The sequence below is a fragment of the Cyprinus carpio genome, chromosome B9 (assembly GCF_018340385.1).
Source record: "Cyprinus carpio isolate SPL01 chromosome B9, ASM1834038v1, whole genome shotgun sequence".
Lineage (NCBI taxonomy): Eukaryota > Metazoa > Chordata > Actinopteri > Cypriniformes > Cyprinidae > Cyprinus > Cyprinus carpio.
The window spans coordinates 12,024,413-12,312,770 of record NC_056605.1 but is presented as its reverse complement, the minus strand read 5'-3'; the positions used below and the strand labels follow the sequence as shown (position 1 = coordinate 12,312,770).

At 37.2% G+C, this 288,358-nt stretch overlaps 11 protein-coding genes and 1 long non-coding RNA gene across 35 annotated transcripts in view; 9 read left to right on the top strand and 3 right to left on the bottom strand.

The window, feature by feature from the left end:
• Window positions 1-901, top strand: part of fam117bb (family with sequence similarity 117 member Bb) — a 38,017-nt gene extending 37,116 nt beyond the window's left edge. For both annotated transcript variants that reach the window (XM_042730996.1, XM_042730995.1), the window contains one exon: window positions 1-901. This exon is cut by the window's left edge and continues 1,668 nt beyond it. The gene's annotated coding sequence lies outside the window, so the exon portion shown is untranslated.
• Window positions 902-4,293: 3,392 nt separating this feature from the next.
• On the top strand, window positions 4,294-10,755 carry carf (calcium responsive transcription factor). Of its 3 annotated transcripts, none has more exons than XM_042730992.1 (15): window positions 4,294-4,409; window positions 5,055-5,152; window positions 5,572-5,745; window positions 5,933-6,044; window positions 6,165-6,285; window positions 6,440-6,521; window positions 6,738-6,927; window positions 7,852-7,972; window positions 8,054-8,197; window positions 8,286-8,540; window positions 8,621-8,771; window positions 8,926-8,995; window positions 9,300-9,412; window positions 10,056-10,341; window positions 10,438-10,755. In XM_042730992.1, the coding sequence occupies exons 2-15, from the start codon at window positions 5,066-5,068 to the stop codon at window positions 10,473-10,475; spliced, it is 1,944 nt and encodes a 647-aa protein (XP_042586926.1). In that variant the 5' UTR covers window positions 4,294-4,409; window positions 5,055-5,065; the 3' UTR covers window positions 10,476-10,755. The 3 variants fall into 3 exon arrangements, with proteins under 3 accessions (XP_042586926.1, XP_042586927.1, XP_042586928.1); XM_042730993.1 differs by lacking the exon at window positions 4,294-4,409 and adding an exon at window positions 4,419-4,691; XM_042730994.1 differs by lacking the exon at window positions 4,294-4,409 and adding an exon at window positions 5,443-5,477.
• A 26,703-nt stretch (window positions 10,756-37,458) lies between these two features.
• LOC109059076 (frizzled-7-A) lies at window positions 37,459-40,211 on the bottom strand. Its single transcript, XM_042730988.1, has one exon. The coding sequence runs from the start codon at window positions 39,746-39,748 to the stop codon at window positions 38,087-38,089; it is 1,662 nt and encodes a 553-aa protein (XP_042586922.1). The 5' UTR covers window positions 39,749-40,211; the 3' UTR covers window positions 37,459-38,086.
• Window positions 40,212-126,456: 86,245 nt separating this feature from the next.
• als2a (alsin Rho guanine nucleotide exchange factor ALS2 a) lies at window positions 126,457-146,287 on the top strand. Its single transcript, XM_042730987.1, has 34 exons — window positions 126,457-126,546; window positions 126,787-126,850; window positions 127,019-127,167; window positions 127,900-129,252; window positions 130,771-130,921; window positions 131,029-131,125; window positions 131,246-131,323; window positions 131,425-131,613; window positions 132,650-132,821; window positions 132,922-133,111; window positions 133,198-133,263; window positions 133,356-133,518; window positions 133,599-133,730; window positions 135,189-135,317; window positions 135,415-135,438; window positions 137,280-137,350; window positions 137,524-137,590; window positions 137,674-137,873; window positions 138,130-138,195; window positions 138,717-138,815; window positions 138,945-139,112; window positions 139,194-139,305; window positions 139,447-139,524; window positions 139,642-139,769; window positions 139,850-140,014; window positions 140,646-140,763; window positions 141,166-141,323; window positions 141,582-141,698; window positions 142,326-142,502; window positions 143,643-143,688; window positions 143,772-143,833; window positions 143,927-144,076; window positions 144,197-144,293; window positions 145,416-146,287. Exons 2-34 carry the CDS (start codon window positions 126,828-126,830, stop codon window positions 145,452-145,454), a joined length of 5,034 nt encoding a protein of 1,677 aa, XP_042586921.1. The 5' UTR covers window positions 126,457-126,546; window positions 126,787-126,827; the 3' UTR covers window positions 145,455-146,287.
• A 2,871-nt stretch (window positions 146,288-149,158) lies between these two features.
• Window positions 149,159-160,096, top strand: LOC109096270 (MAGUK p55 subfamily member 4). Of its 3 annotated transcripts, XM_042730984.1 has the most exons (21): window positions 149,159-149,564; window positions 150,393-150,483; window positions 150,589-150,716; window positions 150,844-150,921; window positions 151,778-151,861; window positions 151,978-152,109; window positions 154,567-154,648; window positions 155,306-155,391; window positions 155,533-155,604; window positions 156,316-156,512; window positions 156,602-156,660; window positions 157,352-157,369; window positions 157,768-157,809; window positions 158,220-158,240; window positions 158,371-158,418; window positions 158,497-158,670; window positions 158,795-158,875; window positions 159,107-159,200; window positions 159,316-159,424; window positions 159,524-159,658; window positions 159,795-160,096. In XM_042730984.1, the coding sequence occupies exons 2-21, from the start codon at window positions 150,438-150,440 to the stop codon at window positions 159,981-159,983; spliced, it is 1,875 nt and encodes a 624-aa protein (XP_042586918.1). In that variant the 5' UTR covers window positions 149,159-149,564; window positions 150,393-150,437; the 3' UTR covers window positions 159,984-160,096. The 3 variants fall into 3 exon arrangements, with proteins under 3 accessions (XP_042586918.1, XP_042586919.1, XP_018965449.2); XM_042730985.1 differs by lacking the exons at window positions 150,589-150,716; window positions 150,844-150,921; XM_019109904.2 differs by lacking the exons at window positions 149,159-149,564; window positions 150,393-150,483 and having other exon boundaries at window positions 150,490-150,716.
• On the top strand, window positions 152,104-154,522 carry LOC122138459 (uncharacterized protein DDB_G0271670-like). Its single transcript, XM_042730986.1, has 2 exons — window positions 152,104-153,169; window positions 153,290-154,522. The coding sequence occupies exons 1-2, from the start codon at window positions 152,866-152,868 to the stop codon at window positions 154,075-154,077; spliced, it is 1,092 nt and encodes a 363-aa protein (XP_042586920.1). The 5' UTR covers window positions 152,104-152,865; the 3' UTR covers window positions 154,078-154,522.
• Window positions 160,097-161,970: 1,874 nt separating the features above from the next.
• tmem237a (transmembrane protein 237a) lies at window positions 161,971-168,633 on the top strand. 5 transcript variants are annotated; one of them, XR_006155580.1, is made up of 12 exons: window positions 161,971-162,131; window positions 162,752-162,788; window positions 162,983-163,057; window positions 163,343-163,462; window positions 163,514-163,604; window positions 163,722-163,879; window positions 164,509-164,626; window positions 164,781-164,972; window positions 165,620-165,693; window positions 165,956-166,043; window positions 166,177-166,312; window positions 168,498-168,633. XR_006155580.1 is itself a non-coding variant. In XM_042730983.1 (12 exons), the coding sequence occupies exons 3-12, from the start codon at window positions 162,991-162,993 to the stop codon at window positions 168,512-168,514; spliced, it is 1,047 nt and encodes a 348-aa protein (XP_042586917.1). In that variant the 5' UTR covers window positions 161,971-162,131; window positions 162,752-162,788; window positions 162,983-162,990; the 3' UTR covers window positions 168,515-168,633. The 5 variants fall into 5 exon arrangements, 3 of the variants coding, with proteins under 3 accessions (XP_042586917.1, XP_018966299.1, XP_042586915.1); XR_006155579.1 differs by lacking the exon at window positions 168,498-168,633 and adding an exon at window positions 166,433-166,624; XM_042730983.1 differs by having other exon boundaries at window positions 166,191-166,312.
• Window positions 168,550-208,069, top strand: abi2a (abl-interactor 2a). Of its 12 annotated transcripts, none has more exons than XM_042730973.1 (12): window positions 168,550-168,688; window positions 189,493-189,660; window positions 193,149-193,325; window positions 193,492-193,509; window positions 194,099-194,196; window positions 197,190-197,339; window positions 199,809-199,927; window positions 201,233-201,457; window positions 202,721-202,879; window positions 203,354-203,440; window positions 204,510-204,683; window positions 206,046-208,069. In XM_042730973.1, the coding sequence occupies exons 1-12, from the start codon at window positions 168,572-168,574 to the stop codon at window positions 206,219-206,221; spliced, it is 1,668 nt and encodes a 555-aa protein (XP_042586907.1). In that variant the 5' UTR covers window positions 168,550-168,571; the 3' UTR covers window positions 206,222-208,069. The 12 variants fall into 12 exon arrangements, with proteins under 12 accessions (XP_042586907.1, XP_042586906.1, XP_042586909.1 ...); XM_042730972.1 differs by having other exon boundaries at window positions 199,806-199,927; XM_042730975.1 differs by lacking the exon at window positions 193,492-193,509.
• LOC109096646 lies at window positions 207,498-209,005 on the bottom strand. Its single transcript, XR_006155581.1, has 2 exons — window positions 208,680-209,005; window positions 207,498-208,475 (listed from the first exon to the last, which is right to left on the bottom strand). It is a non-coding gene; the product is annotated as an uncharacterized LOC109096646 (long non-coding RNA).
• Window positions 209,006-213,321: 4,316 nt separating this feature from the next.
• On the bottom strand, window positions 213,322-276,619 carry raph1a (Ras association (RalGDS/AF-6) and pleckstrin homology domains 1a). 4 transcript variants are annotated; one of them, XM_042730968.1, is made up of 16 exons: window positions 276,335-276,619; window positions 254,939-254,995; window positions 236,436-236,555; window positions 235,975-236,083; window positions 235,048-235,673; window positions 232,860-232,934; window positions 228,096-228,173; window positions 225,794-225,953; window positions 222,336-222,457; window positions 221,453-221,518; window positions 221,193-221,336; window positions 219,778-219,888; window positions 218,086-218,184; window positions 217,870-217,990; window positions 217,611-217,750; window positions 213,322-216,436 (listed from the first exon to the last, which is right to left on the bottom strand). In XM_042730968.1, the coding sequence occupies exons 3-16, from the start codon at window positions 236,553-236,555 to the stop codon at window positions 214,334-214,336; spliced, it is 4,074 nt and encodes a 1,357-aa protein (XP_042586902.1). In that variant the 5' UTR covers window positions 254,939-254,995; window positions 276,335-276,619; the 3' UTR covers window positions 213,322-214,333. The 4 variants fall into 4 exon arrangements, with proteins under 4 accessions (XP_042586902.1, XP_042586905.1, XP_042586903.1 ...); XM_042730971.1 differs by lacking the exon at window positions 232,860-232,934; XM_042730969.1 differs by lacking the exon at window positions 254,939-254,995.
• A 5,175-nt stretch (window positions 276,620-281,794) lies between these two features.
• LOC109097076 (T-cell-specific surface glycoprotein CD28-like) lies at window positions 281,795-284,261 on the top strand. Its single transcript, XM_042730966.1, has 4 exons — window positions 281,795-281,948; window positions 282,436-282,780; window positions 283,554-283,702; window positions 283,859-284,261. The coding sequence occupies exons 1-4, from the start codon at window positions 281,822-281,824 to the stop codon at window positions 283,934-283,936; spliced, it is 699 nt and encodes a 232-aa protein (XP_042586900.1). The 5' UTR covers window positions 281,795-281,821; the 3' UTR covers window positions 283,937-284,261.
• Window positions 284,262-286,842: 2,581 nt separating this feature from the next.
• LOC109096647 overlaps window positions 286,843-288,358 on the top strand; it is a 3,510-nt gene continuing 1,994 nt past the window's right edge. The window contains exons 1-3 of the mRNA XM_019110275.2: window positions 286,843-286,981; window positions 287,758-288,081; window positions 288,228-288,358. The exon at window positions 288,228-288,358 is cut by the window's right edge and continues 63 nt beyond it. Of these exons, the coding sequence (XP_018965820.1) occupies window positions 286,927-286,981; window positions 287,758-288,081; window positions 288,228-288,358 (510 nt within the window). The 5' untranslated portion in view covers window positions 286,843-286,926. The remainder of the gene's footprint in view (window positions 286,982-287,757; window positions 288,082-288,227) is intronic.

Here is a 288,358-nt window from a genome sequence, read left to right as displayed (position 1 = left end):
TTGTATGATTTCCCATCTTCTGTTGAACATATAAGAAGATGTTTTCAGCACCAAACCTGTTTATTTCCCAACATTTTTTAAAACATATTATTTTGTGTTCCACACAAGAATGTCACACATGTTAGTAATGACATGAGTGTGAGTAAATGATGACAGAATGCTCATTTTTGACTGAACTATCGCTTTAATGGGCAATAACAGTACTAACTGAACGATGTGTCATTGACTTCCAAGAGTAATTTAGGATTTTCAGCTTAAAGCTCAGAAGTGCTGTGGGAAGGTTGTCACGGATGGTCCGCTTGCAGTGCGTTTATGTGCAGGGTGGGGTTCCTCACAGTTTTTAGCAGAGTTCCTGTTTTTGCTTGTTCACTCTTGTAGTTATGGTATTGTTTTGAGCTTTAAACAACATACAACATGAACACTTTAGCCCTTTTATACCAGCATTGTGAATCAGTACAGGACCTCTGTTTGAGAACTGAAATAATCTCACAGCCTGTGATTGCTATCGTAGATCAGTACTCAGGAATGTAAAAGCAGCAAGCTCTTCTGGCAACGGCACAAGAATCCAAACCATTCTTGCTCAAAAACAAATTGATAACATTTTATCAAGCGCTTTGTATATCTCCTTAGGATATGTATTGAAGTAGAGAACTCTCACGCTGTAGGGCCAATATTAATATACTTTTATATGGGTAGTGGTCTACTCTTTGTAATTAGAGCCGAATGTGAGTCAGATATAAATAATACAAATGTACAACTTCTTAACGCGGGGACAGTGATGTATGATGGGATACTGTGTTGGATGCTGTCTGTCTCAGTGGATGTTTATCCACGTTCACCAGTCTCTTGTGTTGTTACGTGTGTATGGAAATCAACAGAATAAAGTTGCACTCGCTCCAAACGTCTGAGGGTGTTATTTGATGTGTGAGTGGAGTTTGGGGTTAACCGGTTTTTCAGTAATAAGATGTCTTTGTTGGATGATGTGAAGTGTGATTATTAGTTGGTTCTGGTATCAAAGTGAACCCAGGAATATTAAACAAAAAAGTCTTCCAAGTGTCATTAGAAATGTGTTTCATCACTTGCTGAGAATAAAATATTTGTATTTTGGCACTAGACTTCTAACATGTGTTTTAGATGCTCTCACACACACCACCTAGTGGTAACCATGTTGTAAGGATGTGTGTCCTCACATGATGGACACAAATCAAGAGTGGCACTTTACATACAGAATTATGCCAACTATTTTTTTTTTTTCAGTCCTCAAGCTGGTTCTTTATTTGATTAAATGACTGGTAATATAAAGCTGAAATTCATGTGAAGGTACTTAAGCATTATAATGAATCATAGTCACTCACAAAACATTATTCATAAAAACAAAAAATACTAATGAAAATAATTCTTTCCACAAACAAACCAATATTAATATATTATTTAATCAATCACAAATTAAATAAAAAATTAATCTAAATTTATCAAATAGCCTTGGTGAGCAAAAGAGACATTAAAAAAAAAACTTAAAAAAAATTATTGTACTCACCCCAAACTTCTGGAACAGTAGTATAGGTGTATTAAATCGGTAAACACTGCACTATTTCAGACAAAATGCTGAGGGAAAGACTACAATTTTTTTTTTTTTTTTAAAGTTTGAAAGGATGATGCCAATGGATGATTATTGAACATAATTATAAGAACAAATATATTTACATACACATAATTTTGAATTTATATTTAAATCACAGATAGAATCCCTCTAGACATTTCTAATTTCAGTCTGGGCCACTTTCATATGTGGACAGTAATCAGAAGTTCGAGTCGTCTTCATGCACTGATGATAACACCACAGGCTGATGAACGGATCTCCTGCGGAGTTCATGAGTGAACGCATCAGTGTGAGAGTGATACGGAGCTGTGGCTCAAGCGTGCTCTTGTGTGTGTAATAAGTGTAGCTGAAAGGTGTTTGAAATGGTTCAGTCATGCAAACTCTTCAGCCGTCGTCCACTGACACCCCCTCCCTTCCTCTCTCTCTTTTTTGTAAGGTCTTTTGTGAATGTAGGGGCAAAAATGTTCACACGGAGGGCAGTCCAAACAGGGACTTTTTCCCCAGTGACTCCCTGCCCACCTCATCCCCCGCCGGAGACAGGGCCATTACACAGCACTATTTCAGGTCACACACAGACATCAATCCCACAATGCATCAGCACCTCATTGCCTCCTGTTGCATTTAAACCGCACAGACACATAATGAACCATGACAAATTGCGTAGTACACTGTAAAATAAATAAATACAGCAGGCTGTGGTTGCCAGAACTATGCCAGAACAAGGATATGCGGGAATATCAATTTACAGATTTTCCACTGTGTATTATAAATGACTTATTTTTCACATCCAAAAACTGTATTTTGCTGTAAAACTACAGGAAATTTCCCGTTAAATGAAAACTTACTACTGATCAATTAACAGGGTTTTTTTCCCTGTAGAATTTTTATCCCTTACGAAAATTAACCATGGTTTTGCTAGACTAACCATAGTTTAATCACGGTACTTGTAGTAGAACTGTGGTTATACAAATGGTAATCAATACGCCAAAAACCCATGGTTACTACACTTTTACTACAATAAATCCATGGTTGATTTTCATAAGGATGGTCTATAATCGTTTTTATTAAAGCATAGGCTGTTGATGGTCTTAGAGGCAGACGTCTGGCACTCTTTTGTCATTTCAAATTTTATTTGAAACTAAAATAGGAGAGATGGGCTGAAAGAAGTCTGTTCGAGGGGAGCCCATGTAATTGGACGTGCCGTGTGTTTCAGCCTTGCAGGGAGTTTCTGACTGAATGCACTGAGAAATATGACATATTTTCAGTGTGCGTTGTATATAAGTCTGTGAATGCATCTCAGTGCCGGATCTTTTCTGAACAAACAGTAAATTGTTCTCCCGGTGAGTCTGTTTCTCGGTTCTTGAGCTCAAAATGAGTCTGCTGACATGTTCCATCAAAGCCTCAGTGAGACTCCGGGGCTGAGTGTGACTCCCCTCTGAGGCCCTGGGGCCGCTCGGCCTCTAATCTCACTCCCAGCCTGGGATCACAGGCCCAGATTCCTCACGTTTTCTCATTGTTACAGGCTCAGCTCAAACACAGTCCTGTTAGTTTAAACCTGACAAAGGATCAGCTGCTTCAACACAGTCATACAGAGTCCTGCAGGTCTGTGACAGCCTACATCTGCTCCGGTTTGGTTTTTCCACAGGAATGCCGAGAGAGGACCTTTCTGTGCGTAACATTTGAGAACTGTTATTTAAGTCTTCCACTTATTCAATAAAAAGCAAGATTTGTGAACTTTGTGGGGTGTTTGAAGGGGGAATTAATTTTGTTTTATCAAGGCGTAGCGCCTCTTACCGGTGAGACGTATGTATGACAAAAAATATGTTCTCATGAATTATTAATATCCAAACGTACAGAAAACATTAATATAAGGGGATTTATATTTAATACAAATAATACAGAGAAATAACATAAAGGTCAAAATTACAGTAATTTCTATATTTATAAACCTGTCATATTTGAATGAAATATATGTGACCCTAGACCACAAAACCAGTCGGGTCTTTTTTTTTTATTTATTTTTTTATTTTTTTATTAAAGCTGAATAAATAGATGTAGCCTATTATTTGTTAGGATATGACAATAGTTTTTAAAAATCTGAATTCTGAGAGTTAAAAAAAAAAAAAACTAAATATTGAGAAAATCGCCTTTAAAGTTGGCCAAATGATGTTCTTAGCAATGCATATTACTAATCAAAAATTAAGTTTTGATAAATTTACGGTAGGGTTTTTTCTAAAGCATGGAACATGATCCTTACCTTATATCCTAACGATCTTTGTCATAAAAGAAAAATCGATAATTTTGACCCATACAGTGTATTTTTGGCTATTGCTTCAAATGCTACTTATTACTGGTTTTGGGGTCCAGGGTCACATATACACTTTTTTCTTAAAAAATGAATTACTTGACACACCCCCCCCCCCCCCCCCATAATATTTAAATTATGATTATTAGTTTATTGGTTGCGGTAAAATATTCTTATACAGTTTCAATTTGACGATTTCACTATAAATGTGCAAAACATACAAAAACATTTATTTATTATACAATTTATTTATACAAATAGAAATAACTAAAGGTCCCATTTTATTAGCAAAAGGATTAAAGAGTTATTTTCCGCATTTATAAACATGCAATTGTCATATATAAATGAACGAAATGCAATTTAATTAAAAAATAACGCTTTTAGAGAGCTCAGAGTGAAAGAAAAGAAGCGTGTGTCCTACGGAAGCCGTGAGCATTTAGTCTGCAAGAGGATGACGCGCAGCTGACGCGTTTCTCGACGCGAGGAATCCTGGACGAAGACGAGGTTGAGTAGACTCGTTTTCAATTTTGCGTGCTTCCTGTATATAAAGACTGGGCTCGCCTGTGTTCAGTACATCGGGAAGCGCTGTCAGAGCGCGATGACTCGAACAGATGATTTCTATTCAGTCTAACGCTAGAGCTCTGTGTGTTTTCTTTCTTTTACACGCTGTGTTTTCATGAAACTGCTGCGCTAGCACTGATCCAATATGGCGTTTGTTTTAAAATGATGCTAGTTTGTCCCATTTGTATAACGTTAACGGTCTTTACTCCATAAAGCGGAGTTATAGTAAGTTACATCACTCACAAAGCATAAAAACACTACAAATTGCTGCCTAAAATTAAATATTAGTACAATCAATGAGTGGTTTCAAAATAATCAATGGCAGATTCACCTTTTGTTGCTGCTGTTCATGTAATCAAAACATTGCACTTAAACTTGAAATCTGCAGAGATGGCCACTGTTATAAAGAAATATAACTTAACATATACTTGAACTAAATATGGCTAGCATTGTAGATATCTAAAACGTCACCAGTCTAAATAAGTTTCCTCAAAAATATCACACCATATTAATAACCTAAATCCATGCAGATTTGTAGGTTATCTTTGGCTTGGGCTCTTGATTTGAAGTGTTGTGTTTGTCTGTCAGATTGAGAATAAATGGAGGAGGAAGAGAGAGATGTGGAGGATGCTCTTCAGTCTGAAGAGAGAGAGGATGCACAGCCTGAACACACAGGAGATGGACTGGTGAGGATATACATAGACAAGCGCTGAATAATCACTGAAAGATATTGTTAAATGAACACTAACACAAACAAAAATACTGATAATTTTTTTAGGATAATTAAGCACTTTTCCACCCTACTTTTATCTTTTCCTATTTTCATTTTCCAGTTTTTTTTTCAGTGATGATTTTCATTTAAATCACATTTATCCCATTGTTTTTTTACATTCAATGAGAATCTCATGCATTTTCTTTTTACTCCATGCAAAGTATGATTTCTTACCCATTTTATGACTGGGGCTTTTTTTGACAGTCTTCCCAAGATATATCGTTAAATATTCAATAATGGTAAATAAAACCTTAAATTTACAGAATAATTGTGAATTATCAGGCGTCAGTGTTTTGTGTTCAGAGTATTTACTGTTGCACTTTGACGCCTTAGCAACATGACAAAAACTCAAAAGCTGAAGAAAATGCAGATGTACAAGAGCTTCCACCGGTCATCCCAGCCTCAGAGACTGTAGCAGCCAATCAGAAGCCTTCCACAGTCCCGACGCCGATGGACAACTTAATTATACTTGACCAAAACGGACATCCCATTCAATATGATCGGGTGGTAAGGACACTACACTGGGACCCATCACCAGAACCTGTATTACTCACACTAGATGACATGCATATCACCCATCATCTTGTATCAGTCGCTGGATATGTCAAAATGTAAAACTCTGAGCTTGTGTTCCACACATGAAGTCATTTAGTGCTATATATTTAACTACATATGAACCCCCCCCCCCACCCAGGTGATTGTGACAGGGGCGAATGGACCATTATATGGTGTCCCATCTGTGTCTGTGGGGGCCGCTCAGATGTTACTACCTCATGGTCAGCTGTTGAATGTCGCAAAGTCATCAGGTCATTATTTAGATTATATTTATCTATACTAAATATTATTTCTGTAATTATGTACTGTATATATAATATAGTGAGATGATTCTCTCCAGTTCTGCCGTTTCTGTCTGTTTTGTTAAACAGGTGTCTTTGTGGAAAAAAGACAGCAGACAATCATCACATCCATAAAAGACAGCGATGGCACTCACAGTTTAGCTGCAGTGGCAGCTCAGAATGTCACTGATATTAAAATTCAGAGGAAAAGGTCCGTACGCCTTGTGATTTCTGCCACATTTTAAACCATGTTCTGGCTCAATTTAATCCTTGGTTGTACAAAAAGGAAACTGCTTCAGACAGATGAGTTCAAGCACACGTGTAATTATTGATTGTTCTTTAAACCGTCTTCTCATGTATTTCAGTCCTCCTGATGTATTTGAGCCTCCAGTGAAGCCACTTCCACCAGGGGCACCAAACTGGGCTCTGAGACTGCGCCGGTGTGAGGTTTGTCCTGTAGAAAATGCCTAAATTAACTTCTTTGACAAAACATTAATTAATGATCATGTAAACAATTAAAAGTAAAGTGTAATGTGCATGGAAATAGATGAAATGTGTAGAGCCAATAACTGCCCTCGTGTCAAACAGAACCATTTCCAGCAACACAACACAATAATATGGCTTGTTAAATCTTTTTTTTTGGGATGGTTTCACGACGAACAGAAGATCGGTGACTCGTACCGTGGTTACTGTAACACAGAGGCAGAGCTGGAAGCTATTCTGCTTCTACACAAGCAGCAGACCCACACCGTGTTTGGCACCCGTCAGTCACCCTCACCGGCTAAACCTGCCAGCAGACTCATGTGGAAATCACAGTATGTGCCATACGATGGCATTCCCTTTGTTAATGCAGGTAATCTGGCCCTTTTTGCTTGTTATGACTTTATGTTAGACACCTCCCCTTTATGTCTGAAAAGTGTTTAGTCATATAGTGTAAATGTTATTTTAATGCCAGAATTTTAAAATTCAGAATCAGACATTTTTTGGCTTTTAGCTCATGTTTGTTAACTTTGGAATCATCTGTAGGCTAGTGGTATTGGTTGACAAATGTAGCAGATTAAGATTTAGCAGATGCACTACTGTTTGGGGTAAGATAAAAACATCAGCAAGGATGCATTAAATAAATCAAAAGTGACAGTAAAGACATTTTATATTTCAAATAAATGCTGGTCTTTTGAACTTTCTATTTATCAAAGAATCCTAAAGAAATATCTCACATTTTTCACAGAAATATTAAGCAGCACGACTGCTTTAAACATTGATGATAATAAGAAATGTTACTTGTGCAGCAAATCAGAATATAAGAAGGATTTCTGAAGGACACTTAAGACTGGGGTAATGACCGCTGACAAATCAGCTTTGGCAACACAGTTAAAATGTATATTTAAAAATGTATTCAAATATAAAACATTTACTTTAAATTACAATGATATTTCACAATTGTAGTTTTTACTGTATTTTTGTTCAAATAAATGCAGCCTCGGTGAGCATAACAAACATTTGAACAGTAGTGTTTATGAATTTAAAATGTCTTTGTGTAAACTAATCAAATTATTTATGATTTATCTTCCACTTGTAAATTTGTCTAGAATTTTCAAAAATCAGACTGTTTCTTGAATGTTGGCAATAGGAAGTAGAATTAGCATACTTTTTTTTCTTTTTTTTTAAAGACAAACACTTTTGTTAAACCTTGATTGAATGCTGTTGTTGAAGATAATGTCATAGTTTTACAATATGCTTACAAAGTCAGTTAATCTTGATTTTTAACCCGGTTTAGGAAGCAGAGCCATTGTGATGGAATGCCAGTTTGGTCCACGGAGGAAGGGCGTTCAACCTAAAAAAGGGTCTGAACAAGAAACAAACCAAAACATCCTCTACAAAGCAACCTGCCCTGCCAGGTACACAACCTTCAGTCGAGCCAAGCACAACAGATTTTTTTATGTGTACATTATGACACAATAATATTTGACCATTTTCAGAATATATATCAAAAAAGTAAAAAAATTCTTGGAGTACAAGGTTCCAACAGATCCCAAAGTGGACAAGAAGGTAGTGCGGCAAGAGCAGGAGAAAGCCTTCTTCAACCTCAAGAAGACTTTATGGGATGTTGGAGGCGTTGTAAGGTATAAACATCTTGCCAGCACATTTAAAAAAAAAATCCATGACATGATTTACTGCATGTTTCACTTCCCCCGTTTACATTGGTGACAGGTATTACATCCAGCTCCCCACAGAGAAAGCCCACCTGTACCACGACGTGGACACTGCAAACCTGCCTCCACTTCCAGAGCAGATCTGCTTCGCAGAGGAACAACAAAATGAAGAGGAAGACACAGAGGAGCTGGATGTCCTGATGGAAGATGGGACACCCCTACCCTCTCGACTGCACCCACTCGTAGCAGAGAAGATCTGTGAGCTGGTGGCACAAGGTCATAATGAGGTTTACACTGTCCGCAAGCAGCTCAGGTATGACTCCGATGCTTTCAAATCTCCTTGCTTTCATTGATGAAAAACTATTTACTGTTGCTTTGTGAACACCCTGGCAGGAGGTTTGTGGAACGTGACATGTTCAAATCGGAGGAAGTGCCTGAGAGACACAATCTGTGTTACTTTCCCACTGTCATTGACATCAAGAACCATATCCACGAGGCTCAGAAAGCTCTTCAGATGGGACCACTGGCTACCTCAGACACAGAAGTGTGGATTTTTATTGGGAAATATGCTTGATAAGCACAAATATGCAAGCTTTTTTCTGTATTAAGTCTTCAGTTTTGTTTGTGTGTGTGTGTTTGTGTGTGTTTGTGTGTGTGTGTGTGTGTGTGTGTGTGTGTGTGTGTGTGTGTGTTTGCAGTGGAAAGCAGAGGCTAATAACTTGCTTCCGGAGACTTTGACCTTGGCCTTGACTCCTGCTACTGTGGGCGGTAAAATACTGTTTATAATTTGAGCTACTTTATTAAAACAAGTAATGTTCAATGTGTTATGGCTGGAATGCATTAAAGAACTTTTTACAGAATTTTGCCCCAATTTGCAGTCTGGAGCACTGTAGTTTAGTGAATTATGCCCAGTAACCATTTACAAACTGTATTCCAGCCTTAAACACTTTGGAATCATTCAATACAGTATCAGAGAGGAAAGTCTTGCTTCAAAAAGAAAGCACCAAACTGTCAAGGTATAACCATTGTTTACCCTGCCACACTATCTAGTGTACTGCTCTTATATTGACAGTATCCTCTCAGAAGGAAGGGCTCCTGGAAGGAAGTGACACTCTTTCTCCAGAAGCTGTGCAGCTCTTCAGCTCTCTCACATCACTGCAGCCCAAGATCTTTGCACATCTCCAGGTGACCGTGTCCTGAACTGATACGAATTGCAGTTTTAATCTATTAACTTACTTTAAAAATACATTAAAAATGCTGGTGTTTATATCTGTTTAATGATGAGCATGTTTTTTAGTGTTGAACTAAAATGGAAACATTCATTTGGGGAGCATAAATTCATGTTGCAAGATGATAACTTGAAGAAAAAAGTAATTAAAATAAAATGTTTATGCAATTTGGCATACTTTTTTATTATTATTTCTTAGAAAAAATATTTAACCAAAGCTGCTTCACTGCTTATTAATTTTCCATTGTTGCAATTGCTTATTAGTTAGAGTAGGACTGGATGAATCTACAAGTCTTGTATTTCTAAAGCCTTTTGTTTCTCCACACAAACAGCTATGGCCACTTTTTTTCCACTATAAAACATGAGTGTGTTTCTGCAGACATTTCTGTTCTTGTTTCTTGAAATAAATATTCTAAACAAAAACCTCTCACTAATTAATATCTGACAAACTTTTATCCGGCAAATTAAAGACCAACATACAAATAAACAATATAAAAGAGGAAATTATTTCTGAGAGAGGATGCCTGAAAACCCTCATGACTGTGCATCAAAGTGCATCAAAACTATCAGATCATTAGACTCTTCTCTCTTGTCTGACAGGCAATCCAGCTACAGTCTGTCTTGTGTCCAGTGGAAGAAACGGTTCAACCTACAACAGCACCACCAGAAGCTCAAGAGCTGTCCAGCCCTGCGCCCCCACAGCCTGTCCTGCTGAGTCCGTCCCACTTCCTGCAGTCGGGTCCCAGTGCTGGTGAAAGCGTAGCTGCGTGTGACAGCATGAGTCAGCTGGTGAACGTGGCCTCGGCCGATGAAGGTGGCATCACACAAATCCTGTTAGAGGACAGACAGGCCATTCCTGTCCAGGCTGTGGACCCTGCAAGCATAAGTGAGTTCATGGGAGCATAGAAATTATAATGATCTGTTTATCTGATTCTAATCAGGAAAACAACAGGTAAATATATTGTTGTTTCTTATTGTTTAGCTTCGACTCCCTCAGCGGACGAAACTCCAGTAAAATAGGACGGTGGATGTGTCAATGGATGTGTCAGCACATTCAGAGGCTGGAAGTACAACTATGGGAAAAGAAAACAACATTCTGAGCTCTTTGATCACTGGAGGATTCATTCATTGTATCATATACAGTATTATGTGAACATGGACTTGTATGCAATATTGATATGTAGTATTATTATTTTTTTAATTTCCCATTATTGCCATTTTAATTTATTATGATGACAGCAAGAGAAAAAAAGCAATTTCTCATTAAAAGGCTAACTGAATAAATGAGACCAGAATTAAATATTTAAAGGTTAATGTCTTTTGTTTCAGAAGACATTTGTTTATTCACACAGACTATGGCACTTTTTCACAACATTTTTTTTCCCTGCAGTTATCTCTTCTCTATTTTTAATAAGAGCCTAATGGATCCTTTTAATAGGATGTAGTATTTTAACATAGTATTATTTAAATGCAATGTATTGCTTATTGCTGCTAACATACATAACCTACAGCTGTCACCTTGGTCAAAGTCGAAAATGCAGCTCCCACCATCTGTCAGTCAAACAAAGAAGAAAAACATCTGAAAGCTTGTTATGCTTATTTTTTTGTTCCAGCAAGGAAAAATAATATTTAGGTCTTTTATTCTGCAACTTCCACTTTAGCCAGTGTCAGTGGGTGATTAGCGTACACTTAAACAGCACTTTGCACACTTTTATTTTTGTCCCAGACAAATTTATCAGGATGAAGGCACGGACTGAAGGAGGGAACACATTCGTGTCTATCCAGCATTCCTCTGGAGCAACTTTTGTTTAAAATAGATAAGTTAGGCTGTTCTTAATTGACTGGGGAAGTGTTCCCCACATGCAGTCAAATGTACTTTACTTTTTATCAGAAGCTAGCAGTTTCCTTCTCTAGGAGCGTAACGTTAGATGTTGCAGCAAAAAGAAGCTAGAAGGTCAATTCAAGCACTCTGAAAAGTAAAAAAAGGGATTTATTTTTAAAAAAAAAAAATTTAATGGAGATTTGTGATTCTTTCCACACGTTTTCCTTACCGAGGCAGTGATGGGTGAGACGAGGCCTATTCAAAATAAACTCGAAACACACACGCTGGCGACACCTGCTGGTCAAAACTGTGTAAATATAACGAAAACGCAGTCCAAATCTGCATGAAGACACCTTTTAAAAAAACAGTTGCAATATTTGAGTTGATGAATGTTAAGGGTAGCCAATATTATTACTATTTAATGATGTTTTTGTTATTTCATTTATTTTGTCAGCAAAGACCAGCTACGTTTCATCTGATAATCTTGGTAAAGAAAGGCATCTACCAGCAGGGGCTCTGGGTTAAAGCAGGTGAAGATGGTGTGGTGGTGGCTCATGTCATGGCACTGCAGAGTAGAGAGGTGGATTTCTTTACATTTAGCAGTCTTTATTATTATCGGTCACATAATGAAACAGGTGTTAATTATGAATTGTGTTATTATGCAACTTTTGTGTTAATGTTTCCAGATTATTTTTATTAACTTGTGAAGAATGTTTGCACACATTTTTCCACTTACAGATATTTTAGGTCTTTAACCCTTGTCGGGCACAAGCTTTTCACGTCTGAAACATGATCATTACATTCAGTCAAAAGATGAAGACCAGCTTGTCTTTTTACCCTCTAGATGCTGATGCTGTGCATGTTGTGATCTTTCATATTCTACTATAGATTACTAATTAGACTACAAAATTAACTCCAAACTATGAGCATGTACTGTCCCTGAACAAATCTGCCATCTTGTTTATGTGACAAAAGCTACAGTAGAGGGCGCTGCTCACTCTGCCAATGGTTCTCACCCCTTTGAGCCTCATTTCACTCCGCATTATTGTCCACAACAGTATGAATGAATTTTAGTGTTTGGGATATGTAGAAAAACATATACTCTAAATAAAAATGCCCATGGTGTTTTAATATTTTATTAATTTACATCACTTTTTCAGTGCTTATATGTTCAGATGACATCAAGTTTTGACATCTGAGAATATATGAGCAACCCAGCAGTTTAACTCACATTGATTCACATGTGACACAGATTGTTCACCAACCGAAGAAAATGGCACATAACTGAACCGCTAGTTGTGAGAATTTACTGCATGAACAAGAATTACAGCACATCTTTGAGTGTGTCCTTGAATGTGGGCTCAGCCAAGCCAAGCAGCTTCAACAGGGTGAAATAGGAGAAAATCCAGGGCCGAGAGATATCCTGTGTCTGCTCCAGCCCTTCAGCCTCCACAAAAAGACCCCTGTGAAACTTTAAAGGGGTCATCGGATTCTAAATGCACTTTCACAAGTTGTTTAAACTGAAATGTGTGTTGGCAGTGTGTACACAACCACCCTATAATGATAAAAATCCACCCAGTGTTTTTTTTTTTTTTTAAAATCTACAAAAATATTTACCCCTTTCTCAAATCGAGCTGATCTCAGATGACGGTCTGTGTGACATCACACAGACAGGCCCCTCCCACAATAGTTTGATTGACAGTGGTGTTTCAGCACAGACTGGACTGGTGTTTTACCTTAGACCCGCCCTGAGTGAGCTGTCATCAATCCGCCATTATTTCACAGCCGGAGCAGATGTAGACAAGAATGACTCCTAAACGATTGAGGTGTTTTGTTGTTGGATGTAATAATGAACATAGCAGTCCTCATTTACTCCCGACATCTGAGCCGCTGAAGACGCAGTGGATTATGTTTATTTTTGAAGGGAATGCACCCACAATCTACCTAAATGCATCTATCTTCGCGCAAATCATTCATGATCCAGCTTCACCTACAGAAAAAGTATCAGGTTTTTTAATGAATCTTTGCAAATCGCCTTTTACTAATAATGTACTAATTAGCAAGTTTCACAATTAATGCGGCTAAAGTAAACAGTCCCTCAGAGAGCGGCTCGGAAGAGAGGTGGGCGGGGTCAGCAGAGCTCATTACCATTTAAAGGAAAATGCTACAAAACGGCTTGCTCTGAAAAGAGCTGTTTTTTGATGGGGTAAAAAGGGTGTTTTTTACACTACCATTGAGAAATTTTAACCAAACTATGTTACAGACTTTTCATTAAGACCCTAAAGAATCATATCAACTTGTGGAAAATGGCCATCTGATGACCCCTTTAAGTGTTCTTGCAGTGCTACCCTCAGCCCGTCATAAAGAGAAATACACAAGACTTCACAAAAGGGCTCATGCACAGTTAAAAATACCTATATATTATGTTTCAGTGTTAAAATCGTAGCCAAATTCCTCTTCCAAACTGTGTATTTGTCTACAACCGCTAGATAGCCAAAAGTTACGTAGTGTAGCTGTAATGTTCTCACATGTAGAATCCCTATGAACAAGAGCTGAGATGTGTGCTGCAGCTGTGACATACCTGGCAAACAGTTCAGCCTGCAGTCTGGCCTCTTCTTCAGCGTGCATCGCTGCTTCCTCCTCCTCTCCTCAGCAGCTTTCCTCCTCTCCTCCTCCTGCTGTCTGCGCAGGTACTCCAGTCTCTCAGCCTCCTCCATCTCTGACAGCTTCCTGAGCTCCTCCTCCTTCTGAGCTTCCTCTTCCAAACGCTGACGTTCCAGCTGGGCTAAAAATGAGGACAGTCATTCATTCATTTGTTCACTTATTCATAAAGCAGGATATTTACATTTTAATGTTGCAGGATGTATACTGATATGTGTGGTCCACTTAGGACGGTGATGCAACGCTGCATAGACTGTTGGGTAATAGTCTGCAGGCTTGGCATCAAAACCTCACAGTGGCTATAAAGCCCTTGTGAGTACCCTCTTAAATCATAAAATGACCAGTTGGACTGCCTTCGGTATTACTGATTTCATGGACAAGTGCAAGTGAAGGACACAAGACCACAAGTCTGTAAAGTGTACCATTTGGGACTGTACTGTGGTCAGTATGGCTATTATCAAGGCTGAAATCCAGACCTTGGCCGTGGCCATATTACAGCACAAAAGTTTGAAGCAGTTGCTCTGTATTAAATCAGCAGTAGTGGGTTAACTTGTGCAGATAGTGAGATATCTGCTCTGTTTCCGAAACCTAGTGAGGCACATACATCTTAGAAGGCAGCTGTCTATGTAACATAGACGTTATCTTGCTTCAGATCCTGTAGTTTATTCTCACAGTAGTCATACAAAAGCAGAATTCAGTCCAAGAGATATCAAGACTGTCATGTCATAAGGGCCTCGACCAATCAGAAACCATGACTGCACAGCTATTAACCAGCCTGTTGTTTTTCCTCTTCCTGTCTTTCTCTCTGGAGCTGTTCCAGCAGCAATTTCTCCTCTCCTCTTGTCGTCTTCTTTCTCTGTCCTTCTCTGCCCGCTCTCTCTTCTGTCTCTCCATCTCCTCCTCCTGTCTTCTTTGTCTTTCATCATCTTTTCTAATCTTCCATAACCTGCATATGTGACAGTAATAGTTTCTTGCCAATGTCTGCGGGATATAGTGTATTTTGTTACAGTATTTGTTTCCAAAGAGCAGTGACATGTTGTACCTCTCTTCCTCTGCTCTCCTCCTCTGTTCTTCTTCCAGTTCCAGCCTCATCCTCTCTTCTGTCACCTCTTTTTCTTGCTGTCTCTTCTTTTCCTTCTCTCTCTCTCTCCGTTTCTTCTCCACCTCCAGATGAGGGCGCTCGGCCCTTTCAGCCAGGGCTGCAGCTTTTTTGTCTGTTTGGTTAGTTGGAACCTCTTTGCTTTTAACCTAATAGTAAAATCAGTTTAACATATATGGTATGGTAACATATGACATGACAGTTGATTGTTTTACCAATCTTTATCATTACAACAGGGTTGATATTCAGATTAACAGCAGGACATGATTTGATAGTCCGTCAGTCTTCCTACATCCTCAAACTTCTATGGTTAATATGTATATTTCACCATAATCTTAAAGTATATTGTTTATATATAGGCTATGCAATCAAGACATTTAAATCAAAAGTTATATATCTGTTGTTTTTTATACAATTATGTCATTTGCAATGTTACAAGGGATTTTTTTTTTCCCCTTGTTAAAGTATTTTTGTCTGATTTTTACATTTTTGTATAGTTGTGATCCAGCTCATTGCTGGTAGGTTTGGTTTATAGCTTATAATTTTTAAATGAAGACTTTTTTAAAAAAAAAAACATTTTTAATCCATATGGGAAAAAAGTTTTCGCAAACCAAGGCTGCTGAAAAAGTGAGCTGAAATTGAGTAAATTGCTGTCTAGACAAAACATTTCTTTTTTTCTAAAGACATTTAAAGAATTTTTACTATGTCTACATTTGCTACGTAAATGAAAATAGTTGCAAACAAAGTAAAAGAAAAATCGTCAGCTGCACCTCTGTGCAACAAACAGTGGTGTTTTGTTTCTGGATGAGTCTGTGTTATTGAATGAATCGGTTTAATGAACAATACTCACTTATTTCATTCCAGAATGAATCAGTATGCTTAAACAAATCTTTGAATTAATGGTTTGTTGACCTATTTATAGACAGTCACTTCTGACGTAACAATGTCACGGTAAAATTCTCACCGCTAATCCACTGACAGTCTGACTGATTCAAAAATATAGTGGTCTATTCAAAAGAGTAGCTAGCTGTTAAATGAGAAATACTTACGTAATTGCCTGGCTCAGATTTAGTGGGGTCTGAGGCAGAAGAGAGTGCCTCCTGAGGAGGCAGGTGGATGATCGATCATCGAGGTGGTTCTGATGGAGCTCTGTGAGAGTCCGTGTATGCTGGCATCTGAACGAGCTGTTAATGAGAGCGCTTCGGTCTGTAAGTGCTGTAAACTGATCTGGGAGAGACTTTGTGTGCTTCATGTGTGTGTACTCTCTGAGTCTGTATCAGTATCCATGTCATCGTCAAAGTCAATATAGGTGTGTACTGGTGTGTTCTCTGTGTTTTCTAGTTGGTCATCCTCTGAGTCAGTCACCTCTCTCTTAAGGGACATCAGTCTCTCAGGGTCATCCACAGGATTTGCAATCCATTCAGCGTCCTGTGGCCGAGGTTTTCCTAAAACAGATGCATAGAAATTTGATTTACTTTCACATGCTCCTCATTTTTTTTCCTGTTTAAGAAAAAATAAGTTTAGTTTTAGAATCAAATGAGTCGCCTACTGCCTACATAGGCAGCTTTCTTCTAAAGAAGTATCATAAGGAAGAAGTACAGTGCAATACTCTAAGATTTTTTAAATGTTTTTAAAAGAAGCCATTTTATTTTCATTTATTTGATCAAAAATAGAGCAAAAATTATAACATTGTGAAATATTATTACAATTTAAAATGACAGTTTTCTATTTGAATATATTTTACAATATAATTTATTCCTTTGATGGCAAAACTGCATTTTCAGCATCATTACTCCAGTCTTCAGTGTCACATGATCCTTCAAAAATCATTCTAATATGCTGCTTTTGTGCTAAATTTTTTTTTTATCTTTATTATCAATGTTGAAAACAGTTGTGCTTATTAATGTTTTTTTTTTATAATATTATACATTTATTTGCTGTTACTTTTGATCTATTTAATGCTTCCTTGCTGAATAAAAGTTTTAATTCCTTTAAAAAAATATATATATATATTAAATAATAATAAATATTAAAATAAAGATAAATATTTAGTAGTTTACTTAGAATTTTTAAATGAGTTTTAAAAAGGTTTTAATTTATTTTAAATAATTGTTTTGACACTTTAAAGTGTTGAATCATATTAATGTTTAATGACAGAAATGTTAACTATTTACTATGCCTTTAAATCTTAACCTACAACAAATGCTGGTTGACCCGTTTTCTTTTTAATTTGAATTCTGGGCTTTTATAGGCTCTTCCTTTGATTCTTCAGCTTCTTCTTTTTTCTGTTTTCCAGTTTTATTTTCCTTCTGCAGATTGAGAGCCTATTATGATGAATATAAGGCATATTTAACCAATAAGAGAATATGAACTAGTATGTAACTCACTTTTTTTTTTAAGTAGAAGTGGGATCCTCAGGGACACTGGTATTCTGGGTCATAATAATGTCTTCATGAATTTGAACACCCTTTTATTCACTTTCTCCACCAGCATGTGTTCTTCCCTTCCACCTGCGTTTTCCAAATTACCTTTTGTGTCAAAACTAACAACAACAGATATCATATACATTAATGGGAATCATTTAGAGGAGAATGTCGGAAGTTCAGAAGTTAAGATATAGCCCAGACGGAGTGAGAAAGATTTACTGATAAGAGCTCAGATGTGAAGTGATACCCTAATCTCCTCTCAGCTTTCTCACCGCTCACAGGGCCTGAGAAGGGTTCGGGCTGAAATCTGAGCTACAATCAAAGAGCACCGGAGACTGGGACGGATGGAGTGACGAGAGAGGAATGCAAACAGTGATTAGACAGGATATTAATGAGTCCCAAAAACCTTGGAGCCAAGCTGTTTGACCTCTGTCTGACCTGTAACCTGAAGTCGCAACCTGCTTTGTGTACACCAAAACACAACGGGAACGCAAGCAGGCTGATGATTGAAGAGGTAAGAACTGATGAAGTGGCTGAAAGCGAGAGGGAGGAGTTTGGGGAAATTAAAAGGATGGATTTACTAGCCAGAAATTACAAAGAGCACTGGGACATATTTATTATTAAAAACGTTCCAACCCTTTCAGATAAACTATAATTATAAACTATAACTGCTAGTTTACTAAAGCAGTATTTTGTTACCAGTTTCACTCTGACCGGGTCACAATTTAGCACAAATATATATAAACATTTGCAGCATAACGCAATCCCTTATTCATCATTTATTTGGACAGAGAGCTTACACATGCACACTGGGAAAATTTATTGTCATTTGGCATTTCGAATTCAAATACACAAGTGTGTCAATCATACTTAACAACAGTCCTGCGCATCTGTACTAATTTTATAAACACAAACACAAGAGCACAATATTACATGTGACTGAGACTCACTCTGCCTCCGTTGGTAATCCTGTCTGGATTTCTGCCTGTCCTTCAGGAGACAAAGACTCCGGTGAATGGGCTCTGAGAGTGAAATGTGTTGGTTTAGGGCTGATAGCAGGTGCAGCACCTTTGGACTTCCTTGACCCCCGTGTCACCTTTGTTTCCGGCTGCAAAGTTGTTGTCTTTACTTTTCGGGTTCTTTGCACCTTAGTGGCCCCCTCTCCTGTGAATCATGACTATTTATATTTTAGATAAAACTTTTGAGGTTTGTTCTTGCTCCATCTTTTTGCATCTACTCTGAATGTTCAGTCATTGAAGACATTCAACACAATCTTTGACTTAAATGGAAAAATCTAGGGCAGAGCTTAGATACCAGATCAGCAGCATTAGTTTTTATGTTGCTGTGCTGCGCTGTAACTCAGGTTACCGGTTTTGTTGAGCTGGTGAGCCGTGGAGCTGCTCATTTCCTCTAATCTGTCCTCAGGTAAATAGACCTTGAGAGAGATGGGATAAGACTCAGTAAGATTAAGCCAGGTGTTAATGGATAACTCATAATGGCATGCTACATGTTATACCAGTGAAGGAATAACCTGTTCATCCTGAATTATTTCACTGTCAAAATCGAAACAGTCCTCCCTCCTCTTGGCTCTTGTCTGCTTTGCATGGGATCTCATCTTAAATGTATACAGAAAACGGCATCTCTCATACAATACCATTCAAATGTTTGGGTTATGTATGTACAGTATGTATTTATGTATTTATTTATTTGGAAGTAGAAAAATAATACCTTTATTGCACAAGGACACATTCAATTGATCAAAAGTGACAGTAAAACATTTGTAATATTACAAAAGGCACCTATTTTAAATAAATGCTTTCAATCAGAGAATCCTGTAAAAATGCGTCAAGTCTCCACAGAGATATTAAGCATCAGAACTGATTTCAAAATTCTATATATACATATATGTATATGTGTGTGTGTACAAACCCGAATCCAAAAAAGTTGGGACACTGTACAAATTGTGAATAAAAATAGAATGCAATGATGTGGAAGTTTAAAATTTCAATATTGTATTCAGAATACAACATAGATGACATATCAAATGTTTAAACTGAGAAAATGTATCATTTTAAGGGAAAAATAAGTTGATTTTAAATTTCATGACCTCAACACATCTCAAAAAAGTTGGGACAAGGCCATGTTTACCACTGTGTGGCATCTCCTCTTCTTTTTATAACAGTCTGCCGACGTCTGGGGACTGAGGAGACAAGTTGCTCAAGTTTAGGAATAGGAATGTTGTCCCATTCTTGTCTAATACAGGCTTCTAGTTGCTCAACTGTCTTAGGTCTTCTTTGTCGCATCTTCCTCTTTATGATGCACCAAATGTTTTCTATGGGTGAAAGATCTGGACTGCAGGCTGGCCATTTCAGTACCCGGATCCTTCTTCTATGCAGCCATGATGTTGTAATTGATGCAGTATTTGGTCTGGCATTGTCATGTTGGAAAAAGAGACGACATCTGGATGGGAGCATATGTTGTTCTAGAACTTGGATATACCTTTCAGCATTGATGGTGCCTTTCCAGATGTGTAAGCTGCCTGTGCCACACGCACTCATGCAACCCCATACCACCAGAGATGCAGGCTTCTGAACTGAGCGCTGATAACAACTTGGGTTGTCCTTGTCCTCTTTAGTCCGGATGACATGGCGTCCCAGTTTTCCAAAAAGAACTTCAAATTTTGATTCGTCCATTTTAAATGAGCCTTGGCCCAGAGAAAACCCCTGCGCTTCTGGATCATGTTTCGATATGGCTTCTTTTTTGACCTATAGAGATTTTTTTACTTACAATTTGTACAGTGTCCCAACTTTTTTGGGATCGGGTTTGTGTGTGTGTGTGTTTATATATATATATATATATATATATATATATATATATATAGATATATATATATATATATATATATATCAGGTCAGGTCAGGCTGTTCAGTGTTTGAAGTAGTTTCTTCAGTATTACTTGTGGTGTCTTCCTCTGCAAACAGACATAACATGTTTCTGCACGACTTTTGAAGGCTATAACTGTTGCATTCAAATATAAACTTATGTTCAAATATATGGGTTCCGTTTTTTTTTTTTTTTTTTTTTTTCGCAAGGGCACATTAATTAAAAGTAACAGCATTTATCACATGTATCAGATTTATCACAAAAATGTTAAGCAGCACAAATATTTTCAACATTGATAATATTCTTGAGCACCAAATCAGCATATTAGAATAATTTCTAAAGGATCATGAGACACTGAAGGCTGAGTAATGACTGCTGACAAATCAGCTTTGCATCACAGAAAAAAATTAATTGTAAAAATATAGGCCTATTAAAATAGAAAGTAGTTTGAAATAAATCTCTTACTGTTTTACTGTATGATTGATTAAATACATGCAGCATTGGAAAGCATGAGAGACTTCTTTAAAAAACAATAAGACAGATGAAAAATTGTTGGACAGTTTGACTTGTTGACAAAGAAACTACATATTTTAGCGGTAGTGCAAGTAAAGAGTAAACAGTGCACATTAGGTGTTTAACTGACCCTTTATCTGTATTTTGTCCTGTGTTAGCTTGGTCCAAATAAAACAGTAACATCAAAGTCTACATCAAGTGTACACAAAATGCCTACAAACTAAATTGTACCATCAACATTAACAATCCCAGCTTATTATGATCAAAACCAATTTGCTTCGGCCATAAATCTTTTTTTTTTTAACACACAATTTGCCAAGTCAGTGCTGGTAAACCTCCCACTTGTAACTATACGACTTCATGGTGGCGCTCAGCTTGTAAATACAATCTTTCTGACATGACATAAATGCACTGGGTTGTCGTAAGCAAGGCTGAAGTGTAGTATGCATACGTCGCCTCTAATCAAGTGGATGAACGTCGTGGAAAAGTGCTGCATTCCACCAGGGGGCACGAGAAACTTAGGCCTGTCCCAAGCATGATCACTCACAAAAACCTCAACAGCACATGACAGCAGTTCAGCTTGCCATGCTAAATTTATTCATAATAGTATGTTTATATGTCTAGTCATTTCTCAGTCAAATCCGGTATATCTTTTTGTCTGAGAAAATAGTTCTGAAGTTACAGTGTGGTTTGATTTAGGTTGTAGAATAGCAACCGCAGCTTCTCAGTTTGCCACTTGTACAATGTATTTTACTGACACAGATATTCTCGCACACACTTTTGCATGCCAGATTTCTGTCTTCTGCATTAAACCATGAGACAGCGAGCATGTTTAGTGTTCTGCAGTAGGATCGGCAGTGTTTTTCTTTGTCCCTCTCCTGTAGGCCTGTAGTCTGGACACAGAGCGGCCAGTTATTTTGCACCAGCCAACGATGGTTTATTTTTCAGCAAGTCTGTCTGCTTTAATGGGTTCCAGCGCTGCTTTGATGTCAATGAGGCAAAGAAACGGGTGTGTGGAGGAGATAGACAGTATGAGGGGCGAGTTTAACCAAGGGGGGATGGAAAGAGCCTCACACATTCGGCTGTAAGGCGGTGTGAACGCAGCGGCGACCCCATCCTCAGGAGAGAGGGGCTGCATTTTGTTCCACATTCTTGCTGTGTGCTGTGAGTGAGACCTCTGCTCCGTCTCTCCACACCCCACTCACCCTCCACGCCCTCTGATCTCACACACCCATCCACTGCAATTATTCATCCTGCATGACACAAATCCTGCCGAAAAGCAACAGGACTGCTCTTCCGCTTGCTTTCTCCTTCTGTCTTTTCTTGATTTTTGTCTCTGTCTCACTTCTTTCTCTGTTTATGTCAGAGCCCCTGCTGAAGTTCTGTCTAAACAGGCAATGAAAATGGAATGAAGGTCACTAGATTGTTATTAACTGGACTTATATTTCATAAATAAAATATAATATAAAACATCTTGTTAGTTACCTTTTTATTAGTAGTAGTTAGACTGACCACACCTCTTCATTGTTAAATAACAGTTTAAAGATTGTCTACTAAACTGTTTGGATTAACATATCTCATTATTTTGATCTCTCATTTTTTTGCACAAAAGAACTGGGGCTTCATGTATAAAACTTGTGTATAATATTTCATCCTAAAATTGCATGGATGCACAAAATGCAGATGTGTAAATCTGTACGCATGCCAGAACCTGCACAAAATTTGGAAATCTTTGGTGCGTACAAGGCTTACAACGCCTCATTTTACTTTCCATACCCCCATTTGTATATCATTTACAAGATACTAGAAAAATATTAGATATGGAGTTTAAGTGCCATTTATGTCTTTACATTGCATTCCTAAAAATCATTCATTATCCTTTTAGAATAAAAACATCTAAATAGTCATAAAACATACATTTGCCGAATATAAAAGGCTTTTCAGAAAATGTTTTCTCATCCATTTCATTTGGCAAAATATGTTTAAATGTTTTAAACAATCCAATTTTATGCAATATTGGCAATAAAGTAAGCATATATTATAGGATGTTGAGATATTTTTACTTGCAATCAGATACTTGTTTTGCAGTGTAAATACAATTGTTTAATATCAGTGCATCACTAACTTATTAGGCTATATATTATATATATATTTCAACTTTATGTAATTTGAAAGCTTGCACATATACACTGCACACATTTATACCAAGTTATTTATTTATTTATAAATCCAGATAAGTGAGTGGAAACTTGCATGCGCACATTTCAATGCCAATTTTTGTAACCTTTATGCATCAGGCCTCAGATGTTTTCAACCTGCCCTTATAGGCCATAATAATTTGTACAAGATGACAAAATTATCTGAAAAATGTACTGTGCAAATTTAAAACTAACCATAATTTTAATAGGAAATAAACTATATATGATCCAAGTTGTAAGGTATCAGTTCATTACAAGTTGTCATGCCAGTGATTTTTATGTTTTGAAAAATCATGCAGTGTGAATGTCCATAAGAGGGCAGTGATATAAAGACATTTAAAGTATAGTATGTTTAATTAACAGTATTTTTGAACTATTGTTATTGCAGTAAATTTTGCACGATTCTGATTCTATAGAAGCTCTTTCTTGAAGGAACAGCATGTTTTTACTTTGATATCAACCTCAATTCAAAATAAATCAATATTTCAACAAATGGGAATGAAAAAACCCACTTAATTTTTAGCTTCACAAAGAAGGGGAAATATTCCTGCCTCTTATTTTCACTGCTTCATTTCCCCCTTCTCTTCTGCTGGTGGAGGGGCTATCTGTAATGAACGGCACCCGTCTCCAGCATTCCAGACACCCCAGAATGCTATGTGGCACCTCTGAACACTCCTTGCTATTTTCAGTGACCAACTTGTTAGCACGTTGTCAATGTCCAGACAGACAAGCATAAAATATCCCAGAATAAGCCCAAGGACACACGTATTGGCATTTGGTTTTAGGTTAAATTGCTGTCTGCAGCACTAACGTCTGTTAATGGATGAATGATCGGCTGTAACACGCGTCTGGCTGTTTCTAAAACTCACATAAATCAATAGGGGAACTTGTTATGAATTTAAAAAACAAACTAGTACTCTCACGGTACCGTAGTACAGTGATAATATCAGAAGGTTATGCTGTGGTGCTTTGATATATATCATGGTACTACGTGGATATAGCCCCTGGTATGATAGCCATTTGCTCAAAGAGTCTTTATTTAGAAAGTGTCTGTTTCAGAAGGGGCCTGGATAGGAGTAAAGGGGCGAATGAAGAGAGCGCTTGCATGGCGAGCCGATGGAGGAGGGGGTTCGGTGGGTTAAGGCGGGTCGGTGGGGGTTGAGTTGCTGACCAGTGACAGGATAAAGGAAACAGAGCAGCTCCAGAGGTCGGCTTGAGAAAACACAGCCTCTGTCAGTCACACAGACTCCAGGGCTGGGATTAGGCCTCAGCCTGGGGGGGGATCAGATTTCTCTGTCCGGGATACCTCACTGTTGCAAACCACTACCAGATGTGGAGGAGCCAGCATGAGAGCGGGAGGGAGGGGGCGGCGTGTGCTTTATATGCATCTTTGTGTTTGTGTTTCATTGTACTGTACTATTTTTACTTGTATTTTACTCGTTAGAGCCCATATGATATGAGTTTGAAGATGGGATGAATTTCTAAAAAAAGGTTGGTTATGTAAAAATGCAAATATGATGAAAGGTTCTTAAATGAACCCATATGAAGCCTGGAACATCTACGGAGATCACTCATAAAAAAACTCATAAAAGAGTAGCCAAATAATAGAATTCTACAATTAATCTTTATTATATTATATTATATTATATTATATTATATTATATTATATTATATTATATTATATTATATTATCCATGTTTTAATATGAGCAATATTAATAATTAACTATATTTAATAATAATAATAATAATAATAATAGTAGTAGTAGTTATATAGTAGTAATATAATAGCAATAGTAATAATAAAACCAAAAAAATATAATAATAATTATTATTATTATTATTATATACACCAGCAATAATCTTACTAACCCTAAAACTATTAAATGGTAAAGAAAAAAATAATAAAAAACTTAATACCTTAATAATATACTTGTTGAGTTATGTTAAGTTATTTCACTTAAATTGTATAGAAAATGACCATTGCCATACATTGCCATTAGAGTAAAATTACTGAACCAAAACATAGGAGCCTGATAAAAATGCTCATTCTAGATGAAAATTTCAGATGGCACTTAGAGGCTTTTGCATTTGAACTCTTCATATATATATGATATGTATATGGACCATGTTTAATGATAAATCTGCACACTCCAGATGAAATAGTTATTGTACTTTGGATAACCTTTGCTAACCTTCATCTGTATCGTTGTCCTGTATGAGGATCGTGAAAGGCTGTTTCAGATCTCCCTCAGAAGTCACAACCTTAAGAACTGGAAACAAAGATGTACATTCTTCATGTTAACATCATCTCTGTCTTTTACAGACCTCCTGTGCTCTCTATTTTTGTTTTGTCTGCTGTGTTTCCCTTTACTTGACCTGAACTCTCACCCATCACCTCATCTGTCCTTGAAATACAATAATACAGACTCCCCTGACAACAAGTTATGTTTACAACATAATAACTCTAATAACACACGTCATTGAGAATAACGTCTTGTGAACGTTTGAATGTTTTTTTTTCTTTTCCTTAAGAGCCCTGTGAGCAAAAGCCAGTATAGACATTTCTGTGTTCTGTGTTTATTTGGTTGAGCACAATATAAAACCAAGTAAAGCCTCGATTACCGTGACATTGTGTGACATCACCCATTATTGGGTGGTCCTCAGTGTCAACTGCGGGATCCCAGAGAGACGAGCGTATGATTTCACCATCAGGACCCATTATTAAGGTGCCCACTGCTTTGCCTCCCTGCCATTCTGACAAACACAGAGATTCAAACAGTGAGACTTAACAAACCTAAAAGAGGAAAAAGAAGACAGTGCTCTACATACAGTGGCTCTAAGATGTAATTAGACACGTAAGTTACATGTAAAAACATATGAATGTCATTGCATTAAGAAAGAAACATTGACCTAAGTTGCATAGAAGGCACAGACACACTCATTTCACAAAAATGTGTTGTCAAACATTATTTTTATAGTCAATATTATGAACTGTCAGTCTGATCTTACTAGTATTAATTAACATTTTTGTATGTGAAAGTGTATGCTGAAATGTACAATATGGACAATTCAGCAGCTTTAAAAAAGAGTTTACATATATGCACAGCTTTAAAAACAATCATCTTTAGCAATCCTTTATATTTATACTACAGATATTTTGTATAGTTTTACAATTATATAGATATTTTAGTTGTATAGACACTAGTTGTATAGACTATATAATGGTCAAATATAACTACACAAATATTTCTATAATATTAATGTAATTTATTAAATATTATATATTGCAACATTATATAAATAATTACATAAATATAACTTATTTTGCATAGTTAGATTTAGATGGGCTCCAGAGGGATGCAACCTCTAGTGTTTCCTGTTTGTGCTTCTGATGTGTCTGCAGGGTCAAATAGGTTCTCTGTGTACACAGCCATGGAGCTCTGTTTACCTGGACCCCTCCGGCCCACCGGGGGGTAATGGACCAAGAGGGGGATGTTGATCTGAGGGAATTAAAGGTAAAGAATTCACTTCTTCACTTCAGTTCTTCAGTAGCAATAGTTAAACAATCTCAAACTGAACAAGAATAACTGTAGAAATGCTCAAGTTGAATCTACAGCAGTGCAGCTTTCTCAGAGAGGCTTGTTTTGCCTGGGTCCCTGAGTGCTAATGGACAACCGAACCTTAGCCTCTGTGTTATTATTTACCATATCAGCCCCTGAGATCTCCCACCACCCCTGTCCTCACTCCCCACTGCTCCGCCTGTCTAAAGACTTCATTTAGCTGCAGCCAAGCACAAGCCGAGCCACACATGAAGAGGTGCTCGGCCCTCAGAGGGGGGCTGCGCTCTACCACCTCACTGAGCCGCTGCAGCCCTGGAGCTTACAGCTTATTTAAGTTTCGTTTGAGGATGGTATGTGTGAACTAATGAGAAGAGGAAAGGCGGTCAGCAGAATTAAAAATTAGATAAATTAATATAAAAGATAAAAAAAAATGAAAATGAGAAATTGGTAGGACTTTAAATTTGTCATAGTATGATTCAGGCAAATAGAGTTGAAGCGAGGATCTATTTGCAAGAGGTATTTTTATTAGGCCAAACAGAAAGCACACTATTAAATGGGAGCAAAGGAGAAACACAGGAACAATGCAAATCATCAGGAAACAAAAGGTTATAAATACACAAGGATGAGATAATGAGCAACCATGTAACCATGGTGATAAACAAACTTAAAAACACAAAGGAATAAGAATAATATCAAAATAAGAGTCTCTAAGCTAAAAAAAAAAAAAAAACATGTAAAAATTTAGGTTTAATATATTAATATTAGTCAATGCATTAGGTATCACAATAATTTTACAGAATATTTTTATTAATTAAATTACTTGAATTGCAGCATTAATTTCAAAATACAATAATAATACACTTTTAACATTTGAAGTTGTATAAATGAACATTATTAATTAGGAATGAAAATGAATTAACATTATAATATTATAGTATTTTTTATAAATTAAACTTAACCTTTAAATAAACTTAAAAAATATTGTTCATTACTGGTTCACCTAGTGCATGAACTGTTGTTAATCAATTGAATCTTATTGTTAAATGTTACCCAAATAAATAATCATAAATGATACTTGAACATTATTTGGTTGGATTGTGTGATGGCCAATGAAGGGTTAAAAAATAATTAAGCAGTCACTCAAGGAAAAGACATTTAACCAAATCAGCATATTAGAATGATTTCTGAAAGATCAAATTACATTTGAAAATATATTCAAATAAAGAAAACTTCTCAATATTCAAATTAGTTTTGAAATCGAATGTTTAAATTTAAGTTACTCTACAATGAAGTACGTTTAAACTGTATTGTTTTTAGTTATTGCATTGTTGAATTTTATTATAAATTTCTAGTGGGATCACTTGATTCCAGACTCATTGGTAATGCGTTTACATGAACAAGTAAGAGTTTTGGCAGTGTTCTTGTATTTTTTCATCACTTCACCAGTTTTCAATACCGCACTCCCGTTGACTTTCAGGGTGAGTCATTTTCAGTTCTGCGCTTGAATAACAGCCCCAGGTGTTCTTACAATATGTATTTCAACGATATTAGATCTGTTTTTGTCTTCTGAAAAAGTTTTTGAGTTTGCATTGTATTCTAGCACCAGTTTTGAATTTGTTGGTTAATGCTTCAGTTGTACAGCGCTGGGCATAAAGGTGGATCATCAAAAAGACCATATCACAAAAAATGATCTTTTCTGTGATGGATTGTTTTTGTAAAGCTCATGCATCATGACTTGTCATATTTCCTTCAGCAAATATGTTGTGAGTCATATGTGAATCAGCAGCTGTACTGTGTTAAACCTGAATAATAAATAAATCTATCATTACCTCCTTTTTCTAGATCATCAGACCACATGACATTTCCAAGATCCATCTCTATAATCCTGCACTTGCTGTCAGAGAGAGGATCCTGTTTTCTTTGGTCTTGCCCCATTGCATGCTTCAAATCACCATGTGGCTCTGTCTCCTTTTGAGGCACAGTAAAGAATGAATGATTAGTAAAATGTGACATAATGAACTAACCCATTATGCTGTATTTATTGAAAATAGTGTGCAGTGAGATGTTGCATACCATCTGGCTGATGGGTGTCTGTTCTGTTTGTGCAGGGAAAAGCAGCAGCACTTTGCTGTGCATGCGTCTCTCTGAGGGGTTTTCATGTGCAGTTCCAGGGAGATGTACGTGTAGTTCCCTGTTTGGTAAATTCTTACAGCTGCTTATTTTCATTTTTATTTCTGTTTGATTCTTCAAGACAATTCCAAAAAGAATTACATGCATTACATGTTATTTTTGTCATTTCAGAAATTTTACACTGTATCTTTCATATTTTTAGGGTTAATAAGATTTAATTGGTATGATTAAATATTTAAATATATAATTATTTAAAACTATTAATACCTTAATTCAGCAAAGATGCATTAAACTGATTAAAAGTAACATTTATGATTTCAAAAGATTTCTATTTAAAATAAATGCTGCTCTTTTTAACCGTCTATTCATCAAAAAATCCTGAAAAATGTATCACAATTTTCACAAAAATATTAAGCAGCATAACTTTTTGCAACATTGATAATCAGACATGTTTCTTGAGCATCAATTCATCATATTAGAATGATTTCTGAAGGATCATGTGACACTAAAGTCTAGAGTAATGATGCTGAAAATTCAGCTTTGCATCACAGGAATAAATTATATTTAAAAAAAAATTATACAGTATTTCACAATATTAACATTTAATCCTTTACTGATTTATCATGCAAGAGTCAACCATTTCCACAGAATCACACTGTGTAAGAGTAGTATAGAGTAGTACAGAAGCTAGAGCGGATGTTAAAATGCAGAAAGGTAAAGAACAGAGAGAACTAAAATACATTTTTGTAGATTTATTTATATTAAAGAGTCATTTTGAGGTTTGCACATGAATAAGAGCCCCAGGTGTTCTTACAATACATATTTCAGGAATATTTTGACAATGTTTGACAAGTTCTGTCAAGACATTATCATCACAGAAGTTAACATGTTGAAAAGCTGAAAACAACATGAAGATTTTTTTAGGTTTGTTTATAAGAAGAACATTGGTTAAGGGTTATGGTTGAGATAAGTGTGTCTTCATATGTTTATTGGACTTTAATTACCACAAACTAAATTTTTACCATTGTTAAAGTGATGTCAGAGTGACCAGTGGGATCTGGTTAATGGGTGGTAAGTGAAAGACGGTGAAGCTGGGATCTGTTTCTGTATTCACTCTCCTCATGTGAGTTACTCCTCCACAGTGTCTTACTAAAGCAAACACAGTTTGCAGAACATCTCATTTATGACTTCATGCTTGTATCTGAATGTCATATATGGATTTTATAGACTTTAAATGGTCACTAAATACTGATTCAGATCCTATTATTCAGATCAAAAGTCTACTTCATCTTAGCATTTCTGCTCCACGTTTTTCATTGTTAAGGTTCAAAAGCCAAATTCTTCATATAAACAGCAGTATATTACATCAGCGACAGAGATTAACCAAGAAAATGAAATCAGATGCTGTTAAAGGTCAGATGTTTATTTATGAGCAGACCTTTCCAAGTGGTCTTATGATGCCAAAAGCACAGTGTCAATTAAATAGTTAAGAGGAAATTTCAGGTCAGTGTTGGAAAAGAGACGAAAAGAGCCAGATGAACATACTGTAGACGTGATTTTTTTTGTTTGTTTGCTTGTGTCACTGTTTGATCTTCAGCCTGATTTGCAGGTTCTGTCTCAGAAATCGGACTCATGTGAGCTCTGCACGTGTCAGCCACTATCCTGAGACTCTTTTCTGCTCTTTTTCTCTCTTTCGGCTTCTCCTTCAGTTGGTCTTTCTGTTGTTTGGTCTTAAAGGCCATTTGTTCATCTGGAATCAAGATCATTATAGACATTAATTTAAAGAAGAAGCATTATTCTATGCCCGGTTATATTTCACAGTGAGCAGAAGCTGAAGAAACTGCTTGTGGTTGAAATGGTTTACATTTTAGGAATCAGTTTTTACTTCCTCTTGGCAATGCAGAGAAGGATTTTCCTAACTCCATGCTTTCAGTCCAGACATGAATAGAGTGCATTCAGAGGCAGGTATCTGATATGCATTTCTTAAAGATGTAAACATTCACCGTCTGAATGGATTTGAACTAAACACTGGCACAAACACAGTAACATATTTTGAGTTTGTTCATTGTGTTCGCTGTGCTGCACAGGATGTTGTTGATCTAATCAAGAACTGCTTTTGAATAGTAAGCTCTTATCTGATCGTTAGTGTCATTTGTGTTTCATAAACTCTACCTGGTGCTCCTTGAGTTTTCTCCTGGATTTGCACTGAACCATGCGTTATGGGTGGTAAAAGACCCAGGTCTGCCCTGTTGGGCCGAGGGGAACAGAGGAAACGTGGCTGATATCTGATCTGATTAGTAATCTGTAAGAAAAGCTGTTCACCAGGCTGCATTTCTTTAATCAAAAATGCAATGAAGTAATTTTGTAAAAACATTATTGCAAATAGTGTTGTTCCACTTAACTTATTTTCTTTCATTTATTATATCGAACTGAGCAGTCAGGGCATTCTTTAATTATTATTTTTTATGTTCTACAGAAGAAGAAAGTCATACGGGTTAGAAACAACATGAGGGTGAGTAAATGATGAAAGTTTTTTGGTTTGTTTGTTTTTTTAAATTTCCCTTAATGACTTTAAATTATGTTACACTGGCAAGAGATCCAACCGTTGATTAAAGGAAACAAAGAATCATATATATAAAGAGCACGTGTTTGATTTTTCAGTCCTCTCCAAACATGCTCCACTATCTCTAACTATCTCTTCTGAAACCACTCAAACACAATGTTCACTTATTTTCAAGGTCATTTGTCTGTGTTAGCATGATGGATTTCTCTGCACGTGGCCTCCTCTTTGTAGTAAACGTCAGTGGAAAACGAAAATGTGAATGCCGAGCTGGAAATCACAATGGAATTCTTTTGGATGCAATACCTTGCAATAGATTCAAAAGAATATAAGAAAACTGAGATGTTTTGATCTCCTGGGTTGAGCATTTAACAATAATAAAGAGAAACCCGGTACCAGACATCAATGCTTTGAAATCAGTTCCTAAAAGAAAAAGAAAGAAAAACTACAATACATATCCATAAAAATACAGCACAGTATACTTTGTTAATGTGAAGGAATTTTCCAAGTTTTTTAGCCATATTTTAAATTATGCACTTCATTGTGTTGTGTTTTAGGGTTGAAAGAAGCTTTTCTGCCAGAATGTTTTATTTTTTTTACAGTGTATTATTTTAAAATGTTATTTAATTTTTCTTTTTTTTTACTGCCAAAGAGAATCTTTTTAAAAATGTTGAAAGCAGGTGGGTTATAAAGGTTTTAAGCAAAACTAAAATCATTTTTTGTTCATTTTTATTTTAGTTTACTTAGTTTTGGAACTATTTAAGTTTGGGTTTTTCAAAGTTACTTTTTATTATTATTTAACAACAACAACAACAAAAAAAAGGATCATAATTTAGTTTTGCTATCAATAATACTGATATTATGTCTGAGCATTATTCGTCTGAATTCAGCTGGCCTTGCTGAGGATGACTATAGTGGCCATTGGAGCACACCTGTGTTGTTTACATTCTGGCGTAGTTGAACGTGACGGATTGAGACTTCACACAGGCCACCCACAACCAAAGGCCCTTCTCTCTGGAACCCCTCCAAATCCCAGTCCAAACCCTCATGTCTATGAGGTAAACACACTGATTACTGCATTCAGCTCTCATCACCTGGATCATTCCCCTTTTGCCCCCCGAGAGGGTGCCATTTCGGTCAAATACCGCAGCAATTTTTCGGTGTCATTGAAGTTGCTCTTTTTCTGCTGATCACAGAATATTCGGGCAGTTTCTCTTCTGATGGTTCATGCGGGTTTATGTTTGGATGATACAAGCTGGACATTGTGAAAACGAAGCCACCGTAGAGTTTACTTTTCTCATTCAAGAACCACACCTGATTCGATGATCTTTCTGATCTCTTTCCGCATCGACTGATGATTTCTGGGGGTGTGGAGAGAGGATGGATTAATATGCATATAATGAGGGAACAGTCAAGGGCTGTGGAGCATTAGCAGATTGTGGTGGACGGGAATTGGATAGATTATGGACTGTGTGCTTATGTAAAATCCCTCAGGACACCTTTATTAAGATTTGCAGCTCACATCTCACCGAGGTCAAATGGTACATTATGGGTAAATCACCAGTTTGATTGACCTGGAATGTGTGGAAATTGAAGACACCTTGAGGACTGACCGCATGTGCGTGTGTGTGTGTGTGTTGCGTACTGACGGCAGCGTTATCTGCCTGGCCCAGGTGCAGCTGAAGCGCTCAGTGAAAGGTTATGGAGTGAAATGTAAAATGAACATACCACATTTCACCTACTTGCCTTTAGGATGGGGTTACCACTCCGGCCAGTAGAGCAGATGTACGGCAATCAGAGCCGGTAAACTAATACCGCCGCCGAGTCTGTCACCCTGACCTGAACCTGAGTTTCAACTTTTCTGGCCAGTAAAATTCTGGAAGATTTATTGTGGACTGGCCTGTCCCTCAAGTTTACGTCCCACCTCTCTTGCTCTGCGGCAATCAGGAGGAAACTTCAGGCAGATCTGCACAATGGTTCATTTGTAGTAGACCTGGGGTTCTTAACTGAAGAAATTTGACAGATAAGAAACCGTTTCATGCAGTACTCGGTCATGTACATGTACGTTAACCAATACATTAATCAGATGACTGTTCTGTTCATCGGTCTTTTAGGTATCCAATGTTTTTTAAACTTGACTATTAAGTAAAGTAATTAAAATATGAGTGATGTTTCCAGAATTTCATGACCTCTGCATAAACAACAACAGTAACAACATTATTTTGTGGAACATTCACTAAATACTTGTTTAAACAACAACAACAACTGTACTTTCAGATCAAATTAAAGGCCACTTAATTATGTATAAGAAACTTTTCATCATTTGTAGTCTTTAGCACACTAAAGTACACTTAAAAAAAGTGAAAATTGAGTTTTAATTTGACTTTTTTATAAATACACGTCATTTGCGTTGATTGAAATAAGTAAAATACTTGATTTTAATTTTAACTCTAGCATGTTCTACAATATTAAATTTCAAATATTTTAAATGGACTAAATTGCAGCTTAATTACAAATGTGTAATTACAAATATATTTAAATACTCAACACAGGTTTGCTTATTTAACCATATTTCAAAGACAATAGAAGTGTAGGTAACTTTATATTAAGATGTCCTTGTTACATATGTTACATGCAGTTACTATTATAAAAACAATTAATTATGCACAAACCCTAAACATATAGTAAGTACATACATGTAGTTAATTAATATTACTCAGTACTTAAATGTATAATTACACTGCAATTATAACACTGTAGTTCAGCTAATTGCATTTAATATAAATTTCAAACTATAATTTATTTTCATTCAATTGTAGCTAACATGAAAACATTAAATTCAGTTAGGCCTAAGTATATTATTTTAAAGTGTATTCTCTCCGTAATAAATATAAAAATATATGCTATATGTACTTTCCTTTGCAAGGGTAATAGTGTAGAATTAGCATGGAACTCTTTTATTTTTCTTCTACTTCTCAGATGTACTTTCTTTTTTATAAAAGACAAAATAGCTCCAGTCAGGTCTTGCAGTGTGTGCAGCTGCTTCTCAGCTTCCTGTTTTGGGCAACTTGGAGCCTTTCTCTTCCTGTTAACCTGGCCAGTCTGGTATGCCAGTGCGAGATCCTCTGAATACAGTATAAGAGGCCCTCTCCTCCTGCTGTAGGAAGAACTGGCTCCTGGCCTCCAAAAAACCGGCCGCTGCTGGTAAGATGCAGCAGTGAAGGCTGGGATTTCCAATAGGAGTGGTCCTAGTTAAGAAGAGATCATGCTTCCATCGACTGTGTGCATTCAAACAAATCAAACTTTATCTTTGACTCATTGAAACTGGACCTATGTAGACTTATAAAAAAACATCTACCTCTGGTTCAAAACAAACCTCCAGTCTTCCATCATGACCGTCTTCATTTAGCACAATTTGGCCATACCCAAAGATACTGTATCATGGCCGAATGTCAGCAAAGAGAGGACAAAATCTTTCATTGTGGGGTTGTTTGTGTTTCTTTGAATGAATGCTAATATATATATATATAATCCTGTCATGATTGTGTTTTTTTTCATGTAGCGGTTGTAAAGATCTGAACATCAAGTTTTAAAACTTAAAAGAATTGTTCATTTTTTTTTTTTTTAAGGTTTTCTTTTTTTTTTAAATAACTTATTCAGAGTCAGCTTTTTGTTTCGCTTTTGTTTTCACACCTCAGTTTGTGGCCGTGCTCCCCTCTGCTAAGCGACCATTTCTCTTTAATTCAGAATGCATTTGTGTGTTCATTCAGCATCCCCGCCCGCTGCTTTCACATACCACTGAATCATTTTGGCCCATGTTACGAATGTCTCTGTTTACTGAGCTTTGCAGATGCCAGGCTCTCCACAGCTCCTCAGCTCAGAACTGTTTTCTTGTTGCCTTGGTTGTAACGGAGCAATTACCCCCTCCTGGTCAGGCCAGCAACTCTGACTAGCTAAACCCATCCTGATATACAAACAAAAGGAAGATGACAGCTTACAGCCTTCTACAACCAGAACTGGGTCTCCTGCACGACACGTCCTCTCATATGCCCAGGATAGCACATCCCTAGGGGAAGTCGTGGCCTAATGGTTAAAGAGTTTGACTCATAACCCTAAGGCTGTGGGTTTGAGTCTCGGGCCGGCAATACCATGACTGAGGTGCCCTTGAGCAAGCACCGAACCCCTAACTGCTCCCCGGGTGCCGCAGCATAAATGGCTGCCCACTGCTCCGGGTGTGTGTTCACGGTGTGTGTGTGTTCACTGCTGTGTGTGTGCACTTTGGATGGGTTAAATGCAGAGTAGAATTCTGAGTATGGGTCATTCTGTATCTCACGTCACTCACTTTCACTAATTAGTGTTATTGACTGTGCCACAAGAAATAGACTTTTCCTTCCTTCACATAAAACCCCTCCATCAATCAAATAGACAGGAGAAATTGTTCAAGCTTACAGCTAAAGACCTGCAGGATGTCCTTGAATAATGTGAGAGGATACCGTGACAGTTTAGCCACAATAAAAAAAATATATATATACAAAGAAAGATACATGGATGATGTATGACAGCAGGTGCTATTATGTCTGGCTAATGAATATGTTTTAGTAAAACAGTACATTGGTTGTTATCTTTTGACCAGCTCCTTTGCTTTACTATACTCCATTATCCACGAGGTTGGAAGTTTAAAGTGAGTTTCTCTGTTTACTGTAGACGGAAGACTTATTCAGCCTGAACCACAACACTAGCCTCTTCAACCACATCTCCATATGCCTTGTGTTACGTGGTGAATCATTTTATTGCTCTGTGAGATCATACTTTTTGACGTTGAACAGAACCCTAGTCTGGCCACCTGCAGGGCATAATAGGCTGATGAGGACAAAATGTTAGGACACTTAACGGTAACCTGCCTACACCCCCTGAGCTTAGCTCTTGCTTTTTCTCAACCTAGTGTAGAGTATTGCAACGATGATTAAACCTCCTATTGTAAAAAAAAAAAAAAAAAAAAAAAAAAACGCCATCCAATGTGATCAATTTTACCCCAAATTAAAATAATTAAAAATTCATGATAATATTAAATGAAAATGGTTAATTTTCTGCTCTCAAAATGTATTATGATAGTGAGTATTATTAGTATTAATGCATTAACAATTTCTGTAAAAATTAAAATAACTTAAGGATACTACCTCAGCAATGAGTATCCTGTTTACACTTTATTTCAGTCACTTTTGGCATAATGCAATATGCCATGTATTTTATATTAACTTCTGTAATGATCTGCTGTTCTTTATTAGAAGTGTTGCCTTGTGTTTATCTTACCATAAGTTCACAGCTTGTTCTGTACACATTCAAGTTTGCAAAATAATTATTGTTACAGATTATTATTCATGGAATAAAATTTGTATTCTTTTCACAATATAATAATGCAATATCAGATTTTGATGATTGCTTTACAGCATGCACATTTACAATGTACTTTTAAGGTTGTTACAAAGCAATGCTTCTAAATATATTAAAGCTCTCCAGTTGTACAGGAGATACATTTTGTACAACATGTGATTATGAACTAAACTTCTGCTTAAAAATAAAATTAAACGTATCTTTCAATCTTGAAACTTGGTTTTACAGTTCATTCAAGTCAACTCCGCTTGTAATCTAGTGTTCTCAACATAACAGTCACCTGTGGGTGGCGCCAAAGCCCCGGCCCTACACTTCATCTCAGTAAAGCTGCAGGAGCTTCTCTAATAAACACAAATACTCTTTAGTCGTTTACTATAAATACAATAAATATCACCACAGCACACACCTGACCACACAGTTTTATTTGATCTCATTTACTGAGGCTGACTTTGTCTTGTTTTATAAATACATTAATTAAAAATAATTTGGCCTCATGTTTTTCGTCAGGGGTGTAATAGCCTACCCACTGCATTTGGAGCAACAGTTTAGTCATTGAGCACTTTCTGATATGGTTTATATATATATATATATATATATATATATATATATATATATATATATATATATATATAACTAAATGTTTAACAGATCGGTGTGTGGTGTAGGCTTACACATCTTTGTCTTTTTTGTCAAGATATTAAAAATAATTGGTAGCAAACAAAACTGTGTAATGCTATTTGTAAAGTAAAATGAGTCGGTTAAAAATCTAATCATTTTATTCAGCGAAACTGTACAGATACAAAGGTCTCTTACCAAATTTTAAAAATCAAGTAAAAAACAGCAAGATTATTTTCATAAATACATATATTCTTTCAAAAAAGGTGATTATTTACACGTTACATCGTTTAAAGGGAGCTTGCATAAATTCACAGCTGTACACATGCATATAAGTATCCCAATCCTAATGCGTACTTGACGGTCCGTGTGTGCCAATGTATGCATGATTGTCGACGGAGGGCTGCGAAAGTCATACAAGTCCCCAGTTAAAAAAAGGGATGGTACATGTGTATAAGGCAAATTACGTCCAATATTTTCAGGTACAGAACCGTGAGCGTTGCACAAAGCTTTCAGTACTGTCTACAGAGATCACATCGGCAAATGATATCGTGTTGCACAGAAACATAGTCTATTTCACATACAAATATATGAGAAAAACCGATGATAACACTGTTCGTGATGGTCCGTCTCCACTGTGGAGGCGTCTAGTAGTGTTCTCAAAACTCACTCAACAAGTCGCGTAACAGTTCTCCGCTCGAGACATTTATCTCAGAGAAAAGTTGCATGGTCAAAGCTTGACCGAAACTATCAGGTCGACTCGCTCTTTTTTCATACCGTCGTCTCGCCTTGGTTGCTATTGCTGAGCCTTTTATAAAACCTGCGCCACGACTGCAGAGTTTTCCCAGACCATATCCAAAATCCAGAGGTGATTCCCACGATCATGGTCATCAGATACTTTATCATGAACACGGTGAAGTCTGGAGACATGGGGGCGAAGTTATTGACTGGGCAGGGGACGGCGAATCGCTTGCACGTTTGCATGTGCCAGGTCTTCTCCCACTGCTCGCGGAAAGCCTGCTCGTAGAAGTAGCACGCGATCACGATGGTAGCGGGAACCGTGTAGAGCACGCTGAACACGCCGATGCGCACCATCAGCTTCTCCAGCTTCTCCGTCTTGGTGCCGTCGTGCTTCATGATGGTTCTGATGCGGAAAAGCGACACGAAGCCGGCCAGGAGGAACGAGGTGCCGATGAAGAGGTAGACGAAGAGGGGCGCCAGGACGAAGCCACGCAGCGAGTCCACGCTGTAGATGCCAACGTAGCACACCCCGGTGAGAATGTCACCATCCACTTGGCCCATGGCGAGGATGGTGATGGTCTTAACCGCTGGGACAGCCCAAGCAGCCAGGTGGAAATACTGAGAGTTGGCCTCAATGGCTTCATGACCCCACTTCATTCCCGCTGAGAGGAACCATGTGAGGGACAGAATGACCCACCAGATTGAACTTGCCATGCCGAAGAAATAGAGGATCATGAAGAGGATAGTGCAGCCTTCCTTTTTCGTGCCCTGCGCGACGGTCTTGTAACCATCATCGTTGAACTTGTCAATGCAAACGACTTTGTCTTCAAGGAAAAAGCCAGCTGCGTACGCAACAGCCACCATGAAGTAACACCCAGAGAGGAAGATGATGGGCCTCTCCGGGTAACGAAACCGCCTCATGTCCACTAAGTACGTGAGAACGGTGAACAGTGTACTAACGCAGCACAAAATAGACCAAATTCCCACCCAGAGCCGGCCAAATTTGACCTCTTCTTCTCTAAAATACATCAGACCGTTGGGTCTAGTGGGCTCACACGGCGCCCCGCAGTCTTTTTCCCCCATGAAGTGGTACTTGAGATAAGTGGGCACTTTGAGCTGCAGCGGACATGTGAACTGCTGGCTGGGTCTGACCACGCTTGGCTGTAATGTGATCAGCTCTGGGACGTAGGGCGTCGGGTTTGAGGTCGGGCTTCCCGCGTCCGAGGTGTTCTGACCAACGCAGATCTCCCCCGCGCCGTGCACCGGGAAATTCTCACAGCGCAGTCGCTCGGGCCACTGGAAGCCGAACTTGTTCATGAGGGCCTCGCAGCCCTGTCTCGCGCGCTCGCACAGGGAGCGACACGGAGGGATGGCTTGCTCAAGCACTGTGCAAACCGGCGCGTACATGGAGCAGAGGAAGAACTTGAGGTCCATGGAGCACTGCACTTTCACCAGGGGGTAGAACTGGTGCACCTCCAGCCCGGCGTCCTCCTGATTGGTGTGACCCAAAAGGTTGGGCATAATGGTCTGATTGTAGGCGATGTCCGTACAGAGGGGTATGGATATGGGCTGGCAGAAACCGTGCTCGGGAATGGAGATGCCCTTTTCTCCATGATACTGGCCGCTGGATGGCTGCAGGGCCAGGGTGAGGAACAGAAGAAAGTATCGAGTAATCCCGCAACAGTGTTGCATTTTGAGGAGCGCTGCTATTTGGGTGATTCGGTGCGAAAGAAATTAGGCTGCGGCTGCTCCGAGAAAAGTTGTGTGTGTCCTGTTCGTATGCGTTTACACAATAAAAAAAAAACTCCTCGATTGAGCTCCCGTCACGACACTCGTGGTCTAAAAGCAAGCATGTTAGGCAAATGTGTGGATCTGTGAAGAAAACCAAGTCCGAAAATAAATCCAAACTAAATCCACAGCGAGCGCATCGGGGTTTTTCCCCCTTCTTCAAGGTTTGTTAGAGAATCTTCCGACTGTTCTTTAAAGTTTTCCGTCTGGCTCTCCAAATCAAGTCTGTGTATCCAATGACTAGAGCTGCATGTCGCTGCTGGAAAACTTGAGCAGAGTGCGCTTCCCTCGCTTGTCTCGTGTGCGCTCGGCAGACGCGCTTCTCACTGACTGAGGGTTTGAGCGCAAGTGAGGCGCACATACAATAATGTGCCGTCGGTTTCTACACACCCCTCATTCAGATTCATTGCCCCTCTATGAGGGGGCGCCTTGAAACCATTAGCGGTTTAGACCAATCACAGGGTTTGTTTTCCTTTGCGTCTTGCTTTTGATTGGTCATTTGATGTAATTGCGGAGGGTTTCAGCTATCAGAAACTTTCCTTCTATATAGGGCGGAGAAAAAAAATCCATAGGCTGGTCTCTGAAAGTGTAGTAATTCACTTGGCATGCACGTGACTAATACTGGGGTTTCTCGATTCAAATACAGCTTTTGTTCAATAGAAACTTTCAAATGGTAAATATGTATATTGTCGCCATTTTGCATTAAAATATGTGTATATGAATTTATATTTCTAAGTTTGTCAATCACATAACTAAATAAGTGCCAAATCCATGTGCTAAAACAAACAAACAAACAACCAAAAAAAAAAACCTTTGAGTACATAATATTTTCCAGATCTATTTCCTTATTATATGCATATTTTTGTTGCATTATTATTTTCAACATGTCTTGAAAATGTAACATTTACTATTTAAATGTTAATCTACTGGAAAATGCGCACACCTAATGACAGGCCTCACACTTACTTTTCAGCCCGGTGTGGATAGTTAACCTGCTAGAAAGCGGGTAAATATTTTGATCATTTGATCATGATTAATTTCATTTGAATTATTCTCACACATTGCAGGTGCAGAGCATCAGCTAAACAATTTGGGCTACTTAAGGGCAAAGAATGCAGAGAATTAAATGCACATGAAGAGTGTGTCCATGTAAGGAAGAGATTAGGGGAAAAACTACATGCAATCTCTCTGGAAAATTCTGTGAAATTTATTAAGGTCCAGATTTAAAGAGAAAAAGAAATGATTGATAAACCAAACACAGTTTCAGTGGTGCCAAAAATGGGGAATATTCACAACTTGTTACAATTATAAACCAATTTATTACTAACTGCCGGAGACCAGCGATAGCCAGAGCTATTGGCTTATTAAATAACTTATTCTTAATCATAAATAAAAAATCATCTTCTCTCTGCTGGAGTGTGTTTTAAAAATAGATCTGAGCTTTATAGCTGTATGCCTGGTTACTCGGTATGTAAATGTGAGGGTTGAGGGAGATGATCTGCTCTGTGGACCTCAACATCAATCACACAGAGCCCAAAGCTGCCGCCTCAGAAATGAGCGCTGTGGCACGCTTATTCTGGTGCTCACCGTAGCTCTACAGCAGCCCATGTTTGATCGCTGAGCATATACACATATTTCGAGAGACATGCAACTTAAAGCTTTGACTGACAGTTTCTTAAGAGTATACTTCTCTGGCTTCTTAGATTATAGCTGCTAGGGTTGAAAAATGCATCCAGTAAGTTGTTCTGATGTTGTTTAAGCGATAAAATACAGCATGACTTTATAATTCATGATTCTTGTTCCTGTTTGAATTTGAGAACAGAAAGGGTTGAAAATGTAATGCTACTCTGCAACAGTGTTTTATTATCTACGTACTTTTGGTTTTTTAACGTACCTTAGTAGGACCAATAAAAGTAGGAACAACATTAAGGCAGACAATGTGAAACAGTCTATATTAGCAATAGGAAAAGATTTTAAGAGATGTTCATATGAGTTTTTAGTATAGGCTTCATTAATGTTTGTGGTTTCCCACTGGATCTTATTAGCTCTTGCACTGCTCAGCTCCCCATTTTGCACTTCATCTAGAGAAGAAAGAAATTAGAGGGTGGTAATGAAGGGAAAATGGGTGGCATGTAGTGGAATTAACTACACCATCTGTTTTATTTTGCTGAAATTTCTTTGACATGATGTAAACTTCATTCAAACTCTAAACTTTCCAATTCTATTTGGCTGTGCTTTGAGTATTGTCTTTATTAACCTGTGGATCATACTTATTTTGGGGGCTAATTGAATTTGACCTTTAATCATTCTGACAAAAAACCAATCCACTGCTCTTAATGTGTCAATATTGATTGTTCTTTCTGTGTTTTATAGCCCCAGTTAGAGCTCTGCATGTCTCTACATTTTGTTTAGTTTACTTTCAGAATATAAAACAAATCCTGATAATTTACTCACCCATGTCTTTCTTTAGTTGAAAAGAAATTAGGTTTTTGAGGAAAACATTCCAGGATTTTTCTCCATATAGTGGACTTCAATGGGAGCCAATGGGTTGAATGTCCAAATTGCAGTTTCTGTACAGCTTCAAAGGGCTCTACATGATTCTAACTGAGGGATAAGTGTCTTATATAGTGAAACAATCAGACATTTTCTAAGAAAAATAAAAATGTATATACTCCTTAACCACAAATGCTCTATAAGCATACCTATATCTAAACATACAAATATGTTACACTCTCAGAAATAAATGTACAAAAGCTGTCACTAGGGCGTTACCTTTTCAAAAGGTACATGTTTGTACCTAAAGGGTCCATTTTGGTACCTTAAAGGAACCTATTAGAACCTAATAGGAACAAAAGTGTACCTTTTGGAAAGGTACCGCCCCAGTGACAGCTTTTGTACCTTTTTTTTCTGAGAGTGATAAACTGAACTCACATATCTTTCATAATGAAATAACTGAATTGAACCAATACTGAACTGACTTGAGCTGAATAAGGATTATTCATAGTCTTGCTACAGCTGCTTTACAGCAGAATTTGGATTTGCCTCAGTTTTGAAGTTTGCATTTTTTATTCTGTTACTTTTCAGTTTAGTACTACTTTTACTACTTTGAAACAATCTCTATTGTATGAAGCACTATAAAAAATGATGACTTGCCATTTGAAGCAAAAATCTTGCGAAATCACAATGTCATACAAAATAATTATATTGTTTTTTTCAACTAGGTCAGTGAAACAAACTGAATTATGTGTTTTTACTAATAATCAGTGATGGTTTCAGAGAGGCTGATTTCCCAAAGGACTCGCTCAGACAGACACTCCCACCAATATTCACCCGACCCTTGAGACAAAAACTACAAACTACATGATTAAAAGTGAAACGTCTCTGATGTGACTCTGCTGAGAACTAACTATATGTTTCCAGGAAATTCTGGAAATGCATTGTTAGTTTTCCAAGAACATGTCCTCCCATTGGTGCTATGTTTTAATCACTTATATTTTGGAGAACATGTTTTCCAGATTATGTGCAGTTTCTTTTACAGTTTGTTCCATGGATCTATTGATGCTCATCCCATCAAAGCCTCATGATTTAGGACTTTCAGTGCATGCGGAAATCTCATTACACCATCCTGGATTTGCTGTCCCAAAGATGTTTTTATCATACACATTCTTCATGCATTTTTTTTTCTAAATATCACTACTAAACAATACAACTTTTCTGAACATATGCCATAGATTTTGTCTTTCGTATTCCTCCCATTTTTCTCAAATAATATTAATTACAGCAAAAGACCAAAACTAAGAGAAATAGCAATATTGAATGGCACAAGCAGAAAATCCTTCCCCGGCCATTCAGCTCTTTAAGTAGCAGGTCCGTAAATTTGCGGGTGAGTCTGTTTTGATTTGGTCAAGCCCTCTTTTCCCGTAGTTTGGCACCAATGTTAACTTACTGAGGACTGTGGCACATAATTCAACACTGCATACACATGCAAGGTAAATAAAACGCTTAAGGATGGTCAGTGAGCGCTTTGAGCCGCATCGTCCCAGGCCAAGTGTATATCACTGTGGTCATTTAGCTACCGTGTCAGTTGGTAAGGCTCTCTGGAAGTCTTCAGTGGAGAGTCAAATACCCAGATGGAGTATAGTCATATATCTGCACTGGGTGGTGCCTGTATATTAACCCACTACTCAACACTTTAATGTTTGAAGAAATCTTAGCTCTTGTCTAAATTAATAGCGTGCATGTAAGAGAGGAAATACAACCCTGCTTTATACCCTGATTATGTCGGTCTGGACCTGCAGGATGCCACAGCATTCATCAGCATTCAGCTCCATATAAATGGCCTTTGTTTGTGTTATATTTCCATAGCTAATGGCAAGAGAGAGAGTATCATGATTCACATACATATTTAAAAAGCCCCAGGCAAGTCTGCCTATGACAGTGGTTCTCATGCACTGGGAGAGGTGCAGGCAGCAGATGAAGGAATGGTGTCTGCTGAAGGAATGAATGAAGATAGTCACAAGAGAGCGAGAGCGAGGCAGAGACAGGCAGAAAGAGAGTGAGAGCCACAGGAAATGCAGGTTACGCTGGACTCTTGTGCATTGCCTGGGGATAGGCTGCAGGCACTGAATCATAAATGACAGGAGGCTTATTCATTTCGGCTAATGGGGCCCAGTGTAATGTGGAAGGGGTTAATGCGGCCCCTCCAGAGAAACATGACGTCCATGGTGCAAAATGGGCACAACTTTTGGGCACCATTTTTTTTTTTTTTTTTTTTTTTACAAATTACAGTTAAATATCTGTGCAAACATATTTATGTAGATTGCCCCCAATTTATTTCAAACAATGCATCTGTTTGTAGATTTAGTACTCCAGTTTTTTTTTTTCCAGTTTTTCCAGTAAAATGTTTTTATTGTGTCCCTGCTGTGGAATTACCCTTGTGAAAAAAAAGAAGTACACTTTAGCATACTTTTAAAATGTACTTATTATGGAAATAATGTACTTTAAAAGAATACACTATGCAAATTGAATGTAATCCCATGTTTAAAAAAGTACACTTTGATCATGTACTTTAAGCGCTATATTTTCGCACACTAATTTCGTACTTAATATATTAAAAATGATTTTTTAGTACTTCTTACTAAGTGTACTCAACAGTGCTATTTTGGGACACCATGAATATGAACCAAAATGCGCTTATAACATGCTATCTCTGTATTAAAAAATTTATTTAGTCACCACTTGTAGTACACTTGAGTGTACTGGTGTATGTTTTTGTCCCAAAATACCACAGTTTGGTACATTTGATCTTAAGTTTATCTTAAGAAGTACTAAAGAATAATTTTTAGTAAATTAAGTACAAAATTAGTGCGTGGAAATGGAGCACTCTAAGTATGGAAGTGTACTTTTTTCGACCTGGGATTGGCCAAGAACTGGATTGGACAAGAAAGGTCTCTTTATACAATCAAAAGCTGAAAGGAATCAATAAACAGCACCATGTCCATTCTCTCTGTTGTCAGAAATATAACATGTAAAGGCATAACTGGGACATAATATGAGGAAAACCAGCTCATGATATTTGTAATTCCTTTTAAAATGTGTCACATATGCACTAAGAGCTTTTGAATGTCTGTTTCTGTGTGAGATTTGTGTGTTTGAGAGAAAAAAGCTTATGTAGTTGCATGTGAGAGAATTTTTAGGGTGCTTGTGTGTGTGTGTGTGTGTGTGTGTGAGAGAGAGAGAGAGAGAGAGAGCTGGACCTGCAATTAATTAGCAGTTAAAACTCCCTCATTTAATTCTTTGTGCCAAGAGCTCAGTCCCTCTCCAGCTTTCCGTGTACTGCTGTCACAGGGGACGGGAAAAGGGAGGAAAGCTTTGGTTTAGCCCTCTGATCATCCAGCTTACTGAACATCACACTGTGTTACGGAAACTGAGCTCCAGGCTTTCTCCACAGGACTTCATGATAGATATATACACCCTAACTGCACCAGAATGTGATGCTTAAGATGTTTTATTGCCACACAGTTTAGTGGTATAAACACCATTTACTCGTAAACTCCCTTTTTGACATGTTTATGTATGTTTTGTGAGTTGACAAGTTAGTTTCATCATATCTTTTACTCTTTCCTTCTGCTTTTTCTTAGTGTGTTCCTTCTGACCCCATGCACAGTTTTTCCCCCTCCTGTTCTGGTGGACATACTTCTGCAAGCTTCCACTGATGGAGTTCGTCTGTCATTTGTAAAACTCAAGTGGCCAGCTGTCAGAGTGCAGGCGTCTGTCCTATAATCCCTTGATTCAGAGCAAGATTTTCTCTTTTTTCTACAGTGGAAGATGTACTCACCGTATAAACACGCTATACCGTTAATCTAAACACAGTCGTCTGGCAATATACATTTTGAAAACAATTTAGAGAATCATAGGCTCATCAAAGGCTAGATTGAAAGGAGCGGTTTGCAGGCTGAAAACACACGCATGTTGCTTAGCTATCTGAATGATGACATACCATAGACTGCTATAGACATGTTATTATGTGAAGCTAATGATAATTAAACTATAGACTAAACCAAACCCTACCCCTAAAAGAAAGGTTTTTGTATTTTTTATTTTAAAAAACGTAATTTTGTTTATTTATTAACATTTTGTTTTCATAAATAAAAAATAAATTATTATTATTTTTATTTTTTTTAAAATAGAAGCTTTTTGGGGGAAGTTTTGTCAAAATTATATGCCAAAAAAAAAAAAAAAAAATAAAAATAAACCTAACCAGTTTGGCTAGTCTTAGCCAGCTTAAGCTGGTCTTCATGTGGTCAAGTTGGTGTTTAGCTATTTTAGCTGGGTGGCCAGGTTTTATATATTTAAAAAAAAAAAAAATTTAAGGGGAAAAACTTCTGGGTACAAATTTTCTAATGAATAATTGTTAAATATACTACCATTCAGAATTATTTGAACAGTAAGGTTTTTAATGTTTTTTAAAGAAGTCTCATCCGATCACAAAGCCTGCATTTATTTGATCCAAAATACAGCAAAAGCAGTAATATTTTGAAATATTTTTTACTATTATAATAACTGCTTTATATTTAAATATACTTTAAAATTTAATTTATTCCTGTGATCAAAGCTAAATTTTCAGCATGTGATAGTGTACATACACAAACAAATGACTAACATATTTATGCTGATGCCTTTGTGTCCTTTGTTACACAAATGATATTTAATATATATGTATATACAATATATATATATATATATATATATATATATATATATATATATATATATATATATAAATACTGTATTGTGTATATGCTTTTGGATATTTTTTATTGCTACTAACAATTAAGTGAAACATTTTAAAAGTTTAAATTCATATTAAATGCAAAAAAATTTAACTTAAAATGCTTTTTTTTTATACAAGTATGGACTTTCATAATTATTTCTATTGTGTACTGCCAAATGTACTGCCAAGAATTTATGGTAAACTAAAATGTACTTAATTTCATGTATTTATAATTTAATAGATTTCAAATAAACGTCAAATAACACACTACAATTAAAATTAAAATTTGCTTTAGGTTAGTCAACACAAATGAGCCAAATGTACTTCCAACATAAGTACTTCAGTAGACTTTTATTTCATTTACGTTATATTATTTGCAAGGGGAGTTTTAAGAATTAAAAAGTACAGGGTAGTCTTCATCATAAGCCATGTGTTGCTACTTTCATTTGCTACATGTCCTGATTTCTTCTTCCACAGAGGTTTTAATTTCACTGACTCTGAGTGAACAAGAAGATGAATAAAAAAGAGGCTGTTTTTGGTCAGCGGAGGTGGTAGGGGAGGGCTGTAGGGCCCGTCAGCCTGCCTGGAGTGGACTAGGAGAGGGCTGCTCACCCAGCCAGCTGGACTGGATCCGTCAATGGTTTACAGAGCTGCTACAGTACAGGCCAGAGGTATGCTACCTCCACAAACCTGGAAAAAAACATGGCCGCCAGGAGAAACTGTGCGATGAAAGGATGATTTATGCAGCACAAATACGCCATGCGTATGGTCTGCTGGCAAATGAGTGGGCAGGCTGTTTCTGGCTGGTGGAGTTATGCTGGGAAGGGTACATGCTGCCGATGTAGAGGGTAAGAGGCGGAGGGATGTTTTAACAGTCTTATGTAAACCAACTGGGGTGGGGGTGGCCATCTTGTGTTTATCACATGTCAGAAAAAAAGCAAGGCCAGGGCACCTCTGGGAGCTCTGTGCTGTTTGAAAGTGGCATTCTAACACAGGATTAATAAACAGAGCGACCCATTGGACGGCTGGGAGCACAGGCTCTCAATACTTTAGCAGGAGGGGACCTTCCTCTTTTTATGACTTCTTTGGGAAGAAAAGTGTGGCCTAAATGTGCTGTGTTACTGCTTGATGCTGTCTTATTGAAGCACCTGGACTTTTAAATTCATTTCACTCGATCGGGTTTCTGGCGAGACTCTTTCATTGCAGAAGAACATGTGATGAAACAATGAAGTGCCTGTGCTACTATTAGGGTAAATATCATCCCTTGAACCCTGACAGCTGCAGAAACCAATAGTTGAATCAAAGGTCTGAAGGAAACAGCTGCTCCAAATATTTTTCAACTGTGGATGGGGGTTGTAGAGAAGAACTTATCTCAATTATATCTCAAACCACTTTGTGTGTGCTGCTGTCTTTCTCCATGCTTTTATGCACATAGAAAATGTAGTCTCTTTATTTAGGAGTGTTTTAGGTTTATGGTATTTTGAGTACATTGCATGCTTTTTAAATAATAATTTACTATAACTATGTAAAATAAAATATTTTAAATCCGTCTCATTTATTTACTACACTTAACTTTTTTTTTTAGGTTTTATAACGGATTACAGTATAATTATAAAGACTAAATTCAGTTGTATAAAGAGTAAATGTAAATATACTTCATAAAGTGTAATATTAATTTACCTAAAAATAAAAAGAGTAAATGACTTTTTTCCTAGCCCCATCTGCATTTCGTTTAAGAATAAAAATATATCAAAATCTTTTAGGGACTAAGTTCCAATATTTGTATGCCCTGCAGTTGGATTGTGCCTGACTCATAAAAAGTTACACTATTTTACACTTAAGTAAAATATATCATCATCATATCGCAAAGCCCTAAACCTTGTTAAAGCAATAAGGCATTATAGACATAACATCATTACTTTATGTAGAGCTGCTTAGAAACTATGTCTATTGTGAAGTGCAACTGGACTTGACTTCTTAACACCTGGTCATACTTCAAGACAGGATTTGTTGCTGAAATTGAAGTTGTTTCAATATATTTTAGAAAATTTTAAAGTTATCTGATCGTGAAAGTTTCTCTATCCAAATGTTCAAAAATGTATGTGTAAACATGATATACATATATACAGTATGTGACTACTAATGAGATCACCCTGTAACTCACTCTGAGGAGATGTGGAGCTCTTGTGAAAGAGTTATGTGGTTGATCTGGCACAGTTTGTGTTGCGGTGATGCTAAGGGGTGTCTGTATTGATCAGCCTCTTTAAACGAACAGCCAGGCGGGCAGCTAGGAGAGTTCAGCCTGAAGGAGGCAGCCAGTCCAACTGTGCCTGGCAGGTTTGGCTCTTAGCTTGACATAAAATCAATGTTCCCAGCTGATCACAGCAGAGTCGACCCAGACTTTTGGATGCCGCCTCACCTTGTCAGACAGTTGGCTTTTAAGAAAAAAGAAAAACATTTAGTGGAGCTCAGGGATGGAGCTTGGTGTTTTTACTGTAAAGTTCAAGAGGCGTTTACATAACCTAGAGCAGAACTGGGGTACGGTATTGATCCCCTCACAGCTGGGCTTCTGAGGTTAGCGCTACACAGTCAGGGATATTAACACTTCCAGACAAAAGACAGCAGCTACAAGCAGGATAAAGGGATGAGGCCTATGGGGTGAGCTGGTGAGCATGGGGTTGATTCATTCTCTGCTGCATTCATTACAGTCCACATGGTTGCTGTTTCATACAGCTTAAGCGGCTTGGGAGATGCTGATGTGATGGCTGCTGAGTTGTGCATGTATGTGGATTTGAAAGAACTGTAGAGTTTGAATACTGCATGCAAATGTGTGTGTGAGAGTGATAGATAGTTTTGTGTGTTTATATAGAGCATTCTTTGAGCTAAATATTCCCCTGAGGCTGAAGACATGCTTATAGTAATTAACCCCAGGAGAGCTGGAGTGCTGCTACGACCCTTTGGCTGTGTTCTACTGTGTGTGTGTGGGTCCTCTTTGCTGATTGTGACAGATCCAAGTAACAGTGCACAACCCTTCAAGCTGCACAGAAATGGGGTCAAATACTTTCAAACCTTCAAAATCTATCTTTCTATCTATCTATCTATCTATCTATCTATCTATCTATCTATCTATCTATCTATCTATCTATCTATCTATCCATAAATCTATAAAACAAACAACCTATCAAACAATCTATAAACATAAATATCTAAAAAAAAAACCATCTAACAAACATCTCATTTTCATTTGACCTCCTACATTCAGATTCACATTGCAGTTGCATCCTGCTCAGTTCAGTTTATGTAATTACATTGTAGTTTAAAAGCCTTTTGGTCCTGGTACACGCTATGACCTTGTTATTCCTTTCATTCCAAACATCCACTTCGTTCTCTGGTCAGACACCTGACCTTTCAGATGAATGAAGAAGAAGGGATGTCATAGGAAAGGTAGAAGATAGGCTGAGTGATGTGGATGGATGAGCGAATGGTTTGTATCACAGGACAGTGGATCAGGGAGGGCCAGACCCCAGAGGACGAGGGGGCTTATAACCTCAATAAGCTTTTTAGTCCTTCTGACAGGTAAAAGGCAAGGAAAAGAAATCTATATTCTGGACAGGTACCCTCTCTGTTCATCTTCATGTTTTATTTATTTTCAGATTCTGTTTTACTCTTTCTCCTTTCTTCTGTTCTAACCCCTCATCTCTGAGCACTCAACACTTTTCTGTATGGCTGTCATGGGGGGTTGTTTTGCAATAAGCTTCCATAGGATAGTGTAAGTGGATATAGGCTATTGTCCATTACATGCAAATAGGATGAACTGTATAACTAAAATGTATCAGAGAAAATGCCTTAAAGTTGCGATGAAACTAAGGCAACATACAGTGCCCTCCATAAGTATTGGAACAGTAAAGACAAAATTGCTTTCTCTGCTGTGGAGTCAAGACATTTGCAAATATGATTAAAATATGAATATGCGACAAAACTACAGAATGTCACATTTTTTTATTATGTCTTTCGACAACTACATGTTATACCAAATAAAAAGGACAGCACTTTTAGAGTTCATCCCACTATTTGATGTGAGCATAAGTATTTATGAATGACTTATGTTGAATTTAAGGCAGATGTAAAAGATTAAAAACTAATATTTAGTTGCAGATCCCTTGCATGCAATCAGAGCAGTGAGTCTGCAACCCATAAACATCACCAGACTCTTGGTCTTAGGCTTCGAAATGTTTTTCCCCAGCCTTTAATGCAACCAATTCCAACTGATGCTTGTTTTGAGGAGTTTCTGTCTTTAGTATCCTCTTCAGCTGGTGAAATTAATGTTCAGTCGGATTTAAATCTGGAGACTGATTTGGGCAATCTAAGACTTTACATTTCTCTGTCCTGATAAAGTCCTTGACTGAACTGGCAGGGTGTTTTGGGTCATTGTCTTTTTAATGAGTTTGGTGGCATTTTCTTGAATATTGGTAGCCAAGATGATTTTGTACCCTTCCAAATTCATTCGGCTACTGCCATCATACATTAAGTCATCATTAAAATGAAGAGGTCCTGTTCTAGAGACAATCATGCATGCCCAAGCCATGACACCACCTCCACCAAGCTTTACAGATGAGGCTGTATGCTTAGGATCATTTGCAGTTCCCTTTTTTTCTCCACACTTTTGCTTTCCAATCACTTAGATAAAGGTTAATCTTTGTCTCATCGGTCCATCAACTCAGTTCCAAAGCTCTACTGGCTCACATTTGTGAAGAATCACATTTGTGAGGTTTGCATCTTGCTGTGTAGCTTCTGTAATTCTGTGTCAAATTCTCCTGCAGACTGTAGATTGACAGAGGATCACCCCAGCTTTCTGGAGGTTGTTGGTTATTTTACAGACATGTATTTTAGGGTTCATTTTTACAGCTTTTATGATTTGTCTGTCATCAACTACTGTTGTTTTTCTCAGCCGATCAGGTCGTCATTGGTTGCTGATGTCGCCGGTAGTTTCCAAACTCTTAATTTCTCCATGCCCTTTGTTTTTCCTATAGTTCTAAATGACTTCCTCTTTTCTTTTAGCATCCAAATTGCTTGCATTTCTTTCAGAGTCAGCTTCCTCGTCTTCATCCTGGTTTGTGTGTGTCATCATCGAATGCAAGACTCAGAATGCAGAAGCAATGGATATAACTGATAAGACACATTCCCTGCTTTTAATATTTGAAGAATTAATGCAACAGGACACAGCTGAACACTTAGAAAGACCTGTGAGGCAACTGTTCCAATACTTTATGCTCACATCAGATAGGGAGATGAAACTCTAAAAGTGTCGATCTTCTTAGCTGGTAAAACATCTTTGTGTTAAATCACCCAATAATAAAATTGTCTCATATTCAACTTGTAATCATATTTACAGATTTCTTGACTCCACAGCAAACAGAACAATTTTGTCTTTACTGTTCCAATACTTATGGAGGGCACTGTATCTTCTGTATTATGACATACGTCTTAGTGTAACAGATTATCAAAAAAAGGAAAAATGCAGCATGGAGACTTGGCTATATGTTGTTTAATTGGATTTTGAGATGTGAGCATTGTACTCAAAAATGGGGTTCATGGACCAAATGCACTTTAATAAAAATAATTTCATAATAGGATCTTTTACATGCATTTAAAAAATAGAATGTTCATTTCATGCCTACGTACAAATAAAATAAAGTTTCCAGTTAGTGCCAAAATGTTTTACAGCTGGATGCCATTTTTGAGTGATTTTTATTAAAAGGTATGCAAAAAATCATCCTACTCCATAACAGATACTACAGAAATTATAGGGGCTTTCGCACTGGAGGAGCTTTTCATAGTTGGCAGAAGTACCCACTTTTTGGCTTGTTCGCACCGCAGGACCTAGGAATGGTTTTAGTTCTATGAACTGTGTTTGGAGGAACTAAATTAGCTCCTACTTCAGAGTAGGGTCTAAAACAATTCTATAGGAACTACCAGTGATAAGTGTACGCTGATTGGCCAAACATATACAAAACACTAGCTACCCAGGATTTTTAAAAAGCCATGTAAAAATACTTACTCTATGAACATGGAAAACATTGATAATGGCATGAATGCAACCTGGAAAACGGACTGAGTTCCTAGAACTACGTGGTGTGAAAGCACTAATATGAGGTAACTGAGTTGTCTGCAAAACTAAATAAATGTACTTTTATTTTTATTCTGTAAAGTAAATGAAATTGGCTGCTGTTAGATTATTTGTTAGCCAATCACTAGGATTTTGAGGTCTTTCTGTCAATCATTTTGTGTTTACAGGAATCACTGTGTATATGGGAAGCTGGAAGCTGGGTGAACGATAGATGTGTTTTTCATGAGATTTTTTAATGTCAACAATGACGGACACAGCTATACATCAGCTAAATGGAATAGGAAGGCAGAGGGAAATAAAATGACCAGAACAGAAGCAAGACGAGATGTTTTTTATCGGTGCAGGAAGCTGAGAGTTTCATGTGAGTGAAATCAGGTACCATATTGCTTTGCTTCCGCTTCCCACAGGTAAAATGGAAGGACGGTGCCAAAGCGGCAGGGCTGTAGAGGAGACGTGTCTAGTTCTTTGGCTAAAGTCTTGAGGTTCTAGAACAACTAACACAGATTAAAGAAATTATTATTTTCTTGATTTTTTAACTCTATCCTGCACAGCCCCCGTGCAGAAATCTCAGTGCTACTCGTGCTTCAGTGTAAACTCCAGTAGAAAACTGTGTTCGTAGTAAACTCCGTCGTCTTATTTCTATTATCTGTCAATTGCTACCAATTATAGTACTTTCATTCTATATATTAATAACTATATTAAACATAACATTGGAGTATTATATTGAAACAATAATTTTGTAATGAGTTCCAGAATTTTTAAATTGCGTAATGGTGGATCGATCAATATTGCTTTCACCTGTTGTATTATACTTACTCAGCATTTAATTTTGGGCTTAATTTTCTCACAATTTTTATATATTGCTCTGCTTTCAGAAGTTGTGGTGGAAGTCGTGGAAGTCCATTAGATAGGCCTACATGTGCATGTATTTGATAGCTGATGTAACATCAACTTTTACCATCTCCAAAGTCATCTCAGAAAACCCTGTACAGCCAATAACAAGAGAATCCTTGAACTGAACTTTTTTTTCTTTGCAAAGAACCTTTATTTTTAGGAGACATGCATAACCCAGTCGAGAAGTGTGCCACTGCTTTGTTTGGTTCCTGTGGCTTGTGCAGCTTTTGTTTTTTTGCCGTGTATCTGCATGTGTGTGTGTTTGTGATCACATGTGGTCTCCTTATAATTTTTTCCATGTGCTCAACTCCAAAACACGTACGACAGGTCTCCAGTTTCCATGACGACCATCGAAGAGTTGTTGTTGTTCTCTAATGGAATGATTCTTGCCTGCCACTGTCTCTTTCAGTTTGCCGATGCTCCAGTTTTAACCCCTCTCATTTGCTGCTGCTCCTAGATTATACTGGAAGCGCAGAGCAACTAACTAAATATCCATGACGGCTAATCTACCCCTAAATACCAACAGCAATCAGGGCTTATTTTTACATTTTTGTCATTCTTTTTGTGTTCGTATGACACTTAAAATTGAGATGAACTCTGCAAACCAGATTAGAAGATTACTGCTCTAGTGCTGCTGCAGGAGGTGTTTGCCTCACATTTGGCCTGTTTGGGAAAGAAAGTTTGACTGTCGTGACTAGAAGTTTTAAAATCCATTCTTACTCTGAGCACTTCAGTCTCTTGCCCTGTTTCTACTCCACACTTCTGACAGCTTCTGTACCTCAGGGATGAGTAAAAAGCAGCCAAGTACCAATGCCAGCCCATCAAAACCCAAAGCAGATTATCCTCTACTATATGTAGCACACATGCATGTAATACAAAATATTGCTTGCTGTCATCTAGTATATATATAATCCAAACAGTTTTTGGTTACTATTAAATTACAATGTAACAACAACGACAACAAAAAGGCAATTCATAGCTGTTTTACATTTTAAGTGTATTTGTATGAATTCATACAATCTCATATGCACTATTTTGTGCAGTCTGCTTACGTCCCATTGGTGGTTGGTTTTAGGGATGTACCTTCATGTTTACCTTCATGAAGTCATAGAATCACTTTGCACAAATTCATATGAATCCATCACCTCAGTTGTCTCGTGATTGAACATTTCTCAAAATATCTTCTTTTATGTTCCACAGAAGCAACATAGTCATAAAGATTTGGAATGAACATGATGGTGAGTAAATGTTTTCATTTTTGGGATCAACTATCCCTTTAAATTGAGATCCAGCCCACAGCTCATCTGACCCACTAGGAAAAGTCCCAATGGCCAGTCCATTCTTGAGTATATCTTAGATGAAAGCAGAAAGAGAAAAGAATGGTGGAGGAGGAAGGAGATAGAGAGAGAGTCTGTTTTATCAATAAACCGAGTTTTAACCCCTGTCCTGTAGAGGCATAGTGCATTCCAAGGATTCCAGGATAGATAAGAGCCTGGAGATTGTACATCTGCTCTGTTGCAGTAAACAGACACTGGCCAGGCCTCTCTTCATATGACCTGGGCCTCGGACCTATAGACCTATAGACGCTCCGTCTGGCATGTGTGAATCTCGTCAAGGGCTCACGAGGCCTTTCTATCACCATGTTTGAGCCGAGCAGTGAGATTCGTATTACATAGCTGTCAGAAGAACTAAATTTATGTTATGATTTTCTGTCACAAAGTTAAAAAATAGGTTGTTTCTTCAATAACTTTTAATAGTGGAACATACTTGAAAATACTTTGAGTTATAATTGCTCTTTCTGTAAATCCATATTGGAGAGGCAATACCACCACAGAAAGGTTTTTTTTTTTCTGCAAATGCTGAAAAGCATTACTCAGTTTAGATGAGTGCAGTGGATTTATTCCACACACTAAATGTTTTACGGGCGCTCGCTTTGTTATTTGCATACCTTATGGATGACATATAAGCTGTATTTTTCTCTGGAATTCACAATATTCTACAGACTACCGCCAAAAAAGTTCCACACCCTTCTTTGTGCCAAGACCATCTTTCAGAGTTACTATTGTATTGAAAAGGTGGTGGATCTTGAGTTGCACATTTGTTTGCCATGTTGTGAGCAGAGAGCAGCGGGTGATGAGTTCCCCATGTGCATCTGAGGTTTCTTTCACGCTACCTGACCCTGCGTCAGACTGATGAGGTGCTGCGTGATCGGCCTTTAGTCTTTATCGCCCTGGCACCTCCTCTCAGGTCACAAGAACCTTAACCGAATGTGAAATAGGAATAGATCAGAGGCATGGATCAAAGAACAAGTGATGTCTCAGCCCTCAGAAAGAAGGATAAAGAGGGGGTTAATGACAGGATGGGCTTCAGGGCAGAGGATGGAGGTTTGACCTGTCTTTTAGCCCATAGTTATGAAGACTGATGATGTCTCAAGACATGCACAGTATCTTAAATTTGAACAGAGCCATGGGAAATTGACTATACCCAAAAGAGCTAGTTGCTGTCATGTTGGCTCTGTTTACAACTTGTATCAACATCTGACTTGGACGAACTAATCACAAGAGTACAACACTGATACAGGTGTAAAAGGAGCCCAGAACGTTTGAGACCAGATTACTCAAATCACATACAGACATGGTCAAAAATGTGTATAACAACATAAAAAGTGAAATAAATATAAACTATTTTAATATTTTAGCATGCATGGCCACAAAACCATTTAATAGATTGGGCTTGGTAAGACTTTTAAAATGTTTTTAAAGCTCTTATGCTCATCGAGGCTGCATTTGTTATTGTGAAATGTGTTATAATTTAAGATAACTGTTTTCTATTTTAATATTTTTTAAAATGTAATTTATTTCTGTGATGCCAAGCTGAATTTTCAGCATCATTACTTCAGTCCTCAGTGTCACATATGCTGAATTACTGCACTTCTCATTGTTGAAAAGTTTTTCTGCATAATATTTTTTGTGGAAGCTGTGACACATTTTTCAGGATTCTTTGATGAATAGAAAGTTCAGAAGAACAGTAATTATTTGAAATAGAAATCTTTTGTAACATTGTAAATTTTTTTACTGAGACTTTTTTTCATCAACTGAATTTTTTTCTTGCTAGATAAAAGTAATAATTTCTTAAAAAAAAATCATAATGATCTAAAACTTTTAAATGGTAGCATATATCCTAAAAGAAAGTCAACATTCAAAATTTGAATACCTACTTAGGAATATTTTTGCAAATATTCAAAATAATCTACACCACATCTGTCTCTTTAGATAATGTTTTTTTTTTTTATCTCTCTTCAATGTATTTTTTACTAGACAACATTCTCGTAATTCCAGAGACAGTCAGTTTTGTTACAGTTTTTATTTGTTAATGTACTTTCCAAAATCCAAAGAGTTTTAATTTTGAGCTGATACACTTATAAAGCCGTAATTCAGTCAGCGATTCCATGAAAGTCAGAAGAAAGTCGAGATGACCAGCACCCAAGCCCCCTGGCTCTGTCCACTACCCTGCATTGTCCCGAGGCAGGAGGGTGGTTACCCTCCTCTGACCCTCTAGAGTTCTCCACACTAATAACTGCATTATACCTTCACACCGTGCAAATGGGCCCTTTTGTTGGTCTGCTTAGGAGCTCGGGGGGTGGGGGGCCCTCGGAGGGGGTTGCCAGGAGGATTTACTTTGTCATTTAAAGAAGGGGGGAAACTCAAAACACGGGGCTGAGGCTGGGCACTGCTCAGGAAGGCAGCAAGAGTCTTTTCTTTAGGCAGCATTGTTCAGATGGCTTTGTGGCTGGAATATATTATCATCTCAGGCTATGAGGCCGAATGCTCTGTTGCATGAGAGATGATTTTGGGCTAAAGACAGAGAGAGAGGAAGGGGAACAGCAAAGATTGCTTTAGAGAATCACTGACATGTATAGAAAAGTTTAGGTCACATGATCAGACGCAACTTCAAATTTCCTTCTGTTCCTATCTTTGTTGCTTAATGCACTTTTGAAGTCTTTAACCATGTTATTTGTGAGGAAGATCATTTGTAGTCCTTTCTCTTTTCTCTTTCTCTTTGTTCTTGGCCCACCACTCAGTTCAGGTGAATCTATCAGGATTAGCTGACCGTATGTTTTTAGCAGCTGGTTGAATGAGCACATCACTTCACATTGTCTTCACTCTCCAATCCACTTGAAAGATTTCCTCAGTGTCCACCAGAGTAGGTGCATCTGGAAGCAGTAGAGATGAAATACTAAATGATGAATAGGTTGAAAAAAATCCCATCAACTTTTACAGACCTAAATATCATACAGAATAGTGGCTGTGCTCTTGATTTGCAGTCATCTAGAACACTCTAGCAACTGCATAGCAATGCAATTATATATATATATATATATATATATATATATATATATATATATATATATATATATATATATATATATATATATATATATCTTTTTTTGTCCTTTATTGATGTTTTTTTTCTACCCTCTTCTGCAGCTGTTAAATCACTCAAACTAATGTATATCAAAACTGTTACAGCTACTGTGTGTCTGTTTTGAAACAGTACATCAAGTCTGAGTTTGTATGTGTGTGTGTGTGTGTGTGTGTTTTTTTACCTGTTTTTACCACTCTTTTTGTTCATCAGTTTTACTGTCATAGCTTTGTGACAGCGCTAGGTAGGTGCATTAGCTAACCTAGCTGCCTGATGCAACCGTCTGAAACAGAGCTCTTTTTCTCTGTCCTTTTTAGATATAATCACATCTCAATCAATGGAAAAGAATTATTCGCGTTGCTAAAGCCACATGTGTATGCTTTAGCAAACACCTCAAAGAGCATCTGATGAAGTCTCTAGGAGTTTATCTCTCTCTCCTGGATAGAACAGGGCTCTCTGCTTTGGGAGAAAGGGGGAGGGAGAAGGAGTCATCAGAGAGAAAGAAAGACGCAGAGATAAAGGGAATTAAAGGAGGAAGAGGCTGAAACAAAGGAAGAAAGGACAGATAAAACCATAGTGGGGACCATCAGCTAGGATGCCCCCAGCAGGAGACTGACCCCCTTCCTTTCTTCCTTTCATTGCCCATATCCATCCATATCTCTATTACTCCTCCCTATCACTCCATCTTGGATGTCCTTCCTCCGTCATGTCACTCCATCCTCAAATTCTCTTCTTCTGTCCCATGTTGATGGCATCCTTCCTTCATGTCCTGAGAACTGTCGGTGTGGCATCCGCCTCACGTGCATGGTCAGACACTTCCTGTCCCCAAGACTAGCAAATTACGCCCATCATAAACCCTTCATGTCCTTTAATGAGTGCAGAAAGTCAGATGAAGATGAGTCACATTTTTTAAATCACAGCAGAGATCATCTTTTCTATATATTATATTATTGTTCATTAGAAATGTAATTGAACATAGCAATGAAAGTGAAAAGTTGAAGCAAAAAAAAAAAAAAAAAAAAAAAAAAAAGAATTTATTTATTTTGTCTCTCTTTTACACAAAATTAAAATATTTCCACATAAATATTAAGGAGCTAAATTGTTTTATTGATAATATTATTATAATGGAAAACAGTTATCTTAAATTCTTATAAAATAATTATTTTTACTGTATTTTTGACCAAATAAATGCAGCCTTGTTCAGCTTTGCCATTACAGGAATAAATAAAATTTTAAATATATTCAAAGGAAAAATGGTTATTTAAATTTGTAATAACATTTCACTATATTAATTATATTTGTGTTATAATTACATTTAACTTGTCATAATGTTATTTTATATCCCTTTGTTTTAAAATTTCCAAAAACATTTGTGCATAGCCTCCACTGTACATCTCGTCTGTGTGTGAATTTTACTTGAAGCATTTCTATTTTGATGCTGTCTTGGCTCTGTTACTTTCTAGAATTTTAGAGGATTTGAAAAGCATATCAATGGGCAGCTTTCCAGAGGATTAGATGAGCAGAAACTGCACTAATTGGCTGGAATATAGACGGGTGTCCTCGTGTCGGCTAAAGATGCTCAGAGAACATGCAAGACTGGTATGGCTGCTTATTTTGGTCTAAACATGACCCATTTAGCTGCATCTTAATTGTGTCACTGTATTCTTAGCGTTTTCTCTGCTTCCTTCTAAAGTGTGTAATTTTATGTTAAATGCCTGTCAGGGTTATGGCAGAGTCTCTAATCTCCTAATGACAGTGGAGTTGTGGGTAATGGCTTTACGGGTATATAACTGCATCTGAAATAGCTGCTGTCTGTGGTGTCACCGAATGGCCTAAAACCCTTCAGCCCTCATTACCCCTCCAAACCCAGCATTCCTAAACAAGAGATCCTCATCTTAGTCCTCTTACGTCACAGAAACCAGTGACCCTCCTCAGACCTCAAAGTCATTCTTCAGCTGTGCCACCATCTCCTATGGAAAAGTTTCACTCTTTCACTCTCCTCCTTGAGTCGCCTATGGGGAGGGGAGAGAAATACTGAATAGATAGGGAGAGGCTACTTTTGAATGAGTGTGCTTTGGTGGTATGTTAAAAAGTACAATGGTATTTACATCCCATTACTGCGTCATTCAGGGCCATTAACAAGACAAGCCAGGCCACAAGGCCCCAGGCTGCACCGAGAGAGACAAAGAACAAAGAAAGAGAAGAACTAGCCCTCTTCAGTTTCTGTTTTAACTTATAACCCAAAAGTGACAATTTTGTCATCATTTACCCATGTTCCAAACCTGTAAGACTTTTTCTCTTCTGGTGAACACAAAATGTCAATTGAAGAATGTCCTGGCTGCTTTCTTCAAAACAATGCACAGGGCTGTCAAGTTTAAAGGGGTCATATGATGCTATTTTAAAGATAATTATTTTGTGTATTTGGTGAAACAGAATATGTTGACATGCTTTAATGTTCAAAAAACGTGTCGTCTTATACAAAGCCCCTCCTTCTGATAAGCACAGTCTGCTCTGATTGGCCAGCTGACCCAGTGCATTGTGATTGGCCAAACACCACAAGCATGCGTCGGAAATGTAATGCCCCTTTCCATAAACGCGTTCAAAGTAACGTTAAATATAAAGACAGTTAATAATGTTGTTAGTTTTACCATCAGTTTAAGCCCGAAAGGGGAACAGAGTCGCTTGACAAACACAGTGATGAGGCTTGTATGTATTTGCAGTACACAAGCTACGATTAAGAAAGCTGACGTGCTATGATTTCTGACAGGCAGTACAATCTGCTGTGATGAGACCCTGTTCCCCTCACACACACTCTCTCACACACACACACACAATGCGTTACTCCACATTTGAACAGTCAATAGCAAATACTTAACAAACAAAACATACTTACAGTCACTGATTCAGAAGCGGCAGATTGTCATAGCAAAGTTGGAATTGACCCTTTTTTTTTTTTTAGAAATATCCTTTGTGCGAACAATTCGAACATCTAGGTTGTGCTGTTCTGTTGTAAATAAATCTTAACCAATGATTGCTCATTGCATCTACTTTCGTAAGAACAAATAATGTGCTTTTGCTTTGGCACAGAAACACACAGCGTCTCCCTGACATGGCTGCATCAACACTGCTGCGCTTCCTGAAACCACGCCTTCTTTCTTTGCATGAACATTTGGGCAGCACTACGCAAATATTTCCACATCGTGACGTAGACACTATTCCAATGCACAACCCATGTTAAGCTGATAATTCCAAAAATAACTGCAGTTGCAGGTTTCAAACAGAGATGGCGACAAAGAGACAAAACTTACAGCTTTAAGTAAAACTATAAAATGTTGTTTATGGTAACTGAAAGAAAGCTGACTTAAAATATGAATGTTTCATTTAAAAAAATATATATATTACAAATGCTGCCTTGGCAACTAACTGAAATAAGTTTATGTTGTATTACAAATACAATTACTAAAATATTACAATTACTGAAAAAACATACAGTACATAAAAAAGCTTAAAATAAAAGCTTAATATATAAAGATAAAAAATACAAATAATATTATATATTATTATTAATTGTATATAAATAATAAAAAATACTGACTATAACTTATTATAATACCAACATTTAACCATATTAAATCAGATATTATCATCAGAATTACATAATAGCCATAAAAAACTGAATAACCAATCTTATTAGCAGCTATAACTAGCTTGCCTAGTTTTAGTATTTAAAAGTTTGTTTTTGTAGGTTTCTGTGGACTAGAGCAGTCACACTTTATACTAATGTTTATTAATCATAAACATTATTACATAATAAATAGCTCAACAGATCCTTACTGCATTAAACTTTTATTGAATATTAATATTTGAATAAACATGAAGTTAAGAGTTATATATGTGTTGCAAATTACTTATTAATGCAAGCTCAGAAAAAGTCTTCCCATGATTGTGTGTGTGTGTGTGTGTGTGTGTGTGTGTGTGTGTGTGTGTGTGTGTGTGTGTGTGTGTGTGTGTCTCACAAAAGCCATTTATCTGGACAGGAGTGAGTTGTCAAAGAAATTAGTTTCCATACTCATCCTATTGTTAGCCTTTGTTTTCTTATAATTAATAACCAGCAAATCAAGATGACTATCCAGTATGGCATGTTTGCCTATATTTAATATCTGTCACCACTTAGAGGAGATGACTAACGGTCTGAATGATTGTAGCCAGTGCTGACTTTTAATGTCACTAGGGCGAGAGTTTGGATCATGTTCAGCCCTCTCAACACTCAAACGTCTGAGAAATCTGATATCACCCCCTCTCAGGGACCAACTCCTTTTCTTTTGTCGCCCCCTTCTTTATTTCATTTGACGGAAAGGCAGAGGAGACCCTCTTTCCCTCTCGCTCTTTTGTCCAGCATCTCTCTTTCAGTGCTCTGTCTTCCTCTTTCTTCTCCTGGTCTTCAGAGCAGTAATGCATTCCTCCCCCTGGCCGTCCCACCTTGCGTGAGAAAAGCAGAGTCTCACACAAAAACACAACTGTTCCCAAATTCATAAATATTAATCAGTCAACACCCCTTTCTATTAAACTAAGAGACTGCTACTAAACTGGTAACTGGCAGCCACCCCTCCCTCTTTCACCCCTATTTCTCTCTCTCTCTCTCTCTCTCTCTCTCTCTCTGTCCTCTCTCTCCCTCTCTCTCTCTCTCTCTCTCTCTCTCTCTCTCTCTGGGAACTGGCTCGTGAGTGATTGCCATCTTCTCTCTGTGTCGTGACCCTGGGGGGTTGTAAGGTCATAGGTTGCAGTGCAGAGACTTTGACTCAATTGTGTAATGTTTCTTTGAAGAGAACAGTTTCTCTCTTCCCTTTACTCTCTTTTTTAAAACCTTATTTTCGAAAGTGTTAAGATGATGCTGCTCCATCAATTAAATTTTTCTCTTGAGTATAAACCTTGGCGCTAAAAGTATTTGGATGCTTTTGGACACTTAATGGGTAGTCTACACAAAAATGAAAATGTCTTAATTTTTCAGCATTTCCTCTATCTTAAGTCATTCCAAAATCTTGGTTAATCCTCAAAACTGAGCAGTTTCGCTTTATTCGTTGAAAGTCCAGGTAGCTGTGACATAAAAGATCCTAAAATCTTTGTTTAGATGTAAATAAAAGCCTACAGTAAATCTGTTTATCATATATCATAACTCTTTACAAGACTTTTTTAAGTTTTGGTTACCTGGACTTTCAATTGAGAAACTTCTCAGGTTTAATTATGGATATCCTAGTTTAAAAATATCCTAAAGTCTTGGAATATTCGGAATGAGATGATGATGATTGGTTGAGAATATGATGGCAAATTTCATCTTTTGGTGAACTGTCCCTTTAAGTCATACTTGAAAACATAGGAATGTCATTGCATTAGATACAAAATATCAAAACTTGTGGCATGTTTTTTTTTTTTTTTTTTTTTTTTTTAACTATCTTCACTTTTCTATGCCATTTTATTTAATGACAAAGTAGTATGAAAGTGGATGCATGAAGTCAGGTCCCCTCAAGTTCACACAGGTGTTTAAGCAGAATAACCACAATTGTCTTTCTGAAAGTGCCCAAATACATTTATTTGTTCTTCGTTTTTAACATAATTTACGATTTGAAATACACCCCCCCCCAACTTTTCTGGCATGTTTCGTTTAATAAACGTGATTGTGCTGTCTTTTATTAAAAATGAATGTTGGTTTGATATTTTATGATATAATGCATAGATATTGTAAGGTGTGGCTTAAGTGTACTGCTTTTTTAAAGGGGAACAGTATTTCTTGTGTTTATTTGTAGTACTGTCTCTTTAAGATACACATCTTATCAGTAGTATTGGCCCCCTTTTTATCCATTGTGAAATCAGCCATTGACAAAGATGAAATTTAAGCTATTGCTGAAAGCCAAACTCTTTTCTGTCAGGACCTCTGCTCCATCTAAGGTCCCATCAGGTTATCACAGAGGCCCCTGTGGCAGTGGATACCTGTTTTCTCTATACAGCTCTTATCTGAAGCCCACCCTGCTGTGGTGACCGTCCGTCTAGGAGACAGAAATTCCAGTGCTGTACTCAGTGTGGCTGTGCACGCTTCAATGCGTCCGGTGCAGGCACATTTATGCAGTCTGAGCCGGAGAAACTGTGTGTGTGAACTCCGATATGTTGGAGCCTGCTGGATCAGTGGTAGGAAAGTGGTGTCAGTTATATACCTGATGAAAGCTGTGCTTTTCTAATGGCTCCACTCAGAACTGCTTCCATCATCATACTTAATTACCCTGCTCTTTTAACAAAAGTAATTGTTGGTGTTTAATGGGTAGGCTAATGCTGTTGTTTTATCTTTTCTTACAATGTAAAAAACAGGTTTTGGCTCGAGAAATGTTTTGTGGTGATAATACTGGTATGTCAACTCTGCTAGAAACAGATACAGTATTTCTATTTTTGCATCTTCAAACAGACTTTGGAGCTGGAACAGCAATGTAATATTAGGTTTATGCATTGGGTAATGTTTTTACACTTTTCGCACTACGCATTATTTCATTATGCACATTTCCTGGGAATCTGTTTCATGATGATGTTTGTACTTCCATGTTTTATCTACAGGAATGCTATAGTATTGTAATGTCATCAAAGTAATTTTGTTTAGAAGGCAGAAAAGGGGCTTGTTGTTCATTTGGCTTCATTTAAGTGGATCTGTAAAGAGGTCTTCAATGTCTCTTGAACTTGTTCATTAGATTTAACGTGTTATCTGTCGGGGATTGAATATACACCAAAAAAAAAAAAAAAAAAAAAAAAAACATAAGGCTGGAAAGATTTTGTTATGCTCTTGTGCTCACCAAGACTGCATTTATTTGATCATATATGCAGTCAAATAGTAATATTGTGGGGGAAAAAGTATTGCAATTTAAAATAACTATTTTCTATTTTAATATTTTAAAATTAAATTTATTCCTGTGATGGCAAAGCTTAATTTTCAACAGCCATTACTCCAGTCTTCATTGTCACAGTATCCTTCAGAAATCATTCTAATATGCTGAAACATTTCTTATTGTTATTAATGTTGAAAACAGTTGTGCTGCTTAATATATTTTTGGAAAAAATCATGCATTTTTGCAAGATGTTGATGAATGGTAAGTTTAAATGAAACACATTTATTTGAAATAGAAAAAAATTGTTACACTATAAATGTCTTTACTGTCACTTTTGATAAATTAAATCCATTTTATCTGAATAAAAGTATTAATTTCTTTAAAAAACAAATATCTTACTGACCCTAAAATTTGAACAGTAGTGTATATTTATATGAATATTAATTATATTTATTATATATAAATACTTACTATACATTATATGTACATAAAAATATTGTGCCAATATTTTTGTATTTTTCTGAGCATTCATTTTGACCAGATTTGACTTAAATAACGCCAATTTCAATGGGAAACTCTCCCTTACACGTCAATCTCTCATTTAGCGCTTATCTCTGGTGTGCTGCCGACCAGGCGGCTCTCTGCTGGTGCACAAATGTCTGTTTTATCCTCGACTGTGCCAGCACGAGAAGGTTTAACACTCCATGCATGAGACGCTAAGCAGGGGAAGTCTTCCCATCATCCCCACTTGATCTTTCCCAACAGGACACTAAAGCAGAGCTGTGTTGGCCTTTTTGCTCTCTTTGAGAGAAAGAGAGTGACTAACAGCGCAGGAATGTCTGTAGGTGAGGGTGACGGAAAGATAGACGGGTGATGAGATGGAGAGAAAAGACTAATTAAGCTTAGAGGCTGAAAACAGTCGACGGTATGGAGATTTGTTTACCCGTGAAGGCTTTTATTTCGAAGCGGCGCTGTCTTTCAGCAATCTCTTTATATCACTCCCTCCTTCACTGTCTCACTTTGTAACTCTACAGCTGCTGGGCTGTGGGACTCGAGAGAATGAGGGGAGAGAGAATAAAAGGGTGGAGAGTACGGATAGAAAGGAAAGTGATTTGTGGGGAGAGAGAGGTCGATGTGGTGCTGCTTTGAAGTCAAGTGAATCAGTGAGTGTGTGTGTGTGTGTGTTTCAGAGCAAGATCCCAAAAGCAGAAAAGAGAGAGCTTTAGCTCTTTAGAAGAGGAGCTGAGGAAGGAGTGAAAGAAGAGAGTCAATGGCCGAGGGACTGTTGGACGGAGAGAAAAGAGGAGGGGTGCTGCTCTTGCTTGAGTTTGGAGTGAGTGACTTACAAAACCCAGCTCATTTCTCACATTCCCTCAGTACTTTTCATCTTTTCAACATTATATGTTTTTCAGCTCTACTCCCTCGGCTCCTCTCTGTCCTCTCATCTTGCACAGTGTCAATGACAACCGACTCTTGGTTTCATGAAACCTTTATGGACACTTTTAAATGTCTCCCCTCTAATGATTCCGAGTTCAAAACAGGATGACTTACTGGTGTGTTGCATTTGAAAGCATATACAGTACATACAATGGTATTTTCAGGCTAAAACCTCATTTTATTTAAGTGTTGAGCATTTTGATGAGTGAATCTCACAAAAACATGTCCAGGTCACATTTCACCCAATAAATTAAAAGAAAAAAGTAAGTAAAATTAAGTATTATTTTGAATTAGTAGTTGAAAAATTTATTTTACAATGCAAAACACATTTGCCCCATTTTCTTATTACTGTAATGTTGTAAGGCAATTTTTTTTACAGCAAAAACACAAATAGAATTATGCATACATGTAATTTTGCTTGGCTTTAAGTTGTATTTTTATTAAAGTTATCGAAACAGAACGTTCACACAGGACGTGTTTTTGTATTCCACTGCACTGATTTTCCATTGTTTTTCTATGCAAATATGCACTAGATTGACGTGTTTGATGGTCTCGCGCATGACACACCATTCTAAAAACATGGTGCTTAAGTTTAAATAAGTTTTAAAAACTTGTCCAAAGATGATTGTTTTTCCATTCTACCGTCCTGAATTTTTAAACACAAAAATGTCTTCTGTGCGAACCAGCCCTAAGAAAGGGAAAAAGAAAACAACTTAATTTTGTTTAAGTAAAATATAAATGATTATTTCTTACTTGAGGGTGAAATATGAACCAGACATGTTCTTGAGGTTTCATGGGGTTCATGCTGTTATGGAAACACTAGCTCAGTTGTGGTTTCATCTAACAGTTTGTATCTGTTCGCTGTCACTTAACAATCTTTGTGGTTTGTAAAATGGGGAACGAAGTGTTAAGAATTTTCTTCATTGTTACTGCATGGGGTTAAGAAGTGTATTTGCAGTACTACTGCGGTGTATGTGCAGTAAATCATTAGCCTGTCTTCTTTCGGTAAGTCTGTCATGTTTGCCTGTCTGTCCTTCCAGTATATCTAGCTCAACTCAACTCACTCACTTTTATTGTCACTACAGCATTTACAAGTAAATGATGTGTGAAAAGCTTAGGTGTGTGTTCCAGACATTGCACATATAAGAACAATACAATTTACAATTAACAATGCTATACAATAGGCTATATATACAATGTACACATATGCACAGTGTTGTATATAAACAGATAAATAGTTATACATAATATACACAGACAGTACTCACATTAGACTCGACAATACAATAGGTAAACATAATATACGTAACACAAGGAAACTGACTTATGGTAGGCATATATAGTATATATAATTTGGATATGTGTGTTGTATTGTTATATTATTGATACATTTGTGCAACAGTTGTAGTGCATCAGTTGTAGTTAAGCAGTCTGATGGCCTGAGGGAAGAAGCTGAAGAAGCTAAAGGAACATGTTTTGGTAAGAGGAACGAGAAGTTCATCTGTTGTTGTGTGTGTCGTTTTTGTTAGGTGGGTAGAGGTGAAAGGTGAAATATGTCATCTCAAATGGCAAAATATTTATTTGATAATTTACTTTTTGAATTTTTAGTTTTCAAGCAGGTTTTCCAAACGCCCTCGTTCACACCCCAAACTCACTATTTTTTTTTTTTATTAAGAATGTTTTGTTTTTTTGTTTTTTTAACCACATTCTGATTGGGATGCCAATTTTAATGCTACTTATTTGGTATGTGTCTTGTTTCTGAGGTTGTTCACAGGTTTGCTGAAGCTTCCAGCTGCTGTTGTTTCAGTGAGTACGCTCTAAGGGCATGTTGTCTAATTTAAAGCTATATTTGTGGTCTTGGCGTCTGGGACTTTTTTTGGAATATCATTATTTTAGTCTTTTTGAGGTTAACTGACAGGGCCCATGTCTGACATGCCTTTCTCTCTCTCAGACTCTTCAAACAGCTAAACTGTATGGAGATACTCTGAGCCCCTGGGCACATGACAGCCTGATCCTGAAAATAGTGCTCAGCTAACGGGGATGTCTCATCTCCACACCCCCTCTCATAACCCTCCTGCAGCACCAGAAATATGACTATATTTACCCACAAATAAATCAGACCCGCTGCAAATCCCAGCACAGTGTCAGATCTGGTTAAAATGCCCCTGAATTGAACATTTCTGCTATTTGCTCAAAACCTTTATTATTGTTATGAAGATCACATATCCACATCTTTAACAGGATTGATAGCCAGCCTGTATTATATTCAGTAGACTAAAAATAAAGGCCTCAGATAACTTAGCTAAACATTTGCCACTGATGTCATTTGCTAGACACTATTTCAAAAATTTTCAGCATCCGTTAAGCTGCAATGATATCCTCTATTTAAAGCTGTTGACTTCTGGATTGGCTGTCAGTCCATCCAGCACTTTCCAAAATGCTGAGAGACATTTTAGTGTAATATAACAAAAGATAGAGTGTAACTGACAAAGAAAAAGAAAAGGGATTATAATGAAGAAATATAATGAAGTTGAAAGTAAAGGAAAATAGAAAATGACATGTCTTAGTTTCAGTAGAATAAGGTGACTAGACGTGCCACTTTCCGGGAACACGCTCTGCACAGGATTTCTAAATTGCCTAAAATAACCCCGTTTTGGCTGTTTGCGCTGTGCAGATCGATCGTTATATGACATCTAAGTAGCATGAGAGCCATAGAGAGCAGAGCAGATGGCTCCCTATGCTTTCGAATTGCTCTCGCTGTACTTTGATCATTATTTTAGGCAATTTAGAAATCCTGGGCAGAATGTGTCCCCGGGAATTGGCACGTCTGGTCACCATACAGCAGAAGTGGTTTTAAGTTTGAATATAGAAGAAGCAATTTTCAGAGACTGTACTAGAAACTGTCACATGATATACTTCAGAAAAACAGTGCATGCCTTTCGCTAATGTCTTATTGATTACCAGTGACCTGTTGTTTTTGAAGTAAGCAGAGAGGGAGGAGGCTGCTCAGTATGTGGGACACATTTTCTTAGATTTATAATATTTAGACAAATGGTGTTTGTTTTAGACTCTTGGTTTCCTCAGCTCCACTTCAGACTCACTGTTACTCTTCAGAGCCGATGTGTAGTGGAAAGATTTCAAGTGTAATACAAAGCATCTGAATTCTGTGTATCACTATTCAGGCAGACCAAGATAGTGATTGAGAAATTCAGATGTCAGTGAAAGGTAACGGTCTGTGAGTTTGAGTGGCAGCTGTGGAGGTTTTGAAATGCAAGATGATTATGGTGAGGATCTGTATTCACCTCCTCAGTCCTACAGTGGGAAACAAACAAGGTAAAGGAATCTTTCCAAATGCAGAAGGTTGTTTCATCATTGAGCACTTTTAGATGTGTTTTTGTGACTTTTGAAGGTGTGGAATCTGGGTGTTTACGTCTGTTCCACTGCCGTGATCTTCTGGGTGCTTTCAGCAGCTGCATAAACAACACTAAATCCTGGGCAGCCTCTCCGCTCTGCTGGGGGTCATGGCAAGGTTTGTTTCTTCCTTTCCCTTCCTCCACTCCTCTGTCTTTTTCCTTGCCTCTTCCTCCCTCTCTCTCTTTCTCTCCGGCTGTATCTTACACATACCCATACATACACGCACACATTTTGCATGTCAGATTTGGAAATGGTCTAATTCTGGCAGGACAAATCCCTAAAGCTCTTACAGAGAACAGATCTATAAGCGATAAAATGTGTGTTATCATTCACATACGAAGAACAATAAACCGTCCTTGGAAACACTTCCTGTTCCTTACTTTTTACAAGCAGCTTTACTAAATTCCAGATGAGGCAAAGAATTTATTAAATGGGGGAAACATCCACTCACAGAAATGGTATCAGACAATGCTGTGTTTCGAAACCTAGTGGACAATTTATCTAGGTTAGTATTTTAATGAGAATTATAAATCCATGCTCTGCAATACTGAGAAATCAGAGCTATACTAAAAGATAAAACAGTTCAGTATGCATTTCTAAAATCAAATGTTTAAAACTGTTTGTGTACTGTGTTTTTATGCAGAGTAGCATTCTGTTAGCGTAGCAATATGCTAACGCAAACCACTGTATATATACGAAGATGAGGCAGTTCATGTGAGATCGTTCCTGATTTGAATTATGTTATACAGAGTATTTATTAGTATTTACCCATTCAAGAAGATTTTGGTCTTGCCTTCCTGAAACAGCTGCCAAGAGGCATTGCAAACATGGCTGCTGAGTTAACAGAATTTGGTCAAACGCTGTTGAAAGCAGCAGCAAGTTTCCACACATGTAGATGCTTTCCATGTACAACTTTTCAGATTGATCAAGGATCCAGGAAGGTCAGGATGGCGACTTAAAAGGATAGTTCACCCAAAAATGAAAATTCTGTTGTTAATTACTCACCCTCATGTAGTTCCAAACCCGTAAGACCTTCGTTCGTCATCGGAACACAAATTAAGATATTTTTGATGAAATCCAAGAGCTTTCTGACCCTATAGAAAGCAAGGATCCTACCATGTTCAAGGCCCAGAAAGGTACCAAGAACATTGACAAAATAGTCCATGTGACATCAGTTGATTAATTGTAATTTTATGAAGCTACGAGAATACTGTTTTTGCGCAAAAAAACTAAAATAAAGACTTTCAACAATGCATACGTCATGGTACTCTCGATAATGGTAGTAGACGGTAACTCGGGGGAGAAGAATTGCTGAATAAAGTTGTTATTTTTTTTTCACATGGACTATTTTGTCGATGTTCTTGGTACCTTTCTGGGCCTCAAATGTGGTAGTTGCATTGCTGTCTATGCAGGGTCTAAAAGCTCTCAGATTTAATCAAAAATATCTTAATTTGTCTTCCGAAGATGAACAAAGGTCTTACGGGTTTGGAACGACATGAGGGTGAGTAATTAATGACAGAATTTTCATTTTTGGGAGAACTATCCCTTTAAGGTCTGGTCACATTAATGAAGTTTTGCTGGCTAAAGAGGTGTGTTGTGTATTGTCGATAGTGTAGCAGTGTGTACCAATGAGATTTTCCCTTCAACATACAGTTTCTCTATGAGGGTGGTTATTAGCCTTGCTCTAAGTCACTAGTTTTTGGGTAGATCTTCATGGTTGTATAGGATTTCAAGCTGTCTGGTCAGTGAAGTCTTCATTTGGATCATGACTCTGTGCTGACTAAGATGAGTGATATCTGCTCCTGCTGGGGTTATTTTGATCCAGGTTTGAGTGGCAGTCTGGGGCTGGTGTGGGGGGAGTTGCAGGCCCTGACGGCAGCACATGGTGAGGGGGAATGAGTGTTATTGCAGGAATGCATAGATGGCTGACCACATCATGTGAGTGAGACAGACACAGGGAACCCCCCGCGCACTTATGCTGTATCAGCCGTCGTTCAGACAGACAGCATGATGGGGGCGAAGAGCAACCTCGAAGAGCTGATCTGACATCAGTTTCTTAAGCAGTTGCTGCTGTTGGAAAGTGGGGAGATAAAAAAGATTCCAACACTCTTAAAAACAAAGGGTTCAATTAGTACAAAACAAAGAACTTTTTAAAAGCATGGTTTAAAAATGTATGTCAAATGGCTGAACTGAAGAACCTATAATGTAACATCAAGAACTTATGTTAGGGATTATGTACAGTCAGCTGGCCATTATCACAAAATAAATAGATGGAACCAATAGATCAGACTTTGTGAAGAGGTTTATTTTGCAATAGAGTAGCTGGTGTACATTCATCCTACATATTAAACATTTCACATATTACTTGAACTATCGATTTGTTGAATCACTTCATAAGAGGCATGAAACTATGGCGTAAGAGACAGCAACCAGTTATACAGTTTAGAAGTTTACAAAAATAATTATTTTTTTTAAATGTTCAGTTGTTTTCCCAGGGGTCAAATTGCCCCCCATGCATTTCCAATGGGATTTTCACAGTTTTTTTTCATGGTTTGTCAATAATAGTTAATTTCTTAACACTCAATGGTTTATTATTTATTTTTATTCCAAATCATAATTTGTGCCAATGTCAGTTTTCATATTTTCATATTTCTGAAAAAAATAAATAAACAACAACAACAACAACAACAACTGTGTTTTAAAATGATTTAATTACACTGAAAATTTTGTTGTGATGCCAATGTTTTTGTTCTGTGTTTTGATTTGATTTGTGAATGTTTTGCTTTTTTTGTTTTGTGTTTGTGTTTGTTTTGTTTTGTTCTGTTTTGATTTGTGTTTTGTTGTGTTTTGATGTATTTTGTGTTTTGTCTGGTCTTGTTTTGTTTTTGACGAAAAACACTGAATCCATGCCATTTCCGTGCATTCCTGTAAGATTTTGTATCATGCATTCTATAGGGTTAAAGTCCCCATGAAATCAAAATGAATGTTTTTTGGGTGTTAGCGTCAATATGTTAGTCCTAAGGTTATATATAAGGCAGTGTACTCCAAAACAGTGACAAAATTTGCATTTAGAAGATATAAGCATTCAAAGCTTGCAATTCGTCACTTCCAACAAAACGGCTCAACGATTTTTTTGACGTCACATCATACTTCATCCTCTCATCAAATCTTCTGACCAATCAAATGTTCTCTAGAATCTGAAGAGCCCGCCCCCTGCACTATAAATAGATGCTGAAGCGCCGGCTGAGATCAGTCACTTGTTCGCAGTGTAGTATTTCCTGGACAGTGAATAGCCCCTAGTGCACAATGTAGGTGATAGGGAATGATTCAGACAGTGTAAATAAGTTTTCGATTATTGCAAAATGAGGTCTGGTTTCACGTTGGTTTACGCGAACCGCGGCAGCACACACAATCTGATCCGGACTTTGGCTCTGATCCCGAGACGCGATCACATGGAGCGGATCATATGTGCGAGTCGGCATATATTAAAAACTTTTACAACTACACAACCTCAGCATGTTTATGATCACTATTTTGTTTTACCAAGAGTGTCATGTTGAATCTAGGGGGTAATCTATTAGACTGTGGCTGTCAAATGCAGCTTTACCTAACTCAACAGCTCTGGCCCGAGCAGATATAAACAAAACGCTATTGGCTATTTTAAAAAGGGGGCAGGGCTGCTCGATATGTCCCGCCCTCTCTTCCTCTTTCAGTTGAAATTACGTCACCACATAGAATAATGTTGCGTGTTTCAAGGCACTTCAAGGGACCTTTAATGTTGCAACATAGATTAACATAAAAAGCTGCAATCCTCACATCATGTAATTAAAATGAGATTCAATGATGAGAGAATCAACGCCTGACCTGTTCATGAGAGTCTTTAACAAGCTCACCACTTGGCTCTCAGCGTAGCCTGCAGTGTTTGTATTTAGCAAGTCTGTGTCCCTCATCACTCACCTCGCTGACAGATTCAGGGTCAGCAGGTAAATTCTGAAGCTCAGCCCTTTGACAATGCACGCAGACCATAGGTATCTACAAGACAAGGAACACAAGATTGTTTGCATTGCTGTAGAGCTCTCATCGAGGTGCCCTCCTGGATCAACAGAGAAACAAGATCCTGACTAGCAGCTCTTGACCCCACGCTGGCTCCTGTGTGGCTGAGAGCGGGATGGCTGTGTGTAGGTTGAGCTGACGGGGAGATACTATCTGACAGGCTGTTATTCGAAATAAGGCTCGAAATGGGACCGAGACATTCGGGTTATGCGGGCTGCCACCAGGGGACACAGCAGCGACTATGGGAATGTTTATTTGCCGTTGAGTGATTTTTGTGGGGACTGAGCAGAGTTCATTCATCATGGCCAAATTCCTTACAAATTTCCCCCGTTTTTTCATGAGCATTTTGCGCTCACCCCCCTCTCTCGCTTGTATATTTTCTCTGATTCCCTCACACCACACGGCCCTCTTCACAGTCACACGTTGTGTCCTCTCGCTGTCGCCATGCACCTTTTGTCCCTGTTCTCCCGGTTTTAGTGGCTTGTCAAATCAACACCTCAGTCCTAAGCTTGACTTTAGCCAAGCTTTTGTGAACAATCCTCAAAAAGCTTTCAGAACAATGACATCAATTTTTCAGCTAAGTGGCCTAAATCAAAAGTGCCTTAGGCTCTCGCTTCATTTTGTGTGTTTAAGCTAAAAATAAAACCTATGCTCAAACTGCCGTCATCCAGGCACTGCTAGAAGCAGCAGGACATGTGGAGAAATAAAGCAGGAATCTTTTAATCTCTTGTCCAAGTAATAGGGGATTAAAATACCCCCCATGGCCTCACAGCGTGGGCCTCCACCGACCCCTCCCCGCTCCCCCGGCAACCCCCTCCCGCCTGGTTCAATAGCACAACAGGCTGAACACGACCTCGCTGGCCCTTCAGTCCCTCAGTGGGCATCGGGCTCCGCTGTTTGGAACAAGTCCCCGGCCCTGCCAGCTCATTCCATTGTGCTTCGAATTAACCCCCTCTGCATCTCAAAGAGAGCCTGCTCTCCCTGCTGCCGGGCCTCTGAAGAAATACTGTCCCCACACCCTCCCCGGCCCATCATGCCTTGATTCTGCTGAAAAATCCCTCACACTCCACTAGCTGTGAGGAGAAGAGAGAGGCCTCAATATGTTAAGACTAATGCTGATATGGTGTTATAGTCAAAAATAGTCGAACATGTTTTGCTGAGTAAATAAAAATTTGTCATTGAAGTTATTGGCCATTTGTCTGCTAACTTCATTAGGAAATGCAACATAATGCATGGAAAGAATGATAGTCTAACCCTCTCTGTTGTTATCCGATGTATAATGCTGGGAGTTTTTCCATATGTTTCCATATGTGCTCTGATCTTTCCAGATGCAGAGCGTCTGCCTGCTCATAAAGAAATGAGACTGTTAAATGACTGTCACAACTCTTCAGTGTAAAATTTACCATCAGAAGTTTATCTAGGATGCCAAACGTTATTTTAAGAACATTGAAATGATAAAATGAAAAACATTAAACTAATTTTAAGAATATTAAAATAGCTTACCTACCCCAAACTTTTGAACGGTAGTGTACGTGATAGAAGAAGACTGCCTAGTTGGTATTTGAAATATATGGGTATGGTGGCATGTGAAAAATCATTTTCTTTTAATAAAAATAATGCAAATTTAGTTTTCTGAATATTTATGGATAGTATTTTTTTTTCAAATCATCTGATAGTCCACAATTCTTACAGGTTTGAGTTTAATCCATCTAAATAATCCATCCAGTCCCATGTTTTTTTTTTTTTGGTAATGTTTCTAGTTTTTCTCCATTTCTGTGAATTTTCTTATGAATAAAGAATATACACTTTATAATAATCTCATTACTCGTCTGATATTCATATGAGAGAGTGGAGGTAAATAGTGAGAGAGAATGAAAGAGGCAAAAAGAGGGATCAGGAGAGTGTAGGAAACAAGGGGGATGGTGTTAAATCGTGTTTGTGTGAAGAGCACCCTTGAAATCTGTCCTCGCATGAGCTGAGAATGAGAATAAACAAGACCTTTATCTGAGCACAGCAATTTTCACACACGTCACCATAAAAGCTGCTATAATGTTACCTTATGCTTTTCATTATTCCATTCCTGCTGTTTGCTGGATGTAGAATATCATGAACCTGATTTAACTCTGCTCTCCGACATCAAAATTATTTTGGTTTGCTATGGTGCAAGGGTTCTAAGAGTGTTTTCCATTGTGTGGTGTTGCTTTTGTAAATCTCACAGCAGCACTATTTATAGGTCAAAGCAATTTATATGCTTGACATGCAGGTGGATATATAGGTACAGATAAATCACTGACATGATGTGCACCACAACTGACAAACAAATAGGGTGAACATGGGTAAAGTGGGACACTTTTTGATAATTTGTCATGTTTTGTCAAATGGCTTTTGGTTACGATTTGGGTAACTGTACGTTACTACAATAACTAAAGACATAACTGCACACCCTGCAGCCAGATCTATTATTCATGTTAGACCTGATATTAGGGGTGGGGGATATGGCAAAAATATCATATTGTATCTTTGTCATTCAAATTTTTTGAGCAGTACAGCCAAACTAATTTCCTTATTTTAAAAACAAACCCTTATAAGGCAACAAAATCTAAAATAAAAAAGATTGGCAGACATTTAGGCCAAAGTGGGTAAAGATTAAAAAAACTTTATTATTTGTCATTATTTTATCTTTGTTATTAAAAAATTAGAACAAGGGTACACATTACAAATAGACATAATATACAAATAAAACAGTGCAGTAGCATTCAAGAAGTTGAATGAACAAATATAAAAATAAAGCACTATACACTTCACTGTATAAATTATACATTGATTCTTATTAAAGCAACTGTAAACTTACATTAACTGTAAACTTACATTAACTGTAAACTTACATTTCTTCAGTCAAGAGCAGTGAGTGATTATCTCTTTGTGTTTTGTTGTTTTATTTACATTAAAGGGATAGGGATTCACCCCCCTCCCCCCAAAAAATAAATAAATAAATAAATGTAATCTACTATCAAAGACTACCAAAGGGACCAGCAACTGTTTGGTTACCCACATTCTTCAAAACATCTTCTTTTATAGACATTTTAAGCATTCACAGTCAAAAATTGTGATATCGTAACCCCTACCTCAAATGATTAATGAGACCTCATAGGTCCATATGAGGTGAGCTATGAGACTGAGTAGAAGAGCTCTTCACAGACTGAGCTCAGGACCGGAGCAGGGCACTTAAAAGACATTCCTCAGAGGTTTGTGTAAAGCCAGAGCATTGTGTGTGCGGCTGGCGGAATGCCACTCCATAGTCACTGCGGCAGTGCCTTGTGTTCCAGTAATCCTGCTTTATCTCCAAGCAGGTTACTCTCAACCTGTTTGGCCAGAGTATCTCAAGCTTACTGTACTTGACCCTGGATTTCGCTTCATAACCAAAACCAGCCAGCCACATGACACATGTGACCAGTCATGTGGCTAGCGTTTGGCTAACCAGCAGAAGTGTACCTATTGTTCTGATTACAAAACAGGTGCTGTTTTTTAAACTCTGACATCAAATAACAGAAAAACTTGACTTTCTGAGTCATCTCTCAGTAGCTGCAACCACAACAGCTTCTGCTTTGCTACTGCATAATTTTCATATTAAAAGAGCCAATCCTGTCAACATATAGTGCAAGGGAGCTGGTAGCACTTCTCACACAATGGTACTGAAGTATTTAGCCAGATTTTGATAGCAAACATGCCTTTGTGCCTAGCAAGAAAAGAACAATATCAAGTTTTCATTACTTTCAAAGTTGTTAAATCCCTCCTGCAAATAATTCATAAAAAAAAACCCAGATTATCCTCTGCTCCTGTATAATCTTATTATTGATCACAGCACAGTTCAGTAGTTGGATGAAAGCCAAATCTGATCTTTTCTCTGCAGAATCAGGGGTGTGGGATGAACGGTCAGAGGTCAGATGTATGGATGATCCCAGCCTGAGTGTGATAAAGCCATCTTAATCAAACAGTTAGAGCTGCTCCTACAAGCACACAGTGGAGATAATGGGCTGTGAATGAGGTTATGTAGTCAATGAAGTATGGGTTGTTATTGGTGGCTGTTGGTTTGATATTGATATACTGATTGTGGTTAGGGACCTAGAAGAGGCAATATGTTTAACAGTTTCAAATTACATTTATATATTTCTTTCTTGCATCCCATTTTCCTGTTCCCATTGCTCTCACTCTCTATTTCATTTTTCCAATCTGCTTTTGTGTTTTTCCAAAACATACAGAAGTATAAAAGCCATTTGATGCTATAAAGTTTTGTTTGCACAAAGTATATTCAGACTATTCTCATAGGCCTGCCATAACAGAACCACATTTTTTCCATTGCCTTATCTGATTTTCAGGGAAACTACTTGGGAATCTGTCTGTTTAAATTGAAGATGGGGGGTGTTTGGAAAAAAAACCTTTTTGAAGACAGTTTTCAATTCTGTTTGATGCCACTAGTGGCACAGAAATTACTTTTACTTTTAAAAAAGACTTGAAGTTGCCATGAAACACCTCATTTCTTGTGTACTGTGACAATATCCGAGTGAAATCCACTGTCAAAAAATACATTTGTTGTTTATTGGATGGATGCACATCTAAATGTGAGCTTGCAGTTAATTTTAAGAAAGGGACGGAGTTTAAAATGATTAAATAATTGGAGAATTCCAGCATACGTCACCAAAGAGAAGTAGTCTGTTGTTTCACTGGAAGATGGAGTTATGAAATACTGTCTACTTTCCTCTCTTTGATGCGGTTTGAGAGTGTCATGGTTTTGCCTCATGAAACACATGTATTACATTATGCATGTGCTACTATACTTTTGTAATTTTACTCCTAAAAATATTTATGTGCTGTATTGTTCCCTCTCTCAGGTGAATGAGAGCTCCTTCCTGCTCTGAAAGCCTCCTGCTGAAATGTGACAAAGTGCTTTACGATCTGGCCGTAAATACTTACCCTGCTTGTCTATATGGGCAGTGTGTGTGGACAATGTTCTTCCATGTAAAGCTGCTGACCCTGCAGTTCACACACACACACTCAGCCCATCTATCTTTGACATTGATGCTCAGATTTTTTGCAGCTGTAAATGTATTAATTTTTAACCATGACTAAGGGATGAATTGCTACGTGTCTAGTTTGAGATTCCACTGCAGATCGGAATCTAATCTCGATTACTGTCTTCCTAGTTTTCCCTCAACCTCCGGAACCAGTACACTAAACTCTTTCTCTGTTCACTTGGGCCACCTATCTCGAATCAGCAGCTCAATTTGTCTAATTTGTTGTTTGTGCTGCATATTGGATATGCTCCAAACTTAATATGACGGACAATTGTCTGTATAAAAAACAGCTTCCTGTAGTTGACTGTTTTTATCGTAATTTCAGCAAATATACCCAAAAGAACAACTTTGATGAAGATTATATGTTTATCTCAGTAATCTGTTTAACAGAAGGGTTTGAATTATATTTAGATCTGTATATTGTGACACACTGATCAATAATTAAGGTGGTTAAAATCTTAAAGGGATACCTAAAACAGTCTTTCTCATGTCATTACAAACCTGCATGACTTCCTTTCTTTTGTGGAACACAAAATAAGTTTTTAGAGAAATGTTTCAACAGTTTTTGTCCATACAATAAAAATTAGAGTTCATTATTGACTTTCATTATATAGACCCCCCCAAAAAACAGAGATTTTTCAGAATATCTAATTTTGTTTTTCCACAGAAGAAATTCATACAGGTTCGGAACAAAACTTTTAATCATAAAGCTTCTATGACTCCAGGAAGAACCTTTACCTTCATGGAACCTTTCCATTGCACAAAAGGTTATTTAATAGTGGAAAAAAGTGATTTTGTTTTTCACACTAAGAAAAATGGTTCACTGAAAGGTTTGGGGAACACAAATTGTTCTAGGATTTGCTGGGAAGCTTTAATGTTTGTTATGAGGAAAAGTGAAAGTGACGTGACATTCAGCCAAGTATGGTGACCCATACTCAGAATTAGTGCTCTGCATTTAACCCATCCGAAGTGCACACACACAGAGCAGTGAACACACACACACACTGTGAACACACACCCGGAGCAGTGGGCAGCCATTTTATGCTGCGGCGCCCGGGGAGCAGTTGGGGGTTCGATGCCTTGCTCAAGGGCACCTAAGTCGTGGTATTGAAGGTGGAGAGAGAACCTTACATGCACTCCCCCCACCCACAATTCCTGCCGGCCCGGGACTCGAACTCACAACCCTTCGATTGGGAGTCCGACTCTCTAACCATTAGGCCACGACTCCCCAAAAGGATAATGATGACAATTATTTTTGAGTGAACTGTCCCTTTAAGATCTGTATGGATGTTATCTAACCTATTGCTCTGTTTTGCATTAGCTTTTGATTATCTCTTCAATTTATTATGTGTAAACAATCCAGTCCATTGGATTTCTTCATGTGTATGTCCTGGCGGAATATGACTGAATTTAGTGGAATGGATTTAAAATCCTAATATATGTTAAACTGAGCTGAGAGTACTTCACTTTTATTTATAGCTGCAGGCATTGTCAAACTAACCACATGATTTAATAACCAAGCACAAAAGAGTGTAGAACATTCCCAAATGTGTGGCATACATTCCGTTTGGTCCAGATGAGTAACATCTGCATCAGTGGCACTGAGTGGATTTTAAAATAAAGAAATGATTAACAGTCCTTTGGAGTCTTCCCTAATCAAGCGTTATTCCTCCACATCTCTGTTTATCTTGCTATGTTTACTTACAGTCCTGTAAACAGATGCAGTTGGCATCTTTTTCTCCTCACAGATTAGTGTTTGGGGGAGGGAAACCGCTCAGGGCCTGAAGGCTCACAGGACTGAATTCGACCCCTTCTCAGGATGAGTATGGTAATGCACGAGGGAAGGTGGAGGGTCTCAGGAGGGGGGATCCTTCAGTCTCTTTGACTCTGCTCCACCCACTGAGGAGCCCATCTGCTGTGAGCCAGCACTCAGTGTGAAAGACAAACACAACACGACTCAAACCTGCTTCCTCTGTTCTCTCTCCACCTCACTGCTCATTCCTGTATTTTCTTCTCACCTGCAACCGAAAGCTGACAGGGGGAAAAAATCTGTTGGTGTGTTTGGAGTGTGTTTTCTGAAGGGGAAACAGGTGCTTTTGGTGATCTTTCTTCCCCCACCAACTCCAATCTGAGCCATTCTGACAACAAAGTTTTTTTTTTAACTCACTTAAGTTCACTGGGCTTTGCCATCTTCATCAGAAAGAGGCCTTGTAGTTGACATGCTAATTGCAGAAAAAAGTAATTTGAAGGAATGCATCACAATGAGTGACTTCTTCAGTCATGTTTCCCCCAAGATAATGTTTGCAATGGGCCTGACATAAATGTGATTTATATGTACTGGTCCAAACTTTTTTTTTTTTTTCATTATTATTGTTAATATTTTTAAAAATTATTAAAAAATTTGTAAGTTTTCCATTTTAAGCAGCTTTGACTCTAAAAGCTGAATGTACTGACAAAATAAAACCAGAAAAAAAATAAATAAGACATGCTTTTTCCTTTAACCTCTGAGAAGTTTTATTTGTCACACCGTTTTCCGCAGCATGACAGAATAAAAAGACACAGCATCTATACAAAATGAGCCGAGGAACTTCAAAACCTGTCATCAACTGATGGAGCTTGCTGTGCCGCATTTGAGCAAAATACATCGTATCAATGAGATAATAAGAAGAGGCAGAGCGCTGACAAAAAAGCAAGAGACAAACAGGGACTATGCGTGTCGGGGGGAGGGAATGTGGCCATTTGTCTGTGTGAGTTAATGGTGGCGGAGGCAGGGACCAGGCCTCTGGAGTGAGGGTCAGTGTGTCCATGCTGTGTGGTGGTGGGTCCTGCAGGGAGAGAGGGCAGAGAGCAGCCTGGGGCCATATGGCCATCAGAGTATCCCTTTATGATTTATCATCCGGTTACACTCAACCAGCATCTCAGGGATCCGCTCCAGTGGGTCAAGTTTACACGGGGCTCCAGTGATCAGTCTTAGTCAAGCTTAAAACATGACACATGAACCCAAGCTAGAAAAAAAAGCTGCTGCCGTTTCACAGGCTTGTGTATATGATGCATTTTAAAGCTATATTTTACATAATAACTTACACTGTCATTCAAAAGTTTGGGGTCAATATTTTTTTCCTTCTTTTTGTTTTTATTCAGCAAGGACGCATTAGTAAATTTCTATTTCAAATAAATGCTGTTCTTTTGATTTTTAGATTTATCAAAGAATACTGAAAAATGTATCTTTTCCTCAAAAATATTAAGCAGTGCAACTGATTTTTACACTAATAATAATAAGAAATGTTTCTTGAGCATCATTTCAGCATATCAGAATGATTTATGAAGGATTATGAAAGTCTGTGAGTCTGTACTGACTGCTGAAAATTCAGCTTTGCCATCACAGGAATGAACTGTGTTTTAAAATATATGAAAATAGAAAACTGTCATAAAATATCACACTATTACTGAAAGTTCAGTCTTGCTAAGGATAATAAAACAGCTAACATTTAATGCCTTACATACTCAAAAAATAATTATTTTTAATTTTTTGAAAACTATTTTACAGAACTGCAGCTTGATTGGAAGTGATTAACTATAAAAGTAGTCTATGTTAACTCATCTCAAGCTGCTTTTCACTGACATTGCAGCATCTTGCTAAACAAGTAAACTTTTGATAAAACTTTTTTGTTTGGTTTGGAAATGATGCCACAAGATCTTTTTGATCTTGTTTCATGTTTGTTTAGATTGTTAGATAATCAAATGTCTGAAGTATAAGCCAATCTAAATACCTTTTATAAAATATTATATATCTTGTCTTCAAGAGTTACCCAATTTCATAACAATGAGAGATCTGTAGTTTTGATATGTCAAAAGCATTTTCCTCCCCAATGGAATGCTCAATCATAGCTGCAGATTTTGAAGTTAATGTTTTAACTTCTTCAAAATACACTAACAATGCTCTGACTTATCACCTTCTGATGGGATCTCTCTGTGTTCTCTCTATCTGTGTGAAATCTGATCACTAATTTCACCCCCAAATGCTATTAGCACCTTTGGCGCATAAATTAATACTAGAGAGGCCCACGCTGTTAAAACTTTGCTCTCTCATCAAAGCGAGCTCAATACACATCTCTCACGACAGCACTGTGCAAGAGACGGCAGATAATCATTCCCGTGATTAGATTTCTCCTGGCTTTGTGTCTCACTCAAAATGGCTACAGTGGATCTCCACACAATGCACAAGAATGCAAACCTAATTAGTGTTACCTCATTACTGGCCTGTAAATAATTAAAAGCTAAAATGACACAGTCACTTACAGAGATTGAGAAATTGAGAGCCAGTATAAGGAAACAGAGAGCCCTCTGTAGGTCAAAAGGAGAAATGCAGTCGTGTTTTGTAATGCCTGACCTCTGGTGACACCATACTCCCAAAATGTGAATGAGACTTGGCTCAGATAAAGGTGTGTGTGTTGCCACCTGCATGGGTATCTCTCCAAATGGGCCACAGAAGAGGTGAGAACATGGATCAGGTGGCCAGGACCATTAGATTTATGTCGTACAACAGATGGAGTTAGCACACAACTGATACGTGTTTGTCTTTTAATTTGGCCTGATGAAAGCAGGAAGTGCTGACTGCTGCGACCCACCACTTACACTCACAATACACATGATAAACTAACTGATTTAATTGGAGGTAAACAGTTTTGATTCATTTACCATGCAGACGTCTGCAAAGAGCAGCCCTGTGACAGAGATGTAAATTCACTGCACTGTTTGCCCAGACAGAAAACACTTTGTATAATCTGCTTTGTTTTGTGCCTCTTCCTAGGGTTTTTAATCAAATGTTTAAGCAGTTTATGCAGTAGTTAGTTGCGGTCCTCGAATTTGATTGGTCGAGTGGCTAACATCATCGTTTGCATCACTCCACTTGTCTGTGTTTTGTTCTAAACATACTGTCTGTCTGTTTATAACTGATGGGGATTTGTCTATTTCTGCAGGTTAGGTAGATCATAGGTGATGAAAAGTGACTATGAGTGAGTTGTTGATTGATTCATTCAACCGATTTCTTTAAAGTCATTAATTCACTCAGGAACAATACAAGTGAATATCTTTATGGGCTTGTCATCATTCACTTAACAATAGTGTTCACTTAACAACAGTGTTTTAAAAACAATGATTCATTCAGGAAGTGATTGGCTAAATTTGGAACAGCATAAAAGCATACTACTTTTACTATATCATTGTACACACACACACACACACACACACAATAATGACATTATGTCAACCATAGTAAAAAGTAATATATTTAAAATACATTTATTTACTGAAATTTATTTAAATACATTTATCTATTAACATATTTACTGATATATCACTCGAGACGTACTGATATAAAAATAATATTTAAACTTTATTTGTAGTACTAGTTGTGCACAATGCACATTTCTTAATATTAAGCCTAAAATGTGTTTTAATGTCACTACTGATGAGGACTGTATGATATTTGAATAATATCGGTCTTTAAATGTAAGATATTTAAAGTGTACCTTAAGTATACTTGCAATAGTTCCCCTTTAACACAGTCAAATATATCTTTAGTTGGACTTCAGCACTAGTTCCGTACAACTAAAGTGGATTAAGTACAAAATTAGTTGTTCTAATTTAGCAGACTTCAAGTATACCAGTTTAGTATACTAATTGCAGGGTATTTTTTATTAAGTACATAAATATGTAAATGTATTTGTAGTATACTTAGCATGAAATAAATGTATTTTAAAAACATTGTAGTATAGTTACATTTTACTAGGGGATATCTACAGTATAGAGATCTTGAATAAATAAATTAATAGTGGTGTCCGTCAAATTCTTGGTTAACTTTACTTATTTTGTTATTTGCTCTTTTTCGGCCAATGAATCTCATGCAAAATACAAGTATAGGGAGGCGGAGAGAGAGTTTGTAACCATAACCATACAAAAGATTACAATAAAAATTAATACATTTAAAAAAAGACCAATTACTATCGATCGGGACTTCACACGCTTTTTTTTTTTTAACCAAATCCAAAAAACTTAAGGTGTGTGTACAGTGTCTTGCTGTTGTCTGACATGATTTGGCAGTAGTATAGCCAGCGTCATCACCTTTTTTCTGTTTTATTGACTATTAATTTGTAGTAGTGCAACCAGACTAGAGTGTCAACCAGAATTTCAATATTTCATTTAAAATATCATATTTTGAATAATAATAGCCCCACCCCTTCTTCTAAATGAAGCTAAAGCAGAATCAGTAGCTATAGGCCTGAACACAAGCCTTGTAGAACATGTGCTATTAAATGTGTCATCACTCTATTGCTCACAGATGAAATGGTGATTTGTAATTGTGTTGGCAAGACAATAGGACTCATCATGTGTTACGCTGCAGTCTAGTAAGCACATGTCCACAGCACTCGCACTTGTTCTGTATTATGGCCCTGCCAAGCGGGAGCGCAGATCTCTGCTCCCTTCCTTTTAATCACAGAGCGAGATCGGTGCTCTCACATAACGCTCTTCTCTAGCTGTGTGAGGACACGCAGACGTGCAGCTCAGTTTAATGAGGTGCTTCTCTCCTCTGAGGCTGCTGGCGATGAGTGTCGGCTGATTCTCTCTTTAAACAACATTATCTGGCAGCATTTGATGTGAGCCAGCCTGTCAAACCAGAATCCCACAGCAATCTGCATCTGAGCGCAGCGCGGAATACTTATGGAGGGAGAAGATCTCCTTGTTTGCTCTCTCTGCCTCTTCTTCTCGCTATCTCATACGTGCACACATATGCCGAACACACACCCATCTGAAACCTGTAAAGCTATTTTCACACTCGCATTTGCATACAGATCAAAATTACGGCTAGCCTAAATTAAGAAGAAAATGCAAATGTATTGTTATTTACCCATCAAGGGAGTTACCCTGGACTAGAAACCAGGAATAGACAGAACCCCTGGGGAGATAATCATCAAGCGCAGTTATCATGTGACCAACTGGTGGGCCACTTTCATCTCCAGCGGTGCCCATTATATACCCCCAACACACACAAACGCATTCCCACCCTCACACCATCTCGTCATATTCAGCTTTTGATTGGTTCCGTCACACCCGTGGTGATTGCGAAGGCAAAACATGCCGAGCGAAGCCGTTTCACACCCCCTCTCAAACTGCTTTGCTGGGAGGGCACCTGTGAAGCTCCTCGTCAAATTAGTATTCAAATGAGGCTGGTCAATTGAATTAAGCACACGAAGATCAGCCGTCAAGATACTGAGATTAGCTTGAAGCTGCATTCAAAAATCATTTGTAAATAAATAGCCGTACAATGTTTTATGACGGATAGCATGCTTTTCTGCATGGTAACTACCAAAAGCAAACAATGGAGCTTCAAACTAATTGGGCATCACCAACGGACTCGTGTTGTTTCGCAGCGGTTTGATGTGTTTTCAGGCTTTTTAATTGCTAATAGAGAATGTTAGCATACAATGTGGCCCTCCAAATTAGTGGGAATCTCAGCACCATGGGGAATCCAGAAACTTGAGTTTTATCTAATTAAAGCTTTTGGAGCCACCCACTACTGTCCCAAAATAGCTACATTTAATTTATGTAAAACAAATCTTATATATTAAGCAGCTAACAAACATCATAGCGGTCCAATTTTTTAGATGCTGACTGCATTAGTATTATTCATACTGTACTTTTATCTGTTGTTTGTATTGACATTTTGTAAAATAATAACATAAGATAAAGAATAATCATTTTAGGACATTTTTCCTAGTCACAGCAATGGCAAAATGCATTCCACTTTACATGAATTCACCCCAATAATTTTCCATTCCCTATGCCTAAATTTAACCCTCCAAAGTAGTAGGTGTTTATGGTGCACATTAATGCTGGTTGCCATCAATCAATAAAAAAGAAATAAGAAGATGTGGTATGTAGCTAATACTGCCACACAAAATCATATCGGAGTAGATGACGAGTGAAAGCAAGACACTCTACACACACACACACACACACACACACACACACACACACACACACACACACACACACACACACACACACACACACACACACACACACACAAGTTTGGATTATTTTTGGATTATGTAAAAAAAAAAAGTTGGGGTGTCAGATGCCCTTGTCAACAGGACATGATTTTTGCATGCTTTTTATTTTTTTATTTTATGGATACAAACTCTCTTTACACCTCCCTACATTATGTATTTTGAGTGTGTTGCATTGGCCAAAAAAGAGAAAACACAAAATAAAGAAAGTTAAAGTTTAATTTGACTGGTAGCATTTTCTAAATAAATTTATGTAGATATTGTGCAAATATTATTAATGTATTATTTTGTCCATGTAGTTAAAATCTGGTATTGTGACAGTTTACAGAATTGTTCACAACATCATCTGTACCATCATTTCTACTGAAATGCAATTTCAGAGTATTAGACAGAGGGGTAAAAGTTGATAAGTTTTGAACTTTGACAATGTAAAGTTAAAAAAGAAAATGCAAGAAGAGAAAATGGTGTTGTTCTTCTCTTGTAACATTCTCTGATGGCTATTGAAAGTCAATCTGATCCCTTTTAGGCTTGATGTGCTTGTTAAAAGTTAACTCTGTGCTTGAGAGGTTCATGAAATCATAACGACCTCTACTCTCTGATCACTAAGGGAGTGAGAAGAAGCTATTTGGACAGTTAATACAAACATATAAAGGTGCTATTCATATTAATAGCTTTAAAGACATGTAAAATAGTAATAAAATTAATCAAATGTGAAATGTGAGGACTCTTCTTCCCGCTCAAGTGCCATCAAACTAAACTAAACTTTTTTCATTCATGTTTCAGTGTTAATTGAAAAAAGTGCTTATCTTGCCTACTATAAGTTGAAAGCAGATGTGGAAGATGTATATGCATGTGAGTATCTTTAGATATGTGCACAGAGAGGACGTGAGCATGTGCCAGTGAGAGACTAGAATGTATGTGAGTGCTTTGAGAATGATTGTATATGAGTGATTTTCTGAAAATTAATTAGGCTGGCAGTTTTGCCAGACTGTAATGTAGCGGTGACAGGCCCTGCCTGAGTCACGACACCCAGTTCAAAGACATGTCAGACTGAACGAATATCCCATACACTTTCCAGTTCATCTTCCTCTCTTTCTGTCAGACTGTCAAACAGACCCAAACATATATTCTCACAAAATCAGAAAAAAAAAGAGATTTCTCCTCATTAGTAGATTCAGTCTGTGTTGTGGTACAAATGTTCCTAAAGACAGTAAAAAATTGATTGAAACCTATTTAATTATTACAGTACGTAATGAAATGAAATTGAGCATTTGGTTATTGCACTATTGAGTCCACAACAGCAGCTGATTCTCCTAAGGGCCAAAAAATCCCAGATTTTGCAAAATATCAATGACATCATGCCTCTCTTGTTTCCTTTGTCCATTATTTAGTCACTTTGTTTTTCTCACTTTCTCTACGTCGCTACACACAAACTTTTGAACAATAGTACATATCCCAGCATTATCTGATGACTTGTCATTGTTTGCATGAATGATGTTTAGTAATGGAGCAATGGAAGGTATTTTATCTTTGTCTGGGTTTCAAACCCATGTCCTAGTTCTTGCTAGTTCTAACGCTAGACTCTACTGTTTAAGCTATAGGAATCAAATGAGTGTGGCTCTAGCTACATCAAGGTCATGTATGAAATGATAAAATGTATACCTTTAGTGTCAGTTTGGATAAAATCGACATCCACCCAATGCATAAAACCAAATGTCCCACATACATGTTTTGTTCAGCCTAGTATATTGTACATAAGTAAAGTGAGTCATTATTTTATGACAAGATCTTGTAAAAAGGTACATTTTACAGCCTTGAACAAAACGCACATCTGGATTTTATTATTGCTGTAGCCATTGTTTATGGTGAGAACAGCAGGGGTACGTCCTCATCCCTCTTTGCCATGACCGATTTTTGTCCCTTACACTTTTTCTGTCTTTTTTTCTGTTGTGAATAAAAACTAGCTCACGGCAGGGATGCATCTAATACAGAGCAATAGTAGCAGGAGTTTCATTATGTTAGTGTGTGTTAGTCTGATGAGCGTCGATGTCAGTGCTGGATTGTGAAGTGTTTAAGGTTTTGTGTGTTTGCTGCGGTTGTCACCAGTGGAGGATCCTGTTATAGAGCAGCAATGTTCTTTTCAATACAATATTTTCTCTATCCACTCTCTGTTACAGGCATCATAGCATAAAATGCAAACCAGTGTATATTTTTGTATTTAGCACACACTTTTATCTAAAACAACTTATAAATTGCATTCCAGGTTTACATTTTACTTTTTTTCATTGTGTTCATTTTAGCATTGAAAAAAATTAAAAAAATCACAGCACAAAAAGTTAAAAATATTAAAATTATAAAAAATTGGCAATTCAATTATCTATTGAAATTGATATTTATTGGTAATAATTTTGTACATTATACAAAATGTATCCCAAAAGAATTCTCTCATTATTTACTTGTTGAAAACTTTCCTTTTCATTGCAACTCTCAAATGAAACACTGTTAATCAGCTGTAGATCGAGGAAAGGAAGATTATGTTGGGGGTGAATAAAGGCCTTCTGTAGTGAATCCATGCATTTTCATATGAAAAATATCCATATTTCAAACGTAATAAACACTTATGTAGGATGTATGCGCAGCACGCGCCTCCGACGGATGAATTATCATGCGAATGCGCAGCACGCGCCTCTGAGATAGTCTTGCGAGTTTGTTATTAGGAGCAGAGAAAGCAAAGTTTCCTTACTTTAGCAAAGGAAAACCAGTCTTCTCTTGGCTTATATTGAAATCTTTCAACATTTTTCTTTACAAATCCTTGGTTTGTACTTCTAATTCATAACCGGCGCTTTGTTTTGTTCTCTCTCTGTGTTCATCACTAATCACTCAACACCAACATCTTACGTCATCCGCTGGAAAGCCTTCCGCGTATGACAGTTAAATGAAGTGAGAGAGAAGTGTTTATTACATTTGAAATATAGATGCTTTTCTTATGAAAATGCATGGATTCACTACAGGAGGCCTTTATTCACCCCTCGGAGCCGCGTGAGGCACGTTTTATTATGGATGCGCACACTTTATTTGACGTCTTGTGGACAGTTCAACAGAAACACCCACTGACTGCAATGATAGAGCTTAGAAGAGCCAGGACAATTTTTAATATAACTCCGATATGATTCGTATGAAAGAAGGATGCCTAGGATGCCTTGAGAGTGAGTAAAACAGTCTAATGTTCATTTTTTGGTGAACTAACCCTTTAAATTCACATTTTATTAACCAAAACAGTGAAAAATGACTCATCTATTGTTTCTCTAAAGTTAACAGGTTGGATATCTCTATTTCCTTGAGCCATAAAAAGACAATCTTATCGTTGTGTATTCTTATTTCTGCTTCTGACTTTGTTCCTGGTTAATCTCTTCGCCTACTTGTGCCAGAGCAGCTGCCGTGATTGCTTAACACCCCAAATCCACCAGCAGAGCACACACACATGCTTGGGAGATGTGGTCCAGAGAGGGTGTAAAGCTTAAAGTGATGAAAGGTGATGAATGTGCCAGAGTTGGACAGGAACACAGCACAGATCCAGGATTAGAGAGCTCGACTCCACGTGATAATGAGTGAAGGGGTGAAGACATGTTAAGAGGGCTCTGGACACACTGTGAGTTATGACTGACTAATGAATGTCTGGGTCTCTGCCTCTCTCTCTCACACTCGCTCACATCTTTCCTCAGCCTCCTTCTCAACCACCGACTGCTATGAGCCATCATTCATTTCAGATTTCATTTTAAGCAGAAATGCACTGCTGGTCAGAGGCAATAGACTCGTGGGCAGCGCTCTGACACTCCATGACCCGAGATCGAATCCCAGCCCTCTCTACTATACCAATAAAAGCAAAAAATAGCTAAATAAATATTTTAAAAATCACTAACTAACTGAAAGTAGTGTTGCTTCTAACTCAACTGCATTTCTTAATCGTGTAGTTTTTGCAGTAACAAGCATTTTTCCACAAGCGGTCTGAGAAAACTGTGTTCAGTCACATTGTTTAGCACAAGCAGATGTTCAGCCGAATGATCAAACCAAGTTATCAGCTTTTCTAGAAAGTCCTCGCTATCATATTTGGGATGGCCACTTTATTTAGGTGAATCGGTTCGGATGACTTGGATGTTAATGAATATATTCAAAGGAAACAGTTCACTGGTTATTTGAGGTATATCATTTTATGCTTTTTTGTCAATTAAATGAGTTTGTTTCTAGTTTTATTAATCGTATGTTGCGGAAATAAATTTTAATGCTGTCACCCTAATTGAGATCCTAAATTTTTCTAAAAGGGGTCCCTTGCAGAAAAGTACTCAAAGAAAATGTAATAATGTATTTAAATGGAAACTGAATATCAAGTCAAGTCAAGTCTGCTTTATTGTCAATTCTTCCACATGTACAGTACATACATACAGAGAATTGAAATTGCGTTACTCTCAGACCCCCGGTGCATACAGATAACACTAACAGTAGAGCCTAAAAAATCTAGATCAAATATAAAATATAAGATATAACTATACAATAAGGGAATGTAAAAAAGACATAATAGAAAAAATTAAATAAAAATAAGGTTAAATAAAAGCAGCACAAGGCACATGGCAGATAGAGTGCAAACCAGTGAACAAACAGTGCAGATAAAAAGATTTTTAGTGCATAAAAAAAAGCTTATTCCGTCTGATTAAAGTGACAAAAGGGCTCAAGAGCAGTTTTTTTTTTTTTGAACTGACTGATGAGGTGGTAGAATGACGTCAGTTCCATGGTGAATGAGGTAGTGAGCAGACCAATGCTGCACAAAGTGACTGGTGCATGTCATCGTATGTTAGAGGGAGGGGGGAGTGGAAGGACCTGTAGACTTGAGAATCTGGGGGGGGGGTTCATAGTTCAGTGGTGCCTGGGGCAGAAGAGGGAAGGGGGGCAAGTTCGGGAGCGAGTTCAGCTTCCTGACAGCCTGATGAATGAAGCTGTCCTTCAGTCTGCTGGTCCTGGCCTGGAGACTCCGCAGTCTCCTCCCTGATGGCAGAAGACTGAAGAGGCTGTGTGACGGGTGAGTGGGATCACCTGCAATGCAGAGGGCTTTGCGAGTGAGACGGGTTCCATAAATGTCCTGGAGGGAGGGGAGAGCTGCTCTCACTATGCGTTGCAGAGTCTTCCGGCAGGACGCGTTGCAGGCGCCATACCACACAGTGATGCAGCTGGTCAGAATGCTCTCGATGGTGCCTCTGTAGAAGGTGTACATGATGAGGGCTGGGGCTCTGGCTCTCCTCAGTTTGCGGAGGAAGTAGAGACGCTGCTGTGATTTCTTGGCCAGTGCTGCAGTGTTGTCGGTCCAGGAGAGGTCCTCTGTGATGTGCACACCCAGGAACTTGGTTCTGCTCACTCTCTCCACAGTCTCCTGAAGTCAACAACAATCTCCTTCGTCTTCTCCACGTTCAGAGAGAGATTGTTGTCACTGCACCACCCGGCCAGGCGGCTCACCTCGCTCCTGTAGTTTGTGTCATCTCTGTTGCTAATGAGACCCACCACAGTCGTGTCATCCGCAAACTTAATGAAGAGGTTGGAGTTGTGTGACGGTGTGCAGTCAAGTCAAGTCAAGTCATCTTTATTTATATAGCGCTTTAAACAAAAAAGATTGCGTCAAAGCAACTGAACAACATTAATTAGGAAAACAGTGTGTCAATAATACAAAATGACAGTTAAAGGCAGTTCATCATTGAATTCAGTGATGTCATCATGCAGCTCAGTTCAGTTTAAATGGTATCTGTGCAATAATTTGCAATCAAGTCAAGGATATCGCTGTCGTGGGTCAGCAGTCGTGGGTCAGCAGAGTGAAGAGGAGGGGGCTCAGCACACATCCTTGGGGGGCCCCAGTGTTCAGTGTGATGGTGCTGGATGTGTTGCTGCCGACACGTACTGCCTGAAGTCTTCCAGTCAGAAAGTCCAACAGCCAGTTGTTGAGCCCCAGCTCGACCAGTTTGTGAATGAGCTGTTGAGGGATGATTGAATGCTGAACTGAAGTCTATCAACAGCATTCTGACGTATGAGTCTTTTTTCTCTAGATGTGTGAGTGCTGAGTGGAGGTTAGTTGAGATGGCATCATCGCTACACCTTTTACACATATACAAAAACTAAAAGGTCCACAGAGAGGGGGGGGGCAGACTTGATGTGGTGCATGACTAGCCATCCGAACCAATCAATTAATTAAGATGGGAATAAGTGCAAGAGGCCGGTAGTCATTGAAGCAGGATGGAGTTGGCTTCTTTGGGACTGGAATGATGGTGGTAGCTTTGAAGCATGTGGCAACAACAGCCTGACTAAGTGAGATGTTGAAAATGTCAGTGAAGACATCAGAGAGTTCTGCTGCACAGTCTCTCAGTACATGCCCAGGAATGTTGTCAGGACCTGGAGCTTTGCGTGCATTGATCCTGCTGAAGGATCTCCTCACGCTGTCCGGGGTCAGTGTCATCACCTGATCACTGGGAGGAGGTGGAGTCTTCTGTGCAGTGGTGCTGTTTTGTGCCTCAAAGCAAGCGAAGAAGGTGTTCAGCTCGTTCAGCAGAGAGATGTTGCTGTCACAGGTCCGCTGTGGGGGCTTGTAGTCCGTAATGGTCTGTATCCCCTGCCACAGGCTACAAGTAACTCTGCTGTCGCTGAATTGATGGGCTATCCTCCTGGAGTACTGTCTCTTAGCCTCTCTGATGCCGCGGGATAGGTTGGCCATGGCTGTTCTCAGGCCCACCTCATCTCCAGCTCTGAAGGCAGCGTTCCGCGTCTCCAGGAGTCTGTAGACCTCCCCTGTCATCCACGGCTTCTGGTTGGCCCGGACAGTGATGGTTTTTGTGACTGTTACATCCTAAATACACTTGGTGATGTAGGCAGTGACAGTCTCCGAGTACTCCTGGAGGTCAGTGGTGTTATTGTAAGTGGCAGCCTGCTTAAACATATTCCAGTCAGTTGTATCAAAGCAGTCTTGAAGAGCGTCAGACGACCCTTCCGGCCACACTTGAATCTGTTTCTGAACTGGTTTGGCGACTTTAACGAGCGGTCTGTATGCAGGCATTAGCATGACAGTGATGTGGTCTGAGGCACCAAGGTGGGGGAGGGGGAGGGCTTTGTAAGCTCCTCTCTGTGTGGTGTAAACAAAGTCTAAAATGTTATTACCTCTTGTTGGAAAGTTAATGTGTTGGTATATTTTTGGAAACACACTCTTTAAGTCAGCATGGTTGAAATCCCCAGCTATGATGAGAAAAGCATCAGGGTGTGCTGTCTGCTGCTCACTGATGTGCTGGTGCAGTTCATTTAGTGCATCGTTCCTGTTGCTGTTGTTGTTGTTCGGGGGAATATTAACCGAAACGAGCAGTATGGCAGTATATTCCCTCGGCAGATAGAACGGCCGGCACTTAATAATCATAAACTCCACCAGGGGTGAGCAGTGTTTGCAGATCACAACAGCATCGCGGCACCACGCGTCATTGATGTAAACACAAAGCCCGTCGCCGTGGGTTTTTCCTCCCGCGACGAGAGCTCTGTCTGCTCGATAGCAGGTCAGCTGGTTGAGCTGAATGGCGCAGTCCGGAACGCTGTTGCTGAGCCATGTTTCCGTGAACACAAAAACACAACAGTCTCTTGCAGTCCTTTGAGTTGAACGTAGTAATCGGATGAAGTCCAGTTTATTGTCCAAAGAGCGTACATTAGCCAGTACGATGGTGGGGATATCTGGCTTGTGTGGGTTAGGCATTAGCCTAGCCCAGATACCTCCCCGCTTACCCCTCTTCTGCTTCCTCTCACGCCGATTGTGCTGTCTCCGCTGTGGGCGAGATGCAGCAGTGGGGGTCGGTGATGATGTAGGCCTCCGGAGCAGTCCGAGATCTCGCAGCTGTTCCGCGTGCGCGCCGCCATCTTGAGAATGAATATGTTTTTAAACAATTAATTGCTAAAATACATTTTAATGCAATTTCTGTTAAAACTTGTGTCATTTATTTGCATATATACATAGGATTTGTTACACATTTGAAGTTGCCATTTAGTACATTTAATAATATTAACTTTAGATATTTTCAAATAACACTACAGTTAAAAGTATAATCATGTACTTTTATGCTCTTTAGTGTGTTTGTCAACACATCAAAGTAAGTGTACTTATTAGTAAGTGTAAGACACTTAGTAAGTGTCTTAAAACAATGATTTAATGTAATTTAAAATAAAACTTTTGATTTGACAAGTGCCTTTTTTAAAACATGCATTAAGAAACATAAGAAAGTGCACTTTAAGCAGACTGAAGTGGCCTTTTATTTCATTTGTATTACAGTATATTATACGCAAGTACAGTTTAAAAAAAATATATATATACTTTTTGAAAACACTACAAGCACACTAGTTATACCTTAAAATAAATGGTCAATTAGCATGTGGTTTAAGCTAGTTTGAAAGTAGCTTACCCAACACTAGTACTTATAAGTTATTGTGTAAACAGAGACGGAGACAAATAGTATGGTGTGTGTGTCTATGTATGCCTGTTCCTGCATATAAAACATGTTTTTCTTTTGAACCTCTGGTCTGAGACTCAACTGTTCTTCATAAATTGTTAAAGCGTTGCTGTTTTTTGCCACAACACCATAATTAACAGTGTATTTTTAAAGGCTTATTTAATTTAAGACATTCTGATGACATTCTGATTACTCCTGCGCTGTTCAAATATTACTTTTTCATTTTTGATTAATTAACAAGTCCCACATCAGTATCAATATATACACTAATTACAGCATCAAAAGCGGCAGGCGGTTCTCTAAAGGAAAAATATACACTGAGAAATCTGATTGGATTTGCCTCAGCCTTAAAATCTCATTATTTTCTCCCTGACATCACTGAAAGGTTGAAGTATTAGATACATACACAAACATCCATATGGTTCCCAGTGGTTGTGGTGAAGATAACGGTGAAGGAGATAAAGAGAGAGACAGATAGAGAGAGACAGGCATGTCCCCTGCTCCTAAATAATTGTGTTTCTAATCTCTTTCAACTGGAACCAATTTGGCTAATAATCCTGTTAGAGGAGCAGGCAAACACACACATACACACACTTACTCTTGACTGGGACCTCAGCCTCCTCTGCAGGGGTGCATGGTGAGGTCTTCATATAAGGTCTTGATTAAGAAGACAATGTGTGGAAGCTCTACTGGGAATATACAACAGAGTGCTTGCTTCATTGTGGTCACAGACTGTTTATTCAACCAACTGCAGGGGTTAATTTTCCAGTGTTTTTCAAACATTGGACAATGAAAGTGGGTGTCACAGACAGTGTGAGGCAGCAGCACGAGCTGGAATGAGGAATGGATGAGACTGGATTCTTGGATCAAAGTTGGATCAGTTATCTGGCCCACATCAGTCAGATTTATAGATGTTCCCTCCCACACCCTTCCCTCATGAAGTGAATCATTTGGCCAGCAAACTTAAACAACCTGGTCCAGGGTTTAATAAATGTATGCAGTACATAAAGTATATATTTCTATCTCCTGCACAGGTGGAATTCTCCCAGTGTTCCAGACGCTCAGTCTGTTGCTGGGTTCCATCCAGATTCATCAAATTTTGTTGGTAAAAATGAAAATGAAAAATCCTCAAAACTGTTCATGCTGCAGGGGATTCTTGTAGGTTGAGTCAGGAGGGAATGAAAAACAGAAAGTATATTTTGCATTTCCTAACCCAAGATTATGTTTGCTCTTGTTTTTTTAAGTTTTTTGAATCAGTAATGGATTACAGTCCTGCGAAGCTCCATCTTTGGAGGTCTTTTCCTGTCACTGCATTGATGGTCTTTATTTAAATCATACATTTGTTACTGTCTGTTTATCATTTGTTGAAATATTTATGTTTAATGTCAGCGTCTATTAGATGATGTATTAATCATGGGGAAAAAAGTGTTAAGTTTCATACATATGCTAGATATAATGCACAAATTGTGCAACAACAGCGCCAACCCACTTGCTCAGCAGCATTGGTTCCATAAGCATTTTTTTGCATCAAGGGAGTGGGCCGCGTAATACTAAATTCTGCTGTTAAACATGACTCAACGAAAGCATATACCATTAATTCACATCATTGTAGCTCACAGTAGGTCTGTTTTTAAAAGGCTCATAAATTTTCATTAAAAATCCCCGATATGGATAAAATGAATGGGACTTTTACTTCTGTAACCTGGCTTTTTGTTAAATATGTATTTACGTAAACTACTATACAACTTTAAAGCAGTAATAGGATGTTCTGGTTTAACTGTGCTGAGGAGATACTGTTCAAATAATATTTCTACACACATTCCAATGATGTTTGTCTCTTTATATCAATTGTACATTTTGTGTGCCTGACGATTTTTCACTCCCGGGCAGACAGGGGCCCCAGGACACTGGTCTTATTGGAATAATACACCCTTGTCCATATCCCCGACCTTTGAGCTTATATAAGGTCAGCACTGGGACTTTAGGAGAGAATGCAGAATGATTTAGTGGCCCAGAGCAGTGAAGACTAAAAAACCTAAGAAATTTTCCTTTCTCTTTGGAGTGTTACAAGCTCTTGGTGAATAAAGAGTGCTGGTCGCTGAGGAAATACATCAACTTTGCACTGTGGATCGCCGAATCGGCTTTCACCGTGGACGAAACAGAGTCCAGCCCGGAGTCGTCACATGTGATTGCTGCAAGACCAAGGTACGCTCCTTCGTAGAATCCGCCTGCCGCACCGTTCTCAAGCCGTCCGCCACTGCTCACTCAAGCCGGCCGCGGCTCACTCTAGGCCTCCGGCCTCTGCTCACTCAAGGCCACTGTGTGTGACGCTGTTTTGTTGAGAAAGCGAAACTACTTTGTTTTTGCCTTCCAAAAGAAGACACGACTAGAAATCATGTTTATATCACGTTTATAATGGGACAAGGCATCACAATACGTTAAGAGGCATAACATTTCCATTACACGCTTGAGGCATTTGGCCAATCACAACGCGCTGGATAGCTGGCCAATCACACCTCGCTTTTCAGAGAGATGAGCCTTGTGAAAATCGACGTGTTTCAGAAGGCGGGACATAGAGGAGAAACAATGATGTACAGTATGTGGAAAATAAAGTGTTTTTTAACCTTAAACCACATAAACACATTGCATTACACCAAATACACAAAATAATGTTCTTTTTAGCAGCATCATATGACCCCTTTAACCATGTTATGTCCTTAGTCATTTGCACAATGGTTATAGCCAAATTCAGAATACAGCAAAATGAATTTTTTTTTTTGTATAAGTACATCAAAACAGCTGTACTGGGAACCATCTGGGAGAGTCTGTAGGGCAAAGTTGGCCCTAAAGAACCAGCAGCGTTCCCTTGGGCCAAAAATTGTATGTGTGAAAGGAATTGCTCTTGCCATTTCTCAGACAACAGAGCAGACTTAGCTATTTGACCAGCAGGCCACCCACACACTGATCTAATGAAGAAGAATGGTCAGAAAGCAGGGAAATACAGGCTGGCCTGTAGTCACGGGTGGTAAATGAAGGCAGGCGGCGGATGTCAATTGGCAAGATCTTATCCTCAAAGCGCAAAGCACAATTTTCCAAAAATGCCACATCGTTTGAAGTCATGGGACATCAACTATTTCATACAAACAAGGTAAAAATGCTGTAGAAAAACAGCAATTCATGGCACGGAGCTTATGACACCAGGGATGGTGTTGCAGTTAGTCTGTCAACTTATTTTTGCAGGAATATCTGGTGGATATGTGTATTTATCTGTCATTGCAGTCAAAATATAGAGAATGCAGCTTAAGTATTTCAGCACGGCTCCTCAGATCAGTGTGCAGAAGATGAGATGTTTTTCCCTGATGCTGACTTTCGTAGTCCTGTCTACAGTTTCCACAACAAAGGAAAATAGCGCTTGCGGTTTTAATATGGCACTTCTCCCCTATGCTACAGTATGAGACCCTTCTATTTTCAAATAGTGAAGAGAGAGAGAGAGAATGTAAGAATGACAGAGTGATATGGCTTGATATAAACTGTTACTGTGAAGTGCTGCCAAGATATCTTGATGTTGAGTAAACTCAAATTAAGCTGAATAAATTTATGGTAATCTAAAGTGAGACTTGAATGAGGATCAAACTAGTTTCAAGCTCCAATCTGATTGGCTGGCTTTAAATAAATAATTGGAACTTATTAAAATAATCAGTGCTTATTACTTTAATACAGAAGGAAATATTCACTAAAGAGCCAATACGCATTTTGCAATAAATTAATTGGTATTATTTGTACAACTGTTGGACAGCTGTGCAATTATTTGAGCTACTACTTTGCTGCATTACATTAAGTTTTACTGATTTCAAATTTACCCTCTCCCTAAATGTCACATTAAAAAAGAAGAAAATAAATGATGGTTGATCAGATGTCACTCCACTTTTTTTGTGTGTCTTCCAGACATACTCTCAGTCTGTGCATTAGTGGATTTTAGTTGACTCTTTTTGCAGATTACATTGTTATGCCATTCTGTCATTAACAAAACAAGGGACTGTCTTTTTGAGAAAGTCGTTAAATCACTTACTCAACCAAATAGATTTTTTTCAGATTCAATCACAAACAAAACAATAGTAATAGTATACTGTGCACTGCTCCGAGACACCCAGCTGTTTCCTCTGGTGGAGCAAAAGTAACTGAAACATTGTGTCCAAAATGTAAGTTATTCCAATGCTATCTCAAGACCAATTTGTACGTATTTTACAAGGTGACTAATTTGTATAACCTCACTTGTTCAATTTTGTATGATTTGTCTATACCCATTGATGGGCCATTGATGAATTCATACGAATTCATAAGAATTGGGGAACTCATAAAATGTTTACAATTTAGCAAAAATCACTCGTACGTATTAGCCACCTTGTGAAATATGTACGAATTGTCGTGAGATCGGGTTGGTTATTCAATTGAATATTTACTCATTGTTTAATGAACTGTTATAAATGTATTCAACGAGGGGGAAAAACATCCCAGTACAATATAATTGCGACTTTCCCTAAAAATGATTGCACTGAAAGTAACATCTGCCACAGTCCTAATATTTTGTTCTTAGTTAGTTTTTAGCTCTGACTGGTAAAAAAAGTGTTATTTTTGATTTGATAACTTAATTACTAAATGTTTATCGTTACATAAGGTGAATTGTTTCCACAAAATATTATAATGTTCCAAAAATGTTTATCGTTACATAAGGTGAATTGTTTCCACATGCTATTATACTGCACCTTAAATAGTTAAAAGTAGGTTAATATTCCATTCTGAACACTTTTTTACTGTGAGCTCCTGCTGTGACGGTGTAGACAGTATCTGCTTTGGTCCTTTTCCTAAGACTATGATTCATCATGTCCACAAAGGCTCAGTTACTAAATTCCAGGCTCAGGGAAAACACCAGTGACTATCACAGGATAGTAACAAAGCCAAACAAAATGAGCTCAAACAAAGGATTTACCGGTTATAATATAATTCATGGGCCCCCCCATGATCATCAAGGCCTTGCTCTTTTCCTCATTAGCCAAGGTTCTGTCTGATAGTGTCCTCCCTGAAAGCCCTTTAGGCTGGAAAAAGTCATGGGATAGGGAGAGTGCTGGAAAAGCAGGCATGATAAAAAGCAGCGGGCTTGCTAATTAGCTAAAGTAAGAGCCCGTGCAGACCACTGAGGCGCGTGCAGTTTGGATGATTGCACATGCTGGGATGGCTTTTTTCCAAAATGAGGCCTTGGGTCTGAATTTAACACAGGCGTGACCCTCCTCCCCTTTTGGGTTTCGAGCATTCCAAGACGGTGAGGAGACCATGTACCCTCTGAGTCTCTCTGCCTCTGGATGTTCTCCAGAACTACTGAGGTGCTTATGAGCCGGATCTCCTCTTCCTCCCGCTCTCTCATTCTCAGAAATGCTTTAGGTTATCTGATCTGAAATTACACAGATATAACCACACAATATACCTGAGAAAAAAAAGCAATACTAGACCAGTCCTGCCCCCCAACCTGAATTGATATTTCTGTTGTGTGTGTGTTTTCCTCTGAGGCTGTTCCCAGTTATGTTTCACAGAGTGTTTCATTTTCACAGAACAAAGGCACATGGGATAAATTGCATCCCTCCTGTTCCTGTGTTCTAATGAATGAAATGCTTGTTAAGAGGGAAAAAAAAACCTCCCTCCACATACTTCCCCTCTGTGCTGGAATCACACTTCTTTAATATATACAGTGAGGTCCAAATGTCTGAGACCAAATTCAAAATCTAATTTGAAGCTGTAGGATTAAAAAATAAATAAATAAAACATTACACCAAAAAATACATAAAATTTAACAATTGAATTTCTGAAATTCATTTTAATTTTTCAGTTTGACGTTTTACTTTATGCTAATAATATATAAGTCGATAATAGATCTATAGAGAGAGAGAGAGAGAGAGAGAGAGTGAGTGAGAGAGAGAAACTGTGATAAAGGGAAAATTCTGTCATCATTTACTCGCCCTCAAGTTGGTAACCAAACAGTTCATGGTAGCCTTGAGAGTATAAAAAAATACTATGAAAGTCAGTGGGTACCATCAACTGTTTGCTTACCTCAAAATATCTTCTTTTGTGTTCAGCAGAAGAAAGCAAGTTATACAGGTTTGGAATGACATGAGGGTGAATAAATGATGAAAGAATTTTCATTTTTAGATGAACTGTCCCTTTAAGGCTGCTAGAGAAAAGGATGGAGAGAAAATAAGGATGAAGAGAATGACAAAATCAGAAATAGAGGCATGTGACTGCTTTTGGATACACTGCAAAAAAACAGGTCTGATTCTGACATACAGATGAGGAGGGAGAGAAAGATGTGCTTGATGTCTCTGACTGTGATAATGAGCTGTCATTAATATCTACCTTCTCCCTGCTGTCCTTCTCTCATTATCATAATTATGCTTGTACTTATTTCTCCCATCTACAGACATGCCAGTACCAATGAATTTTTCTCTCTCTCTCTGTAATGATGGTTTATTTTCCTGGGAGTCTGTAGTGTCTGATGAGGCCCGGTGCATGAAACAAGGTGCTGTCATTTATCCACATCTGAGTGTGTGTGTGTGAGAGAGACTCTTTTTAGAGGACGTGCACACAAACCACACACACTCGAACATTTTGGGGCAACTGAAACCACTGGGAGTGTTATCACGAGGATAGCACAACAACAAGGACACCAGCACGCTGCTAAAGACCACATGAGAACAGAGCAGATGACAAAATGACAGCAGTGCTGATTGCAGTGGAAAGAGTTTTATTCCCAGTTCAGTAAAAACTCTGATTTGCTGTTCTGTTTGAAAATTCCAATGAATAAAAGTAAAATCACTCAGAATTATAGACAGACTATTCAAATGTTTGCAGAAACTCAAATAATAAGTGATTAATTTTCAAGAAAGGCATCTAGCCAACCATTTCACCATCAATATTATCCTTAGCTTTCATTGCAGTCATTCTCAGTATGTGTTTGAACAGAGTGTGCTCAGTCTTATTCAAATATCCTGTTTCTTGCAGAGGAGTGCATGTGTTGGAACATCCAATTATATATTTTGCCATGTAATGTATTTGTAATACAGTTCACTGTGTTTTTGCAGAGAACGGAGGTCTGTGTTTGCAGAAAGCCTGAAAAATAGAAATTTCTGAACATAGTCCAGCTGCACTTCATTAAAGGTCAGGAACACTATTACAATAAAGTAACAGTAAACATCCATGATGCTCCAGGTTAAAAACAAATGACTGTATGCTCTACATTTGAAAAACAGATGATTCTGGATGATTTAAAAACAGAAATGTGGGGGGAATGTATAGGTGTACAGTATGTATGTATTTAAGTATGTGTATTCAACTACTGTGTAAAATTTGAAGTTCGTTTTTTTTTTTTTTTAAAGAAATGCTGTTCTTTTAAACTTTCTATTCATCAAAGAATTATTTTTAAAAAATGTGTCACGGTTCTATATACTTACATTTACCCTTGAACATTTTTTAAAGTCAGCAAATTACATTTATGGGATCAAACCGTGGCCATAAACACATACTGTAAGAATTTTGCATATATAAATATATACATGCCTCTGTCAGTTGTCGCTCAGGTTCTCCTCGTTCTTTGCCTTGTCTCTCTTCTGTGCCGTGTTCTTTGGGGACTGACAGAGTGACTCATTGGAATATGTGTCTCTAGAGTGGCAAACTGCTCTTGCATTTATTTTTGGAGCGCTGAGGCCCTGAACATCAAAGCAGAGTAAGCGTGTATACCCAGCTGTAGCAAGTGAGTGAGTGTGTGTCAGACAGATGCACTTTACAGCAGGGTGCCAGGTTTGTAGCAATTTGCACTGTCATCATTGGGTTAATTTTAACTTCATCAGCTGGTCACAGACACGGACACCACCTGACTGCTCAGCAAAACCTGAGATCCTTGTTGTCAATGGTGCATAAGAACAAAATTCTATTCCTCAACAGAATATTCCCCAAAATGGAATTCAAAAAATAATGACTGTTTTCGAACAGTTATCCATTACTTCTTCTTCCATTCTTTCTTTTCTGCTCTGCTCTCCCAAAGGAGCAGATACTCGTGATGAGTGTTTTCTCATCTCGTAAGAGAGGGAGGATGATGATAATAAGGAGCTAAATAGAAAAATAAGGCTTCCAGGAAAGAAACTTCACTAATAGGCCCTGTCCACCTAAACCCTCACGGTCTTCCTCTGAGTTCGCACTTTCATGACGTAATGCCACTTTGACTGTTGGGTAAAAGTCTGCTGCAGAGCTCGCCCCGCTGCGGGTTCAGCAGAAATGCACATTGAGGGTGCATAGCGGCCGCAAAGGGGGCACTCTCGAGCCTAAAATGAGACACCCTACAGTCTCATGGACTTAACGGACACAGGACCGCAAGTGCACATGAAGTGTTCCATTTAGGATAGGGCCATAATCTTCAGAAAGTGTGAGGCAGGAAGCTAATTAGTGTTAGCATTGTGCAAACCCATGAATCACTATTTCACATTTCACAATAGACTTTTTAAGTGATATTTCGCAATTGCAGATTCTTTTTTTCTACTTGTGACTCTCTCACAATGTGACTGTATCTTGCACTTGTGGCTTTATTTCCTGTAATTGTAACTTTATGTATCACAGTGTGACTTCTTATTTTAAAATCTCTGTGGTGGAAACAGGCTTCTATATAAACTCATACAGTTTAGAAATCTGGATTATGAAAATCTGAATCAGAATTTCCTTGTCTGCTTGCTGGTTCTTACAATTTTGTGGTCCTGACCCTCGGCCAGGCCACCGATGATTAATGTTGCGGTCGTAAAAGGAAAGAACCTATGAAACGTGAATCACTTATGATGGAATTTACATCTTTGCAAGTTTGTGAAATATGATTTTGCTGCTTGAGAAATATTCTACAAAGAACGAAGCCACAAACAGTGTCCTGATCAAATAATCAGTCCTGCGAGATATGACTGATGTGTGAGCAGTGCAGTCTGTTTCTCACTTTCTTACATCTCATTTTTCAGAATAAAAAATATATATTATAGAGCACAGTTCTCACAGCTTCCGTATTCACTGTGAGTCTGAGCTTTCACCTCTGCTTTTTTTTTAATCTCATTTCACCTACACTTATCCATTACTCCGTCTTCCATTCTGCTCTTTCTTTTCTGCTCTGCTCTCCCAAAGGAGCACGTACTGAGCAAGTATTTTCTCATCTCGTTAGACCGGGAGAAAGATCATAATAAGGTGCTAAATAGAAAAATAAGGCATCCAGGAAAGAAAACCAGAAGGAAAGAGGACAAAGCTCCATCTAAATGTGCTTTAATTGGTGTGAGGAGGGGTTTGGTATAAGAGAACTGAACTGTAAGGCGCTTCTGATGTTAACATGGCCAAAATCCCAACTACTGATCCTTCTCCACTAATGGTGTTGCCAGTAGTGTAATAAAAAAAAAAGTTCATACTTGGTCACAAGTGTGAGCCAAGAAGCTAATTACTGAATATGCATTTTTGTTCCTCCTAAAAATTTGTGTTCTGAAATGAGGAGGCAAAGTAAAAAAAAAAATATTTAGATTTTTTTTATAAATCAAATGTAAATTCATTTTCTTGGTTAAATAAACATTACTTACATTGTCAGAAAAAGAAAAAAATATATACCTATTTTGTATTTTTAAGTTAACAGTGTAATATTATATATTCAAGCCAAGTATAAATCTCATCAAGTTAGTGTTTTTAAGCATTTTACATTTATTCCAAAATAAATAAAAAACACTTTTTATTGTTATATTTGATTTATACACTTTTTAATGTCATATTTTGTAACATTGGCATTGTTTTACACACACACACACACACACACACACACACACACACACACACACACACACACACACACACACACACACACACACACACACACACACACACACACACATATGTTAACCTGCTGTTGATGTTGACACAGGATTAACCCAAAGATAGAGAAATGGAAACAAACAAAGAAGCTTGAAATCATAGTTAGAGCTCATTAATTGGGCAGGCTAAATGTCTTTGCATATTCCTTTGTGAGCTCTGTTATATTTACATTTCTGTAACTGACTGCCTTTCTTTGCTCAGCAGTCATATCTGTCAGGGTATGCAGTGTTCCCTCTCTCCAGGGGGTCCCTTTAATTAAAACTGGGGATACAAAAACAGGGAGAAAGAGTCCTATTAATCAAACTCAAACAGACCTATGTTCAAAATCCAAAACTATCCCTCTCCAACCTCTCTTGTCCTCCATCCTATTTATTCCTTCATTTTCTTCTTTTTGCCCTCTATCCCTTGCTGCCTCTGAGCAGTCAGAAGAGCTTTGAAGGCCACACATTATGCCGCACACACGTACAAATACAAACACACATCCACGTACTGTCAAGCGCCGTGCCATCTGGTAGTGTAAGGATTTGACTCTGGGCTTCAGCTGCCACTGAAGAGAAACTAAACTGAAACTGATTTGAATTTCTCTGCCCCAAAGGACAGTCACTATGGAGTTTTGAATGTTAACACAGCATTTGAAACACCAGTTGCATGTTTGTGAGTGCTTCTGCCCTCTGGACATTCAACTCATTCAACCAGCCAAGTAAAATTGCTGGGTTTGAGGTTGCGTTTTTTTAAAGGTGCACTATAGAAGTTTTTTCTTGGTGGTGTTGAAAATTAACAGAAATCAATTTTTAAGCAAACAAATAAAAAAAAAAAATGTTTTAAAAATGTTATGTTTTAATGATTTATAATTTGAGGTATTAGGTTGGATTTGTGAAAATTTTCTTGTCAGCCATCTTTGCATGGTTACATCATGTCTGTAAACAGAGAATGCAGTGTTTTAATATTCATAGCCATAACTAATAAGCAACTTTATTAACACTGTGGATTGTTCAAAAAGGCAAGAGATGGTGACAGCTGGAAACTTTTTCTAGCAAACAAAAACAATTCAAGGATTCAGTCAAAATCATGCAGTTTCCACTTTTTGCCTTTAAGCTTGACATTTTATAGTCAGCTCTTTGATGTTTACCATTAACTAAATAAAAAAAAAAAAAAAAAAAAAAAAAAAAAACAGAACTGATTATATTCACTGTATTTTTCTATTTTTTCAATATTATTTTATGTTTAACAAAAATATTAGAATGTGCATTTAAATTTATTATATTATATTATATTATATTATATTATATTATATTATATTATATATATTATATTATATTATATTATATTATATTATATTATATTATATTATATTATATTATATATTCTGACCACAAAAAAAGATATTTTAGAAAAAGTTTCAACTGTTTTTGTACATACAGTGGGATTCAGTGGGGTGGAAAACAACATTAACCCCCATTTACTTTCATGGTTTGGACAAAAAACAATGAGGTTTGAAATGATATGAAGGTGAGTAAATTCATATAGAAACATTCATATTCATTTCAGTGCCTTTAAGTCATTTTCATAGAAAGATGAGCGAGGAATAACAAGATTTGGTTCAGGTTAGGACACAAAGACCAACTCGATCAGCATGTAACTGGTGGTCGGGACAGAGTTCAACTAATGTTTCTTTATAAGATGGGTATTGCATTTATTAGTCTTGGATCATTCAGTGGGTTAACATGAGCTCTGAATGCGAGGTCATTCTACAAGGTCAAATTTAGACGCTTTTGAAAACTCCATCTGCCAAAAAATACATGTGGTAATTCATAGTTGCAGGAGGGTCAAGATGAAGTAAATGTTCGGAAATTTCATGTCTTGAACCTTGTAATAAAGTTTCCATTACCACCATCTGAGATCTGGACATGGGTTTACATCAGATGAGTTTATAGAGTCACAGGCCACTGCCTTTAATGGTATGTGAAAATAGAGGATTTGGGTGAATTTGAGGTGACGTACGGGCCCAAGCACAGGCTGCGTGGCTCCCTGCGGAGGCCATGACAGTGAATTTGATGTGGGATTGTAGAGTTGTACTAACTCATTTCCCCTTCGTGTTCCCCAAGCTCCGCTCCTGGAGTCTTAAAGGAGCCCCATTGTGAGGGGTTGGATGTCACAGCACTCAGAGCACGGAATGCCCGGGTGCTTTACAAAGACACTCCTGTTCATGCCGACCCCCCTCTTTTCCTCTCTCCTACCTTCCCTCACTCTGCCCTTCCCTCTCCATGTGCTCAGAGGCGAGGCCTGCACAAATGGAGGCTAAGTGATAGATGTGCTCTGTTACATGATCCACAGCACACTCCATGCCCTCTGATTCCAGCAGTACAGCGCATTCCCAAAGACAAAGAGAACTTGGGAGAGAGGAAGTTCTTATACATCCACACATACACCGAGACCATATGCATGCCTAAAGGACATTTTTGTCGCTCAGAGTTTCCTCGTTCATAACTTAATGGAGGCCTAATGGAGTTTATGACTGTGTTTCAGTTACACATCAATCGTTTAGATGTTTTTGCTCAAATTGCTTAAAGGGACAGTTGACTTAAAAATGAAAAATCTGTAGACTGTTGGGGAGTCGTGGCCTATGGTTAGAGAGTCGGACTCCCAATCGAAGGGTTGTGAGCTCGAGTCTCGGGCCGGCAGGAATTGTGGGTGGGGGGAGTGCATGTACAGTTCTCTCTCCTCCTACAATACCATGACTTAGGTGCCCTTGAGCAAGGTATCGAACCCCCAACTGCTCCCCGGGCGCCGCAGCATAAAAATGGCTGCCCACTGCTCCGGGTGTGTGTTCACAGTGTGTGTGTGTGTTCACTGCTCTGTGTGTGTGCACTTCGGATGGGTTAAATGCAGAGCACGAATTCTGAGTATGGGTCATAATTTACTCATGTCATTCCAAACCTGTATTACCACTTTCATAACGACTTAAAAATGAAAAATCTGTCATAATTTACTCATGTCATTCCAAACCTGTATTACTTTGTTTCTTAGGCCCCATTTACACCAGTGCGTTTTCATTTTAAAACGGTGTTTTAGAATGAAAACGATCCTCATCTACACTGGTGTTTCCGCTGCATTTTAGAAACGATCTCACATGACCATTCATGCAGTAAAACGCATGTCACATGACCATTCATGCAGGTACAGCCATAGATATGAATAGTTAGATTAACGTTACCTATTATTTAGATCGTGGACGCGTCTAATCTACCTATACATCTGTGGGTACACACAATGCGCATGATGTTATTGTTTACACAGTCATCAAAACAAACCCATAAAAAAAGTCTCCGTTTTGATCCATTTATATCCTCTTTTGCCAAAGAAAGACAGTCGGGCAGGTTTGGAACAACACGGGAGAGTAAATGATGACAGTATGTTCATTTTTAAGGTAAACTAACCCTTTAAAAATCCCTTAGAAAATTTTGCAGAAGAAGAATTTATGACTTTTGATTGCAGCATCGGTATCTAGGCAAAATAAAGCACAGTTTGAGTCATTGTTGACAATCTTTTCTAAAACTCTGGAGGAGACATGAGATTTCCAACTTTTACTTTTCATAGCTTCTGCTCGGACTCCTTTTGTTGGTTCTGATTTTTTATTCCTATACATACAGATAGCTCCAGAATAAAACATAATGTAGCCCTAGAATAAAACCAAAATATTTTGGACATATTCATATTTGTTTGGCAGGAATGGAGGTGTTTAAATCATTTCAAAATAATCAGGTCAAGATAATGCTGAGAAATATTGCGTTTCTGATCTGTGCAGAGAATATTTGTGCTATTAATCAAGTTAATCCCACCAAACTGTGGTGAACCACTAGACACCAAACAAGAGAGCAAAAACACCCGCTGTTTGATGGGTAATGCCTTTGCTATGCTGCCCTATCAGTGAGACAGCGGGAGACACAAGAGGTTGGTTTTCTGTAATGTCTCTGTGGTTATCCTTCACTTGAACTTACTCAGTATTTGTCTGTCTGCTGAGGGCTCTGAAATTTGTACACAGGCCAGTGTTGTGGAGTCACTTATATACCACTATATACACCAAAGAAGAGTTCACACAGCCCTCTATTTCTGTGGATCAGGATATGAAACCACTGGTTGACCCAGAGGAGGAATTTCTATATCATTCATGGTTTAACTTTAGTCATTTAATGTATTTCAGCATGAACTGGGACAAAATGTAGATTGGGAATAACTTTTATCATCAGGAATGGATTGCTTCATTACAATGGCTATTACATACCAGAATGGTTTAGGCATGAACCTATGTACCTAAAAGAATTGTGTACAGTATGAGTATTAAAGAGATAGTTTACCCAAAAAATGAAAATTACCCCTCACCTCAAGCCATCCTAGGTGTATGACTTTCTTCTTTCAGATGAATACAGTCAGAGTGTAACTTATATTGTATATTGACGTATATTGAAAAAATGTCCTGGCTCTTCCAAGCTTTATAATGGCAGTAAATGGGGGTCTAGATTTTGAAGCCCCCAAAAAACGCATCCATCCTTCATGAAAGTACTCCACATGGCTCCGGGGGGGTTAATAAAGGCCTTCTGGGGGAAGTGATGTGTTTGAGTAAGAAACATTTCATATTTAAATTTAGTTTTTATTATCTGTGGTACATGCTTATGGTACCTTTTAAAGAAAAATAAAATATTATTTTATTCTATGTTTGTATTCATTTGTATCAAATCTGCACCTTTTTTTAAAATCACATTTTCTGTCAAAATTAAACTGGATGGTGTGTAGACTAATGTGTTCTAGCCGACCATCTCATATGAATCCGCTAACTATTTTTTCGACACATTTTCCACCGTTTCCAAAACCTAAATATTCTCTTATTAATATTCAAACACTTGTTCACACATTCCATCCAGCCACACTCACAAACACACACATCTAAATACTTAAACAGTCTTTTATTTACACAGTCACTCAGTGTGTCAGCTTTTCCATCAAACGGCCAGTCGGTCTTATTTGATGAGAGGTAGTCAGTCTGAACTTAATTCAAATCATGTGGGCAGATGGAGTGAGTGATATATACAGAGACGGGCAGTGAAAGACATAAAAGACAGTGAAAGAAAGAAGGGCTCAAGTCTAACCCTTGAAAAGCATCAGATCAGTCTTCACTTGCACTTTCTTGGATGATATCCTGAGCCCTCTGTGTTTGTTTGTCTGAGAGTGTTAGAGAGCTGGTTTGTTTGTGTGTGTCAGAGAGGTGTAAAGTCTTCTCCACCCTCTGCTCAGCTGGACAGGAACTCTGAGGCGTCTACACCAGGACTCCAGCTGTTTGGCCTAAACGCCCTCGCATCACACACACACACACACACACACACACACACACACACACACACACACACACACACACACACACACACACACACACACACACACACACACACACACTCCATTTTATCGTCACAAGATCTGTATAGAATATATACAGTCCGGGTGTCTTATGTTGAGGATAAACACAGGCCAGATGTTATTTACTGAATCTTTATTGTTAAATGTTTGATTACTGACCCTCTGGACATAAGCCACGAGCATTCTTCTGTTTACATGTGCCTGAGCATCAGAGAATGTTTGGGCCTTTGTTTTCATTGATTTTTCTGATGAAAATCCTTCACACGCCAAAATCTCTGTAGCTAAAGAAACATGGAGCGGCTTTCGTGACACATTCAGGTGATAAGTTCATCCAAAAATGAACTTGAACTTGTGTTTGCTGTGCAGTGAAAATGGGTTATGAATCGGAAAGACCAAAAGCACTATACAAATCATTTGCAGTTGCTTTTTCGGTTATAACAAATAAGCCATGTATGTGACCCAGTCTTAAGTCGCAATTATGGATTTTTGGAAAAAGTAAAGATCATGTTCCATGAAGATATTTTGTAAATGTCCTACTGTAAATATATTAAAACTTATTTTTTGATTAGTAATATGCATTGCTAAGACCTTTATTTGGACCACAGATTCCAGATTTTCAAATAGTTGTACGTCGGCCAAATATCATCCTATCCTAACAATACATCATTGTTGTACACTTATTTATTCAGCTTTCAGATGATGCATAAATCTCAATTTGGAAAAAATTACCCTTATGACTGGTTTTGTGCTTTAGGGTCACAAATATCATATATTTTTTTGTTTGTCACTTTTAGAGCTTGGCTGTATAAATCAACAGCCACTTTCATGTAAAAGTGCAGTTTGGACATTCTGATAACATTAAATATTTTGTGATTCACAAAAGAATTAAATAATACAGAGTCAGAATGACATGCTGATGAATAAATGATATAACTTTAACATCTGTAATGTAAAAATGTGAATCCAAACGTTCAGTGAGAAATAACGCTGGGTGTGATTTTAAGATTTAATCAAATGGGTAGGGCTGAAACATGTTAGGCTATGATGTTATTCCTTAAACCTCCACTAAACCTTGAAGAACTTCTGAAGAACTTTGACATCTCTATCGCCATCTGTGCTTAAAACATAAAACTGCAAGTTACTAATGAATACTTTTCTTAACTAGCTCTTCAGTGTGGCTAATCATGCTGTTGTCTGAGCAAGTAAGTAGCATATCTAGCACCATACTACAAATGCAAACACACAAGAATGAATGTAAACCTGAAATTTCCTGCCAAATGAGAACCGACCACCCAATATATAAACTGGTCTCATACTCACTTAATAATGAAATTAATGTAAAAAAACAAAACAAAACAACAACAACAACAACAACAACAAAAAACAATTGTAGCATATATATTTTTAATATAATTTTTGTCTGTCCAAGCTGCCTTAATTACATTAGCAGAAACAAAAAAACATTTTGGAGGTATAAAAAGTATTTACTTTTTACTTTCCTCTTAATTATTTTTATTTACATTTTAATAGAAGATCAAATGGAAGATCTTTAGAATATCATGTAGTATTGAATCACACCCAAGATGATTTATCATGCACAAGAATGGAAACATTAAAAAAGGGGCAAAGCTGATATAAAGTGTGTTATGTCTAGATGCATAATGCATTACAGGCAACACTTTACAGTAAAGTTCCATTTGTTAACATTAGTTAAGTGCATTAGTTAACATGAACTAACAATCAAAAACAAATGAAAAGGATTTCGTAGTTAATGTTAATTTCAGCTTTACTTATACATTATTAAAATCAAAAGTTGTATATGTTAATATTATTTAATGGATCTGAGCTGACATGAACTAACAATGAACAGTCATATTTATCTTACATTAACAAAGTTGTCAAATATTGTGACAAACGTATTGCTCATTGTTAATATTAATGCATTAACCAATGTTAACTAATAGGACTTTTTTTTAAAGTGTCACCACATTAAGGAATCTCAGTGAAGATGTATTTGTACACTGTATGTTGGTTCACATTTATTTCTGTACAGCATGCCATGTATTTTCTCTTCCGGCCATCTCACGCTCTTCACATTCCCAGGACCAGCTGTGAGTAAAACAACTTCCTGTCTTGTGTGCTGAGCAGTCCCTGTCCTCCATGGCTCCAACATTTTTGTGACCTGCTGTTAACGCTGTATGATTAGAGACACACTCCTCACAACCCAAAACACAAATGCTGTTAGTTTGCATTTAAGAAACCTTTATGAAAGTCAAAGCTCTTTCGTGAACGGCTGAACGGATGAGAGGTGCATTGTGCTCCACGATTCGTTCACTCATACCTGAGCTATAAAAATAGACTCCTCTGATATCTTCTCCCTCAAGACTGAAGAGATTCTTGAGGGAATGAAGTTTTGATATCTAACTAAATAGAGCAGAAAAACTTTCAGCATGCTGCTAGCTATATAGTTTGTGGCCAGATCTGCATGACTAATGAAAGTGTAGTGTTTTTCTTTCCTAAGTTTCTGTATTTTCAATCAGTTTTAATTTCAGTCCTCCAATTTCCAGTGACGAACTTTGAACTGTTCAATGTTTGGTTTGTTTTTGAAGGAGTATAATTACTATTTGATGAATTTCATTTCAGCAGGATATCATTATATGTCAAATCCAGTTGCTCTTCATTCACCTCTCCTCCCCAAACATCATCTGCTCATTTGGCAATTGTGACGTCATGGGGAATAAAATGGAAAGCATGTGTGGCCCAGATCAAACCTACAGTATAATTGAGACAACGCAGGGGCAAGATATGGACAGGCGTATGTATGTAAGTGTGTGTGTGTGCGCTGTGTCGGAACGTTGCGTGCCAAGTGAATGCTCCATGTTTTGTGGTATGCGGAGTCCGTATGCATTTTTACAGGGCAAGCAGTTTGAAATGGCGGATGTGTGAACTGGCATGCAATGAGAACGGAACGCCTGTATAAAATTACACACATGCTTGTGGCCGTGCCAAGCTCTTCCAAAGCCCTGCCAGGCGCCCTGAAAGAGAGAGGGCACAGAGAGGCTAGTGTATGTGTGTGTGTGTGTGTGTATAGGTCAAGTTTTACCTATAATGAGGACCAAATGTCTTAACATGTACAATAAAACCTGAAATCACCTACAGTGTGAGAAACACACTACTTTAAATGAAAATCGGGTCCCATTTTATATTAAGTGGCCTTAACTACTATGTACTTACATCAAAAATAAGTTCAATGTACTTATTGCATTTATATTGTATTGTAAAACACATTTGCTGCTGTTATGCAATAATTAATGTATTTACAGAAATTAATTACAGATGTAATTACTTGCAAATGATTTTTTAATATACTGTATAAATACAATTTAAAACATGCATGTATACAATAAATGCCTTGTATAAAATTATTAATTTAAATGTAAGTACATACAGTAGTAGTTAAGGCCACTTAATATAAAGAGACCGAAAATCGTAATGCAGAAAGGTTTCTGTGAGTTATGTTTATGATTAGGGGATAGAAAATATCATATATATTGTAATGATTATATTGATGATTATTGACTATAAGATTATGGTGTAAGTGTCTTTGAGATCCATCCAGGATTAAATGATAGATTGCAGGTAGATTGTAATATTATATCTTAATTTTAACTGTTTGTTTACTGAACAGTTATATAGAAGCAGTATGACACTTGTGTGAATGTCAGCATAGCTATTATTATAATATATTATAAACATACAAAAAAACTAAACATTTCTGTAATGGACAAATGGATCGCTTCTGTCCGGTTGCCTGCAAACACTCACAGTCTACTAAAAAGAGAACACATTCATAAAACATATGCTTGTTTTCATCATTTCAACAGTGTGTATTTTGAATGACATAAGATCTATGTCATATTCATGACTTAACATTTGATTCTTGTCATCAATTATTGAGAAAGTTGTATTTTCTCTCAGTGCTCTCAGTGTTTTTTTTTTTTTTTTTTTTTTTTTTTTTTTTTTTTACTTCTGGAGGTGTTTAATTATATATGGACGTACAGTCATCTTACACCAATCTACTGTGGTTGCAGCAAACAGCAGAATACGTGACGGAGATCTGGTGAGGGAATACAGTGAAATCAATCTTTGTTTTCTTCTACCATTAAGACAAATATAAGTATACAGTACGAGAAAGCATAAGACAGAAATATCCTCCTTTAAGCTGTCTCTGTATTGTTGAGGTTTCTGCTTGTCATCGCCTAGAATCATAAACAGCAGAAGTGCATACTGTATGATTAATGTGTTGTGCTCACATACAGCAACGTAAATGACAGATTCTCAGTGAGAGGGAGGAAGAACGACAGAAAGGCACAGAGAAGGCGAGAGAACAGGATAACACTAGTTTTCTGAACATAATACCATAGAAAAAAAAACACTGGTTAAATGGACATTTGTATTAGTGTACTGAGCTGACTGCTGAGCTTGTGTTGAACTGTAATTTAATCTCATTTTAGTTTTGCCCGACGTGCAAAAAACTGACTAGCAATCCAGACGCACATAACTGCGCTTGGCCGTGGTTCTTGTGTTAACAGTCTCTGAGGGCATGATCACAACTAAATAAATGCAGAACTGGAGAGAGCTTAGGGATGTGTATGTCTTCTGTCATCATGGAAATACAGCTGCTCATGCTGCTGCTGAGTGCTCATAAATAAAAACTGCCAAAAACCTCAGAAGTGTCGCCTTCAAAAGCAGCTGGGCCAATTGTGGTATAATGTGGAATTGTCTGTTATGTTACACTGTATCATCAAAACTAAAGTATGGTGTGCTGGTGCTGTGAAGTCTCTGTTTCCACCAGTGCACAGCAGGGGGCTCAATCACAGCTCTCTTCTGAAACAGATGTCTGCAGCTGCTCAGTCAACCAGTGGACATATACTCTGCCCTCTGCTGTTGAACTGCACAGTTACACATGCTTTTTGTGAAGGTTTTCACTGTAGCAGTATTAATTAATATCACAATTCAAAGGTTTTATATAGAGTGCAAAGAGGCAAATTTTATAATGAAATAAAGACAGTATTCCCTACAAAGTATTCAATTCAAGCAGGTGAGTGTCACGACCCTGGACTGTTTTTGTTGTCATCATCCCTCATGTGCACTGTGTGACCTAGTTTCTGTCTTCATCTGATTATTGTCATTGATTGGATTTACGCTCATGTGGCTTTACTGGCATTTATTACGCTCATGTGGTCTTTTTAAACGTGTGATCCTACCTGACTTCATTTTCTTAAAGCTTTAAAGACTGTTTGCATTAATCTTCATTTTCTTTGTGCGTTTATCTCATCATAGCTGTGACACTGAATCCTTAGCAAGAAATGGCTAAAATCACATCTCTTTCATCTTTGACCCTGTGACAAGCACTCTCTATTCTAATTCGATTTTATCTATTTGTTTACTTGACCCTCTAGCCTTGCACTTAAAAAAAGAGGCATCTAACACTAGCTTTCTGTGTTCTTTTTCTATATCTACTTGTTTTCCTTTTGTTGTGTGTATATATAAAACGACTTGTCATAGCACTTGCATATTATTGCTCTTTTGTTTGTTTTGATTGCTTCTATTGTCATAATTTGTAAGTCACTTTGGATAAAGGCATCTGCTAAATGACTGAATGTAAATGTATTCCTTAGTTCCCAGTTCAGGAAATACTGCCGGTTTACAGTGTATGTTAAAAGGGTAAATTAAAACCTGGAAAGATGGGCCTTTAAGAAAATTGGGCTTTCTCTGCAGTAGAAAAGTGATTTGTATATTCATATAGATTAATATACTTATAATGCACTGGGCTCAATCTGACTGTCTGTGAGTGGGATAAAAAAACACGGAAGTACAATCTGTAGTTTTCACAAAAGTCTGTGTTTTGCGTTATCTTGGGAACTTTTGCTGACAAATAAATGGGGTTATCTTGGTAAAAGTAACACTGAGAAGGAAAGTACATGTATACTACTGCCATTGTTGGCCCAAAACAATGCTGTTTAAAAAACTGCAAACTTATCTTTTAATGGAATCATGGACCTGTGATCCATAAGTAGAGCATTTTATTAATTGTATGGTTGCACAGAAAACATAACTTCCCAACTTTAACCCTCATAATGCATTCAAAAAATTTATTTAATTGCATCATTGCATGAACAAGCTTTTTTCCAACACTGGAGTCAGTGCAGCAGCCGTGTGGCCACTGGCAGCTGATAGGAAGGCCACAGATGTTGGTCTTTGTAAATAAAAAAGTGAGGAAAGCTGGAAATGTCCCTTCCAATGCTGCAGAAACAAAGTGGATCATAAGACATTTAATCAACAAGAGCCAACAGACTTCAGATTGTAATATCAGTTGGTCTGTAAAACTGTAAAGGTTGCTAAAGAAACATTTAACTTTCATGAACACCCTAAAAGTGTCATTTCATGCACTACCAAATTAACAACCACACTTTATTCTGCGGTAAAAAGAGGTTGGTCTTTATTCTATACTGGTGTTTTTAGTCTAATATGTAAATGAATGAGAGGAACAAAATTCATCTCTGCTGCAAATCCTACAGTAAAAGTATATAGTCCCTAATGTAGGTTATGAAAGCAGTATACTTTGCCAATTGGAATATGACTGGAGGTATTTTTCCTGAGCAACAAAAGTCTTGATGATTTATGGTGTGTAACTGAGATGCACTTGGTTAACAGTGTAGCTGTCATTAGGCTGGACAGTCATAAACACAGTATAGGAGCGCCGGAGGAATGAATTGAACACAGGCCATGCATTGCTTATCTTCATCATTTGTTCTCGCAACAGCCAGGGATTTTGAAGGGCTCACGAATACGCAGTCGCTGGAGAGGTCATGATACAGCTATCCAAATAAGAGTAATGTGCTTGATGACATTACTGCAATGCTTAGTCCATAAATTTATATATGTGTGTGAATGTACAGTCTCTGCCAATTTATGGAGGAAAAGTGTGCCTTTTATCAGCTTCCACACATGTGTTTTCAATGTACTTGAAAGCAAGAGTACAAGTGTACTCATGCCAAAAACCGCCTTTTTATTTGAGCAGCAAGACTTGCTGTAACAAAAGAGCTACTTTTACCTATAGTTCATGTTTCCTCAGACACGGAAAGGCCTTTGTTAATCTGATAAATTGATTGGTTTTTGATCCTGTGAACGGTATTCTTTGAATCATTGTGTTTAGCCCTATGCCATTTTTAAGCAAACTTTGAGTAACTAAAGATTAGGAAATAATTATCAGTTACCACTACATTTTAAGATACACTTGTCAGGTTTTTTAGTTCTCAGAAAATTATAATAATTTGTATTTTGCTTTGAAATATCAATATTCTACATTGGCACCAATGACTGAATGCTTGGCATTTAAGGATCAGTAATAGGAATTGAGATATTCATTTCTGTAAATATTCATTCACAGGACATCGTCAGCCTTGCTGAGTTTGCTCCCCTCTGCATGACTCAACGCCTGCCCTGTGCCCGGCCTTGGGAAGACCGTTCCTCGCTGGGCTGGGTTCAATCCCTGCTGGCGTGTTACTGCTCTCACACAGCGCACACACCACCTGACAACCTCGTAAAGCCCCGGCACTCAGGCAAAGAGGGTTTGGACTGGAGGTTTACAAGTTTGGATGGAATTCTCAAGCATTGCGGGTCATTGGAGCATAAGGGAAGTAGTGCTCATACCACCTCAGCTTTAATCAGGTCTAAATGTCACATCAACCACAGATGTGCATTCCAAATGTGAAAATAATGAGGTGGACAGAACAGAAAAACATTTTTTAACCTCTCTGAGGGAAACTTGGTATGTTTTACTGGTTTGGACTTAGACCATGCCGACCTTACATTGCTCAAAATCCTTTACATCTCCTCGTAACAATTTTTTTTTACAGCACATTCAAAACAACTGACACTAGAATCTCACAAAAACATGTCCAAATCACATTTTTACCACGAAAGCAACAGATTTTTTATTTTTGATAAATACTAAATTAAAAGTTTGTAAACTTTTCTAGACATTTTACTTTTTAAAATATTTTCCATTAGATTATTGTAACTGTAATACAGTTTTTAAATTTTACAGTATTTTGCTGATTTAAATTACTATTAATAATTGTAATTATTATTATAATTTATTATTATTTATTTATATTAATTATACTATTATAAAATATAATAATTACACACACACACACACACACACACATACTTATATATATATATTCCATAGTGATGATTATTTTTTTTTAAATAAAAAGACAAATTTAGTACAATAAATACTACATCATTGTAAATATACTGTCACAATGCAATAATAATAATAATAATAATAATAACAGGCAACAGTAAAATATGACTTCTTCACAGGTTTTGTGAGGTTCACCCACTGTTAATAGAATCATATTGACGTTCAGCTTATGTAAAATCATAACCAGAACCAAAAAAGCTCCCGACAGCGATTTATGAAGCTGGCCAATGAGGTAAGACTAAAGCCTGACAGAACTCCTTACCACTGTATGTCAGGATACTCTGTCTTTACGGGAAGCGGTGATTTAAGACAGATCATTTTAAACTCTGAAATGCGACTCAAGTAGTCACAACCAGAAAACATACAGCATGAATCAAACAGAAAGTAATACAGGTATACCCAAAGCAGTTAGAGAAGATGGAAACAGGAGACAGGAAATTCCCCCTGAGTGAGAAGTCCAGTAACTTCTAATAAAAAAGACCAATATATGGTGCTTCATTCAGTGTCCTTAGGTTACATGTCATATTAGCAAGAGAGACATACTGTAGTATGTATGACAGGTGATGTGGGGGAAAGAGCGAAGGAGAAGTAGGGTTGAGGCTATACTTTTCAGGGCCCCTCTGTAGATACTCTTCTTTCATCTGTGCACCTGTTTCTCATTTCCTGTTCAGGCATGTGAGAGCTGTGCAGTCTGCCGCTCCGAGTCGTCCAGCACGGCTGTCAGAATTCGTCAGAAGACCATTCCTCTACCGTCCTCCAAAAGCGTGCCCCATATACTCTTAAAGTTAAAGTGTGCAGTTTCCACACCACTAACAACACCAAAAAGTATAGCAAATAGTGTTCCATTATTTGGACACACACACACACACACACACACACACACACACACACCCTAGTTGAGTCAATGTTATTTTGACTGCTCAAACAAACAGATGTAATTACATTCAATGCCAGCAGTGTTGCTTAAAGGTGAAATATGTAATGTTTTATTATAAAAAATATTTTATCCTATCCCAATTCAATGTGCAGTAAGTAAGCCCCAAATGTGTATAGACTGTAAGTGTCTGATTTTGTGTATACTGCCATTTAATAAAGAACTTACTTCTTGCCCTTAAGTACTTAAGGGCATTCTAATATGTGTGTAGTACAAATACAAGCCGAACATAAAATATATATTAAAGGGATACTCCATCCCAAAATCAAAATTTTGTCATTAATCACTTATCTCCATATCGTTCCAAACCCATAAAAGCTTCGTTCGTCTTCGGAACACAATTTAAGATATTCTGGAAGAAAATAGGGAGGCTTGAGACTGTCCCATAGACTGCCAAATAAATAACAGTGTCAAGGTCCAGGAAAGTATGAAAGCATCATCAGTATAGTCCATCTGCCATCAGTGATTCAACCGTAACGTTATGAAGCGATGACAATACTTTTTGTACACGAAGAAAACAAAAATAACGACTTTATTCAACAATTCCTCTCCTCTGTCTCTCTCCAAATCAGCGTAGCGCCATTTTGACAAATATGACTAGTACGCAGGCAGCTTACGCTCTTCTGTATCATTTTTGGGTGAACTATTCCTTTAAATAATGATAACAATTTGAACCATAAAGTGTTAAAAATATTTATTAGAAATTTAGTTGGAAGTGTCTGAAGCAAAGCTCATCACATAAAATCCTTAAACTCAGTTATTTAAGTGTCTCTCACTCTCTAACTCACTCTCTCTCTCTCTCTCTTTCTCTCTCTCTCTCTCTCTCACACACACACACACACACACACACACACACACACACACACACACACATATTTGCCCTTTGTCTTAGCACATGTTAAAGCAATTAATACTACAGCCGTCTCCTCACATTTGTCCCCATGATGTTGCACTGAGGCCTCCGTTTCACCCTCCACTGCTATGCTCCCATTCCTCAGCCGGCTCTCCTACACCCCCTCTATCCCCCTCTCCATCCAGGGCCCGATGTGCTACATCATCCACCCCCATCCACACCGTGCAACCCACCTCATTTCCTTCTGCCCATCACACCCGCCACATGTCTGGCTTTGATCACTGATCCGCCGCTGTGGGACTGTGATGGGTGTAGAGGCCTGGATCTCTCCCCCTGGTTCCCCAAAGAGACCTCAGCACTCTTCTGAGCCCAGCTGCTTCCTCTGCCTGCAGAATGATGGAAACGAGCAGGATCAGAGCGTTCAGCGCATCACTCACCAATTTGCTTAGAGCAGCGTTTTTTGAAATGATGTCTCCCGTGGTTATTGCATCATGCAGCCGCTAAATGCTCTGCACACTAGAGAATGTGTGCTGGAATCAAGCGAAGTGATTGTTGTAAATAAGACTGTGTTTTAGTCATTTTTCAAATGATTTTGGTCCATTGTGTAAAGTGAAATTGCTTCTCTGTGGCCTAGTCATGTAAAGGCCAAATACACAGTCTGTGTAATTTATAAAAAAAACACATGAGACTGTTGTCTTTTGTCCTGGTACACATTTGCCCTAACAAATAGATCAAAATCAAAACATGAACATATGAAAATATCACACACCTTATCAACCACCCTGTCTTACTAATAATAATAATTATTATATTTGGGGATGGTTATAACACTTAGTTGTAACTTTTTTGTGTTTGTTTTTTTGCTGTATTTATTTGACACTTTTTTTAAGTAAAAAAAAAAATAAATAAACTATATATTTCTAGAACATTAAAGAAGTTGGAGAAATTATTGAACAAATATATAAAACATACGAATTAAAAAAAAAATGGTGCTTGTTTGTGTGTGTGTGTATGAATGCACCAAAAAATGGTACCATTAAAATACAAAAAATAAACAGTAAAAATTGTTGCTGGCTAAACCCAAATATATTCATTTATACCACCAAAGCTACTTTATATGGGTTAAGTCTGACAGAAATAGCTCTTTAATGCAGTTACAGGTTAACACTTTTTGCAGTATGCATTTAAACATTGTCCCATTTTGTGACATTTTTTAAATAAATGAAGTAAATGGTGAGAGTACTATTACAGCTCACCCCATCTGCTCAAAAAGTTTCAAGCGTAACACATCTAATTAAACAAGAAAATCAGTTGTTTCAGATAATACCACATCTGGTATTTTTTTGTTAACCACTTGCAACAGCCAGCATGGAGAATCATATTATTTGAGATGGTCTTTCCAGCAGGACGGGTTAAAAGAGAGCGAGACTATTGGTCACTGCTGTCATGTCGCGGCTCTGCTGTCACAAACCTCCTTGATAAACCACAGCTGCTTCCTGTTATAGACAATGTGAAGTTTCTCCAGTGTTGCTCTCAGATCATTCGATTCCTCAGTGGATCATTTCATCTAGCTGTCTGAAACTGGGAATGCAGCGAAACTGAAGTTTCATTTTAGATAGTTCAAAAGAGCACCAGTAAATACACAAGAAACAGCGCAGGTGGGCTGCAGTGCTGGTGAGCATGCTTTATTTTGGCTCATGCCAGATCATTGGCTCAGGTCTTTGTTAGGTTGGACCACAGTCATTGCATGAGTTTACTGCATTAATGCAGAAACACATTGAACACACATTCTGTTCCCACACAGATGAACACACAGCGCAGAAGACCAGCTGCAGATAAGCCCTGATACAGGGGCTGTATTAGAAGCAGATGCTGATGGAATAAGGAACAGCAGAGAGCTGTGGGAGAGCATGACAGACACTAAATGACATAATGACCAATGAATGGTGGCAGAAGAGTCGCCGCACCCACAGCGTGAAACAACAGTAAAACATTTGAAATTACAGGAGGGATCTACTATCCCCCAATTTGTAAGACAAAGCAACATGTGAAAATTATCTTCTTAATGAAAATAATAGAAGCTATATATTTTGACTATTTTTTGTTACTTTACTTTACTTTGACTTTATTTTAGTTATTTTGTTTAAACTTTTTTTTTTTACTGGAAAAAAAATTCAAATACTCTTATTAAAAATTATATTCTCAATAAAAGTCTTGGAATAATTTAGATCTTTTTTTATATGTTTTTGAAAAGTTTCTTATGCTCATCAGGGCTGCATTTATTCGAAAATAAAAACAATACTAAATCAGTAATATAAACAGAAATATTTTGAAAGATTATTACAAGTTAAAATAACTGTTTTCTATTTGAATATACTTAAAATGTAGTTTATTCCTGTGATGGTAAAACTGAATTTTCAGCAGCCATTACTCCAGTCTTCAGTGTCACATGATCCTTCAGAAATCATTCTGATATCTTCTAACAGGTATTTTATATTGCAATAATATTAATGTTTTTACTGTATTTTTATCTAATAAATGGTGCCTTGGTGAACATTAAAACTTTCAAAAACATTGAAAAATATAAATTATTCCAAACCTTTCACTGGCAGTGTATTCTCTGAAAATAATTCTTGTTTCTCAGGTTTTTTTTTTTTAACTATTACTGGAGAGCATAATTCAAATATTAATTGAAACAATGAATCTTTTTTTTTCCAGTATGTTGTTTATCCTTATTATTATTGTTATCATCATTTGCAGCAGTGAACTTACTCAGGAAGGTTCTAATTAATTATATGTAAAGGGCTTTTATAAATTTCTTGTGTAGAAATGCTTGGCCGGTGTGAAACATTCCTAAAATTCCCATCCAATACTTGTCTAGTTAAATCAGTGCTAAATCAGCATCTCTCCACAGCGTGAAAGAGAACAGATGCAGAGGTCGAGCGAGGCCTGACACATGCTGAGAGTGACAGACGGACTTAACTAATTGGTCTAAACAGACAAGGTGACCATTACACATGCTTGAGTCTGCACGGCCTGATGGGTCCACTTACAGAAGCAGGACAGATGTGTTGTGAAGTTCAACCTACATGTCCTCTCTCTCTCTCTCTCTTTCACACACACACACACACACACACACACACACACACACACACACACCCCTTTCCTCTCCCACCATTCCGTGTTAGTGTTTATGACCACACATACTAAAATGTAGGGCCAAGTTCCACAGGGCAAAGATGTGTGTTTTATATAGAAAACACTAAAAGCGAAAACAAGCTGAGATCACGAACGAGAGCTTCGGGGAGGAGATGTGGAGGGTGTGCGTGTGAGACTCTGGGCTCCTGCGGGTGTCCTGCAGAGATATCTTATACCTGCCAATCGTTCGCGGGCTTTTTTACTGCTCGTGGTTTCTCCGCCCCAAACCCAAGTCGTTTTACTGTTTTCTATTTTATGTTACTTGCTGTTGACCTTTTTTTCCTCCTCCAAGCCAACTTTTATGTGACATTACGGTTTTTTAGAGTGCGGTTGTCTGAGTCTTGTTCTGTCAGACAGATCGTTTCAGTTTTTGTTGCTGTTGTTTTGGTTTGTTTGGCAAAAACTGAGGTCATTTGGAAGTTATGACATAAGGTAGGTTTTAGCGTTATGCGAGGAATACCATCTCACCATTTCAAGTGAGGTGCTACGCCTTTGACCAGCCAAATCACAGAGGACTAACTTTATTATCCATGAAACCATTACAGGATAGTTCATGGCAAACTTTCACAACGTGAAAGAGATTCCAGCTAATATGTACTAGTAGTGTTGTGCCCCCTGCTGGTGAAGCACATTGCATTTTCCTGAAAAAAAAAAAAAAAAAACCCTGAACAGTCACCATGATGACAAGAAGTTTCCCACTTTTCTCATTTTATCAATATCATGCTTTTGATCCTCTAAGTATTTGTATGACTCAGAGTGACACGTGAGTCTGCACTATTGCTGAGTCATAATTAATAGCTCTTAAGCATGGGGTCTCTGATGGACAATAGGGCCTCAGAAATGGTTAGAATGCGGAGAATGTTATGCATGCAGCAGGATTGGGGGGAAAGCCTACTGTAGCATATATGATATGCAAATTTCTAAGGCCTCCAAATTAATAACTGGATCAAAACTTTGCTGTTAAACTTGTTGCACACAAAAAGCTATGTCCCTCTTGATTGACAGTCCTCCTTTCAGGTCATTGTACATGGCCTAGTGCTGTGAAATCTTTACTGTTTGTTTATAAAGTGTATATAAGAATAACTTTTATATTGATAGACATTTTTAACAAGTTTTATTTTTTCACATTCTCACTGTATAAATGAGCCATAAAAGCCTGATGTGATGCTCAACAAATATGATGCTCAACAAAAACACACATATGCAAACTATATTGTAGGCTATTATATTTTGTCTAAACGTTTATTTTCCTGAATGTGTCAGGCTTTACAGGCGTAAATACTTAAGTTAAATGAAAAATGTTGAAAATGCTGGATGGTTAAACGGCCAACGCTATTATAATGTGAAATATTAAAATATGTTCCATATTTTTGTTTCAAATGTCTCAAATAGACAATTATTTGTTGTGAAGTGAGTTTCTGAACAACATTTACATTTATATATATATATATATTATATATATATATATATTTATATTTATATTTTAATACATTTATTATTATATTTAATTTAATGTTTTAATATTTTTATTAAATTGAATGACCATACACACTATCCTACATCTGGCATATTTAATGACATCAATATCAATTTGAAAGCAATTTTATTGGTTGGATTGCTTGAAATAATACTTTGGATTGCCAAAATACCAACACACACAAAATAAAAACAAAAATTAAAATTGTGATCAAAACAGTGTGCTGCAACTTATTCCCAGTAACAGCTGCATTTGACCTTTATTTAAATTTAATCAACTATTTTCACAGTTTCATGATTATACATGCATCTCCAAGGTTAAAGAAATCGAAATAATAATGCTTTACATGATTTTCAGACAGCATTCGCGTTACTTAAATCTGTACAATGAGACTTTTGTGACCCTCCGAGCTTTCCGTCGTTCCCACAACAAACTTCAAGTTGAGTCGCGAGCTTTCACCTATTATAGAAATCAGAGGCGGACAGTCATTCTCCCGTAAGCTACTGCAGGATGTTACGTTTCACTAAAAACAGTGTGCACAGTTTTGTAAATACGTTACGGTTATTGAACTTAAAACGGGCTTAACTACTTTCTGTTTACTCTCTTGGGCGGTTTTAATGTATCGGAAGCTGAATTTCGATACAAATCTCGTGTGTGTTTGTAGTAAGGGCGTGTGTCAGTTAACGTACTTTCGCTTGTGAAGTCCTTTCTAAATCACTATTTTATGTCATTTAGATGCTGGAATGGCCGTAACACCGTCTGAAATGGATTAAATCATGCTGATGGAGGAACAGAGCTGGTGTGTACTCATTTCTATTATAATGTGTTACTATTTGAAAGTGCTTTACAAACCGGCATGCTGTTATTTTCCCTTCCATTTGAACGCATAATGAATTTTGAAGAATGTTTACCCAGCTCTTTGCATGAGTTATTCATGCACGTTCAAAAATGAATGTGTTTGTTCCAGCTCTGGAGAAGAGGAGGACTCTAGAGAGAAAGGTGTGCTCTACAGATGGCAGGGCTATTCCTGCAGGGTGACCCCGGAGAGACTGCTGCTGGCCAGGCCAGTGCTTCATGCTGCACTGGGGACTTCACATGGACTTCTGCTGACAGAAGGTCAGAAGCAAGCCGTAAATGAAGATGAAATGACCGCATAATTCAGTTGCATACTGTTGTAGTCAAGAGTTTACATGCACCTTGCAGAATCTGGGAAATCTGGGATGTCAAAAAAATAATAAGAAGAAGGATCTTAAAAATTGCATGTTTTTGTTAGTACTGTATGATTTTTTTTTAGATCCATCTTTTCACCGTGAGGACAATTGAGGCACTCATCATAACACAACAGTCGCAAAAGTTTTGGTCATTCACTGAAGCTCATGAAAGTAACATCAGGGTAATTTTTCTTATTTTGCCTTTTGGGAAACATGTAAGTTTCTTGTTTGGCTTCTGTAAGCCAGTATTAAAAATATTCGCTTTAATAAGAATAAGAAAAATGTACATCTTCATCTTTTTAAAAGTTTACAGATTCTGCAAGGTGTATGTAACTCATACGTCATAGGATAAAATTTATCTTTAATATTTTTTCCATTTAATTTATTCCTCTGAGATATATAAGTTGAGTTTTTGTTTTGCAACAAATCAGTAAAATTTTACATTTTCATGGCTGTGTTTCACCCTCTCTGTGACCCCTTAAATAGGTTGTTTTAATCTGCAGGAAATTGTATTTTCTCATTAATTTTCTGTTTAATTTAATTGAATATATTTATTTAGTATTAGTACCAATCCTTCTTCCTGACTGATCTGACTGAAGACAGTATTGTATAATTATCAAGCATGTTTCTCTCTCAGATGGGCGTGTGTATAGTTTTGGGGAGCAGCCGTGGAAACGAGTCGAATCTCAGCCTGCTGGCCCTGTTATAGAAAGCGTCCTGAGCGGTCAGCGTGTGATCTCTGTGTCCGCGGGCAGCTATCACTGTTCTGCTCTAACGGAGGATGGCCTCATCCACATGTGGGGGGAGAACTCTCATGGCCAGTGTGGCATCTCTGGAATGGACCAGGTACCCAGTCCCACTCCCGTTAATGTGGTGGATGGCGAGATCCATCCTCCGCAACTGGTCCGAGTCCTGAATGTAGCATGCGGAGCGCAGCACACTCTGGCCCTGTCAAGAAAGCATGAGGTGTGGGCATGGGGTAGTGGCTGCCAGTTGGGACTAGTCACCAATATATTCCCGGTATGGAAACCCCAGAAGGTGGAGCATCTTGTAGGAAGATATGTGGTTCAGATCGCTTGTGGTGGGTTTCACAGCCTGGCTCTGGTTCAGATTCTTTCTCCCCCAGAGGACAGTCAGCAAGCTCGGGAAAGATGTGGGCAGTGTAAGCAGAGCCTTTACACTATGACCGACAAAGATGACCATGTTATCATATCTGATGATCATTACTGCCCACTTGGAGTGGAACTGACTGATTCTAAAGAAGGTCGAAGGTCAGGACAGAGTTCTCCAGCCCAGACACCAAAAAGCAAAAACTCCTCACCCCACTTCGAAGTATCCCCATTGACCTTGAAGAACATCTGCGAAGACCCAGGTTTTTCAGTCGGATCTCAGCAAAATACAACAAGCCCGGAGTCTCAACCAGTCCCTGCTTCATCTGAAACCGGACATGCGTGTCTACGACGAACCAAAAGCAATCCCTACCCTGATGAGCAAGCTCTGACAGACTACCTCAAAAGAATTTCAGACCAGATCCTCGCTGAGCAGGCCGAGGCCGCCTCTCTGGGAGGTTCCCATCCTCCGAGCCGTCAGTCCTCACTTACATGTCCTTTCCGATCAGACGAAAGTGATGAGCTTACTCTACGTCCCTCTTCACCAACACTGAGTAGAACTGATATCATACACAGACAACGCTGTGCATCAGATACTGTCACGGACCGGAAACACTCTCTTCATTTAATACCGACACTGGATTCTACTTCTGATGATTCTTCACAGCACTCAAGTGTGGATGGAGGCGTTTGCATCAGTGACCACGTAATTATTAATGGATGTTTATTTGAGCCCTGTGAGGAGGGAGGAGAGGCAGCTGGATTGGACTTCTGTCCAGCAGATCCTCTTCAAGGCAAGAAAAGCACCAGTCTTACGGACATCACATTAGTGGATGCTGAAGCACGTAATCGCAGAGGGTCTTTACCTGGCTTCTCTCCAGGTATTGTGAACCTCAAAGTTTATTTGAAAAATATGTTTATAAAATATTAAAACGGGGGCTACAACATTTTATTCATTCTTCATGTGTGTTGTCTTAATCAACCAATCAGGGCTTGACAATAAGTTGTTTTCTTCTAAAGTTTAGATTTTAGTGGCCCAGCCAACATTTTCACTTGCTAATCATCACAAAATATGACTTTTGTTTTTAGTTGGGCATTAGCCAGATATTATGGATATTATTATAGAAATTATTGAGAAATGAGCAGAATTTGCACAACCAATGTAGAAATGCAAGAGAAAAAAAAAAAACATTTAAATTTGCAAAATAAATACATGTAAATTTTTCAGTAGCCATGCAGTGAATTTACGTCAACTGGCTTCAGCTTGCCATCCATATTGTTGAGCAATTGTAAGAACATTATGTGACCTTGGAGCACAAAACCAGTCATAAGGGTCAATTTTTTAAATAGATATTTATACATCAAGCTGCATAAATAACCTTTCCATTGATGTATGTTTTATTAGGATAGGACAATATTTGGCTGAGATACAACTATTTGAAAATCTGGAATCTGAGGGTGCAAAAATTCTAAATACTGAGAAAATCGCCTTTTAAGTTGTCAAAATGAAGTTCTTAGCATTGCATATTACTAATTAAAAATTAGTTTTTCACAAATTCAACAAATAAAACCTAGCTACTAAATTCATGGAACATGATCTTTACTTAATATCTTAATGATTTTTGGCATGAAAGAAAAATGTATAATTTTGACCCATACAGTGAATTGTTGGCTATTGCCACAAATATACCCCGGTGACTTAAGACTGGTTTTGTGCTCAAGGGTCACATATGACCTGGCAAACCCTATGTACTTTATCTTGGTACTTTAACTTGCTACTATTTGAATCTTGGTAACCCCCTTTTATAAAAAACACTTTCACTTGCAGAAGAAATGAGTCATGGATGACTGCACACAGGGTATTTCTACAATGGCAACGGTTACTGAAAGCTTTACTTTTGCATGATGCTGCATCCATGATCATAGTTCGAAAAGCACTGTCATATTAGTCAGCGAGACAAAAAGTTACCAAGTGCACTTTTAATTGATAGTTCACCCAAAAGTGAACATAGTGTCATCATTTACTCACCCACAGTGTAAATATACATTTACTGAGTAATATTAATTAACTACATGTACTTACTATATATGTATATGTAGGGTTAGGATTAGGGTTTAGTTTAGTGTTACTTGCATGTAATTATGCATAATTTATTGTTATTATAGTACATGTAACGTGTAACAAGGACACCTTAAAATAAAGTGTTACTGCTTGCTTTATTCTTTAGAAAACAAAATAAGGTTTGGAAACAACATGAGGGTGAGTAAAGGATTACAGAATTATTATTTTGGGGTAAACTCTCCCTTTAAAAACTTAAGGTTCTAGAAATTCAGTTTATTTAGTTGGTTATTTGCATGAACTTCATGAAGATAATTTTTAATACGCTGTTTAATTTCAGTGTCGCTTTCTGGCAGTCATCGAACCAACCGTTTAAGAGCTGTAGTAGGTACCTCAGAATCCAGAAATCTCCTTCCTTCCCTCTACACCGAGGTGTGGAGTTGGGGGAGGGGCCAGGAAGGTCAGCTAGGTCATGGAGACTATTTGCCCAGGTACATTAGAGCCCTCATAAACACTTAAGTGTTTTGTTTATGTTTAACTGTTCATGTCTTTGACCACAGTGCATGACTGGAAAAATATTTTGGTTTTCCACCTGCAGGTTACAACCTCTCTGCATCAAGAGCTTAAGTAAAAAGGAAGTTGTCAAGATCACTGCTGGAGCAAATCACTCATTGGCACTGACAGCTCAATGCCAGGTAGATAATCATTTTTAATAGTTTAACGATTAGTATGTAGTTATAGTATAATTATTTTTTCTATTCTCTTCCGTCACCTCTTCCTCATAACAATTAATGTGTATTTCTTCTCTCTCACAGGTTTATTCCTGGGGAAGTGACAAGTTTGGACAGCTGGGTCGTATAAATGCTCCTAGCACAGTTCCTAATCTCGCCATGGTAATTTTTTTGATGATATGCAATCACTTTTTCTGCACTCCTTCCCTTTTAAGGCATACAGTTCCCTGTATAAAAATGAATGTGCTTTTGTGTGACGATAGACTTCTGAGGGTATCCGTGTGTGGGACGTGGCAGCGGGGCAAACGCACACTTTGCTGCTGGCTGATGGAGAGCGTTATCAGCCCATACTGTACTACAGCGGAGAGCAGGTGCTGGAGAGCACTGACGGCGCTCATCCCCTCTCCGGGACCTACACCCAGACGCCCACCCTTCTGCCTTTCTGCATGAATGTTCGTACAGACCGTTGACAGTTGACAGTTTATTCTGTTGATACAGTTATTTATTTTTACTGTGTGTAGGCTGTTAGCAAAATAACATCCACATGTATTAGTGTTACACAGTTAAACTTATAAATTATCTGAAGCCATCCTGCTTCACTCTAGATTGTTGTACATGGAGTACACCATTACAATACATAGCACAAAATCAGTGACGAAGAAAAGGGAAAAAAATAATATTAATGATTATATATTTTTTTAAATAAAATATCCAAAAATAAAACAGACATTCCAAAATACATCTAAAAGTAAAACTACTTTTTAGTTACACTATTTGTTGTATTTTTGTTAATAAATCTAAAAGAAAATTGCAGTCTTAGATGCAAAACTAAATGAAATTAAGCTAAGTGAAATGTTGCTGTCAAGTGAAATTAATTGAACTACTAAAAATAACTAAATTAAATAAAACCAGTGCTGTCAAATACTGTGTGTGTATATATATATATATATATATATATATATATATATATATGTATATATATATATATATATATATATATATATATGTGTATATATATATATATATATATGTGTATATATATATATATATATATGTGTATATATATATATATATATAATGTATATGTATGTATGTAAACAAAAACTTTTATTTTGGATGCGATTAATCATTTGACAGCACTAAATAAACTAATGCTTACACTGAAATAAAAACTAAATAAAGGTATTTGTAAATATTTTTTAAAAGCAATGTAATACAAAATTCAAAAACATAGCAAAATTACAACTACAAATTAAAAAAAATTTAAACCATAATATATATATAAAAATTGAATTCAAAATGTATAGTATATAAACAATGAATTTAAACTGCTTTAGATACACTTGAATGCATAATTTTTCCAGCAAGTATCAGTGATTGGTTAATGTATAATGTAATGGAAGGTAATCACATTCATTTTAATATTTGTGATTTACTGTTTTATGTAAAGCCACAATTTACTCTAATTTGTCTGTGTCCTTTGTTTAGATTGGCTATGTGAGTAAAGTGTTTGGGGGAGGACTGAATTGTTTGGCTTTGGCCGATCAAAACGCAATGGGTTTCATAGCTACAATCCATGAACTGGCGTCAGCAGAGAGGAAATTCTACTGCACCCTCAGTAAGGTGAAGAGCGAAATCCTGAGCCCCCTTCTAGCCCGTGGTATGTAACAGATTGTTTTACTTATTGCACATTTAGTTTTGAATTTGTGGATTGTTACTGTTTTTTTGATATTGTTTGTACCCACTCTGTTGTAATGTAGCAAGTTTGGCCTTGTCTCTGGGTCAGTCCTCCATGTTGCTGTTTCAAGAGATGGCTGGTAGTTTCAGCAAGATTTGCCATCTGACAGGACAGCACTCGGTATCCCTCACCAACTTCCTGCAGCGAGGCAAAGTGATCAAAACACTGGTCTTGATCAAGAGCACAGACATTTTCATGGACACATATAAAGAGTAAGTATCCAAACTCAAGAAACGTTAACATCTTTTTTATATTTTCAAATCTCTGTAATAACATCAGTGATGATGTTTGTCCTCAGGTACAGCGATCCAGTAGGAAACTTTCTTGTTATGGGAGGATTCCAGTCATTGCTGAAGCCCTCACAGTGCGTTGTCGTACTCATTAATGTGTCATCTATGGGCATCATTTTAATATATGCAAATAATATATTTGGTCATGCATGATCTGTTTCTTCAGAGAATGCTTTGGGAAGAAACTGGAGCTGATACAGACTCTGCTAGACTCCAAGGAGAAGAATGCATCACCCTATGATCTGTTAGTCAACTTGTTTTATATGCCCTTGCAGCACCTGCATGGGTATAACAGATTACTTCTGAAACTAGCCCACTGCTTTGAAGTGGTAAGAAAATGATTTTCATTATGCTCTTTAAAGGAATGAAAGTGGCATAAAAACACATGCCATAATCTTTTCTTTTTTAGAACACAGAGGAATATGATTGGATTCAAAATGGCTGCTCCAAATATGAAGCTTTAGCTCGCCTTGTCAGCAAGCAGAGAAGAGATGCTGAGGCCACTTTCAATTTCTGGAAGAACTTCAAAGGGAAGAATTCGGTATGGTGCAGAATGTGAATAGTTAAGATAGTTGCAGTCCTGGTCACTGTGCAGCTCCCATAGCTGTTGTTTTTGTTGGATAGCAACATGCTTTTGTATATGAAGGACTATGTGCATTACTGTTTAAAAGTTTTGGGTAGGACATATTTTTATTTTTTGTATGTTTTGGAAAGAAGTCTCTGTTTAATCAAAAGTACAATAAAACAGAAATATTGGGATATATAATTGCAATTTAAAATAGAAATATTGTAAAATATTATTTGATTGATATATATATATATATATATATTAAAATGGAATTTATTCCTGTATTGGCAAAGCTGAATTTGCAGCAGCCATTACTCTAGTCTTAAGTGTCACATGATCATTTGATGCTTAAGATATATTTCTTATTAATTATCAATTTTAAAAGCAGTTGTGCTGCTTAATATTTTTTGGAAACTGTTTAACAGTTTTCAGGATTCTTTGTTGAATAGAAATTTCAAAACAATAGCATTTATTTGAAACTGAAATCTTTTATAACATCAGTTTTGATTAATGCACCCTTGCTGAATAAAACTATTAATTCCTTTATAAAAACTTACTGACCCCAAACTTTTATACACTATATCCTCCAACTCTGTTGTATTTTTATTTCCCAATAACGTCAGTTTGCTTCTGTCTTGCTGCATGTCTTGTTCTTTGATTCAGTTCACAATAGTTAGGTGTGCTGTCTAACATTTTAATGTATTACAAACCTTTCTGTGCAGTAAGATTGGAAAATTAGCTTGTTTGCCCAGCAGCCATTTTAAATGTTTCCATTCAAATGCAAAAAAGAATTCATTTGTAAAATGAAGTTGAGTGAACACAAAAAGCATATGAAGTTTTGACAGCCGATACTTTGAGCATTCACATAACAAAATTCTTAGCGTGAAAACACCCTCATGAATGAGTGCATGTTAAGAGTACTTGCAGTATGGATTTGAGCAGTAACGATCTACTAAGATCCAGGCAAGTAGCAAATTAGATGAACTTTTCATTCTTACCACATATTTTGTCTTTACTAAGCAGCATTTTTGGGTCAATCCGAGAATTGTTTTAATAAACAACTAATAATAGGAAATGTTGGCCTGCTGTAGTGGTTCACTCATAATGCAGTATAATCCGCCACTGTGAAAAAGTAGCAGCGTTTGGCTGGTGTTCATTTCCCTCCCTGGCCGCAGCACTTGTGACTGTATACAGTAAACTACTTCCACTGTATAATGTGGTTGAGTTGACCTAGTTACTGTTTCCTGTAATGAAGTTGAATTACGAGCTTACTCAGCGTGCTGCAAGACTAAATAGTCTCAGATATGACCACGTAAGTTTCAGATACATTTTAGTTTATGTGGAAACCTGTGTGTGGCCGGCTGGATTCATGTGCACACGTCATGTGTCTCTATGTGTGCCGTTCTCTTTACCTGACCTTCTCTTTCTCAGGAATCCCTGCGTAAGCCATCTCGTCGTCTGGTTTGTGAGAGCAGTAATAAAGCTCTGACGTTACAGAACGCTGGAAGATTCTCTGCCAGCTGGTTCATCCTCTTCAGTGATGTGCTGGTTCATGCACAGGTTAATTCATTTTAACACAAGATTTACCACCCTGTAAATTTCATTACACTCATTTCACATTTTATTCATGTTTTTTTTATTGTCTTCATTCATTCAGGGAACTATTCCATCAAAGAAGCTTGTGAGTATTGTGTGTTTAAATTCCTGCCTTCACAGAAGCAGTGTATACTTTAGGGCTTGACTTAAAATGTCCACGTGGAAATTGTTGTTTGATGAAAGTTTCCCATGCTAAGGCCTCTTCGTTTCTCCCTTCTGAATCATCAGCTGACATATTTTACTTTTTTTTTTTTTTTTTTTTGCTTCTAATTGAAGTTCATTATTCTGCCAATGAAAGATGCATGTGGAGTCATGCTATATTGTAATCAGATTAGTAGAAAGAGTGGGCATCAGAGATGAAAATGTGAATGTTAAACTTTGCTTTAACATGGAATTTTTATATACTAACTATACGGTGCCCAATAAACTTGTTTAAAACCGATCAGTGCATTGAAGACGTGGCCTGGTAGATAGTGTGCATGTTCCAATGTGAGTTCAAGTCTTGCTTGTGTAATCTGCAACACATTCTCCCTGTCAGTATTTTCTTTTTTTTTTTTTTTTTTTTTTCAAAATATTTGTATTGTTTTGTTGCATTGCTAACTAAAACTACTATACTGTTAAATAAAGCTTAAGTGAAATATAAATGTTAGATGAAAAATAAAATAATAAAATTACTAAAACTAATATAAAAATACAGCCATATAGAAATATTTACAAACAAACCCCAATATAAATGACAGATGCACATAACAAAATTATTAAAATGAAAACTGAAAATATTAAGAGAAAAGCTAGTATTAATAAATGCTATAATAGTATATAAATAATTCTAGTGCTGCATCTGTAAAATGGCAGAAAACCAGAAATGGAATTCAAAAATAATAGTTAGGGCAACTTATAAGACATAATTTTGATCCTAGTTTTAAACACTGAAGCTCCATTAATTTAAACTTAAAAAAATATATCATTTGTTGTTTTCGAGCGTGTGTGTGTGGGGGGGGGGGGTGATGATGATGCAATGATGATGATGATGTGGTTACAAAATATAGATGTCCAATCGGAAATAGTTTTTAAAATCAGACTAAGGAAAGGTTTTTTTTTTTTTTTTTTTTTTTTTTTTTATTATATATTTAGAAAAATTACAAGTGCCCATTTTTTTGTAAGTGGTAGGTTTAGGGGTAGGGTAAGTGGATAGAATATAAGGTCTGTACAGTATAAATGTCTATGTAGAATCATCATAGAACCAAAAAAACCCATTGTGTGTGTGTATTTGTTTGTCAGGTATGCTGGCATATGCTATTGCCTCTTATTGCTTTGTGGTTTTTGAAACTTGAACTTTCTATGTTCTGCTGTGAAGTTTTCTTTGCATGCTTGGTTGGTTTGTGTTTCTTCTTGGTCTAAATTCACCAGTGGTTTGAAAATGGCAATAACATTTAAATGTTTCAATTCCTCCCTTGTCTTCACAGTTTTTCACAATGACTAACCACTCACACTACTCGGAGGCGCTCTACTTTACCCATATACTATCATATCATGCCATAGCACATCATATTGTTCTGTTTCATTGCATATTTTTTATTTCCTTAAAATGAAAGGGATCTTCTTAACTGCTGATTTCTGCCTGTAGTTGTAGTAATCTGTTGGGTGTGGTTTCCCTTGTGCAAGAGTGCATGTCATTTTTGATGTAGTTACATGGGTGTGTGTTTGTGTGAAAGGGTGGATGAAGCTCCTTGAGGAACAGACAGTGTTTTTTTTTCTTTCAAGCAAACCTGTTTTATTCACAAATTAGATGTTTTTAAATGTTTTTCATGAATCTGCAGCAGCAGAGCAGAGGCTTTAGTTTTATTTCCTTCTTAATATACTGTAGATGTGGGAGTGGTTTGCATATAATGTAACTGATTAAATTCTCTCTTTGTGTTTCTACAGTTCTCATCTCATTACGTCTATCCACTTGCTACACTCTGGGTGGAGCCCATCTCAGATGAAAGTGTGGGCCAGTAAGTTATCCATCTTAACATCTTTTATCTTTCATTTTCAGTTTTAGTTCATTTTAATGTAGTTTAGTTTAGCAAATGACAATTCATTAAATATTAAATGGTCTGGAATGGTCAACCCATCAATCAATGAAAAACATTTCTGCCCCAATTTAAACTATGACTGTCATTACTAGACATGGCCTTAAGCTGACCACACCTGAAGATAACTTTGTTGTTCTGGCAGCATCCCCTCTGGAAAAGGTAATGCTCTTGATGCAGTAGGCATTTGGTTGAGAAGTTGTTCTGTTGTGCGTTAATTCTGCCATCCACTGGCTTTCTGGTAGGGGAAGTGGCTGAGAGCCATTAACCAGGCCATTGAGGACGTGCTTGCTTTAGGCCTGAATGGAAGGACACGTGTGTCTAGAAGCAGCCAAAAAGGTGAACCACCTGTTTCACGCACGTCTACCTACACTTTCAGCAAAGAGGGCAGACTCAAAGATGCCACGTATGAGGGCCGCTGGCTGTCAGGCAAACCTTACGGCAAGTGAGTGCATGCCCATAATGACTGTTTGTATTCACACTCTATACAATAAAAAACATTCTTTCAAAACTTGCTGTTAATCACTTAAGTAGGAAGTAGGGCTGGTATGCATTTGTATTTTTTCAGGGAACACCGGTCGTAGACCTGCCTAATGTGCAAAAACCTTTTTTTTTTCTTTCTTTCTTTGAATCCACTGTGGAGCCTGTTGAATTAACTGTGGTTCACATGTACCTGTACCTTCTGTTTTTTTCTTTAATAGAGGGACTCTGAAGTGGCCAGATGGGACAGTTTACTGTGGCACATTCAAGAACGGTTTGGAAGATGGGTCAGTATGCACAGTTTAAGATTAACATACATACCCGTGTTTGCAGATTCTTTGTTATACACTAGCATTTTTTTTTTTTCAAAGAAATTAATATTTTTTTGCAACGATGAATGATAGATAGACATTTATAGTGTTTGCAAAGACTTCTGTTATTAATAAATGCTGTTGTTTTGATCTTGCTATTCATCAATTATTCTGATAAAATAAATTAAATGACAATTTCCATATAAAAATATAAAAAAAGAAATTAAGCAGCACAACTGTTTTCAACACTGGTAATAATGAAAAAATGACTCCAGAGCACCAAATCAACCCATTAGATTGATCATGTGACACTGAAGACTGGAGTAATGACAGCTGAAAATTCAGCCTTAATATCACAGGAATAAATAAAGATTAAGATTCTAATAACAAAACAGTTATTTTAAATTGTAATAATATTTCACAAAATGACTGTTCACTGTATCTTGATAAAATAATTGCAGCCTTGGTGAGAATAACCATTTCTCTTTTCTTTGTAGATTTGGAGATTTTATGACGCCCAACACAACCTTAAACAAGTTTGAGCGTTACCAAGGTCACTGGAAGGAGGGGAAAATACATGGCTTTGGCACATTTTGGTAATTATGTAAATGTGTATATTAAAAAGGTCTTTGAATCATTATCAGTTAATGGGGGACCCTGAATATCTTAAATTGCTATAGTTGCCATCTAGTACCTTGCCCATGGTCTGATTGTGGTCTTTGCAGGTATGCTTCAGGTGAGGTATACGAGGGCTCATTCAGGGACAACGTGTGTCATGGTCACGGCATGTTACGGAGTGGAAAGTTAGCCTCTCCTTCCTCCAGTAGTGTGTTTGTGGGTCAGTGGGTTCAAGGCAAGAGAACAGGCTATGGGGTGTGTGATGACTTCAGCAGGTACGTTCATTGTAGTTACCGAATTTGAGATTTTAAACATCCTCCAGTACAATTTCATTCACTTGTTTTTATATCTCCCAGAGGAGAGAAATACATGGGAATGTGGCTCGATGACCAGCGTCATGGAGTCGGAGTCGTTATAACTCAGTTTGGATTGTATTATGAAGGAAACTTCTGTAATAACAAGATGATGGTCAGTTGAGATGTTATTATATGCCTGTATTGAAGTGCCTGTAATGTGCTTATATTAAATATACACTTCTTTAGCTGATGGGCACTAGATACTGTGTGTACTGTTATTTGAGCAACTTACTATGTCTTTTGTCTGATGTAGGGCAATGGGTCTCTTCTCTGTGATGATGACACAGTCTTTGAGGGCGAGTTTTCAGAGGACTGGACTCTCTGCGGAAAGGTGTCTTTGAAATAATTTGACCGTTTTCTATCACAGTAAATCTATAGAAACTATTTGTGATTTGTGCACGTGAATGCTTCTGTGTATCTGAATCTCCTGTGGTTTTATGGATGTGAAGGCGTTCTTTTCATGGCTAATGGTGACTCTTTGGATGGGGTCTTTGACGGTCACTGGGGAGATGGTCTAAGAGTGGCTGGAACTTTTACAAAACCCTTTGAAGCTTTGAGGAGAGAAAGAAAGATACCGTAAGTGTGTCATGGTTCATGAATGATGTTTTGGCCTACTGTATATTTCTTTGTATTTTGTAATCTGTGTTTGTGTGTAGTGTGGCTGGTCAACACGCAGTGCCTGCAGAAGACAAGTGGAAGGCAGTGTTTGATGAGTGCTGGAGCCGATTAGGCTGTGAAGCTCCTGGTGAAGGAGTGCATGAGAAAGCCTGGGAGAACATTGCCGTTGCGCTCACTGCCAGACACAGACAACAGAGATATCGGTATGTACACAGACACACACACAGAACAATGAGCGAGTAAAGGTTGAAAATGTAGAAAATGCTTTATACTCTGCAACATATGTGACCCTGGAGCACAAAACCAGTCTTAAGTCGCTGGGGTATATTTTTAGCAATATCCAATAAAACATTGTATGGGTCAAGATTATCGATTTTTCTTTTTTTTTTTTTTTTAAATCATTAAGATATTAAGTAAAGATCATGTTCCATGAAGATATTTTGTAAATTTCCTACCGTTAATATATCAAAACTTTTGATTAGTAATATGCATTTCTAAGAACTTAATTTGGGCAACTTTAAAGGTCATTTTCTCAGTATTTAGATTTTTTTGCACCCTCAGATTCCAGATTTCCAAATAGATATATCTCGGCCAAATATTGTCCTATCCTAACAAACCATACATCAATGGAAAACTTATTTATTCAGCTATCGTTAAGGGTTTAATGTTACACTCCAGGGCTTCTTTTTTTTACATTAAATAACAAATACTAATTCAATAGTTCACCCAACTGGAACTTTGGTACACAAAAGACAATACTTCTTTGTTTGCATGCACATGAATGTAAGTGAACAGAGCATGAAGAAGTCATCAGTGATGTATGTTTGTCTTTAGTCCAGAGGAGCTGAGCCGATCTCAAACTAAGATGCTGGACAGTCTTGAGGTGATTCCTCAACATGTGGGCCCTGTTACTGCAGACTCCTACAACAACATCCGTCGGTATCTCTTGAAGGTGAGATGTTCAAAGGCTTATTAACACCAAGTCTGCACAGCTGTACAGATGCATCAAAAAGCATTGCAGTCTGGAGCATCCAATAAGATACAAAATATCAATCCAATTGGCATCTGCAAACAGATTATGCTTGAGATTTTTCCAGAACTAATTTACTTTTCTAAGCCATGTTTGCAATGACACCAACTGGTGTGAAGGGGATTTTTAGTAAAGAGACCTGACTTATATTTAGATCACAGATGTCTTAGCACAATAACCACAGGTGGCCACAAAGTGTCTGTAAAATAGTCTTCATCTTGATTTTGATATTGTAAGATGCATGATTTTTATTTAAAATAAATGCAATTTGGTTTAATAATTTCTTACATAATGCAGTTATTCTACTGTACTAACTCCCTTTAGGCCTGTGATACCCCTCATCACCCTCTGGGCTGGCTGCTGGAGACCCTTGTGACTGTGTACAGGATGACCTATGTTGGTGTGGGCTCTAATAGACGCCTCCTACAGCAGGCAGTGGAGGAGATCCAGTCGTACCTAACGCGCATATTTCAAATAGTCAGGTAACACTTCTCCTGCTTCAATATGATTTACCAGAAACCTTTAGTGCTTTAAAAGCCAGCGGAGCATTTTGCAAAGTTCATAGGAAGCATTTGACTTGTTGTGAAGGTTCTGTTCTTCTTTTAGTTTTACTTCTTCATTACTTAATGAACTCAGCTAAATGTAATCATCTGTTCTGTTCATTTAATTACAGTCTCAGAGACCACTGCATACTTGATATTCCTTATAACCTTATAATGTGTTACAAATATGTGCCGCAGGTTTCTGTTCCCTGGTCTCCCTGAGGATGGAGGTTTTATTTTGGATACTTCTAATTCCTCAGATGAGGGCACAGAGTCTCTTAACAGCAGTACACATTCAGAGACACCACAGCAGGGGTAAGACAGCATCACTGTGACTCAACTACTGTTTTGTTGTTTCTGATTTTTGCACTTTTTAGATGCATTACATTAAGTTTTAGTTTACTCCAATCAATCTATTTACCTATCATCTGTTTGTATGTATATATAGATAGAGCTAACAGAAAAACAGTAAAAGCGGTATCATTGTTAAATATTACTAGAGTTTAAAATAAGTAGATTTCTATTTTAATATATTTTGCAATGTAATTTAAATTCATTAGTCATTACTCCAGTCTTCAGTATCACATGATCCTTCAGAAATCATTTAAATATGCTGATTTGCTCCTCAGAAAACATTATTATTATCAATGTTAGAAACAGTTTTGCTGCTTAATATTTTTGTGGAAACCATGATAATTTTTTTCAGGATTTTTGATAAATAGAAAGTTCAAAGGAGCAGCATTTATTTGGGGGGAAAAAAAATCTTTAGTAACATTGTACATCTCTTTACTGTAACTTTTGACCATTTTAATGGATCCTTGCTGAATAAAAGTATTCAATTCGCTTGAATACTAAATCACTCTTAGCACAGAAGATAAATAGATATACAAATATATAGTTACTTTCTGAAAGTATAACAGTCTTGTGTTGTGTGTGCTGCAGTTGGATAGTGAGCAGTTCAAGTCTTCTGCTGCCGGTGTTGCTGCCGAGGCTTTACCCTCCTCTCTTCACCCTCTACACACTAGAGAAAGAGAGAGAGGAAGAGGTGTACTGGAGCTGTGTGTTAAGACTCAACAAGCAGCCTGATCTTGCTCTTCTAGCTTTCCTTGGAGTACAGCAGTAAGTGACAATAGTAACAGTACCATATGAAATATTATTCTTTTACAGCGTTTATGATGCAGTTATACTAGCCCTTAAAAGTAGTTGGAGACTTGAGTCATTACAGTTGATGGAAAATATCAAACTAACTGGAATTCATTTTAAACATACAGTACAAAAATAGGTTTTTCAAATAGAACATCATGAAAATATCATGAAAAGAAGTTTGGCTGATGAAACAATGGATATATTTGATATATGATATTTGGACACCAAAATATCATGTCCTTAGTAATTAATTAGAAGGCATTGCAAAAATGCATTAGTAGTCAATCCACTGTCACAATTCGCAGTAGTCAGTCAATACTTTCTTTGAAGACTGTATTTATAATGCAGTGCATTCATACAGGCATTTATAAGAGTATTCTTACTTCATTATAATGCCTGCGTAGTGCCTTATGAAAATAATAAAAAAACACATGTATGTATCATCTCATGAAAAATCGTTATGACCGTTTTAATATGTTACAATACTGACCTATTTGTGGTTATAACTTTAAAGAGTATGATGAATTATAACACTTAATAAACCCCATGTTATATCCACTTAACTTATAATGGAGTATAGTTTGCTTATTTGTAATGTATTGTAAGTCCCTTATCTTGACAAAGTCTTCTTGTAATCCAAAAGGCTTTATAATGTGGGCATAATCATTTCAAAGTGTTTATTGATTTTAGTAAAGTAACCAAGGCTTTGTCTGTTCTTAAACAGCCATAAGTTACTATGAGGTGGTTATAAGACATTAAACATGAAAAATGTCAAGACATGAGACTCATAATACATTGTAACCATGGGAACTTGGATATAATGTGTTAATCATTTGTTAAAAGTAATAATTCACTTAAAAATTATGACCAGTATTAAAATTTATTATAACTTGTTACGATTATTCATGAGATCATACAAAATGTTTTTATAAGGCATTATGCATGCAAAAGGCAATATTATATTTGCTATGTTTAATATTTCATAAGCGTGCAAATTTCGTGCTTTTCGTACTTTTCGTGGCCCCTGCATATACAGGAATGACCAATCAAAGCCCCAGTCCAGGAAGGCAGTGGTTTTTATAATGTTGAGTTGAATGTCTTTTTATTTTCCAGAAAGTTCTGCCCAGTTTCTATCTCTGTATTGGGAGAGAAAAAGCAGGTAAAACTTTATTTCTAAGAAAATAATCAGTAATGACACTGTTGGTAAAATATAACTTTGTTTCAATTGATTTTAATGGACAGGTCTTGCCTTGTACTAAAGACGCCTGCTTTGCAACTGCTGTTGAAACCCTGCAACAGATCAGGTAAAGATAATCATGTGTGTAACAAAGGCAGAAAACAACAACAGGAACACATCATTAGCAATCTCCTTTTTACTTTTATTTTTGCTTCTACAGCACGGCATTCACTCCCTCAGACAAGTTGCAGGTGATACAGCTGACCTTTGAGGAGATCACCCAGGACATGCAGGCTCTGCTTGGGCAAGATTTTCTGTGGTGCATGGATGACCTCTTTCCAATCTTCCTCTATGTGGTGCTCCGCGCACGGTACTATTATAAACCTTTCACTGCTTATGGACTTATTGCCAATAAAGTTTTCAGTTAAAACATTAATGTATGTGCAGTTTGTCTGCCCACGTAAAGAACCTGTCGCTTGTGAATGTGTAGGATCAGAAACCTGGGCTCTGAAGTGAGTCTGATAGAGGACCTTACAGACCCCACTCTACAGCTGGGACAGCTTGGATTCATGTTGACAACTCTCAAAGTGAGAATGAATTATTTTTTTTTTTCATACAACTTTAGGGACTAGTAACATTATTGCTTTTAAAATCATAAGGTTATGTCATTAGAATATCAGTTTTACCTTTATTTTTTAAGATTAGGCTTGTTAAATTCTTAGTTTGAAAGCTTAATGTAAATTTCTGAACTTGAATCTGAATAATAAATGTATGAATTGACCTCTTTTAAAGTATTTAAAGGGGTCATCGGATGCCCATTTTCCACAAGTTGATATGATTCTTTAGGGTCTTAATGAAAAGTCTATTACATAGTTTGGTTAAAATTTCTCAATGGTAGTGTAAAACTTTTTACCCTGTCGAAAAATGGCTCTTTTCAGAGCAAGCTGTTTTCTTGCATGTCGCTTTAAATGCAAATGAGCTTTGCTGACTCCGCCCCCTCTTCCTAGCCGCTCTGTAAACTTTAGCCGCATTCATCATGAAACTTGACCACTAGCATAATATTATGAAAGGTGATTTGCAAAGATTCATTTAAAGCGTTATACTCATTTCTTCTGTTGGTGAAGCTGGATCACGAATGATTGCGCCAATATAAACGCATTTAGGTAGATTGTGGGTGCATTCACTTCAGAAACAAACCCAATCCACTGCGTCTTCAGCGGCTCGGATGTCAGGAGTAAATGAGGACTGCTATGTTCATTATAACATCCAACAACAAAACACCTCAAACGCTTAGGAGTCATTCTTGTCTACATCTGCTCTGGCTGTGAAATAATGGCGGATTGATGACAGCTCACTCAGGGCGGGTCTAAGGTAAAACACCAGTCCAGTCTGTGCTGAAACGCCACTGTCAATCAAACTATCGTGGGAGGGGCTCTGAGATCGGCTCGATTTGATAAAGGGGAAATGATTTTAGGAGATTATAAAAAAAAACACTGGGTGGATCTTTATCTTTATAGGGTGGTTGTGTACACACTGCCAACACACATTACAGTTCAAACTATTTGAAAAAATGCATGTCGCATCTGATGACCCCTTTAGGGATTTGATGAATTTTTAGGATAATCTCATCACTCACAATCACTGGTCCGCTTTCATTCTCTTCCATGTTTTACTTTAATCTCTTTCTGGCTGTTTATCTCTGCCCTTAGGCTTGCTACAACCAGATTCAGCTTGAGAAGACGACATAGGAGGGGGTGGTTTGTGAGCAGTGCAGCCACAGCTTTGCCAAGTTGCGCACAGTCTTACGGAGTAGGTGCCATTTAAATAGACACGGATTACAGGTCAAGTCAAGATGTGCTTATTTAGTTCACGTCTCAAAAATAAGCTCACTTTCCACTCATCTCTCTTAAGCATTGTTCTACAGAGATTACTTAAATTGTTATAACTGTTGAGACTTTCACATTGACCATTTGACTGACAGTAAAACATGTTGAAGAAACATGTACATTTCAACACCCACCTGGGCAGAAAAGAGACTTTTTCTGTTTTATACAAGATAGCAGAATAAGCACTCTGCATGTGTCACTAAGGTTATTACATGCAATTTCGGTAATAACTGACACTCGTTACTATATTTATAATATTCTGTATCAATCTGTTTCTGGCTTTTGTACTTATACTCAAATATCAAAGCTTACAGAAAAAACAATGAGGGGTTTTAATGAATTCTCTCGGATTGACGGTGACTATAACAAATACATTCACCCTGTATAGGAATACAGTAATAAACTAAAACCACCCTTATTTATATAAGCAACAGCAATAAATTTAAAATATTTTGCTATAGAAAACCCATACCTATACTACTGTTTAAACATTTGGGGTCAGTAAGTATTTTATTTTTTATTTAAAAAAAAAAAAGTCATGCTTAACAATGCAGCATGTATTTGATCAACATACAGCAAAAAAGTAATATTATTTCAATTTAATATTATTTCAATTTAAAATAACTTTTCTGTTATGTAATTTATTTCTGCTATACAAAGCTGAAATTTTATTACTCCAGTCTTCAGTCACATGATCCTTCAGAAATCATTCTAATATGCTGATTTGCTGCTTACAAAATATTTATTATTATTAAAAGTGCTGAAAACAGTTATGCTGTTTAATATTTTGTGCATACTGTTGAAAATTTCTGTCACTTTTAATCAATTTATTGCATCCTTGCTGAATAAAAGTTTTAATTTCTTTCAAAATTCCTTACTGATCCCAAACATTTGAACTGTAGTGTACAAAAAATATCCTTCTTAAGGAACTTGCTTCATTATCACTGGCTTTAGGAAATTCCCTAAAATGAGTCAGGCTTTCCAGTGCTTTTTAAGAGAGAGAGATTCAAGGACAGCATGTGATATTTAGTTAATTTGCACTGTTGTAAAGCAGTGGCATCAGTTTCTAAAAAACGTAGCTTGTTACTGCAAAAGCTTTGAAAATAGTTACTGTCACCCTACTGAAAAATGTAAACAAGTTCATAGTATCGTTACTTTTAACTTGTAATCAATACTAAAAAAAAAACTAAAGCTGCATCCCTAGTAATAAGTACAATACATATTAAGTCACTTGATTTATTTACAATAAACACAAAATACAGATTTGCAGTGTTTACAAAAACAATTTAATTAACCCACTACATATAAAGGTAACATAAACTGCAAAAAAATTAATTTTTTACTTAGTGTTACTGAAGCCCCTACATGTAAAGTCAAACAATATTGTGTTGTATTTTAAAATTTACCTGTATATTCCATCTGTGTCACTTTGAATCACCATGAAAATTTTGAGAAGTGGTTTCCTATTCAGCATGACAGCATGCCGACATGAAACTTTTTTACTGTATGAAATTTGATTTAGTTGAAATTATATAATCTAGTCTTATCAAGCTGTACCAGAGTGAATTTAAGATATTTTTAGAACTAATACACTGAAGACTAAAGTAATATTTTTTTTTACGCCTGTTTGCCGTTGACTGAAAATGTGGCATTCAACACTATGCAAAAAGGGAGTAAAAATGTAAATGGCAGGGCCCCTAAAGGACCTCAGCATTTAGTATTTTGCACTGGAAAAAGTAGCAATAGTCTTTGCATTCAGCTTGTTTCACGGATGCCTTTATTCATGAATCTGTGTGTGTGTGTGTGTGTGTGTGTGTGTGTGTGTGTGTGTGTGTGTGTGTGTGTGTGTGTGTGTGTTTTCCTCTAAATGCATCTTTTGTACATTTGAACATGCACTGAAAGAGTTTTGCTGATGTCACACAGCCTTGTTGTAAGATCTGGAGGATGTGCATTTTTTATGACTGATTGCCAAAATGTAGAGGATGGCTAAATGTTTATATACAGTATATGACTTGCTAATAAGAAATGAAACAAACAATAACTTTACAGAATAATTTTCTCTTTTTTTTTATCTTTGAAAATCAAAAAATTAAAACCAGCCAATTATTTGCTAGTGCCATTATTTGCTAATTATATTATTGTCTGATTAATCATCCTCCCAGTATTTCAGTTTGTCACTAGTTAGGTCATTGACATTGGCTAAGGATTGCTTATGAAGATCAAAAAGACAACCGCACCTTTACTGTTAAATATAAAGGCTGATTTTATTTATTTATTTTTTCACAAGGTTACTGATTTTGATAAATTACTGTCATTTTTGATCTAAAGCCACTGTCATCTTGAAAATGACCAACAAATGAACACAGTTTGACAACACAATTTGTAATTGAAATATGAAAAAAGTAATGATTGAACTGTTTTGTAAACAATTTTCTGGCAAACTACTTTCATTATTTTAATAAAATGGCATAACTGGGAAATAAACCTTTTGTTGTCATTTTCCTTTCTTTCACCTTGCTTGTATAGTTATGAACTGATAATAATATAGATAATAGAAAGAGTTGATGAGGTTCGATTTAAGACCATTAGTGCTGGTAAAGTAACATCTGTGACTAGCAGCAATGTGATGTCCTGGATTTTAGCTCTGACTTTTTTACAGTTGAATCGTAAAAGGCCATCTGAAATGAACATGAGTTTTTTTTTTTTTTTTTTTTTTTGGAACAGATTTGGAGAAAATTGGTATAACATCACTTGCTCACCAATGGATCCTCTGCAGTAAATGGGTGCCATCAGAATGAGAGTCCAAACAAATGATTAAAAACATCACAATAATCCACAAGTAATCCACACAGCTCCAGTCCATCAACTAACATCTTTTGCAGTGAAAAGCTGCTTGTTTGTAAGGAAAAAAATTATCAAGACGTTTTTATCACTTCTAACCAAAATGCAAGTCAATAATAACTTTTCTTCCAGTGAAAAAGTCCATCCCCGTTGTCCTCTCACATCAAAACACTCCAACATATTTGTTTAGAACTATTTTAGAGTGTTTTTGCCTGTAAAGAGTTCTTGATCTTTGTGTATTTCTCTCCTAATTCAGATGAGACAACTTTTTCAGAAGAATGGTTAGATTATGGTTTAGCTGGAAGCAGCAGTTTGAAGTTAAAAACACCTTAATGATTGATTTGTTTGTTAGAAACATGTATTAGACTTTTGTGACACTGTATTGTGATGTTTTTATCAGCTGTTTATGCTCTCATTCTGATGGCGCCCATTCACTGCATAGAATCAAATGGTGAGCAAGTGATGTAGTGCTACATTTCTTCAAATCTTTTTGGATGAAGAAATAAACTCATCTTCATCTGGGATGGCCTGAGAGTGAGTAAATTTTCAGCAAATTAAAATTTCTGGATGAACTATTCCTTTAAAATAATGCTCAGTGCCTCATTAAATGCTTTTTCTGTCTATTTAGTGTCTATTCATTTAATTGCACTTGTTATTAAGTTGTTAAGTCGACTGGCATTGTGTTTTTTTCTTTGTCTATTGTATAAATATAATGTCAGGAGAAAGTCTGTGGCACCAGCGGAGTCTTTTGGATTTATGTGATGTTTTTTATGATTCTTATTTTCCATTTTATCTGTAACGTTGGTAGGGCAGTGTTGTGTGAGTGTGTCTGTGGAGCTCTAAAAGCAGGAGGAGGTAAGAAGCTTTGAGTGGCAGGCCGTCCTATGGAAGTGCTCACATGGAGAGGCCGGCCCCTCGCAGGATTAAGTGGGATAGAAAAGGATTACAATCTGAGTTTCCAGAGACATTTTATAGTAAAATAACATGCATGTTGTCCGGCCAGAAGCAGAAGATCGCCTTAATATAAAGCTAAACTGACAAGATGCTCCACAGCTACCTGGTCTAAACGTAGGATGAAGAAGCGTCAGTTTGGTTTGGTTTGGAGGAAAACAGTGGCAGGCGAGTAAGAAGGTAAGTGTAGCATCATAATCTTATCTTCATGACGGCCTCTTGACCTGCTTTTGTAACAGAGTTCAGAGATTGCAATCGATGTGTAATTTCATTCTTAAAATGGATAAAACACCTAAGTTTCCCGATGACTTCCATTTGAGATGTTTTAATTGTATTGTAGACAATCTTTCTAACAAAAGACACTGACCATTATATTATTATATCCAACATATCTCCAGAATAAAGGCCATAAAGTAAATAGGTTATTTTTAATTTAATTTAATTGAACTTTTTTATTCTAATTTATGTATTTTAATACGTTTATAATGGGTATTTTTTTCAGTTTGAGACACTTAAATGTTATAGTAATCATTCATTAAAATGACAAGTAAAAGCTATTATAGTTTGTACTTTAATCTGCTAACTCTGTAACGTTCCTGCCAATTTTGCACTCATAATTCATAATTTATGATTCTGCAGCAGAAATGCAAATTGTGTTCTTGTTCTTGACATTGCTTTGTTTTACAGCAGGTGAAATATTTATTCCAGAATTATTTTTTCTTAAATAATCCTTGCTTCTCATTAGGCTATTTAATTAATTTTCTAGTACATTGGGTAATTTTTTCAGTTAGAGGCACTTGAAAATGTTAGGAATACGGAATCAAAATCACCATTTGAAGCTGAAGTTGTTGTTTTTTTTTTCTTTAGAGCAAACATTCTTGTTTCTTTAAAACACTGTAGCCAACTAAACCTGCAATGGTTCTGCCAGTTTTGCAATTATAATTTCTAATTCTACAGCAGAAATGTAGGTTGCACCTTTGTACTCGTAACATTGATTTGTTTTATAAGACTGCAGTGATCTGATGAACAGAGAAATTTGTCCAGCGGCAATCAATGGAGGAGGAGGATCCAGTGATGCAACCTGGACATGATGATAATGGTGCGTCTTTGCAAATACACAGAACAGTGATGTTGTACCTTGACATGCACAAAGGTAAACCAGCAAAACAAATGCTACAGAAAAGAGTCATATTCTCTTTCACAGATGTAGGTTTGGCTCAGATCTTGACAGAAGTGGTAGAGGAAGTGAGACTGTCCATAGACAGAGAGGTTAACGGTGCTGATCTTCTGTACAGTCTCCTCAGTGCTCCTTGGCTTTACTCTCTTCTCAGGGTATGCTCATTCAATACTTACACCTATGACTATCCAGTTTTGACATTATCCCAGGGCAGATCATTGGACTCTGTGTTTGAAGAATTTGCAGCTGTCTTGCACATGAAGGATTTGATATTTTCTATAGGTATATGAGTCTCTGGTGCAGCACAGTCGGGATGCCCCAAGCCCGTACCTGTCGTATTCCTCGAGACTATCTCAGGAGGTCAGTCAATGCATTGTATTACTGACTTTGCTTTGAAGGGCTAATTTACAAAGATGTCAAAATCTATGATTCTTCCTTCAGTCATCAATCATGTGAAACTCTCATGTCATATATAATGCCACAAAACAGTCAAATTTAATCAATAAAACATGTTCATGTTAGTCAAAGACTACAGGAAGTTCAGTGTATTTAAAAGTGAAAAGTTATGTGAACTCACTGATTATATTAAGCAGACCTGGAAATGATTGATTTTCAGCAGAGTTCATTTTCCCATCATTCCTTGCTTCAGACTGTTAAAGGAGAATAAATGTTAAAATTTAGTGTTGTTTTGTGTTTTTGCACATTAAGAAAGTTAATTTAAAAAGGAATAACTACACACTGCATTACAGTGATAATCTTTAGAATTATATTAACGTATTTGTGCTATTGCTAACTGTATCGATTTTTTTTTTTGTGCAGTTCAGTTAAGTTTCAGCCCCACAAAGTATTTTAAATGTATTTATTTTATGGACTCACAAACCATTTAAAACATTCAAAGTTTAAATCAATTTAAAACAATTGTTACAAGTACAGTGAACATTTAAAGCAATTGCGGTTTTTCTCGAATGGTTTGAATTACCTTAATTCATCTGGTTTTACAGTGTATAATTAATTGTGAAACCATATATTCCAAGTCTACTAAAACTACACATGAGGGTGAGTAAATCATGATTTGAGTGCTATAGTATATTATAAGTCTTCTAAAGTCATGCATACTGTAAGGATGAGTAAATGATTAAAATATTTTAATTTCCAGGTGAAGTAATCCAATCAGCCTCTATTTTCTTTTTTTCATTGGTCTTCTGCTGTCCCACAGATTATGGCCAGTGTGCGAGGACTAGCTGCTCCCTCCTCTGAGGCACAAGAACTTTATATTCTGCTGAAATGCCCTCATATGCAGGTTAGAGTCTAATTTGGTTTGCATTTATTGCTATTATAACAATTTGATTATGGTGCATTTATGTTAATTAACTTTAGGTCAGTCTTTCTGATCTTTTATTATGTATTTCTCCCCAGGCTTTGCTCTCTGCTCATGATTCTGTGGCCCAGAGGGACTATGGTCCAGTGCTGCCGCCTCTTCCTGACAAACTGCCTGACAATGAGGAGGCCATGAGGATTGTTTGCCTTGTGAAGAATAAACAGCCTCTGGTAAGCATTAAATCATACATAGCACCACAATTTTAGATTTGTTACTGAACAGCTTAGCTGTAATCCCACTTAAATGTCCCTCGTTGCACTACAGTGCAATATCATGTAAAGCATATATGGCATAAAATATTTTTTCTCATCTATGGTAAGATCTGTATGGTTACATAATAACAGGTTTTAAAACCTATTGAAATCAGATGTTTGAGTCTTATTTTAGTACATAAATACAAATCCCACTGATCCTACCGCTGGTTTTGCACTTCAGTGTTCATTCTTATGATCATGGTGCTGTGTTATAATCTACAATGCTGTTTATTCCTAGATGGATGTTACAGTGAAATGAAAAAGGGTAACACTTTATTTTACAGTCTCCATGTTATATGTTACATGATGTATAAATAATTTTATGCAACTAACGCTAAACCAAACCATAATGAAGAACATATCAAGAGTAACATCTCGTTTGTTCATCTTTTTCTTAACTGAAGCTTTAACTCAAATCAATACTTTTGTCTAGTTATTTACCTTTTTGGCAGAGAGAAACATAATAAGCGGAAAAATGTAAATCCAGAAGGTTGTTATCACAAAATAATTCCCTTCAGAGAGAGAACTTACTGTTTTGGCCCATATCCAGTTCCATCCCAGTAAAGACAGATCATTTTGTCATTGCCACTGAATGTGCTTTTACTTGTCTTATTGTTTTGCCATATTGTAAGATCCCCAAGATTTGTCTTGGTTTAATGTTTGTTGGTTAGCATGCTCATCATGTTTTCTAATTATAAGTGTGTCAAAGAGGGAAAGCCCAGTTACTGGAACAGCCTTAGGCAACTCACAGTGGAGAAACTGGCTTTAGCCAGACGTTTTGGCTCAGGGGAACAGAGTCTCCTGGGGTCTGCAGACGGTCTGTCATCTTCCACCGGTCTGCTGTCCTCCGGACAGCCGCACTCACTGCCCAGGTATCAGTCCACTGCAAGCTGCAACCTGTGCTGCCAAACTGCCTATCTCTCCGGAGGAGGTCTGAACCTCTCAGCTTCGAATGTTTATGACTCTGTGGTTATGGGTAAGGCTCATCCTGTCCCAAAGACATCTACTGTTGGCCTGACAAGGCCAAACACTGTCTTACTGTGTTTAATTGTGAAACCAAACTAATCTATCCTGTTTTGTCCTTCATAACTTAAAGAGAACTGTGCAGATGGTTTAAAAACCATAGTCAAAGATCAACACCGTACATGCACTGCTTGCAGCACGTCATCTCTAGCCTACCCACACTCATACTGCCCACCTGGATGTGGCCCCCATTCGCAGACAGCCCCCTCCAGCCCTCTGCTTCAGCGGCACCACACTATAGGTGCCACCTGCTCTTCTCATCCAGCTCTGGTGTTCACGAAGCAACACAGCCTGGATGAGCTGAGGTCAGCTGTCCATACCGTTGCCAGTAGTATGGACCAGAGCATCAGCGAAGCTCAAGATCTCAAGCAGAAGATGGTAGATGTAACAGAGAGAATGACAGACAGTGTGGAGGAAAACGCCAAGGCATTGAGTCTGTTGGTGGAAGTGGTGGACAAACTGAAGGGTCTTATTATTGCCAGCAAGTCTCCAGAAGTGACTTCCAGACCCCAACACGTCTCAAAAATGGCAAGCGGGCCCAACTTGCCTGGCCAGCCGATTGCACCAGCCAACGCTCCAAGTGTTTTGTCCTCCTCCTCCTCATCATCATCTTCATCCTCAACTGCATCGTCGTTTTCCTCCTCTTCTCTAAACTGTAACACAGATGTTCCTTATGTAGCAACAAAATGCAACCCCTGCAAGTCTTCATCAGGCCAGACTGGAAAGAGGTCTGTAACACCAGGAAGTAAAACTGGACAGACTTCCCTATCAAATGGTTTGATGGCCTCCACTCCTAACGATGACTGTAATACAATACTGTGCCTCCCTAGCAAGAGGAAAAAGTCAAAGATGAGGAAATAAGAGTGACTGTGTTCCCACTTCTCTCTCTTCACTTTACTCTTTGCTGAAATTGCTGGTTTTGTTTTTACCGAATGCTGCGATGAAGTTGTTCTCTACAATGGAACTACCCAACAAGCAGGCAATTACTTGATCTTTTTCTTAATTGTATCTCGTTCATCCCATCCACACTCAAGATTCATGGGACGTTTCATTTGATTTGTGCTTGTTAACATTGTTCAAAAGTAAAACATTTCCTTGCTTTTAAATAAAAACACTTAATTCAACATTCTACATTCTTCATGTGAAGCTCTTTCATCAACGCTATGTGTCTTTCCCACAAGTTCCTCTTTGACCTTCGTCACACTTTTAGTTTAGGTCAAGTCAGGCATGTTGACTGGATTCCACAGTCACATTACCACAGTGTCTGTCCTCCTAAAATTTCATCATGTGTCGCCTGTTGTAATGGACAACCAACTAGTTGACCATTTTTGTCTGTTTTCCCATTTTTAGGGGGCAACTATTAGGAAGAATGAAAAAACAGGGAATTTCTTTATTGCAAGGGTGATACATGGAGGGCTGGCAGATCGCAGCGGTGAGTAACCTGTTGATATATAAATTTATTTTTGCATTCATTCATTCGTTCATTTATCATTAATTTAATTTATTCAGATACTTTTTGTTCTTTGAGCTCATACTTATCAAAGATTCTGATTGGTTTAATCATGTAAATAAACTGATGCAAAAAGTTAAAAGTTGAAACAGAAGTAGCACCAGATCATTTCTTCTGAACTGTGATGTACGATGTAACCATGAAAAAGGTTATCGTGGTTTGATCCATCGATTGTTGATAGAACAATTGAACATAGAACATAGAATATAGAACATAGATAGAACAACGGAACATCAGTTGTGGATGTCGATTGTAAGAAAGAGGTGGGGTTTAAAGAAGTCCAACATATGTCACCATAGAGACGTCTGTTCTTTCACTGAAAAAATTAATTATGACATATTAAGAACTATGAGGTCAAAAAAAAAAAAATGCATGGATGATTCTTTCAAAATAAGATCAATAAAATGCATTTAGAAAATAGATTTCATGCAGACTTTGCAGGTTAAGTGTATTTCTTAGCCGTTACCATCAAATAGTAGAGTGATCATTTTCATGTTTTTTAAAAGTAATAGACTAATAGTAGTAGTCTTTTATGTGTGTGTGTGTGTGTGTGTGTGTGTGTGTGTGCATGTCTTCTAGGACTTCTTTATCCTGGTGACAAGCTGGTGGAAGTGAATGGACAGAAAGTGCGGGGACTGCAGCCCGAGCATGTCATTCAGATGCTTGTAAAGTCAAGATAAAAACCTATTTTGTGCTTCTTATATTCTTCCCCACTCCCTTCCCATTACATAAAATCAAAGACTTTCAAGCCATTCCCTACTCTTATAATGACTGTATCCATTCATGCAGTGTCCTACATTTTATAGGTACAATCTCAAGGAAATATTCTTTTTAAAGTGATCCCTAATACACCACAAACCACCAAGAGCCAACCAGCTGTAAGTGCACTGTAAATATCTTGATTAAATATAAACTCTGCAACATGCTAGCATTATAATTAATAAATATATTTTGAATATTCTACAAATATAAATGCTCACTATATATAGTTCATTTCTGTGTTAAAATAAAGACTTGTTAAAAAGGTTAAAAAAGTTATCGTTAAAGGGATAATTCTCCCGAAAATATAAATTCTATCATTAATTACTCACCCTCATGTCGTTCCAAACCTGTAAGACCATAATTCATCTTCTGAATACAAATTAAGATATCTTTGATGAAAGCTAAGAGCTTTCTGACCCTGCATAGACAGCAACGCAGCTGATACGTTCAAGGCCCATGTGGCATCAGTGGTCCAGCTCTAATTTTATGAAGCTATGAGAATACTTTTTGTGTGCAAAAAACAAAACAAAAATAAAGACTTTATTCAACAATTATATTTCTTCTCCTCTGTGTCGGTCTTCGACACAGTGTTACATGGACTATTTTATCAGTGTCATTACTATCTTTTTTGGGCCTTGAACTTTTAAGCTGCATTGCTATCTATGCAGGGTCAGAAAGCTCTCGGATTTCATAAAAAAAAAAAATTGTGTTCCGAGGATGAACGCGGTCTTCCAGTGTGGAACGACATGCATGTGAGTAATTAATTACAGAATTTAAACTTTTGGGTGAACTATCCCTTTAATTGTTTGTCTCTTGTCTCCCATTAGCTGTATGTGAGAGCCATGGTGGATTACAGTCCTCTGCAGGACCCTGCGATCCCCTGCCCAGATGCAGGCATGGCGTTCAGTAAAGGAGACTTGCTGAAGATTGTCGACCAGAGGGACATCCGATGGTGGCAAGCCAGGAAACTCCACAGTGCCTCATTGTGCTGTGGCCTCATCCCCTCCACTAACCAGTTCAGATAGTCAGTTTTGAATTGTGCTTAAGTTCTTTCAAAATTATGTCATTGATAAATTTGTGAGCAAAACTGATATTTATTTTCATGTTTTGCAGTAAGCAAAGGGAGTTGTGGTGGTCTCAACCTTATCAGGCTCACACCTGCATCAGACCCTGTACGTTAATAACACACACAGACACATACACACACAGATGTTTGAACTTCTGTGCACTCTTTAAGATGTTTGTTGGCATCATAAGCCTCTTAACCCTGTCCTCTCTCTACCCTGATCTAATTACTTTAAAGAAGCTTGAAAGTGAGCTGTTCTTGGCATGATCCTTCCTTCATGACTGATTGACTAGTCCTGTCCACTTTGCGCTCAACCGTTAAGGTGAAAGAAGAATAGATACAGTTATTTCTAAACACCAGATGATTCTTCTGCATATCCCTCTGAGGAATTAGGAGCAAGGTCCCTGAACTCTTCAAGCTCATTTCAGGACGGACTGCTCAGTGTACTGCAGGCTTTGCATTGAGGCTGTTATTGAAGGATGGAGAAGTTAAAACTATATAAGACTTAATAACCACAATCGTGTAGCTCATGATAAATTATGTTTTAAACATTTTTTTTTTATCACAGTAGCAGAAAGAGCTCATTTATATTATCTCAAGGTCAGAGAGAGTTATCTTTATTGAAAAATTCATCTTTACACATGTATTAAGTTGTACAAAGAATGCTGCTTATGATTTGCTAATTGCAGTCTGTTCATTTGATTACCCACAATGTTGCATTAATATGATTAATATATAATATCTTTATTTATTACTAGGCTAATTCTTTGTCATTTTCTTTGCTTTGGTATGTAAAGTAAGTGCAACAGAAGTTGGTATGTATCTTTTTTGGCTTTTCCTGTATTTTTTGTTAGCTTATGTTTATAGTATGTTTAAATTTATGACTAACGTGTTTTTAGTATTTAACATTTAATATATTTTATGCTCTTTGAAATATGGCACATCACAGGTATAGCTTTCATAAAATCTTCACTATTGAGATCTGTTTAGTGTTTCATGTGATTTGTTTCTGCTAAACAGAATTTTCAACACGAAAAAAATATATGAAACTTGTTTTTATCTATAAGGAATTGGTTAGAATTGAATTTTAAGAATTGGGTGTGTATGAGCTAAACAGAGACAATTTTGATTTCATGTTGATTTTGTTTAAGAACATGTATAAAACATTTGTATTAGTTGTGTAGTGTGTTGAGTGTAACTCTTTGTTCTGAAGGAGAAGAGGAGATAACAGATGAGAACAAATGCATTGAAACAGGTGATTATCCCACTGAATCCATATCTTCATTTATTTAACTTCTTTGTGGTAATATATGAAAGCCTGTTTCTGCACGGAATAAAAAATAGCAACTTCTAATCTAACAATTCTGACTTCTCTGAGTTTATATTTAGCCATTTTGAATTCACAATTCTGATTTTTTTTTCTCAGAAATTAGATTTTTGTCTCACAACATGGCATTTAAATTACAGCTCTGAGAAAGAAACTCTTAATTGCAAGATATAAACTCACAACTCTGTGAGAAAACAAGTAAGAATTGTGAAATGTCAAATCAAAATTGTAACATAAATTGTAAATTGCAAGAAATATAATGGAAACAGCCTTTCATAGTAATAGTATAGGTTGTCGGAAAATTTAACACGGTTTAATTATTTTTTTTATTCTTACAGATGAAGAAGATTTTGAGTTCGGTAGGTAAGTCTTTTCTGAGGAAAAAGCATTTTATGGAATGAGAGAATCCTTTAGATATTATGTACTGTAGATTCGCTGATATGTTATTAAAACTTTTGTCAGTGGTCTATAATTCTTTGTTTTGCCCAGTGTCAGAGGAGGGTGAGAATGGTGAACATATGCAGGGATTATATATAGGTATGAAATCTGAATTACAGATGTCAATTTTGGCTCAACACCTAAATGAAAAGTAAATTGTTGAATTGTTTGAATCAGCGGGGTTCCGACACAGTCTGCGTGTATGGAGGAGGAAATCATACAGTAAGCGAAAACCATCATGTTATTCCTGTGGTGTCAGCAGCTGCCATAACACCTCAGCCACCCTTTATGAAGAGGTGGTCCACTACCAGCGCCACATAGACGATCCCCCCCGTCTCATTGTGCTCATTGGTATGGTCCTCTTTGTGCAAGGTTATCTTATCCATACATGAACAGACAATAACTATCATTTGTCTTTTTGGCTGTTTTAAATTTGTCCTATTAAAGGCTTAATGCTTTTCCATGTTTTTCACAGGTCCATCAGGAGTTGGTGTAAATGAACTGCGCAGGAGGCTAATCAAAATCAACCCTAATACATACCAGGGACCAATATCTCGTATGTGGTCCATTTGATCCCTTTAACCTCTGACTTAAATGGTCTTTAAGCTAGTTTTTTAAAATATAAGGAAAAAATGTCCTGACTACCCTCAGATGTTGGAGGGCTGGATTTTAAAGAGAGGCTGTGTGTTTGAAGTTAACAAAATATCTGAAATTGCTTACAGCATCTTTTTTTTTATTATTTAACAAAATGGTCTGATGTAATAAGTCGTCTCTTGTTTTGCTCAAGACACAACACGGTCCCAGAAAATGGGTGAGAAGAATGGGCGTGAATATCACTTTGTAACCAAGGAAGTGTTCGCGTACATGGTGGTTAATCACAAGTAATCTTATTGCTTATGTTTAAATATGTAAAAAAAATATATATATAGTTGACAGTCTGTTCTTGTGATTCAGCTTACTCTGGGGTGTTTTTTTTGTGTTTTTAACAATGTCCAGATTTCTTGAGTATGGCGAGCATAATGGACATATGTATGGCACCAGCTTAGACTCATTCCAGGATGTTTTGGACAGTGGAAAAATATGTGTTATTGACCTTGAACCTCATGTAGGTGTCATTTATGTTTATCAAAAGCACACTTCTTATGTTTTTATCATTAGTTTGGTTGTAAACAGTGATGCACATTCACATATCTGTTTATTCCAGTGCATTCATTCAGTCAGAACCAAGAAACTGAAGCCCTACATCATATATGTACGGCCTCCATCTCCTGCCCGCATGAAGCAAACAAGAAAAGACCCACATTTTCTTTCCAATAGATACATCAAGAGATACTTTTATGTAAGATATGTATTTGATATTTCTTGTAGATCATTTGTTTCTGATAACAGATTGATTAGCTGCTATGAACATAAGTAAAGAGTGTGTTCATGAATTCTGGTTATGACATGTAACACTGTCCCACTGGTTTTCTCAGGATAAAGACTTTGAAGAGATTGAGGAAGCAAGCAGGACTATGGAGGCCAAGTATCGCCAGTACTTTGACTGTGTGATTGTGAACGATGATCTGCAAGATTCATGCATGGATCTGTTCACGGCTATACAACATGCTCAAGAAGAACCACAGTGGATTCCTGCCAGCTGGTTTGCTCCTGATCATCCATGATGCACAGACATGCATAAGAACAAACAATGGAATTTTTGAATGGTTGTAATTAATGTAAAAGAACTGAATTGTGAATAAACAAATGCCTTTGTTTGTAGTTTAGAAAAAATTAACCCCTGAGTAAAATCTTATTTGTGCAATTACTTTGTCATCAGCAATTGTTTAGATTATCATTTGACATGCAGTACAAGTACATGGTACTTATAATGTAAACGCAAATTTAGGCCTGGAGGGTCTTCACTAATGTCTTATGAGATCTATAGCTTTATTTCTGGTGATTTCAACTATGTTTACACTAGTGTAGAAGCAATTGTTGTGTCTGCTAAATGAAATGTAAATGTGGCATATTACACGTGTAAGATGTCAATATACAGTATATTGTAATTTTTTTGAGTTCCATATGAATTTAGTCCATGCATGTGCTGAAGTTGAGTTGCAAATATGGCCAAGTCAATCATCATTACAAAAGGCTGCAAGATGATTTTCAAGTCACTAAGGCTGATGATACACGGGGCAAATTTTTAAGCAATTTTGCCGGGCAGCTTTTTTTGAGCAACATTGCTTGGGCGCTTTCCCATTGAGAATGGATAACAATTTTCTATCTGGATACTTTAGGTTGATCATGAGCCCTGTGTCTCACCTGCTTGCCTGTTGACAGCAGCATTGCTCAAAAAGTTGCCCTGTGTATCATCAGTCTAAAAGTTCCTGGAGACACAACTGTCAGCCTTACTCATAAGTTTAAAAAGTGTTGTAAAACTCTGATGGCATTAAAGAGAAAGCACAACATCATCAAGGGGAATACAAGGTCTGATCAGAGCAACTGAGAAAAACCCTAGATTTATTTGCAAGATGACCTGATGAAAGGATGAAGACACATTTCAATGGAGCGTATCGAAGAACACTATACAAACATGGCCTTTATGTCAGGACACCTTACCGAATGCCACTCTTCACAAATAATATAAAAGGCTGACTTGAATATGCTAAAATTAATTTGTGGAGTTCAGGAAAAAAATGTTTTACAGGAAAAAATGTTTTATAGAGTAATTTGACCAAACTGAACTTTTTGGACCCATGTCTGGGGCAAAAAAATGCAAAGCTTATGAGCAGCAGAAGACCATGCTAGTATCAAGGCTAGTAAGACCATATCAGGCTATTTTGGCAAAATATTGTGATGCCTTCAATACAGAGACTGAAACTGATGATCATTGGACTGCAGGGCAATTATCCAATAGTAAACATCCAAACCTTCTGTGCTAAGATTTATGAGGGGAAGTGTTAGAGGCTTGTGAGCACTTTATTAGATATAGGGCAACATTTATTAGATTTTAACATGTTAAGATTCTCTGCAAAATTTGTCATTTGGGGGTTGAATAATTTTGTACATTAATTTTTTAGAGCCAAATGTGCATTAAATGTTCTATAATTACAGATGCTTTGGTTGAATTGTTTTCTTGTATTGTTTGCAGAATGTCTTGCAGGTCACGGGGTTGAATAATTTTGACAAAGTGATAACGGTTATCTTTCCTTGCTTGAGTTTAAATCTGTTTTTAATCTTCAAAACTATGGATGGAGGGAAAGGTTTTTTATATTTATTTATTTTTATTTATTTTTGCATTAAAAAATGCCAAAGACATCTTAAAGACATTTTTGAATCTGCCCTTTCTATAATTCATGAAGCATTTTATATATTGTCACACCATATTGTATAAGTTAACATACTATGTTGGCAAGTCCTATCAGTGTCTGTCTGTCTGTCTATCTAGAGAGAGAGAGAATGAATCCATTTTCAAAATAAACCTAAACATGTTTTGAAATGTAACACTGGGTGTACTTAATCTTTGCACTTTGTTTATGTATGTGTTTTTTATTGGGGGGGGGGGGGGGGATTAAACGTAGCCTACAGTATAAATGTGTATGATGTAACAGCTGTAGTTAATGGTGTGTAGATAAGGGGTTTTGCCATGTTGTGTGTGTGTGTGTGGTTCTCAGGCTGTCCTCACACACCGATCTATGCCACACTAATTCCCTGCTTGGCAGATGCAGGTCTGTGAGGATTAAGCCCAGGATTAGACAGCCTCACGGCACAGCCAAGACTCATCTCACACCAACAGCTCCAGCCAGACAAGAATGGGAAGAAAACAAACGGTAAATTATGCCACACAGGATTTATAGCAGATCCTTAGAATCAGTCATTTAAGATAAGCAGCGTGCGCTTTGACTGATATGTGGTCAAGATAAAGGCAAAGAGCACTGGATTTCACGTGCGTATTGAGCCTTAGCCTATAATGTGTAAACTCCACATATTTTTATTTTAATTATTAGAGCGAGCTGTGAAGGATTTAGTTGTAACCTATATTTATATCTCTATATCATCTGAATGGCAATATAAAGCTGTCAGAGTTAGTTGACTGGTCTGTTGTCATGTACAAGTGGTAGACTTTCACTGAAGTTCACACTAGTAAATTCATTTTTTTTCTATCATTTTATGTACTATTAATTGCTTAATTATGAATTTCTGTTTACAATAGTTGGATGTTTTTGATTGTGTTTTTGCTTACTGTCTTTGACTTGCTAAGTGGTTAAAAGTGAGCATTTAAGTCAAGCACAAAGAAGCAGTTCAGTCAGTGTTGTTTACCTAAGTGGCCTCATAATCGTCTCTCAGTAAATTAAAGCTACATGCTCACTGTATGCTCACACAAACACTCTACATATTGACTTCAGTTGGAAGAAGTGGGTCTCATTTTCTTTGTTTTGTTTCCATTCAGTCCTGATTTTCCGGTGTGTGACTTCAAGACACCAGCGGTCAGTTATCCTTGTTGAACATCTGAACACGTGAACAGGAAGTTTTAATAAAATCAATTATATTATTTGGCTTAGCCTTAGTAACCCCAGAGCCTGTAATAGTTTCTATTGTACTTGGATTTCTAATCTAATTACTATAAAGGACTAGTGTAAACTGTAGACAAAGCTGACTGTCCTATTTCTACTTTTTACAGAGACAAAAATGCCAAGTGTCAAACCCAAGAAAAAGAAACTCAAGAAGGACATTAATGAAGTTGAGGAACCACAAGGTAATTACACTTATAAATGCCTTATTTGATCTTAACAAGATCACTTTTTTTTAAATCTAGATTTAAAAGTGATATTGTATCTGTGCATTTTTATGTGTTTGCTGCTGGACAAATACATTCTTGTGTAGTCCATTGGTGTAACAGCTACCTCTGCAGGTGGCCAGTGGAATAGTGGCTTGCTGTTTACTGCACATATTTTGTAATTGCTTTTTTTCAAGTATAAAAAATGTAGAATCTTTCAGCATTTGTCTCTTTTATATTTGTATAATCCCCAATAAACAACAGCAGGGCCTGAGCCAGCTATAAAAATGGAGGGTCTGGAGAGCCGCAGAGAGCCGCTGACCCCTGAGCCTCAGGACAATCCACCACAGAAGAAGAAGAAGAAAAAGAAGGCACATACTACTGGTAAATAATTTATGTTAATGATATTCACATTTCATTTCAATGTTTTAAAAGATGAGAGTGAACAACAAGACCTTGCAAATGGAGAGGTTCAAGAGCCTCATACAGATGACGAAGAAGTCACCAGAAAAAGCAAGAGAAAAAGGTGAGAAGCAAAAACTTTGAAAAAGACGAGAAAGTACATACATCTAAATACAGTAGTTTCATAGAAGCTGTGATTGTATTACTTTTTCTACTGAGAATAATGTCCACTTCTTTTTGAGAAGGCTAAGATGATGGAAAACCAGTCTCATGATGAGCTCAGCGTGGAGGAGGATGACATCATCACTGATGTGCACGCACCCATATCTCAGCGCTCTTTGTTCTCAGCCCCTCTGGGTCACAGTCATCCGATCGGAAAAGTGTTTGTAGAAAAGAACCGTGAGTTTCATTTTAGATACATACATGTAATGATACTATCATTATACATAAATATACTGTATGCTAACAATGATATATTGGTCACACTTTATTTTAAGGTCCAGTTCTCGCTATTAACAAACCATTAAATATAACTTGCTACTTATAAATAGTTAGTAAGGTAGTTGTTAAGTTTAGGAATTGGATCGGATTAGTGATGTAGAATATGGTCATGCAGAATAAGTTCTTTATAAGTACTAATAAACAGCCAATTTGTTAATAATAGGCATGTTAATAAGCAACTATTTAACAGTGAGATTTGGTCTCTTTAATTATTGCCAATGTATTAGTTATTAAACCCTGGTCCCTATAACTGTTGCCAGTGTATTAGTTATTAAACCCTTAATGTCCAAAAAAAAATCTCATATTCTGTATTATTGCAGATCCTCTATTTATAGATCTGATTTATGTCAAAGACATGTATGCAGTGTATATATGTTTATGTATATATATATATATATATATATATATATATATATATTATATATATATATATATATATATGTTTATGTATATATACAGTATTATGACAAGTATATTATATATAAATGTAGCCACTCAAATAGGATAAACTTTGACCTCTGACCCAGGCCACTTCCAGGTGACTGATCGTTTGGATTTATCCCGTGACCATATGGAGGAGTACATGGAAGTCCGGCCCATGTGGAATACACGAGATGTCGCCATGAGGGTCCACAGCGGCTTCAGGTGTGTTTGGTTGGGAGATGATCTAACAACCTATCAACGGGATTCATGAGTTTGTCTAGTATTCATCCTGACCGTGACCTTTTCATGTGGTTTTCTGTTTGGAGCTTGTTGACTTGTTATGTGTTGAACTCAACTGCTGTTGTTTTCTGTGTAGGATCATTGGACTGTTCTCTCATGGGTTTCTGGCAGGATATGCGGTGTGGAATATCATTGTTGTGTATGTGTTAGCTGGAGAGCAGATGACCACTCTCCCTAACCTTCTCCAGCAGTACCACAGTCTGGCTTACCCAGCACAGTCTCTGCTCTACCTCCTGCTGGCCATCAGCACCGTGTCTGCCTTTGACAGGTGTGTGGACGCATAGTAAGAACACAAGTGTCAATATAAGCAACAACAGTATAAACAATACACAAGCATACTCCAAGAGATTTAAAATCGTATGCTTTCACCAGGGATCCCCATACATTTTTGTCAGCTGATCCCCTTTGACATTGTCTACCTATTAGATTGTGTTTTATTAATGTCTACACCTATCCCAACCCTAAACGTTTCCCTTACAATAATGCAAAAACAGTAATTGTTGTACAGTGTGACAAAAAATATACCATATTGATGTGTGCAAGCCCAGTAGCTGCAGCTCTATCTGTTCTAGCCTTAACCTGGTTCTTGCATGTCAGTTAATGGTCACATTAACATGCAGTTAAAGAAAATATTTAATTTAGTAAGTGTTTTATTTTGATCAGTTTTATTTTAAAGTCATTTGTTTTTATTTCATGACAAGTTTTCTTCATCTCACGAACCAATATGTGTTTGCAAAACCCAGTTTGGGAAAATCTGCACTAAGATTGAATCCCTGCCTTACAAGACAACTGATAAGAGAGTTTTGCAGAACTATCTGTTGTACAATTTTTGGATTTGAGTGTTTGAAAATGTGGCTCTTGTCATTTGACTAAATAAGTGTTCGGGGTGAATTATCTGTACCCTCTTTACATCAGGGTGAATCTGGCCAAAGCATCCATGGCTCTTCGAGGATTTCTCACTCTTGATCCAGCGGCTCTTGCTTCGTTCTGTGAGTGAAAATTAATAAACTTTATCAACCCAACACTTACCTCTGACCAGGCTTATTATAATTAACTATATAGACATTTAAATGACTAATAATGACCAAAGCACACACAACAAAATTACTTCAACATAGAGTAAAATAAAAAAATAGTAAAAACTAATTCAAAATATTAATAAAAACTACAAACACTCAAGAATAAAATAACACTGCTCCTAACAACACAAAGATATTTTTTGATATAAACCTTCTGTGTTTTTTGTGCTAGTATACTTTGCTGCTCTCATCCTGTCTCTGAGCCAGCAGATGACCAGTGATCGCATATATCTCTACCCCACAGCCAATGAAACGCTTTGGTGAGTTTGTCAAGCTTGGCATAATGTAATCCAACATAATAGACATTATTGCAACAATCACCATACCATTCTGTACAGTAAGTGAAACTGATCTGTAGCACAAGGTTGAATACTTCATTAAACTTCCATGCAGTCATTGTTGTTTAGGCCCCCGGGTTCAGAACATCAGATTCTACAGCCCTGGATCGTGGTAAACCTGGTCGTAGCTCTTCTGGTTGGTCTGGCCTGGGTGTTTGTTGCTACACGACCGGACATGGACTACACTGAAGGTAAGCAGACCTACACAGAATGAGAGTGTGTCTTTTCCTCTTCATGTGTCTATTGTCACTTATCTTATTCCTCTATAGTCCACATCCTAACATAAGTAGGCCTACTGTCTTTATTGTCAGAGTTTTTAATGGCGATGGAGGTGGAGGAGTATCCACGTCATGATGAGAAAAATGAGCTGGCAGCCTAAAACACTGTTACTTGATTTACATTTATCAATGATCAGAAGTTAACATCGTTTTGTGCAAAATGTTTTGAAGTAAACATTTTAAATACTACTTTGTTGTTGAGCTTGTTATATACTGTAGATAATAACTCTGTAAACATATAAATAAACTTTTTTTGTCAAATTTCCTGTTTACATTTTTTGTTGATCTTCTACATGTGTATTTTAGAAGTATGATTTAAGTAGTCTTGTGGTGTGTTGAATTCTTACATTTTTTTTTTACAACAGATTTTTCATGTCTGTGTGGATTCATAAGAACTGAATATATAATATAATTATTCAACAGTTAGAAATATGTTGTTTAAATACTTTTACCAGAAGTATTGTATGGCATACTGCAGGTTTTACTTGCAGTTTGTAAGATGCTTTGGATAGAAGCTACTAAAAGTGTTTGCTAAATTAATAAATGCAAATAAATGCAGGACACTCCTGGCGATCACTTAATGTTTTATGTCAAATACACCCCGTTACCACTAAACGAATCGTTAAAGAGCATGCATGCACAAATTTAATTTTAATACTATTCTTTCTAACTAGAGATTAAAGGAGTAAAATAATTCCTGACGATAACTGTAACGTTATGACAACACAGGGGGCGCAATTTCCAAAGGAATGTGAGACAGAAAACTGCATCTTTTCGGTAGATGAAGAGTAATGCATTCTTTCAGCGCATATTATGTGTGATAATTAATTTTGTTTAATTATACATTATTGTTGTCAGGAAAAAAACGAGGAATGAGAGGAAGAAATACATAGTGATAAAGGTTTGTTTATCTGGTGCTTATTGTTCAGCTTAATAAAGGTAGCACTTAACTTTCATTAACAGTTTCAAACATTGTTATTATATCATATACTGTAATGCTTAGATCGAAATCAAGCAAAACAGAAAAAGTAAAGAAATATAAATATTGTGTAACTTTTAATTCATACACGTTACTCGTCAAATGTTTTGATGTTTTTGAAAGAATTAGGCCTTATCTTATGCTTACCAAGGGTGCAATTATTTGATCAATATTAATATCTCATACTGAGGTATTATTAAAATTTAAAATAACTATTTTATATTTATAGGCTATACATTTTAAAATATTAAGAAACTCAAGGGACATTTCTTATTTTCAATTCTGAAAAAAAAATTGCTGCTGAATATTTTTGTAGAAACAAAGATACACTACCGTTCAAAAGTTTGAGGTAAGATTTTACATTTATTTTATTAGTTCAAAAATGACAATAACAGTTATATTTCAATTAGATTATGTTCTTCTGAAACTTTCATCACAGTTTCTACGAAAATATTAAGCAGCAAAAACTGTTCTCAACATTTATAATGATAACAATTAATAACTGAGCACTGATAATAACTGATAACTGAGCACAATATCAGCATAGTAGATTGATTTCTGAAGGATCACGTGACACTGAAGACTGGTGTAATGGTCAGCTTTGCCATTACAGAAATAATTACAGTAGAAAACAGTTATTTTATATTGTAATAATATTTCACACTACTGCTGTGCTGATGTTATTATATTTTTGATCAATGCAATTTTATCGCTCTTAAAAATAAATGTTTTAAGAGTGTTGGTAAGCAAAAGAGACTTAAAAAAAAAAAAAAAATATATATATATATATATATATATATATATATATATATATATATATAGATATATATATATATAATATATATAGATATATATATATATATATATATATATCTGAATCATTACAAACTTTTAACCAGTAGTGTATATTTTCATATTTAAATGTAGAATATGGTATGGTTATGGAATAGATGCTAATTATATTATATTATATTATATTATATTATATTATATTATATTATATTATATTATATCATATTATATTATATTATATTATATTATACGCAACATCATTAAGTTTCACACGCAAACTCTTGACCATAGTAGGATTGGTAAACGCGCTTCCCTGGCTCTCCACAGAACTCAGCGGGAGGTGAAGCCGCTGTACTTCCTGTCGCTGGTTGCGCGAGGCGGGCGCGTGGAGGGATGTAAAGATGGCGGAGCTGCAGATGCTGCTGGAGGAGGAAATCCCAGCGGGTCGCAGAGCGTTACTGGACAGCTTCACCAACCTCGAAAGAGTCGCCGATTACTGCGAAAGTAACTACGTACAGGTGAGCGGGCGAAGCGTTGCGAAACGATGCACATACGCGGTGTTTTTGGAGTTGATGTGTGGAGAAGGAGCTGTTAGTGTCTATGTGGAGACTGTTGATCATTTGTTGAAGCGGAGCACCAACTACTAAATGCATGCACGCAGCTGCGGCGTTCCCTTGTTGAGATAAACCATAAAAGTTTATAGCACTCTTAGGTGAGGCTGTAAACTAAGCGAGGACTACTTTGCGCGAGATGCGCTCAGATTTGCACTGATTGTAGCGCGTCGATAATAGTGATTAACGTTACATGATAGTCTCGCGCTGGGAAACTTTGTTCTGTTTCTCCACATCTGATAATGCACTTCAAATCAACTCATCGTTTGTTTTACATATTTATAGAAAGTGACTCGTGATCATAGCGAACAAGTGCAGGAGAAATCTGACAGACTGCTAGAGGCTCCTTGGAAGTCTTCGTACTGATGTTTTGTCATTTAACTCAGATTTTCTGTGAATTGTAAATCACTTTAGGGATTTGAATTGTGCTTGAACACTAATGTCAGTCGTGATCAGGAATTCTTCAAAATTCTTATTTAATATTTATTGGCTCACTCTAGTGATATCTGTATTGGTGAATTAAATGTTAATGTTTATGTACTAAAATGAATGTAGAGTCAGTTTTAGTGGGCTACCCTTAGTGGTATAGTTTTTTTGTTGTTGTTTATGGATGATGCCAATATTTTATCAGGGTGACTAATGGTTAATATAAAGCACATATGTTAAATTAAATAGAAATAGCATACCATTACACCTTCTTTAAGGCATCCATAATAAGTAAGTTTGTTTACATAATATATGTATGTGTACTGTATATGTTTATTGTGTATAACACATGCATATATATATATATATATATATATATATATATATATATATATATATATATATATATATATTTTGATTTTAAAATATATTTTTTAAGATTTTTTTTTTTAAGAAAAATATATGAAATATTTTTTTTATTTATAATATAAATTTATACACAAATAAAATGTGTATATATACATGTAAATACTTTTTAAAACAGATGTATGTGTGTGGATTTATTTTATAATAAATATACACAGTACCACATTATGTAGACAAACTTTTATTATGGATGCAATTAATCGCAATTAATTGTTTGACTGCACTAATTTAAAGATGGTATAACACACTGCAGTTTATATTTAACACAGTATTTAGTATGTGCATGGGAAATCATATTAAAATAAAATATATATTGTGTTGTACATGCTTACTTTCCAGTCAGTCTGACAGAAATCACCCAGAAATCTTGATGGGTTTCATCAGTTTTAAGAAACCTGTATATTTCTGACAAACGTAATGCATTCTCTCTTACCCATTCCACTGTGCTAAGCCCATCCCTGAAGCTCTTATATCCTGCAATAGCCAAAAGCAGTTTTGTGATTCTCAGCACTGATGCATGCATTCTCTCGCTTAGCAGTTCATGGCAATGTTTTTTTAGCACCAAGGCCACATTTTAAATATTTAGATTACTGGCTTTTAGAACAGAGACGTGAATGAAATGAGACTGCCTACAGGGGTAACTGGACGGAGGTGTTTCCCAAAAGCATCAGTTGCCAAAAGTGTTTCGCAAGTTACATTGAACTATATTGGTTGCGACAGAACTTGTGACCATTGCATTGCGTTATAGGATTGTCTTTGTAAACAATACATGCCCTGGTGTCTTGAATTTGAATGAACCATTTAAGTAAGCAGTGTAAATTTGCTGTGTCCTATTGGTACAGCCTTCAGGCCTAATTCAAATGCTGCCTATCAGGTTTTGCAACAGGTAACAAGTCAGTTGTAGTCATTAATCGAAACTGAACCCAACAGTTTGGTTTCCCATTGACTTCCATTGTTTGGACAAAACTACAATTAGAGTCAATAGAAAAAAAGCTGTTTGGATACCAACATTCTTCAAAATTGTAAATGTTCAATAATGTGAGGGAAAATAAATGATAACAGAATTTTCTTTTTTGGGTGATATATCAAGAATATCCATGCCTTCTCGAGATCAGAGTGAAGAAACAGACAACTTCCCAATGTGGGACTGCCTTCTTTGAAACCAATGTTACATTTTGGAGCAGTTTGCATTGGGAACGTCCTAGGGGTTCAACGGATCACAAATCTCACAGTTCGGTCGGATCATATGATGGTTTTTGAGCCACTGATAGGATCATTTTTCAGATCAGCAAGAAAATAAAAAATATTTTGACGTAACCTTGCTTTCCATTGCTTAAAGCTAAGTTCTTATTTGATACCACCGCAAAAACTACTAGCCTAAGAAAGTTCAAACATGATTAAAGAGACAAGTGAACAGCCAGTAAAAATAACAAATACACAAATTACAAGCATAGATAAATACAACAGGTAGTATTGAGGTACAGAAATGTAATAATTAAATGTAAAATAACACTGCATATTCTCCACTGTATAAATTAAATATAGATTCATCTTTGTCAAATGTGTTTTGATGTTTGAAGAGCGTGACAGCAGCAGGTATTTACGATTTCAGCAGCACATCTGATTTCATTTTCAGCTGTTCTCATTCATAACAGACTGCATTTACCAGAATGATTGTCGAGATCGGTATTTTGTCATAGTTTTATGTGTATATGTATATGTTTCGTCCTTTTCTTTTTCTGGAATGGTTTAAAGATAAACTTTCCATCTATTATGGTTAAATTTTGGAATTAATCCACAGATCACATGTGTGACGAACCATGGGGCTTGGTCCGTACGGATCACGGATCAACCACGATCCATTCAACCACTAGAACATCCCTTTGATGCCTAAAAATGCTGTTCTAAAGTAGCTCATAGGTTTTGGACCAGAGCTTGAAAGGAAGGATATGAAGGCAGGAGGAGTTCAGGGTTATGTGTTTGTTTAGATTATAAGATCTGTTAATTAAAGAGATATCAGTATCTGTTTGGATTCATCACATCAGTTGCTTATGTTTATCAGCCAAATCATATGCTTGCTTTCATTCCCTCAAGCAAGCTCTCCAGGCCTGCGTGTCAGATTTGAGTCTGTGAACATCAGCGATTGGCTTTAGTTGTGAAATGTCAGTGCTTGGATTATAGAGAGAAAGATGGAGATGACAAGCCTGTGGGCAGTTTTTCACGTGTTTAAGGTGTGTGTTTTTGGTGACCTATTGTATCCATTCCAGGTCATTCCAGCTTGTTTCGATTGTCTCTTGCTGAGGAGAGTCCCAGTTGTAATTGGTTCCATGTTTGGATGATGTGAAATGAGTGGTCCGCTCTGAATCCTGATGGAATCTTGGAAGGTGGGGACGCCCTTCCAGAATGTTTGTTTTAATGGCAGCCATGGAGATAATGTGACACACACTTTTCTTCTGGCTTCGATTCCAAGTTAAGAAGACATAGAGTTTAATATATTCCTCTAAGGAGATGGTTTGGCAAAAGACAGAATTTATTTATTAGGAGAAACTCATTAGTGTTAAATCTTGATTTATTAGGCTAAAGAGCACAGTGACTCACAGTACTGTTGACTCCAAAACTTATTAGATGTTCTGAAGCAGATTGGGTTACTCGCCCATATTTCCAAGTTACTCACAATTCTGTGCATTGCAACAATATTGAATGTAAAATATTTTGATTTAAATAAATATATATTGATTTAAAATAAATGTTTAATGCCTTCATTTGATTTTCCGAAAAATTAAAACAAGAATTTCTGAGGAAAATTTTTATTTTTTTTTCACTAAAATAAATGTTTTTGTATAATTACACAGAATGTAAAGTACCGAAAAAAGGTACCATTGAGTACCGGCACCGAAATTCTTCTAAATTCTTCTGAGGTGAAATTCAGTGCAGTCCCGTATCGTGATACCTATCGTACCTTAGCCTCTGTATCGTGATGCGTATCATATCGTGACTTTGCTGGTGATGCACAGCCCTGTTTAATAAAGTATCTAAGATAAACTAGGCCTATTTATTTTGAGATTGTGTGGTTTTGTTCTGTATGAACATACAATATTAATTTTATTTGTGTAGGTCTTTAAAAGACTTAAATTTAATATTGAAAACTCTGCAGATACACTGTGCTTGGTCTCAGTAATGATGACAGTCCTAACCATGCAGCCTTAGTACTCTGCTCTTTTCAGTAGATGATAAACTGGCCATTGATGTATCAGTAATAGCCCATAATTTTCAGTGCTATTTTTCTCAGAGCGTTTTGTACAGTGTATCATGCCGAGTTCACTAGCAGCAGGAAAGTCATTCCAGAAGGAGCCGTAATTAGACAGTAAACATGATGGATGCAGAAATGGTGTCTGTGCCGCATGACAATTGAAAATGAACGAAAGACATGTCAAAATGAAGGGTGCTAAAAGTGGTTTTCTGCTCCATGCTCTCTTTAGTGGGGGTGGACAAGTTGAAACTGTCTGTGATAAACCCTCGGATTTATCTTCTCAGAGTGTGTGTGATTGAATTGTTATTATTCACAGAATGGGTTTGTATGTGTTAAACTGCATGTACTATGACCAGGACATTATTTTTTGTGAAGTTGATGCCAGACTGAATCTAGGAGAAGAATGCGTCTCCTTTTATGGACTGGATGGCAGTGGGTTTCTTTCATCTCCTGGCACTAGGACACTTTTCTTTGAGGGCAAACTCTGTGACTACTTATTAGAGAAACAATATTTGCTTTGTTTATTTGCATTTTTCCCCCCGTACTTTATATTACAAGTCCTCAGGTGATAAACCAGTCAAATTAAAGTTATTTGTAGGGGTGTAAATCGGATTGTTCGTCACGATACGATATGATATCGATTCTCATACCCAGCGATATGATATTTGCCGATACCTCATTTCTACGATACGATTACGATTCGATTCGATACAGAAGTATATCAACTGATATATTGATATTTTGATATTATACATCTACATTTTTATTAAACTCACAAATGCAACCAAAATATATAACATGAACATTTATCTGAAATTTTCACATCGTGTACCTCAATTGGGAGATTTTTTTCTTTTTTCTTTTTTTATATAATAAAGAAAATAAACAATTGGACAAACGATTTTGGTTGCTACTCTGGACTCTACAGGTAACCAAATTATAAGCAAAAGCAGGAAATAAATACAATACAACAAAGACACAATTTCAATAAACTTTAAAACAGTTAAATAAACTGCTTTTCAGGTTTTTCAGCTCAGTCTAAAATAAATTTTAAGGTACGCTACAGTAATGTAATAATCAAATGTAAATAACTGCATAGTCTTCACTGTTTAAAACTAAATATAGATTAATCATTTTTGATATTACAAAGGTTATTTAGTCAGAAGCAGTGAGCACTTGTATTTTTCTTTGACAGTATTAGATTTATTATTAGTTTGCTTTCACTTTAAGAACCAAGCACGGATTTAATATACACATGCCTTTTCTTTCTGAACTGTTAACTTTAAGACATATGCCTAACCGACTGTGTTTACTAGGATATTCACCAAAACGCGCATTTTGATATAATTATGTATTTATTGATCCATGCACAAAAAAAGCGGAAGATAGCTCAATTTAGTATTCGCACATGCGGCTGTCTGTGTGCGTGCATGTGCTTCAGTTGTGTGTGGTGAAAACTTCTCACACAGCGCTCGACTGTTCCACAAACAATCCCAGGCGTCTTTTATGCTCACCTTGTGCCTTTGGCAGTCCTTATACCGAGTCCTGATCCGTGAGTTTGAACGAGAATGCACACATTGGCGGTAATGCATAGACGGACATTATGTGAATATATATATATAATGACAGTTGACAAATATTATGCAGTGCAACTACTACGTAGTTATCTGTAGTTAGGCCCTAAAATGCAAGATATTGGGGCAAAAAATGCTCCTGTATCAGTTTTTGCCTCATGTTTATTATATAACATAAGTGCTGTCACACGAGCAGTGAGAGCAGTGTCACACGAATGCTGATTGTCCTGAATATAATGAGTGCAAATGTGAATTTTTTACAACAGTTCAGTAAATAAGAAGTTAATATGGTATTATATTTTAGATTCAATATTGTCTGTTTTTGCTCAGTTTTGCCAATAAAAATATTACATATAAAGCCACAGCAGAATTGTTGTATGTCTCTGAGCAACACAACAGTGTTTACTTTTTAAATGAATCTGCGTTTTGAACGAATCGGGTAAATCAATAATTCAAAGGCCCATTTATACAGTGTGTTCCAAATGGGATACATCGCCCTGATATTACACTGATATTATATGGTAAAACAAGCTCCTTGACTACCGATTTTTTTTCTTTTTTTCTTGAATCCATGGAAAGAAGCTGCAAACACTTAAATATCAGGTATGGTTTACTTGTTTCACTTGTTGAACAGAAGTCTGTTCACATCTCTGTGGTTAGATCAGTGTGCACAATAATGTGTCTTTGACCTTCATTATGTATGTTTTGATTATACTGTGTTGTAAATAATATACAAATAATAATTAAAAAAAAAAATCAATTTTCAATCTCCTCACATTCTGTCTTACCTGCCTCACTGTCACACTGATGGGCCATAAGGGGACGGCCCTTTGTCTCTCAGGTGTGTATTACTAAATATTCATGGCCATCGTCACTCCCTCGCATACAGCTTTTCTATCACAAAACATGTCTTACAAAATTTAAATCAATATATTGTTTTCTGTGAATGAGTAAGCAGAATGATTTTCACAGCATTTTCACAAAAGACTGATTACTCAAAAGTCTTATTCAGAGCTATTCAGTATGGGTCTTATGGCTTTATTTCAGCTACTAAAAAAAAAAAAAAACTTACTAACCATGCATAATTTTTTTTCTAAAAAATGCAAACATGTAGATCAGTCTTTCTCACATATTATTGTAGCACAGTTTGTGCTGAATACAAAAAAAAAATTACACGTTGACCAATAGTATATTGTATGTAGCTGAAATAAGCACAAATGCCAGGGCATGTCAAAACATCTCAAAGGCCCCAAATTCACCTCAGACCCCAGAGGGTTAAACACAACTTTCTCTTTATTTTGCGCTTCTAAACACCCTGTCATAGCTTTTGTTGTCTTCATGCTGTGTTCATGTATTCGCTATAGTTATGTAAGTAATTATTACTCTCTGAGCAGATTATGATTCACACTGGATTGTTTTAGCAGTGGTCACAAACTGGAGTAATTTGTTTATCATATACTTTTTTTTTAAAACGGCTTCTCAGGGATGCTTTTCAGTTGTTAGTCATCTTGATTGCCTCATTAATGGCAGTGAGGCATTTAGAGTGTGAATCAGATGTTTGTTGCCATTTGGGAAAAGGACAGCACGGCCCATATTTCACAATTTAGTGTGCAGTAATTTACCATCTGAGAGTGATTGCAGCACAGAAGATGGAGGAGCTTTGTCCAGACTCAGCAGTTAGTTCTTTCTGTCTCCACAATCTTTTCTTCACCCTTCTTGTGAATTTAGTGAGATGTAAAAGAGGCAAGCAGGCGTTTCTTTTGTGAATTGTCTTCCAGCTTCATGGTGCAGTGCTGCCCTCTCCTCAGGCCAGAGAAACCAGACGACCAACTAGGTCAGATTAATAGACAGCGTGTCAGGGACAGGCAGGCAAAACACTGCAGTTGCTAGTGTTTGAGAGCGAGAGACACAAACACACACACAGTGAGAAAGAAAGTGACAGAGATGGTAAGAAGGAGAGAACGGGAGTGTGATGGAGGGAGTGCTGAAGTGAAACTGTCTTTTGTTAGTATTTGTAAGAGTCCACAGCTGTTTGATACATGCCCTGTTATATAGAATGTGCTCTTTTGTTGTAACTGACATCTGTGATATTGATTCGGTTGAAATGACTGCATTCATAGGAGCTGTTCTGTCTTACATTTTACAGATTTGTCTGGAGCAGCGCTGTCTTATGGCAAGCTCACTACAGGACTTTTGGCTGGATTTTGCTGTTGCAGACAGATTTTTCAAGGTCTGCAACAGAACTAAGTCATGAGGTGTTAGTTCAAATTTAAAAAATGCTTATAAAAAAAAAGTTTCTTCTGCAGATATGGCCTTGTTTATGGATCTGTGCCTTTGTGCATGCGAACATCTGACTGCTATGTAGTGATTGTGTTTTCAGAAAAAGCGCACCCTTAATTTACAGAGAAAAGAAGGTCAGGGATTATTCAAGTTTTTTAAGGTATCTAATATTTTGATACTTAATATCCATGATCTAAATATTTTAAAAAATTAAAAGTTTGTTGTCATTTGGAAGTGTGTAGGTCTACTTGCATTATTATGCTGATACATTATGATTATATATTCAGTAGCATAAAATGGTCTTTAAAAACTCAAAAATATCGCTTATCGCAATTATTTCTGGGGCAATATAACGCACAACAAAAAGTTGCTATCGTGACTGGCCTAACCTGGTCTTATAGTGTGAGCGACGCAATTACAAGGTGGCACTAATCCAGCCAATCACAGTGCAGATGGTATAAATGGAGAATGGTTGATCAAGTTCAACATGCAATGTCTTTACGAACAGAAAAGAAAACACACAAATTAATCAAATTAACTAACTAGAAATAAATGTAACAAATGCATATATTGTGTATACATTTTTTAATTTAATTATATTATAGGTTTGGGCAATATATTGAATAATACATTGAATAATACATTGAATAATACATTTATTTGTAGAATTCACTTTGGATTTAATGTGAGTTTCTTTTGGTAGCAATGGAATTTTTTGAAAATCACATAATTTTATATAATGTTTTGGTTAACAACAAGAATTCTATCTTTATTGCTATGCAATAGGTACAAACTAGGGGTGTAACGATTCACAAAATTTATGGTTCGGTTTGATATGACACAGTGGTGTCATGGTTTGGTTCAGTTCGGTATGTGCGGTACTGGGGTAATTGGTTACGTCGCAATGTTGGAAATATTTCTGTTTTAAACCATGAAGGTGAGCCAATGGATATCAAACAAGCAACGTGGAAACTTTGCACAAGTGTTATGCCAGTGAACGGTCAAGCCCCATCTTATCTCTCAGATCATCTTATTCCTGTTTCATCCTCCAGATCTCTAAGATCTTCTGATAGAGCTCTTTTAGTTGTCCCTCGTTCACGCCTAAAAACGAAGGGTGATAGGGCTTTTTCTATTGTGGCCCCCCGTCTCTGGAACCAACTTCCACTGGACATTTGCCTTGCACCTTCTATCACAACTTTTAAAATGAAGTTGAAAACATATCTTTATTCCCAGGCATTTTAAATTGGATTTTATCTATGTTCCATTGTTTTACTGTATCATCTGTTTTGTTTATTTTATGTTTATCTTTGACTTTGTTCAGCGCATAGGTAAAACATAACAATATAAAAAATCTACATAAATAAACATTACATACTTAATAACTTACTAACGTCTTAATCTCAGTCAATTCGCTATACAAAAAGTGCAAGGAAAAAACGGAATGACTGAGTAATGACGAAGCGTTCGGTACCTGACGCCGCAAATTCTCTTAGAAACAACAAGAAATGTATCTACTTCAGCATATACTGAAATAGTATATAGCTAACTGTTTTCATTTATTCCCTTAATATTTATCTTGTGGCCCGTACATACTGAAAAAAAAGAAGTATTTCACATTAAACAGGTTGTTTTTGTTGGTGCTGGAAATAGGTTTAAAGCTTTTTATTTCATTGATTTTTATTGATGACTGCAGTTTTAATATTTTAATTATAGGCCTATAATTCATTGTATAATAGACCTGTTTTAAAAGACCTTTTTTAAAAACATTTTAATTGAGTAAATAGCCTAATCCTTTTGTTATCCTCGCAGCTCGTCAGTTATGTGGTAATATTGTGGGGGAAATTAATTGTAATTTTAATTTAATAATAAAAGAAACTAATAATAATAGGCCTAATAAAAATAAGAATGCCAAATCCTCTTAATATTGCGAATAATTGATGTTTTTGACAATATTTCTGGCTATCGTCGATACAAGTTCATCATCTTTCGATGCGATAAATGAAAGATATTAATAAGAAATGTGGCAAACTATTCCTATTTCAAAAGAGAGCTCGTGCAGACGAGGAGTTAATGCGCCGCTTGCTTGGCACCGGAACAGTGTCACACCGTCACGTCGTAACATCTTTATCATCACCTCAAAAAAAGAAATATGAACTCTACTTCAGTACCTCACAAATACGACAAAGCATCACACATTATGAGATTTGTCATGTAGTGTCATGCTGAATCCAGTGTAGCATCACTTATTATAATGAGTTATATAGTATTTTGTTGCGCCGCACCTCTTGCGTCCGGTAGACAGGGTGTATTTAACTTTCTTGTTTAGGCTACTTTCTTGTTTAACTGTATTATTTATTTTATATTTATTTTAGTGTTTTGCACTAATTATTATATATATACATATATATCTCAGCACCTTGTCACCGGTGGTAGTTGGTCCCATTACCACCGCGGTGGTAAAAATCTGCCACCGTCACAGCCCTATATTTCACACACTTTAAGCTCTTTTATTTTCCATATGTAATAGGATTAGTCCAACAAATCGTTCTGTTTGTAATGCGTACCGAACCGAAAGCCTCGGACCCAACGGATCAATATGAATATGTGTATCGTTACACCCCTAGTACATATATATAAGACATGTCTTTTCACTAGACTTTCATTGTATTTTGTGTTGCTTTTTCAATTAATCATAGTTCAATATTTCAGGGCATATACCCTACCATTCAAATGTTTTAGTCAATAATAGGAATGGGAGATATCTTATCTTTTGCAATATACAGGTACAAATTCTTTCCACAATAAGAGTTAGTCTTCCTGCGATTACAACAATAAAACCAGGTGGAGTGACTTGGTGGGAGGCGGACGTGAAACCTAGGAGGAGTTTATCGCTAAATGTGTAGCTGCCTCTACAATCTGGAATTGGTTTGGTCAGAATTGTACAATGTGACAAAAAAATTGTTCTGTGCAATGAATAAATGTACTACAAAAACGTGTGTGATAAAGTTTTGCATGTGAATGAGCCTGTTTACAAACCTGTTGTCCAACAAAGAGATTTATTGACATACTTTTACTCCAAATTCACTTTATAACATCAGTCAAGTATTTGAAATAACTTATTTTTGTAGCCAGACCTGGTTTCATATCACAGAATGAGGCAGAAATCCTATGTCGATTAGCAGTGCATTATAAATGTATCAGCAAGAGCTGTGTATTAGCTAGAATCTGGGTTGGGATACGATATATTGTGATACATTGCAATACTGTAAGCAAGGCGATATATTGGTATATTTCTCATTTTAGGAATAGGATATATATTTAGGAAAGCTGTCATTAAGAACACACCACCATATGCAAACCTTAGCAAAAAAAAATTGTTTAACCAGAACACACTGGGATCTGCATTTGCAATAATCACCCCCTGTTAGGGATGTTCATTTCAGTTATTTTTTCCTAACCGACAGCCGACGCTCGTTAACCAACAAGATTATTTTAAATTAGAATTGAATTAAATAAGAAAGGATAAGTGTCTGTGACCCATTAAAAATACTAACATTTGTTTCCCGGGAATAAATTTTACATTGGCAAAAAGCAGCAAACAACAGAATATGAGGATTCACATGGTCATATCATATCACATCACCCACCTGCAGCGCTTCTGCGAGCGGAGAAAAACATAATAAAGCTAGGCTATATATAATAAATAAGCCTATACGAGAAATATACTTTTACTTTAATAATAAATTAAGAAAATGAACTAAAACAGTGCAACAGGTAGCCTAGTATGCAGAGTTTTGTTTCATTTTTGTGCTGTGCGAAAGGAAAGATGGCAGAAAACAGCATCCTATTTTTCTTATAGGCTTATATTACAAAAGTACAAAGATTTGTTTTTATTGTAAATGTACACACATAAAGGCAAACCTTTTACAATTCCGATTATCTTTATGACTAAAAGGAGTAGGCCTAATAGCTAACACTGATATAACGAAAAAAAATCCCCTCAGAACAAGTGTCCTGCAATCTCACACACAGTTAAGCTTTGCTACCTTGACAATGCAGCCTGTTCTTTATCATAATAAAATACAGTCAGTCAAACATATGGAGGAAAAAAATAAAACACTGCTCAGTTTAAATATTTAGTAAAATCTGTGCCGTTATGTGCTGTTATGCAACATTTTGTTTTACGTGGATATTGGAATGCCAGTGAAGTACATAGCACCTAATAAATAATAATTTGTCTTTACAATACATAGCAAATACGGAAATATTTGATTTTGTGTCGAATGAGAGACCCAAAGTTGGTTTAAGTTTCGTTTTAACCTAAATTAATTCGTTTTGGCTTGTCATTTATATTGCTATAGCTTTTTATATTTTTAAATCTTGTTCTTTTCTAAATACTGTTAACTGAAAGGATTTGTTGTGGAGTGAGGGGAACTAAAATAACCTAGCTATGTTTACAGTGTTTATTATAATGTTTGTAAACATTTCCAGTTGGCATTAGGCCTATTTTTGAATGAAATAATCAAATGTTACTTGTTTTTTCTCTCTCTCTCTCTTTAAAAAAAAAAATAAATAAAAAAATTTATACGCATAGATTATTTTAACCATGCAGCAAACCTTTTTAAATATTTTGATAAATTACTGAAAATAAATTAATTACTTTTTAAACCGTTTAACTGATTGTATTAATTGTTCAAAATTCTTAATGGTCGGTTAACAGTTAGCCGGTTAAAATGAACATCCCTAGTCCCTGTAACATTCAAAGTTATTCAACCACTTTTTGTGCAGTACAAGTCAAGGGGGAAAAATCCAAGTGCTTGCAGCATTCTTTAGTTAAATGTGTATGTATAAAATGTATTTTATAAAAAGACCATATACAGTATAGACCCTGCTTTAAAGGTTCACAGTTTGTTTACAATTGTGACATACAATGTCATAACATTTTGATCTGAACAAAAAATTTAATCTGCTTAATATCAATGAAAAATAAACAAAACAAAACAATTGTAAAACAATAAAATAAATACAGATTTTGAACATTCTCAGAACCTTTCAACTTGGATTTTACAGGTTTTTCAGTTTGTATTTATGTTCCGTGTGGAATCACAGATACTCTGATGTGAGCACCGCCCCAACTGCACAAAACACCCCCACCATGAGAGAAAGCTGCAGCCATGCGGCGACCCTACCGCGCCCCGCAAGCGGCGGAAATGAGGTGCCACCTGCGCCGTGGTCCCGGGGCGGACGTTACCACAAAAGCCCAAATGATGTCACACTTCAGCTTTGTACACCGAAAATACAACTATAACAATTCACTCATCAACCACAAATATCAACAAACCAAACTAACACTAACAATAGTGGCGTGCCCTAATGCTAGTATTTCCTGTCACTGTTTAAGTTCAGAGATGAAGACTGCTATCTAGCAGTCGGGATATGAACTCAAAACGAAACAATTGCCATGAATCTTTTATGAATTTTTTTTATTTTTTATTTTTTAAATATCGATATTCCGTCTTTGAGAATCGATACAGTATCGCCAAACAAAATATCGAGATACTCACATGTATCGATATTTTCTTACACCCCTAATTATAAATATACTTTGTTCTTATTAAAATACCCAAAATGGCTTGAAAAACACAGATAAACCATATATTGTCACAATTGTGTGTTTATTGTCTTCCTGTTTGATCAGTTTAAGCATTTCTATTTTCTTTTTACTCCGCTATAGCTGGATGTCTTTGTCTATGTAGGGATTTCCTGGAACGTCATCAGTTCCATTTCTTCTGTGATGCATATGTGGAGTTTATGCACGAGGGTGCCCTCCAGCTTCCAGTATGAATGAAACCGACATTACATTGTGTGTGCACACAACACCCTATTTTTTTGTCTCTGTGGATGCATACTAATTATCGTCATTGATATAATGTTGATTACCCCCCCCCAAATTTCTGGTTCATGTTAAAGTGACTTCTTGATCTTGAATTTCATGAAACATTTTGTTAGTCAAAATGGTGGTGAGGTTTTGTTTTTGTGAGAAGAATGTGTATTGTGTTATGTGTCTGGTGTGTGTGTGCGCATACGGGAGGCTGTGCCATATATATATCCACTATAAGCCAGCCACTCGTGTAGCACAGGTCCCTGTGTTCCAGGTTAATTATCTGTTTAATGATGGTTTCATTAAATCCCTGTTTCCCCGACAACAGATGCAGTAATTGTACTCAGATGGTCACTAGCACCTGTCCTGTACTTATTTAAATCCCTGTGCAGTTCATGTATTTTCTGGTTTCCAAAATGTCACAGATCACGTATAAACTCTAGATGTTGAAGCCACACACTGTTTTCCACATTTGGTATCTGCCTTTTTCTCTCTCTGTGTGAGTCTTTGTCATCAGACCGGCTGTAGTCTGACGTACTGACAGGCAGCAGTTATGGTGACATGAGCCATAATTCTCCTGCAGTACAGAGAGAACATCGTACTGGGAGACAGATGCTGATAATACTCCTCTTCTCCGCCTCTTCATTCATATACATGCTAATAAAAATGAAAGAAAGATGAGTCTGTGTGTGTAGGAGGAGAGACGATGTGGGCTGCTTTGATTCTCAGTTTAGTCTTCCACATCTGCGATACATCCTCGACTGCATCTTCACATGACAACGAATCAGTGTTGTTTTTGCTTCAAACTCTAGCAAACTCATATAAGTAGTCAAGCCATCAATCTAAATAATTAAACCTATTTAAACAAATTTATGTCCTGTTGCCAGGGCATTGTTATGGCAATTACAGTAAATTAAAGGTTAATAGACGGTCACTGGGTGGATGCTAGATGCTTACTGATCACAATAAGAATCAAAGATTTTGTCAATGATCAATAATGACAGTGATGCTTAGTTTCTTTCTTCTGTTGATGGCAAAAGTTAGGTATTTTGAAGAATGTGGGTAGGGTTGCAAAAAGGTGGAAAGTTACCAGTAAATTTTGGAAACATTCCAGAAATTTTGGAAACTTTCCAGGATTTTATTTTAATATTCTAGGGATTTTTGGAAAGTTTCCGGAAACTTACCAGATATTTTCCACCCCTTTGCAACCCTAAATGTGGGTAACCAAACAGTTGACAGTAGCCATTGACTTCTATAGTATGGGAAAAAAATTTACTAAGAAGTCAGTGGCTGCCATCAACTGTTTGTTTTCCAGCATTCTTCAAAATATATAATTTTGTGTTTAACAGAAGAAAGAAACCTTTTCAGGTTTGGAACAACCTACGGATGAGTGAATAATGACAACATTTTAATTTTTTGGTGATCTATCCCTTTAAGAGAGATGTAAAGTGCTTCTGGGTACACTATTGAGCCATGACTTGTGGTCGACCAGCATACGTTTTTGATGCATGGTGGCAATATATAGAAAGCGGGGGATAGATGGCCATTTTAAGACAAAAATCTTGATGAAATGAAAAGGAATCTCTCTCTCTCTCTCTCTCTCTCTCTCTCTCTCTCTCTCTCTCTCTCTCTCTCTCTCTCTCTCTCTCTCTCTCTATATCATTCTCTTTTTGAAAGCTTTATTGAAAAGAACCATCTGAACCATCAGATTTGCTCAATTGAGTATTACTGCAATACTTGAGACATCCTTTGACAGTGATTATTGCTTCAGCTCATCTGTAAGGTTCATTGCTTTCAGTTGAGCTGTGCCACAGTCACGCTTCAGAAAAGTGTAATCACGCCAGTAGCACCACCAGCGGTCTGACACCCTATTTGTAAAGCTCTTACTGTTGAAAGAGGTCTCTGGAGAGTTGTCTGATGAATAGAGCTGTGAGCTCTGTGCATGAACATGCACAGAGGAACAAAAGTGTCATCAGCATCTCTGGTTCTACCCACCTGTTCATTTTCAGAGTGTAATTATTTGAGTCATCACTGAAAAATCAATGTGTCCTTTTGCTGTGGTCAGTGCTGTGAGCACACAGCTGAACATTCATTAATGGGCACACTACCGTGTAATTACCCACAGACCCTGCCTCCATTTGTGTGTGATTGAAACAGAGAGATGTACTGTTTGGTTTAGTGGGGCGGCCAGTAAATGACACCTGTACCTGCTCTCTTTTCATTTCAGACAAAAGCAGCTAAAATAATGAGAAGAACTTCACTGCCCTGCAGACCCACGTCAGTTCAGGTGTCACAGACACACTTTCTATTTTTAAAATACACAAAAGTACATTTGAATAAAATCAAGGCAAGAAAGCTTTTTATTAAACTGCACAAAAAAACAAGCATACAGAGTGACCAGCATAGGCTGACTCATAAGCATTTGATTCACTGAACCACTTATCCAGTGTTAATTTCGTTGACATTATTTTTGTCAACAACATTTTTTCACTAATGAAAACGAGATGATAACTAAATAAAAACTAGTTTTTAATGACAAGAATTAAAAGGAAAATATACTCTAATTTTTGTCAACGAATAAAAACAAGACAAAAAATGTTAGGCAAGGACAATTTGGGAAGATATCCAGTCAGACTGAGTCAGGAGGACTGATGTCTTATGTGGTAGTAGTTACATACATTTGCATTGTATCTGATCTAACAGCGGGAAAACGCGGCGCTGTTACGTACATTACAGACTTGCGTAGCAGCACTTCTGACTGCTTCAGTTTGGGTTTAATCAATAAATAGTGCACATTTATGCCAAACGATTGCTAATGAACTAATGATGAATTATTACTATACAGTATTTATATGGTAAAATGTTTTAGACTGTTGTGAGAATGCATATTTTATTTCCTTCATCTGAACTTGAATGAGCAGCCTACAACTGTACAGTCAACAGTGTAGACATAAAAAAAAAAAAAAAAAAAAAAAAAAAAGTCTAAAAAAACTTATTTCCACTAATTCCAAATTGCAATAGCCTATTTCTCTATTAAAACAACAGTGGTTGAGTAAGTGCATTTATTCAGCAACCACAATCGCAAACAGTAATAGTCGAGATTTCATGACAAAACACAGATCGGCTGAATGACACTTTCATTTAGATTCGAGCGCATGCGCGTGGTTGCCAGATTGCTTAAAATAAGCAAATCAGACAATGTATCCTTGTAACAGCGAAGCTCTGATTTGGGGATTTAAACGCCTGATATCTGGCAACCGTCAGCACACATGAAAGTTTGCATAACAGAGGAGTGTACAGCAGTCCGCAGTTGTCTTATAAAGAGGTTTTTCGGTAAAGTATTTTTTTATTATATATATACATTTTAGTCTTGTCTGATTTTGTCAATGAAATTGCTTGATATAGTCATAGTTATCGTTTATTGACCTTATTGTCATCTTGTCTTCGTCTCGTTTTAGTCATGGGAAAAAAGCAAGTCAACGAACATTTTTCGTCATAGTTTTCGTTAACAAAATGAACACTACCAATGATAGTCATCTGCTTCTGTCTCTCCAGTCATCCAGATTCACATACAGTGTAATAGCCAGTCAGAGCAATTATCACTCACATGAAAAATGGCCCTAGTTATTGACATTGTTACGCCCCGTGGCTCAAAAGGGACACAACAAAAACAGGGACACATGAGAAAGCCCTCATTAAAAAAGCACAACACTTATTAACAGAATCAAACTATAACAAAATTAAGAACAATTTAAAGTGTAGCAGTCTGGAATCAGTAATGTAAAGTGAAATGCATGCATGGAAGTCTAATGTAGTGTAGTGATGTTCGATGTACCAAAGGAAACAAATTTAAAGGAAACCAAACAGAAATCAGGTCCAATGTGCAGCTGTCCTATGATCATTCATCTTGCGTCTTTTAAAAAGCTCAAGGCTCGCAGAATTGTGTGAATAAAGTGCTTTGATTTCCCTAACAATTTGTATTGTGAAAAGTGCTGTGCAAATACATTTGGGAACTGTTTGGGATTTATTTCTTTTGCTAGTTATTTTGACCGCAACCTGACATTAATTTGGAATATGTTCTGAAATGTTTTGATTTTTTTTTTTTTGTGTTTTAATGAGTTTCCCAGTTCTCTACTTAAATGTGTTGGTTTGATTATTGACTAGTTGTTTGTTTGAGCATCTTTATGTGAGCGATGCATTGCAGCAGTTTGTGAGGGACGTGTTTCATCTCCAGTCACTGCTTCTCATAGTGTTGAAGGGTCATCTCTGTGTGGGATGGTCTCTCCTCCTCCACACTCTCTGCTCAGATGCAGCTGTGATGTCATCAGCGTGGGTCAGCGCACTGCATCTGCATATTAGTGTCAGTGTGTCGTTGTGTGTCCTGGGGGAGGACGGGCCTTCCTGGCCTACATGCCTGCCCACTGCAAGCCCACAGCCTCTTCTGGGCCTGCAGCATTTCAGTGCAGTAAACGCATTCAGTGGTGCAAATCATTATGTGAAAATAAGTTCATCCATGCGACTGAATGATTTATTTTTTGTCACGTGTTTGGTCACTAATTAACTGCTCTTTCATGCAAGTTTAGATGGGCAGGTGAAGGGTTATTTACTGATAAATTGATTGATTAGCTAGGAGAATGCAATCATCTGATCAACTGTGGAAGAAATTATCGAAAAAATGTGCTGGGTTTGACACAAATCTCACGATTCAATTTCATTCTGATTCACAAGCTTTAGACTTCCAGTTTGATTCAATATGGGTTATTTTGGATATATATCAGGTACAGTATATGCCAAATTTTCAAAAAAAAAAATCAACTAACAAGTTTTTGGTCACAGAACGTGTTTTTTTTTATCTGAGGTAAGTTAAATGTGACGTTACATGACATTGTTTACAAGCTGTTATGTTGATATATTTGTGTGTTGAAACACCGATTAACTAACCTGTTAACTAACCTGTTAAACTAAGAGATTGCATGATACGGGATACAGATTTCGGTAAGTTGTACTCTTTTCAGAAACCTTCAGATGTTCATCCATGTTTATTTCATGCTGAAACTGGTATTAAAGTGGAGGAGTTGATCAGTTCACCTGCCACAACTTAACTGAGGCGCTACAACGATTTGTCACTCCACCGGCAAAACAGCATTTATTGTTTGAATACTGTAATAAAATGGACAGAATTTGAAATCATGAAGTTTCATATCAAAAGTAACAAAGCACAAAGCTTTTTGTGATTTATTGGATGAGAGGTGTGCTACAGTGTTTCCTTCACTAACAAAAAACAGGCTAGACTAATCGATTCTTGGGATTTAAGAATCAATATTGTTTTGTAAAATCAAGAAATCAGTTTTTTTTTTTTTTTTTTGTCTAGCCCTATTAGCTATTAGAACTTAAATGTCATGATTAGGGATGCACGATAAATAACACTATATTAATGCACATCTTGTCAGTAAAGCCCGTTCTGTAATCAGCGGTACATCTCTACATGCACATGCTTTCACGCGGAGCAGCATTTACTACACAGAGCGATGTTCACTGACAAGCTGCACAAAATATGATTGTGGTATTGTGCAGCTTGTCAGTGAACAACGGCTCTGTGTAGTAAATGCTGCTCTACGTGAATGCACGCACATAGAGATTTACTGCTGATTACAGAACCGGCTTTACTGGCGAGATGTGTATTAATATTGTGCCGATATTTATCGTGCATCCCTAGTCTTTAAGTTAAATTACATTGTATTATCAGATAAGTGGTTAATTTAGCATATCTATCAATATATCAAAACCAGCAACGCTGTCTGTACAATAGATCTCTTGTTTGTCACTAAAAAGTTGTTATTTGTTAATATAAATTTTTTAGTGCTGGTTTAAGGCTGTTTGAGATCCACAGTGGTCTGTTGTCGTGTGGGGTCTGTTGAATGTGTGTTACAGCGGTTTGCAATCTGTAATAGCACAGTCAAAAGTATGTGAGAGGTGACTGTTCCCTCCTGGTACCGTCCTGGGACAAAGACAGGAATTGTGTACACAGACACACACACACACGTACACTTTCTCTCTGTCAGCCTAGGGATCAAAGCCTGGGTCATGTGACTGTGCAGCTTGATGTCACAGAAGAACTGCTTAGATCCTGACATTCCACACCAGGGGCGTTGCACGAGCCCCAGTAAAATATTACTGACAGTTTTTTTTCTTATGGTGGTGAATACTGTATACTAACCTGAGAATTAGTTTCAATGATAATATTTCAGCAATAATCTTGTGTGTTTTCTGAACTTTTCTGCACCAAATCTGTTAATGAATGATTGTTTCTTCTAATTTATCAAATGGTTACGCAATAAGGCCTAAAATTGTTTGTGATTCAGTTTGATTCATCCAGACACTTTACTCATACTCACGCACTGAATCCCATCAGTCTTTCACTCTAACAGGAAACTTTTTAAGACAGAAAGCAGAAAGTGTTGGATGAGGTGGATGTTTACCTACATCCATAGTAAGAAACAAAACTTGCAAATAGGGTTGCAAAGGGGTGGAACATTTCTGAAAACTTTCCAAAAATCCCTGGAATATTGAAAAAAAAAAATCCTGGAAAGTTTCCAAAGTTTCTGGAATATTTCAGAAATTTACGGCAAATTTTCCACCTTTTTGCAATTTTTTTTGACAGATTTTAGGACAACTAATGCTTAAACAGCTTCTGCCATTTGTTCGTTGCCGTGTTAAAAAATGCTTCAAAAACTGATAAACATGAATGGAGACAAGTTGCAATAAATATATTTTTAACCATCAAAAATCACTCTGTGTACTCCAATATCACATTTTGAAATGGCTGAGCAGATTTAATGGTGCACTGACTATTGCTCTTTTATTTCTCCATCAGTCTCCAAACAAGCACACCGCTCTAGAGGAAACCAAGAACTACACCACTCAGTCACTGGCCAGTGTGGCCTACCTGATCAACACACTCGCCAACAATGTGCTCCAAATGCTCGACATCCAGGCCTCCCAGCTGCGCCGAATGGAGTCCTCCATCAACCACATCTCTCAGGTAACCTAGCAACACACCACACCTCCCCATACAATCTCACACTCTGGGCTATATTTACTGAAGAACGACTGATGGCTCGAAGAGTCTGCTAGGTGACAGGCAAATGAGCATGACATGGTTAGGTAAAAGGTAGATTATAAGAGGCTGAAGTATAAGTGGTTCTGACGCTAAAATTAGTGTAGAAAACTTTAGACTTAACTTTACTTTAATCAAACATTATGCCTTCAAAAATGGCCACACATTAAAAGTACAATTATCAAAGATTGGCTTGCTTTTTTGTGTTTTAATTGTTCAGATCTTTGGTTGGCTGATCAGACAGGATCCTTGTCCAGCCACTTTTCAAGTCTCATTGATTCTGTAATTAAACATCTTCCCACAGAGTCACAGACTGTAAGGAGCTGTAAATCAGATGCAGAGTAACTGCAGGGGTCTGGTGCGACTGCTGTAGTGTTTTGTGCCAGCCAACGATACAAGCAAATGTTAGTCACACAAACTCGTTTGTGTGTTCTTGCCCCTGCCTTCTCTCTTTTCCTCCATCAACACTTCTCTCTCTTTCTCTCTCTCTCTCTCCTCTTCCACTTGTGGGAAATTCCTCACTGTGGCGTCACATCTGGACCGTTACATTGCACAAAGCTCTGAGCTTTAACTATTCACAGTACCACAGTAAACCGGACAAGAGACCACACACATGAAACTCAAATATGGAAGAAAACTTTTGATGATATCTAATTTTGTTTTCTTTTATTTAGCAATTTTGCATTAAATTGATCAAAAGTGACGTTATAAGTAATATATAATATTACAAAAGATTTGTTTGAAATAAATGCTGTTCTTTTGAACTTTCTTTTCATCAAAGAATCCTGAAAATATTATTAAAAATATAATAATATTAAGCAGCACAACTGCTTTCAACACTGATAATAATAGAAATGTTACTTGAGCAGTAAATCAGCATATTATAATGATTTCTGAAGGAGCACGGGAGGACGGAAGGACTGGAGTAATGATGCTGAAAATGTATCTTTGTCATTGCAGGAATAAATTACATTTTATAATGCAATCAAATAAAAAATTGTAATCATTTTTCCAGAGGTGGACAAAGTACACAGATCAAATGCTTGAGTAAAAGTACTCCTTTTCGATTTTACTTGGGTAAAAGTACAAAAGTACTTGATTTTTTTATGTACTTAAGTATTAAAAGTAAAAAAAAATACTGATTGATTAATATTTTTATTTTATAATTTTCAAAAAATGCTAAATAAAATTCAAGTGTTTAAATAAGTGAAAATAGCAAAATATACCATGTAGGATAATGGACTAAGGAAAAACTAAATGTGTGTTACCAAATATAAACATACAAGACTGGGCAAAATGTGTTTGCATTTTAAGAAGAACACTATGCAAACATACTGGTTTTACATCATTTGAAAGTGCTACGGTAGTGGGGTAGATGCATGGGCATTAATTTGGGTTATTTTAACATTATGTTTAGTTTTTAAGTAAAACTTACCCCGTTCAGATGGCAATACACAAATATTTTTACAGCAGCTTTAGTTCGCAGACAATGGACACTCGTGACCCAAATATGATTTTCATTTACATTAATAAACGCATGACGAATTCTCCAGTTCAAAATGGAACGAGGAATGACATGTTTTTATGAAATGTAGTGAAGTAAAAAGTACATTATTATGATTTGGAATATAGTGAAGTAAAAGTTTCCCAAAATAAAAATACTTTGGTAAAGCACAGATACTTGAAAACTGTACTTGACTGCGGTAATGAAGTAAAAAATACTTAGTTAAGGTCCACCTCTGAATTTTTTCACAATATTACTGTTTTCAGTGTATTTTTATATATGGATATGAAATGAAAGATAGCTTGCTTATCTTACTTACATGTAAAGTAAGACATTTCAAAAGTTTTTTTTTTTTTTAATTTTGATGATTAGAGCTTACAGCTCATGAAAGTCTGACTGGAAGGAAGAAATTGGGTTGGAAAAGGTGCACAAGCAACAGGGATGACCACAAGCTTGAGAATACTGTCAAGCAAAGCGGTTCAGACACTTGGGAGAGCTTCACGAGGAGTGGACTGAAGCTGGAGTCAGTGCATCAAGAGTCACTACACTCTGACATCTTCCGGAAAAGGGCTACCAAGCCATTTGTGAAACAGAAACAAACCTCAGAAGCATCTTACCTGGGCTAAGGAGAAAAAGAACTGGACTGTTGCTCAGTGGTCAAAAGTCCTCTTTTCAGATAAATGTAAATTTTGCATTTCATTTGGAAATCCAGGTCTGGAGTCTGTAGGAAGACTGGAGAGGCACAAGATTCAAGCTGCTTGAAGTCCAGTGTGAAGTTTCTGAAGTCAGTGATGATTTGGGGTGCTGTGGCTTCTGCTGGTGTTGGTCTGTTGTGTTTTAACAAGTCCAAAGTCAATGCAGCCGTCTACCAGGAGATTTTGGAGCACTTTATGCTTCCATCCGCTGACAAGCTTTATGGAGATGCTGATTTCCTTTTCCAGCAGGACTTTAGCACCTGCCCACAGTGCCAAAACCACTTCCAAGTGGCTTGCTGACCATGGTATCATTGTGCTTGATTGGCCAGCCAACATGCCTGACCTGAACCTCATATGGAATCTATGGGATATTTTCAAGACAAAGATGAGAATAAATTACCAAAAAAAAAAAGCAAAAGAAAAAAGTTTTTCATGATATTCTAATTTGATGATGCATCTGTATGTTTTTGGGAAACGCTGGATCGTTGAACTATGTTGCTAATGAAAAAACTTGCAAGCATAGTTTGCTAGTGATGCTTCTGGGAAATGCATCCCAGGTCAACAGCAGCTGCCTATTTCTTCATCCTGGATGATTTCTCTCTTCCACTTTTTTTTTTTTTTTTTTCCTTCTGATCTGTCTTCTCTCGACTGCCCTCATCTGTGGACTCAGCTGTTGCTCTGGACTCGATCCCTATTTACCATATCACTGTCACTTAATGCTGAAAATCATTTAGCTGTGTTTGAGATGCCAGCAGCAGCAGCTTATCCCCCCTCTGTGTTTCCTCTTTTATTTTTTATTTAACAGCTGTCAACAGCATGGGCTCTAAAGCGATTAAACACAGCGGCACAACATCTAATGCAGCTCTTCTGGTGAAGTGCTTTTGACACAATCCTCTCCCAAATTGCCGTGTGAAATGAAACAGAACTCCGCTGACAGAGATTTCAGACCTCTCACAACTACACGCTTTAATAATTCGCCACACATAACTTGCTTCCACAAATTTAAAGTTTAAAGAGCCCATTTTTCCTCAAGTTGTTTCTTGCTCCAATGCAGTACCACTGTAGCTTTAAGACTTTTGTATGCAAATGTCCTATATTATTATATCATGATCTATCATAAATACAAATATGGTTATAGTTCTGAATGACCCAGTTTGGTTTTAGTAATTTCAAAGGTCTTTAAATTTTTGTAACTTTTTTTTTCTTTCCTCCAGACGGTGGACATCCACAAAGAAAAAGTGGCGAGGCGGGAGATCGGCATCCTCACAACCAATAAGAACACCTCCCGCACGCATAAAATCATTGCTCCAGCCAATCCCGAGAGGCCGGTGAGGTACATTCGCAAACCTATCGATTACAGCACGCTGGATGATATCGGTCATGGTGTGAAGGTAGGACATGGGCTCAGCTTGCGAGGAACGATTTTTCTGACTAACATGTTTGTTTTGAACTAACAAATGCCAGAATCAGACGTGGGTTTTCTTTGTGTCTGAGATGTGTGACTAACCTCTCTGTGCTTCCTCTCACCTCTGTTCTCTGCTTCGCTCTTGGTTTAAGTGGTTACTTAGGTTCAAGGTAAGGGCCTTTACAGCTGTCTAATGATCAGGTGACATGAATGGAGAAGGAATAAGGTTTGATTCCTTAGTTCATATGACCTAAATATGGACTGAGAATACTGATTTTTTTTTTTTATTTGATTCATTTATTCTAGGTTTAAAGGCTTGTCAGTTAATACAAAAACAATATTTGGATGCTCAGAAATTTCTTATATATATATGAATTAATGAGGAATGTGGTGAATAATAATTGAACAAGCATTTGGCAATCATCCCTGTTTCTTCTTTCATCATTTCCATATCACATTTGCATTTTTATCATTGTTGCATGTTGCTCAGTAGTAGGTTTGTGTGTGTGTGTGTGTGTGTGTGTGTGTGTGTGTGAGCGAGCTTGTTCTGTTTGTTTGGGCTTTCCTTTGTTTTCTCTAAAAACTAAATGGGATAAAACACTTTCTTGCAGTCTTTCTCTCCGTGGCTCTATATTTTATGCGGCTGTTCTAGGCTGTTGTCAACTTAGATACTGTTTTTCCTTCTTTTCTGTGAAACTGAGATGTTTTTGTTCACAGCTGAAGGCTGTTTTTGATGTTGTTGATTTGTTATTGTCATAGGTCAACACCCAGAACATGAAGATGGGCAGCCTTCTTCGCACCACACCTCCCACACAGAAACCACCAAGCCCCCCAATGCCAGGCAAAGGCACCATAGGGTATGTATATGCACTTTGTAGCTCTAGCGGTCACAAATGAGAGAATAGGCCACTGAGATTGTGGCAGTGAATGACTCATTTCAAGTGTTTGCTCATAATACTCACATCTCTGAGGTTCTTGAACAGCATGAAATGTTTTGATTTACATATATTCTGGAAAGTTTTTATGATACATGAAGTGAATGACAAATTCTACTTGACTCGGTACACCTACTAATTCGTCATTGTTACAGTAATAATTTCCAGTATGTGGAACATCAAGTGTGTTCAAACATTTGACTGGTCCTTTATGATTCTTTCAACTTATCAGAAAATTTAAAACAATGTTTTTTTTTTTTGTTTTTATCATAATGTTTCTACAACAACTGTGAGGTTTTTATTTCCTAGTAAAAGCCTGTTTTTCAGTGTAGGTCACACACAGCTCTAGTTGAGTTCAGGAGCACATGTGTGGGTCATGTCTTTTTAGTCCTCAGGGAGAATTCAGCTTCAGCCCCACAGATGACATTATCCTTCACATCCCTTGTTTCTCTTTATGCCAGTGAAGAGCCTGATTTTATATTTGGGTCAGAAAAGAGGCGTGCTAAATATGCTTTGGCATCTAAAATTGTGAAAGCATGAAACCGTGATTATGAAAGATCAGATATGCTCAATTTTTAAAGTGTGTTCATTATTAAGAGTGAGCTTGATGTTTGAGCATTGAGGACAGAGGGTGTGTCCTGCCCTGTTTTCTGAGCACTAGCTGTGCAGATTGGCGCTCTTTTGGTTTCCTGTGTCGCCCCATGATGGCTGGTCATTGCAGGCCAGATTGTGTGCTGCTTAATGGACAGGTCAGCAACACAGCACAGCTCAAGCTCGTTCCCTCATAAAATCCATATGCAAGTGATTGGAAATAGTAAATCTGCATTTATCTGTTAAAACTGTTGGGTGAATCTCACAAAACTTGTCAAGATGTCAGTAGTTGTATTAAAAAAGCCTATTTTAAAGGACTGTAAAGATTTTCTTTGCAATTTTCTTTGTGACACTTATTTTCATTTCAATAGAGTGTCTTTTTGGGTGAATTCACATTGTACAGTTGAAAAAAGTAGTATTTGTTGTACTTAAAAAATAATGTAAATTACTGTTATACAGTAAAAAAAAAATTGAACGTGATTGTGCCTGCACACATTATGGTAAAAAGAATCTGGGGTTGAAATCTCCTTTGTCATGAAAATGTAGCATGATTTTATTTAGGCTAAGCAAAATTAATTTATTTACTTATTTGTTTTTTGTAAGAAATTTTACTTTTTAAGAGATTCATCATGTGTCTGATAGTTTATTTATTTTTTTTCCTGGGAGGATTTGTCTGCTGTTGCTTTAGCGTTTTATTTTCTGTCACTTTATTTCTTTCATTTAAAAAAAAAAAAAAGTGAATTGTTACATGTCATAGTCAAGAAGCACAATGTTTTGGTAAAAATAGCACATCTTTTAAAGTAAATTAAAAACATTAGGAGAAAGCAAGGTTGAGTACTTCTAAGACGCAGTTTTTCCTGTGATGAAGAGACAATTTAATAATAATAAAAAAAAAAAAAAAAAATTTTTTTTAATAAATAATGTATGATAATAGTTTATTCTGGTGCCCTCAAACAGCAATGCCCGTTTTCTCTTTTGATACCAGAGGAGAAAATGTGATACTGACTTCACATTTTGTTTCCACAGATTGAATTACTGTTTCTCACCTGCACTTTCCTGACCTCAAATCCAAAATGCTTTTTCACAACCTTGAAAATCATGTATGGAATCTCATCCTTTAAAAGAAACCCGAAATCATGCTGTTGATAAAAGTTCTGATTGTAAAATTTCAGAATGACAGACATTAAATAAAGCAAAATGGTTTTATATATAACATGGCAGCAGATATTTAAAGCTGCAGTCTGTACATTTTTTTTTTTGGTAAAAAATTATCCGAAATCAATATTTGAGCAAGTATATAACCAGCCAGTGTTCAAAACCATCGCCTTACTTTAGCCTGTTTCACAACAGTAAGATTATCATAATATTTTCTCATTTGAGTGGTAAGGGTAGGATTTCGCAGGAAATTTGAGCATGCTGTCGCATCATTACATCACGTCTGTAAACATGAAGTTGTTGTCCCGGCTACTAGGCTATCGCATGTGAAGATCCTGCAGGTGGCGCATCGTTTATAGCCTTTTCTCACAGCAGCTGGAATAATTAAATGTATCATTTTGATGTGGATCGTAATCCAGAAAGGATTATGTGTTTATGAAATTAAATTATATTCCAGTTTTAAATGTGCTTCTGATTAATTTACAGATAGCTTGGGGGTACACAAGATTTGTATTTTAAAGACAACCAGTTCGAAGGGAGCATTATTTGCTTTTTGGTTAAAAATAATTTCTTAATATGAAATTCGAATGGTATGACAATTAGAGATTAGACTGTACAGAAATTTAAATCCACACGCTAATACACACTATACTCATAGTCATGCAATGCTGATGTTAACATTAGTAATTTGAGAATAAAGTATAACAGTAATAATAATTTGCACGGTTTGATGTGATATGAGCTAACCGATCTTTTGATTAAATCACCATTGGTAGCATGATTTATTGCAATGCTTTTTTTCCTCAGTTGGTCAGAACAAACGTGGCAGACTTGTTAGTTACTTGTTCAGATGACAATATCTGGTGTAAATTCTTATTTGGGTCTTATATTCCAAGACGTAGGCTAGAATCTGTGATTGCGATGTACAGTAAATATCCACACCGGTGCGGTGAATGACTGCCACACACACACTCCGCAAAACATTAGATTCATCCGCGCTGAAGCACAACCCATGCAAGGAAGATAATTCCACAAACAGCTGCCATTGCAGGTTTTTAAACCGAGATGGTGACAAAGAGCCAAAACAGACTACAGCTTTAAGTTTTCTAAGTTAGTAATTGTCTGATTAAGTTTTCCCAAGTTTATTGACCTGCTGTCTCTCCCGACAGGAGACACTCCCCCTACAGAACGCTTGAGCCAGTGCGGCCTCCGGTGGTGCCAAATGACTATGTCCCCAGCCCCACACGCAATATGGCGCCCATTCTGCAGCAAAGTCCTGTGCGCACTGCATCTGTTAATCAGAGGACCCGCACTTACAGGTACCATTACCCTCATCCTCCAAATCTCTCGCACTGCTCTCAATGTGCATGCATGTCTGTATTTACTGACTTAAAGCAGTTTGGGACCTTTTGGCACCTATAGTGACTGAATGCACATGTATTTATTAGCTAACATTGATTAGTTGGTTTTGCTGCAGAGCTCTTTCACACAGACATCGCATTTCCTCAGCACTTCTAAAACAAGCATCGCTGATTGTCTGCACAATTGCATAATCTGAAACCTTGGCAACCAGTAGCGAGTGACGTTAGCAGTGCTCACATAAACACAACATCAGTCATGGAGGATAAAGACGCCTGAAGATGCTCTCAGATGACTGCAGAGCCTCTCTTTCTCTGACATTCTTCTCTTCTCCCATCTTAAACTTTTCCTTTCTTGTCTGATTTTTCCTGAGGATTTTAAAGATCATGTCCACTACATTGCAGAACAAGCACAGATAGACTCTTGCAGATAGTTCTCTCCGGGTTTTTCCTTTGAAGGTCAGACCTTTTCAGCTGTGTCTGAAATTATGTAACCACTCTCACTTGTTCTCTTTTGATCTCTGTGCCATCTGAAGGGACGCCTGTAACGTCTTCATTTATGCATTTGGCTGACACTTTTAGCTAAAGCGATTTTATGATGTGTGTTTCCTGCGAATCGAACTCTGACCTTGTTGTTTTTAGCGTCCTATCTTTTACTTGTTGAGCAGGAACACTATTCAATACACTATTCAGCTTGAAAACAATCCTAATCATTTCTCATGTTTTCACCCTAAACAGTGAATGTATACTGAAGTCCTCTCGTATGCTCTTTACGACTACCTCTTGTCACTTCAGGATCTGAAAAAGAGCGTTTGGTGCTGTTTTCCCCAGCCCTCTCCCATCTGTCTGCCAGTTGGAAATGTTATTGAACATCTTGGACAAAAATAACAATGTTCGTGCCCTCCCTAAGTTCAGAAGGGCTGATGATTTGAATATATTCAAATTCATGTTTGAGAACACTTAAATATCATCAAACAGAGTTCAGCCTTAAACTTGCATCTAAAGTTGCTGGAGCTTTGTTACTTTGGTAACACACATGATCCTGAAACATTGGATTTGTAGCACTTTAAGGATGGAGATTTTGTGTTGTGTCCAAATCTCCTTTCCCCTCATAATTTTAGAGCTTACAAGGGTGAATTTCATGAAAACTGCCAAGAAAAGACTTGGCCTTAATTCACCCCCCCCAAAAAATCCATTAATAGAAAATACGTATTTTGCATACAGAAAATTATGATTTAATTAGAAAGATAGACTCTTGGAAAGATGGTTGGTTATGCTTTATCTCAAACGTCTTAATTGTTATACAAATATTGTGCAATCCAACAAGTTTTAATGGCTCTAAATAGGCTTTCTTTAAGTTTGCGATGTAAGGGGACTTGGTTCTATGCATTGGTTGTTGATTGGATGGAGGCAGATCTGAATGTGAGCTTGCAGTCGATCATAAAGACCCTGATATACTTCAAGTGAAATCAAAGATCGAACTGCTGTGACGTCATTTCGAACAAAAATTAGGCCAAAAGGAAGGAGTTTGTTTTGGGAGTTCAAATCAGCTTGCCAGGGTTAACTTTTCAGAAGCTTTTTAAACTTTGAACTACCGATGATGGGATGTAAGCTAACAGTAAATCGCTGCTTACATATTTCAAACTTTTTTTTGTACCCCTAAGTGAAAAAATAAAAAAGAATTTTGCTGTGACTAGTTTGGGGCCTCAAGAAAAGAGTTTGAATGAATTAAATAATTAGGAAAAAATCCAGCATCCGTCGCCAGAGAGAATCATTTTCACTGGATGATCAAGCTGACATTTTGATCAAAATTGCAAGGTCAGAATAATATGCATTAATAATATGCATTAAAGACTAGATTAATATCTATTTCATGTGGACTAAGAAAATAATTATTGCTGCTAACTCTAAAGAGGCTGACAGTTAGTTTTTCTCTTCAGCCATTTAATGACTGTCTTGTCATCTGCTTCAGTTCTATATTTGCCTGGCATTGCTCTGTCTTTCTTTTCATCTTAAAGTGTCTCAAGGACCTTCATCTCACTACTGATTGATTTGTGGATTTCTTCTTGCTCTTTCTCTGCATCTCAAGCACATGAGCTCATGCAGTCTGTGCCCCATGTGCTCAGCATTTGTGTATTCAGTATGAGTGCAGGCTATGAGTGTGCTTCTTTCTGTGACTCACAAATGCTGCCATATCATGTTCTTTATGTCATAGACACTGAACCAACCCATGCTGATGTGTGTATTCCTGTCGTGTGTGAGCTGTTGGTTCATCTATGTATGTGTGTGTTTGTGTGGCTTTGTTTGTATGATGTGTGTGTGTTTGAGAGCGCTTATGATTCATCTGTTTTGTAGTCTTTGGATGTCAGTATGTGTATAACATGAGACACGTGTGTGTGAGGTGTGTAATCTTTAGCGTGTGTTCAGCAGCGGGAGCAGTGGCGGCAGTCATCCCAGCAGTCGCAGCAGCAGTCGTGAAAACAGCGGCAGCGGCAGTGTGGGTGTTCCAATCGCTGTTCCCACACCCTCTCCACCCAGCGCCTTTCCAGGTGACATCTTCATCACAGAAAGCACACTTAACAACACGTATACCACTTGCAGTCTGGCTGCGGTCATTTGTTTTTTGATCAGTTATAAAAAGGGCTTGGTATGAGCTAATAACTGGCTTTAAATCAAGATTCAAATGCTAAGAACATTTAATAGGATAGTTGATCCAAAAGATAAAATTCTTTCATCTGTTCACCATCATGTTGCTCCAAATTTGTATTTTTTTGTTTTTATGGAACACAAAATGAGATCAGTTTCCACAGAAAAACTTTTGATGATGCAAGCAAGAACTTATTAAAAATGCATGTAGTTCTTGCCCTTTTATGGTTTTAACTGCTAGAAAAATGTTTTCAAATGTATCGTAAATGTTGTAGTTTTCAGTCAAGATTTCCAGTGAACAACTGCTTGAAATATTGGTCTTCACAAAACTATCGTATAGCTTCAGAAAATGTACATATACTGTAGGTTGGTATAATAACATTCACATTTATATACCATTTATATATGCTATCAACCTATATTCTATCCAAAGTAACTTTTTCCCCGTGTGTTTCCAATGTATTCTCTGGGAATTGATCCCACAACCATCTAAAAAGTTGTTGGAGCTAGAGGAACAATAAAATATAATACACTATTTTTACGGTACTTTTGTACATTTTTCAATTTACTGTTTATTTCTGTGCATTGAAAAAGCATCTTGGATGACATAAGTAAATGTTTAAATTGTTGTATTTTTTTTGGCTGAACTGAAACGAGGAATTTTTGAATGAGATTTGCATATACATCTGATCCTCAAGGGCCACTGTCCTGCAGAGCTTACTGTAGCTTCAACACACCTGCCTGGAAGATTCTAGTCATCCTGAAGACCTTTATTAACTAGTTCCAGTGTGTTAAATTAGGGCTTGATCTAAAATGCTGAAACGTTGCCCTACAAGAGCAAGATTAGCAGCCACTGATATACTTGGTCTTCACAAAAGCTGAATTGTGACCAGATTTTAAGCTCAGTCTTTTTTCTGTCATGTTCTCTGATACTTAAGGCCAAAGTATGCTTCAGTTTTTATGCATATGTGAGGGAATACACACAGTGCATGTGACACAAAGTTTGTCACCAGAATAGTACGTGCACCATCTGATTTTTGTAACCACGCAAACGCTAGCGTATGTGTACAAAAACAAAGTATACTTTGGGCTTAAAGCAAGACATCTTTCTGGCATGCCCCACATTAGTTCCCTTTAAGCGAAATGCAAAAGCATTTCTCATTTGGTTTCCAACCTCCCTCCCCTCTCTCCTTTTTTTTCCCCCTCAGCTGCTGGTGCCAGCACACCCTCAGCTCCAACTAACTCCTCTCAGCCTTCTGTTACGTCCTCCAATTTAACCCCCACACAACCCTCAGCCAACCCCACCTCAATCCCTGAATCTCACCCCGACTCCACTGAGAGCTCTCTGACCCCAGATAATGGCTCTCCTCCCTCTCAACCACCCCTCGCTTCAGCTGAAGCTAGTGCTACATCCAGCACCAACCCTGGGACAGGTGAGTCCACCACTGTCCGGCCCATTTCCAGCCCATCAGTCACACCTTCTGCCCTTGTTTCATCACCCACCTGCTGATACATCACGTTATTCTCTGGTGAATTTTTGGCTTTGTGTCCTACTCATTTTGCTTCCTCATGAGTCTCTCAGGCTGTTTTCATACATTTTCATTGTTTGTTCCAACTCAAACATTGTCGTTTTAATCACTGATAAAAGTACCACTGCGACTTCACTGGCAGAGAAAACAGATGCAAACTTTTTGCTTGAATACAACAGTTTTTTTTTTTTACGTGTTGCATTATTTTGAGTGTCATGTTAGTTAAATACAAGTTGATTAATCGTTTTTGATATTTCTCTGGAATCCTGCAGTGATGATGTAATTTTGTAGGCGTTAGCATCAACCTGGTTCCCCTGACGTAAACACAGTAGGATTTTTCCGTTAATAAATAATTCCAAAAATAAGCTCTGTGGCCAGCAGAAATGTATTATTTTTACACCTCTTATTCATCAGGATATTCGTCACAAATACTTTTTTTTTAAATCAATTTATGAAGTCATTATACAATTGCCAAAAGTAAAAACCTAAACGTAGAGTATAAATAAAGTACACCATGATCACATGACTTCAATGCCACTACCATTATGCTTATTTAAAAAAAAAAAGTTTTGAGTTAGAACAATTTGTCAAGAGCATGTAAAAGCTTTAAAGAATTACATATTACGTATCAAAATTACATATAATCAAAAAATAAAACATGAAAATATTTTGAGCTTGTATTGACCACAGACCTTATTTTAGGCATTTAACCAAAAACATAAAAAAACTGACTTGGGGACAGTGGAACCAGAAGTGATTAAATGCATACTTGTTTCCAGGTTTTGGCTTAGAAAAATCTATAATTCCAGTTGGTGCCGATAGCCTTGTGGGCAGGGTGCCGACATACAACCTGTCACGCTACAGGCCAGATTGTTCATAGCGATTGTGAACCATCCTTGTGAAATTGTACTGCTGTTATCAAATGTACTTTGGTCCACACCAAAAAGATCTAGTGAGAAAACCTCCTTAGTCCAGATCAGTTTAAATGTCATTTTCATGACATTCACGCTCAATGTCAAAATGCTTGTTTTTTTAATGTTCTGACTGTAGACCTCTCAACGGTTCTCTCATTTATTTTTTGACTGTTAACAGGGAATAAAGGTGTTATGTTTGTGATCAGTCTGCAGTCAGTGTTTTCTCCATCTCATGGCTGTGTTGTTCATGCAGGTGGTCCTCAGTTCTACAGCATGAACAGGCCCGTCCCCAGGCAGGTCGCGCCCACAGTGGGGGGTTCACTGCCGTATCGCCGGCCGGCTTCAATCTCGGGTCAGACTTCCACGCCCCCCAGCCAGCCGAACGGAGGGCCCTATTACAATCAGAGCCAAGGTACTGCTCTCACTATTCAAACCCGACATCTTTCAGAATATTTATTCTGGTGATTCGTCAAAGGCAGTTTCATTTGTTTGCTGACATGGACCCCCAACCTGCAGTCTGCTTTCTTTTAACATTTGTATTTGACACACCATCATACCTTTGCTTTATCGCATTCATTTTTTATTTTTTGTAGTAACATCTTTCTCATCAGGTTCTTAATGATAATGTGCAGTTAACATAGTTAGATTGGTGCTTTGATGTATAAATGGGTTAGTCTTTGAACTCTCTAGCTGGTGTAGATTCACCCTTCATCCTTTCTGCTCCAAGGTGACCACTTCCTGTTTGTCAGACAGTGTTTGCACACTAAACTAACTGCCGACTGTCTTCTGTTTTTCCCTTTCACATTCACCTTCTTTATCTTGGTTCATGCTCACACACTCCCCCCTTCCTCTGTTTCTCTGTGCTTTTTGTGGTCTTGTGGACTAGCCTCAGTGGCCCCCCCTCCCCCCTCCGTACTGCAGATCACACCCCAGCTTCCACTGACGGGTTTTGTGGCTCGCGTACAGGAAACCAGTAAGTGGCTTTGAACTTCTCTGATGAGACCCTCCTGCGTTCAGAGACACTCATACACACGCTCAGCTCAATGTGGCTTCTCATCGCAAGACATGCTATTGAAAGCATGAAAATATATCCTAGTTTCAGGGCTGTCAATTGATTAAAATCTAGCTGTTTTTATAAATTAAAAAGTCTTTATTAGTAATTATATTTATGTTATATGTAACCATGGACAACAAAACCAATTATAAGGGCCAGTTTTTTGAAAGTGATAATTATACATCATCTGAAAGCTGATTAAATAAGTTTTCCATTGATGTATGGTTTGTTAGGATCGGACAATATTTGGCTGAGATGCAACTATTTGAAAATCTGGAATTTGAGGGTGCAAAAAAATTAAAATATTGAGAAAATAGCGTTTACAGTTGTCCAAATGAAGACCTTAGCAATGCATATTATTAATCAAAAATTAAGTTTTGATATATTTAAAGGTATCAAAATTAAGAATGTTTTAGGCAGCCCTCCTTTTTAAGAGAATTTTACATATGCCCTATGGGTGTAACAATATATTGTAGATATATGAGCATTAATGTTTATTCAGTGTTATTAAGAAATTAAACTAATAAAATAAAGTAAAATATTTAAAACTTCTTAAATGTATATAATCAGTGCAAGCTTATGTGTCTAACGTAATTCTGTAGTTTTAAAGGACCAAGTCCAAACTCAATTGTGTTATGCACGAGTGTAGTGTTACACCCCAGCATTACAGTACATACTGTATTATTTTCATAGGTAATACAAAACAGTCCTTTTGTATGATATATTAAAGACAGGCTGATTGCATTCTTTTTTTTTTTTTTTTTACACACAGGTGCATTCATGTATGCTCTGTCTGTCTGTCTGTCTGTCTGTCTGAGAATATTAGTAGTCAAACTTACATCACTGTTTCTTTCTCACAGTAAAACATTTAAACATCCATATCATAATTTACTTCTTGTGCTTTCTGCATGGATCCATGAGCTTGCATGGCCTTACCGTCTAAATGATTCCTGGTCCGTGAGTGTCCTGTTCATTTCTCATCTCACAGTTTCAGATGCGCCTCCCCCACCTCCCCCTTCAGAAGAGCCGGTGTTTGAGGAGACACAAAACCCAGTTCCACCTCCAGAAGACTATGAGGAAGAGGAGTCTTCTGTGGTGGAATACAGTGACCCTTACGCTGAAGAAGACCCACCCTGGGCTCCACAAACATACTTGGAGAAAGGTACACTGAACATATTTTGATGAAATGTTGGTTTGTAAATCCTATTTGACCACTGGTAACTACTGTATTATAACTGCTGCACTTCACGGTACTGTGGACACATTTAAAAAAAATGGTAATTTTAATAATAAAATTCAGTAAACTGTTTACAAGAATAATGTTAAAGGTGCAATAGGTGATTGTCTTCAGAAACATTTTTTGTTATGCTGGTTAAAAGTCTCTTCACATCCCGATAGCAATCATTAAATTAAGTGGTCTAAATACATTTATATGGTATATGATTTTATATATTCTTGGAAAGGCGTAGGATCGAGAAATGTTTGTCCAATCAAAACTCGTCTGGTCTGTTTGCGTTTGTGCATTCAGGAGGCGTGGCTTTGAACAGCGATTTGCAGGGAGGGTGGGACGTTCGCTTTCAGTGCTAAGGCTAAAGTTAGCATTTTCTAAGATCTACTGCACCTTTGTCATCGCTCCACTGCAGTGATTAGGAGCTATTAAGAAAAAAATAAAAAATAATGTAAACTTTTAAAATGATCTATTACTATGGTATCAAAGTTTTTAAATATTTATTATGTATATTAATATAAATGAGTTCATGCACAACTGATTATACTAGTCGAGCAAGTAGCTGGGTCAGATGTTTACCTTGTGTAAATAACAGTTTGGATCAACTTGATTCTGCACGTTTCCACATTTTTAAAATGATATCCATCTATTTGAGAGATAAAATGCAAGACAAAATCTTTTTAAATTATAGCATTTAAATTTTCCTATTTTAAAATAGGGTATTTAAATAATAAAAATAATAAATAGGAGATTATTTTCCTACTTTCAAATAAAATGTATACATTTATTAATTGTCCAACAATAATAAACAGCTGTTTACAGCTGACAATCATGAAACTGACCATGTGTTCCTCGGTTAGTAGAATCACAGTACTCTCCAAATGCATGAAATTTATCACAGAGGTGCAATGCAGATTTGTTACAGATGTCCCCATGTGCATTTGGACAATTACTCTCCAAATAGAACTTCATTCATTACTGAAAGAATTATCAAATTAGCACAAAAATGTAACAAAAACGCATGGGATTTGTAGAACTAAATGATTGGCACTCAAATTCCCACATGGTTTGGGCCGATAACCTTATGGGCAGTGTGCCGACCCGTTGCGCTACAGCTGTCCCGAGTTCGAATCCCGACTCGAGGACCTTTCCTGATCCTGCTCCCTATCTCTCTCCCACTTCACTTCCTGTCAGTTCTGATCTGTTCTATCATAATAAAGGCAAAAATGCCAAAAATAAATCTACATGGGCCTCGTAATTTGTAAATTGACTGTCTCTTTGTTGTTCCTGTTTCAGTGGTGGCAATCTACGACTACATGCAGGACAAGGAAGATGAATTGTCTTTCCAGGAGGGGGCCATCATCTATGTCATTAAAAAGAATGATGATGGCTGGTTTGAAGGTGTAATGAGCGGCACTACAGGACTCTTCCCTGGAAACTACGTAGAGTCCATCATGCACTACACGGAGTGAGAGTGTCCTCAGTCTCTCCCCCAACCCTCGAGGCCCACCAGCGCTAATCTTACACTGCAGAAGAGTGCATGTGTGCATACAAACCATGCTAATAACACGCCGTGAGACTTCAGAGATGAGAGGTGCAACTGAAAAGAGGAAGCGATGTGAAGCTGAACATCCAGACTTTTGCACCAAGGACTGAGGAAACACTATTAGAGAAATATATAACATTATATGAATACAAGCCAATAATATGTTTACTGTTGAATGAAGGATACAGAGTTTGAAGTTCAGGATATGCATAAGCTAGATTTAGTGTGGGTACATTTTTTATTTTTCCATATATCTTAACCTTTGGTCATTCCACAGCATTGCAGTGTTTTGGAAGGCAGCACGGGGGCTGACTGATGTCTCTGAAATGGATTTGTTTTTTGAACGACCTGAGGTGGGTTCAGGGTGTGCTTTACAGTGAGGTCACACTCAAAAAAGGAGTTCATTACATCCATGTTGTGTTTTAAGGTACAAGGAAAGTGTGGAACTGAACCGAAAGAGTGAATATAGAGAAGTAGCTTTCTATTTATTAAATATTGTGACAGCTCAAGGTTTTTTAATTTGTCTCTGTAAAGTGTTTTGATTAAGTAATTGTTTGATTTATTCTCTCCCATCTAATTAAAATCAGTTTGAGCCAGATTGATGATATAGGAAATATTTGCACAAAGGTCTCACCTTGGTTTTACTTTTTTAACTGAATTATTAAATATATTTAATATGTTTATTCATTTCCCCCCTCCATGAGAATCGGTCAGCCCCAACACACATGCAGTACTAGACATATCTAATAACCTTGTGAACTTAAAACTATTACTTTTTTTGTTTGTTTTACATTTAAATATTGTCATGATGCTAACCATTTGGTTAATATTTGATAAGTGTATGTAGTGCTTCATAGACTGCATGCTTAATGAAAATAAACTTATTTACATTTAATTTTTCTTTTCTTTTTTTTTTTTCCTTTCACATTTTATTTATAGGGTTCCCACAATCATGGAAAACCTGAAATATCTGGAAATGTTAAACTAGTGATTTCCAGTCTTCTAAATATTTTCTACAGTTGTTCTGAAATATTTCATCAGTTAAAACCCCAACTATGCCTGCATTAAACATCTTTCTGGTTGTGGGACATTTTGAGAGGTTTACACAATAATATAGTTTGTCTATTCCTTCATGTTAGTACCTGACATTGAAAAATCATCCAATAAGCATGATCATCTAGAAAGGTTGCGAAAAAAAAATGTTAAAAAGTGTTAGAACCCCATATTTAATTAGTTCATCGCGTTTTTGTTCTTGATGACCTCTTCTACCCAGTTTGAGACATTCATGTTACATGGACAGTAAGTCCAAACATTACAGTATTAATCTGGGTGCTCTTTAAGTGTTTATGCTCAATATATTGTGCCATTTTGTAGTATTATTGAAATGTGTATAAGCTACTATTTGACAATCACGGATCTCTTTCTCTCCAGCTACTAAAAGAGTTTTCATTTTGCTGATCCTAAAATAAGCCAGCCTTCAGTGCGTCTCCATAGTGAACTTTCATTTGAATCTTATGTAAAGAACAGATGGAGGTTGTTTAAAGCAGGGTAGAGCTAAGTGAGCGTATCTCTCTCTCTACCCAGCAATACCTAGCAAAATGTGATGTTTAGAGGGATGATTTACCTCTGTCTGAAAGCACATCACTCTAAACACCAGTGTTGACAGATATTTTAATGAAGAGTAATTTTTGTAAACAATTAAACCCATTAAGTCTATATTCTTATGTGCAAATATGTGTCTATATATAACTAAATAAAAGTATGGACATCAGAATTTCCATGTGTGAGTGGATGAAACTAATGTGCAAAATCTCTAACGTTAAATGTAAACTTTCTTTTTCCCCGTTACTAGAACTTTCCATGTGAATTGTCTGATTGCTCTTCCAAAATGGACACAAAAGTGTATAGATCCTGATATTTTTCAAAAGTGAAAAATTGTGCTTATGGTAAGCTGCACAATTTTTTTCGACTTCTTCCCATGCTGTCTTGTGTTGCGGGAGTTTATAGTGAAATGTCTTCTCCTCAGATGGTGGTGTTATATTGCAGAGCTCATGTTTGGGATACACGCCCATGTTCTTTTTCAGACTTGCGTAACTTGGCAGCGAACAGGGGTCCAGATGGCTTGAGACGTACGTAAGATTGCTGGAGGTTTGCACACTCAGACGCCCACAGGCTGTTAGCTGCAGAGACCGAGAAGAAGAGCACTTATTCTGCTTTGATGAAGCTATGAGATTCTCAACATATTTATATCTTATACAGGCCTTTTCACATCTTTATATAGTGTTATTTTATTTTTAAAGTAATAAATAGAGCTGCAGTATTCACACAGCAAAAACTGCAACTAAGAGGAAGTGAATGTTTGTGTGGAAGTGTGAAAATCAAACCTCAGCTCCGTGAAATGTGTCCATGGTGTGAAAACACGATATCAAATGAGCAGCTCTGTTTAGTCTGAATCAAAAGTGAGGAGAGAAAAATGCTTTAGAGACGGCAGAATATTGATCATTCCGGTTTCCTGTTGTTATATAGATGATATCCACGTGAGTCTGGAGTTATAGCCCAAGGATTACATCTCAGTAACTACTTGTACGTTTGTTTCAAATCCGGATAATGTAGAAATTCCACTGTTGTCATAATTTTACTATAACGGTTTGGTAACAAGTGAATAAAACCACATTAAGACAAGATTCAGCTATACTAAACTCTATAAAAAAAAAAAAAAAAAATGTTTCCAGGACAAAAGGATTGATTAGGTTTTGGCAGGCTGCCATGTTTTATATAATTTCATACAATTAATTAAATCTTTTAGCCAAAAATGTTTTGTTACCTTCAACATTTTCTTCTTTTTTTAATGATTGATTTTTGAATGCTTTATGGAATACTTAACCCAAAAATGAAAATTTGTTTAGTTTTTATTTTCTTCATCAGAACAGATTTGAAGAAAAGTAGCATTACATCACTTGCTCACCATTGGATCTTCTGCAGTGAATGGGTGCCGTCAGAATGGGAGTTGATTACAAAAAAATAAAAAATAATAATAATAATCCACACAACTGCAGTCCAACCACCTCAGTCTCTTGTGGCTCCCTTTAGCTGCTCAAACACATCCTATGTCTCTGAATTTCAATTTACCACTGATGAAAATTATGTATAAATTAAGGACAATGAATGATAAAAATACATGACAATCATTGTTTAAAATTTTTTATGTACATAATTTTGCTCAAGCCATGTTGACATCTCAAAAGCCACATATATGCAGCCATTGTGAAATTATAATCCAGCATTTTCAGACTCTGAACCACAATGACTTCAGGTCTTATGAAAAGCTCAATTAAAACTCCAAAGCATTTACACTCGTGGTTAAAGCCAAGGCAGGGCTTGTAATATTACATCACTGGAAGATTGTTTACTTAGTGGAGAAAAATCCCTTCACATAGTGAGAACAGCAAAAGTGAGTTACAACAGAAATACAGAAAAAAGATGACACCAGCCTACATTCTGCTGATCTTCATTCAGTGCTGCTCTGTCTCAGGTAAGAAAACATTCATGATTTAATCTAAATAAAGAATCACTGTAAATATTATATGGATGTAATAATGACTTCAATCCTTTAGTCATCAACAATCATAGTGCTTAATATCATTATTGCACGTCTGGAAAATATATATAAATATTTTAATATGTGTAATGTACACCTTTCAGCATTCAGAAAAGAGGTACAAAAGTTGTCAGTACCTTTTTAAGAGGTAACTTTTTTTTCTCTCTTATTCTCCCCTAAAAGATGCATATTAGTAGTACATTAAAGATAAACCTACATATTAATACCTGAGGTAATAGTTCCTACAAGAGAAGTTACTGTTCCAGTGACAGATTTTTTTTTTCTGAGTGACCTTTTTCTTTCTGTCTTTCTTTCTCTCCCTTATTTTAAGCAGAAGATGAAATTAATATTTTTATTCTGCAAGGACACATTAAATTGATCAAAAGTGACAGTAAATGCATTTACAAAAAAGTTAGAAAATATTTTGGGATATTTAGCCTATACTAATATTGCTTTAAATAAATGATATTCTTTTGAACATTCTATTCATCCAAACATCTTGGAAAACAATATTATTCAAAATGTTCATGGAAACAATAGGCTACAGTTTCCATGAAAATATTAAGCAGCTCAACTGTTTTCCACACTGATAATAATACAAAATGTTTTTAAGCAGCAATTTAGCATGTATTATTTCTGAAGAATCAAATGACAATAAAGAATGGAGTAATGGCTGCTGAAAATTCAATTTTGCCATCACAAGAATAATTACATATTAAAATTATAAAGTATTTTAAAATACAAAAATATGGTATAAACTGGAATAATATTTCTAATCTAATTTATCAAATAAATGCAGCCTGCTGATAATAATATGTGCTTTTGTGAAAAAGAAAGAACAAAATGCTTCTATTTGATCTGCCAACAACAAATCAGCAAAATTCGAGCAGTTTCTCACAGTGCACTGCTGTCCTCTAGTGGTTATATGAACCCAAGTCAACAAAGAACTGGGTTACACTTCACCCTCGCTAAAAAAAAAAAAAAAAAAAATTACAAAGAAACAAACATTATGCGGCCAATATATAGCTACTTGCCCTCGTTCAGCTTCAAATCCGTATGCTGTTTTTATTAAACACAAAAGTTATTAAGTTATTAAAAGTTATTAAACACAACATTCTTGACGTCTGGCAAGCTTCAAAGTAAAAGCTTCATAAATTTAGGTTAATTTTAGCTTAAGGCCCGTTCACACCAAGAACGATAAATATAAAGATAACTATAAAGATAACGATATTAGCGTCCACACCTGCGAACGATATCTTCTGTTTATTCTAAGCGCACGCTCGTCTGGCACTTTAAATTCTCAAGCTCGTTACAGCAGGATCGATTCTGATTGGCTGCCAATTTTTTATCGTTCATCAGCTGGAAAAAAATCGTTTTGAAAGTGATTCCAACGATATCGTTTTTCTTAGTCTTTATCGTTATAGTTGTGGTGTGGACTCTGCTGTTCTTTAATACTGAAAACGATTTTTAGAACTATATCTTTATCGTTATCTTTATACTTATCGTCCTTGGTGTGAACGGGCCTTTATTAGCCTAAAGTTTGAGTTTGTAACTTCTGACAAACGATTTCAATAAGAGTATATTCTGTTTTTTTTTTATTATTTTTTTATTTTTTATTTTGCTTGTCACGCATTGTCAGCTTACTAAATAGCCTAAATAACTTAGAAAATCAAGGAAGTTGACCTCCCTGCTGAAAAAAAACAACAATATAAACCATCCAAAAAAATAAAAAATTCTAATGTTTTCTCTATAAAAACCATTATAAACATGGCAAACATCAACTTTTAACCATTGTATTTTGAGACATATTCCATTAAGATTAGTGATTTTAACAAGCCACCGATAGAAGGCGACCAATTTCCAGTAGAGACCAACAGGCACAGTTCCCATTATATAACCAGTGAAACCATTACAAACTGTGATGCTTTCTCTTGTTTTTTCAAACATTAAAAATGCTATTCTTTCAAAATAGTATTAAACAGATTAAATGACAGACTCATTTGATCTTTGTCATCGAAGATCACACCGGGACGTGATAATACATATGATTTCCTGCTTGATTTCAGAATAAAGGAGACAGTCTGTCTGAAATATACTACCAGGAGACCATACAGGAATAGTTGAGATTTCAAACAGGGACGTCTTGCGGTAAGACAAGGTTAAATGTTTTTACTGTCTCCCTTCTGGTTGTTGCAGGTCACACATACACTTCAATAATACCAACATCATACCAAGATATTTCTCACCTTTTCTTCTCTTTCTCAAGTAAAAGAAATTGTGCTCCAGTCTTGTGCGTGTTGGCAGCATTTCTGTAGCTCCTCTGGGCATCAGTTGTCTGGCTGATACAGCTGCTTCTGGGTCCAGCTCTGAGTCCAGCAGTGAAGAGGTCATTATCCAGCGGACAGGACGGGTTCCTCTGAGCTCTTTGTCTTCAGGACTCAGGGAGTTTAACTGTTCCAGATTACTACCGTGATTTCATAAAATGTGATTAAAATAGACAGACAAACAGATAGACCTCCAACTGATGTTTCAAATAAAACAGTAACTTTCCACGAAATTGTTTTGCTTTAAAAAGATACATTTTCAACCAAGAAAATACTATAATCAAATAATTATCTCCTTATACAGTATATCTGTATATTCTGTGGTAAACAAACAAGGAGTGTCTCTTATAAACTTAAATATGTAAAATTAAAATTAAAAGTGTGTGTAGTTAATTGCTGCGGTATAGCCTTAGTCTCTTGTTCAACATTCAACCCAAGCCACATTCTTTTACAGTTCCATCATAGTTTAATCAGACATATAAACGTGTGCAACACATATTTGTAGCTAGCTATATTTGTAGATTTTTAAAACATTATCCATGTATAATATAGAGCGTATGGTCCATAATGGACTAACATTGTTATTCATTGTAAATCAGAGGATTCAGCATAAGAAGCTTTTAATTGTATGATGATAATGGACCATCAAAATAAGAACTTGGACAACATTCTGTGTGATTTACACATTTATATTGTTCAGTTTAAATGTAACAGACATTTACTTCCCCATTTATTTAACTAAAGGTTCCTGACTTTAAGAAGCAGCATTAGCTCTGTACTCCTCCCTGTAAAGAGAACTCTATCTGTTCCTACATTTCATTGCTCAGCCTTTCAAACTGAAAGTCTTTTGGAGATGCAAAACTAACAGGTACATGTTTTCTCAACATACGCATTCAAGTTTGATAGAGGGATGACAATGATAGTAGGCACACAGTGAATTTTTTGCATTGTAAGTCAGGTAAACTTGACATGACACCTTTTATTTTGTGGCTATGGTCTTAAAACCCTACAAAGTGCTCAATCTTAGGCAACCATACTATGGCAGCATGCATGCTAGATTAACGTCAATACATTGTGGCATTGCCATGACATGAGAAATAGATGTTCCAGATATGTGACACTTTAATACAGCACTGAGTATAGACAGAGGTTAAAATAAGGAGAACGACATCACTTCCTAGTGTGTGTTTGACCCATGCAGAGCTAACGCACATTGATAAAGTCAGGAACTGCAGCTGTATGTACAGATAGATAGCAATGTAACCAACATAAACAGACATCACATCCCTTCCCATTCACAGGCCAGCTACACGCTGAGATGTACTCAAGCGGCAACAGGCTCATTTTCATCTTTGTCTAACATTTGGACATCTTCATGAAAAGTAAGGGTCCACAGCGACACAACATAACAGATTTATCAATAACAATGGTAGCTGTTTTTTTGTTTGTTTTTTTACTTTCTTGACATTTTAAGTGGAAGTTTCTAAACCATTTAAATTAAATGTGGAAAGTTTGGTAGAATACTTCATTTAGAATGTATGCTACACAAGTGCTATTCCCTCATTGGGATTTGCACATCTATTGACAAGCCAGGGCAGCACTATTACCAGGCCAGGCCCTTGCTGTTTTTCTGAGAGTGGATCAACCAAATCACTCAGACGAAATGCGCGCACGCACACACACAAGCATCGGTTCAACAACCCTGATTTTCTATTCACGTTTAACGTTTACAGTCAAGGGTTTCAAAACTAAACTTTAAAATAAGAATATATTTCAGGTATTAAATAATTTCATATAAAAAAGTACAAGTTCCCTCCCACCCCACTGTTCCACATATATATTTTATCCACTTTCCTCACAGCAGTGTCCATGCAGTACCTATAATAACGAAGTCAGTCTCTTTTTCTCAGATTTGTTATTTTTTTGTATATCTGCTACACTTAAAAGCAAAGCGGCACAAATACGCAGAGAAGCTTATGTATAGATGGTTTGGCTTTTTCATATTGTGGTTATAATCTGGGGTTAAAATGAGTAGTATTTTAATGCAGACGTTACTGCTGTTGAAAATAAATGTGGAAAAGAAGAGTGGCATATCCATACTCAGCACATGTCCCAACTACCAATCACTTGTCAGTTTAGTGTTTTGGTCCCGTTTGGGTGGAGCCGGCGGAGGACCCCGCCGTAACGTTGCATAGCCTGAGATATTGGCACTCATATATCCGCCCTTTTTTTGCTGGCCCAGCAGCAGCTCTGGAGGAGGGGGCGGAAGGGCCATATCGTCCATGGTGGTTACTGGCTCCAGCTTGCCCGAGATTCTCGAGGACGTGAGGGAGCCATGTCGAGTCATGGACTTCCTTTTGAGAGTTCTGTTGAGGTCTTCCAAGAAGTTGGGCTGGACTGACAGACTGGCCTTGGGGGAAGTTGGTGGGATCTGAGAGTTAAAAGAGGACAGAGGCATTTGTTGAGGAGGTGGAGAAAGGGCAAGTGGCTCGGGTGGGCCACTGCTGCGGCGGTGCATAGTCGGAGGGGGCATTTTCTTCAAGGAGCTTTGCTTCCGTGAGGATGTGGAGCTGGAGGAGTGTTGGGGTTGAGGGTTCACCACGGCCACTTTGGGAGCCCCGGTGTGCAGTTCTGATGGGAGAGGTGGAGGAGGCAGGAGTTCTGAGTCTGGCGGCGGAGGGGGAAAGTCACATTCGGGAGGAGGAGAGGGGAAGTCCGAGCTGGATTGCTGATATTGACCTGGCTTCCCCTGGAGAGCCAGAGGCAGATTAGCCAAGTTGATTTTGCCTGGTTTTAGTGGTGCACGAGGACCTGCGGAAGAGTCCTTGGAAGGTGATCCTGTTGTAGAGGATGGAGTTGAGAAGGAGCTGGGTGGGGCTTGACTGGTTTGGGCAAACATGCTAACCAAATCCTCCACTTTCTTGGACTCCTGGTACTCAACAGAAGAGGTGGACTTCATACTGGAGTTGCGGTGTGGAGTTGGAGGGGGCTTCTTCCCTCCTGAACCAGTAGAAGAATTTGATGACGTCGATGGGGACTTCTTGATTGGTGATCCAATCTTGCCAGAAGGCTGTGGGGTAGGAGGGGGACTTGGAGCAGGAGGTGGAGGGAATTCAAGGGTACTCTCTGGTGGGGGTGGAGGAAATTCAGGAGATAGTGGTTGAGCTTGGCCCCCTGGCTGCCATTTTGGTTTGGATTTTACCACAGGAGGAGATATGGGACCTTTGGATCCATCAGGAGCATCAGGGAACTGGTTTACAATCTGCTTTACAAGTGATTGGGTGGGAGAGATGGGGGCAGATACAGATGCAGCTTTGGAAGAAAGGCTATATTGCTTGGGAAGGGTGGGTGGAGGTTGATTGGGGCTGTGACCACTGGAGAGGCTTTGCTGTTTCTTCATGGTGGCCGGAGGGGTTGGAGACAAAGAAGGTGGCACAGGGGAAATGGGGGAAATGCCGTGGGCGGGTTTCGGAGCCGTTTGGGGCGGAAAACCACCAGTGAATGTTTTAGGTGGGGCAGGTGGACCTGACTGCTGAGGGGGCGGAGAGAAACACACTGGAGGAGGTGGCGGAGGCTCTTCATCTTGTTGGACAGGTGAGAAGTCATAGGTCATATTAGGGAACTTTTGAGCTAAGAACTGCTGGAGCCCATTGGTGCTGAGGGGAGGTGGGTATTTTAACTGTTCTGGGGGTGGTGGTGGAGGCAAGTAGCCATTGCTGTGTAGGTGAGGTGGGGGTGGCAGCTGGTCTTCCTCTGGAGGTGGGAGGGCAGCGTATTGGGGGTTGAGGGGGGCATGCTTCAACACCGCCATGGCTGACCCTGGCAGTGGCATCTCTGGAGGAGGTGGTGGTGGGGGCGGCGGAGGACTGCTGGCAGTATCTGCCATATTATTCATTTCAGGTTTGAGACACTGTGGGGGTGGTGTTGGGGGCATAGGTTGCTGCTGTGCTGCCAATAAGGGGGTCTGTTTGTAATGATTTGGAGCCTGGGAGATGTTTTGCAACCTAGCGAGGGTGCTGTATTTAGTGAACATAACAGGGGTGGAGTGGTGCGTGGGGTTGGGGAGAGGGGGAGGTGGTGGGGGAGATGGTGGCGAGGAGGGGGACACTGGGGACACACCACTGTAGCTGCTACGAGATTGGAGAGATTGGGGCAGTTGGGTAAGTTGTAGAGGGTAAGAGGCTCTAGCAGGCTGTGCTGGTGGGCCATCCATTCTCATCTGTGGAAATGACAAATGACAAAAGTTATTCAATTAGAACAGATCTAGCTCACATCGATTTTTATTGTTTAGAAGGATATAAGTGGTGTGCAACGAGATATTATGCAGACAGTGCAATTAAAAGTGTGAAATAACATGAAATGTTATAAGGTATTAAGGGGGGAGCCAAGAACTGTTAGTATTAATTGAGATCTGCTCTGCCAAACACTTTTGTTCTTACTACATAGAATCATTGAGATGTAGAGCTCAGACAAAAAAAAAAATCACCAATTAAGACAACAGCAATTCAGTGTGTGCATAAAAAACAGTTATCCTGTATTTTTGTTGTGCTTACCTTCTCTAACAATACCTGTCATTTATAACACACACTAAACCTCATTTAATAGGTTATTCAAAACAGAACACCAGTGCGCTGTCTGTTCACAGTTAACAAAAACTATATCAGTAGGAGTCTCACATCAGTCCCCAATTACCCAGCATTCAAAAAACAACTAAGTTGAACTGCCCACCACACACATCATATCAGTGGTTAGTTGCTTTAGAGGTTCACATGTGAGGATTATATCAAATATAAACAGCTAGAGTGTGAGGTTTTATCACACTCCTAACCTCAATCCCCACCAGTGTATAGCCTTTCCAGACTTGACATTCTCATCCTGGGTAGACAAACAGAGAGGGGACCAATTAACAAGTAATATATCTGGGGACAGTGCAATACAAGTAATGTCCCACAATTACCCAAAGGGTCTTAATTGTAGCTTAAATTGCCCTTGTCCTCTTAGTAATTAAACTTAACACTACCAAGACGTAGGTGACAATATGCCATATCCTACTTCAGCAAATTCCACTGACAGAGCAATTTAATTAAACTGGACAAAATCAGAACTATAATTATATCAATGACACCATCAAACCATACAAACCTCATTGTTTTCTGCTTAGTGTATGCATATATTTTCTTTCCGGTTTTCATTACAACTAATATAAAACAGATGAATGCTGATTGGCGTGTTGTACATATTGTGAACCCTGTTTCTTGAATATAATATTGCAAACAATGGTTCTTTTAAAATGGATTAAGACACAGAAGAGATGATAATGACACCATGATGAAGAAACAGATTGAAACAAAGCAGAGCAAGTAAAGAGACTAGTAAAGTTCTTCAACGGTCACCTTGGGTTCATCTGCCTGATTGCCTCTCTTCCATGCCTCAGAGAAGATGGAGCTGACGACACTCTGAGAGCGCACATGACCAGAGGATGTGATCTCGGACACACCGCTGTCTGATTGGCTGGAGTGGTTGGACTGAGATTCTGTTTGCATGAACGAATCACAAAGTCGAGTAAATGGGTGAACACAGACAACATTACACAAGCCTGTTAAATATCAAGCACTGTCTCATTTGAGATTTCTATATTTCTGCTGAACTCACCTGGTAGACTGGAGGAGCTGGAACCAGACTTGATACTGGAGCTGGAGAGGGAGGACCAGTCATGAGCGGCCTCTGTGCGTCTCATGGCTTCCTGGTAGTTTAAATACAGCTGCTTCCCATACTGCATTACAAATCACAGAGATTCAGCCACAAAACCTAGCTACTGTATATACATTATACATCAAGCAGGGTGATGTCATCATAACGAGATGTTACCTTGGCAATGCGTATTCCATTAACCCACTGATGCAGCGTTCTGACATCATCACAGCATAGGTATTTGATGTACTGTGATTTCTTTTGAATCTGTGGGTGCTGTGTGGCAAAATCAGAGATGTTACCTATACTGATGCATTTTATAGTCTGTGTGTAAAGACTTTTTCCCCGTAGACTATGGTCAGAGTAAATTCAGCCACAACTAGCTCACAGTCTGTCAATAAATGTCTGATGCATATTCAACACAAAACTTGCAAGCACTACCAAAAAAGTAAAGCTGATTGAATGGCTTTTATGCAATTTTGAACCATCCTTGAAAACAAAGTTCAATTCAGTATCAGTTCGATACAATAAATGCTTCTATGCCAAAGTGGGATCAAATGTCTGTGTGATTTCTATGCTGTTGGTTGCTGGCTGATGTTGTACCATAATTTGAATTAGATTGTCTGGTATAATATTAAGGTATAAACTGTTTCAGATGAACTCATCTCTAAATGGAGCGTAAAAGACATACTGTTCAGTCACATTTCAGATGGTCTCTTTCTGTCTAAGTAGGCAGTTCTTCACAATAATAAACTGCAGTGTGGTCAGTCCTTTATGCTGTAGTCAAAACTTTGGCTTAACTCTGGATAAGTTCAACAGCAGATAAGTTATGTCAATGGAAAGCAAAACACTGACCAAAAACAGGCTATATTTATGTTTGTCTCACTTCTGTGGCTTTGATTTCCTTCTGAGGGTGTCTGCACAAACTGAAGAAATATGTTGTTCAGTCCAGAATCATAAATTGTAATGCAGACAGAGATCTGGCTTTTACAGATCCCAGCGCTTAAAATGTTCTCTGGCAAAAACCTCTGACTGCTGTCTGCTTTAACCATACAGACAAATGAAAATCTGGGAAATGATTATAAACTCTAGAGATACGGACAGGCAAATGCTTGTTTTACTGCTTCTGCTACTTACAGATTTCTTTTTAGTCGATTAAGTAAATGCATTTTAAGAGCACATGGTTTTAACTCATCTTCCTCTTCAGGAACAAAGCAGTGTGACTGACATCTGACAACAAAGAATTAAAGGTGCAGTAGGAGATCTTAGAAAATGCTAACTTTTGCCTGATAGCACTGAAAGTGAACGTCCCACACTCCCTGCAAATCGCCGTCCATAGCCCCACCCCCTGAACGCATGAACGCACACACAGACCAGACGAGCAGAGACAACATTACTACAATACATCATAAGTCATTTACCGGTGAGAAAACTTTTAGTACAGTTAGTAAAAGTACTACAATACCAGGAAGGAAGATCAGGTTGTTGATTTTTGTCTGCCATTCTCGCTCTGTCTGCACAGAGTATGTGATCGCACTGATGACGTATCATGTCTGTGCGAACCGGGTGCGCAGAGGTATGCAAATACATACGTTGACAGGCAGGTAGGAACAGGCGTTTTGATTCAAGCAACACACATAAATCCTACGCCTTCCACAGAATACATAAAACACATAAATAAATATACACCACTTAAATTAAAAGAGACTATCAACAATGTTAATAAACTATCAACCAGCATAACAAAAAGTGTTTCTGAAGACCATCACCTATTGCACCTTTAAAACTTTGATATTTTTAGACAATTTTTATAACCGCATAAAACTGCAATGTCTGATACAATGTACAAAGATGATTGTCATCCCTCACCTTCAGAACCATGCAGTAGTCAGTTGGGGCTTTATACTTGCTGCGGTAGTCCTGACCCAAGTACACATTAACATGATCCAGCTGCAGGAAGCAAACCAGGTCTCTAGAGGCCTACAGATGACACAGGATGGAAGGGAAAAGACTACGTGTTAGTACAGTACATAACAAAGGAAAATCTTTGTTTGTGAGTGCACCTGCAGGGAATGCTGGTAATAACACTAATGCAAATTATAAATAGATTGTCTACATGCATTTGCTTGCATCTTATCTCTTACTATCTTCAGAATGATCATTTATTTTATCATTATTTTTAAAACATCATGCCACACACCAGACCTGCTGTTTAATCCATTTGTTTGCTTATATTGTGACAATGAAAATTAGTTTTTAAAATTAGCTTTTAAATAAGCAACCATAAACAAATAAAAAATGCTACTTCACTGTTGAATCCACTAGGGGGAGCACTATATTGGTAAAAAAGTGCATTGAATTAGTGCACAAAAGTGGGTCCTGAAGGTTTTTTTTTTTTTTTTTTTTTAAAGAACTGAGATTCTGTACTTGTCTCATGTTGATTCAGACGGGTCATGTGTTAAGCATCAGTGTTAAGTATGAAACAGGATGTGAGTATGCTAGTGATGCAGATGGGCAGCAGCTGTCAAATCCAGAATGTTGACCTGAGGATGTGCTCTTTTATCTCTCTCTCGATCACCCTCTGCCTCCCTGTGGTCTGTGGATAATGAGCAGTCACTGGCCCATATCTGCTCTGAACTTGAACTCATTAACTGATCTCTAGACATGGATGTGTTAAGCACAGAGTCAGCAGGCCTTTTATCTCTTGAAAAGTGCAGGAATTATTATATGTTACTGACAGCAAGTGTGTTCATGCTTCAGCTCTCAAACCTCGAACACATTTGCACATTCACACAAAGCTCTTGTGTATTATCACTGCTCAGGCTTCATATTGTATCTGCACATATATGTGTGAACACTTAAGTTCATGCATAATACGAGCATATGTGATTGTGCACATAATCATCTCAGTCATATGCGCACATAATCCCAGAATCTCTTTTCATGCTTTTAGAGATCATTCAGTTTGTGAGTGGATTAGATCATGGAGCATCTTGTTCTGGGACTGAATCCTTAATAGTAATCTAACACTATGCACAGATTTATGATTAGTGCTGCCCAGTTTGATTGTAAACAAGTCAGTGTATGTATATGTTTTTATTACACACAACAACAACAAAAAAAATTGAAAAAAGTATGATGCCCCCCCTCCCCCCTCTTGTTTTGGCAGAGCCTAAAGAAATGTGATTTTCATAAGACGCCTTTTAATGTTCTGACATTTTGAACATCTTTGATTCACAGCAAACAGACTATGAGACAACAGAAGATTGAGACTCGCGACTGACCTTGGCTTTACCCTTTGGCACATAATATATCCCAGAGGCTCGTAACAGGAAGTAGCGCTTCTTCCAGGATTTCTTGCCATCGTCTTTGAGCCAGAGCACCCCTTCCATCTCAGGCACACTGATAGAGCTTCCACAGAAACACTCCTGTTCAAAAACACACGCACAAACACCTTTATCAGTCACTCCAGTGAGTACAACATGCCTGACATGACCTAAATAAGTAATTATGTGTGTGTAAGTAGGTTCACAGTCTGTCTCACCTCCAACAGAGCCTCTTTATTTCTGTCTGCCATCTCACACGTCTCCTTACGCCCCAGCAAATAGTTCTGAGGAAACAGATGATGCAGGGAGATATTAAAGTGATCTATGACTATATAGGTTTACTATATTTAGATATCTGATTGTGCCATTTTAACAGACTTTCAACAAAACACAATGTAAGAAAAAGTGAGTAAACACATGGAATGACTTTTTGTTTTTAGGGTTGCACGGTCTGTCAGGGGTGTTTTAAAATGGCCAAAACAGCAGCCAGAGACTCCGTCTGAACAGTGAACACACTTCAACCAGCCTCTGCTGAGATCAATTATTCATTATAGCTCAGCATTTACATGACATTGACCTACATTAGTCACATACACTAATAAAACTACTGATCCATAGAGCACTGCACAAGCAGAACATCTATAAAGAACAAACCTATATCACTGTCACTCTGAAACTCAGTCACCTTTCTCCTGCATATTTATTATTATTCTTTGGTGATAAAATTGCACATCACATCTAGTCAATATATGGGCAATAAGGGACAGTTCACTCAAAAACATAAATGCTGTAATAATGAAAATAAAATCATTATTCACTGAAAATCTATACTTTTGCTTAAATAAATGCAGCCTTGGTGAGCATAAGATACTACTTTTCAGTAACATAAAAAAATTGCCAACTCCAAATGTTTTAACAATAGTGTACACAATATTTAACAATACAGAAGACTTGTAAAAAGTGTGTGAAAATGTAGTGTAGAAGTTGTATGGAACCATATTTTTCTGCTATAACAGACCTTGGCACTACTGACAGATTTTACATTACTAGTATAACCTGTATATATACTAGCATTACCTTTAGTATTATATGTAGTATTACCTGAGGGTTTTTGAAAAGTGCATATTTCTCAATGCGTTCGATGAACATCAGTCTGTTGGTGCTGTCCCTGGTCCAGTTCAGCAAGTTCTCAACCAGGTTCTCATGGTCCTCAAAGATTCTCTCTGGAAAAACAAAGTGTAACCAGTATGAAGATTGTTTGCCATTTGAAAATCAATGAGGAGAACATCTTTGGACACTTCGTCCATTTACAGTTGCAGAGCACTTTCATTTCTCCTTAAAAAACACATTCTGATGTATAATAAAGTGATTGTGAACTAAAGATAGGTTTAGTAGTCCATGTCTAAATCATGAAGTAAACAGGTCTACAAGAGATCCGATGGTCTGTAAGGAAAAGTGACATTTATCCAAAAAATTATTGCTGCAACAGTCATGCTCTCTTTACAGACTATAAAGATCCCTTGGACTATTTCATGGAGGGGAAAGTCCCCTGAAGACATTTAAGATTAGAAAGTAAGTAACAAACTGCACGCACTAGACAAATTTAAAATAGGTCAAACCATAAAACCCACTGAGGTAAATCAAATTTATACATTAACTACAATTTCTACATGAGAGCTGCGAGTTCCAGAAGTATTATTTAAATAAAACTTACAACGTATAATAAATTGTATATATATTTATAAAGAAAGAAAGAAAGAAAGAAAGAAAAATACATTTTCTTAAACCATTTTTTTGCCAAGGCAACCAGCAGGCTGTCGGGGGTATATGGTGTGAACTGACAAGTCTAATGTTTGCCTTGTACACTGACAAGTATCCTGTCAGACACAAGATTTATACATTTGGAAAGCTCTGCCTTAAACAAAAGAGGCAAACCTTTAACAAATGTTTTTTAAAAATAGTGAAATCACTAATCTGACAGAGGTCCATCCATTAGGTGATTAAAGGAACATGAGGAATTAACAATCCCTTACATTTCTCTTGATCCTTATATCTGGATTAAGCCTGATTCCGCCACACCTTGACAAGAAATCAGTAACCTTTAACCTCAACATGCTTAACCCTCAAAAACAATGAGCCAACAAACAAACCTGCCAAAAGAGCAAAATCTGAGAGTTTGACTAGAATTGTTCAAAACAACATGAAAATTAAAAATGTTTAATGCATGAAAACACACTTTTTTCTTGCATGCATGAATATACATGCGTATACATCTATTTCTGATCTCATTCAGCCAGAGGGGCAAAAACACATCATTCCTTATTATGAACTGCAACAATCCATTAACTTGCACAAAATTCCTCCAGAAAAGACCTCCGCTGCTCTTTTTATTAAAGGGATTTTTGCACAGCCCATCTGGCGGATATTCTGTACCCTACCACTAGATCTCCTTGTCTTTCCCCTCTCTGCCTTTTTCTCCCTCCACTGAAAGAGCAGAGAAAAGCTGAAGCCCTGGAGATGTAGGCTATGGCCACACGCATGATCGCTCCGGACCTACATACAGAGCAGCCCAGCACATGAGGCCTCTGACTCACACACTCAAATATTAGACACGGCAAGGGAGGGTACGGGTTCAGTTAAAGGCATGTTCTACATGTAGGTTTAATACAACTCTATCAAAAACATACCTCAGATACTAAATTTGATTTGTCTTTCAAACCATAAAAAACAAACCAAAAATGCTTATAGTAATGCACTTAAAATAGAAGTCTATGGGGCTGAAAATACATAAAAATAAAAGTATAGTCTAATAGACTCTGTTAAGATGCAAAGTTAGACTACTTTTCAAAAGTTTGGGGTAAGTCTAATTTATCAAAGAAATTAATACTTTTACTCTTTTGAACTTTCTATTCATTAAAGAATCCAGAAAAAAAAATGTCTAATTTTTTCACAGAAATATTAAACAGCACAACATAAATAATAATAAGAATTGTTACTTTGGCAGCAAATCAGCATATTAGAATGATTTCTGAAGGATCATGTGACACTGAAGACTGAGTAATGAAACTACAAATTCAGCTTTGCCATCACAGGAATGAATTACATTTTAAAATAAAATAATAAAATATATTCAAATTATATATTTTAAAATATATTCTCAGTAGACTCACAGTCTTACTATTATGGAATTGGTGGAAGCAGTTATAGTAATATTTACCCAGTCTAGTCTATCCTCGCTCAGACTGCACATGATTGTATGGGATAATCCTATTGGGATTTCAGACATAGACTTTGCTAATCTATACTCGTTGCTAATCTGCAGTGAACAAATCAATCAAATAGGACTGCTGTTATGGTTTGAAGACCAGCGTGAAATGAAAAAAAAAAAGTGCATTATCAGGCAGCTGCCGTTGTGCTTCATCTGGAGAAAGCCTGTCCATGTTATTTTAATCCCTTTTTTCATTTTTCTTTATTGATTCAATCTCTCTTTGGATACTTCAGTCTCTATTGAATACTTTAGACTAGTCTGTGAAGGAATAGTCTATTATCACACAGTATGTACTCAAGTGGCACCACACAACATGCTGCTACATGTGCACTTCCTCCCAGACCACGTCTTCAATGACGCACAGCTTTTTATAAAACTAGCGGGAAACAATTATGTTTACAATATACAAATGATATTTAAAGAGATGATATTTAAAAATTTGGGGTAAAACTTTAGTATAGGGACCAGTTCTCACTATTAACTAGTTGCTTATTAGCATGCATATTATTAACATATTAGCTGTTTATTGTCAAGCACATATTCTGCATGAGCATATTCTACATCTCTAATCCTACCCAATACCTAAACTTAACAACTACCTTACTAACTATTAATAAGCAGAGTTTATTGAGGCAAAAGTCATAGTTAATGGTTTGTTAATAGCAAGAATAGCAAGACCTTAAAATAAAGTGTGACCAGTTTTGTTAGCAATTAGCACTAAATTAGAAGTAATCATGATATCATCATGCACAACTTTGTATTCCGCTTTGTTTGAAGAATTGTGTTGGTTAAATAATCAGTAATTATTGCTTTTGAATGGAAACTATGAATAACACTACCATTCAAAAATTTGAAAAGTGAAGTGTGTCTTATGCCTCATTAATTTAATCAAAAACACAGTAAAAGGTAAAGCAATTAATTTTAATTTTTAATCCATTTTAATGAATATAAAAGTTTAAAAGAACAGTATTTACTTGAAACTGAAATCTTATGTAACATTATAAATGCCTCTACTGCCACTTTTGATCAATTTAATGCACCTTTGCTGATTTAAAGTATGAAAAAAAAAAAACTTACTCCAACTTTTCTGCTAATTACTTTGGTGTTGTCTGTAAACCATTCACAGAGATTGTTTTGACACTATTTGCACCAGTTTGTTGCATGTTGGTCTATTACTGTGGGACCAAATCCAGATTTTCCTAGAAACATCCTGTGGTTGGTTCATTCTCATGTCAATAACTGCAGTTCTTGGCCAGAACAAGCTACAATCAGACAGTCTTCTGGCTCTTACCCATCTGGAGTTCAGAGATGATTTCCACCAGAGACCAGTCCAGGCTATAACCGCAGTGGGATTTGTCCAGCAGACTGTCCAGCACTTGACGCACCGTCTGTCTCTCATCCACCATCACAGTCTTTGAGCTTTCATCTGATAGGTGCACTCGGATTACCAGCTGAGGGGAGCGACAGGACAAGACAAACAGTTACATATGTTTGTACATCACTTGGTGCTTGCAAAAAAATTTCTCTCATCAGTGCGTTACATGGTGTTTTGTGCCATTTTATTGGGGGGTTAGGCCTTCTAAACGCACTCCAGGCAAAAATTCCCCTCAGCTACGAGTAAAACAGCAACAACATGAACTGCTCACAAACAAGATTAAATGAAATAACCCTTCCACATACATATCCCCATTTTAATATGAAAAATCTCCCAGCAACATCAAAAAGCCTGTGGACATATAAACCAATAGGAATCCCCTCCCTCTCTAAGACATTACACACTGACCTACATTTTATCATATGAATGGTCAAAGGCCAGTGAAAATACCAGAATTTACACATTAATCTACCAGCTACTCTAATCTACTTCAAGCCACAAAGTGTATGTAGATACTTCGATTAGATGCAAAATTTGATTTCTTTCTAACAATCAGTTCTTTCTAACTCTTCCTCCTATAAACTCTTCCACTGCCATAAACCCAGCAGCTTGTTACTGTCTACAAGCGCTCATTCGAGATTAACTGTGGATTTTAAGAGCACATTTTCAGTGATTTGACTTCAAGAGAGATTCTGAGTAACATTTAAAGAGATGCAAGCTCAGTTTGTGTACTGTGACAGTGACCTGACCCAGAAAACATTCCATCAGGGCTGCTGACCCACACACACATATTCAGAGAACAGACGCCGGGGGAGAGTAAGGGCACACGTGCACACACACACACAGCTAATCCCCTCAATGTGTTTAAGTTGTCTTGATCATCCGGTCTTTGGTTGTTTGTATCAACACAGCCCCGTTTCACCTCCTCAGATAACAACACAGAAACCTCAGGAAGTCCTGATACAGGACATCAATCTATAACTGTACGTATATCTACTTATATACACATTTATACTTGCCAACATAGACTGAAACATGAAATAAATTCTAGAAAGTATTATTTTTAAAGATCAACACCAATTCTTATTTATTATAGTATCAGATAAATGACATAACAAAATTATTAAGAATATTCATTTTAATTTATTTTATGGACAGTAACTAAATAAATAAGTCACACTTTATATCGGGGAATCATTCGCACACTATTAACTATTAACTACAACTTCTGCCTCAAACTCCTAGTTTGCTGCTTATTAATAGTTAGTAAGGGAGTTGTTAAGTTTAGGTATGGAGAATAAGGCAATTAATATGTTTTTAAGTACTAATTAACAGCAAATATGCTAGTAATATGCATGCTAATAAGCAAATAATTAATAGTGAGAATTGATCCCTAGAGTGTTACCAATAATTATTATAAGCCATTGTTAAATAACCTATAAACACACACCTGAATTACATTGCCTGGTAGAAGCACTGTTATTAATCATAAATAAATTATTATTAGTAGTAGTAGTAGTTTCAGTATTATTATTTTGTTGATGCCGTGTGATCATTTTATGAACCCTTGTCAGGTATATGTAGTAACCATAAGCCCCATGAAGTTATGGTTTACAGTGATTTTAGAACATCTGACACTCGGCATCATGCCTAACAAATAATAAAATAATCACAGTAAACAGTAAATCTTAATAATAATTATTATTATTATAAAAAAATATATTATTATTGTTTTTATTATGAAAGTAGAAAGTGTGAAAAAAGGTAACACCTTTTCAGATAATTATTAGAAAACACCAACCAATTTTATTATTAATATGCTAACAACAACAATAATACTAACAAATACTATGGTTAATGGTTCTTTAATAATAACAATAATAAAAGTAGAATGTGTTAATAACAGCTTACTTATTGGTCAGCTGAATATCGGTCAATCTTTACTAGAGGCTCTTCCAAAGCCAAATTACACTAAACATTCTGTGAAAATGTGCTATAAAATCATTTCCCAGGTCCCACTGGGGCCAGATTCAGCCGTGTAAGTGTGCTGCGATGACCCACTTCTACACAACACAACATTGCACATGCTGAAGGTGTCATCTGAAAACTACTGTACAGCACACATGTATAAGCAGTAAACATATGTGAGCAGGTTTGCATCACATGTTCAGTTAAGATGTGTTTACATCTAAACAAAAAAAACTGCTGATCATCTCACCTTTTTAACCTGTGCTTCCTTTATCTTCTCAAGAGCTACTCGGATGTTCTCAGCTTTTTGTTTGGCAGCTTGTTCCTCCTAAATATACAGTACACATACAAACACAGTCACCACATGGAAATACATTCTGAATTATTGTAACGTTAATTATTGCTTAGAGTAACCAATTGTCTATGGTTAAACATTTGGACATTTGATGATCTATAAGACCCAGAGTGCACAACCCTCACATTTACCTGGCTTTTCCAGCAAGATGCCATTGTAAAAAGGATTATTTTGACCTTTAAGAACAATTAAATCTTTAGTGCAAAAAACATAAAGAGGAAGGAAAAGGCGTAAAAACAAGCAGTACTATGACATCTGTCGGTAAACACAATCTGAACGCTCTTCTCCTGGCATTCGCCCCATTTGATTCTGGTAGCACTTTTGCAATCCCTAATACAGATTCGCCTCAACAGATTACAGAAAGCTGCTTTTCAATAGTCACATTTAGAATTATAGGTCCAGTCGAATAGAAAAATATCCCATTGTAGCAAGTCTGAAGCTGGTCCATGTCTATTCATGACTGTTCTGGCCATCGCTGAGGTGTGCAGATCCATGCTCAGAGCAGTTTAATGTCCATGTAAATATGTAATTGTCAGGAAGCTGTGAGATTACTGAAGAATAAATGACTGGAATACCCTTCCAACAGCAAAAATGATTCCCAGAGAGAAGCTCCTTTGCATCTACTACAAGGTGGAGGATGGGCAGAACTGGCTACACTCTACTACCTCTCGTCTACTGGCTAATCTCTCTCTCTCTCTCTTTCTCTAAAACAAAGAGATGATCCCTCCCCTTTTACTGTCAGATAGACTTCCATCAAGCCCTCCCCATCCCTGTTTCTGTGTTTGTATTTGTGTGCAGTTGCTTTAGTCTGGGTTTGGAATTGTGCCGATCACAGTATATTATCCTCTCACACTGCAGTGAATAACACACAAATACACCAGAAAACAGCCACAAAAGGGCACAGAAAAACTGATTGTAGCTACAGAATCATCTTAAAATCTGGACATATATGCCTTCTTATTTTAACAAATAAAAATGGCAAATGAAGGAATTACAGCTCAAGCCAAGTACACATCCTCCCCTGACTAATGCCCAGCACATCAGCTATAGTAACAGTAACATGCAAATGGAATTATATTTATATTCAGAGCCATGCATTCAACCTTAAGTCTGTTTCACTGAAACTTCGAATAGTAAAAGTAATACACAATATTTTATAGTGTCTAATTCAATTATGGTAAGTAATTCCTATGAACTGAGCCGTTTAATCACAGTCTTCTGATATGATCGCGTTTATGATTTAATTTAAGCCTTTATTCGCATATAAACACTGATCAATGCAAATATATAAAGTACATTGAATACCATAATTGTAAGTTCAATTGCACTTGATGAGAAAGAACAAACCTCATTCTTTTACAATGTCTTTATGAGCTTTTTGAATCTCAGAGTTTTGGTGGAACAGACTTTCAATAGAGGAACAGAAGTCTGTCAGGTTTCATTAAAAATCTAATTTGATGATCAACAAGTTCTATGGGTCTGGAACAACATTGTGGTGAGTAAATGCATCATTTTCCCAAACTGCATTATTCTCTACAGGGGGACTGGAGCCTATCCCAACAGTTTTGGGCCAGAGGCGAGGGATGCCCTGAACGGATGGCCAGTCCATGACAGGGCTCACATAGACACACACACACACACACACACACACACACACCACACATTTCATAAGTTATTGGATGAACATACAATATTTGTAAAAGAATTTTATAGTGTCTAATTCAATTATGGTAAAAAACCACACTCACATTTTTGTGAACGAAAACAATCCACATCAAAATATATTATAAAAACATACAATATTTGTAAAAAAAAGAACTCAAAGCAAAAACAAAAAATCCAGATACTATTTCAAGGCCTCAATGTCAAAACTAAACGACGAAGAAAGAAATTAAAACCTGGCTAAAAACAACAGAGAAACCAAAAATAAGCCGATAAGCAGCAGAAACTGCCCAGCAGCTGTTCTCCTGACCCGTAATTCTACATCACAAACCACCTGGCTGCAGAAACTACAATTATCTATATCGCTCAGAAATCAGGGCTTGTACAGCATCCAAGGTTTTGGGGAAATTAGAAGAGCCAGCACAGCTTGTGTAGAGAGAGGAGAGAGAAAGACATCTCTGTGAGCAGGTGTGTGCCCTCAGGGCAGAGTTACGGTTATCAGTGACTCAAATAAACGTGGAGTATGACGAGACATGAACCCAGGAGCTGTAGGTGGAATGACCTCACGTCAGCATATATACGCTAGTGGTGAGTCACAAATAATCTGAACACATTTTCACAAGATTGTGATGCTTGTTTACTGAAGGATAATTTAAAACTATTTCATTAACTGTACCAGAACTGATTATTAATAAAAAAAAATAAAAAAAAATTTTTTGTACTGAATGAGAGAATGAGAGCTGGCAACTTCATTACAAATGTGAAATTAAAAATATATTTAAATACATGTAATTAAAGTTTCAATAAAAATGACAATAAAGTATATTTTAGTTTACCATAAATAGATGTCATATAATAATAATAATAATAATAATAAACTATAAATCAATTATTAATTTAAAAGATTATACAAGAAATTATGTAATTACGTATATTATATAACATACTTATGAGTACCATTTTTGTTGGACTCAAGTTCAACTAATTTAATATAATATAAATTTACTTATATTTTATAAAATGTAAAATCGAATACTTTATCATTTAATCGTAGTTAACATGCAATTAAGTGTCCAAAACATTACATTCAGTAAACACTTAAGTAAGTATATACACTTGAAGTATGTAATATCCGTAATAAGTACTTTTTTCTAAAGTATGCTAAAGTGTAGTGCACAAGGGCAGTGATGAACAGACAGTGCCAGAATAAGGAATGAAAATCTAGGTGATGAAACCTCCTGAGTGTAAAGCGGATTACAGGCACGTTAACTTAACTCCTCCAACCAATCAGATAACCTCAACTGACTCCAAGCCTTGCTAATGCCGCCACAACACTCTGGTCCGGCTACTGTTGGTCTACAGGCCACAGTACAGTTTAACAAGATGAGCTGATCTGTGCAAAGAAAGCTTAAGATTAATCCTAAACAGTTTAATGGAGGTTTGATTTTGAAACTGTTTTTGTTGTGCAGGTAAGTCCTCAAAAAAAAAAAAAAAAAAACCGAACCGAGGATAAACACACTGGTTGATTGTGGCGGACAATTGTCTGTGAGGAAGCAAAACCCTTTTGTGTGGGACTACAGCCTGCTGTTTCTGGTGAAACTCGATCACTTCCTAGAATCCATCTGTTGGGCTGATCATTATGTCACTCGGTACCTTGCGGGTCCGTCTGCTACCTGTCCACAGTTAACCGATCTGGGGCTGCACCTCTCTAATGAACAGGTACATACAAACCCTGAGGGAGCACACAGTCATCACTTACAGTCTTTATCACAGATGTTGTGTTACATAAACAGTGACGAAACTAAGTTTCCTTACATAATAACATGCAATGAATCTAATAGCAATTACAAATATCCATGTACAGTGTTCTAATATGACAAGTTTAATATTGTACTGTTGAACTCAAATGTCCAAATGTTTAACCTCTAAATGGAATGAGCTCCCCGAAATCCTTTACACATCTTCATACATATTTAATGATTTGATTTGGACATGCGGTCCTGAAGAGCTGCCAAAACCAAACTTAAACTCAAAATGCAATTCAAACATGCATGAACATGCTCTCCAGACATATTTTAATTAAGTCAATAGTCATAGTGCAAAACAATTCATTTTAAAGTGGACATCTCAGATGCTGAGGAGCCCCTGAGGGAACACAGCGATCAAAACAATACGAGATGAGAAGAAACATTTTATTTCAATGCTTTTGCATTCCTTCATGAATATTTGTGTTTCGCTTACAAAACTATAACATTCTCTTATTAAGGAATTGTGTTCATGCAAAAGCATTAAAATACATTTTTTATTGCCATCTCATGGAATTTCCCTCACCAATTATTTTGAGTGTACGCAAAAGTACATACCAAAATAAATGATGAAAAATGGGGTTATGACACCAAGAAGAGCATGCAGGACAAGATTTTAAAATGAAAACAATGCATCTCCATGAACCTCTTTACACCAACTCTGACCTCTCTTTTGAAGGATCATGATTATTTTAGCGATTGGTTACCTGTCAGACTTGGTTTAAACAGGACCTAAAATGTAATGCACTATAACTACATCAACAATACATAAACGGAGAGTTTGAGTTAACAGACGCCTGTACATTCCTGTTTTGTTATGGAACAACACAAACATTGTAGGTGATGTGAAGTATCCATGCACATCACTCTGCGTCAGCCATATATTCTGATACTTCTGATGTCCTTTGATATATTGAATTGACTGGTTACGGACGAGGAATCAGCATGAAGCGGGAGGTGGGGAGATGGTTAAGGTCAGTGTGAATTAACCAAAAAAATACTGAGGTATAAGAAGCAAGGTTAGAGGAATTATACAAAGCTTTATGTCCTTAGAAGAGCTTCATTATGTCTTAATACCAGGACACATAATGAAAGAAAAATGGATGAAAATGAATCATGCTGGCATGCACAGAGGGGTTAGGAAGCCACTAAGAGAAACTCAATATATCCAGAGGTGGAAAGAGGGCGTCACCTTGGTCAGCAAGTGAGAGGGCTTTCCTGCAATGCTTTTCAGAATGAGAGAAGTCTCCCTGTCCAGATACGAGTGCTTTGTGCAGAGAGAGAAGAGACAAGAGTCATTAGTGCTTTGATTAATAAACATTAATGATTTTTCATAGTGTGAAAGCACAGGGGAAAATTGTGAGCAATAATCACTGAAACTAAAAAAAAATGTCCTATCCAAAACTGTTCAATTTCACATTTCAAATAGCTCAAATCATTTTTAAATGGCACTTTTAAAGACCTTACTAGTGTGATTTCCAAGGATAACCAGTAATGATCGTGCAAATAACAACAAAACCCAACAAGTTGGTGTTTGGGGGCAATGCGAAAAACCTTAGGTAAAAGAAATAGTCTGTGACTTGTCAAGCACATGATTCATGACGGCCTTCAATTCATTTGAGAAAGAAGATTTAACTAATAACTGATGCATTTAAGAAATCTGCATTTGTTGAACTGTACCCACAATGGGTTGAAAGTTTAACCATTAAATATTTGGTTTAGATCCAACTCAATACAACAACTAAATATAATCCAAAATATAGCAAAATCCCTTGTCTGTGTAATTAAGTCTGAAGTAAGGGTAAAAAGCTGCTTTTATTTGGCCTTTCAGTCAGGGACAGAAGCAATGCTCAGTTTAATGCTTAATCTGCTCTGCTAGAGGCCTGATGAACTGACTAGGTTCTGTTCCAAAACCAAGGGAGCTGTCTACATGGGCAGCATTTTAAGCGCTTTAGACCTGAAGGCTGTTCCAACAGGCACCCCACTGAACACAATGATAAGTTTTTCATCATGGATTAAATGTAAGGATTTTTAAAAACATTCCCTCACAACCAATAAGCCCAACACTATAAAAAATTTCATTAACTACAATGTACTTACATTTAAATTAATCATTTGATACAATGCACTTACTGTGTACATGTTTTTACATTGCACTTATATTTTTAAAAAATACCAGCAATTACATCTGTAATTAATTTCTGTAATTACATTTATAATTACACTGTTGACCCATCCCTTACACCTTAACCCACCCTTAAACCTACCCACACCACCAAACCTGTCCCTAACCTTACCCGTATCCCACCACAATAACAGCAAAAGTGTTTTTCAATACAATATGAACACAATACACTGTACTTATTTTTTATGTAAGTACAAGGCCACTTAATCTAAAGAGGTTTTATAAAATAAGAATTTATTCTTCTAGAAATCACACAAAGGTACATTGGTACATATATAGGTTTTCCAAACCCCAGGTTCCTCAAAGGAATTAAAAAAAACTAAGCAAAACAAAAAAAAAAAACTATTGTTTAAGGGGTGAATTAAAATAAGAAATATCTTGATTTTTAGTTGTTTGGTTTTGTTTTAAAGGGTTAGTTTACGCCAAAATGAAAATTCTGTCATTAATTAGTCACCCTCATGTCGTTCCAAACCTCCGCTCATCTTCAGAAAACTAAGATATTTTAGATGAAATCGGAAAGATTGCATAGACAGCAACACAACTGAAAACACATGCACGCACTTTCTCCAGAATGATATCAATGTAAACACCGTTGTTTATATTCAGGAGAAAGCACGCACATGCATTGTGGTACTCTCCAAAATGGCAGAAGATGGTAACTCGAGGGAGAAGAATGGTTGAAAAAATGTTTGTTTTCTTTGCACACAAAAAGTATTCTCGTAGCTTCGCAAAACTGAAGTTGAGCCACTGAGGTCACATAGACTGTTATACCGATGTCCTTACTACATTTCTGGGTCTGGGAACATTTCAGTTGCATTGCTGTCTATGTAGGGTCAGAGAGCTCTCAGATTTTATCAATAATATCTTAATTTGTGTTTGGAACAATATGAGGGTGAGTAATTAATTTTCATTTTTGTGGTGAACTAACCCTTTAATGCTTGTTTTGTCTTATTTCTAATTATTTTAAGTAACCTAAAGGCCATCTTGGAAGTTTGCTCAAAGCCCCTATTGGACCCTGGCCCCCTGGTTGAGACCCATGGCCTTATAAAATCTCTTTTTTTTTTTTTTTTAGACAAACTCTAAGGCATGTCGCATGTGCCATGCAAACATAATGCATTACTTCAAGCTCGGTCAAAGAAAATCCATCCAACATGTCAGTTAATATGAGATAAGAACAATACAAAGCACTGTTTACCTCTGAACACGGCTGGTCCTGTCCGTCCTGCAACCCATCCTGATCAGACTTGGGTTTTTCAATGTCTAGCGAGTCCATGCTGGACGCAGAGGCCGAGTTAATGCTAGAGCGAGAGGAATGGACAAAGGACCGCACCTCATGCTCAGTGACCGTACCCACCGACCCCGTCCTGTGATGATGATGATGGGAGGTCGGCCGCCGCACGGTGGAGGAAGAGTACGGTGCTGAGACTGTAGATCCGAAGGACGTGGAGCTCTGCCTGGCTGCTTCGTCCATGCTTTGAGAGGCTTTTTCCAGCTGGGCTGTGATGTCATCTAGAGAGAAGTTGGATGCCAGCGGGGTTCTGCTGCTGGAGCTGCCCACCCTGACGGTAGAGGCGGGAGAGGCGCGGGTACTGCTGCTGGTGCTGCCACCGCTGCTGCTCGCCCCTCCACTGCTGCTGCCCGTGTGCTTGGTGCTGTGACTGCGTCCGGCCGGGGGCTTCTGACGGACTTTGGTGTCCCCTGTCAGGCCAAGGCGAGAGGAAGTGGTGCTAGGCTTACCAATGGTGCTGAGCTCCTGCTCGATGGAGCAGAGGTCCGCCATCAGAGCATCCAGATCCACTGCGTCACCCTGGTTCAGAGCCTCTGTGAGGAAACAAATGTGCACACACAAACAAGTGTAAACAAATCAGCTTTAAGCATGTCAAATATTTACTGAACCTATGTCTCAAGAGCCTTGTGTTCCATGAAGTCATAATCATTTTTATTGAAAACAATATATACCGTAATTATACTTATGGAGTCATAATGCACAGTCCTCAGTTACATGAATAATTTTGCAATCTATAGCCCCATCTGAGGTTATAATGATATTAGAATATGATAATATAATATTGTGGATAATAATCGAATATATTGTAGTGTAGAGTGTATAATGTGGCCTCACCGTTGATGTTATAAACAGAGAAGCGGTAGGCCATGTTGGCCATGTTGGTCTCTTGTCTAAGAGGTGCTTTCTGCACCTTCTCCGGTCTCTCGTCATCTACATGTAGACTCTAAAGACAGCAAAACAGATAAACAAAGAGTGGTGAGACTACACATATACAGTGGATACAGCTGTGTCAGTACTGTGAATAACACTGTAGACGGATTTCAGGACTATCTGATTAATTTAGAAAAATACAGATTATCAGACATTCATACTTAAAACCTTTTGTTGCATAACATTAAAAACTAATGAAATAAGCTTTAATAGTAATTGAAATGCAACTATGAGGACACTGCACAAAACTGAATTGAATGACTGACAGACTCATCACGCTGCTTAAAGCCTCATGGGTAGTGACATCACAAACCTAATCTACACTGACAACCATGAGATTATTACACAGATTTACTGGTTATCACCTTTGTCAGTTTGTCCAGCTCTCCCAGCCATGCTCCAAACATTTTGTCCAGGTCCTGGTCCTCTTTATCACTGTCCTCCTCTGCAGCGTGATCCAGCTCGTCATCTGAAAACTGCTCCATCTGAAAAAGGAAAAGTGAAGGGCTACTCAGAATTCTTGGGAAAATAATAGGAAATATGTCTTAAGCATCAAATCAGCATTTCTGAAGGATCATGTGACACTGAAGACTGGAGTAATGTCTATAATGATATTTCACAATATTACAATTTTTACTGTATTTTTGATTAAATAAATGCAGCTTTAGTGAGCATAAGAGACTTCTATAAACATTTAAATAACTGGAAGGTAGTGTAATTGAGACTATTTTAATTCAAATTTTAGTTTTGTTTCAGAAGAAAGGGAACTAAAAGCACTGCCAATCAATACAAATGCCAACTGACACTCATAAATTTGACATATGATGCCGCTTTCTTTGAGCTCTAATGCTCATGCATTACTAAGACCTCAGATTTCATAATCAGCCACTAACCTGAAATTTCTAATCACACACTGCCCTCTGGTGGCCACAAAGACACAAAAATTGTGTCATGATAATGCACAACCGAGGCAGCACAAACTAATGTTACTGATGGCCAATGTTGTCACTATTGTAAATTATGAAGTGTTTATGTAACATCATAGACCCGTTTCTTCTTTGTACTCTGCGCTCAAAGCATAAAAGATTTATAGACAACAAGAATCCCATCCTGTAGAATTTAACACTACGCAGGACAGATGGAGACCTGGTGTGTGATGCACACATCTGTATATCTTATCATCAGTGTTTATATCAGATGGATTGGAAATCATCCTATCCAGTTGTAAATGGTTTTGGCAAGCTTAGCAGCAACACATTTCAATCGCTGTTAAAACACAGAGCCATTACCGCTCTCCAGCGTCTAATGTTTCTGTACCACACGTCAACCCTCTCAAACACTCTCATAAGTAGTTTGAAGTTTATGTATTAGCCAATGAACAAAATAAGCACTGTGCATAATAGAATGGGAATAATCCTCTTATGTTATTAAAATTCTTCTCAGGTACTTCGGTCTGAAAAAATCCTGTCACTGGTGAGGAAACCTCGTGGACAGACTGTACCAGGCCACAGAAATCTCCACTGTAACCAACCATGTTATGGAAAAACTAGACATGGGCTATTTACAGTAGTTGTTGGAACAGTTTCCAAGCCAGTTATTCTGAAGCCAACATTCCGTAGGTTATGTATGATAAGCGTTGGGGAGGAGGGGAGGGTTCATTTGAAATCTGGCAACCCTGTAATTGTGGGTCAGTCCTTCTCAAACATGCAGAAGGAAACTGGGCAGTGGAATGATGAAGTGCTAGCCAGATGTTGCAGAGTTTAGATCTTCATCAGAACAGCCGGCAGGATCATTAGAGATGGAGACCAGAGACCACCGCAAATATCTTAAACACACCAGCACAGCTGAAGAATTATCAACATCACTACAGTACATGTCCAATTACCACTTTTACAAAATCCACTGTTTTATGATGCTATCAGTGTACAGTGATTGTATCACAAATTATATCCCCATGGTATTTTGATATACACTACCATTCAATAGTTTTTGGTTGGAAAATATTTTTTTGTTTTGTTTTTTTTAAATACAACCCTTATTTGCTCCCCAAGACTGTATATATTTTATAAAAATAAAGTAATAATCAGTAATATTTTGAAATATTATTAAAATTTAAAATGACTGTTTTCTGTTTGAATATATTTTAAAATGCAATTTATTTCTGTGACGCACAGCTGAATTTTCAGCATCAGTACTCCAGTCTTACCTGTCACACGATCCTTCAGAAATCATTCTAATATTCTGATTTGCTGCCCAAGAAACATTTATTTTTTTTCAACCTCAATTTTTGCTGCTTAATATTTTAGTGAAAACATTTTTTTTCAGGATTATTTGCTGAATAGAAAGTTCAAAAGAACAGCATTTTTTAAAAATAATAATCCATTATAAATGTCTTTACTGTCAGTTGTATCCTTGATAAATTAGGTATTCATTTCTTTAAAAAAAAAAAATTATTGGTGCCATATACTATGGTTCTGAATTATTACCATATTCATCGGCTCATGGGGATTGGGGTTCAAATCCGGCTTGGTTTAAATCCCGACCCTCTCACTTTCCTGTCTGTCATTAAATTTTTCTTAAACACAAGCTAAAAAGCCCCCAAATGCCTCAACTATAGAGTAATTGGTTCATTCTAGATTCTAAACATGTCAGTCTCAAGTTTCTAGAAAGTTTTCGGATTCAGATTCCACTTCTCACACATTCTCTTGACTCGTCTCCTCGGCCCAGATCTTCCGAGCTTTATCAGCAATTGTTTATGTTTGATCCGAGAAGAGAGAGTGAGTGAAACCAGGGAGAGAATTAAAGGGAAGAGTTTCGAGGAGCTGTGCTACAATTAGCTCCCTGCGGTTAGCAGCCCTGTGATTTGGGCCTGGACTGGCAGGCCTGGGGCGTGGGCCGCTACAGACACTCTAACTGTGCTCGGAAAGGTCCCTGCTGCTGACACACATTGGCCCGTGCAGAAGAGCGTGTGAGTATGTGTGTGTGTGCATGTGACAACATCATCATCATCACCAGAATGCCTGCGATCACACGTGCTGCGAATTCATGCCACGGTAGTCTAGTCTAATAGATGCTGGACCGGACTGCTTGGCTCGCACCTTCTCTGTTTTCTGCAGAATCCGTCTGGAGAGACAGCGGCCACGTGCAGCATCAAGCCTGCAGAGGAGGCATCTGTTTCACATCACTGCCTTACACATTCCACACACAGCAAGCTCTTCGCTCTGATGGAGTAAAGCAGGCGCTCCTGTTGCCTCCTACATGGGAGTGTTAATACTTTATACCTAATACTTAATTAATACAGCAACATGTGTCCTACCAACACTGCCACACTCTTGCTGTGTCCACATTTTGTGAGTTTTCGGGAATCGTACTTCAGATCCCTCCTGACATAATTATCATCAAAGGAGATTTTAAAACAAGCTACTGCATGTGCACCATTACCTTCATGTGTCAGCTTGGAAACAATGATGATTTCTGGGTGCTATACTACTTTCCGGAAAATAAGTCACAGTGGGTCAAAAGTGCATTATTAAAAGAAAAAAAAAATTGGTAAGTTGCATTGGAGCCCTAAAAACATACTTTTAGTATCCTAAACTGTTTTAATTTAAGTCTGCTAAATTGGAACAACTAATTTTGCACTTAATGCACTTGTGCAGAAGTACTGCTGAAGTATATACTGAAGTATATTTGATTGTGCTAAAGAGAAACTACTGCAAGTGCAGGTATACTTTAGGTACACTTTAAATATCTTGCATTTAAAGATTATGCAATTCTCATCAATAGTGACATAAAAACACATTTTAGGCTTAATATTAAGAAATGTGCATTGTGCACAAGTAGTACTCCAAATAAAGTCTAATTATAATTTTTATATCAGTAAGTCTCAAGTGATATGTCAGAATAGATTTGAACTACACTGAGTATGAAATTAATGTATTTTAAATATATGACTGTTTTATTAGGGTGTACATGTATAGAATTAACACTCAAATGTATTTTAGTTCCTGTCACTCCGCAAAAAATCCTATAAATTTCTCAGTATTCAGAATGAAACAGGAACGAAAAAATGAGCCGTTCAATATAAACAAAATATATTATAAACACCAAGTCTACACAAAATTATTTCAAGCAAAACTGAAACTACTGGCATGTGGGAATAAGCTGTATAAATAAACTTGGGCTCACATACCTCTCACATTCGGCACAAAGCCAAATGTTTGCATGCTTGATGTTAATTAATCTCTAAATTTGTAAAACTTGCAAACATATTTAGCTCATCTAGCATGTTTTCGTAAGTGGAAAAAAAAAAATGAAAATATGCAATTATAATGAACGGCAGTTATGAAGTTACACCTCATTTAAATTTTCACTGATAACAAATCATAAGCAGCAAAGGAAACATTAAATCTGAGGGCATGTACTGTAACTGTGTATGTGTGTAGGAGGACAGTCTAATGTGAACAGGAAGTGTGCAGGATGTAATGGATTCCTCATCCCCCTCGCGGCTTGTTGTGTAAGTCATCCCTCATGATGAGGGCCACACCAAACCTCTACCATGTCACAACAAACACACACTCCCAAAAGCAGTTCATCAGAAGATGTGACTCATTGTGTCAGTGACATTTTAGATTCTATAACAAATGGCCCATCAAATCCTTAAATGACCCAAGGTCAGAAAACAGCATCATAATCAAGAAAAGGCACATCTCCACCCAAAGATGCCATTTCATAATCAACCAACCTGCCAGGGGAGTGCCAGAGGAATTCAACATCTAACTGAGTAGTGGATTTAATAAGAACCCTGGTTAATGAGCAGCTAAATCCTAAAGAATGAATTTAATGGTGATAACTGTTGGGCTGCTCCAAAAGATGAGATTCAACGTGCAAGTAATACCAGTGTATTTACTCAATGATGCAGTCTGATACCAGTGGACGGCAGGAAATCGTATGACCTCCAACAGACCAATGGGACCATCACGGATGTTCACAAAAGGCCACCCACTGTTCAACACAATATTTGATATATATATATATATATATATATATATATATATATATATATATATATATATATATATATATATATATATATATATAATATTATAATTATTATTATAGTCATATTTCTTTTTTTATTTCCTGAAAATTACATCTGAAAATTCTCCCCATTAGACTCAGTGTCCATGATCTTTCCCAGGATCCCAACTTCATGCTGCTTGCAAATGGACAGCAACTGTGTGATTTGTGCTTCCCACTGCCTGACCTTATAATCTTTCAACTCTGGGCCAGAGGTCAGTAGAGTGCAATGGAACAAGCTCAAAATCGCCAATGGAACCCTGATATCTGGCAAAACTCTTAAAAAGAGAATGATAAAGACACCATACATGAATTTATGCCATTACCAAGCCCAATAGTCACAGCATCATTAATGTGATTCAAAGTGCATTGATGGGCTGTGAGGGCCTATCAGAGGCATTAAGTTCAGAGTTAGTCTGCTCTCATGCAGCATGATAAAAATGGTTGCAAGGAGGCTCTGAAGTGGGGTTGTGACCCCTGTAGATTCTTCACACAACACATGGTGGGTCGCATATAATGAAAGTGTGTTTGTTATTAATGGGTGCATGGTAAAGCCCGGAAAACACAGATAGACTAATGCAAACCACAGGCCCAAGCTGGCCTTTCAGAAAGCCATGCATCAGCACAATCATCATCTGTGAGTGCATCAAATGACTCTACATATTTCAAACATGAGTCATCAAAACAGGTTATATTAAATGGGCATGATTCAACATGTAAATTACACTATTTAAAACATTTGGGGTTCCAAATAAATGTCAAAATCAGCATATAAAATCATTTCTAAAGGATCATGTGACACTGAAGTAATCACTGCTGAAAATTCAGCTTTGCCATCACATGAACAAATTATATTTTAATATATTATAGTAAAAAAAAATTATTTTAGATTGTAATATTTTACAATATTACTGTATTTACTGTATTTTTCATCAAATAAATGGAGCCTTGGTAGACATAAGAGACTTCTTTCAAAAGCATTTTAATTTAAACAAATCTTACTGAACCCATATTTCTGTGTATGCAGTCCTGTTTCAGCCAGTACCCACCATGATGGATCAATAAAAGGGCAAAAAAATAAAAATAAAAACAAAACAAAGGAACTTGTTTGTGCTAAACATGAAATAATTTCAAAATAAAATGATCAGCACTGATGTATACAAAAAAAAGAGCCATAAGCATACATTTGTTGCCATGTTAAAATAAATTGGCAGTGACTGTGTAGATTGTTGCAATTAGTCAGTACTACACTTCACCCTTCAGAGTGTTCTGTCTTTCTCAGAGAGTGGGGAATAGAGATACTCACTTTCAAGTGGAATTTACCCATAATCTTATTTAACTAAGAGCATTTCTCTGAAATCATCAATCATCACCTTGTGTGACATCTTGTGCCAACGAACTGCTTCGAGACAGCAAGTGTGCATTAAAGCATCCAATTATACACCAACATCCAAGTGAATTTCCTGAAATCTCGATTTGGAAGCAGAAATATGATCTGATATATGAAAGCTCACAGTCTTGGAAGGAACTGTAGACACGTGGCTCAATCTAAGCAGTTCTTGCACTTTTGCATCCATGCAAACCTTATCCAACCCCAACTACTGAAACAATGAGCAAGTACAGATGAGATTTACATGAGGAGCCAAATGGAAAAAAGAAAAAAAACATTGGAGGGAGGCAACTGAAGGACAGGTACAGGAACTGCCAAAAGCTAATAGGGCTGTGCTTTTGAAAATAACAAATCTATACCATGGACTGAGCAGAGTCATGTAAAAATATACAGTTAACATCAAGTGTGTATAAATCTGATTGCATATTCCTTCAGAAATGTTGAAGTTCTTCAACTCTCTTTTTGAAAGTTACCTTTATTTAATAAATAATCAGTTCATAAAACACTGGAACTGATGGCATTGAACACCTAGAAAAAGATTCTGGAGTGAACAGTAATAAGCGGTAAATGCTACAATGCCTTGTGCCCACTTACCTGGCTTTCAGCAGATCAGTTAGGACTTGCGGGCTAACTTTACATCACCTAATAAATATTCATGAGCCAAACTGATGGCTTATCTCAAATATCCCCTCACTTTTCTGTTCTTAAACCCTGTCAGACACGTTATGGAAGTAGAAAAAAAAACTATAATCAGTGCATTTAGAGAGAAGTTTCCATTCGCAAGTCCAGCATTCATCTGATGCAGACGTGGTTTATTCCAAAAGCTCAGAGCTTTGTGTCCTTGGGGGCTGCTTCAGTTTGCAGATCTCTGGTTTATTCAACCCAACTTCGGGAGCAATAAAGATACAGAGGGGGGGTTGGTTTGTTGTTGGGCTTAAGCACAGTAACCCTATGCTGACTGGGCATAATTACAAAGCAGCATCCACATTCCTTGTGGAGCATGAGTGGAAATATTCCTCCAACCACACCACCAACTCAAGTTCATTCACTCTCAGTAAAACACAGAGGAGCATTGAGTAGCGTTTTCCCACGACCAACGAACACTTTACATCCACAATCACCAGGTACACGACCGCCGTAAGCTCCTTGCACGAGGCAGATTCCAGCTGAGCTGTGGTGAGGATACAAGCAGAACGTCAGGGCAGAAAGAAACAGCTTCAAATAAGATCCAGATTTTCCTTCATTCCCTCTGCCTTCATCTCGAGGAGAAAAACAAATGTACTCGTGGTGAGGACGAGCTGGCCTCAGTCATCATAGGAAAAAATGAAAATGAATCAACAAGAGAGTCCAACTCTCAGCTTAGTATTCCAGATGTGAGTAAGGGAGCATGGAAACACACGCAAGCAAGAGAATGTGTTATGTTTGTATGAAACCACATGCCAAAATAGACCGAAAACCATCAAAACCGGGGGAAAACGGTTGACGAGTGAGATTATCGGGTACACAGTCAAAGTTTGTAAATATTAAGCTTCAGTAACATTTTCCTCCCTGCATACCTCTCTTTTCCTCCCTGTTTGTCTCCGTTCTTCTTGGCAATTTGATTGCGATTACTCCCCAGAGAAAGAGAGGAGTGTCATGGGCAGAAAGCAGGAGACAGCCTTCTACACAGTCAACATAAACAGTACCAGGGCGATGTTTAGACTCAAGTTCAGGGCACAGTGGCTTTGCGATTAAACTGTCTGCAAGTAGGCTCTTTAGAAATGTTCAAAACAAAATAGAGAAAGAATAAGCAGGAGGAGAGATAATAAGCGGAAAAGAAGCGAGTATGATCTCTTTTCAGTATCAAAGGGAGGTCCCTTGGCGAGCCACTGTGTGTGGACACCACACACACACCCGCATCTCTATCTAGACAAGGACCAAAATAGCAAAACAAATCTTCAGAGAGGTTTGTGGTTCTCACGGATAAATAAAAGACAGTGACAGCACTATAAAGGTCATAGCCAGAGATCAAAGATAAGTTGACTAAATAAACATTGTATAACATTCCCATATTTCCAAAAGAACATTTGTCCATAAAGAAAAGGATATTAGTCACATGTGTCAAATTCTCGGCCCTGAAAAATCTTCACACCATTTTCAAGAAAAAAAATTAAATGACTAACACAGTGGACAAAATGTATATTTTCAAAAAAATATACATTTAAACACATTTTTCAAAGTGTGTGTGTGTGTGTGTATATGTGTGTGTGCGTGACTATGATATGCATGTATAAAATTATAGGACATTGTCAGAAACTTACTGACCTTGAACAGTGCTGTATTGTTGACTGAAACTGAAACTAAAGCTAAAACGATTAATGATCTTTTGCAAATTGAAATTAAGCTGGAATAAAATATAAATATTAAATGAAAGCATGAAACATATTACATAAAACAAATGAAAAAAAATACTTGGCATCTGAAATAAATACATTTAAGTTTAAGTGCTGCAGTTATAAAAACTAAAAATAATTATTAAAATTATTATTATTAAAGTTAGAAATATATAAAGTCATGAGGGTCTGCTATATAGTAATCTTCGGTTTTCATTTCTTTCATTGGTGGCACCACATGACTTTGATTTAGTGGATAAAAGTTATTTAAATATTAAAAAGTAGCTAGTGGTGCAGCTTTCTTGAAAAACCATTTCCCCCTAAGATAGAATAAAAGATTATGGCCAAACTACCTGCCAAACTACTATGAAAAGGTTTCTTTTCTTCCAATAAGCATTTTCCTCCTTTATTCTGACAGTTGTGTCATCCTGACATATTTTACTTTAAGTACCCGAAAATATCAGAATGCAATTCACTTAAATCATGCTCATCATAGAAGACTTATTTTCAACTTACTGCATGTATGTATGAACTGGATTTTTACAGAATTTTTAAGAAGTAAACAGATTTAGGTGAATAAAAACATCACATAACAAATGAAACCAGACGTAACAGCTTTCAAACGATAAGTTGCATAAAGTGCATGACACACGGTGTCCTGGCAGTGTGCAAATCAGTCTCCTGCTCAACAGATGGTACTGTCTAACATAATTCATCTTATTCGAGTCAGCACAGGTTGTCAGAGACCACATACAACAGGCAGACTGAGGTGCAGGGATGCTGGTGCTAAGCCAATGCCACTGTTTCTGGCACAATCCCTACATATGGGAGCAATCATAAGCTGTATTCCCACTGATCCCACAGCACTGCTATGGCATCGAGATCCTTAAGCGTTATAAAAGCAGCCGTTTATCTCCAAGAAAGACTGAAAAACACAAAAGTATGCGTGTGACTGAGTGCCACGTTGTGCTCGGGGAAAAAACAGATTGAAAATGTGAAAGATGAGACTGAAAAGAAAAAAATAGCAAGAATTCAGCTGAGGATGTGTGCTGGAAATGTTTAAGACTTCTCCAGTGGGAGCATTTCGCCAAAGACTGATGGAATATGTCCTACTGAACAGGTCTGACAAACAAAGTCATGATTGCCTTTCCATTTACTGCACAGGGCCTGGATGGTTATTTGCACTACAATTTACTACTCTAAGCAAAAGTTTACATTTGATGCCTCGTTCTTGTGAGCACTACATTCCAGTCCATGAGATCAACTCCAAGTCCCAATGACACGCTAGAAACCTAACTGCAGTGAGTCTTTAGTAACATAATGATGTTCTTTCATAGAGTCCTATAGATCTTTAGAAAAAAAAAATAATAATATGGTTACTAATACAGTTTCAACTTGTCTTCCAAATGTAATTTCTTACATTTAAAGAGTTGAAGAAAGAAAATCAGAGGATGAATCTGACTTTCAGTCTCAATGGCCTGCTGAAAAAGCCTCTTCAAAGACTTCTGGAGGTGTCATTCAGATCTGGCTCCATTCTGGTGTGGAACATCCACTTTTCATGATCCAATAAATTCCTGATGAATAAAACAATGTCTGTCCTTCAGTTTTTTCACATTTAATATTCCATTTCATTCTGAAATGGATTATTACGGACGGAAAACAGATTCCCATGAAAGTAACCACTAAAATCCAATCAAATCAACTCTACTCTTAACTCCTGAGTGGTTATCAAGAGTCTTGAAGAGGAAATTGATGTTCAGGAAAGAACTGAGAAAGCTAGAGTGATTTTAATTGCTCTCATCAAGTCCATAAAGCTCAAATCTGGACATGGACCAAGTGTACAAACAATTTTACTGGCTTCAGTTGTGGCTATTCATATTTCATGACAAAAAAACTAGTGGCTAGGCAGTTTGACCAAATATCTGTTTCACGTTTTTTTTTAGGATTTTGGCGGTTTGACCATTTATTATGGTCTTTCCCTGACTGTGCCTTTATATTACGTGCGTGAAATGCGTGAAAGTTGCAGAACCACTGTATTTTAATCACGATCCAAACAAACATGCTAGCATGAGCAGTTTTCGATGTAAATTAGATTGTATAATTTCAAAATTTAAAGCAAAAACAGAATGGTCTAACCTTAGCTTTGTGATATTACGCTACATAAAGTGTGAACGAAAGAGAAACAGCAAACAGGCTGAATGATACGCAAATTTTACTCTCTGCCAGCAGGTGGCGCTTATGGAACAGCAGCGATACAGCGTTTCCTTGGTTACTGCTGTAAACAAACCAGCACTTTAAATACTACATTAATATGCATTATACAGAGTTAAGATAAAAATGAAAATACCATCTAAACTTTTCTGAAGACAGACAGTTCCCCTCAGAGATACATTATATAAACCCTTCAGCACCAGTTCAGAAATTAGAATTTTCTTCCTATATTTCAGAGATCTTGCTCTGCCTGTTATTTTCTCCTCTTTGCATTAATCCTCTAGGTCTCTGGCTTCCATTAACGCCATTTCAGTTTGGTTATTTGCCCATTTAAAGAATTAGTTGTGTGCTATTAATAGTTCTATAAGTTTCCCAACCATTAGTCAGAAGTGTATGCAGTTAACAGGGATCTTCTCTCAATTAACGATGCTGTGTACGTTGCATAGGCACTTGTACTTCTATTCCGGTTTTCAAATAATTCATACCATTTGCTTAATTCTTAATTCTTAATTAACTGGTAAATCACCAAGCACTACCAAAGACAGAAACAAATCACTGATGAACCAATGATTTGCTATCTCCTACTGCTAATTAGAGGCAGCTGGTGTTAGCAGACTGAACTGTCTTATTCGAGAGGCCTTATGACTGGTCAAAGAATTCAGGAAATGATTTGTTCATCAAAACACTAAAATAACAGCCAGAGTAAAAATATCACTGGAAAAACACTGTGCGAAGACAGATGAGGTATATAAAACTGGCCACTGCTCTGGGCGGCACCGAAGGCACACTCATGCTGTTACGTAACCATGCGGTCTAATTGCTGTGTACTACCAGACCTGTTCAATTGCTGTATAATGTACCAGCCCTGTGTAAAAACAGCAGCCTGTCTACATGACCTTTCAGAGCTAAAGTCAGAACATGAAGACTGTCTCACACCCGCCTGGGCTACACCCATCACACATCCATCACTGCACCACACTTTTCCATTATACGTTTCATTCAGAAGTACATTGAGGACTCTCAAGCAAATTCTGGAAAACAGTTCTAAGAGTTGTGTGATATTTAATAGCTACTATATATGAGCATGTTTTAACAGATCCCATGAAATCAAAGTTTTGTGGATTTAAGTCCACGTGTGCTTGCTTTGAGGTCATCTATATGCTAGTTTACACATTAAAGTTGATCAAATTAGCTCTTTGTATATATACACTCACCTAAAATGTAGCCACAACTTCTATTTCAGAAAATATTGATGACATACTAAAATGCATAACCAAATTTTTGTCCAATCAAATGCGTCTCACTATCATCAGTTGTTTCGGACTAGCTAGCAAATCATTACTGTTCATCATAACTGCGACAAAGCTATTAATTAAATTCTTAAATAAATAAATAATAAAGAAAGGGCATTCAACATGCCCTTTCCAAACAGCCTGTTTCAACTGGAAATTCATCAAAACAGGAAGAAAAAGCGCTTAACAAGCCACTTTCATGGGTTTTCATGAATGTGTACACAAGCTTAATATTTGTGATCAAAATTAAGCGGCAAATCAACCAAACTCTTTGATCATACATTCACTCAGTATGTTAATCAGGATTAAGTACGTATAAAAACATATCCTCTTTGATGATGTGGGGAGTTTTTTGTTCCCAAGGAATGTGCTGGATTAAATGTTTATAAAATTAGAGTCAAATAATATCTGAGTGGCACCACAGAGTCTCCATTGTTTATTACCTCCAGAACTCAGTCATCCAATCACAAGGCAATATCTAGAGCTCAACACACAACCGTGTAGCGACACTAAAGATAGTGGAGCTGGAAGAATGTGCACATATCAATCAGTCACACAATGCATGTTAAAATGTCTTCACGCTAAGTGCAAAAGTTGCAGTACAAAGCAGAAATCTGGGATGTCCCCGCTTTCACAAGGAAGGCATAAAGAAAACCATGTGTCAATTAATTTGGTCCAGGACTTTGACTCTTAACAAGTTGCAGGTTTAAATTTGCTGCAGACTTGCATAGATGGCACTATTTGCTACACATAAAAGCAAGAATTTCAGTGCTCCTTTCCTGAAGTGAAGAACACTAAATCCTCCGTGCAGTTCCCTTTCATTGCTCTCATTATTGCGAAACTATCGTCAATGTTTCCCAACTTGATGCCACTGCAGATTTCCAGTCTGTACTAAAATAACCTTGTGAGTTAACCGTAGGAGATGTGTCTTTATTCAGTCAGATCTGCCATGCTTCTGTCATTTCCACATCCCTGACCAGGATAAACAATGTGCCATCCAACACTCTCCCTGGTCAAACGCCTCTGCGAGGCTCATGGGAGATGATGGACCAACCTCATGAAGTCACAAACGCACACGCAAATTACTTAACATCTCCACATGCAACCAACAGAAACCAGGCTTATATTTGACATTAGACTACAATTTGGTTTCAAAGACAATAGATCTATCATATATGTCCATCAAGTTGGTTTGTTTGGCTGGGAGCTCAATTGGTTCACTTGCCAGGAAAAGATGAAAACAACGAAAAGAGGATGATCCTCTCAAAAAGAAGCTAAAGAGAGATGAAAAGAGATTGTTTCTTATTGTCTCCATAAGGAGGATGCAGGTCATTCATCACTGCTGTGTGTATGTGTGTGTGTGTATAGGAGGTTAATAGTGTTGATTTGTAAGTTGTCTTAATATCCTATTTTTGCCTTTACCAAGAGCAATTTTACTTCACCAGATAATCAATTCAATAACAGCTATGCAGTGATTTTTGTAACAAGAAAAAAAAAACATAATAGTGTATTGTAATCTAGATAGATAGATTTTTACACAAACCTATGTTCACTTAAATAAAATGGATGGATGTTTTTATGCATGAAAATCTTACCCAAGTGAGTTTGTTGGTCACCTTTGGACCAACAAACCCATAGCCAGAAACTACTGTAATCAATACTCACAGCTATATCCACTCTATTAAGAGAAAAGGGTAACTGTCCTGCTTTATTCAAATAAGTAAAAATATTGAAAAACAAATGGTGAAGATACTAAATATGGGAACCCACTAGACTGGGGATAGTTGATGGTGTCTGGCTCTAGAACAGCTGCCTGTTCATGACCAAATTAAACACTGGAACCAAAGCTAGGCCAAGTATTCCAGCCATTTGTCTCGTCAATCACGTGGTCAATTCACATTAGCGAGAAAGCACAGGGTTTAGAGGAGGAGGAGGGAAGAGAAAAGGAGGATTCAAAGGTCCTAACATCCTGCAACAGAGTGACAAAGCATCACTAATGTCATCATTCACGCACAACTGAGTGCTGTAAACGGGAGACGTGCATGAAGACTCCCTGCATGGGCTTGACAACACACACAATGAGAGAGAGTCTTCACATGCGGCTCTGCCAATTAGATGCAGAGCAGAGGATCCAAAACAAACTCCAAATTAACAAATTAGCCATTCTGTAATCCCGATAGATGCACAAGTGAGCTTTATTCAGTTCAACTCACCTGATTGATCATTACTTGCTAAAAATCATCTCCAAAAGAACAAAGTAAGATTTGCAGCAAGGACGCCAATTTAAATATTAAATGCAAATTAAATTCTTGAGCATTATGCAAGACATTAAAGGCCTACGCTCAGGTCTAGATGCCCCTTTACACATCTCAAGGTCCAGAAGGGTGTAATGTCTGCCAACGACACATATTGGCGATTCCCCAGACGTCACAACAAGCACAGATGCTCCAGTTTTCCAGCAAGTGCTTCAAAATAGCAAGTCGTCCACTAGGTCACAAAATATTAAAAATAAAAATAAAGGTACCAAAACATGTTTTTGTATCGATGCATTAGAAGAACAATTCTAGGTTTCACAAAGAACCATTCAGTGAAAAGTTCTCAAAAGAACCATTTTTTCTTAATGTGGAGAATATTTTAATAATCTAAATAATCTTTTCCCACTAAAGAACCTTATGTGCATTTGAAAGGTTCCATTAATGTAAAGGTTCTTCACAGATGCCAATAAAGAATCATTATTTTTTAAGAGTGTACCAAAGCCATATCAGCCAAGCCTCTCTAATATCACAGCCGTATCTCAGAGGTAAAACATATAGCCAACGCATAAACTCTAGCTGGGATAAAAGGGGGCAACACTGTCTGCCTCGGGGCACTTAGGGAAATGAGGGGCCCTTATTCAGTGACAGTACAGAGACAGATCAGAGGCAGTCTTGCTGATGCTACAATTAAATTTAATGAGTAAGGAAAAAGAGGGGTTTCTGCAAAGATGACGATTCTGGTACAGTCCAGCTGAGGCCCCCACATTTACACACAGCAGGGGGGTTTGTGTTCATCCACAGAGACATATGAATCAATACTGTCGCCCATTCTCTTTTCAAGCAAACCCACAAGCTTTGAACACTGGCCAGGCTGGCAGCAGTGCCAGTGTAAACATCACAATGACCTGCAGTCCATCAATAGCAAAGATGAGCCTAATTTGAGTTCATGCAAACATGGCCTAGAGCTGGTCGGAACTGTTTTCAAATGTAGATCACTTGCCATGCTACACTAAACCCATTTAGTACTGTTGAGGGATGTAGAGGGCTGTGAGTTGCAGCAACAAAGCATCCAGAAGTCATTAATTATCAATGAGCCTACAATGTAAATCTATAGATTTAAGAGGAATACAAAAAAAAAAAAAAAAAAAAAAGTGTGTTATAATATACCCACCACTCAAAAAATTGGGGTCAGTAAGATTTTTTTAAAAGAAATGAATACTTTTATTTGGCAAAGATGCATTAAATTTGTTTAGCAGTAAACACATTTTTAAAATATTTTATAAATTAAAAAATGTTGTTCTTTTAAACTTTTTTTAATCAAATAATCCTGCAAGAAACAAGAAGCACAACTTTTTTCAACATTGATAATAAGAAATGTGTTTGAGCAGCAAATCAGCATATTAGAAGGATTTCTGAATGATAATGTGACAATGAAGAATAGCTGCTACAAATTCAGCTTTTCCACAGGAAAAAAAATAACATTTTGAAATATAATCAAACAGAATATTCCAATGTCTCTCACAATTTATTTATTTTTTGTTTGTTTGTTTTTTTACTGTATACAGTTTTTTGATCAAATGAATACAGCCTTAGTGAGCATAAGGGACTTCTTCCAAAAACATTAAAACATTTTATCACTCAACCTTAACAACAATAATATAATGTAATAAAATAAAACAAAGTTATGTGGTAACACATTAGAATGGGTAGATAAAAGCACATTGCACTCCTCCATTATGTGCTTTCCTGTGGGTGCTCTGACATCATTCCATCACTTCCTGTACCCACTTGCTCTTTTCTTATCTTCATGAAACCAGTACAATCAGAGCAGTCAGTTTGTATAGTGCTGAAAGGTCAAGGCGGAACAGAATTCAAGTGAGCAGTAAGTCTGCTAAGGTCAACACCACTTCAGGATCTACATTTGAAAGCGCTCATGAGTCAGCCAAAGGCCATTCTTCCAAACAAAAACAAAGATCCTGGTTTGTGCATGTTATGAATAGAATCAAAACCATCACACCCTTTCTAGAGGGCTGCATAGGAGGCAGACACACAAACCGGCCCTTGAAAATTAGACATTTGGATAGACTGACCACAATCTGGCCCAGTGATCCTCTATTGTGTTAGGATTTAGTGCCACATAAATGCCACTATCTACGACAAGGGTACAAAATAGAAACTCATTCTCAACAATTGGTTCATGAGATAATGAGGTAATTATATTTTAGAAAATGTCTGTGTCTTTATTTTATATGATCTTTGCCATTTTTGCAACGCTGTTACCAAATCTAAGACATGAAACAATGATTTGAACAATTTTGTTCATTTATAGAAAATATTAAACAGAAATAAAATACTATATTTTATAGGGTTGAAAGTAACTGTTTTCGTATTCAAAATGTACTTAAGTAGAGACAAGTTAGATTGAAAACAAATCTTGGTTTATTATCGGTGAAATTATAATACTTACATTTTTTTTTCATTTTAAATTACAATTTTGTTTTTGTTTTTTTACAGTAACTTAGGCAAAAGAGTTGAATTATGTAACAATGAAAAAACAATATTTTCTACAATGAATTTAACAATTCATCAATTCATTCAATTTAACATAAATCAATTCATCCAATTTTATCACCAATTTTATGTCCAGACAATGAGATGTGATTTAAATATTAAACATTTTATCTGAAATATCTAAGGTGGCATTCCAAAGAATTTATGCATTTACTGCTTTAAAAACAAAAACAATCTCTACCCGTATAATGGAAAATGGCAGATAAAAGCAGTGTGATCCATGTGACTGAGTCATGCTGGCTTTAGGTAGCAGCTGAAGTCAAGAGTTACTAGATACTCCGAAAACAGCTCACAGTGGGATAGAGTGGCTGCCCGGGAGCAGCACATACTTTCAGATTCTATTTCCATCTAAACCAAAACAATTAGAAACACGGCACCTTTGCACAGGCTGTGTGGAAAGCTGCTTCTATGACATCTGGGGAACTAAAAACATCTCAACTTTTCTTCAAGGCTACTGACACTGATTTCATTCTCCCTTGACACTCTTTACCAGTGAATCATCATGAAACTACAAAAAAAAAAAAAAAAAAACACATTATTAAAGTATCTCTTTACATTATGGAAAGTTTAACCATGTCTGACAATTGTACAAAATTTCCATTAGGTACATGACATCTTGTTCCTCAGACAACTGGTCTAGACACCTAATAAAGAGAGAAAACACCAACACTCTTTTCCTGCACCTCACTGATGAGGAAAATGACTCTTTGTATAATTATTGTTCAAAGAAACTTGAGACTGTGAAGTCTTTGCTCTCGCAGTGGTGGGGCCCCAGGGGCCTGAAATCCTCTCCCACTGTCCCCTCTCATCAGCACAGACCTAAAGCAGGCTCTCTGAGGAGATGACCACACTTCTGCAACTCCCTCTGAGACAGACATGAAGAGGCACTAACTGAGTGGGTAGATGGAGGGAAGCAGCAATGAGGTTTCCTCCAGGCGGGGTTCGAGGGGTTAATGATAGTGTGTCTGTGTGCACACGTGCGCTGGAATGTACGGCAGGCGGCAGGTTTCTGACTTGATAACAAGGCAGACGACACACAGGGATGTAATTCAGGAACATCAGAGTCCTGGAGGAGAGACTGGGTCTGCTGTTTCCATACATCCCCACATGCTTTCACTTTTCAAATGGAATTACCAATTCAGACACTCTGTGGCGAGCGAACGGGAGGATCCGAGGCTTAAAGCAGTGTTATTTGAGATTTCGCTAACTTCTGGGAGGTTTTAAGGGTTGAGTATGTCCACACACAACATGTCCAATTAAAAACACAGAGTGCTATTAAAAAGTATTATGGAATGTTTAGAGAAAAAAAGCCAGTCATGAATTCAGTGGTGTGTTTTTTCAGGGAACTCAACCTATGATATGACACTAAAACAAAAGCCATGACACTAAAACTATGATATTCAGTGGTATATATATGTTTTTTTTCTATATACAGGGTCCAACTCAACCAATATGAACATATGACACTAAAACTATATTTATATATATATATATATATATATATATATATATATATATATATATAGCAGTATATATATATATATACCTATATATATATATATATATATATATATATATTCCATATATCTGAAGCAGTCCACCACCTACACTGAACATTACACACATCACCTATATTTATAAAATGTAAAGGAATTTTGACTAATCATGCAGTCAGCTGTTTTAGTGCTAGAGAAAGCTTACCTTTGGTTCTGTGGCAGTGCCAAGCTGATTTCTGAATAGAAAAGTTCCTCAATCAATCTGTAGAACAGAAAACACTAATTAATTCAAGTTGCCCTGGCCCATTACACATTTAGATTGAAAAGGAGAGCTACAAATCCGTCCGCTTTAGCCATCAGATCTGCAGGTTAAGAATGCATTATGCAGCTGTTGTACCTGATGTGACAATGCAGTGCAGTTGCTTTAAAACTGTCTTTAAAACTATGATTAATGTGGCCACCGTTCTCAAGCAATTCAATATGACCAAAAAAAAAACTTGAAAAATGGTTGTTTAATGCAACACGGCTCTACTGGTCATGACAGAACCTGAGCGGTTCAAAATGTTTTAATATTATAACCCTAAGACACACAAAACTCAAAACACACAAAAAAAAAAAACAAAAACTTCTAACAACAAGAAAAAATCTATGGAACAAAAAATTAAAACAAAATGAAAACACAAGCAGCAGATACATACTATTTATACCTGATATAAAGAAAACAAACACATACACTAATATGTAAACAAAAAATAAACACAAAACCTAAAAAAAAAAACAAGAAATAATCACAACATAAAATATACATTCTATGTATACTGCTATATAGAGAAAGATTATATTTAAGATTGTGGCAAATAAATTAGAAAGAATGCATTTTATTAAATTTACTCTAGTCTCTCAATTAACATGACAATAAAACTTTAACTAATTGGTAAAATGTTATTTAAAATGATCTATCTATCTATTTTAGACAAAGACAGATGATAATCAGCTTGACCTTTTTTTATAATAATTGATTTTTCTATTTTGGGTGTTTAATATCAGATCTTTCAACAGTAGCACACAACAATTCCAATCTATTTCACGGTGTGTTTAAAAGTTAACAACAGTATTTACAAGTTAAACACTTATTTAATGTGTTGTTTCATGTGCATAACGTATTTATGTAACAGATATTCATTCTCAAATGAGAAACATCTATCATTTTAAGCTTGACATAGCCATGAATGAATAAATAAATAAATAAAATGGCAAAATAAATGTTTTATTGTTATATACTTATGCTTAGTGTTTTTTGTTGTTGTTGTTTTGGTCCAAAAAAATGTGACGTGTCATTATTGGACACTTCTAAATATAGGGGAATATACGTTGTATAGGAAGTATAGCATTGCACTGCAGTGACACTGCTGTCACTGGTTTTCATTTCATGCCAGTGACCCAATTACTGTAGGCATAGCTGAAGAGCTAAAGCAGACTGTATACAACTCCTGCGTATTCCCTTTAAGGTATACTGATGTGTTATATTTAAGACTAAATATTATAAAATACTAATAACATATTAAACACTTCAAGAATCTTCCTAAAATGGAAATGCTACCATTAGATAAGCTTTAGTGCCTCACATACTCCAGAAATGAAGCTGAGTCAAATCAACACCACTTCACTATAAATAAACAGTCAACTGTAGTGGTGTGTGTGGGTCAGTGGGTGAGGCTATTTATACATAGAGGGGGGTTAAAATGCTTTGACACACTTTTACATGTCTGCTACACAGCTGTTCACTAGACAACTGCGCTGGTTGTATTTACAAAGTCTAGCTGCCTTTGTGTAGCTCAAGCTTGTTCTTCCAAAAAACAAAATGAACAAACCAAATATTAAGTTAAGCAAATCTGAACCCTCACTGATGAGCAGGGGAAGAGTTCCAATTCACAATCACACTTTCCACACACCCAGTGAAGAAAATCACAACCGTTTGCAATTCAAATTCAAGGATCAGCTCTCTGCAGCAGGAAGAATGTTATGAGCATCTCGTTCATACTGATGGAAGGAGAAACAAAAGAGCGATTATCACTGTGACCTCCTCCACATCCTTCTGTCCATACAGACGAAAAACGATACACTTCCCTTTGTGAATGATGAAAGGCGAGCGAGAGAGAGAGTATAGTACAGAGTAGCATGCATGTAATGCAGATTTGAAGTACACAGTTGCAGTGTTTCGGCGCAGGATGTCAGAGAGGAGAAACTGAGCTGTCACACAGCATCAAAGCAAGCAGTGACCACACACTGACCTAATACTGCAGCTCCGTTTAGAAATAACCACACAAGTGGAAGGAGCTTGTGCCATTTAGGCCAGTTTCATTCAGAAAAAGGAAACAACAAACTTATGCTTTTGATAGAACAAGCTACTTTTCTCAATGAGTATAAGTGTATTGCTATATCAAATCTTTAATGTAATGTTGTATTGCACATAATGCCATATCAAAAAGGATTAAAAAAAATGCCTTAAACAAGTTCTGTCATGAAACTCAAGATGGCGCAGGCTGATGGGTCGTTAACACAAAGTGATGATATTAACAGCTTTAATCTACTTGGCACAAGATGATTGGTTCGTGTTGCAGCCCCTCTGAAACCCTCCACCCTCCCCAGCTCCACCTGTATAGATCTGCTAAGGGTTATTTTATATGCTACGTGTGTAGCAGCAGTATGTATGTCTTAAAAGCTCACAGCATCTTATCGGCGTATGTATCGGCAGTAGCGAGTTCCTGTGCTTGTTTTGCAGCAACAGCAGCAATAACCAACAGCTGCAGCAATTCAGCAAACGAAGCAGATCTGTTCCGCAAAAACCAAATACATTAACACTATCATACCCACTATCATACGAACTAAAAGTAGTGACAGCATATTTTGTTAAATTCTGCTGTTCATTGTTTCTGACTTCTAACAAGTTTTTTTTTCCACATTTAGATAAAATCCCTTTTCTCTAAATGCAAAAATCAATTATCTGTTCAAATCCAGTGTCTCCATATGAGTCTAATAATTCAAAAACTCCCACTTTTTTTTTTGAATATAGTGAAATGACGTTCTGAAATTTCTGAAATGAAATTTTGACTGTGAAAATTTGCTGAACATTGTGGTAATGTGACCACACCTATTGACTACTGACTTGAAGAAGCTGCAATGTAATAATAACTTGACTGTAATTTAACTACTTAAATACTGATATGCGTCATCTGCTAGAAGTGTGGGTGCTGTATCACTCTCTCAAAATGATTTTCAGTCGGCTATTGATATGACTGTGGTCTTCATCTCAAGTAATTGCGCATCTTTTTCAAAAGTAATCTTTTCGTTTACTAAAGGGTAATACCCAACACACTTTCACAGCAATTTTGTTTTCCCCCAAATCCATTGTACATTTACAAATTCATGGCAAATTTGCATGAATTCATATCTTCTCATTCACTGCTTATGCCCCACTAACAGTTAGGTTTCGGGGTGGAACTTCATGCTTATTTTTTAAACATCATACCTTTTGATATGACTCAAATTATACAAATTTATACAGCTTTGTCATAAATTTGCCAAAACGTAAACTAAAATACTTAAATTTTTACATGAGATTTGGTAATACATGTTGGTTCATAATACCTTACTAATGAGAAAGAAAAAAAAAATACCAAAAACATTCAAGACTGACAGTTTAATTAAAGTCACTATGAAACAGAAATAAGGACAAAAGTTTTAGGTTTTTTTCCCCCATACATAACATTCCAGTGAAACTGTTTATCAAAAAATGTAAGATGGGGACTTTGTTCTATCTATCGGTTTTTGACTGAATGGAGGCAGACCGGAATGCAAGCTTGAGGTCAGTTATAAGAAAGAGAGGGGGGTTAAATTCTGCATTTTAATTATAAAAAGGAGGGGGGGGGACGAAAGAATTGTTTTCATTTCATGCTGACTTTAAAACAAAAATAGGTAACTGGTAATTAAATACACACAGCCACAGAAGCTTACATCAGGTCATGTTCCATTTATTTTGCAGATGAAACAGACAGCTATGTGTATTTGTTTATTAATGTAAGTGCATCTGTGTGCACGTCTCTACCCCTACAGCTCTCATTTCAAAGTCAGAGCTGTAAAGAAGGAGGTCCGCTCGCCCTCTGGACAGACACAGATTAAATGAGGAAAGGAGGGAGCTGCTGACAGCCTATGACTGCACCCACTGCCAAGGGGTTTAGTGCATCACCTGTCTCTTCGGCCTCCAGGGCTGCGTTTGGAATTGAAATAATTAACCTGGCAGAGCCAGTGAGCTGCTGGTGGTGTGTACAGACACAGCAGAGGCTGAGAGTCATTATTAGGTCAGTAGAACTCGCAGAAGGAATGGACCAGAGGCCATACTATGGCTTTGATATGTGATGGGTGTTTAACAGTGAAAGCCACTGCACACTCTCTCTGAAGCCCCAGAGAAGAATTGCCATCACCCATTCAAGAAAACGCTCTTAAGCATCATAGCTAGTGGTAGTAATTAGAACTCAAGGAGATCACAAGAAAGAAAATAGAGTACTGCAACAACTGGGTCATGCAAATGGTTGGAGGCAGACTACTTCTACCACCTCTCTGCAAAGTCTGGTGTGACTCAGTAGGTTCAAAAGAACAAATAAAGAGATTTTGAGGCAATCTGCTGTGGCAATCAATGACATTTTAGGAAGCAAGTGCCAGAGTAGAGAATCTTAAGCAATCCCCAAAACAGTTTACATGAGACTAAATATAAAATGTGCTTTAAGGTTCTGTCTAAAAAGCTAAGGACGGTCTTAGATGGGACACTCTATGACAAACCAGAGAGCAGAATAACTCATTAGCAGCATTTTCTAAGGCAACAATCACTATTGCTCATACTTATTTTTGAAAACTCCCAACCCTACATATATTAAACACAATGTCTGACCTATACTACCATTCAAAAAGTTTTTTTATTATTGAAAAAGGGATATTTTTATTCTGCCAAGATGCAAAATTGATAGTAAAGATATATTTAACATGATGGAACACATGATAGGTAAAAACTGATAGCCTGAATGCACTGTAAGTCGCTTTGGATAAAAGCGTCTGCTAAATGCATAAATATATAACGTTACAAATGATTTTCAAATAAATGTTGTTTGAACCATCTATTCATCAAATAATCCTGAAAAATTTATAACTGCTTCAAAAAAAAAAAACCTGCTGAACTGGATGTTTTCAACACTGATGATAAGAAGAATTTTTACTTGCTGCTGAAAATTCAGCATTGCATCACAGAAATAAATTAGAATTTGAAATATATTAAAAGAGAAAACAGTGATTTTAAATTGTAATATTTATCAATATTACTGCTTAACTGTCCGTCTTTAGATCAAATAAATACCGCCTTGGTGTCCATAAGATACTTCTTTCAAAAACAAAACAAAATCTTCCAGCCCTCAAATATCTTAAGGGTACTTTTATATATTTTTTAACAATCAAATTTATGGCTTTAGTCCGGTGGGTGATAAAACACGCAAAAATATCCCATAAACTCACACTTAAGGAGGCACCATATGTAGACACCAGAATATCTTTGAGAATCCAGGGTGGACGGTTTTAACTTGGGCCTATAAGTAACCACCCAAACCACATCAACACACTAAAAACACTTTTACATAAACATGTATGCATTTGGCAAAAAAAAATTGCTGAACAACAGTAAATGGTGGCCGCACCTTAGATGTGGCTACTCCTGCTTTTGCTGAGAATACAAGTACCTTGTATTAACCACCAGCAAAGCACATTCTGTGACTCTTGTAAAGAGTGTGAAATAGTCACATATGAGACCCACATGAAGTAACAACCAGGTCCATTTAGACCTCCAACAAATCTCACACAAAAGCCTCTCTGTGTGCTCGTCTTTTATGGGAGAGTTATGCTTTGAGTGGCTCAACTCCCATGACCACATGTCTTTTCTACACAGAGTATATTAAACTGGGCCACATGGACAGCAAGACGGTCGCCCCACCTTCCCTGAGCTTTAACAAACCCGGGTGGTGCTTAGTGTTAGCGTGGCCACTGATGAAAATAGCATCAGTCAATAAGGATATACAAGAGACAATCGCTTCTACATTGCAGGAAAACACAGCAACAAGAAAGAATGGTGTTAAAATGGAGCTGGTGAAGAAACGAGACAAAGCAGGAACAATATTGGTTGCAGCCATTTCCTCCTATACAAAAATAGAACCGTGTCCGGAGGATGAAGTAATGTTATAAAGAAACTAGCTAGCATGTACAGATGGGAAGAGCTGCTAATGAACACCAGCAGAACATTTCAGCTTTTCAGAGAAACAGTTCAAATGCAAATGACAGAAATGTAAAGACTCCATAACCAGCAGGGATCTCTTTCTGGTGAGAACCTTGGTTTTTCCCTCTAGGTTGGATAGTAAGCATGAGAAGACACCTCATCCATATCGATCTCTCTGCAGGCTGTTGGCCTTTCCCGGAAATGCTGCAGCTCTGTACACTGGTAGACATTGAATGGCAGTATGAGGCATTATTACACATTATTATCAGCTCTCAGATTTAGCCTGCTACAATAGTAGGTAACCTACAAATATGCCACCATTGAAACTACGCACAGAGATCTGCAGTTTCAAACATAATGAACGCCTGTCATTCACAAGTTCTATCAATTGAGAACGTTATATATATATATATATATATATATATATATAGATATATATATATAATATATATGAATATATATATATACATATACATATATATATATATATATATATATATATATATATATTATATATATATATATATATATATATACATATACATATACATATGTATATCTATATATATATATATATAATTATGTATATATGTGTGTGTGTGTGTGTGTGTTTGTGTGTGTTTGTGTGTGTGTGTGACAGAATCTGAAAGCTGAATAAATAAGCTTTCCATTGATGTATGGTTTGTTAGGATAGGACAATATTTGCCGGAGAAATTTAAAAATCAAAATATTGAGAAAATCGCCTTTAAAGTTGTCCAAATGAAGTTCTTAGCAATGCATATTAATCAAATTAAGTTTTGATATATTTACAGTAGGAAATTTACAAAATATCTGCATGGAACATGATCTTTACTTAATGCCCTAATGATTTTTGGCATAAAAGGAAAATCAATCATTTTGACCCATACAATGTATTTTTGGCTACTGCTACAAATATATCCCAGTTTTGTGGTCCAGGGTCACATATAAATAATTACCAGCTTATTGTACAGAATTTTAATATCACTTCATCCCCAGCATCACACATAAAAAAACATGATGATTTAGCAAAGAAAATGAAAGCAAAACAAAATGACAAGCTAATCCATATTAAGGAAAGCCTCAGGCATGAATCTGATGAAGAGCCATCATATGAACTCCAACAGACCCGTTTTGAAATTCTATCCCATATCCAGGAGGAGGGAGCACAAATCCATGAGCCATCTCCACTTTCAAACCACAGTAGCTGTCTTTATCTCATTTAGACACACAATGGTGTGTGTATGTGCATGTCTGGATTTAATCGCAGAGGAGCTGATTAGTTTCTGTGCACCGTAATTGGAGCCACTGGAGGGTGAGAGCGATCCGTTTCAGAACACACACATGATGAGTATTAAGAAGCACGCAATAGTAGAAATGTTACAATGGCATCTCTGAGCCAAATATGACAACAGAAAGAAGGGAGCAATGGCACTTTTGTCAGGATCTCTTTAAGAGAATAAGTACATTGTGTGTACATTAAAGGAATAGTTCACCAAAAATGTACATTTCCTGAAAATTTACTCACCCTCAGGCAATTCAGGATTTAGATGAGTTTGTTCTTTCATTGGAACGGGTTTTGAAAAATTTACTTCACTTGTTCACCAACTGATCCTCTGCAGTAAATGGGTGCCGTCAGAATGAGAGTCCAAACAGCTGATAAAACGTCACAATAACCCACAAGTAAAAATGCACTCAATTTACCCTGTGAGCGCACTTATGATGCCCTAAAATGCTGCATACACAAGAAGCTCAGGATAAAAGAAGAACTTTTTCATTGTGAAACCTGTGACTATACAGTAAATTAATAGGTTTGCTGATCCATTGTGTGAATGAAACTCAACTCTCATTATTACATTTAATACATCCTACAACAGGATAACCAATGCCACACATGTTGTTACATGACTTGGACGACCCCCAAGAGGAGTTTTACATAAAGGACCAGTAGGGTGAATCAGATCCATTACACAGATTCAATATGACACACACATGATTTACTCTTCACATTCACCTTGCCTTGTGCAATTCCCAGACATAGCCAGTATAGATTTTTAAAAGAAAAATGCTAAATAGATTTGAGCGGCAAAATAATTACTAAAAATTAAATAGTGCATATACACTCTGTACATATGTTAGTTGATGTCTCCGATTTAAAGTTACATTGTAGCTCATTGTCTTGATGGTGGTCTGATTACATCGCACCTTCCTGGACTTCGTGGAAACCTTGTGCATGTACATAAGATATCTGTCTCCTGAAGAAGAGATCTAGTAACACCCCTCTTTAGCCACCCACTGTGAGTCTGGCTCTGGAACGGTGTTAGGGGGTCTAGGCAATGACGACACTAGGAGAGGTGGATCCTCATAACACATGCAAACACGGACATGGGTTTTAAGAGATGGTCAACCACTCTAACGAATGCTGTATTTAAATATAAAAACAACATATTTCAATATCTAATATTAACTATTAATCATTATATAAAAAAAAAATTCATTACAGATTATAAGGTTTCAAATCATAACAAACTGGCAACAGTAGGCTTGATGTGACTTACAATGCACACCTCTAGGGCCTGATACACCTTCCCTTACTAAACACATTAAGACTTTCTCTGCCCCAACATGTAATTTCTCCATTACAACAATCAGACAGTTTGGAAATTTCTTCTGAACTGAGCTTCCACAGAAGAATCATATGAAGGTGTCAATCTGAATAAACTTCAAAAATTTCTTATAGAGATCCAGGAAGATTTGCCTCTCGTTTACTTCAGTGCTGGACGTGTCAGAGGGAAAAACAGCTGGGATACAATTATGTCTCTCCTTGCATTACGACAGCTGTTCCAGGCATGTCATAACACGATCAAATGATTTTCTGCGCTTGCTGAACAGTAAGGAGTTCACTCTGGATATATAGAGGATGATGTTACACCCAGTGCTATGAGACTTACTTTTGAATTATGAGAGAAGATTGCAGCTCAAGAAGATAAAGTCTCAATTTATAGTCAAGCAACCCTTTTTAAAAATAATGAAAATAGCTAAATAGATTGCATCGGTTTACAGAGGCAAAACAATAAGTATGTCAATTATCAAATTAAACTTTACAACAGCTGCATACATGACACACAATTGATAAAACTAGAAATCATCCATTTAAACAACAGTGACAAACGGCAGCAACTAAAAACTAAAAATTACTGAGCATGTTTATTCACGCAGACTGTCCGAACCAATTATCTAAAATGGATCACACCAAACTCTTTTCTCTCTACATTCTCATTCACCCTGAACTTAACCAGATATTGAGCTAGTAAAATAAACCTTGTAATTAATCAATAAACAGAGAGCTGGGAGGAAGACTATAAACCTGCGTCCTGATCTCCATCCTCTCATTCCTCCCCCAGTCCACCGCACAGGGAACAGAGCAGAACGCTTGGCACGCGAGGAAGCAACAACATTGGACGAGTGAACCAGAAGCAAATGAGGTTAGATTTTCCAAGCACGGATTTCGACATTATATTAACTCCCCAGAAAGTTATTCATACTCTTTTCTATTTCATTTTACAACCTGGCTTTCTGGTAAGTGTACAGTTTTATTGCTGAGAGATTACCACCTTTTATGAATCATCTATAAAACCAATAATGAACTGGGTTGCATGGCTACATCCAGGTAAGACCTCAAAGATTCAACCACATACAGGGCAAGACAGAACAACTTTTGATGCTCAGATTGCACTGACAAGGCCACGCAGAGATTTGATCAAGCTGAGATTCGGGAACACAGATAACTATGCAGCAAACGTGCAGTCAGAGACACGCCTGCCACTATTTGAGCTGACAGAGAGACAGCACAGGCCGTGATAGCTGATGCTCTTTCATGCAAACTCTACCTGCATTTTCACTATCTAACACACACTTCCCTGAACACACTTGGCTGCCTTACGAGAGTAGGTCAGGACTGATATGGAGGCTTTAACAGCAGGTCTCTAGTAGGCCACTTCTTTGGTCATGCTAAATAAAAATATCACAGTAACACTTGCTAATATCTAAAACATCCTAAAAATGACCTACTCTCTTCTTACTGTGTTGGAGAACTCAATCCAACACATTCTCATTCTCATGTTACTAACCTTCTCTTTCTCGCTCTCTTTGGTTGTAATTTGTGCTCCTTTTCCACATTTAATTAACAAATCTAGGCTCGAAAGAAAAGGAAATTCAATTATATTTATCCCAGAATGAGACTATTTGATAATTAATTTATGTATTTTTTTTTGTTTATTTCATTGTTACGCTTATTAAATTAATTTAGTGACTTTAATTTAGTGATTATTAGTATTACTACATTTTTCCAAGGAAATTTTAAATAAAGCTCAGAGTAGTTATTAGGAAAGTTTATAGGTGATTACAGTTGGTTATACACTACCATTCAAAAGTTTGGGTTTTTTTAAGAAATGTATAATTTTATTTAACAAGGATGTACTGAATGGATCCAAAGTTAAGGTAAAGACGTTTATGACAAAAAAAACAAAAATCTATTTCAAATAAATTATTTTCTTTTGAACTTTCCATTCACCAAATAATCCTTTAAAATTAAAAAAAGTATCACAATTTCCACAAAAATATTATGCAGCACAACACTGCACTGACAACAATAAGAAATGTTTCTTGAGTAGCAAATCAGCATATTAGAATGATTTCTGAAGGATCATCTTGACACTGAAGACTGGAGTAATGATGCTGAAAATTTAGCTTTAACATCAAAAAATATTTTATATAATGTATAAATAAAGAGCAGTTAGTTTTGGTCAAATAAATGCAGCCTTGGTGAAAGTAAGATAGTGTAATGCTGTGTAAGTGAAGGTGATAATTTTAGAGATAATTTTTGTTCAGCTCCAGAGTCAATAACACAGCTCTTTTTTCTGGTATTTATGAGCCTTCTTGGTTCAGACAAACAAGTAGTCCCATTCCAAACTCACCTCACTGGTGCAATGCTAGGCCTCTCAAACAAACAGATTACACCATGTGATGCCACTGGCATAGAGATTACACACTTCATTTTATTAAACTGCACTTTACCTTTTACTGAAACCAAATCTGCGCACTTACAGAGGAGAAGGAGAGCTGATTGGCAGAATCATGTAGAATATTTACATAGGGTGAGGCATTGTTCCACCTATCCACCAAAGCAAAAGCAGCTCACACAGCAACAGGATGAATCAGCAAAATATCAACTACTTAGATACTAACAAATATAAAAATTATACCACCTTTCATCACCAAATTGCAACTGATGACAGCTTGTTCTACAGCACTTCTACAGACAACAGTCAATCCACAACAACCAACCCTCTCAGCACTCACAACAATATCAGAAAGCGCCACAGGCAAACCTGCTCTACCACAAATATGTTTAAAGTGCTCTCTATCAGCAGTGAACATCAATATTGTGGAACAAACATTAACAAGACTGATTACATTTCATACATGGTCCTGATTGGTCAATTATTCTGCTGTGTGTGTATATATATATATATATATATAAAATATAATATTTAAAAAATATATTATATAAATAATGGCCACTGTATGATACATGAAATCCAGTGGTTGCTTTTGTACCCCTCTTTTTCTCATATAATAAAACAATATAACTTAATCAATATTATGTATTTATTTGGTAAGTGGCCATGCAATAAGCAGGATAATGTAGAGTCAGCAGGTTGTAACCACAAAATAAACCCCTTTTAGGGTGTTACAAGACACTTATACTTCGCATTTTGGTCCTGATTACTCCATCTGGATTATTTTGTAATGAGCTGCTGACTGTACATTATCCCTTAAAACGGTGCCTCATAATAAGAATCACATGTACTGCATTTCTGAAACACATGCAAGAGCAGAGAAACTTCTGTCAGTTATGCACAAAAGGAGGACAAACAGCACATGTTGAGTGTGTCACTTCACACTTGTCCGATGGTAGTCCTTGAACGAACTGATAGAGCTCTGCTTATTCATTCCTTCTCTCCCTTTAGCCTGTGTCCTATGGGAAACAGTCAGTTCTCTCAGAGGGACGCGGGGAAGAAGGCTGCCAAGGTCAACTGTGTCCATAAAATCTTGGCAGCAGTATAATGTGACACTTAATCTCATTGACAGTCAGTGGCTAAAGGAGCTCAAATGAAGGCTGTAGCCTGTCAGAAGAACCACTCCGCTTATCTGTGGTCTTAACAGATTTAAAATAAAAATCTGTCATCGTTTACTCACCCTCATGTTGTCCAAACTTGTAAGGCTTTCTTCCCAAGTCATATGGGTTTGCAACAACATGAGGGTGAGTATATGAAAGAATTTTCATACTTTGAGTGAGATATCATTTTAGTTGTGGCAAAAATTCCCAAGCAAAAAGGTTCTCGTGTCAATAGTAAAGCAATGTTATGAAGCACAGCTCACACAGATGTCACTTTCAAAACAAACAGCTGTCTGTTGTTCAACACACCAGATTAGTTTTTTGTATGCAAGTACATGGTAGTTAAGGTCACCTAATATAAAGTGTGACTGAGCAATGTTTTTAAAAATCCATAGAGATGCAATACTTCCACTTTTCAGAGGAAAAAAAAAACAAAAACAATGCCAGCGTCATCCACCGGAAAGCCACTCTCTCATGAACAGTTAGCAGAAGCCGGAGATTACGGTTTTTAAAGTTTTAAATAAGGATATTTATCCAACATAAACGCATCGCTTCACATCAGGAGATCTTTATTAACTCCTTGGAGCCGTTTTGGAACACTTTTTATGATGTATGGATGCAGTTTTTTGGGCTTCAAAATCTTCAAAACCCCATTCACTGCAATTATAGTTTGGAAGAGCCAGGACATTTTTTAAAGCATGGATTCTTTTATTATTTTAATTAACTATTTTTTATTTTTATTTTCTGTTCCTTGTGTCAGGGTTCTGCCCTGACACTCCGTTTGTCTTGTGTTTGTTTCCTGTGTCTATGTTGTCTTGCGTGTCAGCTAGGGTTGGGTCTCCCGATTCCAATACTTTTCATTTCGCAGTTTCGATTACAATGTGATTAAATAATGATATCAAATATTTATTCTGTGTCGCTTTTTTGCAAACCATTTAGTTACAGCTGAATACCATGAACAAAAGTCAACAGGCTACATAAAAACTGGACTCTTTAAGAGCTGTTTGTGTGCACAATAGAACTGCATGATTCTGGATAAATTGAGGTTGTTTTTTTTTTCCCCTTTCTTCTTTTGCATGATTCAAAAACAAATACATTTTAACAGCCCCTTTTCGCCACCTACTGGAGTAACCATTTATTCGATGAATCCTTATTTTAAGTGTCAAATTACTTTCAAAAAGTGATTTTCGCTATTTTAATCGCTACTGTAAACAAAGTTTATATCTGAACTATACACTTTTATCCCAATATTTCTGTGATTTGAATGTTTGTAACACAGAAATAATGATACTGTGCGGATGAAAAGACTGTGACGCTGTTTCATTCATGACAGCAGCTGCTCTTCAGGTCAATGGCAGATTTAAATGTTCAGATCACACTGGTGTGATCGTACACTGCACGGACGAACCAAGTGATCACAACATTGATCACACACGTCAAAGGTTGAGGAATGAAAGAGACAAACCATTGTAATTTAGGAATGGAATCACGTTGGTGTTTGAATCGTGTTCGCAATCTTTAACGATCTATTAAATTAAAGTGCTTTGACATGTTGGTGGTGACACCTCTCTTGCAACATGTTTAGCTATTATAGCATACTTAGCTTTTTGGCTTCTGATCGCACATGTAGCCAAACTTTGGAGCACTACTTAACAAACCAAGCCATGTCCTATCGCAACGCTAACATAACAAAAAAAAAAAAAAAGCACATAGAAATCGATAGGCAGAACCTAAATTTTAATTTGACAGCAAGTATACAATTCCTGACCTTAAATACCCGATTCTGGAATTGGAATCGATTTTCGATTCCCAACCCTAGTGTCAGCACTTGGCTTTGTTGCTATTTCGCTCAGCCACGTGCTTCTCTAGCCACTCCTCCTTGTTTGCTTTTTACCACACCCTGTTGTTAACCCTGGTCTAGTCCTTGTTGGTCTAATTGCTCTCACCTGTTCCTCATGTGCCTTCCTAATTCTAGTTCCCCTTGCCCTCTTGTTTTTGCCGGTTCGTGGTCATTCTGTCTATCGCCTCCTGTCGCGTAGCAACGGTGCGAGAAGAGCGCAGCCATAGATGTTATAGTTTATATTTTTTTTTGCGACTATCCCAAGAGCGCAGCCAGAGATGTTCTCTATAGTTTCATAGTTAAAGTGTACATACAAATTGAAATTTTTTTTTTTTCAATCTGTTTTATGTATTGTTAATAAAATGTTGATGTTGTTTTTCTGATGTTGAATTGAAGTTATTTTGTAATTAGTTGTAAAAAGTACTTTTAGTATAGAACAATTTATTTCAAATTTCAAACATAATCAAAAAAAAAAAAAAATGTATAGAAGAATTTCTGTCATCTACAAATTATAACTTGCTTTTTAAAGATGAATTTCCAGAACTACTACTTGTCCTTTATAAAGTTCCAACTAAAACAATACACAGAAATTACTTTTCTTCATTTAAAAATAACTTAAATTACAAAAGTAATAAACAACTTCGTTCATTTCATTTTCAAGTTTCCCAGAAGCACAATTTCTCCAGAACTGTCCTAAAAGAAGAGAAAAAGCAATGAAAATTATTAAGAAAGGGCTGCAATCTTAAGGTTAGAAAATATGACAGCAGGACGTGCATACAAAATACTACAGAAATCATATTCCTGGATCATCAAGTTTGCCTAAAAAAATTGTGGACATATCTTGCAACAAAAAAAATAATACAATAAAAATAAAAAATTAAATAAAATAAAAATACAAGTGAAAGACTGATTATTAAGTAGCCTTATAGGCCTACTTGTCTTATTGTTGTGGGCTTTATGGGGGAGGGCTAATTGTTGTGAACACAAGAGGTCCTAGTGTAAATATTACAGATGGGTAATGCCTAACCTCCAATCCACAATGGAGTTTTTGTCTCAAGTACAGGAATTATCAAATTCAGCCCTCAATTTCATAAATACGAGAACTTTTGCCTCAGAACACCTAACAAATGAATCTGATCTCATTTTTTATGACTCCTGACTTTAACATGCATTTCGCTAGCTATTTGAGTAAATTAAAACACAATACTTACATTTCTAAGTGTATTCGTCGGCCGCCACAGAACCATCACCTGCTATTTTGTTTGAATAACGGAGGGCGCATTTTAAGTCGCGTTCGAATTGTGGCAGCCTTCGTCGCACCACGTTGACGAAATCAGCCTTCGGAGAATGCATCCTAACTTGGGACGGTCTTCGTCATGCCGCCGTGACGCAATCGGCCTTCAAACGCAGCCTTCGGAGGATGCATCCTAACTTGGGACGGTCTTCGTCATGCCGCCGTGACGCAATCGGCCTTCAAACGCAGCCTTCGGAGGATGCATCCTAACTTGGGACGGTCTTCGTCATGCCGCCGTGACGCAATCGGCCTTCAAACGCAGCCTTCGGAGGATGCATCGTGACGCAATCGGCCTTCAAATGCAGCCTTCGAAGGACGTAGCACTTCAAACGCAGCCTTCGGAGAATGCATCCTGACTTGGGACGGTCTTCGTCTCGCCGCCGTGACGCAATCGGCCTTCAAATGCAGCCTTCGAAGGACGTAGCCCATGAATTGGGACACAGCTTTCGTCCCTGTCTGTGGATGTGGCTGAGCATGTGTTCCTGTCTCCCTTCCTGGTTGGCCTTGTGCCCTTGTCTTGTCTAGTCCTTTGTAGTTCCATGTTCTTGTCTTGCTCCTTTTAGCATTTTGTCTGTTTTTGCCTTTATTTTAGTATTTATTCTGTTCTTGTCCTGATCTTTTGTTTTGCATTTTTGTTTGATATTCTTTAAGTTAGTTGTGTTGGTTAATTTGGTTAATTATTTCTTATTTTGTTACTTTACTCTTTATCAGTTCTTTTGTTTTATTTATCCCCCTGCCTGCATTGGAGTAATTTGTGTTCCTGTGCAGCCTTGTCCTGTCTTGTCTCTGTGTTGTTAGAGTTCCTGTCCTGACCTGTTCCCGCCAATGGTTCTTCCTGCCTGCTACTTGGTCTGCTTTAGAGTCTGTGGTCAACAAGTATCTGAGTTCAGCTCTATGGTGCCTTGCTCGGTCTTCTCCATCTGCCTGTCTTACCGCTTCCTCTGGTGCTATTCTGCCAGTTGATGTCCAAGGCTGTCCTAGTGGTGTTCCTGCCGTTGAATCACCTGCACACCTCATTACCCTCTTGTATCTCTCTGTTTTGTAATAAACCCTTGTCACTCACTCTGTGATTGGGTCCTCCTTCCAGATCCCTGACACCTTGAGCTTTATTTATAATGTTAATAAAGTTTTTTTGAACAAAATAAAATAAATAAATGTGGAAAACCCTCTGTCTAAAACTACCTGTTTTAAGTGTCGTGTCATTTAAGGCTTCACAGTAATTGGCCACTGTTATGATTGGCTAACCTCACTGCATAGAAAATAGTATCAACACCCCCTCGTTATTGCATGTGAGTGTCTTGACAACATAATAAAAATAAAATGGTAATTTCCTGACAAAGCATTATGAAATCATTTACTTACGGTTTGTGATTCAGCTGTGGTCAAATCTAGTACTGCTTTATCTTTCAACAAATGATTCTTTGTGAACTCTCCATGACACTGTGCCTCGTTTACAAAACAAAACCCTCAGACACGATCTGAGATGCCAGTAAAAATAAACGACCCACTTGTTCCTTATGCTGGGAACCTTCTGATATCTGTACAAAGACGCGAACGAGCTTTTTAAACCAAACACGTCAAAGTGAACGTTCTTTCACTCCATTTGTCCTATAGACAGACTCAAGCGACTGTGTCCCGAAGTGAATGCGCATCTGTATACTGTATCCAGTGTAGACAAGATAGCGGCAGTTATTGTAATGTCTATTTGCTTTTGATGCAACACGACACTCGCATTAAGTGTAATCAAGTGTCAAGGCGTTAAGCCGCTGAATGCCAGTGGGCGGGGCCTATAGTGAGAAGATGACTATTCTTTGATGTCTTGCATTGGACCTGAATCACAAACCATAAGTTAATGATTTCATAATGCTTTGTCAGGAAATTACCATTTTATTTTGATTATGTTGTCAAGAAACTGCACCTCGGATCCAAAACAAGCCATTTTCTGAGGATTATTACATAAATGTTTTTTATTGTTAAGATGAGGACATTTTAGGTTATGAAATTTGCAGGATGTATTAAGCATACAAAGACCTCTCAAGATCTCAAAAAGATCAAGCAGGATTTTGTTGCTTATGTCATGACCCCTTTAATTTAACTCTGCTTGTATTCGTCAGAAAGAAGAAAGTCATAAATACCTAGGATTGCTTGAGGATGAGTAAATCATAGGGGAATTTTCATTTTTAGGTGAACTATCACTTTAACTTGATCTTCCAGTGACACAACAGACTTCTCTTTGGTGATGTATGCTGGACTTCTCCATTAATTTGATCTGCTAAAGAAACCTATCTAATTGACTGCAAACTTGCATTCATATATGCTTCCATCCAATCAACAACCGGATAGAACCAAGTCCACACCCATTTTCCCCCATTAATCCATTTCACCTGGATGTACATGGATGTCACAATACAGAAGAAAAGATCTCTCACCATTTCTGTTCCATTTCTGTTTCATTGCAACTTAACTCTTTCCCCGCCATTGATGAGTTATCTTGCTTTGAGAAGGCAACGCTTCCCCGCCAAAGACATGTTTTTACAGCTTTTTGTGTTTTCACTGTTATACACTCGGGGGCGCTATTACACATCTTCTGAATGAGTATAAAACCTCCCGAACAAAAACACACGTGAACAGGTCGGAGAAACAAGCGATCTCTTATGTAAACAGATGCATATAAAAAAATGCGCTCATCAGCAATAGACAGCATATAAATGAAAACTGCACAATGTTACGGAGTAAAATCATTGGCAACTTTTTTCAAAAATGCTGGCGAGGAAAGAGTTAATGTTTCGGGTCAATCTAAAACATGCATTGTGACAGTAAATTGAGTGTATGAATGCAACAAATCTTCCTCTCCAACAGTCTGCCTTTCACAAACACAGAAGAAACCATGTCACTTCCTGGTGGCAGCTGCCAATGTTTCTAAAACAACACTGGATGAGAGGCTGTAAGCACTTTTAATCTTTTACCAACATAGACAGGTTACAATATAAGCAGTACTCTCAGAAGGGAAGCCAATGCAAGGGGGCAAAATCTGCCACTGTAGTAACACAGTTCACATTGATATGGACATTATAACAAAACCAAACACGCCTAAATAAAACATTGGATCACAATGCAAAGCTCAACTAACCATGTGTACAAACACTCTGCATGAGTCACCCTGTTCCACCTTTATGTCTGTAGTGTGATGGAGACAGAGGGGTTTATGACAAATCATTCTGATGACAAATCAGGCTTTGGTCTAAGGTCTGTTATCCAAGGGAGCAAACATCTGCATTGAGTGCCATTCATGAGCCAAACTATAAGCCGACGACAGATCACACACACCTGACAATACATCTGAGCTGCTATACAGCAGATGTCACCGAAATGAGCTGATTAAAGTTGGCACGAAGTCCTCACTTACTCACGAAACATTAGCAATATTGCACTCGTGCTGCCTCGAAGATTGATGCACACGGTTGACTTGCTCCTGCCCCAACAAAGGACGTCCTTTCGTCCGAGACTCGTGGGACGCTATTAATTTAAATCATTCACTCCCTTTCATCCTAGCTGCCCGTTTCCTCTTCGTCTGCTCTTTTTCTTCGTCCTGAAGAGCCTCGCAGTCATCTCTGGTTTCAGTCCTGAGTCGAGGGAGAGTGGGCACAGTGTGAACCGTCAGATGCTACAAAGGTCAGCACCACAGAGGACCTACTGGATCTTTATCAGGACTCATTTATGATCACTTAGAACAAAGAATCTGTCAAGCAGAAAAAGATCCAGGCTGCTAGACTCTCTGCATCTGGACTCCAGGGTCCTCACAGCCAGCGTCCAACCTAGTTTCACAATCACCTGACGTCATTCTGGTATAGGAGGCCAGCTCTAAAAAGAGGAATCCGGTGGGGATGGACACTGGCTTACTGCTGCACATATGTGAGAGGTAATGAAAACAAATTCTGCAAGTAACACTAACAATGCATTTTAGGGGAAAGGTCTTATAAAGATAGCAACACTAAAGAATAAACATCCCATTGTATTTCTTATTAAAAAAAAATAATAAAAAATCATGGTTTTACATCCCTCTCAGCACATATTATACCGCTCCCACTGGATTAGACTGAAGCAACAGCACTCTGTGCAGAAAAATAAATCTCAAATTTAATGCATTACCAGCAGCAAGCACAGTAAAGCTTCCAAGATCTAAGGCAAAGAGCTAACTGGAATATTTCCTGTATACCAATGAAACTCTTCCAATCTGCCGCTGGCCTCGCCAAAGATGCATTTCTTAATGCATATGCAAGATGGTTTACTCATTTAAGGAAAATTTCATGTGATAACCATCTGCGATCTACTGTTAAAATGGCATAAGAGCAATAAAGACATTGGATTGTTTTGACCAATACACTAGCCTTTTTTGGGATTGGTTGAAACTACTGGTTTTAAAAGTGGCTTTTAGAACAGTCTACAGAAAAGAAAAAAAAATCATTATGTGCATGCTTAAAATGTAGGCTATATTATGACTTCTGTAAATTGAATTCTCCAAACAACAATTGTCCAGGAGTCAGTAAGATTTTTTTGCTCACCAACACTGCATTTATTTAATCAAAATACAGTAAACAAATGTACAATGAAATATCATTGCAATATAAAGAACTGTTTTCTATTAGAATATATTTTAAAATGTTATTTTTCCTATGATGGGAAAGTCATAACTTTAGTCTTCAGTGTCACATGATCCTTCAGAAATCATTCTAATATGCTGATTCGGTGCTCAATTAACTTTACTGATTAGAATCAATGCTGCAGTTGTGCTAAATATTCTTAATGTATAGTTTTGTCCATTTCTTCCAAGTATAATACAATTTTTTCAGGATTTTTAGATGAATAGAAAAAGTCCTCAGTAAAAGTCTTTACTGTCACTTTTTTATTATTAATTTGTTGCATTCTTGCTGAATAAATGCATTATTGCTTTAAAAAAAAGTTATTTTAGTTGTAAATGTAGTCATTTTTATAGTTTAATAATTGATTTTTGTTGGCCAAAAAAAAATTTAATCATTTGAAATGTTTCCTGTTGAACTGTTTTAGCATTTACATGCTGGAAAAACTCTAAATATTTAATGGCAGGTTTCATTGTGGCAGTGTACCCAATGTAATGTGACAATACTGTATGTCTGTACAGAGATCGACGTTCTGAAACAAAGCCTGAAAAATAAATATTCACTAAACTAAAAGGTTACTGCTAGCATATACACAGACTCAGACAAGCTGGGGGAAAAAAATGTGTGAAAACAGGCCTCCACTCTACGGGCACCAAGACTGGCACTAAACCCACAGCTGTCATGGCAAAGGGTGGAGCCTGAACATATCAATGTGTGTGTGTGTGTGTGTGTGTGTGTGTGTGTGTGTAGGGGAGGGGAGGTCCAATTTGGCAACAGCTCATCTGTTTGCAGAATGTGGTACTGCAGAACACACTCCACCATGTACAAAGAGGAAAAACACCAATAACAGCAAAAATGAGGCTTGCATTAGATACAGAAATGCTGGAAACCCAAAAGGCTTATAGCAAATGAAACATCAGAGGTTAAACATCTCAACCACCCTCAAGAGCCGGAATAACAGCAGATGCATCCAGATAGATGGAGATGCATATCATCCTCTCTCTTTGACAGACTGATTCATCTCACCTCATTATTCCAGATTCCTTCTTCATGCCGCCATTAACCGTTTCAGTATATTATTATTGAATATAACGTTTCTTCAAGGGAGCAGCCCTCATATTCAGACATCGAAGGCACTGCACAGCTGTCTGAATTTCAGGGCTGTTCCCTGGATTTTCCTCTGTGTATCCCTAGATAATGAGCTAATAATACACCGCCAGCGTGAAATACACAAGCCATGCTTCTGATCCGCTCATTAATATCTTTATTTCAGAAAGAGGTTGCATGCAGCAGCGAGTATAAATGACGTGTAAGCGCTTACTGTCGCAAACCAGCCGACGCTTTCTGCGGCTTCTGTCTTGTCCGGAGGAAACGGTAACAATGGGAAAAAGCCACTGATGTGTTGCGCAAATCCAGCGACAGAATCCCCGCTCCTCTCCCACCTCAATCGGGATTCGCTTCCCGTAGCGATCGCTTATTTTTGATGATGAGACGAGCGAGCCTCCCGTTCCTCTCCCGCTTCCATTCCCGTTCTGAGCTGTGGACCGATGCGCGTTCCTGGCGTCTCAGTTTCCTGTCCAGCCCCGAGATCCATGTGATTGCGCCCTACCCGTTGTGACGTCACACAAGGCATGGAAATACGACTCACTTACGTTTTGACACAATGGTTCTCCCACTGAAAATGTCAGCATATGTACCAAGGATACGTTGAAATGCACAAGGCCGCACTTACCTAGTATATATGCTATAAGGGACATTTCTCGGGGCGCAATATATTGATATTTATCTCGTATAGTAGGCTAACGCTTTTGCGTCCCCTAAACAAAAGATGGGCCAATATAAGATTGGGCCAGTAGGCTAAGGTGTTTATTTATAATGTTACTAAAAAAAAAAATCGATTTCAATTTTCAAATGCTATTAATTTTTTTTCCTATTCATCAAATAGTCCTAAATAATATATCACGGTCCCCACAACAATGTAAAGCAGCACAACTGTTGAAAATTGATTAACCAATAATAAGAAATGTTTCCTGAGCAGCAGATCAGCATAGCAGAATCATTTCTGAAAGTTTGTGTGGCACTGAAGACTGGAGTGATGATGCTGAAAATTCAGCCTTATGATCACAAGAATGGATTACATGTAAAAAAAAAAAATATATATATATATATATATGTATGTATATATATATATAGGCTATATATAACACATAACATAAACATAAGACACTTCTAAAAATGTTATTGACCCATAAACGTTTGAATGGTGGTTTATTTTTGTGGTAATCTTTTATACCGACTTCATTTATGGAACACCTTATCAATTTAATTAACTTGCTTCTGCTTTTAATTAACAATGCTTCTGCACACAAGTTTCTATGTGATTCCACAGGTGCAGATCATGTTAGTAGTTTAGGGGTTCAAAAATTTATGAAAGAGTAGATGAAGGCCTGAAGCCTAACCACATCAAACAAGTGTGACTTGTCAACACTGTGTGAAACTGAGACCACTACAATCACATCAAGACCATGTTTCTGTGGTCTACATCACTATCTCTATTCTTAGTGAGGAGACCATATAGTATGTGCACTGTACTAAAAATGCTCTGCATTCAGTATAAAGAACAGACCAAATATTAGAAATTAATTTAAAAACACTGAAAATCTTCAAAATATTAAATCATACAAGAACATAGTAGATGTAAACGAACTAAAAAATATATATAAAAATAAAAAAAACATGCCATACAAAGTGAATTTCACAGCCTTGTGTGTTATAGCATTAAACCAAGCAACAGGTGCAAGAGATTTCGTGTCTATTCTGCCATTTAGTGGTTATATCTGTTACTGCATGTGATTTTCAAAGCTAGTTTAATGTAATTTTAAGTATAGTCAATATAAATATTTAATGAATGTATTAAGCAATTAAAACAGCAATCAGTGCATTTGACATTTTGGAGATAGTATAAATAAAATACTACACAAACACACTAAAATTAGCATTTTTGATAATCAAAGCAATATTGTAAGAATTAGTTAGAATTTTCTACTTGGACATCATTTTCTATTTTTTTAGAACAGGATGTACATTATTTTTTAATGACTTATAGACTAGTAGAGAATGCTTGACTGCATTTAGAGGTAGAAAAGCCTTTGCTTGCTCGTAAAAACAGTCAGCAGCTGCAGAATGTTACAGAATGCTGATGGTAAAATGTATACTTGTTACTCTGAATGTAAAATGTAACCACAACACTGCCGGCAACACCTCTTCTTTCCTTTTGTTATCGTTCATTTCCTTTTTTCACTGCAATGCTGCAATGCAAGGCACTGTATTTGTGTGTGCCAATGCCGAGAATTTCAATGCACAATTACTATCTCATTATGTACAAATCCGCAACAGGGAAAATTACTCATGTCCCAAATAACCTTTCAGCTTTTAAAAACCACTGGAAAATATCTAGTCTGTGTTTATTTTCTTTGTTTCTTCTTTTTATATAAAGTTCGATTGTGTTGTAATAATGTTAATTTCATGGTAGTTTTACCAGTTTTCTTCTTTTAATCATTGTTTTTATTAAGTTAAATTCAAATAAAGATTACCATAAGGGAACAATTCATTTTTCTCCAGAGAAAAATGCATGAAAAAATCAACCATTTGATTCCCCTGTCAAATGTTTGGCTGCTTTCCTCAGTCCTCCATAATGTTAAATTGTGACGCAGGTAGGAATCAGCCCCCACCCCCTCACCCCGTGTGACCCGTGCATCTGTGTGTAAAAGCGTTGCAGTCATATTCGCCTGTTTTCACGTGCTCGGAGCAGCAGTGCAGAAATGCTTGAGCAGATGATCATAGCAATGGCTGTTCTCCTCACCCTCTTCTATGCTGAACTTACTGAATCCTCCTCAAGCTACTGTCTCCAAAAAGGTTTGAGATTTTCTGTTGCTTCTTAATTCAGTTGCAGCACAGTTGATGTATGTGGTGTGCAGCATATGAATCCTTGTGGATATTTATAACTGAGTGTCTCCAGAATATTTATCAAAGAGAGATGTTGTACAATTGAAATTAATATAAAAAAATAGACTTTGCATTAAAGAAACAACAGACAACAACAACAAAAAAAAAGAGGTGAACAAAGCAGTGGCGGAAACAGCCAACTCCATGTGCAGTGCACCACATCCTCAATCTCTAACTTTCTCTTTCAAAACAAAATCTTCATATTTGCTTTTTTTTTCAGCTGAAATAAAAAGAGTGGATGAAAATGCAACAGCAATTGTGTCCTGTCCAGCACTTGCGGGGAATGAAAAACCATCTATCTCTCTATACAAGGGAGATATAAAACTGCACTCAACAAACATGAGTGATGTGGACAGTAATCAGGGGCAAGGGTTTCAGGTGTACGTACAAAACTCCTCCATCTCATATAAGATTCAAAGGGTTGAAGCCAGTGACACAGGACTCTACAGTTGCAAAATCGACACACAGATCAAGACATCTGCATCACAGACTATATTGCTCATTAAAGGTAAAACAAGAAGTAATTCATTTTAATTCACATTTGAATGTGTTTAATTTGAGTTTATGATTTGATTAGTGAATAGGCATTGGTCTTATCCCCTGCTTAAACAGTATAAACCAACCAAAAAAGACAAACAGGGTCATTGCACCCTTTTCACTTGATCAGTTAAACCAATACAGAATAAAATATATATTCAAATGTTATATTAAAACAGCACTTTTACAGTAGAATATTTGATTTAGTATTGTTTACATTATTTCAGATGCTCTGCAGCCCATAGAATCAACTGCCACTTGTCCCATTGATCAAACGCTGCCACCTGCTTTTGCTGTTACCTGGGCGGTTATAATTGCATATGATCTGTTCATCACTGTCTTCGTCTGTTACCTCAGAGTGAGTATCCACATCTGCAACCAAATGTTTACTCACAAAGACACAATGTCCTAAATAAATTCATAACCAATTCAAAGTGTTTTTATTGGGAACCACACAAAATCAAGGTTTATATGTTGTTTCATGTGCTAAATTGCTGATATTGTGTTTTTATTTCAGTATAAACTCAAGAACACAGAGCAACCTGAGAATCCCTACATGAACACAAGACCAAGAGGATTCCAACGACGCTGATGAGCTCAGCAGCATATATCCAGCAAATATCAGCAGCGTAGCAACATTTGTACCTCCTATCAGCTGAGCAGTACTGCCCAGAGTGTATTAAACAGATCTACTAATTGCTCTTGTATCTATTGCTGTTCAGTATATATGATAGATATTGTAGTGTATTTACACTGGGGGTCAAAGGTTTGGAATAATTAGGATTTTTGATGTTTTTGTAAGAAGTCTCTTATGCTCGACAAGACTGCATTTATTTGATCAAAAATCATGTAAACCAGTGATAGTGTGACATATTATTACAAAATAACTGTTTTCCATTTGAATATATTTTAAAATGTAAATTATTCCTGTGAAGACAAAGCTAAATTTCAGCAGTCATTACTTACTGAAATCATCCGAAATATGCTAATTTGGTGTGGAAGAAACATTATTTATTAGTATGTTTTTATTAAGAAATTCATAATAAAGCAAGGATGCATCAAATTGCTCAAAAGTAACAGTAAAAAGATTTAATGTTAGATGTTTATTTAATGTTTCTCGTGTTAGAAAGACATGTTCTTTGTGCTGTTCTTTAGCAGGGAGTTTTAACTGCTGGATACTTCACTTATAACATTAAGAAATGTTGCTTGAGCAGCAAATTGCCATGTTAGAATGATTCTGACCCCCAGTGGGTGTGTATTTTCATTGAAACACTATGACGCTCTGACTTTAAAGGAAATCTGCTGTGTTTCATTTGTTGCAAATGTGTTTCATTCTGGCATTTCTTCACTGTGACTTGTGTAGGATTTGAAATCATGATTCAGAGAAAAATACAAATGATTTCATTAAAAGTCTTAAAAAGCTTATCAAGATCTTTTGTTGAATGCATGATCTGTTGTAGACCACAACAACATTACAACTATCTCACTTACTGTATTGCCCTTAATTATGCAATAAAATGCAAATCTGAACCCCACTGTGAAATGTGAAATATACTATTATAGCAGTAGAATTCGTTAGCAACAGTGAGACAGGAAATTACAGGAAAAAAAAGGAGGGTGGTGGGTGGCAAGACGGTAACCACTATTCTCCAAAATGTCATGCAGGAATGCAAATTTTAGTTTCACAGAAAAACATAGCTACACAATAAATGCATTATAGCTATCAAAAACTTTAATTGTAATATAAGTAAATAGTAGGAAAAAGCACCTAATATAAAGTGTGGCCCTAGAGAATGGAATCAAATTTTCATTCAATTAATATAATTTAGATTAAACTTAATAACAGCATTTTATGTCTTTAATGAACATTGCTCCCAAGAGACATTTCCAGTTTCCAATATAATCTTATATGATGCAATAATGAACAAGTGATCAGTAGATATGCTGACCAACTGAAAAAAAGAAAAAATTATTTATTGAACTAATTCTGAAAGTGCTGAATCTGATTTCAAGTGTATCTGATTTTAGTATTTTCCCCAAATTCAGAGTCAAATAATATCTTGACCACTGGGCTTTATGATAGGCTGAGAGTCAAACCACACCCTTAACCAAATTTTCCAGTTCCACTGCTATTGTACTGTTTTTGCTCATTCTGCTCGTTCGATTTTTTCCCCTTGATTACACATATTGTGCAAATTGGCTTCATTACTTAACTTTACTTTTACGGGCATTTGCAGTCAGCTTGAGGTTTCCTGCTTCGTTACTGATGTCACAAAGATGTTTCCAGAGCTCACTCAAGTATAAAGAGACAGGGGGGATACCTCCACAGTTATTACATGACACAATGATTATCACACTTATTAGAATCTTTACATATATCCCGCTAGGACTGGGTAAGTACCAGCTGAGCTTCAAATGTTGTTGCTTTTCAGGCACAGATAGTCTAGATGGTAACAGCTTTACCCCTGTCTGGCAAGACTGCTTGAATACAAAAGTATATTTTATTAATAAGTACTCTTTTTTTACGAAGACGTGATCTAGTAGCCTATCTCTTGTTCTATGACTGATTATTTTAATATGCAGCAAAATTTAAGTAAAGTGGGGTCAAACTTTGACCTAAATGTACAACTTCCAACATAATCCGGATCCTCATTTTCAGACAGAATTCTTGCAATATTTTTCTATATGTGCATATTATATTAATTTAATGTGAACCTTAAAGTGCTTTTGTCATAACTGTTCATTCAGATTAAAATTTGAAACTTTGATGTAGCCTACTTAACATTTGTGGTGCAGTTAAACAATCACCCAAACAGAACGAAAAAATAGAAGGTAGCGAGTCTTTGGGTTAGGTCTGATGATCTTTTGTTTTGTTTCCAGCTCTGCGTGTGTCTCAGCCTTATCGTGTGGTTGGGAAAGAGGGAGAAGTCCCCCTCCGCTGCTCCTTCAGTTCAAAGTTAAAGCCTGAGGAAATGTGGGTATCTCTATACAAAGGTTTGCACGACTCTGAGAGGATCTGCGGCGCTTATGTCAAACTCGCTGAGCCCTACTTCGCAACAGATGGCACAGTTAATTGCAGAGGGAATATTAGCTCTGGAAGAGTGGACATGATCATCGCTGGACTGCGAGGGAACGACACAGACCTCTATCGCTGTGAGATCGAGGTTCTCTTCCCACCTCCCTATCTCAGAACCATTGGGAGCGGCACTGTTGTTTACATACAAGGTAAGCGATAGCCTAGTCTTGTTTTCAGTCTCTTGCATGTGGTTTCCCCATAGTTTCACCTTTTTTGTACAGTTGTTAATGTATAGATGATCTATAACAATATTGTTTTTGTATTAATAGCTATTACTTATAACAATTATTGAAATAACAAACAAGCAATGCATTCTGGAAGATAGCCATAATGCAATCACTTAAATTAAATACTGTATGTCATCATACCTTTTTTTATCCCAATAACATTCTTTTCATAGAAAATTTGAATATAGCGTTCACGACACTTAGTCGTAGTTCATAGTTAAAGCGCTAGAGGGAGCCAGATTATAAAACAGTGAACAGGGAAATGTTGTTGTCACCTGTGGTCAAGTGGGTGGAAATGGGGCCTCCCCGGAACATTCAACTGTGCAGCACATACTGCTCTACATTTTGATATTACAAGTGGAAACTTTGACTTTACACGAGAATGATGTTTTTCTTTGAAAATGTAGATTTCTTTATGACGCAAGTGTGCTAACGTAAGCGCTTAAAAAAGACAAAAGAACTGAAAAAACAATCATCAAAGATGAGAAGGTTAGCCGTTAAAGACCGCCAGCTTCCTGTTGTCAAACAAAGGCCTCATGCACTAAATTTTGATCACTGTTAAAAATTTAAATGACAAAATGATTCGCATAGGCCTACATATCCCAAGTTTTCAGTGGAAGCAATACTGGGTGGGCATAGGCTGGCATCCAGAGGGAAACTTTAGTAATAACTAAATCGTCTATCTTCTTTTATAGAAACTCCAAGCTGCCCCACTGCATCCACCCAGAGCCAGATTCAGAGCCAGAGCCAGACTTCAGAGCGGGAAGCTGTCAAAAATGATGTAGGCCCACTTCCTCTGCTATATGCCATCCTAATCATCACTTCCTGCAGTTTAATTCTACAGGTGAGAAACATGATTTTCCATAAAAAACTGCCCGGCTGAAAAGATTAGCATGGCGGGTCATGCTGTACTGAATTTATGAATAGATTTACTCAAGTTTAGACTTTGACAATAATGTGAACAAATGTCACTCAGATGTCACTCATCTCTATTACGCAGATGATCGCCTGCAGATGGAGGGCCTCTACAGCCACGGCACCTATGCTTTCACAAAAAGAGAGCTATATGAAATTCTAAGGGGATATTATCTCCGTTTGCATGTACTCACATGTATTCTAACCTGCATGTACTCCCCAGACAGCAACATAGTGTTGGCCTAGATTTGGATCTGGGACGACACTGCATGCTGTCTGGGTCACATGTCATTTTCTCCTGCATGTATTTTCATGTAATTTTAACCTGCATGTATTGGCATGTACTCACTGTGTTTTTTAATTACATGTACTCACATGAATTCTCACTTGCATGTATTCACATGTATTTACACAACATTTGACCACTGTTTTTGTTATTTCGTTTTCTTTATATTTTATTAGAATGAAATAAACATATTTACATTTAACCCGTGTGCTGTACTGAAAATCCTGTCACGAGTTTGCCTGACTGACCCATTGGGGTACTCAGGGGCGGACTGACCATCTGGACGTTCTGGAGAAGTCCAAGCCTGGCTGGTTCATCATCAAAGAAAAAGGGTCAGATTAAGTGACGCTGACGGCCGACAAAAGAGACCAAAACTGATGCAAAGGAAAAAAAGCGAACAGTTACATCAGGTTACCTTTGCCGGCCTCTCTCACTATACACAGCATGTAGCCTATAGCACTATAGTCAAATCCCAGGTCAAGCATCCACTGCTAATTTATTACTCCGCGTTGTCTGACTCTGGCATGAATATCCAATCATTCATAAAGAGACAGCAGCGATTCTACAATGGGTTACATTTGAGAGCTGTTGAGTTAGAAAACAGACTAAATGAAGTAGCCTATAAGATGAATAGTCTGATTAACATGACACGCACACACACACAAAGACATATGAATACACAAATTAAAGAATTCTGTTGTTTTTAGGCTTCTAGATTCTAGGTTTGTGTTTATCATTGTCATATACATTTTGCATTCTGCTCTTTTTATGTAGATTTTAAGTATTTTAGTTCATACAATAATACATTTATTTCAATCCTCTGTTGAAAAAAGAAAATAGAAAGCATCACATAATTTGCAATGGTTTTACTGGTTATAATGGAAATTGTGTTGGTTTTAATGGAAACTGTAATGGCACCTGTTGGTCTCTACTGGTAATTGGTCACCTTCTATTCATGGCTTTTGTTAAAACCACTAAATACTAATGCAATATGTCTCAAAACACACTACAGGAAACCATTATTTAATGGTTTTAATGGTTAAAAGTTGATGGTTTGTAATGGTATTTGTAGTGGAAGTCATTCAGATTTCTGTGATGGTTTCTGTAGTTTTTGTCAGCAGGGTCACCATGGGTTTTGTGATGTTATCTGCCATAAATGCAATAGGATTGCTGTAATATTGTGAGATAGTAGCGACTGTTTGTAGTTGTGGTGGGCCTACTTGGGAGAAAATCCAGGGCCGTTTTTTACTCCCAGTCCATCCCTGGAGGTACTACATAGAGGGAGAAATGCCAAAACTTCTGCTCATATGGGTTCATAAGGATGATTGACAGGACTGAATGTTCCGGACTTTTAAACATTGCATGTAAATTTCCCATTATGCTTTATTATCACCAAATATTGGATTCAATCTTTTTGTTAACATGTTTTCATACAATTAGCACAGGTTTTCTTGGACGTTTTCTTTTTGGAACTGAATGATCGCAGGCTTGATCTAAGCTTATGCACCTCAGTTTTTGAGTGAACTTTGCCAGAATTATCTACAAATAATGCTTTCTTTTTTTCAGTCAAAAAATGGAGGTGGTAATGGAGGTATAATCCTCAAGCCACTTTATGACATGATATGACCCTTATAGAAAAAGACTAGAATTAAAGAACTAAATAAGGGCTGCACGATTATGACAAAAATCATAATTGTTGATTATTCCCTTGAAATTGTAACTGTGATCATTAATTACGATTATCACAATTTACACTGAAAGATGTTTATACCATTGTCTGATGCAACTGCATGCTGTATTTTTATATGAAAATAATCAAGCTGAAAACACTGTGACTGAAAAACTTTTAGAGCTTTTATATAGTAAGCCTCAAATGTTAACTATACATCGGATTGGTTTCTTCTTTAAATTATAAAGAAGATATATGATTTTACGATTACAGATTACAGATCGTAAGGATTTTTTTATCAGTAAAAACAATTCAAACATGTGTCATCCATCAGTATCAATCTTTCCTATCACCAAGACATGAAGAAAAAACTGACAAACTCATCACAAATGTTTTTTTTTTGCACCTCTGAGCTATTCATCACAAAAACAGGACATGATACTGATAACTTGTTGTGTTTTCATATTTGTGATGCTTCAACAGGATGTGGAACCGAAAAGAGCCTGGTTTACATAGTATATGTCTGAATCACAAACAACTGTTGCCACAACTAGGACAAGTTAACTTAAACTTTAATCAGCACTCCTTCATTTATTTGCCTAATTGGTAGTGAAGAAAATAAAAACTTACATGTAAATCATGTGTCTATATGCTGGCTAATGTAAAACCAACGTTACCCACAATTTTACATACAGTAGCTGAACATTTGATCATAACTGTTGTGAACAAAATGAGAATATTGCATATGACCTTTTTTATTCTTATGAAACTAAACTGCATATGAAAGTAAGTGGATCAGAATTACTTTATTGCTCATTAAGTAGGATACGGGTTTTTCCTAACATGGCTGTACATCAAACATTTTCCTTTCAACAACTTCATATTACAAGAAACTGCCCACTCATTCCTCACCGTCAGACGTGTGTCTCAGCTGGGACACCTTAAGAAAAGAGGTTAAAACTCAAATTTTATCACAAATTATGATTCACTTCACAATAATTAATGGTTTATCAAGTGTGTTAAATGTTGCTGTCTTCTCTTAATCAATTTCTCACAGCGTACTGAACAACAAATATGATGTCTGTGGGTGATATTTATCATCCAACCCACATACTTCCTGTGTTTTCTCACTCCAGCAAAAACAAACCGAAGAGCTTCGGCCAGCATCACACTGTCAAACTGATGAGGATACGTCAACATGCCTGACAGGTTCACTCTGCTTACTTTCAGCTTTTGTTTCATACTTCACAATGGTAAGAGACTAACCTTTTTAATACTGTTGTCAGTTACTGGTCTCTGTACATTCACACCAAACATGCTTATTAAAACAGATGACACTAATTTAGATTAGCTAAAATTCCTAGATGGTTTGGTCTTCGGCAATAATGGTTTCTTACTGGCGCAGAAAATTACACTCATAACCAGCAATAAGTTGGTTTTAACTGGTCATTTTTAATGGTAAATTTAGTTTGACATGTTTAAGTCAGCAGTAAAAATCAGTGTATTAAAATAAAACACTGCATTAATCAGAATTATATAAATGTCCTGGTTGCCAAAACCAGATTAAACAAATATTCTGGTTTTCAGAGACAATTGTCATATGCATATATTCACTTTGAGTCCTGTATTCAAGTATATCATGAATATAACTGAACAGTCATTTATTTACATTGCATTGTACAGTTTTAATGACGTGAATGAGAATAAGCTGTTACTGAGAATTCAGTTACTGTTCAAAAGTACTAAATGCGTCATAATAAATAGCAAGAAAAGAACAGGATATCAAGAAAATAATGTGCATGTCTTATGTCTTATTTAGATTAAGCTGATTATACATTTCAGGAATATGTACATAAATAGCCTATTCAGGAAGATTCATATAACTGTGGAGCATGTAAATGGTATTTTCAAAATAAAGACTTAAACAATTGTGTGCATATAAACATGGTCAACGTCAAACTGTAAAGCTGGAATATAAAACATTTGAAATGTAAATGAACTAAACTGATTTTCTTCTTTGTCACCTCAGTTTGTAGTTGGACCGTGAGTGCACCTCTCAACCACACATTCAATGAGGACGACTCTGTCAGTGTCACATGCATGTTTAATGGAGAGGATCAGTTTCATTTGGAAGCTAAGTTGAAAATGAATGATGAATATGTTTGTGAGGTTTATAACAAAAGCCAAGTACAGGATAAACGTAACTGTTTATGGGAGCGTAAGGACAACAAATTCACGTTCACCTTATTGAACCCTGAGGGCTTACACAAAAATAATTTTTCCTGTGAGATGTCCAAAATTAAACCATTTCCAGTCACAATGAAAGTAGGACCAAAAACTAAGCTTTTCCGAGGTAAGTTCATCCAGTGTAAACAACACAGTTCATCATTTTTATATACTAAGAAATGCATGCAAAGAATGTGGAATATTTCAGATTTAGTTTGAATCTTGCATTTAAAAAAAACAAAACAATAACCTTTATACAATTTTTTTTTAAAGGTTGCAATAAGTCTTTGGCTCCACTGAAGAACAGCTGTCCAATCACTAACCAAACAAATAACCAGGATCACAGACCTGTAGAAAGTTACACACCTGAAGAAGTGTATACCCTATTAATCTGTGGGCTGATA

What these genes read in the sequence shown, in the direction of transcription:
- carf (XM_042730992.1), top strand. Translation starts at nt 5,066, where the DNA reads ATGGAGGAGGAAGAGAGAGATGTGGAGGATGCTCTTCAGTCTGAAGAG. An exon ending in ATTAAAATTCAGAGGAAAAG is followed by an intron (nt 6,286 to 6,439) that starts GTCCGTACGCCT and finishes CATGTATTTCAG; the next exon opens with TCCTCCTGATGTATTTGAGC. An exon ending in CATTCCCTTTGTTAATGCAG is followed by an intron (nt 6,928 to 7,851) that starts GTAATCTGGCCC and finishes AACCCGGTTTAG; the next exon opens with GAAGCAGAGCCATTGTGATG.
- LOC109059076 (XM_042730988.1), bottom strand. Translation starts at nt 39,748, where the DNA reads ATGCAACACTGTTGCGGGATTACTCGATACTTTCTTCTGTTCCTCACC.
- als2a (XM_042730987.1), top strand. Translation starts at nt 126,828, where the DNA reads ATGCTGATGGAGGAACAGAGCTG. An exon ending in CACTGACAGCTCAATGCCAG is followed by an intron (nt 131,126 to 131,245) that starts GTAGATAATCAT and finishes TCTCTCTCACAG; the next exon opens with GTTTATTCCTGGGGAAGTGA. An exon ending in AGGAGAGAAAGAAAGATACC is followed by an intron (nt 139,770 to 139,849) that starts GTAAGTGTGTCA and finishes GTTTGTGTGTAG; the next exon opens with TGTGGCTGGTCAACACGCAG.
- LOC109096270 (XM_019109904.2), top strand. Translation starts at nt 150,513, where the DNA reads ATGTTGTACCTTGACATGCACAAAGGTAAACCAGCAAAACAAATGCTA. An exon ending in GGCTTTACTCTCTTCTCAGG is followed by an intron (nt 150,717 to 150,843) that starts GTATGCTCATTC and finishes TATTTTCTATAG; the next exon opens with GTATATGAGTCTCTGGTGCA. An exon ending in AGCATGTCATTCAGATGCTT is followed by an intron (nt 155,392 to 155,532) that starts GTAAAGTCAAGA and finishes TACATTTTATAG; the next exon opens with GTACAATCTCAAGGAAATAT.
- LOC122138459 (XM_042730986.1), top strand. Translation starts at nt 152,866, where the DNA reads ATGCTCATCATGTTTTCTAATTATAAGTGTGTCAAAGAGGGAAAGCCC. An exon ending in TTATGACTCTGTGGTTATGG is followed by an intron (nt 153,170 to 153,289) that starts GTAAGGCTCATC and finishes CATAACTTAAAG; the next exon opens with AGAACTGTGCAGATGGTTTA.
- tmem237a (XM_019110754.2), top strand. Translation starts at nt 162,991, where the DNA reads ATGCCAAGTGTCAAACCCAAGAAAAAGAAACTCAAGAAGGACATTAAT. An exon ending in AGGGTCCACAGCGGCTTCAG is followed by an intron (nt 164,627 to 164,780) that starts GTGTGTTTGGTT and finishes TTTTCTGTGTAG; the next exon opens with GATCATTGGACTGTTCTCTC. An exon ending in GGACATGGACTACACTGAAG is followed by an intron (nt 166,313 to 166,432) that starts GTAAGCAGACCT and finishes CTTTATTGTCAG; the next exon opens with AGTTTTTAATGGCGATGGAG.
- abi2a (XM_042730972.1), top strand. Translation starts at nt 168,572, where the DNA reads ATGGCGGAGCTGCAGATGCTGCTGGAGGAGGAAATCCCAGCGGGTCGC. An exon ending in CCAGGCAAAGGCACCATAGG is followed by an intron (nt 194,197 to 197,189) that starts GTATGTATATGC and finishes CTCTCCCGACAG; the next exon opens with GAGACACTCCCCCTACAGAA. An exon ending in CAGAGGACCCGCACTTACAG is followed by an intron (nt 197,340 to 199,805) that starts GTACCATTACCC and finishes GCGTGTGTTCAG; the next exon opens with CAGCGGGAGCAGTGGCGGCA.
- raph1a (XM_042730968.1), bottom strand. Translation starts at nt 236,555, where the DNA reads ATGGAGCAGTTTTCAGATGACGAGCTGGATCACGCTGCAGAGGAGGAC. An exon ending in AGGACCAGCCGTGTTCAGAG is followed by an intron (nt 232,935 to 235,047) that starts GTAAACAGTGCT and finishes CTCTGCACAAAG; the next exon opens with CACTCGTATCTGGACAGGGA. An exon ending in ATGGAATACGCATTGCCAAG is followed by an intron (nt 217,991 to 218,085) that starts GTAACATCTCGT and finishes TTTGTAATGCAG; the next exon opens with TATGGGAAGCAGCTGTATTT.
- LOC109097076 (XM_042730966.1), top strand. Translation starts at nt 281,822, where the DNA reads ATGTCACAAAGATGTTTCCAGAGCTCACTCAAGTATAAAGAGACAGGG. An exon ending in ATATATCCCGCTAGGACTGG is followed by an intron (nt 281,949 to 282,435) that starts GTAAGTACCAGC and finishes TTTTGTTTCCAG; the next exon opens with CTCTGCGTGTGTCTCAGCCT. An exon ending in CCTGCAGTTTAATTCTACAG is followed by an intron (nt 283,703 to 283,858) that starts GTGAGAAACATG and finishes TCTATTACGCAG; the next exon opens with ATGATCGCCTGCAGATGGAG.